The sequence below is a fragment of the Onychostruthus taczanowskii genome, unplaced genomic scaffold (genome assembly GCF_017590055.1).
Source record: "Onychostruthus taczanowskii isolate IOZ18803 unplaced genomic scaffold, ASM1759005v1 scaffold18, whole genome shotgun sequence".
In the NCBI taxonomy this organism is placed as follows: Eukaryota; Metazoa; Chordata; class Aves; order Passeriformes; family Passeridae; genus Onychostruthus; species Onychostruthus taczanowskii.
Genome location: NW_024499017.1, coordinates 5,857,479 through 6,141,579, shown reverse-complemented (window position 1 = coordinate 6,141,579; position 284,101 = coordinate 5,857,479). Strand labels below are relative to the sequence as shown.

At 46.9% G+C, this 284,101-nt stretch overlaps 5 protein-coding genes across 8 annotated transcripts; 3 read left to right on the top strand and 2 right to left on the bottom strand.

The window, feature by feature from the left end:
• Positions 1 to 8,069: 8,069 nt before the first annotated feature.
• Positions 8,070 to 26,872, top strand: BBS2 (Bardet-Biedl syndrome 2). 2 transcript variants are annotated; one of them, XM_041400551.1, is made up of 17 exons: positions 8,070 to 8,267; positions 9,625 to 9,852; positions 10,240 to 10,365; positions 10,641 to 10,703; positions 13,210 to 13,287; positions 15,268 to 15,372; positions 16,228 to 16,314; positions 18,070 to 18,205; positions 20,073 to 20,212; positions 20,974 to 21,118; positions 21,695 to 21,866; positions 22,899 to 23,028; positions 23,623 to 23,754; positions 24,249 to 24,386; positions 24,824 to 24,936; positions 25,652 to 25,800; positions 26,458 to 26,872. In XM_041400551.1, exons 1-17 carry the CDS (start codon positions 8,151 to 8,153, stop codon positions 26,562 to 26,564), a joined length of 2,166 nt encoding a protein of 721 aa, XP_041256485.1. In that variant the 5' UTR covers positions 8,070 to 8,150; the 3' UTR covers positions 26,565 to 26,872. The 2 variants fall into 2 exon arrangements, with proteins under 2 accessions (XP_041256485.1, XP_041256486.1); XM_041400552.1 differs by lacking the exon at positions 15,268 to 15,372.
• A 3,712-nt stretch (positions 26,873 to 30,584) lies between these two features.
• Positions 30,585 to 38,582, bottom strand: OGFOD1 (2-oxoglutarate and iron dependent oxygenase domain containing 1). Of its 2 annotated transcripts, none has more exons than XM_041400555.1 (13): positions 38,375 to 38,582; positions 38,138 to 38,283; positions 37,995 to 38,041; positions 37,426 to 37,526; positions 36,929 to 37,045; positions 35,919 to 36,010; positions 34,752 to 34,877; positions 34,293 to 34,406; positions 33,893 to 33,972; positions 33,461 to 33,756; positions 32,442 to 32,564; positions 31,663 to 31,721; positions 30,585 to 31,108 (listed from the first exon to the last, which is right to left on the bottom strand). In XM_041400555.1, the coding sequence occupies exons 1-13, from the start codon at positions 38,568 to 38,570 to the stop codon at positions 30,947 to 30,949; spliced, it is 1,659 nt and encodes a 552-aa protein (XP_041256489.1). In that variant the 5' UTR covers positions 38,571 to 38,582; the 3' UTR covers positions 30,585 to 30,946. The 2 variants fall into 2 exon arrangements, with proteins under 2 accessions (XP_041256489.1, XP_041256490.1); XM_041400556.1 differs by having other exon boundaries at positions 30,587 to 31,108; positions 38,420 to 38,582.
• A 111-nt stretch (positions 38,583 to 38,693) lies between these two features.
• Positions 38,694 to 45,996, top strand: NUDT21 (nudix hydrolase 21). The gene is made up of 7 exons (XM_041400560.1): positions 38,694 to 38,933; positions 41,040 to 41,240; positions 42,419 to 42,482; positions 43,142 to 43,231; positions 43,866 to 43,941; positions 44,352 to 44,466; positions 45,703 to 45,996. The coding sequence occupies exons 1-7, from the start codon at positions 38,818 to 38,820 to the stop codon at positions 45,722 to 45,724; spliced, it is 684 nt and encodes a 227-aa protein (XP_041256494.1). The 5' UTR covers positions 38,694 to 38,817; the 3' UTR covers positions 45,725 to 45,996.
• Positions 45,997 to 47,512: 1,516 nt separating this feature from the next.
• On the top strand, positions 47,513 to 73,860 carry AMFR (autocrine motility factor receptor). The gene is made up of 14 exons (XM_041400554.1): positions 47,513 to 47,920; positions 49,352 to 49,444; positions 51,110 to 51,274; positions 53,054 to 53,206; positions 56,410 to 56,450; positions 58,136 to 58,268; positions 58,763 to 58,896; positions 60,527 to 60,637; positions 63,535 to 63,725; positions 65,361 to 65,464; positions 67,178 to 67,312; positions 67,961 to 68,044; positions 70,737 to 70,921; positions 72,356 to 73,860. Exons 1-14 carry the CDS (start codon positions 47,699 to 47,701, stop codon positions 72,498 to 72,500), a joined length of 1,896 nt encoding a protein of 631 aa, XP_041256488.1. The 5' UTR covers positions 47,513 to 47,698; the 3' UTR covers positions 72,501 to 73,860.
• A 2,682-nt stretch (positions 73,861 to 76,542) lies between these two features.
• On the bottom strand, positions 76,543 to 216,893 carry GNAO1 (G protein subunit alpha o1). Of its 2 annotated transcripts, none has more exons than XM_041400559.1 (8): positions 216,388 to 216,893; positions 216,254 to 216,296; positions 167,165 to 167,306; positions 122,397 to 122,557; positions 100,666 to 100,794; positions 99,826 to 99,955; positions 78,481 to 78,634; positions 76,543 to 76,848 (listed from the first exon to the last, which is right to left on the bottom strand). In XM_041400559.1, the coding sequence occupies exons 1-8, from the start codon at positions 216,503 to 216,505 to the stop codon at positions 76,661 to 76,663; spliced, it is 1,065 nt and encodes a 354-aa protein (XP_041256493.1). In that variant the 5' UTR covers positions 216,506 to 216,893; the 3' UTR covers positions 76,543 to 76,660. The 2 variants fall into 2 exon arrangements, with proteins under 2 accessions (XP_041256493.1, XP_041256491.1); XM_041400557.1 differs by lacking the exons at positions 76,543 to 76,848; positions 78,481 to 78,634 and adding exons at positions 83,744 to 87,588; positions 91,539 to 91,692.
• Between the last annotated feature and the right edge of the window lie 67,208 nt (positions 216,894 to 284,101).

Genomic DNA, 284,101 nt, shown 5'->3' with positions numbered 1-284,101 from the left:
GAGCCCCCACAGTCCAGCCCTTGATTGATTGATTGATTGATTGATGCCAAAATCAATCTGCCAATCTGACTTGGGGGATACATTATTCCAGGAAGTGCTGCTACTGCTAGGAAATCTCAGTCCCCACCTCTCAGAGCTGGCACAGTGGGGTAATGGGGAGCTGGCGTCATGAGGTGGCAGGGATTCAGTCCCTGTTTGAGACCCTGTCCTCTGGTTCCTACACCCTCCCTGCAAGCAGGAGCAGCAACAAGCTGGACTGGCCTGGCCAGAGCCTGCCATGCCCTCCCAGTGCCCCAGGACAGTGGCACCCACGTCCCCTTGGCGCCGTGCATGGCACCTCGGGCTCTGTCTCCTTCCCAGCTGGGGTGCTCCATCCCACTGTTCTGAATTAATTTCCGTATGTCATTAACTGGGTGTGCAGGGGAGGAGGGTGGCAGGCGAGCTGCCATCACCCTGGTCAACTCCTCCAGCGGGTTTTACCCACCCACTCGAAAGCGCAGTGAGGGTTTGGGGTGGAAGGAAAAAAAAAAATGATGCTTGCTGAGATTTTTGCTGTCTGCTTCATGTGCAGGAGGCATTGTCAGCTGTGGAACATCCTTCCTCATCATTCTGTGTGCTCCTTTGTCTCGGTGATACCCCATCCCATCTGCCCCTTGCTCTGTGACTCCTTTGCCTTGGGGTTTTATCCCAGCTGGGCTTTTGCCTGAGGTACCTGGCTGAGGCAGTTTGTCGATGCTAATCCAGCTGAAGCAGCGGCCTGGGGAGTATTTTTACCACTCAGCTGTCTGGGCTTGTTGGGAGCTTGTTGGGTGACCTGATGGGGAGCATTGCCAGCACCCCGACTCAACATCTGCTCCAGCCTCTCCAGGCCAGTGTGAGAAATCAGTATGGAAAAACCTAAGAAAGGCAGAGCCAATGGGCCCCTGCCTCAACTCCTCTACTCTGGAGCAACTTGTCAGTGCCCTGACATGCCAGCCCTGAGGTCGTGTGAATGTCACACTGCTGCTGATGCACTGGGGCGTGATGGCAGGGGACGGTGCCAGGGAGCAGGCGTGTGCCAAGAGTGTTATTGCTCCTGTGGGGGCAGGGAAACACAAACATGGGAAGCACACATGCAAATGGTCACCTGCCACCCTGGCTACAGCCCCCTGTACTGTGTTGGTGTCATGACAGAAGGGCGACATCTCCTTGGGATCTTGCATTTGCTCTGCTCCTTGACTGAAATAATCAGCCAAGCACTCCTGTGGTGCAGTAATATGCTGAAGAAAATGCTTCCTGTGGTGTCATGATGGATTAATGGTGAACAGCAATATCACTGTTGCATCTGTTGTGCCTTCCCCCACTGCCTGGCACCCTTGGCCACCCAGGCAAAAATTGGCTGTATCCCCAGCTGATGGTGGCCCAGGGATACAGGGACATGTGGCTGCTCCAAAATGGTTCCTCTCCTCTAGCCTAGGGGGAGGAAGGTGGAGCCCACACAAAGGGAAGAGAAAAATCTCTGCCATGAAAGGACAGAGTGCAGGAAAAGCTCTCCAGCATCTGTTCTCAGTCAGACCCCAGCCCTTTTTCATTTCTTTCCTCTCTTTCTGCACAAAGGAAAAAAATAATCTTCCAGGTGATGTAGGACTGAGAGTCAGGACTCAGGTAGATCTTACATTGCTCCTGGTCTATTCTGTAATTTATTTGGGATACATTCTATAATTAATTTGGGATTGGACTAGAATAGTCGGTTGTCAGGCAGACACATACCAATCAGACCACCTCCAGAAGCAACCTGTGATTGGGGTGACAATGATGAGCTGGGGACACCTTCCTGCTGTTTAAATGCCCCCCATGACAAGGTCTTGCCAGCCTCAGTTTGCCTTCTGGACCCTGCCCTCCGTTTGCCTGGGGGTTCTCCATAATTTACATAGGCCTGGTGCTGCTCCCAGAGCCAAGCAAAACAGGCAGGATCCCTGCAGAGAATTTATTCACCAGCCCTTGCTGTCCCAGAGCTGTACCCCTTGGCTCTCATGTCCCCTGCGTGGGATTCCTGGCTCTGTCCCCAGGCAATTACCCCGAGATTGCCAGGTGGATTAACACGGGTGAGTCAGAGTGATGCTCCAGTGCTCCAGGCAGAGATGATGTTCACTGGGAGGGTGGTGATGGCTGAGCATCACCATTGGCATGCCAAGGACAGGGATCCCTAGAAAGGAGAGAAGGAAGCTGACAGCTTTCAGGACAGTGTGTCAGAGGCACCTGTTCCCGTGACACCTCAGGTGTCTCCAGCTGATTGCTGAAAGCCACAGGACGGTGTCAGAGCTGGTGCCAGTGACCGGCAGTGACTCAAGGCTGGTGCCAGGCAGGCGAGGAGGGAGGCACAGCAGCCAGCTCCCATGGAGGTGAGCTGGCACGGGTCTGCCCTGGCTCTCTGCTGCAGGACACGTGGCTCCAGTCACCTGTGGGCACACCGAGGTGCATAATGGACCAGCATGATCCCCCAGCTGCCCATGGTGCAGCCACCCAGCACATCGCCTTCTGGGGACCCTGCAGACTACTACAAGTCCCCCCTCATGGCACGTGTATCCCCAGAGTGGGACACGTGCCATGCTCTGGGCTCATCATCCCCTCTGGAGCAGTGATGGGTTCAGTGACCCTTCCTTCACCCAGACACAAGATCCCAGGCAGCCGGGGGCTCTGCTGGCAAAGCACCATGGCTCGGTGGGTACAGACCCTGGCAGGGATGCAGGGAGCTATGAACCCCGTGTGGGCACAGCACTGAGACCCTGGGGGACAGTCTCTGGGGGTGCCCTGCCCCTCACCTTCTCCTTGCCAGGCAGGATGCTGATGCAGGGTACCCAGCAGCAGCAAGGGCAGCTCAGCTCTGCCTGCTCCAGCTGCCTCTTTGTGTTGGTCTCTGGGTGGGAGAGCCATGGATGGCCAGGGCTCAGCTGCCAGAGGTACAGGGAACCACAGCCCACCTGGGACCAGTCTTTTAAACCCAAATGGAGAAAATAAAAAAAATATTTTAGCACCCAGCAAATGCCCAGCACATGCAAGTGCTGAAAGCCAGCAGGAAGCCCTAGGAGTGATTGCTGCTTAGAAAGCAGGCTCAGCTTTGATCAGAATCTCAGGTTATTGTTTGCTGATGATAAACAAGTGTTTGAAACACGGGAAATAGGTGCTGACGTAGTTTTATTTTGCTGGTGCTTGCCAGGCCTTTGGCAGAGGAGGAAGAAGGTGAATCACCCCTTGTCTGCCCTGGGAAGCCATTCTCAACCACTCCCCATCTGCATAGGTAAAGCCTTGGAAACATTTGGGAGTGAAACCGGATCAGTGGGGTGACCTCAGGCTGTGGAGACTTCTTTCTTTTTCCCAGAAAATTGGGAGCAAAGGCTTGTTCTGCTCTCAGTGGCAGACATTAGCTAAGCTCGTTGTCTGTTCTCCCTCCTTGCGTCTTCCTGGGAAGATACCTCCTTCCCTGCCTGCACCCAGATTGCATCTTTAAGAAAACACATCCCAGCGAGTGCTTCTCCAATATCAGCCATCAGCAAAGACATGGCATGTCCCATTTTCCTGGGGAAATGCCCTTCTTGGGGACTTGCTGGCCCACATCACGTCTGTAGCCATAGGAAGGCACCTTCAGCGAGGGCCCGCTGGCAGTGGGAAGGGGACGGGCAGATTCCCATTAAGCAGGAATTGCACGGCGTGCAATCCTGGGACGCTTTCACAAGCCGGCAGCACTCTTTGATGTGGGCTCTTTGGGAGCCGCCTTGTGACCCAGCCGGCTGCGCTAGGGCTGGGACTCCCAAGGCCGCGATTATGAGTCGGGCTCAGCTGCCGGCTCATCCTATGGCTCCAGGCAAGGGCTTGGCCCTTACTCCTTATTTCTTATCTGCAATGGAGCTATCGGTATTACCTTCTCCTTGAAAAAGCAGTGTGGAGAGGGTGGGAATTTGCTAATTACTGATTTTTAGGGAGAAGGAAAGGAAGAAATGCTGAATTGATGCCATGAATGGGGTCCAGGAGGGTGAACTGACCTTCCAAAGTTCCCGCCAGTTTTGGGATGTGCATACTGAGAGACCCCAGCACAAGGTGGGAGCTCCTGCCTGGCAGGACAGGCTTTTGGGGCCAGGTGATGTGTGTTGGGGCATGTCTGGAAGATGAAAGGGCTGCTTCTTCTTTTGATCATGAAATTCTCATAAATGTTAATGGGAATTACTTCGAGGTCTAACGAGGGTTGAATTGCAGCCCCCAAGGGAAGGAAGGGGATGAGGACCAACCAAGCCTTGGCTGGGAAATATAAATGCTTGAATTTACCTTGTCCCCCACCTGTGAGAGCAGAAAACCAGTGGGTCAGGGGCTGCCCAGCATCCCTGCATGCTCTTCTGGAAAGGGGTTTGACAGGTGTCCCTCACTTTGCCCAACACTGCTGGCAACTGCATGACAGGCTTTAAGCATCACCTTAACTCTAGGCATCATTTTAGTTCACCAATCTAATGCTTTCCCAGTGTACAGTTTGGATTTTCTTTTTTTTCTTTGGTTTTGTTTTTTTTTCCTTACATCTTTCCTTCCCTTTTGTGTCTTTCAGGTTCCCACAGACTTCAAACTCACCTGCTCCAACTACTTGCCGCCTCCTCTGGCTGAAACGTGACCCAAAGCTTCCAAGTATCGTTACCTTGGGCATATTTAATTATTATATTCCCCTTTAGTTGCTAATTAGAAGCCAAGAGTAGAGGGGATGAGTAATTCCCTGCAATGTCAAGTACACACTTGCCTGAGCTTGCAAAGAAAACATCGGCCCCCTCAGTATAAATGTGTGAAATAAAAGGATGTGATATTTTCCTTGATGTCTTTAAACCCTGCTCCTGAGATCCAGAGATCCTTGTTGTCTATCTTGGGAATGATTCACGCAGCTGCTGTGCAGGATCCTGCCTCCCCCGAGAGCAGCGTAGCTGTAGAGGCAGGATCTGGCACAACAGCTCTTCACATCCCCATCCAGAAGTGTCTCCCATCCCAGGAATGGGCATGGGATGGGGAGGAAAATGCTGCTCCAGCTAGGGCAGCAAACCTGGCACAGCGAAAGAGAAAAGCCACTGCAGACAGGCTCATTCTTCATTTTAAGAAGTACTTAAGTGTGCAGATGCAATTGCTCATCCCTCCCCACTCTCTCCAGCCTTATTATCCCCCTCCTCGAAGGATGGGGATGGTTATTTTTGCCAACATTTTCCCAAACTCAATATCTGAGTGCTCCTCAGCATTCCTCTGCCAGGCAGATAAAGGCATAGTGAATTTTGGTTACATTTGAAGTCTTTTCAAAGAAATGACTTCTGGGTGTGACAATCCTCATATCTGCTGTGCTGTCAGGTCCAGCTTCTCCATGCAACCTGTCTAGAAAGACAGCAACCCATGCCAAGCATGTTTGATTATATAATCTGTGTCTATAGCTATACCTATATCTATCTATATCTATATCTATATCTATATCACACCTATATCTATCTATCTACATATATCTATATCTATCTCTAATTTATTTTATGATATTTTATTATAGAATATGTGTTATATTGAATCATAGTGGCTTGAACAATGTTATATTAAATGATTATAATGTATAAATTATAGTTAGTAGGAGCTAGAAAAGAGCAAACACTGGTCACAGAGCATTGCCTTGCCAAGCCTGTGCAGAGTAGCCAGGAAGGAGGATGGTGATGATTTCTTGCTGGATTTTAAGACCTGTGTTCTAGTGAAGAAGCTGAATAATCCCTCAAGTACAGTTACACTAATCCTGGCTGCAAAGCAGGCCCTGTCTGTGCAGCAGTGAAACCCAGGGGCTTTGTGAGGATTTCATGGGATTTCCCCCCTTGCAAAAGGGAAGGATCCCTGTCCTGAGCACTGCTAGGACTCAGGACTGGACGCTATACCTTTGGATGTGAATAAATTTTATTATATTTTATTATTTTATTTATAAAATAAATACATTTAATTGAATTTTATAGATGATGGGCTTTCAAATGAAGGGAAATGAGTGTTAAAAGCCACAAATTCAATATTAAGAGTTTCAGAGCCAGCTGATTCAAAGTGGCAGCTGTAATTTAATTGTGTTGCAGACGTGCCAAACCCAATACCATAATTAGTGATTCAAAATAATATTTACAGCTCAAATCATACATATTTAGCAAGAAGTTGAAATTTCCATCTATTTACAATTTTACCAGCTTAAAAAGATCTCTAAGCTCAGTTTTCCCCCCATTTTGCTTGGCTGGGTTTGAAGAGCCTGGCAGAGCAATGCTCAGCACTGCTGGGAGAGGAGCTGGGGATTTTGTCCCCACCCATGGCACGGGGGCTGGAACTGGATGATTTTTAATGTCCTTTCCAAGCCAAACTATTCCAGAATTCTGCGATTTTCCCTGCGAGGACAGCAGTGTTTGCTGGCCTAGAGCAACACCCCATTGCGTGCCTGAGTTCACGCCAGCGCTTTGCCTTTGTGCTCTGGTACCCAAACCAGCTGAGGGAGGGGGGACCCACTGCACGGCTGGCACTGACACCCACGCTCACCCCAAACACAACCACCGAGGGGAAAAAACACCCTCCTTAAAATGCTGCATGTGATTGCTGCCTCCTTATCCACAAGTACAAGGGCACATTGATAGAGGTGCCAGAGAACCTTGGTGTAAACAATTTAAAGAAGAGAAAAAGGAGGTCGTCACATTCAGAATTGCATGATCCCTGCTTGACTGCTGCTTTTTAGAGCCCTCCTTTGCATGCAGGGCAGGGATGCCGCTGCCGGCCAGGGCTTGGCCAACGCACAAGGAATGCCAGCTGGGATGTGCCTGCCAGCTCTCCTAGAAATAAATGGATCTGTGCCTCAAACCAGTGGCCTTTGCAGGGGAGGAAGAGCTGTTTTTCCAGTGCATCCTCTTCCAAACCTGCTTCTTGCTGGGATGGAGGTGATAATGTCGCAGTGCAGGTGATGGATTCAGGCACTGTCAGAGAGAACCCATGAGGATTATCATGTTAAAATACTGCTTAAACCTAAAATAATTTAAGAATTTCTAAAGTCATGACCTTGAGCCAGGGTTTCCCTATCCAGCCTGTGTCCGGGCAGGGAGTGGGAACTGTTAAAATACTGCTTAAACCTAAAATAATTTAAGAATTCCTAAAATCATGACCTTGAGCGCCAGGGTTTCCCTATCCAGCCTGTGTACGGGCAGGGAGATCCATGAGGGTCTGTATACCAAAATCCACTCCAGGATGGGGACCAGCGTCAGTGTTTACACTGTGGCTCTGTGAGGGTTTGCCCTCTGTTTCCCTCATCTCCAACCTCCGCCCAGTGCCCCAGTGGCTGGATTCTGTAGGATCCAGTGCACAATCCCACAAAGCAGCAGGAATGATGTTTTGAGGCTGTGCTTTTGGCTTCATGGGACATTGTAACTCTGGGTTGGCTTTTACTGGCTTGGAGATCTCTCAGCTGGGGATGCTCCTGGCAAGGTGTGAGTAAGGGTGTGTGTGGCAGCCGGCAGGCAGCAAAGGGTGAGGTGAGGGCACTGGGGACAGAGGGGGGACAGCCCTTGGCCACAGCTGGGTGCTGACCCTGCAGAGAAGCTGGACTGAGATGGCAGTGTGGGTCTTGGAGGCCACTGCGGCTTCCCAGGAGGGCAATTGCCTCTATCCTCCTGTCCCCTGTTGCCCCCAGTACCTCCAGTTGCTCCCCCAGCTCTCCTGACCTCTTCAAAAACCTCCCCTAGTTCCACACAGCCAGCTCTCCCCCGCCTCCCCTCGCTGCCTCCTGCATCCCAAACTGCCTCTCAGCTCTTTTGACCTCTGCATTTGCCTTCCCTAATCCCACCCCCACCTCTCCCAGATGCACTCTAATATCTCTAGTTGCACCCCCCACCTCCCCTATCTCTGTGAGTGCCTCCCACCTCCTCCAGACCCCTGACCTTTGCAACTGCCCCGCAGTGCTACCCCATGTCCCCCACTGCCAGCGGTCCCATGTCACCCACTGCCAGCGGTCCCATGTCCCCCGGTCCCATGTCCCCCATTGCCCCCGGTCCCATCGGTAAAATCGAGAGAGGTGCCGGCGGATCCGCGTCCGGCGGCGGCCCCGCGGCCCGGCCGAGCCCGGCTTCCCCCGGCGTGCCCCGCCCCGCAGCCCCTCGCCCGTCATGTTGGTGCCCGTGTTCACGCTGAAGCTCAACCACAAGATCCTGCCCCGCATGGTGGCGCTGGGCCGGTACGACGGGACGCACCCCTGCCTGGCGGCCGCCACGCAAGCGGGCAAGGTAACGGGGCAGGAGCAGCCTCGGCGGCTGCGGCGCGGCCTGGCCCGGCCGAGCAGCCCCGGCGGCCGCCGCGGGAGCCGCGCTGACCCCGCCCGCTCCCCTGGCAGGGCTGAGCCGAGGCAGGAGCTGCGGGCCCGTTCCCCTCGCCCGGCGCAGACCCGCGGCCCGGCGCTCGAGCGGCGGGCGGGCCCGGGGGCGCGATGCCGGGAGCCTCGCTCTGCTGCGGCGTTAATAGCAGGTGCCGAAATGGAGCAGTAGCAGAGGCGCCCAGAGAGGCTGTGGAGCCTCCAGCCCCGGGGAGATTCAAAAGCTGTCTAGACACAATCTGGAGTAACACGCTCTGGGGGACCCTGTTGGAGCAGGAGGTCGGACTGGGTGACTTCTGTGGCTTCTGCCAGCCTGAAGCAGTTTACAAAGCCAAGTTGCCACGGAAACACGTTTTCTAGCAGACAGCGGGGTTTTTTGAAGCCATGGGTTTTGTCGTGCAGTTCTCAGAGCAGTGAGCCTTGGCACTGTTACAGACCAAGCTCTGTGCTGATAACGGGGCTGAGGTTTCTGTGGGTGATGCACAAACAGCCTGACGGGAACAGACAGCATCCTGTGTGCTCTGTTTGAGTTAAAAACATAAACAAAGCAGGATTAAGTACAACCTGACTAATAAAGCATAGGTTGAAGCATAAACCCACAGAGGCACTTAGGTTGTTAATACAGAGAGGGTTCATCTGTGATGTTTCCCAGCATTATTAATTTTATTTTGGCACCTTTAGGAACAATGTGAAACAAGGGTTTGTCTGAGGGACAAGACTGTACAGCCAGAAAGCAAACTGTTGAGCCTGTGATCCTCTGACTTGGCTCCAGGCAATTACAGTGACTGAGCATTGGTCAGTGAAAGTAAAACCATATTTATCGTTCATCCTTTTTAAATTAACCATGTTCACCTACAGATGGAGGTTACAGATATGTGCCAGGTAAATTGTCTTGAATGTTTGGAATGTTTTGCAAATACTGTTACCAGATGAAGGTAATTTGTTTAGTTTGTTGTTGCTCCCTTTGGTTTCCTATTTTTGCCTTACTCTGCAGACTTGTCAGTTGTAATTTTTAGAAACAAACAAAACAAGGATATTGCAATTCCATTAGCCAGAGCAATGTTTTTCCTGCCATTTCCCTTTTTGTAGTATAGTTTAAAGAATAACTGTGAGAAATACTATTATCAGTAAAACCCCCAGCCTTTTGTCCTCATTTAGGTTGAGTGACTGCCTTTTTCCCCATCACAGTTATTATCCAAACAATAATCTTTACTGTTTGTATACAAACAGATACATGTGTTGTATTAATAGTTGTATCTTTGTTTCTGCAGGTTTTTATTCATAATCCTCATGCCCGAGGACAGAGAGTAAACACAAACCGAATGGTGCAAAGTAACCAAGATTCAGACATTTCTCTTCTGAACATTAATCAAGGAATCACTTGTTTGACTTCGGGAGTGCTGAACCCTCAGCTGGGTTATGATTGTCTTCTGGTTGGAACACAGACTAATTTATTGGCTTACGATGTGTATAACAACTCAGATTTGTTTTACAGAGAGGCAAGTTGATTTGTCTGCTTCTTTTAAGTATCTCCGTAATTTTCTGTTTCTTTGAATTGTAAAAATTACAGTTTTTACATTACTTTGTCAACTAATTACGTGTCTGTGCTCGGCATTATTCCTACTACTATATTCAGAATGTTTTGTCTCTAGAATATTTGCAGTATTTCAAAATTAATAAATGAAAATTTACACTCACACATACAGATACACATTGCATTCATAAGTCCCATCACCTAGCAAGACCAACTTAAAAAAACCCCCAAACAATAGGCATTCAGAGCTCAGCTAAACTGACAGGGATAATGTTGGAATCTCTCTTCTTCAGTTGTGTGGTCTGATGTATTATTATCTGCTGTTTCTTTTTCCTTTAATGCTTCTCTGCAGGTTTCAGATGGAGCCAATGCAATAGTTCTTGGGAAGCTGGGAGATATTTCACCTCCACTTGCTATTATTGGTGGAAACTGTGCCCTGCAGGGCTTTGATTATGAAGGAAATGACCGTTTTTGGACAGTAAGGCCATGCATAATAGTTTTGATGTTATTAGAAGATTCTTTCAATGGCACTAAATCATCTTGATTTTCTTTTACTATGATAACTATTAATTTAGTTGTTGATTGTTCTTAATTTATCTCAGGCCTTAAACTATATTTTGGCCATGTATTCAGTGCATTCAGATGTTACTTGAACACTGATTGTGTCAATTGTTCTTTTGCAGTTGAGATAATAAAAATAATCCAGTTTCTGACAGCTATGTCCATCACTGAGTGCTGTCCTTCTCTTTGCAGGTTACTGGAGACAACGTTCGTTCATTAGCACTGTGTGACTTTGATGATGATGGAAAAACTGAGGTTTGTAAACATTTACACATGAATTGAGCTGTTCTTGTGGTCTTGTAGTGAAATGATAATAAAAAAACCTTAGATTATCAGATATAACTGACTTACATCACCAGTTAAAGTTTCTCATTTTTCTTTACGCCAGGAGCAATACACTGAAATGCCTGTGATCATCAGTTGGCAAGGCATCTATTTCAGTGGTATTTCTTGAATATGCTGATGAACTGTTTTAAATTTCACAGAAACAGCTTGCAAGCTTACACATAAAAGTGAACTTTTAAAAAGCTATTCTTTTGAAGAGCTTCACTTACACTTGGTAAAATCGAGAGAAATCTGTCTTCACATCCAGCCCTTCTGTTTCCTTAGAGGCACATGGGGAAATGAAATACTCTTTGCTTTGCTGATTTAAAATGACAATAACTTGTAACACACATCTTGCTGATAATGATGTGAGACAGCAGGAAACAGCTGCCATTCTGATCGTGCAGGCTAAAAGAGATAGGTGAAATTGTGAATTTGTATGGTATTCTCTTTTGGAAATGTTTCTTCATCCCAAATGAACAACTTCTGACTATGTGCTTCTGACTATGAATCTTTAAGAAGACTAATGGCTTTCTAGTATATATCAGATGCAAATCAATATGAAGTTAAATCATTATGCTAAAAAATAGTTACTTTTGTCATTTGTCTTAAGACTTCAAACATAATTACTTGAGCTTCTTTGTTTACTTCCTGAAAAATCCTCATTTGGAATATCCAATTGCACTATGTAATAGTGATGTGTAAAGGGCCTTGACAGTTTTAATGTGTTTTTTATAAGCACTAAACTGATACAGGCTCTGCTTGATTGGGATCTTTAGGAAGTGAAATGGTTTCAAGTTTTCAAATCAATTTCTGCACACCTCCTCTTTGTAATTTTTTAATGTGCTGAGAGGTGTTTATAGAAAGTGGAGACAGTGTCTAGGGATTCAGAAACCAGGAAACTGATCTATGGCACTAATTGCAAATGGTTTGCACTTGTGCTTTTAAGTGGGTTTTACTATATTTTTCTGCTTGATAGAAGTTCATTCTTGGCAGTTGGTGTAATCTGGTGCTACTTTGAGCTGCGTAGAGCTGGATACAATGTCTGACTAACTTGTTGGGCCAGTTACCCCAATGTGCATTTACTGAGCTGTTTTCAGGGTTCTTTTTGATCTTAATTATCTAGGTGATTTTAAAGGGTTTTTACTTATTTATTTACTTTTATTTGTGGCTTTTTTGAAACTGCCTCAGGTTTAAAACTGAAGTTCTGAGAAAATGCAAGAAGAAGCTTCCTAAATTATCACTTTGTGTCTTACCTGGTAAATGACTGTGTTAGCTTAATTTCTGTTCTTTCCACCCCAGTGAAAACAAGTTTACGTTTAAAATTTACTGATTTTAAAAACTGCATGAATATACTTTTAGTAGCTAGCAGAACTAACTTGTCACTGCCTTCCTGAGGATTTTTGGATTGATGAAGGTTACTTTCTGCCATCTGGCAGAAGACTTGTGGAGCAGTCTTTCAAATTTCGCTCTTTCAAATGTCTGTCCAGTGGAATGAAAATCCCTGAGGTGGATGGGGTGAATCAAACTAACAAAAAAAAAAAAATCTAGGCACCTCTGGAAAACACAGCATCACCAGTAATTGTTTCAGGATTGTGTGCATTTATCTGGTTGCCTTTTGCTGGTGGTTGCAACTTTGTCAAGAAATCTGTGCTTCTTAAATATGTTAATTGTTGCAAATAATTTCAATAGGTGCAGTAGACTTAGCTTGGTGTGATTTAGGTTGATGTAATCCGAAGCATCTTTACTTGGGAAAAGAAAAAGCCTTTAATATTTTTAAAAATAAAACTTTTTTATGGATTTGTATCTTTTTTGCCAAGTAAAGATGAAAGTCTCATGGGTTCCAGGTTTTAGACTTTGATTTGTAATTCTGTTTTTCATTGATTTGATGGATGACTTTATGGACAAGGCACTGAGCAGATCTGTTCCTCAATTTGTTTCTCAGTTTACAAAAGAGAACCTGACAATTGTCATGATCTTCAGTACAAAGTTTTCCACTAGGCTCCTTTCCAGTTAATGCATTTTACCTGGTGAACTAGGAAACAGGAAAAGAACTAAAATGTGGGAAATATTAAGGAGTGAGGATGCAAGAAGACCCAATTCTATGCCTATTGGTATAATCATTTACATCAAGATAAAGCTGATTTTACTTCTACTTGGCAGTAGTGGCAGCCACCACTTAGGCTGGAGAAGCAGAGATGGTTGATACTTGGATTCAGTGGGGTTGGTTTGTTTTTGTCTTGGGTTTTTTTTTTGTGTGTGTCTGTTTGGTTGTTCTTTTTAAATTAAGGATCTTCAGTGCAATACTTGCAACATGTCATAGATCTGTTAAAACTTCTTCATTGCTGGACTTGAAATGTTCATTTGTCCTCTGGATCCTGGTGCTTGCTTCTTTAGCTTGAATAATTATTTTTAAGGAGCACTATTTTTTTTTCAGCTTCTTGTTGGCTCTGAAGATTTTGACATCCGTGTATTTAAAGAGGATGAGATTGTGGCAGAAATGTCTGAGACAGAGGTAAATTATTTCTGGCTAACATTTATTATAGTTGCTGACAGAGCTGAAAGTGTTATGTGCTCTAAAGCTTCTCTGGTTCAGATTTATTGTGTAGGTAAGTAGTTACGTAACTATTTGTCACAGTATCAATTCTGCTAGAACTGTGAAAGTTTGAGTTTAATGATGTCTTTCATTATGCAGGGGGGGTTTTGCTTTGTGTATTTATAAATCTGTCACCCCACTGAGAAAAGTGACTGTTCTTGGCTGACAGTCAGGAGCCCGTGCAAGGGTGATTGAGGTTGCTGGGCTGTGATTGAAGCTCTTAGTGTCCCCTGAGTAAAAGGATGTCTTCTGCAGTTTTCCTCAAATGTTTTTGGTGCAATCATGATGATGTAACTTGTCCCTGTGTGTATATCCAGACAGTGCATGGCAGGGTAGAAGGGGAATTCCCAGGCAAAACTGGAAGATTATGTTGCAATTGGAGTTACACACTGGCTATATAAAAAGAGCTGTGGTGACTAAAGTGAGGTATGGGGGCAGATATGTTTACAGAGGAATAGGAGTAGCTGTAGGAGTTGCTGTTTAGCTTAAGATACCCACTGATTTTGGTTTCTAGGAAGGGAGTAAAATATCCTTATCACTGCATTTAGTGGTGTTCTCAGTCTTCTCACAGCTCTTTGGGACCCAAGATAGAGTAAGGTCACAGGCCTTTGTCCTTTAACATCTGAGGCCTCCCTGCTGCCCAAGATGGGACTAAAAGGCTTAGCTAATAAACCACTTAGGAAGAGCTATAAAAGACAAAGCCAGGCACTGTTCTGGAAAGGAGGTTGTTGCTGTCACTACAATTAGAACTGGGCCTGTAATGTGTCTTGCTCTCTGTGCAGTGGCTAGTCTGGTCATTAGATATTTCTAGTTAAAGGGTTGCCAAAGGTCTGCCACTCTCAAGTGTGATTTATTTCCAGATCCTCAGTAGAATTGTTTTAAGTTTACACCTGCAGTCATAGGAGGCATGTTATGATTCTACTGTTCTAACATAAAAGGACACAGCTGATCTTTCTTTTTAGGAAGGTAAATTCAGGGAACAGTGTCTTTGTGCATTGGGTTTGGTTTGGAAGTCTTGGGTAGTTTTCATTTTCTGTGTTTAATCACTTACTCTGGTGAGGCTGAAGGTGTAAACTGTTGTGATTCTTATAAATGGACAATAAATTTGGGTTTATTGTTACCTTTGAGTTTCTGACTGTTGCTGTCAGAAGGAAGTCTCCTATGCTACATTGTACAGAAGACCAGACAGATGATTGCAATTGTTCCTCCTGACATTAAAATGTCTAGTCTCAGTGTGTGGAAAAACCTGCATTTCCAAGTCCTGAGAACCTTAGCTCAATGAGGAATAGGTTTTAAAAGGAGTGAGAATCAGGCCAAGTTATGACTCTCAGGTCTTTCTCCAGAGTTTATTCAGGTGGGACCCTTAGCCTGGTGTTCCAGCTGTGTTCCAAAGAAGTCCAGCTGTGGCAGTTTTTAACAGATAAAAATCTTACTGGTACTGGGCAAAGATTTTCTACCAGTAATATCTCCGGGGCTTTTCTAACCCCGGCAAGTTGAACCTTTGGCATCATCAGCTCCTTAAGCTTAAGGAACATTGTGTGTAGTTTCTCAATGCGAGTGTGTTAGCACTGATGACCACAGGAATCCTATGAGCAGTTGTTTTGCTGCCTGTGGTAGGAAATAGTTGGTCAAAGTACACAGTTTGAGGGCAGTTCTGCAATCCCTGCTGAAGTGTCCTAACACTGGCAATATAGCTTGTGTGGGGAAATCCTACAAGGCCTTCAGTGATTTCAGACTGGTTCCTAAAAGTAATTGCCTCAGTATTCAATACTTCCTACAACAGTCTTACCACTTAAGAAATGTAGGGCTCATATGGCAGATGTATAGCCTGTTCCCTGTTAGTTGAAGCTGCACAAGTTCTCACTCCTGTGTCCTGTGTCTCCCTCCTTTCCCCTCCAGACAATCACTGCCCTCAGCCCCATGTATGGCAGTCGCTTTGGCTACGCTCTTGCCAATGGCACCGTCGGGGTTTACAACAAGGCAGCGCGCTACTGGAGGATTAAGGTTAGTCCATTGTTGGGGTACCATCACTGGGAGCTTGAAGGCTGCCTGGAGACTTGGTATCTAATTCCAGGTCATTCTGATGTTACCCTTAGGTGAACTTTGCTGAGCAGAGAACTTAATGTAATTTTGTTCTTACAAAATCTGCCTGGTTTTATAGGTTCATATAAAATACCAGGTCAGTTCCTGCAGTACTTTTGGGCTGTTGGTGGTGGTTTAAACAACAGGGATACAACCATACAACTAGGGATTCTTCAACTTAACAAGAGACATTTGAGGTCATGTTAGAATATCCCCTGGTTGAATCAATAAACTTTTTCAGAAGCTGAAATCTTGCATTGTCTATTTCAAGGTTGATTTTTCTCATCAATAGCAATTTCCTACTCCAGAAAATCAGTTTGACAAGATCCTTTCCTGATGCTCATTTTAATATTCTTAATATAACACAGAATAGTATATTTAGTAGCAATAAGAAGATTCCTCAAGAAGTGGCAGGAAGAGGCTCATGGTTTTCCTCAGTAGTCTAATTTTATGACCATGTTGAGGCCCTGATACTTTTTTTCCTAGATGATTTGGTTTTTTATACTTCATTTATGTGAGTTCTGATCATCTGCTTGGATGGAAATGTATTTAAAGGAGCTATCAGGTCCTTTAAAAGCAATGTACTAGATTAGTAGTGCAAGGGCTAAGATGTCACATATGTGACCTTAGTGATGCTCAAACTTTCTGTTAAGAGGCATAGTTGTAGTCCTTTCTGTACTCTCTCTAGTCTGATAGTCCAGTGTTTTGCAAGTGGCAAGCATGTGAAGTTTAGAGAACATACTCAAGCTTAATTTGTTCTTTCTTTTCTGCCCTCAGTCAAAAAACCAAGCAATGAGCATACATGCATTTGACCTGAACTCTGATGGAGTGTGTGAGTTGATCACTGGCTGGTCTAACGGGAAGGTGAGTTTATACAGGGGGAAAATGAGGAGCTGTGGATATGGGGGCTGTGTTTGAACAAGGCTGTTAAATTATCTGATGGACAACAACCAAAAATGAAAAAGACTTAGAAACCTGAGCACTGCAGATCTATTGCAATAAACCTAGTTTGGCTTGTGAGTCTTGTGCCAAATGCAAGATCAGAGAAAAGCTGCTTCCCCTGCTTAGCTCAGAGTCAATTGCTAAGGTGTGGCAGGTTCTTTCCATGGCAGCAGAGATCATATGCCACGTCCTAGAGTTCTTGAGTGTCTCTATTCAGGTGTGTCTTGAGGACACGTGAATAATCCTCTGCAGTGTGTTCTGAGTGTTCCCAAACTACAGGGAAGACAAAGCAGTTATGTAACAGGAGAGCAGCGTCAGTCTTGACTGTGGCAGGATTAATCAAGCATTACTTCATTTTATGTAGAGGCATTCTATACAGCTCAGTTTTAGTCTTTTAAGCCTGTTCCTTGGTATTCCCCTTTGCCAGTGATGACTGTTTTAACTGCCACATCTCTCCTGGATGCAGCTTGCCAGGTTTTTCTGTAAAGCTGTGCTTTTTTCTTCACACCTCTTATTACTGTCATTAGCCTGCGGCACTTTAATAACTTCATATCAAGCTGGCAGTCCGGAGCCCAGATGTGTTGTAACTTACATTGGATTAGATGTGTAACATTGTTAAAGAGAGAACTGTGGTGGTGAAACAGCAGGCCTTACAAACTGAATCCTGACTCCAGCCCCCGTGAGAAAGCTGACAGCTCTTCATGAGAACAGTCCTACAGCAGTGAAAAACAACTTGTTTTCCTTGAGAAAGAACTCTAGGACTGTGGAAAACAACCTGCTTTCCCTGAGAAGGAACTCTAGGACTGTGAAAAACTCTAGCCACCTGTATAAACGTTTTTACACTGTTAGGCAGGAAAATGAAAACTATATGTCACAAACAACTTATTCTGCACATACACACCAGTGGATTGAGTGACCAATCAATACAGAGTAACAACTTGTTACTGCCCAGTTGGGGCTAGACAGGGGAATGTTCTTTAAATGTTCAATCTAAAAAGATGCATGAATAAACTGGGATCTTTCCTCTTTGCTCCATAAATGTATGCCCTGCATCTTTCTTTACCGAGCTGCACAGCAACAGAGAACCTCTACTTGCTTTGCTCCTGTTCTTTTCCACTGGTAGTCTCTACCCAACTTGTTGGTCTGAAACAGTCCATAACTCCTAGAAAGAGTAATGCTGTGACCTGTGCTTTGGAAATTACACAGGGCATGGAACTGAGCCCACCTCACCCTTGTTATCGAATGAAAGATAATTGAAGGTTGTGGTATTTGTGTATAAAAATAATTCACCACACAAGGGCTGCACTTGAGAGGAGATGTTGTAAATACTGCATTAAAGTTATTTCTGGTTTAGTCCCATCACTGCTGCACCCTATGTGCATAAGCTTTCCAGTGCAGACTTGCAGTTCCTTCTATTTCCTTCCTTTTTTAGTTTTGTAACTTAGGGAAGCATTTCTGCAGAGAAGTTCCTTCTAGCTCCTTCTAGAGTCTGCCTAGAGGTCATTTCTTGCTAGTACTTTTTTCATGTGTGGTGTTTGGATGAGCAGAGCTGCAACTTCCCCTGCAGTTCTGTGAGCAGAGCTGGCTTTCAGTTAACAGCTCAGAGTATGGCATGACACGTGTTTTGGACTTGGCTTTTCTCTTCATGCTGAGGCTTGGAACTTTTTGTTTTTCCAGGTTGATGCACGCAGTGACCGGACTGGGGAGGTCATCTTTAAGGACAACTTTGCTTCCTCGATTGCAGGACTAGTGGAGGGGGATTACAGAATGGATGGGAGCACCCAGTTAATCTGCTGCTCAATTGATGGTGAAGGTAAAAGCATTGTTGATGATATTAACATAATACACAGCAATATCAGGCACATCACATCATCTCAGATTAGCTAAACATTGTTTTGGTTCCAACGTTTTGTGTGCTAAATTCCCTTTGCTTTATGTGCAGTTAAGGGAATTTTGAGTTATCCTATCTGCAAACAGGATTTTGAATATTGCCTTTTTTGTGAGAATCAGCATGTGTTTCATTATGATCCAAGAAACCATCAAAATTCATTTGTCTAATGGAAGAAACCCCATCCTAATGCAAAGATAATGATATTCAGTACAGACTCTGGTTCTTCAGGCTACATTATAATAGATGTATGTATAGGAAATCTTTTTTCTATGTTTTAATTCTTTGGCTGCTTTACAGTAGGTAAAGGTGTTTAAAGAACTAAGGGTGTGTGTGTTTTGGGTTTCTTCTGCAGATGAAGAGTTTTTATATTAGAAATTTTAGATGTTAACAGCGCTTTGTTTCCTGGAAAATGCTATCCTGAGACTGGAGAAGTGGTGGATTTATCCCACCATGCATTCAAGAAGTTAGACCTCGTTATTGTGAGTGGAAATAAATATGATCACAGATGATTTAAATAAGCTCAGTATGAATTTACAGGGATGGCTCCAGGAAAGACACTGGTGTGATTATCCGACTCCTTGGCGTCAGTGGCCTGAGACAAGCAGGTCTGGCACAACCCATTTGAAACAAAAGCCTGTCCTTGTTAAATAGCAGTGTGTTTTGCTGACTGTCTTAATCACAGGCTGTGGGGATTTGCTGCACCTGGGCTTCAGCCTATAAACCTTTTTCCCAAGCTTGTAGAAGGGGAGCATTGTAAGCAGTTCTGGAGAACCTTGTCCTACAGAGTTGTGTAGGTTGGTATCACTGAATATGATCATCCTTTTCTGGTGGGTCCATTGTAGACAAGCCTTGCACGATGGGGATCCCTTCAGGTCTTAGTAATTAGTGTGGCTGAGGTTATATAGACAGTGTTATTAGAGTTCTGTTTGGGACCAGCATCCTTTCACATGAGGTGTTCTCCTGTGTTGCAGTGGTTTTTGTCTTGCTCTCATTTTAAATGAATGATTCACTCAGAAATAATAAAGTGTGTCCTTTCATTGGGGGGCAGTGTGCAAGCTGAATGATTTCAAGTTCCTCTAGGCAGCAGCCATTTGCAGTCAGGCAGAATATTCTTCCCAGGTAAACGATTTTTGTCCCTGGCTTTCATTGTCAGAGCTGTAGTCAAGGCACACAGCCTTAGAGGAAAATGAAAGTTGTCTCATCACCTGTTCAGGTCCTCTGTCTCCACTGACAGTTAGAGGTATTTCCATAACTCTGTGCTCCACTGGGCTACTGGGAAACAAATCTTACCCCTTGAAGTGAAGTATCCCTTGATTTGGGGAAAAGCTAATGTCAGTCAATCTTGTTTACTGGCTGATTAAGAGTGACTTACAGCCACTTCCAGACAGCAACAACTCCTCTGAACAGCTCTAGAAATCCAGGTACACATTTTATTAATTTTGCATAATTGTAAACTTGCCTAAGCACCTTAAAGAGTGATTGCAGTGGGAATCCTCTTGCAAAAGGACTGGGTGCTGCACTTGTCTGGTCAGGTGAGTACAGCTTAAAGACAGGTTGGAAATTCACCTTTTTTTTTTTTTTTAAATTTAAATATGCGGTTCTCTTGCCTCAGTCACCAAGAAAGTGAGAGAGTGTGGGTCTAAATCAATGCTCAGGTTTTCAGCTAAATAGTACTAGCTGAAGACCAGAACTGTAGAGGTGGTACAAGGGAGTCATGTAACAGAAACTGAAGTTCTGGGCAGGCTGTTGAAGTCTTTGCTGAAATGGGCTATGTTTTGTTTTTGTACAGTCCGAGGCTATCTGCCAGGAGGTGAGGAAATGAAAGGGAACCTAATGGACACAAATGCTGAGCAGGATCTTATCCGAGAACTTAGTCAAAAGAAACAAAATCTGCTGCTGGAATTGAAAAATTATGAGGAAAATGCAAAGGTACTGCTTAAATAATGTGTAGGGCCAAAACACACCTTTGTGTTGGTATAAATGCAGAGTAATCTGGGAAGCGGTGGGGCAGTCCAGACAAGTCAGAGCTGTAGATTGTCAGGATGCAGTGAGATTGTCTGCTGGGGGCTCCTTCCTCTGCATTTGGCTTGCTCCCTGTGCAAGTTCAGAACTTGCTTTTTGTATTTTAATAATGCTTTCTTTGCTTCTTCCTCTTGCCAGAGCAGTTGTGCTTAGAACTGGATTCCCTTCAGCCTTGTGCTTTGGCTTATGACTGAAAATTGTAGTTTTCAGTCCATAAGCCATCTTGGGAGTCAGAGGGGATTGTGTGAGAGGATCAGGGAGCGCTGCCAGGATGTAGGAATCACACTTGTGGCTTGATGGTGGATGTTTCAAAAAACAGTCTGAAGAGAGAGCAAACTCACCTTTGAACAGCAAATGACCACCATGGCAGAAGCTTGGAATTCTGTAAGATTGTGTTTAAAATTGACATATGTGAAGTGTTTTTTGAGCAAAGGTTTGCATACAGAACTGAGGTCCATCCATAGTGAAGCCCATATTGTAGCCCAAGTGTCCACAGCTCCATGCCTAATCCAGCCACCACTCAGAGCTAGTTGGAAGTGTCTGGGAATTGCTGTAATACAACCTTCTTCTGAAAGAAAATAGAACTGACTTTTGTAAATGTTTTCTGGGTTTTTTGAATGAAAATCTTGAAATTCTGATACTGATGGGTGGTATGTGTTTTGTAACAGGCTGAACTGACCACTCACTTGAAGGAAGGTGTTGGGCAGAGAGGTCTGATTCCAGCAAACACCCAACTCCAGACAGCCCTCTCAGTTAATCTGGGCTCTGACAGCCAGTCTGCCCATGTGGAGCTGTGTATTTCCACCACAAATGGTGAGTGGTAACCTGCAACCACTGATATTCACTTCATGTAAAATCATGCAAATTTTTAGTTATATTTAGCTGGTAATTTGAATGTCTCCCCTTTATTGTCTGTAATGTCCCTTTTGTGGTTTCTTTCCTTTCACAGAGTTTTGAATCAAGCTTTGTTCCTTGGATGGGTCTTAGGGGAGAGGAGTTTGATGGAATTTGTTTCTTATTATGTGTTATTTTCTGAGGCAATTAACATTTAACTTGGATGAAACCAGCCTTAGTGATCCCTGCAGCACTTCTTGTGTTGACTGTAAACACCAACCCACAGCTGCATTAGTGAGGGTGTTGCATGAATGCAGTTGGATCTCAGCTGGCTTTGCATGCAAAGCTGGAATTAAGCCCAAGAGAGCAAATTCACCTTGCACCAGGCATGCTGAGGATGCAGTCAAGTCCAGATAGTCCTGGTCACCTGGGGTATTTTAACAATTCAGAGGAGTGATGTAAGGAGTCAAACATGCTTAATTCTGAAAACAGTGATGGTTTGTTGCCAGAGGACAGCTTTTAATTTGGGAACTGCTTTTTCTTCCTGTTGCTAAGACACAATCATCCGTGCTGTGCTGATCTTTGCTGAGGGCATATTTGAAGGAGAGAGCCATGTGGTCCACCCCAGTCTCCAGAACCTCTCAGGCTGTGTTCGTGTTCCCCTTACTCCACCCAAAGATGTCCCTGTGGATTTGCACATCAAAGCCTTTGTGGGTTACCGAAACAGGTGAGTTTTGTGGTGTGATCTCTGCTGGTCTCCAGAACTGTGGGACCAGGAAACAGCAATAATGTGGTTTCATGCTTGTCCTATGGGAAGTGCACCGTTAATTCCTGGGTGCCCTATTTCTCTGTCTTTATGAAAGGAGAGCTGGGATGCTTTCTTAAAAACATGGGTGCACCTGTGGCACTGAGTTCTTTTCCAGATAAAGTCTAAATGCTCTGGAATCACTGTGATCTGTTACGTTCTGGTTCTGCTTTTAGGGAAGGAATGCACATTTTTCCAGGAGATGTCTTATTATGGGTGTGTGGAGGGAATCAGCAGATGCAGAGACTCTATCCTGTCATCCCTTAGGGGCTGGGCCCTGGATTGTGGCTGCCCTGGATGGAGTACTTGAGCAAGCCTGGAGACACAGCTTTGTCTATCAAGCTGTAAAGTAACCCTGAACCCGTTTGGCTTCAGGGCAAATAGAAACACATGCTTGATTTCAAGACAACATTTTTCCAGTCTGCCATAGAAATCTCTCCATAGAAAATAAAATGTCTCTTCATAGACCCTTGAAAACAGCTTTCTTCCTGCTCACATCTGTCAGAAGTGTCAGTGCCTGAGGAGGCAGCATTCTTTCCCTGAATAGGGAGGCATATTTTGAGAGCTAGCCACCCACTGCAGAAAGACTGTATGGGACTGAATTCCCTTTCTGTTTTCTCTATTTGCCTTTATCATTGCTTTTAATAAGACTTCACCAACCTTGTAAAGAAAATACCCAATCATGTAGTAAAATTGTAAAAGTATTAGCCTAGAGAGTATACTTCAGTGGAAGGATTATTGAAAATGACACCAAAGGAGAGGAATCATATAACCTCATGATAAGCCTGGAATTTCCAAGTTTCAGTGTTTCTTCTGGGGAAGCAGTAAGCAGCTGATTATGTAACTGAAATCTGTGGGTGTCAGTCCCCAGCTAAAAAAGAACCAGGAACCATTGCAATAGGTGAATCCCTGCTATGTTATTAATTCTCTGTTTTTCTGTTGGGTTGCTTCCAGCACACAGTTCCATGTATTTGAGTTGACAAGACAGCTTCCCCGCTTTTCCATGTATGCCCTGAGCAGCCCAGACTCGGCCACAGAGCCCCTGAGCTTTGTTAACTGTACCATGAATGAGAGGCCACAAAGGGTGAGTTTCTTCTCTTCTTCCTGGTTTCAAGTCTTGCATAGGTGGAGGGTTTGGAATCAGCTTGAGATTCCCAGTAGGAAGGAGAAATCATGCAGTGAACTGCACTACTGGCCTTTGGAGTCTGTGTGTTTCAAGTCAACCCTGCTTTTTTCTGTCTTTAAAAGATGACTCAGTTGAGACACTCCAAGCATCAGGAATTCCTGCAGGAACTAAAGGCCTGAGATCAGAAGGTGTTTCAGATATTATCTTTTTTGCTGTCTTGCTCCTGCTGATAGCAGGAGACCTGTAGTGAGGGTTGAATTTTGTAAATGAGCAGAGAGCAAGAAAAAGGTGACATGGTGCTCAGGTAGTGGCTCAATTTCGTAGCAGTCTCTGATTGTTGGATTTGATTATTTTAGGAATATTCAGCTTTAGTGCAAGGATTCAATTGTCCTCATTCTAAGAAGTTCATGACATGGGGTTATGGGATGAAATTTAGTAAATGAAATTTCTGGAACAGAGTGTTCTGGTGCACATTATATGCAGGGACATTGTGTGGTTCTGCAGGCTTTACATGCAAGGGATGGCTGATGCTCTTAACTTTATTTTTGCAAGATCGTTATGTGGCTGAATCAGAGCTTCTTGCTGCCAGAGGATGCAGAGTTTCAGAGTGCTCCCTTCCGGGTTTGCTTCACTTCCCTTCGTAATGCAGGTCAGCTCTGCATCAAAATCAAGCCTGGTGGAGAGGTGAGTACCTCCCTGGACAAGGGGAACAGCCCTTCAGTGATACTCCAGTAAAACCAGTATACCCATAGAGGCAGTAAAAGTGAAGGATGACTAAACAGGCAGAGAAAGTACTCATGCTTTTGGAAACTTCTGTGTCTGTTTACTGTCAGTGGGTAAAATTCCAGGGCCTGTTAGTGAAGTAAACTGCTTAACCTGCAGATTTACAGGAAGGAGAGAAATTATTTCCTCATGGAATGGTTTCAGGAAGTCATAGTGTGGGGCACAAAGGCTGCCTGTAACTTCTGCCTGTAGCTGGTCCTGTGTGCACAGATGCCTCTCTATCCCAAACCTGAATAAAAGCCCCTTTGAAATCAGTGTGTTCTTGTTTACTTGAAATGCCAATGCCCTCTTGATGAAATGAAGCCTGGGTACCTGTTGGAGAGGCAATACTGCTGGGCAGTTTCAGATGTTCTGGCATGGAAGAGTGCTAAAGTGCTTTCTTTCCTTTCTGACAGATTTCCATCAACACAGATGATATTGATCTAGCTGGTGACATTATCCAGTCAATGGCCTCTTTCCTGGCCATTGAAGATTTGCAGGTGGAAGCAGATTTTCCTGCATATTTTGAGGAGCTACGGAAAGTGTTGGTGAAGGTGAGGAGGCTTTGGACATTTCTGAGTAGGCAGATAAGCAGTCACTGGGTTTTTTTATGAGAGCATCTCTAAACTATTTTATGTTTTTTGTGGAAATCAGCCCACAATGGCTTGCTGTGTATTCTGTGGGACACTCGACTTTCTGTCTTTGTTCTGTAGAACAGGCCCTTAGTCCCATCAGTTGGTTGTTTAGGATAAAGTAAATATGTTGTCTGGGAGACTGAGCTCTGGTTTTGGGTCAGCATGTGAGATGTGTATCTCAGTCTGCTCACCCTTTCTGGGAGCAGTGGGGAGTGAGGGGAAAGAGAGCAGTGTCAGGGATACTGGTTGGTTAGGTTGGGATGTTATTTCCTATTGCACTGGGCAGAGGTTCAGCCTGAACCCTGTGTGCCCAGGGTGCCAAGGAGCCTTGCTCATGCCTTGTTTGCCTTGGACAGGTGGATGAGCATCACGCAGTGAATCAGAGGCTCACTGCTGACATGGCTGAACACTCCAACCTCATCCGCAGCATGCTGGTTCAGGCGGAAGATGCCCGGCTCCTGGGAGACATGTGAGCAGTTGTTTCCTGGTTTGTGTGTTTGGGGTTTAGAATGGCCAGTCTTTGCTTTTCAGGAAGAAAAGGGCACAGGAAAACATTGGTGTGATACAAGAGTTGCCTAGTTACAATTTTTTATGTAGAATTGTACCTTCGATGGTCTCACCATGAGCTCTCCTTGAACCTTGTCATGTTCTTTAGGTAGGAAATCAGGGGAAGGCAAGAGGGCAAGGGTAGGGGCTTAGTGTATAGCAGCTGAGGTGAATCTACTTCAGGATGGTGAGATATGTTAGAAAGGATATATTAAGGGAAGAAAGCAAGAAAAGCTATCTGTGGTGTGTGAAATTTTGAGAACACCAGGAAAGAAACTTCTGGTGTCAGGTTTTCACTCTGATTTGCTGTTTTCTGCTAATTTCAAGCTTTACTCTGAAGAGCAGCAGTAAAGAGGCCCAAGCTACTGCAGGGCAGTAGTACTTTCACTGGGGAAAGTGGTGCCTCCACTTTGTCTTGCTGGATAAAGTAACTGCAAAAATAGGCAGTTCAGGGGTTTTTTTGTAAAATAATGAGTATAACCAGCATGTCTAGACAAGTCTGTTGTCTTGTAGCTGGCAGACATGCAGGTGACCATGGTAGCCAACACAACCATGTATTGCTACACCTTTATATTGACAAACCAGGAATGACTTTCTTGTCCTCAGAGATGCAAATAACTGGACTGATTGTTCCCCAGGAAAAACATGAAGACACGGTACAGCGAGCTGTATGATCTGAACAGAGATTTAATAAATCAATACAAAATTCGTTGCAACAATCACACAGAGCTGCTGAATAACTTGAAAGCTGTGAATCAGGCAATCCAAAGGGCTGGGCAGTTACGTGGTAAGTCTGTGTTTTTGAAAGCAGTGGGGAGTCTCAGATCCCCAGAGAGGCACAGAAGATGTGTCCTGTGTCACCTGGGTTAGTTAAGTGACTTCAGGCTTTTTGACCTGAAACTCAGTTAGTGGAAGTATCTTTCATTCTTTAGTCAGAGCCAATTATGTGTGACAGTCAACTGTGAGTGTCCTGTATAATCTGGGATCACAATTTTATAAAGAACAATTTGAAATAATTTCCAGATTTCTGAATGAGGCAGAAATTGATAGTTTTGTTGAACATACTACTTTAAAAATGTTTTTAGAATTACTTCAGTTTTTAGTTTATAATTCTGCTTTTAAAAAAAGCAACTACTAACTTAAGCAGGACTGTTTTATCTGCATTATTAGTCCTGTAGGTCTTTGGGGAGGGTGGTACTTTTCTCTATGTTTATAGCATTCCCCTTCCAACAAATTCTCATAAAACAGAGCTTCAGGGGATTCTTCTTTAAAGAAAGGATTTTATTTATGTACTAGGAAAAAGGTGGTGATTCATCATGTATTTAAAAAGCATTTGAAAGAAACCCCAAAATTTTCAGCCTGGATCAAATAAGTATTTCTACCAGTTTCTTACTCTGTAACTGACTTTTATTCCCTTTCTTTTCTTTTTTTTTCCTCCTTGCAGTTGGCAAACCTAAAACACAAGTGATCAGTGCTTGTCGGGATGCAATAAGAAGCAACAACTTCAACACCTTGTTCAGGATAATGCGTGTGGGAACAGCTTCTTCTTAGGGAGAGGAGCAGCAGCTGTGCAGAGGCAGTGATTCCATGCACTGAGCAGATAATGGGTGACAAGCAGTCAATTCAGACCCCTACTCCACTGTAGGGTGAATAATTACAGTGGTAGTGCTGTAGTTAAGTTGTCAGGTGAGAAATATTACACAGACCAAAACTCCATGAAGAGAGCATCAGAGTTTAAGTCCACATGTGGTATTTATGCAAGACAGAAGTTCAAACACTTATTTTTTATTACAGTAACTTATTTATGTATTTAAATATATTTTGTAGTTAAAGCATTGGTCTTTTCCATTAAAACATAGACTGGCTTGGCTGATTTTGTTCTGATTTAGTTGGGGAGATGCATACTGCTAAATTTATATGTTGAAAAAACCCAACCCAAACAACTTCTCTGATTTCTGCTGGATAGTTGATTTACACTTGAACTTCCTGTGCTGGAGAGTCCGGGGTTTCACGCAGGGGTGTGTGGCTCTTAAGCCAGATCTTTGACAGGTATCCAGTTCCATGATCTGTGCAGGTAGGAAGTGGTCTGTTTCATATCCAGCACTCTCCCCACACCTGGACTGCAGAAAGTTTTGCTTCCAGCTACTGGTTCTGTGCTACTACTGGAAAAACTGCAGATACTGAGGTGGGCAAGGGTGCATTTCAGGAATAACAAAAACAAACTACACACCCAAGCTTGGTGCATAATCATGAAGAGCTGGTAGTACTTAATGGGATCAAAAGAAGGTATTGGAAAATGACTTGGCTCCTGGCTCAAACTTGTTTAGTTGTGTGATCTCTTAGAATTGGATTAAAATATTACAGTAAGGCTCTATCTCAGATCTAAAGGTATTTTAGAACCTTTGCCAAAGCAAATTTCTTTTGGAAGCTAAAAATAACCTGCACAGGATGGAGGTTGGGCCTCAGTGCTCCTGCATCAGCATCACCCTTTCCACCATACGATGGTGTTAGCGACGTGGGCAGGGAGGAGTTGGCCCATATCCAGGTTCTTGGGTGGCTTCTTGGGGCTGTCAGAAGGAGTCATGGCCTCTAACTGGTCTCTCTTATGAGCCACTACTGAATTAAAGCCAGCAACCCACTCTTTGTTACAGAGCAACTGGTGAGCATGGTGTGACCAGTTGAATGGGGAATGTAATTCTCACTACATGTTTTATTCCCAAAACTGCCCCTCGCCACTGCTTTGGCCCCTTCCATATGGAGAACTATGCTGCTGAAAGCACAGCCCTGTGTCAGTCAGAATCTGCAGCAGGAGCTCCTTTGAATCCTTTCAAGAAACTGGTTATTAGTCAAATCCAGCTGCTTGGTAGAAGGGTGGTGAGCCACCCATGCTGTTCTAAGCAAGTGAGCTCAGACTTGATTATGGAACAGTCTCCTGGCATAAGTGCTGGGCTTTCTGCCACTTGCTGTACCTGTTCCCACTGTTTCAAGCTCTTGTTCTTTATGTTCAAAATCCTAATGCTTGCTTGCTTAAATTTATGTAATCCATTTAATGATAAGAGAGCAAGAGAGCGGTTGTGATCAGAAAGCAGCTTTCCCATCAGTCTGATTTTCAGGACTACACACGAGGCACTGCCAGTCCCAGCGCTGGTCTGCTCCTGGCAGTGAGGTCAGTCCTTCACTTGCTGTCCAGACCTTTGGTAAGGCTGATTTCCCCTATCAGGTTTCTGACAACAAATCTGTAATTTATTTTCCTGAAAAAACAACTTTTACCTTTGCCAAATGAAAAAATGCACGTACTTTGCAAGTGGCTGCACCTAACTGTAAATACAGACTGGTATCCAGCAAGAGCATCTATAGAGAAAGCTCCCATTACTGGCACTGTATAAATGAAGGCCCCTCTTCCTCCAGTAGCTCATGTCATTTGAAATTTTAGTGAGTGAAGTCTTTCTTCTACCTGCAGCACCAGTCATGCCTGGGGCTGCCTGTGGCTTTAGGACCTAACAAGAAGGGTGGGAGAGCAGAGACGTTAATTTTTAAACCTTTGAAAGCCAACTGCAAATTTGGCTTCTTAAATTACTTCATCTGAGTCACCAGAGGAAGAAGGGTGTTCCTTGTGTGATCAGGTAGATAGGGGCTTGCTCAAGCAGAGGCTGGTATGCCCTCTAGTGTAATACTTATTATTAAAAAGCAGCAAGCTCTAAAGAGTCTGACTTCTTCCCAGTCTCCTGGAAGGATGTTCCAAGATCTACCAAGCACATTGTTAGGCTCACAATGCAGTCGAAGAAGTAAACTTACTTTGTTAATTTCCTCCCAACTTCGCCTAGCAGACTATGCTGTGAATAGCTGTGGTGTCTGTTACTTTTGTTCTAAACTACTCAAATAATTTTGGGGTTTTTTTCTTTGAAACCTCCATTACTTGTCTCTTTCTAGGGGAGAGCTGAGAATAAGAACTTGTTTCTATAAGAACTTCCCAGGAAGTTTTCTTCCCAGGAAGAGCTGCTGTCCCAATAGGCAGAAAAGTACCTCAGAAACCATGATGCAAACGGTTCTGTCCTCACTTTAGGATTTGTTTCTAGCTTCATCCCTTTGTCTTTGTAAGTGGTAAAGGAAGATTAAAACCAAGAGAGAGAGTTTTGGCAGCACACAGAGGTGCTGGTTTTGGGAAATGAGTCAGAATATGAACAAGATCTTGCAACAGCAGCTTGGGGCAACCACCTCCCAGCCATCCTTCCTGCACAACAGAGCATGAGAGAGTAGCTAGAATTGAGCAGCTGCTGCTCATGTGGGATGGAACTGACACTGGAGCTAGAGAGTCTCTAACAGCAGTGTTGGCCCCTTGCTCTGGCTCCTGTGGGGGCTGAGATACCTTTCCCTTTGGAAGCAGTGGCAGGGGTTCCTGCTACCTGCCTCAGGGATTCCTTTTTTGAACTTTGTGTATTGGGATTGAAGCTGAAGGTTGTTGCTGCTGTATCTTCATGCAGACATGGCCACAGGACATCCCACCTGCTCAGAAAAGGGTGCAGAGTACTCATGTCAGCAGTGAGCCTTGCTTTGAGTTTACTGCTCCTGTACTGCCAGCTGTGGTCTTACACCACTGTGGTGGCCTCCAGCAACAGGCCTGGAATGGGAGAAGGAGCAGACTTTAATCCAAAGCTTCTCCTGACTCCCCACCCAAGAGAGTCAGGAGCAATGAAACATGCACACTCCCCAGCTTACAGCAAGCCCATGGCCTGCACTGTCTGGCTTGCATCAGCTGCAAGAACCTGTCTGTCTGTGACAAAAAAAGGTTTCAGGCAAGCAGGTGCAGAGCAGGGCCGAGTCTCCAGCAGTGTGTTCTGCACCCTGGCTGTCTCCTGAAGCATTGGTACAGCTCTGCTGCACCTCGTGGTGGGCTGGACACCTCAGAGGTGAGTCTGGCAGTCCTGCTTGCAGTGAATGTGAGGCAGGTGCACAGTATTGAAAATGTGCAGGGAGGTGTTGCACCAAGGTCACACTCACTGCCTTTCTTGCAGTGTTTACCACAGGACTTGGCTGGCTGCTGCTTCAAAACATCTGATCTCCAGTGACAGCCATGTTAAAACCCAGGAGATCCCAGGACATAACAAAAAGGACATAAGGCCATGCTGTTTGGTGACCTCCATATTACCTGTAGACACCAAGCCAGTAAAAGGTAAGTTGCCTCATTCCTGCTTCCAGCCTCTTGCTCCTGTTTTCAGGCTGGAGCTCAGAGCTGTCTGCACACCCACCCAAGGAGAGTGCACAGGAGCAGGTTTCTTCTTGGCTGTTTAGATTGTAAATTCTTTGGAAAAAGGGCAGAATCTAGATCTGTCTGCACAGCATTTAGCATAATAAAGTCCTGCTCCTTGTTATTGTGCCAAGTCCTTCCCAATGCCTTTATAGCCTCACTGTCTTCCTTTCCAACTCCACAGAGTTGTGCAGCTGGAAAAACCTCATATTTCCCTTGGCGGCTCCTTTATTTCTGTCTGAGGAACACAGTTAAGCCCCAGAAAATGTCTTGGGCATTTGCTAACAAAACTTGCCCGACCAGTGTATGAAACATTTAACTGACCCATTTCCTTTTTTTTTTTTAATAAAATCAGTCAGCAGCCTGGAGCAATGGACAGTTGTAATTCTCACCCTGATGGGTCAGAGATGCCACTGTGCTGCTCCCATGAGAGAACAGCTGGAAAGGTAACAGTTGTGTGGCAACCTCACCCACAGAGCATTAAGAGTTGAGAGTGTGTTACAATGGACCCAGGAGAAGACTGAATTCCCCTTTTTTGCAGTTAAAAAAACGACCTGCCCCTACATTATGCAGTGTGATGGAGTTGCATGAGCAAAGTTTGTCTGTGCTTAGGTCAGAGCTGGACATCTGGGTAGGAACCTGCCCACCACCCACCGCTGTTCTCTGTGACAGTGGGCACACTACACCATCACTCATAATAGACAAAGGAAAAATCCCAAAATCCTGTTCTGTTTGGATGCTTGTTCAGGCGTGCCAAGCTTCGATGGTTGATGTATTTCACAAACTTCATTGTTTCTTTGTCTCTATAAACTAAGGCCAAGCAGTTGTCCTCTGGGTTCACTGTCAACAGCTGAAGGACATAAAGATAAGGAAGGAAATCAGTTCCACAAAAATAGCTTTGATAAAGTTCTTAAGAAAAAACGAAACAGTTTCAAAAGTTAGTTAGAACAAAGGGCTGGTGTTAGAAAATGAACTGTGACACTATTTTCATTTTAATACCCTTTACCTGAAGCATTGTTATACATTAAAAGCTTCTGGACTTCTTACTAGTATGACTGCTCAGCACTGTCCTAGTACTGATGCTGAATGGGACCCCAGTGAACAGCACTTCCCTGGACAAGTGCTATCCCTGCTACAGCCTTGTGTCCCTTCAAGGCAGGCTTCCCTAACAGCCCTGGGTGCAGGTGCTGAGGCACTCTCAGGGCCCAGGTCTCATGCTTTAGTAAACAGCAGTCTCTTGAAGCTGAGGCCAGAGCTTTGCCCATGAGCAGTGACTGGGGCAAGGAGGCTCCAGTGTGCTACTGAGCACCCTCAGCATTACACTGGCGTTATGACAAAGGGTAATTATGTCTCTCCACCCTAAACAGTTTTATCTGGTTTGCAGCTAGCAACTGAGGTCCTTACCTCTTCATCTTCACCTTTTGCAATGTAGGAAGTAAAGCCACCATATTCAGGATCCCAGTCTTAAAACAGAAAAGAAAGATTCTTAGAAACCTCAGTGCTGTCCAGGCTCCAAGCAGCCTTCTAGGAGATGCCGTTTTTTCACCCCACTCCCCAAGGTTACTGGATACAGGGTAAGTATTTACCTCCTTCCAGTCTATTTGCTTTCTTCTGTTCAGAAACAACTTGAAGCAAATGTACTGGATTTGCCTTTTATGGTAGATGGGCTATTTCAAGTTTTTTGGTGCACTGCTCCTCACTTGTAGAACAGTTCTGCCCTAGCAGATATGCCAAAGGATTTCAGTCAGCTGTACATTCTGGCCTCATCTGGTCTAAAATGCTTGTGTTTACTTTTTTTTTTTTTTTAACCACTATCTAACTAGCAATCAACCCAAAATGCCTAGGTATGCCTAAAGTAACTTTTGAAAACGCCATTGTTTAGCAGAGCAAAGGTCTGGGAGACTCAGCCTTTCCCTCTGTCCAAGCGCCACCTCCTGGCGCAAGCGGGAAAGGCCAGAGATGATTCCAAGGCCACAATCCCAAACCTTTGCATGAGGACTACTGAAAACAGGGTTTATGTCGAAGTAAGGACTACGACAAAGTCTACAGACACCTTCTATGTAGGAGAAGGCAGGGAAATTTTGGCTGCTTTAGCACTGCTGAGAACTCAGAAGTCATTTCTTTATGCAAACCTTGTAAAAGGAGAGTCTGACATGTCTGACATCTCTATCTCATCCACTCACCTTCACAGCCACAGAAGAAGAGCAGGTCAAGAGCAAATTCTGTGGCTTGAGAGTCATGGACAAGAGTGTAGTGCCCGTGGGTCCAACGTCGCAGCTCCCCTGCACACACAGGGGTGCCCGAGCCTAGGAGAGGGCACAAACACCCAGGGAGAGCCATGAAGCCACATCAGCTGAGCTCAAAGCGTGTGAGGAGCTCAGTGATCTCACACCACTGTGAAACTGTCTGCTGGCCCCAGTGGAAAAAGGCTAAAACCACATATCACATGTCAGTATCTCTCCTAGAGGTGACTCTAGGTTAGGTACTTTGAACAATGTGTAGGAGTGGGACCAAGATTTGTTCCATGCATCCTTTGCTCCTGGTAACTATTCTGGTGGGATTTTTTCAGTAGGACTTGTTTTTTTATTACCTTTTATTCCAGTGTCCACTAACTTGTCTGACTTAGTGCAGGATGAGCATTTTCAAAAATTCTACCCTTAAACTTCAGAGCCGCTGGTTTTAAATAAACATCACCAATCAAAATCCAAAATTAATCTAATCTTTCATAGTTGTCACTGGTGACAACTAAATTCAACTAAGGTTGTTTAGGCTGACAGTGTTTTCTGAAAGGTTGAATCCTAGTTTTCGGTATCAGTTTTCTAATTCTAAAATTGTTTTACTTCTGACCTGCTCACCTTTCTCTTCTGGATTTATTATCTCATACAAGAATATACTTCATATGAAGCAGGGCTCTGTGGATGTAGAAACCATGTAACTATTGACAAAAGACTAACAGTCCCCCTCAAAAGTCCCACCCTTAGGATTTAGGTCTGTTCAAAATTGTATCTTTCAAATTAGTCATTGATTTACTCCAAATTCTTTTGCAATTGTCACTGATTTCAGATAATCAGTCTAAAATGCTTCAAGTGCCACATTTGTACTAGTGCCTTGTGCTGGTTGCAGTACAAGGTGAAACCCTAGTTCCCTGAAAATCACTGGGAATTTTGTTTGAATCCTTTGACACTGCTGCTGCTCTACTCACTGCTCTGCGTCTCGCCATCCTGTGCTTCAGGGGTGTTCTCAGGCTGGAGTGGCTGATGGGGATTGCCATTAGCTGGTTGTTCAGTCTCTTCCTGCTCAGTTTTGGGACTGCTGTGCCCACTGGTGTCTGCTGCTTGTCCCTCCCCAGCATCTTCATCCTCATCAGAGGGAGCCAGGAAGTGCAGCTTTAGGCCAGTGAAGTTGGAAAGCAGTAAAAATAAGGCCTCAGAGCGCAGCAGCTGCAGGAATTTCTTCAGGGTGTCTGGGAGGCTGTCTTCCTCTGCTGCCTCATAGAGTCTGAAAGACAGCACATGTAACTCCTTGTGGGAGAGCCCACAAGGACCATATCTAGATGGATAGCATTGACCAGTGCAGCCTCATGGCAGCTCCTGCTCAGCCTGATCACCAGGTGCAGCGTGCTGTCATTCCCCACCTTTTATTGGCTGGTCCTCGACTACTCCACTGGATCTCTTTCTTCTCCAATGCTTCACACAGTAGTTGGTATTTCTCTTTCTAGGAGAAAGAGATGCAGAAATGTTAACATTTAGCTCCCAAGAAAACAAGGTTGAAGACAAGTGTTTTATTTTTGCTGAGTCCTGATGCAGCAGTGTACAGGCAGTCAGAGGGGATCATTCCACAGAATCAGAGTGGCTGAGGTTGGAAAGGGGCTCTGGAGGTCACCTGGTCCATTTTCCTTTAGATGTGAAACTTAGAAGGTGTTTTGTTTTAATGGATGTGCAAGCAAGCCCTTTCCCAGCCTTCGTGCCATGTGGTACTTGCCAGCCCTCTGACCAGTTCTGGCAGATCCCATCAAATTGAACCACTGGGCTCACCTGAAGAAAGTCTTTCAGGAGAATTTCTGATCGCTCCTCAAATTCCTCCTGGATTTGAGCTTGGGAGTCCAGGTCCAAATAAACTTGATTGATCCACTCATACAATATTTCATGCTGGAAGGGAAATGGGTTAGAAAACTGAATTTTCAGAAGCGAAGATTCCCCAATTCCCCCTACCGAGCTGGCTACAGAGCTGGATTCCTACACACAAACACACTCTATTGCCTTATTTCCTTGCACCACAGGGTATTCACCACATTCTCTGAACTACTGTAGGTATGTAAAACATACAAAGATACATAAGAAAGAAACTGAATACAAATTTATCAACAGGAAATGAAAAGGAAAATGGGATAAAGATTAAAGCATCCCCAGTGCATTGATGCATTCCCTAACAGGTATTACAAGAAGAGGGCAGACACAGAAATGCAGATATGCAGATACAGGCTTGTTACTCACATCATAGGGGATGTGTGGGCTCCTGGCCAAGGGGGCTTCAATGTGCCGTGCAGGTCTGGGCACGGAGGGGCCGTGGAACCAACCGCTCACTGACAGGCGGCACTTGCGCGACAGAACTTCCGACACCTGCAACAACGGGGCAGCGCGTCACACAGGGACCAGCTCTGCAGGGGCCAGGCTAACTCGTGACAGGAGATGGACTCTGCTCCAGAGAGCCCACTGCATGCACAGAAATGCCAGGGCAGATGATCAGAGAGAGGCTTATTGTCCTGACATCCATTGCCGGTTTCCAGAATTCCACTCTAAGCTTTTACTCCAAGCTCACGGAGAATCCATTCTCTCTCCCTTCCTCTGAGAGCTTTGAGTCATGGATTTTTAAGACAAAATTAAATCACTACCTGAAAACAATCAGAGCAGTGACCAAGTAGATGCAGCTCTTAATTAACAACTGTAAGAGACAGATGACACAAAAATAGCTCCCTAAGTGGCCTAGATCAGGACATGCCCAATCTATATCACTGATCATCTTCCTTTCCAGCCTCCTGCTCTCTGGCCCTGTGTGATACAGTCCCTGGTACTCTCAGGTACACAGGAGTGTCAGATTTCAGTCAGGTGTTTGTGTCATGCAGGTCCCCAAATTATTCATCCTGTTCCAGGGCCTTTTCCTGACAAGTGCCACAGAGTACTCCTTAACTGTACCAGCATTTCTGCTGCAGGCACTGCACCATGGCTGTGTCACTGGGGGGGTACAGCCAGATCTGCACAGTGCCCTTGCACTGTTGGCAAGGTGATGGATGGCCTGAGGAGCTCTTCTGGAGCAAAGTCATGACCACCATATCAAAAATGTGAGCCAGTTTAAAACAAGCCAACAAAAAGAAACAAGTGAGAGCTAAATTCACAGCAGTGGCTTGCCAGGATAGAAACACAAAATAGAAATGGAAATTTTTCTTTCCCAGGATGGTGCAACTACACTGATGGTTTAAATTTGGCTTTGTTGGTTCTTGTCCTCCTTCATGTCCTTGAAGCCCTCTCTTTAGCACATGGCACTTAGCACAAGTATCCACTACACCCACAATTCTTCTCCCTCCCCATCAGGACTGTAATAACACACAGAAGAAATAACCACAACAATGAGGATTAAAAAACTTAACAAGATACAGTCCTTGCCTGGTGGAAAGAGACTGGAGACACTTCAAAGAAAACCAGTGTGTTCCATGAAGGCACTAATGACTTGGTGATTTGCTGTGGCTGAAAGTGTTCTGAGGAAGAAAACATGCTGTGGTTAAGATATGAACTGGGATTTCTCTCTGACAACAAGATTCTGTGACTGGTGGGACACCTGGGTATAAGGCATGGAGCTCAGAACAAGGGTGAGGAATCAGTGCACCTCTGCATGGAGACAGAGTTGGGGCTGTTCAGCTTGAGAAGAGAAGGTTCTGGGGCAACCTAAAGCCTCTTCCTGTGCCAAAAGGAGCTACCAAGAGTGCTGTAGAAGGAGTTGGGACATGGGCATGAAGACAAGGGCATGGAATAACAGAACAAAGAGGAATGACTTCAAACAAAGGGTGTGTTTAGATTAGCTATTAGAAAGGAATCCTTTACTTTGAGCAGTGAGGTACTGGCACAGGTTGCCTAGAGAAACTATAGCTGCCCCATCCTAGAAATGCTCAATGGGGTTTGCAGCATCCTGGTCCAGCAGATCATGTCCTTGCCTATATCAGGCAGGCTTTGCCTAGAGAAACTATAGCTGCCCCATCCTAGAAATGCTCAATGGGGTTTGCAGCATCCTGGTCTAGCAGATCATGTCCCTGCCTATAGCAGGCAGGCTGAACAAGACGAGCTTTAAGATCCCTTCCAACCCCAACCATTCTGTGGTTCTGCTGCTGGAAAGGGAAGTTACTGTAATCAGTCTGGAGTTCCAAGCATATTTACTGGCATTGCTTCCATCTTGCCTCTACTCCTGACCCTTCCAAAAGTTTGTCTGCTGTTGCCTGTTAGCACAGTCTGCAAAGCCTGATACAGCCCATCCCAAGGGGCACACTTTACTTATACATCAACTTCTCTGAACAAAGGAGAAACTCTTTATCTCCAATCTACTGTTTGAGGTGAGAACTGCTGCAAGGGGCACATGAGCTTCATCTTTTACATCCACCTGAGGCTGGGCTTGGAGCTTTTACCGTCTGTGCTGTACAGATCCAGCGTTCCCCCATCACTTTTCTCCCAGGGTGGGACGAGGTACAGGATGAAAGCGATTCTCCGACCTTCCAGTTCATCATCGTGGCACAGCAAGACATCTGCAATTACACACGTTCTGCTGCTGTAGCATCTTTCCAGTACATGCATGATTAATTCTAACAACTGCTTTCCAGCTTTGGCCCCACAAGGATATGACAAGAAAAAACATGTTCTTTCCAAGAACTGCATTTTCACTCATCAGCATCACTAGCCTGAGATCTGCAAGGTTCACTTCTGTGGGACTGCACTGCAATTGACAGATCAGGCCATTCTGAAGGTACAGGCACCAGCAACAGTTTTTTCATCATCTGTACTTCATTTTCAGACACTATTCTGCTCTAGGACCCTCTGGAACTAGAATAAAATTAGGTGTTCTATAGACATTTTGTTCCCTACACATGCACAGAAGCTTTAGGGAAATGATCACTTATAGACTGACCAGTATATTCATATTTAGCACAGGATATGTCAATAGTTGGCTCCAGCACTATCTGGGTCACAGCAGAAAGCCACGCTTGGAATTCTTCACACAGAGCATGCCTGAGAAGATAAGCACACAAGTAAGTGTCCTCCTGTGTTATAAAACATATCATCACAAACTAAACTAATTTATTGCCTTTCTGCCAACTGTTTAAAGAGTTACAGGTGCTGTTGCTGTGAGTGACTGTGTTTCTGTAGAACCACACAGGTGCTGGCCAGGGAAACAGCCCAGTGCTCACAGCACTGCTGGCAACAACCAGCAGCAAGCATGCAACCGGTCGGAAGGTGCACCGGGAAGCGTTTCAGAGGTGACAGATGCAGGAGAGCTGACTACGGATGAAAGCTGAACACACTTCAGTGCCCACGACAAGCACAGAGCAGATTCAGCGCTCCAGGGCCGGTTTTTGGCCCGATTTTGGGGCAGAAGGCGGCCACGCTGCGGGCCCACCCCGCAATCGCCTTCCCCGTGGAGCCAGCACGGCTCTTCCCCACACCCTGAGCGGGCAGAGCCCCGAGCCCACGCTTTACCTCAGGGCAGCGACGTGGGGCTCCGGGCTTGCCCCCAGCTCCTCGGACTGCGGCGGCCCATGGAAGAGAAGAAGGGACGGGGTTAGGGTGGCTCGGCTCGGCGCAGCTCGGCCCGGCCCAGCTCAGCTCGGCCCTGGGCCCACCTGCTGCAGCGACAGGAGGTCATTGCGCCGCCCGCGGAAGCCGAGACCCAGCAGTTCATCCCGCAGCGCCTCCGCGAAAGCCGGGCCCGCCAGAAAACCGGGAATGACACCGTGCCGGAACGGGGCCGGCTCCAGCAGCACCGCTTCTGCAAGGGAAAGGCCGTCGGTGAGAGGCGGGGAGCCGGGACACGCCGTACCGTACCGTGCGTGCTCCCCCCGGGCCCGGCCGGGCCGTACCGTGCCGGAGCCGCTCCCCGCGGGCCCGGCCGGGCCGTGCCGTACCGTGCCGGAGCCGCTCCCCGCGGGCCCAGGCCGCCCCCGCGCGCTCCCGCAGCGCCGCGTCCCCGAGGGCCGCGCACAGCTCTGCGCGCGCCTCGCGCCTCCCGCGCTTCGCCGCCGCCGGCGCTGCCGCTCCGTGACGCTTGGTGGCCATGGTACCGTCCCGGCCGGACTACGACTCCCTGTGGTCCCCGCGCTTCGCCCGCGGTGGCCAATCGGCTCGTGCGGAGGCGGGACGGGAAGCCGTTGACCAATGAGCGAGGAGAGGTGGGGCGGAGCGCCGTGGGTCCCGGCAGGCGGCGCGCGGCGCTGAGGGCTGGGCGGGTGTTAATGGCGGACGCCGCTGCCGCCGCCCAGAAGTGATTGAGCGCTCCCGCCGCCTGTTCCCGCCGCTTCTCGCCATGTCCGTGGTGCCGCCCAACCGCTCGCAGACCGGCTGGCCCCGCGGGGTGAACCAGTTCGGGAACAAGTACATCCAGCAGACGAAGCCGCTCACGCTGGAAAGGACCATCAACCTGTGAGCGCCGCCTCGGGCCTGCCCGGCTCTGCCCCCTCCCGTCCCGCCCCGCGGGCGAGCTCGTCCCCGCTCCCTCAGCAGGCTCGGCGGGGTTTTCCCTCAGTGCCCGCCGTGCGAGGTCCGGAGGGTCCCGGCCCTTCGGAGGGCTGGGGGCACAGCGGCAGAGCCCGAGTGCCGCTGGGAGCTCGCCCCCTTCACAGGGGCTGCTGAGCCGCGCTGAGGGTGCCGAGGGTACGGAGGGCGCCGAGGGCTTGCCGGCCTTGGTGGGAGTGTGGAGTATTCGGTGTAAGCGTTTTAGTGCTTAGAAACAGCGTCTGGCTCGGGAGGTGTGAACCCCAAGTGACACAGGGAAGGTTTAGGTGTGGTGAGCATCACAGCCATTTTCGTGCTCTCACAGGCATTCAGAAAGGCGGCAGAGGGATTTTTTTGGCCTCGCTGGGATTTGGGCTGACCCTGGGCAGGCAGTAGGATGTGGCTGCATGTGCCTGGGGTTTGTGGATGGTCTGGTACAGGTGTAGGAGTTAAAATTCAGAGTGTTTCCTACCACAGAAAATCGTCACAGATGCAAACTACTTACTAATAAGTATTCATGTTTTTTTTTTTTTTTTTTGAGAAGTCATATATTTTTGCTTCTTCCAGTGAATCTGGTGGATTTGGGATGTGTTCTTTGTTATGTGCTCTGTCAAGTTGCAAAAACCAGCAAATGTTAGCTGCAACAGTCAATATTCAATTTTAGCTATTAGTCACTGACACTTTTGTGGTTTTCTGATGTAGCTGAGTTTATTCACGAAGTCATGTGAAAATTCAAATATGAACTTCAAAAACTGGAATATTTCTATCGGGTTTCTGAAGCAAAGACTCATCATGAAGCTGTGTTACCAGCAGCATTTTTTTTAAGTCAAGGCTGAGGGTTTTGATGTACAGACTAATGCACCACATTAGTATAGTATGGGTTAGCAATATAGGTTATTATTAAAGCCATTTATGTATCTAAAAATGGAAATGAATGGAAAAAGAAATGTAGATGGTTTTAAACTATAAGTGAAAGTAGAGGAGCTTGTTAGTAAATGAACCTGTGGTTTGGAAGCTGCTTGTTTTGGCTCACTTGTCTACATGAGAAAAGTCTCTGACAGTGGTAACTGGCTTGTTATTTTAACCACTGTAAAGCATGAGGAAAATTGGAGGAGGAGGGGGGCTGGAATTTGAGGGAGGAAGAATGTATGCTACTAAAGTTTGACATGTTTGGGGAAAGAATCCATGCCAAGAAGCATTTCAAGGAAAACATCAGTCATTCATTCTGTTGTGTGCCACAAGTCAGTAAAGGCATGGTGATAACTCACCACTGCTCTGCCCAGAATCAAATTCTTCTCCCTTTTGACTTAGCTGGGTGATTGTCTTTCCTCCAGGTCTGCTGCCATCAGACCTCTCTGTTACATAACACTCCCCTGTTGCCCTGTGCTGGACTGACCCATTTCTTGCCTAACCTTTCCTTTCTTTCTGTTTTTACCTGGAGAAATCGCCGAGTTTCTGCTGCACTGTCAGGGAGTGCAGGGGCCCAGCACCAGCCCAGCAGAGGGATCTGCTCTTGGTCCTACCCCAGGCTCCCAACCCTGTACTCAGAAACTCAGCAGTTCTCCTCTGCTGTGATCCACTTGTCTGATTTCCCACTTCAAAACAAAGCCCCTTCTAACAGTTTAGTTTTCAGGCTCTCATAACATCTGCAGAAGAAAACCTGCAGTCCTGTGCAGTCCCCTTCCCAGCAGAGCTTTTTCTCCAGTCTCTTTCCAGCTCCTTTCAGAGCATTTCCCTGCAGCGTGGAGATCAAAGAGGGTGGCTGTGGAATGACAGTTGGTTCTGTGCTTCTTTTCCTGTTTAGAGCCTGCACCAGGCTAGAGTGCAGCTCAACAGGACTGTCTGTGCTTGTGTGTTCGTAGTGCAGATCTCCCTGGGACAGGGGCCTCATAAGCCACCAAATAAAGATTTTAGCCCTGCACTATGACTTACCCATCAAGCAGTGAAGGGTCTGCCTCAGGCTAGATGCTGTGTCACGGGGGTTTCAAGTTAGATTCCTTGTTATGCAGTAACATTTTTTTGTCCTCCTTACAGGTATCCTCTGACAAATTACACGTTTGGCACGAAGGAGCCTCTGTATGAGAAGGACAGCTCCGTGGCAGCTCGGTTTCAGCGCATGAGAGAAGAGTTTGACAAGATTGGCATGAGGCGGACAGTGGAAGGAGTTCTGATAGTGCATGAGCACAGGCTGCCCCACGTGCTGTTACTGCAGCTGGGTACAACTTTTTTCAAGCTGTAAGTGTCCGTTTCCTAAGTGTAACTTCAGTTTCTTGTCACAGACCGCTAAACATGTGGGCTGGAGGTTAAACTGTGGCCAACTGCTCAATGTTTTGAATGGGATTCATTGCTTGTAAAACTTAGTCTGGAAAATATTTTTTGAATGGTGGTGTTTTAATCTAAAGTGTGTTTGACTCTGCTTGTGAGGGGGATGATTTGGTTTGGAACTGACTGGGAATCTTAGTTACAGTGCATCACTACAGTAAAATCTTGTTTAAAACTCATTATCAACAGTTGGTGTGTTGTACTTGCATTGTGAAAGCTGTTGTGCTTCAATAGCTCATGCTATGCCCATAAAAGTGGGCAGGTGGAGGCCAAGGACTAACCCCCTGTAAATGCAGAATGATATCTGTTTACAAACTAATGGCTCAGCTGGCATAGCAAGAAAGGTAGGCATCTAATTTGAGAAAATTGCTTCAGTTCATCTCATAGTTACCACAGCCAGAGTGAAGCTTTAGTGATTGAATATGGTTGTAGTGATGGTGGTGATTTTCTTTTTTAAACTAGATGGCCTCGACTTGTTTCAAGTTACCGTGTTTGTGTTCTTGTTCTTTTGTTTTAACATTTTATATTTTTCTCAATTTTGTGTGTGTTAAGTCTAATTTTACATCTAGATTTGTTTTTGACATCTTGATTTGAAGGGCTGTTGCGGATAAACTAGGCAAGACTGTAAATGATTTGCAAAATGCTGTAATGATGAAAATGAATGATCTTGCATCATTTTTCCACATGAGTTTTATTTTCTGCTTTCTGTGTTCTTCAGTGAGTGCTGATTTTGTGATAAGAACAAATACAGGCAGTATTTACAGCCCTTCAGCTTCTGGTTATTACTGTTAAAACTTTACCCTATAAGGGTCCAAGTTATTATCATGTGTACTGTTATGGTTTGTCCTGCTGAACTTAAAGTATTTTATGCAGTGGTTATTTTTAAGGGACATAAATAGCCATTTTAGTTTCAGTTTTTGTGAAATCTATACTGTTGTCTTCAAATTCAGCAAAGCTAGTTCTGGAAGTTCTGACTTAAGAGCCATAAGTGAATTTGTAACTCCCTGCCTGGAAGCACACTGGAACTTGCCTGTGAAGATTGGTAAATGCAATAAAATAACTTTGGCTTTCATCACTGATTATTTTAACAGACCTGGTGGTGAACTCAATCCAGGAGAAGATGAGGTAGAGGGGCTCAAACGCTTAATGACAGAGGTCTGTTTGCTTTCATTATGTTGCTGTAGCAGAATGTTGCATTATTTTTGAAATACCAGAATAAGCTAAAGCATTAGAGTAGTTTTCTTACCACTGTTGTTATTTTGTTGCTTTTGTGATGTTCTCAGGTAGTTAACAAATAAAGCAGTCAAGTTTTCATTTATCTGCATCATGAGTGTGGCTGACTCCTACCTGCTGCTCAAGTCCTGTGTTCATTTGCAGCTTTGCTTTCTGACTGGCTTCAGGCAAGTGAGTGTAGAGATGAGCAATAAAATATGTTGTGGAGGACAACTGATGGGGACTTGCCTTTGAGATAGTCCTGCCAATGCACCATTTTCTCCAAGTAGCTAAAGTAATTCTGCTAGATAATGTAACAATGCATTTCATTCTTCCCATTGGTCTGATAGGACTCAGTCCAGCTGAGTACAGCATAGATTTTGAAATCTTTCTAGAGTGCCCTTGTCCTACCAGGTGAGGCTTTTACTAAAAAATCTCACTTAGTGGAAAAATACTTTACAATTCTATTGAAAGCTGTCTCAGAGCAGTTATGAACTACACCAGACACATATTACAGCAAGTCTTTGTGCTTCCAGTATGTGTTGACTAAAACAATTTCCTTGAGGTAGTTTGAGGTCTGATTAGTACTGGATTTTTGATAGATACTGGGTCGTCAGGATGGTGTTCAGCAAGACTGGGTGATTGATGACTGCATTGGCAACTGGTGGAGACCAAACTTTGAACCTCCACAGGTGAGTACTTCTGTGGGCTTCCATCTCCTTTGTTCTGTCTGTACTTCTAAAAACCTTCAACCTGCCAGATGGGCTTCTTGAGTACCTGCTCCATGAGCAATTAGTTTTTCTGGGTTTTGTCTGTTTCATCTCCTTTCTATGACTGAAGGGAAACTTTTTAAAATGGAAACTCCCTTCTCACACCTGTCCTGATGGATGAGAAACCACTGGATGTAGTAGCTTCCAGTTCTATGCTGAGACATATGTACCATTTAAATTCCTTTTGCAGCCACAATGGGGACTCTGGCACTGCTGCTTATGGAACAGATGCCCCAGTCTCACTACCCTGTTTCTAAGAGCTTTAATATTGAAAATCCTTGCTTAGTTTGTTTATATGCATTTCTGTTTTATTGGGTTGTTTTAACTGTTTGTGGCATTGGTGCCACTTCAGAGCCTGTCAATAGTTGTGACAGCAACAGCATTTCTTTCTTAAGTACTTTCTTATGAAAATGGTTTTCTTTATTTCATGCCATGAAAGAACAATATATAACACACTGAAAGCTTGTACAGGACTTGATAATTTATAAAGTAGCACTTAAGATTACACAATATTTTCAAAGCTCTGTACAACTGTTTTTTACCATTTTTCTTCTAGTACCCGTACATCCCAGCTCATATTACAAAGCCAAAAGAACACAAAAAGCTTTTTTTGGTCCAGCTTCAAGAAAAGGGTAAGTGTTTGTTTGCATCAAAGGGTTGTATTTGTAACAATGTTTGAATGCTTGCATTTCACTGAAGGAAAACAAAGTTGTGATTGTGTATGTTATACCAAGATGTGTATGCTGCAGTTGTTTATGGTTGATCACTAACAAAGTTAAATGTTGGTATTTATTTTGAAGGTAGATGATCCTTTGAACATGAATTCCTCGTAAATTTTCATTCCTGCTCCTGCATCAGTCTGTGTACAGGATGTGAAACCCATATTTAACTAGAAAAGGAATAAACCTGCTTGAGTGCTCCATGTAGTGAACTTGTTTTGAGGTCTGTGGGGGATGATGATACCTTGGCTGAATGTGTGCTGGTTTTTCTGATTCATCAACATTTGTTTTTAGCTTTGTATTTGATTTGTATTTGTTTTTAGCTTTGTTTGCAGTCCCCAAAAATTACAAGCTGGTTGCTGCACCATTGTTTGAGCTCTATGACAATGCACCAGGATATGGACCTATTATTTCCAGCCTTCCTCAACTCTTGAGCAGGTATGTTGTATTTGTATAATGGTTGGGAACACATTTGCTGTGGGACACCAGAGCAAGGCAAGGCTACAGAAACCAACTCAAAAAGGTGACATCTATCCCAAAGATTCTGCTTCAGATGAGCTGGATGGACACTTTCAAGGCACTGACCACAACTACCTAGCAGTTGTAGCTAAGGAAGATATGGAAGACAGTGAGGATGAGGCTGTGCACAGACTGAGGAACAGCTTCTTGTAGCTGTTGGGGACAGCTGGAGAGTTAAAGCCAGGATCTAAATTTGAGGCACTGAGTTAGGTATGCATGTTATCACAGCTTTATGCTGGTTAAATATGGTGGGTTTTTTACACTCTCTAGTAGAGTTAATGAAGTGTAGCATCTGTATGACACAAATATCTGTAGGCACAGCTGTATTTTTTTCCTTTCTGTTGCAATGTATACATGCTTTGACTTTCTTACCTGGAAATGACTTGTGGCTCATCTCTCCAGAGCTCACTAGTCCCACTGGTCTCTTCCTTGAGAGAATGTTCAGGCATGCCAGGAGTCCCACAGCCTGCCAGCTCTTCCTCAGGAAAGCAGTTCTGTCACCTACTTACACTGCAAAAAGTATGTTAGCAGAATGTTAGCACTGGTGTTGCCCATCATATTCTTGTTTCCTGCTGAGTATTTTTCTCTCTAGCCCAAATTTTGGCTTCCCCTCCTTTAAGACAGCAGGTACTTCCTCTTGAGTACCAGCAAAACACTGTCTGTTATGCAGGTTGGGCAGTGATGCAACAGACACATCCAAAGGCTGGGCATCTGGAAGCTGAGATGGATGCTTGCTTCCACACTTATTTATGAAACTTAGCTGGGAAAAATTCTCTCTTCACTATGTCTGTATGTTCTCCTTGCAACACGTCAAGTTGGCCTAGCAGCAGAAATGCTGCAAAAGAGTTGCTGATAGAGGAATGTAACTCTCACTGTGATTTGTGTATCTATGAACCTGTTTTAGGACATGAAATGTTATTAATTAGTTCTTCTGCAACCATAAGAGACAGTTGTGCAATGCTGTTGTAGGATTGGCTGTTAAAAATGATGTATATACTGCTATACTGTAAAGCTGTCTTATTAAAAAAGGTACTTTTGTCCTGTCAGGTGGAGGCTTATCCAGAGCAGAAACAAAACATTTGCTTATTCATTCAAAAATGCACTTAAAAAAAAAGAATGAAGACTCCTCACTTGGTATAATCCTTTTAATTTTAGGTTCAACTTTATTTACAACTGAATTCCTATGTACCTGAAGATTCCAGTAGAAGAAGCCGTCTCTGTGAGCACAGCTTTGAACTGTAGAGAAATGAATATGTGTGACACAAGGATTTTTTTAAGTCATTCTGTTCCTGAAGGCCACTATAAACATTCTATGGTATGAACAGAGAAGTGAATCTCAACTGTTTAGCTAGAGAGATGGCAATGGGCTACCAGTGTTATAATCCCTTTTCATTGTAATACTCACCAATTTTTTGTTTTGTACAACATTAAACAATATGGTTAAGATTCTGTTTGTCTTGGGTTTGGTTTGGTTTTTGTTGTTGTTTTGTTTAGTTGTGGGGTTTTTAGTTTGTTTGTTTGTTTTTTGGGTTTTTTTTCCCTTCTCTTTATTAGTTGTTTTATTTTTCCTTATTGTCTCTTACTTTTAAATACATATTTTAAACTTTATTACTTTTCTTCAGGAATACAGGTGATCTTGGAATGAGGAGGAGCTAAGCCATTCAGGGCCCATTCAGATGCTGCGATCTTTATCCCTGAGCAGGGAATATCCCTAGGATCAGGGAGAAATGAAATAGCTTAAGTGGGTTCAGTCTTGTTTTTAGTCTTAATTAACTTGGAGACCAGAAGTGCTTTTTTGAGGGAGAATGAGTACTTAAAGGCAAATGTAGTCTTTATCTTTTTTACCAGAACGGATCTGTTTGTACAGGGCCTGGAAGAGATGTAGCATGTATGTGTTCCTTCAGTGCCCCCTTAAGACAGTAACAACCCGAAAAATCCTGTTGGATTAGTCTGAGATACAGTTAAAACAGGGAAAGTGAAGTTAATTTTGTATATTTTTCCTTAGCAATGGGACAGAATTAGAGTCATGCTGAAACACTTAGCCAATGCCACATGCAAGTGGTTCCATGTTATGCTCTCCTGTGCTGTCTCATCCTGCAAGGGATACCCACACTCTTGCTTTTTCCTGACATTTCAATTTCTTGTAGGCAGTAAATATCAATCTTTCTAATTCTGGGGTTTTTACATGCTTGGCTAAACGTAAAGTCCAGTTGGACTTGACATTTCCCAATGCTTTTAGTTTTCCATTTTGCTTAATGAGTCTTTAGAAGATTTGTTTCCAAGTTCTGCCTCGGATCAGAAGATGCACTGTTGCTTGTGCACTGTCCTCTTATGAAGGCATGGTTGGAGAGTGCTAGCTGCCAAGAGAACTGCATCTTGCCAAAGTGCTTGGCTGTGCTGCCATCTGCACTGGGAAGCAATGTACAGAACAATCCTGACAGCCTGGTGCTTTGGTCAAATTGAAGCTGTGCAGTATGGCAAATGTACTGCAAAATGCTGGGAAAGGTAGTGCAAGGGCTGCTCACTTTGGTCCTATGGATGGAAGGCCCAGACAGATGGTGAGTAGAATGTATGGTTTCTTAGCTGCCAGCAAGGGGAAATAAAGCTAGCAGGGGAGTGGAAAACACAACCCTCTCTACCCGTGGAAGTAAGGAAGGGCAGATGGAAGGCTGGAAGTCAGGTGCTGCAAGAACAAGGAGCAGAGTGCAGCTTTTGAGCCCTGGCACTTAAAATCACCTCTCACCTAACTCCACGGTAGTTGGTGAGACCAATTCTTGTCCCGGGCTGTCTGTGGAAGGGCGCTGCTCCTGCAGTCTCTAGGCGCTCTCCTGTGCCATCCTGCCTGTAGGTTTGGGGGCTCCCGAAGGCCTTTCTAATTCCCCCACGCGGGGCTCCGGCGGTGCGGCCGCTGTCCCGGGCGCGGGGGGGTGCGGGGCAGGGCCGGGCCGGTGGAAGCGCCGCCCCGGCCGTGACTCAGCGCGCGGGGTGACGGGCGGACGCGGCGCCCGGAGCCGGGGCGGGGGGTTTGGGCCCGGTCTCTTTCCTTTCTCCAGCGGGGGCGGCTCGCCCGGCCCCGGGGAGGGGCGGCGGGGCGGGCGTTAAGCCGGGGGAGCGCGCGGAGCCGGGGCCGGGCGGTGGCGAGGGCTCCGCGATGCCGCTGCTGTTCCTGGAGCGCTTCCCCTGGCCCAGCCTCCGCACCTACACGGCGCTCAGCGCCCTGGCGCTGCTGGGCGCCGGCCTCAGCGCCTACCGCGCTCTCAGCCAGGCGCCCGGCGGGGCGGCGGGCACCGAGCCGGCCGAGCCTCAGCGCTGCGCCGGCCCGCGGGCCCTGGACGTCGCCTACTACCTGCTCTCCGACAGCCTCTGCGTCTGGGTGAGCCCGGGGCGGCGGCGGGGCCTGCGGGCCCGCGGCCTGCGGGGCTGGCATCGGGATCGGCCTCTGCCGGCACCTCCCCGCGGCCGGGGGGAGGTGGGCGGGTCCGGGGGGTGTTTCGTTATTGTTGTTTGAAAACTGCTCGCGGAATAAAGAGGGGGCTCGCCTGGGTTTCCCCTGCCCGCCCCGGGCCGCCTCCGCCGCCGCTTCGCCTCCTGCCTGGCCGGGGCGGTGGGGCAGCGTTAGAGCCGAGCGCCCGGAGTTCAGCCCGCCGCTTGCGCTTCTCTCCCCGAGCGCCCCCGCTCTCCTGCCCGGGGGCTTTGGGAGAAGCTCTTGGGAGCGTTTGCCGCCGACCCAAGCGCTTGCTGGGCTTAAGCTTCGCCAAGCACTGCCCGATCTGTTCTGCCAAAAATCTGAGTAAGGGGCTGTCTGGTATTCGAGCCCAAGCCTTGCTGCCTATATTTATTTTTTTAAATAACACTGAAAGGAGGAAACATTCTCACCATTTAAGGAAGAAAAAAAAAAATTTTCTGTACCTTTTAAAACCCAAACCTCAAAATGGTTTATGAATTTTGGCTCACTGATTTGTAGTTGAAATAAAGGCTCAACGAGGGGATATTGGATACGTTGCTGAGCTCTTGCTGTTGGACTTTTGATCTGTCTGTCACTCAAAGGTGGCAGTAGTTGGACATCTGCTTCACAACATACTTGCTTGACTGAGGTGCTGTTTTTTAATATACCAAACATATTCATCCTGTTGAAACCCAGTCTCACAGCCTTAAGAATCCTGGAAAAGTTAAGCCCTTTGGAAATGACAGGGCAAAGCTCTTTCATCATCTACATTTTAGTGTCCTGCTTAGGTCAAAAGTTAATTACAAGTGCCTTTGCCAAATGTGAGATAGCAGTTTTCCCAGGCCTGTGTCTTCTGCTTCTTGCTACTTTGCTGTAAAGAAGTTTCCCAAGAAAGCCTCATGTAGTGTTTTTACTGAAGGGGTGTGTGCTATTCAGCATGTTTTGCGGCAACCTCTGAATCCTTTTACTGTAACAACAGATTCAAACTGGATTTTTCTCATGTGCCATATGTTAAACAAAATGAGCATCTTGGTGATTTTTAAGTTTTGTCCTCATGTTCTTTTATGAAATTTTATAATCTGTATGAAATAATTTTTTGTGAAGAGGTGGAGCAGTTTGTTTGCTTTACTGCTGTATCAAGCTGACTGTGTTAGTATTTCTAGAAAAAAAAAAGGCTAAGACTTATCAGCTACTTCATGTGTCTTGGAAGAGGCCAGGCTTAAATTTCATTGAAAGAAAAGGCAACTAATACTGTTCTGTGAACAATGGCAGGTTTTGTTAGACTCGTTCATTCCCCTTCTCTCCCTTCTTCTAAAGAGGGCAAAAGTTTTTGTCACTGACTGCTTTATTTCTTTCCAGGTATTAGTGAACACTGCCTGCTGTTTTCTGATGCTGGTTGCTAAGCTAATCCAGTATATGGTGTTTGGTCCTCTTCGTGTCAGTGAGAGGCAGGTGAGACAGCAAACAAGGAAACTGTGGAACATGACAAATGGTGTGCTTTTCTGTATGGAATTGCTGAAACTGCACAAGAAAAATAAATTTTGCAATATATGTCTTGCCATTTGGTTAGCTAGTGTATCCACAGCTACAAGCTTCTGGTTTGTTTTGACAGGAATTTTTCCTATTGTATTTTATAAGCCCACAGTCAACTTGAAAAGCCTGTGTCTTTACTGAACTCTGTTAGATTTCTTACAAGCATGCCTCACTCCAAAACACTTGTAACGTGTTCTTCTCTATCCTGCCTGCACCTGGCAGCATTTCTCCATTGCGTTTTGTAGTTGTCAGCACTGGCAGTTTTGAGTTCCCTCTTCTTTTGTACCTTGACTGCTGGAGAAGTGCTTTCCATCCTCATACACTGAGCAGGTGGATTTTCAGCCTGCAGGTTTAAGAGGGAGTAGGCAAGAAAATCCTCAGAGAAAGGAGGTGAGCAGGACAGAAAACTCAGGCCGTTTAGTCCTTCTCTTGTCTATGTGAGAATGCTTGTAAAAATTCAGCAAAGGAGCTATGAAAACCTAGAGTTTTTAAAACAGGATCCTGCAGATGGTGAAAGCAGCAGCAGGACCTTGAATAGTATCTTTATATATTTTTTTTAAAAAGTAAGGCAAATGCATAAGTTCCTTGTGTAAATGCAGGAGCAGTGGTTTGGAGTGTGTTCACATATTAAAAAAAAAGTCTGTAAAAAGAGTTCTTTAGGAAAAATCAGGTCATGATGATTTTTGACATGCAGAACTGAGGCACACAAAGCCTCATTAACAACTGTGGACCTCTCAAAGCCTATTGTATTTGTAATTCATACCTTGTAGAGGCTCTGAGTGGTGTGTTAAAACCAAGGCACTATCAAACTGCAGTGGACCAGATTGTCTCTCCAGCCCATGTTGACTATAAGGATGTGGAATTTTAACTGGTGATGGTTTCCAGGATGTTCTCTACCCTCTTAAAAACTGAAGTGAAAAGCAGTAGCAATGTGGATCCATTTGTGTTTGGACAGTGGGAGTTTGCCTCAGTTGTCATGTAAAGGAAAGCTGCTTATTAATACTGTCGAGCCCAAAACAGCAGCATCATTAAGGAATTCAGAGCCTGTCTTAACTGAACTCCTGGTGATTTCATCGTGTACTTTAACAAAACATTTTGTTTCATAAATTTCTTAATCCCCTCCAAGCTGGCTTGCTGTCTGGTCCTTGAGAACATCATATTATTTCTTTCATACTTTGTGTGTGGGAATGGTTTATTTTCATTGCTCATCCATCTCATTCTCCACTGTAGGCATTGTGATTCTTAAGAACAGACTTCATAATCTTTTCTTAATCATCTGTACTTTTTGGCAGGTTTTTGGAAGCCAGGTGCTAGGTAGTTTGGGCATCCTGAATAACTAACTGTGGCAGCTCTTCCAGCAGAGAGGACTGTGTGTTTGCAGCCTGGTAGCTGAGTTGCTTGGGCATGAAGAATCAGACAGAGATCAGACTTCCTTTGTGCTGAGCACTGTTTTAAGAATATAGCAGGAAACTGCATTGTGTGCTGTGTAGCACAGTTATGCTGCCATGGTACAAGAAACTAGATAGACAGTAAGGTGTACTGGTATTCTTAATATGTTTCTTACTTGAGTCTCTTCCATTGCAGCATCTGAAGGATAAATTCTGGAATTTCATTTTCTACAAGTTTATCTTCATTTTTGGTGTGCTGAATGTTCAGACAGTGGAAGAAGTAGTGATGTGGTGCCTCTGGTTCTCTGGACTTGTGTTTCTCCATCTGATGGTTCAACTCTGCAAGGATCGCTTTGAATATGTAAGTTTTGATTAAGGGCTGTCTTTTGGGGCATGCAAATTCTGTTTCTGGCTCAGGCACTGGCTCAGATAAGGTACAAACAGATCATTTGGACCTTTTCCACACCCTGTGGTACTGAACACGTGCATGTCCCATTAGCTTCAAATACTTGCTTTAAAGTACAATGTCAGTCTTACTCCTTCAGTTTTCCCATGAGACAAATGGAGCTGAAGATACTTATTTTCTGTAATAAATTGCTCCTTATATGTGCCCTGTAATTACTATTACATAACTGGATGAGATGGCTTCATAGCTCTCCTTAGTAAAGACATCTTAACAACAGAGCATCCCTTAGATAGGTGCCCTTTAGGATTGGCCTGTGGAGCCTGTTTCTGCAGATTCTGTGCTCAGGTTCCACACTTACTTAGATATACTGAATTTTGACTGCCAGTGTCTTTACAATATACTGTGCAATTTTCTCTCTAAGCTACATTCCACTTTCTGTTAATACCAGGAATAAATTAGGTAGAGATGCAGAAATTGAAGGCTAGGCAAGAAAGAAGAAACTGTAATTTGAACAGTAAATCTTGGCCTTTAAATTATAATGGGCCTGCATTTTCCCAGGCTCCTCTCTCCTGGCATAGAAGTTTGACCTGAATTGAATCCATGAATCTTTTTTTGGTAGATCTGGGCTTTGCAGATTTTTTACTTTTTTTAATAATGTCCAGTAAGGTCTGCTAATTCACAGGTAGCTAAGCACTTAAATTTGAAACTGAGTTGGTTAGGGTTAGGAAAATTAAGACAGCAGTGAACAAGGCAGTCTCTGGTATTCTTAGTGTTGTTCAAAAAGCTGTGAAAGAATACAGGTCATGTGGGAAGAAATCCTTATTATATTCTTTTTGCATTCTAAGCATGCATAGTTGTTTTTTGCTTGGACAAATGATATTTATATGATTTGTCTTGTGAAGTTTGGGCATGTGGAGCTGAACCAGATACAGAGAAGTAAGAAAGAACCTATTTAAAAACAAAACATGGGAATCAACTTTGTAAATCAGATCAGAGTGAAGCTTTGGGCAACTCCTTCTTTACTTGTCCTGGTCTTTCTCATCCTGCCCTGGAAAAAAGAGGATGGACCAACATCTGCTTGGGTTGCCTTTGATTTAGACAGACCAGGTGTAGCCCTCTGTTAAGGCAGTTTAGAGATTTAGCACATTTTGCATGCTGTTGAGTGAGACAGCTGTTTTTCAGCAGAGTCTGTTCAGCAGTCTCCAGCTGCAGTTTAAATGGTTTTTTGGGTAGACATCTCTTCCAGAAGAAATTGACAGTGGAAGAACTATGGGATGGAAGACCAAGCTGGACAAATTCAGATCAGCTGTTTGGTGAAAAACTGGCAAAACGTAGCTTGAAAACTGTGTGTTAGGTTAGGTGTCTTTGTAAAATGCATGTTAATCCTAAGCAGATGCTGTGGAATTTGGTGCAGAAACTACTGTGTCTATGGTTTTCTTGCACAGGTGATTTAAACAGCTCAAATAATCATAGTAATTGTAAATTAAAAAAAAATAGTAACCGATTGTTAAAATGTGACTGTAAATGGTAGTAACATGAATGAGGCTTTGGGATAGTGTGTGGGTTTAGCTTTATTCTTCATAATTTATTACTGCATTGCATTGTGAAATTGGTTTTATGCTGGAAAGCAGAAGATGTTCCTGAATGAGGTCTTGTTTGGTGAGGTGACAATGGAAGGCAGGGTGGATGAAGTACTCATTTAAACTGTCATGTATTTATGTATTTGTGTTGCAGCTTTCCTTTTCTCCTACGACACCCATGAGCAGCCACGTCAGGGTGCTGGCCCTGCTCATAGCCATGCTCCTGTCCTGCTGTGGATTAGCAGTTGTCTGTGGAGTTGTTGGCTACACCCATGGCATGCACACGTTGGCTTTCATGGCAGCAGAGGTGAGACTTTCTTCATGTGTGTTGTGGTTTCTGCTTTGCCTTTGGGGTATCCTGGTACACAATGGATTTGCTTTTAATTCCCATAAGAAAGAAACCTTGATGACACAAACCAATCCTCCCGTTTTCCAGAAGTTGCCAGATTGGCATGCTCTCTCTAGCCTTTAACCTTGAAAAAAATCTGAATCTGAAGAAGAGAATGAGAGGGTAGACCTGTAAGGTGATCCTGAAATCAAATGACAACTTATGTAAAAAGTAATGATTGTGCTTCATGAGCATTGCAAGAAGGATTGGTGAAACAGCACCTGAGAGATGGAGAGAGTGTGTATGAAAGTGTAATGTGCAGTTCAGCCTCTTTCTTTGAGGTTGTATTTTCTGTTTCATTTCTCCCCAAAAGGAGTGAGACATCCTTTCCTTAAGGCATACTCATGGCATTTGCTTATGTTTGTGTAACAAGTTGTGTCTCAGCTGAGATGAGCAAAGCATTTTTGTGCACTCCTGCACACTTTGCACTGTGGACTAAACAGTATGTTTGTGGAGTGAGCATCAGTATGTTTTTGATGTTGTGGGTGGGTCGTTGCACTCTGCCTGAGGAAGTGATAATCTTTAACAAAGGAGAGGAATCCAATCCAAGTATGTTGTGTTAGCACATCGTTAGTTCAGATAACAAATGACATGTACAATTTATTTTTCTTCTCCTATCTTGAATTAATACTTGGAGTTAGGGAGCAGGAAGGAAAACAACTGATAATAGGAGAATATGATGCTTGTCACAGCACAGTTCAATTATCAATACGTTGTTTTATTTTTCCATGAATATGAGAATGTGCAAGACCAGATTTGTATTAAATAGTGGAAGGGTATTGGAAGATTTAACAGTGTCTCTGAAAGGTGGGGTCTCTTTGGTGTCATGTCTCTTATCTGGGCTTGGCAGAAGGATTATCAGCACTGCACCAGCTCGGAGTAGGTTAATCAGGGAGTGTTGTGGTGCCTGTTGCCTCCTCAGAGCTGTGCTGTGTGGTAGTGTGAGTGTTTGGGGTTGCAGGATGGGGCCCAGTTGTTCATTCCAGTGGAGCTGTTCTGTGTGCTGATTAACGAAGGAGTGGCTCAGTCAGTGGAAGTGTGGGGTATCCAGCCAAACCCTGGATTCCCTGCTGTGCTGCTGGTGGGCAGCTAGGAACTTTGTGGGGAATGCAGAAATAAGGGTCTCCTAGCTTTGCTTGCAGCCACTGGTGTTTGAGAACTTTCCTGATCTGAGGGCTGTACAAACCCATTGTGTTTGATAGTCCCAGATGTACTCTGGAAAGTTGTATCATCATTCATTGAACTTGTTTGTTGTCAATCTCTGTAATATCCAAAGGCAACAAATTCCAAATTTCCTTGGCCTTGTGTACATGAAAGATATCCTCTTTGAGTTGTTCTGAATCTTGTGTTTGATAATCACAGGATGATTTGGATTGGAAGGGATCTTAAAGATCATCTAGTTCCAGCCCCCCTGCCATGGGCAGGGAATAATGTTTAATCTTTTTCATAGAATTTGTGATTTTATCATCCTTTTGCCTGTTCCTTTGCTGCCTTTCTTTCTAAGCAAAAAAAAAAATCTAGTCTGTTTAATCTTTTCTCATAGGATATTATATAATATCTTGCCATTTTTGAACATTTTAAATATTCCCTGTATGGATTGGGTAACCATGAGTAATTTCCTTGATTTTAAAACCCAGAACTTATGTGAGTGAAATAAAATATTTAGGTTTCTTTCTGTAAAAGTACTGGCAGTGACACCTTATAGCAGTCTTCAAGCTCTTAGTAAAAAACAATAAATCTTTGAGACTGAAATGTTTTTCTGGTGGTGGCTTGTGTGATGCTCCTCAAGAGGGACCCTGCCAAGTGTATTCCATTAGTGTGAATGAATTACATTAAGTTGCATTAAGCTATTAATCTCTCTTCTGCAAACATTGATTTATCTCAGGGTTTTCAATAAAGCAATATAGATGTTTTTCTTGTGTTTTAGGTAACTTCCCCTTGTTCTCTGTTGCTTGTCAGCATTTTTTTTTTTTTCTGCAGAAGGTAGATGTGAAATGTGCAAATGCCCAGAGAAAGAGGAGTAGGGACTTGTCTGTCTTTTTGAGTAAACATTAATCTATTTTGCCTTAATATATAGTGTTCAATAATTATGGTATAGCACGCAGTGTCCAGTCTGTTTATCTTTGCACATTTTATTTTAAAGCCAGCTAGTAAATAGTTGGCAGATATGTTGGGCATTGCAAAGGGTTAAATATGCATAGAAGCACTTTAGGAATGCTTTTTACAGATGGAAAAATTATTCAAACTAACTGGCTTATTGCTACTTGGGGAAGTTAGTGGTTTTGATAGTTCTTTTGTCCTGTTTATAGTACTTATGCTGAAGGCATGCCATCAGACCAGTTTCACAGAAGTGGTTTCAGTTGCTCATTGTAAATCCCCTGCATCTCAGTGTCACTTGGCCCCTGCTAACTACAGACTGCTGTGGGCAGTCTCTGGGGGAAGCATGTCTGGTGTTTTTCACTGTGAGGGTAGAATGAAGAAATGGAGCACTGTGGGCTTGATGGGTTACAGAGAGGGGATGGGGCCATCGTCTCTTAGATGATAAGAGCTCATGGAAACATAGTGAGCCTTTTTTGGTGACTTGTCTTTACACTTCTGATCTTACACTTTCTGATATACTCAGGTTTTTTTCTCTGTACTTAGCCTGGAAACATTAGTATGATTGAAGAGAGAAGTTATTTTAGCAGCATTTACATCTCAGCAAAGTGGGGGAATGATTTGAAATTATCTTCTTCATATTTCTGTTATTATTCAGTTCTTCCAGTTGTTTTTTTTTTAAGTGGGATAGGAGAGATAGTTGGTGGGATTGTGGTCTCAACACTTGCTGAGTGACAATACCTCTTGTGTAGTTGGGAAAAAATGACACTTAACAACAGCAACACTAGTGGCTGCTTTAAAAGCATGCTGTCTTTGGGAACAATTTATTTCATACTTATTTATAAGCTTCATGGTTGTCTCAGGTAGATTGTGCACACAGTCACCTATAGTGACCATTGGTTCACAGGACTTGTTAAGCTGCAATAAATGAATTTTGTGTTTTAGCTCTTGAGCTCCTGCATCTGCACTACTGTCCCTGCCAGAATATTGTTAATATATATGTTTTTTTTCTTCCTCTTTTGCAGTCTCTGCTGGTGACAGTCAGAACTGCTCATGTGATTTTACGGTAAGTTCTGTAAGTTATGTTTTACAGGATGTGTGTTCAGGGTGGTAGTGCATATAGCATGTTTATGTAAGAGGTGTATGTGATTACCTCATTGAATTGCAAATGCATGTTTGGAGATTGAGAGCTGCCCTAAGGAGACACTTGGGGGTGCTGGTAGATGAGAAGCTTGACATGGCCCAGTAATGTGTGCTTGCAGCCCAGAAAGCTCAACCACATCCTGGTCTGCATCCCCACAGTGTGGGCAGCAGTCCAGGCAGGGGATTCTGCCCCTCTGCTCTGTTCTGCTGAGACTCCACCTGGAGTGCTGCATCCACCTCTGGGGCTCCCAACATGAGAAGGATGTGGACCTGCTGGAGCGAGTCTAGAAGAGTCCTTAGAGATGTTCAGAGGCATGGAGCACCTGCTGTGGAGACAGGCTGAGAGGGCTGGGGTTGTTCAGCCTGGAGCAGAGAAGGCTCTGGTGAAACCTCAGAGCCCCATCCAGTATCTAAAGTGACACCAAGAGACCTGGAGAGGGACTTTGGACAAGGGCATGGCATGAGGGAATGACTTCAAACTGACAGAAGACAAGGTTAGATTAGATACTAGGAGAAAAAAATCTTGCCTGTGACATTGGTCACAGGGGATGCCCCATCCTGGAAGTGGTCATGGCCTGAGTGCATGAGGCCACCAAAGAGATTGGAAAGAGATGATCTTCAAGATCCCTTCAAACCCAACCCGTTGCAGGATTCTATGAGATGAGCAAAGGTGGTTAGCTTTAGCCTGTGCTGTTTTTAAGCACAAGTTCCGCAATTAACTTTTTTTTTGTTTTATTTGAGTGATGTGTGTCTTATCCTGAAGCCTTTATTAGAATAAAAGATTGTACTGGTGTTTAAGTAGTTACAGGAACACTTCTTTTAAAGCCAGCTAGTTAACAGTTGTCAGATATGTTGGATAGTACAACACTATCTATTAAATAGTGTTAAAGGATTAAATACGTGTTGAAGCATTTTAAGAATGATTTTTACAGATGGAAGTGCATTTTAGGAGTGCTTTTTACAGATGGGGGTTGAAATGCATGGATAGCTTTAGTGGGTGGTATAGCTTGAGGAATGGATAAGGTGGATGGGTGCTGCTGGGTGAGGGTTGATAGATGCTACTTAATGTCATTCTGCATGGTTTGTTTTAAGGCCCTGGTCTCTTGAAGGTTTGCTTTGAAAAAATCCCATGCATGTGTACCTGTAACACACCTGTGTGTGCATATGTAGGACATGGTATGTAATGCCTCTTTGTGCAGGGCACTGTCAGCATTTCAGGTCTGACACTGAGCTGCAGTGACTCACCTAGGAAACATCTCACGTGCTGAAAAATGTGCTTCTGTACTTACTGTAATTCTAAGATTGACTTTCAGTACCTGAAGTAGTTTTTAGCAAATGCTACATCTTTTCTATCAGCTGGCAGTGTCTGTAGTGCCAGTGTGGGCTAAGCATTGACTGCTTTTTGCTTTTTTAAAATGTTGCTGTTTGAAACCAATAACAATAAAAGAAGTCCCCCTGGAGTGAGCACAGACTGTGGGCACAGAGCCTCAGAAGGGCAAAGAATCCATACCCAGAAGTTTTTTGAAAAATGGACAAAATAGTTTTAATTATAGAGATGCTATTTAACAATAACAAAAAAGAATAATATTAATTTCCTCACTCTTGCAGATATGTAGTTCATCTCTGGGATCTCAACCATGAAGGAACGTGGGAGAGCAAGGGCACTTACGTCTACTACACAGATTTTGTCATGGAGCTAACCCTGCTTTCCCTGGATTTGATGCATCATATTCATATGCTGGTATGAAATACTGGACATAATGCTGAACAAATAGACTGGCCTTAAAATAGAGGGTATTGGGTATACATATTTTATAATTTTTTTTACTTTGCTTATTTTAGAAACCAGGTATTACAGAGAAGTTACTTCCTCTTGTGTAGTTGAAGTCATCACAAATAACTTTGTTAAGGAGTATTAACTACTGTGTGTAATTATCTGTTTAGTAGGTGTTTAATTAGCTTTTTTTAAATTGAGTAATACCAGACTGAATTATTTGCATTGGCAGCAGGGGATGCTAAGCTGGACAGGACTGAATTCAGTTTATCCTCATTATAAATGCTATGCTGCCAGGTTATTCAAAGTACCTTTGAACATGCGTGGTTGGTCTGAATGGACCCAACAAAAGAGAAATTCTTCAGAGCTGGTTTCTTGATTTCTTTGTCTCTTAAGACCTGATGCAGCTTCTTGTTTCTCAAGGTGCTTGTTTCTAATCCCTGCTCTGTTGTCTTCCCAAGCTGTTTGGCAATATCTGGTTATCAATGGCGAGCCTGGTGATTTTCATGCAGCTGCGCTACCTGTTCCACGAGGTGCAGCGGCGAATTCGGCGGCACAAGAACTACCTGCGTGTGGTTGGAAACATGGAGGCCAGGTGAGCCCCTTTCTTGCTCTGCAGTCTTGATGTAGGTCTGGTAGAGAGGATCCTGAGAAAGAGCTTGGGATTTTTTTATGTTCCTTTGATACACAGTGGCATGCTGTAAGCTGGACAGGTGCAATGTTCCAAACCTAACCCTGAAGTCTCTACACTTGGAGTGTGTTTTTACAAACCATTTTACTTGTTAGTGGGGAGACTCAGTCTGGTTTTAACAGATATATAGGATTGACTTGTATAATGGCAGTATTACTGGTAATGTATAAAGTGGCAAAAAAATGAACTCCTCTGGCCAGTATTTCTTCTGTATTCTTTTGCATACTACCTTAGTGGGGTGACAGAAACTCCGAACTGCTCTGCCTGTTTTAGCTGTCAAATACTGGCTTTGGCTGTGATAGAAACCAATGCTCTTAATTTCATTACGCCATACCATTCACTTACTGACTGAAATGAAATCAAAATATTAATTTAAACCTGCCTAGCTTTTCCTGTATATTTACTAAACCTGAAGACTCTACCTAAAGTGGAGCTGGGAGCACCTTGGCAGTACTTTAGTCCATTCCCTTTTAGTGAGGTAATACAGAGAAATTGGGAGGCCTGCTAAAACCTAATATTATACCAAATAGTACTGCATTTCTGACCCAGTGTTTTAAAAATTCGGCTGTGTTCTTAAAAATTTTAAGAACCACAGGGAATTTTACTCTTTCTCTACATCACTGTACTGTTTTAATTTTGAGCCTCTGTGCATTTGATTAATTCTGATTCCTGCTGCTGTAGTCCAGGTGGAGAATGCTGGCTTGTCTAGAAATTCCTGAGGTTTTCTTTTTTTTTTTTGAGAAGTTGTTTCATGGCTGTGGTATTACATTAAAAGCTGCATAATAAAGTTCATCCACAATGCATTGTTTCTTTCCAGTATGATGCAGCCACTGAGTTGCATGTGTCACAGACTTCTTATGTGAACAACTTGATGTGTTTTGGTCATTCTGATTATGCTGGAAGAACCATCTTCTGACTTCCTTCTGCCATTGGCAGCTGCCTTTATGTGCTTGTTCTTCAGATACATTCCACACCAGCAGCATTGTGAAATGTTTACACTACTCATTTCTATATTGTCATGTTTGGATACTGTGTAGTAACTGCTTACATGGCACTGTAGCTTAAAAAAAAAGGGAGAAAAGTCAAGACAAATGGGAGTGGCAAAATCTGAGGCCAAAATTAGTCACCATAAATGCTTATGATCCCAAAGAGACAGCTTAATGGGTACAGCTATTAAAACTCATTTAGAAAAATGACATAAACCAAATCTATACAGATTATAATTTAAGGATCTCACCTAAGTGATCATATAATTGTCTCTTGGAAGGTACTAAGTCAAAGCTTTATGCACTTAGGATGTATGAGGAAATGTGCAAAAAAAGTGCCTGCACAAAGCATCAGAGGCATGTGTATGTGTGTATTCCTTTGCAGTGCAGACTGAAAAATAACAAATAAAAAAAATAACAAATCAGTTGGCATAGGTCTCTAAATGAAAAGTTAACATGGAGGGTAAGGTTTTCTCACTGCTGGATCCTCTAGAGAGGAGGCTGTGCTGAGCTCGTGTTGTCATTTGTCTCTTCCTGTTTCTTTGTAGGTTTGCAGTTGCAACACCAGAGGAGCTGGCAGTGAACAATGATGACTGTGCCATTTGCTGGGACTCCATGCAATCCGCACGTAAACTCCCCTGTGGCCACCTCTTCCACAAGTACGTGTCCAGGCTGGAGAGGGTGCACCCAGCTGAGAAGGGCAGGGAGAGATGGGCATGGCTGAAATTTACAGTGGGATGACAAGTAACCAGCTGCCAGCAGAGCTGAAGGGTGCTTGCTGCCTGGGTCGTCTTGGTCTGCTTCTGACAACAAAGTACAAGTCTTTTTCACTCCAGTCATTTAAATGTTTGAGTTGCTCCACCTGGTGCACTTCTTTACAGCCAAACTAAGAGTGTGCACCTTGTCAGCTAGTGGGTAACCTAGTGTTGAGTTTCTCAAACACAGGTCAGTAGATTTGTTGTGTGGAGGTTATGTTGATTTTCAGGTGAAGAAGAAAAATTGGAGCTGGATCCTTAAATACTTTCCAGGTATCAGCTTTAAGGAGAAAACAGGGAGTATTTTTATATAGTGCATCTTCACATGGTGGTGAGTCCCCCAGAACAGCTGTGGAGGCCAGGTCTGAATCTGTGTTTCAGGGGGCAATGAGTCTATCAGGGCTGTAAAAGAGGTTAACCAAATCAGCAGGAATGGTCCCTAAGCAGCTGGAGTTAGAACGGGGAGACTTTTGGCTAAAGAACCTCTCTGTACACTGCCTCTTACACTCATTCAGTAGTGAATAGTAGCATATGCTTTTGGACATAGTGTGCTGAGCTGGATGTGACTTCCCTTGGATCTTTTGTAGCAGTGCTTACACTTCCATGCCTGGAAGTACCTTACACTTCCTGCTTAAATATGAAATGAGAAACAGGGATTGAAGCAGGCGTTTCTGGAGGGCCATGTGATGAACACGCAGGTCAGTCAAATTGTCCCTGTGGTGTTACTTTCTGTAAATAGCTTTTTGCTTTTCTGGTAACTGTCAAACCAGAGGTTGTAATCTGTGTGCTAATTTGTTGTCATTTGTGACAAACCTTGCCATAAATATTTATCTGTGTTCCAAGAAGTCTCTAATGAGATAATGTGCCTCCATAGCAGAATCTCCTTTTCCAGTGCTACTGAATCATGTGAATATTTAATCACCTGCTGAGCACTTGAGAAGCCCAGGGTCTTCTCTTCAGAAATACATTTTCTCTGTATTTAAAAGGATCCTTTTGTATTTTTTTTTCTGAAGCAATTACAGTTCTGAATCAGGTTATACTCCTTGGTGCTTTTAGGGAGGGAATATGTTACAGTGGATGGCTTGCATATAAAACCAGATGTAACTAATAACCCTATTTACAACCTGAGAGTGGTTTCTCTCCTCATAAAAGCCTGGTGATTTCATCAACAGGCTGAACACTGTGTCCATTCTCAATTACATGGGATTTTTTTCCCTATGAGTTATTTGGAATGGAAGAGAAGGTGGAAGGGAAGATTTGTGTTGCTGAGATCAACCCTGTGCCCCAATATTAAGGAAGTTTAATGGGAGTAGGTGTCTGAATCTTTTAGGCATCTTGAAACTCTCCTTTACCTCCTAGGAAGCAGGCAATTTCAAGAGTTGTTGCTCTGAAAGGTTGCCAGCCTTGACCTGCTGTTTGCCCTCCTCCTGCTGAGGTGCTCTGGGTGACCTCCTACCTGTGGGTGTGACCACAGCTGGCTTTTGGGGTCTGGGGCTGATGCAGCTGACACGGGGTTGTGCCCATTCCAGCATCTTGGCTGTTGAACTCTTGAGGAGCAGCAGCGTGAGGGCAGCTTGGGAAGCTCTGGGTATTTCCCAAGTGACCTTTGCAGTACAGCTCAGGCAGAGGTTTGAGTTTGCTGTGGGCAGGGTGGTTTTCCAGTGGTCAGGGAGGTGATGTTGGACAGCACTGCCAGTGCCAGCATGCTGGTTGTGCTGCTGACCAAGGTGGTGGAAGGTGGCAGTTTTTTACTGTGGTGCTTTGGTTGTTTTTGGGAAACCCATCACTGTGTATCCCTCCATTGCAAGATGATGGAAAGCACTTTGGCATAGTTTCAGGAATTGGACAGAATGCTTGTATCCTTGACTTCACTATAGTCCTACAATTTCCCCTTGCTCTGTCAACCCAAGCCTGTGATCTGTACCTTCATTTTGTTTATAAATGTACAATTTTGGGAACGGGTTTATTTGATCTTTTTGCATGTCTTTATCTTTCTAAAGTGTTTTGATAACTTCTGGGAAAAAAACCCACCTTGCAAAATGTGAAGTATGTGTTGTAATATTGAGAAGCATTCAGCCCGTGAAATTCAGTTCTTCCACAATGAAAATTAGGTTTAACTTGGACAAACACTACAGCTGGGTATATCAGCCTGAATCAAAAAGCATGCACTGCTTTGAGTATTTCAACCTGCATTTCAAACACTTCTCACTTTCTGCAGGACAGAAAATTTCAGAATTAAGGAAGGATTGTAATGGCACAGAATTGTTAGTATTAATAAATATCTGTGTAGGGGGTTCCTGGAGTGGTACTGACTTCTGTGGTTTGGGTATTGGTATTTTGAAAAGCTATTTGAAAACACTGGAGGTGCTATTGCCTCATCACAGGCAGAACTGCTATGAAAATGTGTCAGGATACATTAACTATGTGTCCAGTTGGTTTTTGCCTTTTTCATTTGGGAATGGTGAGAGAAAAGAACTGGTTTCTTTTCCCTTCCGGGCAAAACTTGCTTGTTCTGAGCTAGAAGGACAGGAGGCTTGGAAAGTGTTTTAAGCTTGTGATAAATCTGCATGCATGTTTATAAAAAGTGAACACTTGAGTATTTTCAGCTGAAAGAAAAACGAAACCTGTGCCAGAGTCATCAGGAGGGCCATGTGATGAATTAAGCTCATTAAGGGTATCTCTGAGCAGTCCATGTGTTGATGTTGTGTACAGAATATGCTACAGCTGCCTGATGTACTGGTGACAGTGGTGTTTTGGAAAAACACTGCAAGCTCACCACAGCGTTACTGTTTTCCTGTCAGCTCGTGCCTGCGGTCCTGGCTGGAACAAGACACATCTTGCCCCACCTGCAGAATGTCTCTTAATATCACTGACAGCCATCACGTGAGGGAGGATCACCAGAGGGAGAATCTGGATGAGAACCTGGTGCCTGTGGCAGCAGCAGAAGGCAGACCACGCCTGAACCAGCACAATCACTTCTTCCACTTCGACGGTGAGCTGAGCACATTTGACATCTGCTGCTGTTGCCCACATAAACAAGGGGAGCAGCCCTCTCTAGGAGGGAGTTCTCTCTCTGCTTCAGCTGAAGCTCAAACCCTGCTCTGCTTGTGTTTGTCAAACACCACTGTGTTTCTGATGGTTCTTTTGTAAGAGCTCAGATGTGCCTCTGAGGTTTCCCAGAGCTCTGGAGATTTCTTGAAAGATTTTGTACAAGTGCTCCCTTTTTCTGGATTTGTTGTGGTCAGCAGCTTTAGTTATTGCCATTTATTCATTGTGTGCCATGCTGACAAGAATGGGAAATTCCTGTGTCTTTTTTTGCTACCATGTGGTGGTTAATCAACAACAGTTAAAGAGGGGGGGGAACCCTCTGTGATGCAGTCTAAAAGTCAGTCTTTCCCCTGTCACCTAGCTAATGTGTACTTGTCAAAAGTCCATTTGCCACTCAGTTTACAAGACACTTGCAATGCGTGGTTAGTTGCAGAAGATTAGTCTCAGAAGGAATCATGTAGCCACAACAGTTTAAAGTATTTGGGTTTTTTTAGTAGTGTGTTATGAATTCTCTCAAAGCAGATGTGATCCCAGGCCACAATAAGTTTTGTGTATGGAGACAGCTTGTTTTGAAAAAGGCAATTTATGTTGTTTGTCTTCCAGATTTTTTTAGAATTTTGGTATTGGTGCCTGCTGGTCTTCGACAGTTTCCCAGATTTTAATGGCACTCTTGTTGTTTCTGAGATGGTTTCAGTACTGCAAATATTGAACTTTGGTCTCTGCCCTTGTGGAGCTCCCATGAGGCAGTTGAAATGCTCACTGCAAACTTACACAGTGACCTGTTCCTCATCTGTGCTTGTTTTGAAATCTTTGGAGATTGTAGGGGGAGAATCACGGGCAGAGAAGGGTCAGACAATTTCTAGGTACATGGAAACTGGCTGATAGCTTCTGCATGGCTTCCACTTCTGGGTGCTTTAGGTCTCCAGAAGACATTTATATTTAGAATAACACAGTATTTTTGATGGTTGTCCTCCCCAGTGCTCTCCAGTGTCTTGGAGACCTGCAGTATTACCATGGAGATAGAAGGAGAAGTGGCACAGAGTAAAGCCTGTGTTTATTTAATTGGCAGCACAGAAGGAGGAGGGAGCCACCCATGTGCCCTACTCTGTTGAGCTGAAGCACACAATTGCAGCAGTCACTTCGTTCAGTTTCTCTGTGTCCCTTTGAAGTAGTATTTCTCAGTGATGACCCATTTTGGGCCTGGATTCAGAAGCTGTCCTGTTTTTGTAAAATTGCTGGATTTATTCATATATTCCTGAACTGGATTTGACTCTGGATTATTTTAATTTTCACTTTAATAAGAACATTAAAAAAAGAAAACAAGGACATGTTACTTCCTTGATCCTTTTCCAGCCCCCAGATTGTTACAGCACTATGACAGTGTTTTTGAAGAGAGTATGGGCAGTCACTGCTTCACTCCAGCCATCTCCATGTCTGGGAGACCTCAGGGTGGATGGCATTGCAGAACTCCCTGCACATGCCTTGTGGAATATAAAGATTTATGTTAAATACACGTAGAAGTACTTGGCCTGCTGAGATTCTCATGCTCTTGACTTTCTTGGTGATTTCTTACTCCCAGGCTCCCGAATTGCCAGCTGGCTGCCCAGTTTTTCTGTGGAAGTGATGCACACAACCAACATCCTTGGAATTGCACAAGCCAGCAACTCCCAACTCAATGTTATGGTGAGACTGCACCTCAGCCTTCCTGTCTGTGTTGTGTAGGGGAAAGGGTTACATGGAAATGGAGAACATAAAGGGGAAGGAAGTCAAAACAGTGTTAGATACTAGATGAAAGCTGTTTTTCTGAGTGAGAAGCTTTACTTCAGTGAAGTTAAGGCTGTATTTGGGTTCAAATATGCCAGCATAAAAGAACAGGTCTGCAGGTAAGTGAATGAGGTAGAAGAATGACATGTACTTCCTGGGTAGATGGGTAGACTTTTTCTCAGCTTGCTTAGTGCAGCTCCTTCAGCTCTTTTTCAGTACTTCTGTGACAACTTGCAGCACCAAAGGTGGTGAGTCTGTAACCACAGAATTTAGCTGTTGGTCAAGTAGTAACTGATCAAACCATTATATAGGTTTTGATTTGTTTTTTTAATCTTTAATAGCACTAAGCTTCAAGATAGCAATTTCAGTGTCTTATCAGTGTGAGGTGGGCTCTCTAGCACCCTCAGCTTTTGCTGATTCATGAAGATGTAGAAGTGTAGAGGATGAAATTCCATATTTGTTGAATTCATCCATAAAAACTAATGTAGTACAAAAAGAAAAGGATGTGGCCTCATGAAACGCTTCATTTTTTTGAGAAGTGCTGTTTCCTTTGAGTTGTTCAAGCTACTGTGTCCTGTACCGTGGTAATGTATGTTCAGTGAGGTGTCTCATGAAAGTGATGGAATTTTCTGAATATTAGGTCTTTCCCACCCATAGCCTATACTTCTGTTTAAACATCAGCAGGATAAGGCCATTATTTATAGGCTGTTTGAGGCAGGGAGGGGTCAAAAAGATGTTGGCAGATGATTTATTAGTTAAATATGCAGGAACTTTCCATCTGAGGTCAGTTTAATTTTTCTTTTACTGGACACAGTGACACAAATGGGCTTTTGTTAAGGATGAGTAATGATTTTTTTAGGATTGTGTATTATCAAAAGTACAGGAGCAACTTATATTAAAATGTCTACTTCAATGGAAAGCTGGTTAAAGGTTAGCAAATTATTAAAGTGTTACACATTTTTAACAGAAAATAAGTGACATTTTCCTTTGTGTTACTGAATAAAAACCTAGGGAAGTATTTTGAGGGGAAAGCCAGAGGCTGAAATGCTCAATCAGTTGGTTTGGTCACAGGTTAGTACAGTGCAGGGTTATGTTTGCAGTAGTTTCTTGTGTTGGAATTCATTGTCAGTTGGTGCATAGTTTTTGCTTTGTTCTCAAAACTCCTTCCACCTTTCTTTTCTTATTGCCATTCTCATTCCCCTTTTCTCCCCCATGACTTTGGGCATTAGTGTAAATAAACATTTAAATATTAAGTGAAATCTAGTTGTTGGACTCTAAAAGCATCTTATTTGTCTTCCCTCTTACCTTTACTTATTCAATGTGGATATTATTTAACTAACTTGAAATTCAGTAAGAACAGTTCCCTGACAACTCAGTTTAATTTACTTGAATTTTCAGACCCTATTAAACTGGTTTGCAGGGAGGGTGGCTGGAGGGAGTGGGTTATTAAAACAGTATACTGCCCTGTAAGTCACAGCCAGCATGGGTTTCCTTTCTCTTTTCCTTCTGTCTGTGGGTTTGCATATCATAAGCAGCATCTTTGAGCTGGTAATATTTTCAATCTCCTTCTGTTGACATACTTATCAACTGACTTCTGTTTACTGCTGATACTGACTGTATTCCTTTCTCCAGGCCCATCAGATTCAGGAGATGTTCCCTCAGGTTCCCTATCATTTAGTTCTGCAGGATCTGCAGCTAACTCGTTCTGTAGAGATCACCACTGACAACATCCTAGAAGGGCGTATCCAGGTGCCTTTCCCCACACAGGTGAGTCAGAAAACTCTGCACCTAAATATATTTTCTTTCTTATCACAGCACTGAGCCTCTTAATAATGAGTGAGGGGAGTGAAATGAGTTGAAGCACTGGTGAATCTGGAATTTGTTTTTCCCTTTGTTTAAATCTCTGTAAATGCTGTGTATTTTGTCATGTACCAAAAATATATTGAAAATGTCCTAGCTAGACAAGAGACAAATATTTGCTCAGTTAAAGCAGCTCTTCCCAGTCTCTCTTGTGCAGAGCTTTTAGAACATTTCCAGTTGATTTCTCTGCTGACAGATAATTGAATTGTACCACTTAGAAGATTTTTTTCAAAGAAAGTTGGCAAAATGATGCCTTGTTCTTAATTAGTGCCAGCAGATTTCAGTAGAGCAGTCTGGGGACAGTGTTTCTGTTAATAAGAATATTGAATTCTGGTTCTGTGCACATCAGATAGTACTGTCATCTGGAGTCTGTGTGTGGGGAAGCAGAGACAATTCTCTCTCAACACAGAGCATTCTGTTTATTGCTAACTTATCTGTTTCTAAATTGAACACAACACCTGACATTGCACTGGGCAGAGTTTGAATGTGTTCAAAGAACTCAGGTTTTTTTGCTGTTTCCCACACTGTATTAAACCCATGATGTTTGCATTTCAGCGTGCAGATAGCATTAGACCTGCATTGAACAACCCTGTGGAAAGGCACAGTCCTGATCAGGAGGATACTGGAACTGTCACACAGGTAAATTGGCATAAGAATGGGCAGAAAGCACAATTAGAAGCTGCATGGACTGGTATGTGCCTTTGGTTCTGTAATCAGGTCGGGTTGGTGGCAGCCCTTCCTTGCATTTCACATCAGAGCTAACACAGTCAGGCAGATAAATCAGATATGAATATAGTGCCCCTGTAGAGGATTATCTGTGTGCTTTTCTTTTTCTTCCTTGAGGGAAAGTGCTCTCAAATGGTACAAAGAACAGAAGATCATCATGTCTCTTTTCATGTCTGGTCAGCCCATGCCTGTCTGTGGAATATGAAGAGCAGGTAGCTTTGCTCTTCCCCTTTTTCTTCTCATTCCCATTCTATACACCTCCAAACACTTCCATTAAAAGGAGGAGTATTTATTTTTTGAGTATAAGAATTCTTTTGTGTTCTGGAGGAAGCACTTTAGGACATGGGGAGCTTTGGTGGGAATGGAGTGAGATATGAACTGGACTAAGAGACAACAGCCCTTCTGTAAACAAAGCACAATAATGGGTTTTGCTGTTCTTTGCTAAGGCCTTTACTAAGCAGCATGTGCTAGCTAAAGTGTGGCAGGGAAAGAAAATTACCCTGTGAGTAAAGATCTCATTTCACTTTTGTTTTCCCTGACTATAATAGGGACATCCTGAGGGTTTCTGTTTTATAAATCTCCCTTTCTGCTGGCTGAGTGAATTTGTGAGGTGTATGACTTTCTCTGCAGCCTTTAGTGACCTGAATAGCCAACCTGTTACTACCTGAAATGCGACTGTGGCAGTTCCCTTGTTAGCATGTTGCAAGACAAAAGATCCTTTGATTTGGTCATCTTTAGTGCGTTGGAATGCTGATGCTTCCAGTCATGTGCATAATGCTCTGCCTCCTCTCCACTCCTGTGCTATATGCCCTCCATTGCTTAAGTACTTGGAGGCTATTTAGAGACACTTCTGAGGCATCCCATGAAACTTTCATGAATTTTTTTTTCTCTTGGAGCCTCAGATAATAGTTTCTGTAGTATACAGGCTTGTGCACCTGTGTTCTGCTGCATTACTGAGGCTTGTCATAACCTTTACTGCAATTAGCTGTGATAGTTTTGTCTCTAAAACCTCCTTGGTAACTGTTCCTGTGCTCAGGTAGAGGATTGGGCTCTGGGTATTGATTTTTAAATCTTTGTAACCTTACAGAAAACCCCCAAACTTTAGGGGAGTCAACTTGCATCTTCTGATACAAATGGCCGAGGGGAAAAATGAGTGATCTTGTCTGAGCATTGACAGCAATGAATGGCCTCCTCACTGCTTCCCCCAGCAAGGTTTCCCTTTTCCCTGCCCACCTGTGTGGGAATTGGAAGCAGCAGTTGCTCTGTACCTGTTCCACTGGGTCTGCCAAGGTCATCTTGGTCCCCAGTACAATCCATTGGATCATTCTAGGGGCTCTCCCTCCCTCCTCAGGGATGTGGCAGTGCTTTGAGGCAGTCCAGTGGTTGCTCCTATGTTATCCAGTGCATTTGTGTGTACTTTGGTAAATTGTGGTTTTGCTGAAAGAGGCTGAACACCTGTACTTGTGTTTGAGGTTGCAGTGTCTGCACTGTGCTGACCTGGGCTCTGGGATTCCTGCTTGGCTCACCTACCTAATGGGAAGTGACATTTATCTCGCTGTTTGCTCTCTGGAGGCGTTGTGTCGGGGAGATGGCCTTACTGGCCTGTCTCTGGGGCTTTGGGATGACTCACCTTGTTTGCACATCAGCTGCCTAAGCCTGTGTGTTGCACTGTGATGCTGCCAGTCCGGGCTCTTGGGGCTGGAGCAGCAGTCCCAGGGATCGGCCCTCGCGGCTCCTCGGCCGCTCTGCCAAAGGCCCCCAACCAGGCAGCAGGAGCTGCCTTGGCCAATACTGCCTTGGAGCATCCCACGGAGTCCTCCTCTGGGATACCAAATGATGGCTACACCCATCAGTGCTTCCCTGAGGGGGTCTGTTTCCTGACTCCAGCACTCTTGGCTCTGACCGTGGTCTGCACGGCGGCGCTGATCTGATCGTGTGTGGCAGGCTGTGATCAGGACGAGCTGTTTCACCTCTGCTGCTGCACCCACACCACCATCCATCAGATCAGTTTTTGGGTCAGTGTTATCAGCTGGCTGTCAGGGGGGAGAGGTGCCATGTGGGGGCTGCCAGCTCCTCTCTTGGCACACCGTGCTTGGGACAGTTGCCAGCCTTGCTCCAGCAGTCTAAACCAGAATAATTTGGGCGCTGCAGAACCCAGTGAACCGAAGCCTCATAAATTCCCTCCTTGAGCACAAATTATCTTTGCAAATACATTTGTTATTCTTTCCTTAGTATGTGGATTTCTGCTTTTTCAACTCTTTACTGTTGCATCACTTGTCAAGTCAGCTGCAGAATCTGACTTTCAAATGCCCCATTTTCAGAGAGCATTAATTATGAGTAATTAATGTTTGTCTTTGACATTACTTTCAAACATGGCATAAAAGATACAGCATTAGAGGATACAGGATCTTTAGCATGGTTTGAAATAGCTTTGTTCTGGTTTTTGGCTGGGTTTTTCAAAGGAACCCGAAGGAATTGGGTATAGCAGGTGAGACTCTGGTTTCTTCCAGTGCCTCAGAAAATGACAATTCTTTGTAGCTCATTGTTTTGATGCAAAGAAGCCCAAATTTTTTAAAGATTTATGCTTTATTTCCTTTTCTCTTAGACTGAGAGAGTGCCACTTGAACTGAACTCCAGACTGGAAGAAATGGTGGAACTCAATGAAATGGAAGCAGAACCTAATGAAGCAGAAGATTTTGAGGCCAGGGGAAGTCGCTTTTCCAAGTCAGCCGATGAAAGGCAGCGTATGTTGGTTCAGAGGAAGGAGGACTTGTTGCAACAGGCTCGAAAGTATGTTCCTTCCTAAAACTCCACTCTGGCCACTCAGGTGGAGTCCCCCAGAATGGGTTTCATATGGATTTGGACCACTGAGAGCCTGGGTTGATGTGAAAAGCAGTAAGAGGAGTTAATACATCTGCCACAGCAGGCCCAGGATGCTGTACTGCTAAACCCAACTCAGAAACAGCATCATGTGTCCCAACATGCACACAGCTTCCTGTGCAGCTCGTCCAAAGCTCTTTGAAATCAAAGGCTGATTTTTCCAGCTTCAGTGGGCTTTAGTCTAAGAATGTATTGAGAGCAGGTTACTTGGGCTGAGTCCTTTAGCAATCTTTAGTTTGGCTCCTGGCACAGATGTCAGCCTGTGCTCTTACAACTGAAATTCCTGTCAGGCACCACTTTTTCCAGACACAGAGCCCAGAGCAGTGCAGATCTGACAGGTGACCCTTACCAGACCTCACCAGAGGAACTCAGCACCAACCAGTCAGCACTGCTGGAGAGGGGCCAACTTCAACTGTTTCTTTTAGCCCAACCAGTAATAGCTGTTCCAGGTAGAATTCAACTTTTTTGCTGGTATTCCAGTTACATTGGTAGACTTTGCTAGCATCTAGCTGCTGATTAAGCAGAAAAGGAAAAGCACTTTAGTGATGTATAAAAAACTTCATAGTGTTTTCAATAAGTGTTTCCCCTTCCTTTGTATTGCAGGGACTCTGCTGAGAGGGTCTACAACAACCCCACTGAGTTCTGGGTCCTTTGGTGTTGTCAGGCTACTGCTGCTCTTTTTCTTTTCCACACTGAAATGCCTTATAAATACCTGGGGGTGTGACATCATTTATAAGTCTATTAACAGATTTGCTCCTAGACTTAATTTTTCCTTGATGTTTGAAAAAATGTCTTTTAGGAAGACAGAATATTTTTGACTTTCTGGTTTACTGGTTTGAAGGGCTGTTGAATTTAAAATTACTAATTTTTGCCATTAAAGTGTAAAAATTCACAGGGATGTTAATTCTGGCAGCAACTTCCTTGCCCCCTGGCCTTACAGTGTGCAGCCCTTAGTGCCCCTCTGTCACGGGCTTACCTGCTGCCATCAGGGTGCCCTGTTGTGGCAGGCAGTGCCAGAGGCTGAGGAGTGGAGTAACAGGAACAGAGGGAGTCACTAACTCACCTGCTGTGCATGGCTCTGAGTTGAGGACAGCCCTGACCTTTAGAACTGCCTCCTTCCCACAGGCACAAGGATCTTGCACAAAACCTAAGAGCTTCTGCCAACTCTGCAGAGCCTGTCGTAGGTGACATGGGCTTTTTTTTGGGAGCACATAACCTGTGTGCACTTTTATTGAGGCATTTTCCTCCTAGTTTGCCTTCCAGCCCTCCCGACCGCGGCAGTGCATTTGTCCGAGCCAGAACGAGGTGGGTTCTGCTCACTCGTCTTTTCCTTTCTCCCCTCAGGCGTTACTTAAACAAAACCTCGGACGAGGAGCTGAGCACAGAGAAGCCTTTGCCCGAGGGAGCGGCGGCCGACGCCGCCACCCTGCGCCGCAGGACGCTCGCTGCCGCCGCCGAACGGAGACTTCAGATGCAGCAAAACTCTTAGCGCTCGCTGCCCCTCCTTCCTCCTCCTCGTGAGCAACGTTGAATAAATAAATTACATACAAAAAACCCTGCGCTTTCTATACCAGCAGGAAAGTGTCTCTTCAGAGTTCAGCTGGCTGTGCTGCCGAGTGAGCTGGCTGCCTCTCTGCTGTATAAAGCATGTGGTCTAATAATGTTTGGACAGCTGACAAATTAACCTTTTTTGTAATATTTTCTATGTGACGTTGATCCTCTACACAAGAAAAGGCAATTTCTAAACCACGGGCATGACTTCTGCAGCTGGCATGAGCTATGGGGCTGACGGCACAGCAGAGGCTGGGGAAGTGTGTTCTGAGCTGTGGGTGCAGGTCACGGAGTGCACGGGCACGCTCTGCTCCCATCAGGGCAGTTACTGCGAGGGAAGGAAGCTTAGAAGCTTGCAGCAAGCCCTGCGTTAGGTGAGCAGGCTCCTCAGTCCCTGTTCCTGCAGCAGCCAAGGTGTTACACAGGGCGGCTGGAAGGGCTGGGGGAGCCTCGCTGGGAGGTTCTTACACTGGATGAAGTTGTCTGGCTGCACAACACAGAAAAACCTGAATTCATCAATTGTGCAGCAAAGCGCCGATTCCCACATAAAATATTTCACTGTTGCTGGGCTCTTCTGCACTGGCAGAGGTTTGGCTCTGTCCATCCCCAGGGCTGCACTTTGCCTTTATGTCCAGGAACAAGCGAGGGACACAGGGGGATCCAGTGAAGAAGAGGGACCTGAGGCGAGGCAGCAGGGTTGCCTTGGGCAGGGGAGTGCAGACCTGCCTGTCCTGGACTCCAGCGCCGCACGGATGGGACGGGGCGGAGATCGCCCCGTTATCTTGCTTTTTATGTCATTTTTAACCCCACAACCTCACCCTGAGTTTATTCAGAAAGACTGGAGGAACGGGGGCAGCTGGACCTTTGCTGGCTGCAGCCCAGCCTGCTAACCTGGATTTTCTTAAGAACTGAGATCCCTTGGCGCCGCCGCCGCTAGCTTACGTAGTTGAATTTTACATGGCAGTGACTTAACTTTTAAACTTCTGAAGAGTGAGTTCTAGTTTCACCGTCCTTTAGAAGGAGCCCAGTATTATCTAGAATTGTTGGTAATTTTTTTACTGTTGGTTTTTAGGTGAAGGTGAATTTAATGAGAGGAATTGCATCGATGTTTAGGTGAAAATAATTTATTTCAATAAAACTCTTTGGGAAGCCTTACCTTGCAATGCTATTAGTAAACCTCAAAAAATTTTTTTGAGATCTTTGGTTTTGCTTTGAACACAGCTGTTTTGTTTTTACTGTTAAAAAAAAAAAACAAAAAAACAACGAAACAAAAATAAAACCTTGATCAGTGTTGGAAATTGTTTGTAAATTTCTACAGTGTGATTTCTCGTGTTTTCTCGTGGTGGGGCTGTTCTTCCCGGGCTTCTGTTGCGCTCCTGCCTTTTCCCGGCCGCTCGCTGCGGAGCGGAGCCTGGCCAGCCGCTGGATGGCGGCTTTTCCCGCGGTGACCGGCCCGAGGCAGGCAGGGCGGGGTTGTGCCGCCGGCCTCCGCCCGGCTGGGCCTCGCTCCATCCGAGGAGAGGCCTGACCGGCATTCCCGGCTGGACCCCGGGAAAGCCGCGCCGGTCGGAGCCGCTGCTGCCCGCGGGGTCCCCGCCGAGCGCCCCTCGGGGCTGGGCAGGGGCCCTGGAGGCTGGCTCACCCTCCTGTGCCTCGTCCCGGGGCTCCCGTGGGCTCTGGAAGCGTTCCCGTGGCACGGGAGGGGCGGGCAGGGCTGGTGCCCAGGGCTCTCCCTGTGTCCCCCCTGGGCACGGTGCCCAGCGCTGGCAGGCACAGGAGAGGGGGGCCTGGGCTGAAGGAGAGTGCAGGAAAAACCCAAACTGTGGGGAAAAAACCCAACCTCCCAACAATCCAAACAAACCCTGAATCTCCCTGAGCAGCAGGGAGAAAACCTCAACTTTCTTGGAAAGCCTTCCACTTTCAGGGGGAAAAACTTGAATATTGTGGGATTTGTGATGTTGCCATAAATGAAGGATTCACCCTGGTTATTAGCTTTGCATACCCTAAAGAAATAAAAATATTTTCTTGCCTGGAGGGATCTTTTGAGGGAACTTTTGCTTTGGAAGCACCAGAGAGCTTCCACACACGGCTTTCTTAAGATTTATACCCATTCTATACTTACACCAATCCATAGTTCCCTTCTCCCTCTGCTACTGGCAGCAAATCCCCCCAAGATGTGATTTTTTGTATTTTTTCTCCCTCTCTTTGGAAGGAGGCAGGCAGGCGTGGGGGAAAGAAGGAGGCGGAGGCGCAGGAGGGAGAGCCCGGGGTACAGACAAACATTCTCTTTATTGAGCTACACATGAATTTTTCCATTAGTCAGAGAAAGAGATTGGCAGTGTGTAATATATCACAGAAACCTCACTGATTGGTAATAGAAAGGCTTAGAAAGACCTGGCGCTTTTTATATATATATATATATAATATCTTTTTTTTAAGTTTCCTCTTTATTTATTCATTTTCTTTTGAACAGGTGTGACTGCTCTTCTTCAGCAAAGGTAACTCGTAAAAGTGAAACTGTGAAGACGTCTGGTTACTAATCAAAGTAGAAATGACAAGGGATTGGTCATGAAAACAGTGGCTTCAATGTAAACACTACATTCGATTTTTGTTGTTTTTTTATTATTTTTTAAATTATTTTTTTGTGGTTTTGTGTGTGTTTTTTAAAATTTTTAAATTATTTTCATTCTTGCCTTTTTTTTTTAAGTTTGCTTTTTAAAGTTTTTTTTTCTTTTTTTTTTCCCCTTTTTTTCTTATTTTGCAGCACAAACATCCCCACATGAGAGAGAAAACACCATTCACTAAAAGGGAGAGAGGACTGGGGCAGGAGAGGGGGAGAGAAAAGCAGCACAAAAAAGCATTCACTGGAAAGAGTTAAAAATAATAACAAAACGAAAACAAAAAAATACTCTAAACAAAAAATAAAATAAAACAAAAAATATATATATTTGTATAGCCCTCCCTGATGTCCCTGGTCGGCCCTGAAGGAGGGATGAGGGGGACTGTGGTGGGGGGCCGAGCTGTGCTTTTGGATACGGACCTGGAGAGCGAGCAGTGACGGGAGCAGGGAAAAAAACAGGAGGGAAAAAATGGGAAAAACCCGCCGGCTCCGGCTGGTGAGGGCTTTGGCCTGAATTGGGGTGGGAATTCAAAAAATCCGACCTAAACCCCCCTGGAACCCTGGGAAGGGAGCAGGAGGAGGATGCCCCACTGCAGCCTTCCCCCGAACAGTCAGGGTGAGAAATGGGAGAAGATCTGCTGCTGTTTCCCTTTTCAGCTGTGACATGGGGCTGGGGGCAGTTTCCAATTTTTTCCCTCCTTCTTTAAAAAAAGAAAAGAAAAGAAAAGAAAAGAAAAGAAAAGAAAAGAAAAGAAAAGAAAAGAAAAGAAAAGAAAAGAAAATATTTTTGTTTCTGAAGGTGGCAGCAGGGCCGGGGACAGGCAGGGGCAAGAAAAGAAAAGAAAAGAAAAGAAAAGAAAAGAAAAGAAGAAATCTTTTTGTTTCTGAAGGTGGCAGCGGGGCCGGGGACAGGCAGGGGCAGCCCGGCCTTGCCCATGCTGGGAAAACAAAAAAAAACCAAAAAAACCAAAAACGAACAAAATAATAATTTTTAAAAGCCAACCCACAATAATGAATTATTATAGTAATAATTAAAAAATAGCAGCCCATGGTCGAATACTGCTGGGAGGAGAAGCAGAGTGACCCGGGCGCTGCCCTTTCCCTGCCTGGCACCGGGAGCGGTCGGGATGGAGGCGCCGGGCAGAGCCCCGGGCTGGGACACCGCGGGGCAGGGAGGGGCCTGATGGGACAAGGCGGCTCAAAAAAACAAACTAAAAAGGTGGGTGTGGATTTTTTTATATATATATATACGTATATATATAATTTTCCTTATGCCTTTTTATTTACCAACTCGCATGACTATGATAACAAATTTTTTTTCTCTCCTTCAATCTGGTTTTTTCTTTTCTTTTTCTTTTTTTTTTTTTTTTTCCCCGCGCGTGTGTGTGTCTGTGTGTCTGTGTGTGGTTGCTTTGGGGTTTTTTTCCTGTTATTTGTATGTTTCTTTCTCTCGCGGTGCGGGGTCGCCGCCCGCGGGGTCAGTACAAGCCGCAGCCCCGCAGGTTGTTGGCAATGATGATGTCGGTGACGGCGTCAAAAACCACCTGGATGTTGTTCGTGTCTGTGGCACACGTCATGTGGCAGTAAATCTCCTTGTTGGGGGAGCGGTTTTTGCTCTCGAATTGTGCTTGGATGTAGGCGGCCGCATCCTCGTAGGTGTTGGGACCTGCGGGCACAGCGGGGTCAGGGCACTCCCGGCCCGCTGCTCGCCACGAGCTTGCATTACGACAGAAACTGGAAAAACTATTTATTTTCACCCACCCTCCCCTTCACCCCTTAGCAGGGTCCATTTTCCTCGCATCTCCCTCCTTCCCACCCCCATCACCCCTGAGCCCTGCTGAGGGCTCCTCCTCCCCCGCTGCTGCTCCGCCCTCTCCCTTTCCCCCGGGAAGGGCAGGGTCCCCCAGCTGTCCCCGAGGGATGTCCCCGTGGGATGTCTCCGTGGGATGTCCCCGTGGGATGTCCCCGTGGTGCATCCCCCAGTGCTCATCACCCGGTGGGACAAGGCCTGGTGGCCCCTGGGCCAGGCACGGCCAGGAGAGGTGGTGGCCACCCCAACGTTCCCCATGGCCACCGGCTGTGCCCCCTCGGTGGGGCCGAGCCCCTCTGTGCCCCGGGGCTGGGGGGGTGGCCCGGGAGCCGTGCGGGGACACGCGTGTCGCCTGCTGGCTCCGTGACTGGGAGGTTTGCTTTGGGAAGGTGCGCTGGAGAGGCGCCAGATGTTTGAGCAGAAAAATGTGCATTATTGCATTAATCTGCTTAGGGCAGCGGGAGGGGCTGCGCTGGCCCCTCGCGGGAAGCCACAAAGCTGAGTTACGCCCCTGAAATCGCCTTTGCAAGAGCTGCTATTATCTGGAGATTTATTTTCCTTTCCCAGCTCGCTGGCTCCCCTCGTTCCGGGTGCAGTGGGTGGCCGAAGGAGAGGCAGGCTGGGCTGTCCCCCTCCGTGGGGTAGCCTGGCTGTGCCATAGGTGGGATACTCTGGTTTGTTCTGCCAGGGGGCTGTGAGGAAAGTGCCGGTGCCTTCGGGATGGAGAAGCCTGAATGCCTCTGGTGGAAATGCTGGTGTACTTATGCTGTAGGGGAATGGGTGCCATCTTGCTGGGGGACTTCCCTGTCCCCAGGGTGTGGCATCCAGGATGGATGTGCTCTGGGTGGAACAGTTCAGAGACATCTCACTATCTGCAGGGGATGCTGGAGTCTGAATTTAAACTGGCTTTTTTTTCTTTCCCTTAGAGAATTCCAAAGCATCTATTCTTGCCCATCTTCTTAGTTATTTATCCTTTTCCCCAGGCCATGTTGGTTTCACTATAAAATGGATGATTCTCTTGTGGTTCACAGATTCTTGCTGTAAAGGGGCTCTTTCCTCCCCCAGCCACACCCAGCTTGAAGGCACTCCTGGGAGGATGCAGCCTGGAGGACCACGAGTCTCAGCTCCTCTCACAGGAGCTTTGCAGGAGCCACCAGCAAACAGGATGGCTCCAGTGGTGGCCAGTCAGCTCCTGCCAAGTCTTCTTCTTTGCACAGCTCCCTGTGCCCAGGCTCACTTCATCTCCTCTCCATTTGTCTTGACCCCCTCTCTGTCCCACCAGCTGCTCAGGCACCTTTGCCACAAGAACTGCTCCACCCAGGACACAGCCCCAGCCCATGAGTGGGGGGCTGGAGCTGCAGCACAGCTCAGGAAGGTGCTTTTGCTGTGCTTTTGCACCCCCAAAGGCGCCCTGTCCCCTCTGTCCCCCGCCCCGATGGCGCAGGGTGGGTGTCACAGCAGCTGTGCTGTGCCAGCCCCAGGGCCTACCTGTGTACTCAGGGAAGCAGATGGTCAGAGGTGACTTCTTGATCTTCTCAGCAAATAGGTCTTTCTTGTTGAGGAAGAGAATGATGGAGGTATCGATGAAGAATTTGTTGTTACAGATGGAGTCGAAGAGCATGAGAGATTCGTGCATGCGGTTCTGCAAAGGGGAGCACAGAGGGAGGAGAAGGGAGAGAGGAAGGCAAAGACAGAGTTAGAGGAGAGCAGAACATTTTTGTGACTTGAAATGGTTAGAAAGCAAAAAAAAAAATCTCTACAGTAAGACACTGGTAAATTTGAGCTGGTTACAAAGGCGGAGGAAAATGGGGTATTGTGCTCCTCTTGGGCTGGAGGCCAGGGCAGGTGTGGGGCTGCAGCTGATCCTCCCCACATCCCTGGGACCACTCCGCAGGGCAGACACTTGAAACCTCAAGGAAGAGCAGGGATAAAAGTAATTTGCTCTTCCCCTCCCTCGCCAAAGGAGTAGGGAAGGGCCCTGTCTCTCTTCAGGGACTGGATGCCCCTGAAGCATCCTTTGGAGAGCCCAAGTAAAGGATGGACAGACAGCATCAGCTTGGGCACACTTGGCATGGAGGGTGGGATGGAAAGGGCTTTGGCCACCCCAGGGTGGCCCTATGGACCTGCCTGGAAGGGTACTTGGCACTGAGTGGTGTCATTGTAGTGAGACCAGTGCCAAGGTATTGCCCAGAGGCTGGGGCAGGTCCTGTCCCTGGAAAAATCTTCAGCTCAGCTTTGAAAATACCTGTGGTGGCTGGGTGACCCAAGGAGGTAAACCTGCATGGTGGTAACCAGTACAGGTGCCTCTGCCAGCCCACTTCCCAGCTCTCCTGAGAGTTCTGGCCTTGCAGGCTGCTCCAGGGAGACTTTAAGCTTGGAAAAGCTTTGGTAGGAGTGTAAGGGTAAATTTCTAAAAACTGTTGTTTTGCTGGTTTTTGTTTTTTTTTTTTTTTTTTCCCCATTTGCATGTGGACAAACACTATAAATAGTCATCTTTCCCCTATGCTACCAAGGGTTCTTAAGAAGTGGAGAGCAGACAGCGGAACAGGAGGAGGTGAGGTGGGGTGAGGTTGTCCTGTGCCCCACGGGGTGCCACAGGGCCCCTCAGAGCAGGGGGTTCCCATGCAGGTGCATGCGCTCTCTGTTAGGGTGAAGGTGCCACTGGACAGGACAGACCTGGCCCTCCAAGAGCTCCCAAGCATTTTCTCCATCATTAACTTGCTCTTAGAACCACCAGAAAGCCATTCCCTGCTAGTCCACTGACAGCTCTGGGGGACATTTCAGAAATCCCTGTGTCCCTTTCCCTGTGTCCCAGCTTGACCTGGCAGAGCTCCTGGTGCCAAGCCAGGCCTTGCTGAAGTCTGAAGTCGCTGCCGCTCCCCGTGAGCCCTGCTGGGGGCTGAGCCCCCAGCTCTGGCTCAGCTGCCTCAAGCTCACATGGGGACACAGCTGCTCACAAAAGCCTTGTGGAAATCTCCTGGAAAGGCTCTGCAGTGGGTGGGGAACCCTTCTGCAGCAAACAACCCCCCAGAACATCCCCCCACAGCCCCTTTTTTTGGAGGCACAGCAAAGGGGGCTCTGGACTCACCAAAATTCGCGAGAACACGTGTGTTTGCTAATGAAATGATGACCCAATTACACATTTTGGAGTTTTCCATGAATGTTTTATTAGTGAGTCATTTTATTAGCTCCACTTCAACGGGAGCTTTTGCATGCAAAATTTAGCAGCTGTCTGATTTCATCTTGAAAGGCTTCGAGATTGCACTGTCGGTTCCTTGACAAAGAGTAGCTGGGGATGCCAGGCAGGCGCTTTCCAAAGCCTTGGGACTTCAATTTGATCCTTATCTTGAAATAAAAAAGGGCTTTATTCATAGGGAAAACAGAAACTGCCACCAAAGGATGTGGTTCTTCTTGACTTGTGGTTGTTGCAGAATTGCTGGGTCTTGAGATTTTCATGGGGAGTATCAGGATGGGCTTTTCCTTGTTCATCTCCATTGTTGTCCTATACATGTATTATATTTAAATAAAGAAGTGATGGTGTTGATGGAAGATCAGCTGAAATAAAGCTTCTGCCCAGGGAAATGTGAATTCCCATTCAGCCAAAACAACCCTGATGATTTCAGGGTTCTGAACACTCAGACAGAATCTGAGCAGGATGGTATCCTGGAGAAAGTTCTAAAAATCCCCAGTATCAATACACAAAGCAAAATCCTTTCCCTCTCAGCCATTTGCTTTTCTCAAGGCTGGCCTATAGTTCTGTTTGATTCATAGGATGGGCCATGTGGGAATTCCTGTCTGAGGATGGGTCCAGCTGAAGTCACATCACTGGAAGTTGGTGAAGTCAATAGGAGCAATGGTTCATTTTTCTTTGCTGAGGTTTATAGAAAATTTTATCTTGGTTTCTTCAAGTTCATCACTACTATATTATGCCCCAAATAATGGAAGATCTTTAGTTTAAACATAAAAGAAAAAACTGGCTGAAGCATTGTTAGAAAGGGAGGGAGGGATGCTCCATGTTTTGTGCTATTGCAAGGAGGAGAACACATCATTTGCTGAAGTGAATCAGCAGTGGGTCCTCTGATTTTGTGCTCACACAGAGAGACAGGGGAAAAGCAAAGCCTGTGACTTGTGAAGGATTTGTAACTGATGTGGTGGAGGAAACAGTGGGGCAGCACGGATGCTCTGCCCTGCTGCCGCCTCTGGTGAGCAAAGGAAAAAAAATCCTGCCAAATACTTACATAAAATGAAGTATCTTTTGGTTATATCCTTTTGAAATTCCTTATTTCCAGGTGGATGAGGCTCTGGCAGACAGCTGGTGCTGTGTGTTGTGCAAGGGTTTGTGGAGCAGAAATAAGGTTAAATAACAAGTTTGAGAAGCTGGACGCGCTCAAGGGAGACACAATAAAACCACTCTCACACTAGAAAAGAGCTGGCACTTTATTAACATTTTGAAACTAATAAATACATTACCAACAGCCAATAAATTATTACAATAACTAATGCTCTATTAAACCAATGGACAGTCACTCTTCATACAAAATTACAGTTAATACAGTTTGGGCCATCAAACATGCAGGAGAAATGATTCAGCGGGAACCAGCAAAAGGAAAATGGTGACGGCCTCCGGTGATCCTCTGGGAAATGTGATGGGGAGCAGGGAGCCCAGAGGCAGGGTGATGGTCACTCTTCCCTTGTCGAGCTGAAGTGGGAAAAAGGAGGTGGGGGAATAGGGCTGAGGAGCACAAATTAGGGACTGGGCTAATTAACAGGGCCATGGCTGGTGCTTAAACAATCCTATCTGCTTGCCCAGCACCACCAGGTTGGTCCAGCACTGGAAAAGCTGGTGAGACTCAGGCACAGCTGAAAATGGTGTTTTACCTGCCATGATCTCTTTTCCCCACCTGGAGCAGCAGCTTTAGCTCTGGAGCTGCTTGCCTGCACTACAGTCAGGACTGGCTCTTGATTTCCCAGACACTGGGTGGAAGAGGGCCTGGGCAGTGAGCATCCTGCCAGCTCCCAGCCCCTCTACCTCTTCTCCTGGTCTCTCCTCCCTGTGCCTACTGCACCCAGTGTCCATGAACAGAGCTGCCCTCCTGGGAAGATGGGGCTGTTTCTTGAATCCAACTCCCTTTCCCTCTGCCTGCAGGGTGCCACAGGAGGCTTTGGTCCTCCTCTCACTAAGGCATCGGTGTTTAAGGGCTGCCCTTGCTTGTGTTTGCACACAAATAAAGATCTCACAGGCTGCTTGCTGGGGCATGAGTGGTCCTGTGCAAAGTCCTGCCCCATACACATTCTCAGTATAACTATATAGGTCACGTACCTATATCTGTCAGCATCAGTCACTTCGTGTCAGCGCTGGAGCTCAGAAATGACACAGTACCCTCGTCTCAGGGAGCCTCGGGGTCTGTTTGCCTGCTCTCTCCTGCAGGGAGGTGGAGGCAGGACTGTGGTCTGCAATTTTGTGCCACTTGGACCACGTCTCTGCTTTCTCGTGTGTGCACTGGGGATGCAAGTGAGTGATGGGTCTGGGTGCCCAGGGTGATGCTCAGTAACACCATTCCTACTGACCTTGACATGTCCAGTGTCAGATCACCAAGAAGTGTTTTAGTCTCCTTGGAAATGGTTGTGGAGTTTTTGGTGGTAAGCCTGAAGACAAACCATGAAAACACCCAATCACAGTGGAACTAAGCTTCTCTAACTGACTTGACAGATGGTCAGCCTTCTTCCAGGAACTCAGCAACTCTCCCTGGCTCCAGGAGACTTTGTGACCACAAAAGGCTTGGGACATGTCACACAAGCTAACAGTGCAGGGTTGGTCCCCTTCCCAGCACTGACTGCAAATCCCCCAGGGGTGATGTCTGCCTTGCTGAGCTGCACAGTGAGGCTGGGAACATGGGGATTCCTGGCAAAAGGACATCTTCTATGTCACATCCTGAGCTCTTGGAGACTGCACTCCTGGACTGAGAACAAGGTCTGTTCCCTTGCAGGCAAGCACTGGGCTCATGCCATGATAGATTAAACCCAGCAGATATGTTTCAGTGTACATTAAAGACCGCCCTCATTAATACTTTTGGTGTCCTGTGAAACGAAATCACATGGGTAGAGGAGGCACGGCAGGCTCCTCCTGAGCAGCTCTCCCCTGCACGGAGGGACAGGCTGGCCGGCCATCCAGGAAAGCTGCCTGAAGGCAAGAAGCTAATTCCAGTACAGAACTCCTGAGAGCTGTAGCTGGCGGTGTGGGCAGGCAGCAGCGGGCACTGTGCTGGCAGGGGCAGGTGGCCGCGCCGAGCCTCCCGCTGCCGGCGCTCCGCGGGCCCTGCGAGAGCCAGCCCGTGTGCCACGTCTGTGTGCAGGATTGAACACTGCCTCTGGCAGCCTGGTGCTGGATTTTAGTGTGTGCTTTCGCAGTGCATGGTTATTGCTCGTTCTCCCAGCCAGCCCAGCTACTGCATCCTCCCAAGGAGCTCTGCAGCTTGGCCCGGCACTGCTGCAAGACTTTTCTTGTGTGGGTTTCTCTATTTCATTGAAATTGTTGTTTAAATAAAGAAGCTATTTGCATTTTTGTGGTCTCATGGCTCCACAACCGACCCTCTCACTGACTATGAAGCAAGCCAAGCCGACAGGGAGCTTCCTTCTTTCTTTTTGCTGCTGTCTGAAGCTCATCATGAGTTGCTAATGCTACTTTCAGTGCTGACACCCCTTGGATGCTTCTGCTGCTGGAACAGTGACCTGAGTCACTAAAAACCTTCTGCATCCCAAAAAAAGGCTTTTTTTTTTTTTTTTTTTTTTGCAAATTCCCACATTCGCTTTGAAGGGCAGCAGGGTGTATACATAGCTGTTTCTATTCTGTGCTTTTAAAATCTGTCCTCCATGCCCTGGTAGGATTTCTGATGCAGCTGTACCAGTTGCAACAACCCTGCTTTGTGGAGGCTGCAAATGAAACACAGCTCTGGATCTCCAAGAGTCTGGATTCAGAGCGCAGCAATTGCAAAGCACAAGGGGCTGTTAAGAAAAGCCTTTTGAAAGCAGGCAATGTATTTCAAGGTACTTTTTAGGCAACTGCTGCAAGAATTGCTGGTGTTTAGAAAAAGCATGGGGCAAAAGATTGCCTGCAGAAGGCACATCTGTCAGGAAGGGCTTCGGAGGGTGCAGAAGCCAGCAATGAGTAATGATTTGGCAGGAGTTCTGGAGACACAAATCTATACATGGCCATCAAGCAGGAGAAATAGTAGTGTTTAACACTGGAAGCATTTAATCTTCCAAAGGCTGCTTCCAGCATTTGTCAGTGAATCCTCATGACACTCGTGTGAGGGAGGGAATGTCAGCAGCAGCAGCTGAGATGAAGCTTTAGACACACAATATGCCAAAGAAAATGAAAGAAGAGGCTCTTTGTGGCAACATTTCCTCTGCTTTTTCTCCCTTTTCTCCCCATGGGGCACCAGCTGTTGATGGTCATCAATGTGCCAGGGACCTGCTGGAGCTGCAGAGGGGGCTTGGACCTCCCAGCTGGCAAAGCTGGGAATGGGTTACCTGAATCCAGCCTGGGGAGCAGTAAAAGCACACCGAGCCAGCACTGGCCACTTGACTGCATTTGGCAGAGTTTGGAGTTAATTTACATTGTCTTTACCAAAATATTCCTGTGTGCTTTATGCTGGGAGCTTACAAAGCCTTGGTGTGGTGCTGCCTTCCCTGGGAACAGCTTCTGTTACTTATTTGCTTGGATAAAACATCATTCACAGCAAGGGGTGGGAACAGAAAATCTCAAAAACTCCAGTGCTTCTGATCAAACTGTTCTTACAGAACTTAATAAAAGACCTGCCTCCCTGCCAGCATCACTCTGGGTCCAGTGGTTACACATTTTAGGTACCAAATGTAACCAATCTGTGGTTTTTCTTGCCCTGGGCTTTGTACAACACCCACGTGGATGCTGGGTGTTGCTGCTGGGGCTCAGCCAGATGTGTGGGTGGGCTGTGGCACAAGGAGCAGAGAGGAACTCCTGTTTTGGCCAGCTCTTTGCAGGAGCCGATGTCATTGGAGGCATTTTAAGGCTGAGATGGTGAAGAGAAAGGTGGGTGCTGGCTTGTGCCAGAGCAGGGGAGGCAGGGAGTTGTGTTATTGCTGTTAGTGCCCAGCAGAGCAGCAGCAGATCCTTGCTGCACAATAGTAAATGCATCATTTAATGCTCTCTAGGGGTTACTGACAGTTACCAGCCATGCTGGGCTGTAGCTGGTTGGATGGGTGACAGACACCTCCTTTTCCTCTGCAGGCCTCAGGGTGCTCACATCCCTGCCTGGGCATTTGTCACAAATGACCCACAAATACTGTCCTGGCAGAGCACAGCCCCTGATGGGGACTCTCCTCTGGCTCCCAGGTGCCCTTCTCTTCCCATCCTTCCTGCTGTCTCAGTCTGCCTCATCTCCCTTCTGCAGCTTCTCTCCCAAAATGTTCCCTAAGCCTCTCCCACTGTCCTCTCCCTCCTGTGCCACCATATGTGTTCCTGTCACTGCCTCCTGAACACTGACGCTCACCTGGCCCCTCCTCCTGGGGCTGTGCTGCTCTGGGCTGCTCTCACACCCTCTCCTAAATGGGCACAGTGAGAAGAGATGTTGTCCCTCTCAACCACAGCCCTGAAGAGACCTCCTGAGACCTGAAAGCCACTCCTAGATCAGGCTCCAAAGAGAGAACAGCTGAACTTCTGGCCAGCCTGCAAAGATTCATGCTTTTCAAGATAATTGACTCTTAAGAGAGGCAGAGAAGAGGCACGGATCAACACTGCCCACCTGCCCCCAGGTGAGGTGGGCTCTGAGTGGGACCTCAGAGGTTGTTGTCTCTCCCAGACACTAACAAGCTTTTGGGTGGACCTCTAAGAGTCCCCAGAGGTGACATCCCACCTCTCACATTCTCTTCTGCCTTTGACTCAGCAGCACCCAGAGTTCTTGGTGGTGGACACACATACCTCAGCTCTCCTGCCTTTGTCCTCTCTGAGCCCCCAGTTTTGCTGTGCTGGGTGCTACCCTCGTCCTTCTCACTCCTCTCTCCTGCCCTTCCTTCTTCCTTCCCTTGCACTTTTCCTTCCTACTCCATCACTTGACTCAAATCAGCTTCCTGAGCTCTCCTCTGCCACTGTTAGCCATCCATCTCAATACTGGTGAAGAGATGCCCTGACTGGAGACACCAACCCTGGAGCTGTCTCTGGGATGCTCAGGCAGGAGGTGACACAGGAAAGCCACTGGCTTGTGCTCAGCCAAGGAGGCTCAGAGCACAAGGTTGGGCTTCTCAAGGGGTTTAGATGCCCAAGGGGCAATGTAGGGCCACGAGGTTCTTGCACACATTGCTGCTGCCCAAGCACAGGGAGGTTTCCCAAAGCACCTTTCCCCATCTCAGGCACTTGATAGTCAGACTCTGCCTACAAGAAGCCAGGGTTAAATATTTTTTGTGCTCCCCAGCATTTCAAGGCTGAAGTTTGGAAAGTGATGCTGTGTGTTTGCAGGAGCATCACCTCTACTGGGAGGTGCTGTGGGAAAGGTCCCCAGGCTGGATTCCTTGTCAGGATGCCACTGAGTGTGGAGCTTCCATCAGGGCATCTTCACTGCCTGCACTCCAGGGGTCCCAGCCCAGTGCCTCCATGGCCCCCATGGAAGTGCCTCAGAAATGGGTTACAGCAACCACTAGATACATTTTATCATTAATTTTGAAAACCTTGAGGTAAAACTGCTACCAGTAATGAATGCTTTTAGACAAGGCTTAGTAGGCTTGGTTACTGTGTCTCTGTTACTCAGACACCAGCAGAACTCGATATGGCTGTTTTACTTGTTCAAATAGCTGTCTGGAAAAAAGGAGAATGTACAAATCTGAGCTATGGTGGCTGCATTCAACACCAAACCCTCCAGCTTTGGGGTCACAACTGGAGCTGTAAGGTACCCTCAAAATGATCAGGTTGTATTTAGCACTTCCCAAAGGAATAATGTTTTTTTAAAAAGGCAAATAACCAGGAGAATGAACAATATCCCTTAATTTTCAAGGCAAAATAAAAGTTTTGGTTCCAAACTACACTGTTCCTGACCAGTATTTTAAGGCTTTTTTTCCTCTCTTTAAAACTGAAGTATTTTTGTCTTTTGGCAGTTGAAATGCACTTCGTGGGAAATGCGTTAGCTCCCTGCACAACACTGTGAATTGGAACGGAGGAGTAGAACGGGGCAGCAAGGGAATGAACCAAAAATGAACCAAAATAAAATAAAACGGGTCTGGGGAAAGCAGAACTTGCTGCAGAGTTTTCTGGGACAGGAGGAGGGAATTATGTATTTCTTCCTTGTCATCTTCTGAGGAGGAAAAAGCAAGGAAAGGGAGGACCTGTCCGCGGGAGCGAAGGATGCTCGGGCGGCGCCAGGAGAGCAGGGAGGAGCAGCCTTCAGTAGAGTCCACATCCCCGCAGGTTGTTGGCGATGATGACATCCGTGACCGCGTCGAACACGAACTGGATGTTGTTGGTGTCGGTGGCGCAGGTGATGTGAGTGTAGATCTCCTTGTTGGCCGACTTGTTCTTGCTCTCGTACTGAGTCTGGATGTACGCCACCGCCTCCGTGAAAGCGTTGGGGCCTGCGGGAGAGCCGGGGAAAGGAGAAAGAGCGGGTTAAAGCGACCCCATCGCCTGCACTCCGCAGGGTGCCTGCAAACACGCCCTGTGGGGATGTTTGGGGCTGCTGCAGCCCCGGGGCCCTCTCTCCATCTCAGCGATGGGCACTGTTACCAGCCAGGATCGCTGCCAGGCAGGAGATGCTCCCTGACTGTCAGCTCAGCTGTATTTTTATTCTGAGTTGCTGTTTATAGAGATGAAATAGATGAGGGAGCTGAGTGTTAAACAGGCTGTGATGGAAGAAATTCCACATCATGGTGACAAAAAAGAGAAGAAATGCAGTAAGTGCTTGACCTAGGGAAAAGGCTTAGCTTTTTTCCTTTTTTAGATTTTTTTTTTTATTAAAGCTTCAGTTTTTGATGGAAGAGTTAATATGAATTGAGGGCAGTATTGGTAGCTGTGCCCTCCTTTCCCTAAATCATTAAAAGAAAGGGACATGAAAAGGTCTAGCCTCTGTTACAGGGCAAAATGGGCTTTTCTCAAAAAAAACCCAAATCCCAGCAAAAAGATTAATACACAATGCCCCCTTTTTTAGGAATTAGGATTGCAGTACTCTCTGCTACATCCATGGCTAAAATCAAGCTGTGAGGAGTTTCTGTTTTTGATATATAGAGATATCTGTACCAAACCTGATTAACCCTCAAATTTTGTGTTAAAAAAAGCTTAGAAGAAGTCATGCAAATGAGTAGATCCTTTCTCCTCTGGCCAGCTCTGACCCTGCTCACACACACGGCTCCTTTTGGGCTCCTCCTTAAGGCTGATGAAGGCTCTGGCTGGCCTGGAGTGCAGCTCCCAGCACTGCCAGGCACTGCCTGACCCCCAAAAAAGGCTCCACAACAGTAAAACTGCTACTGCTTTTGGGTGCCTTTCTCTCCATGGTGCTTTACTGATGGGAGATGCTGTTATTTGCTAGGGAGAAGCTTACTAGGGCTGGAGATGTGCTGTGGTGGAAGGCAGCTGCTCTGGGAAATCCCACTTGCACACACATGCACTGCTCATGGAAGGCACAAATTCCTGAAGAACATGGAACCTGAGAATAAGCGTGAAGTAAGAGAAGCAAAGTTTTCTCTGGGAGCAGATTCTTGCATGGAGAGCTGTGTAAAGAATCAGTTCCACATGCTGAGCACAACCAGGAGGTTATTTTATGAACAGGAAGCTGGTTGTTCAAAGACATGAGGATTTAGATGCTTGATTCTGTCTAGGAGAGCAGGGAATCACTAATGCTAGCTTGGTTTAAATCAAGCCGTGGATTCTGCTGCTGCTTTACTAAGTATTGTGGATTAGTTAAAAGCATGAGTGAATTAAGGGGATGGAAATAGTGCTCCAGAAAACAGCAGGCAAATTCGTGGATGCAGTCTTCTAATAATTCCCTGTCAGCAGAACTAATGGACATCTGAAATTTCATTTCATTAAAAGCATTTTGTAGAACCTACTTGTGATGTTGAAAGTCTGCTTGTTCAGTTTATAGGCTTTTATCAAATAATTCTTTTTAACTCCAGGGCAACATTCTAATAATGTTGCTTTTTCATGAGGCCACGAGGGTTTCATCCTGTGGGCTGTGGCCAGCAGAGCAGGGGCGAGCAGGCTGAAGTGTGTGCTTGGGTCTAAAGCCTGGGCTGAATGTCATAACTTGTAACAGCATTGCTGAACACCTGGGGGTGAGGTAACTCCTAACCTCAGATCCCTGTTGGATCAGTGAAAGGACTTTCAGCAGTCAGACTTCCTGCCCTCTCTGATGGCACAAGAGACACAAGAGATCTATTGAGGGTCTCTGGCATTGTGGGGAACTCCCAGCTTCCAGAAAAGCATCCTGAAGGAATTTAGAGCACCTTTGGGGTGCCCTGAGACTTGGGGAAGATTGGTTTGGTTCACTTGTGGCTGAAGTGCTCCAGACAGAAGCTTCATTTTCCTCTGTTTAATTAGCCAAGAGCTTAGCCATGTGTATGAATGTCTGCCTCCCCCACTGAACTTCTCTCTTGGGCTGGAAGAACTCGGGAAGGAATATATAAAATGACATTCCTTCTTGTTCTGTCTCTCTGACATCAGGGGTTCTGTGAGAATGTTATTTCAGATTGAGATTTCCGGAAGACACCAGTGAAGATCTACAAAATCAGTTGCACAAAATGTGATCAGGAAGGAGTGAGAGGTGAGGGTCTGCTTCACTGAGAAAAGGGAAGGGAAGAGGACATGACAGAAACCATCCAGTATAGACAAGCATTGCTATAAAGAAGATGGTGATGAGATGCTCTACAAGCCATCCAAAAGCAGCAATCTAATTTGCAGCCAGGAAAATTTGGGGTAGGCATTATTGTGAGCCCAGCTGTAAAGACTGAAATTTCCATGATTAGATCTTTTCAGACAAATATGTTGGGAATATGTTGGTTCTGTCTGGACCAAGCAGATGACTAGATGGCTGAAATGTGCTGGTAGTAACAAACACCAAAATCTTCCCTGGAGAGGAAGCTTGCAGATGTTCTGAATTCATCTGGAGTTGTTCAGCTCCATGGCCACAGACCACTCAGCCCAAAGCAGCAATGAGGGATCACTTTTGTCTATTCACAGTGAAAAATCAAATGCTCAGAGATAAGGAGCTCTGGTTAATAATTTGTTGGCCTGCCCAGAACTGTGACACTCCTGGTGCTTCTGGTTCACAACTGTTTCCTGACAAACAGATTGGCTTCTCTGTCTGTCGGCTTGATTCATCTGGATGTCTCCGGTGAGTTTAAATAATTCATGACGATAAAAGTTTATTTTTGTGCCATCTCAGAATGGTAATGAGGGTTTGTGGAAGCTGGCGAGATGCAGAGGGAAGCAGCGGGGTGCAGCTGCAGCCTTTGCATGGGTGATGTGTTCCCATCATTAGCGGGTCAGATGCCAGGCAGGCAGCAGGGGTGGGGGCTTCTCGCACACTGCCCATCCCAGAGCTCCTGCTCTCAACTCCACGGATCACCAAGGCCTCCTTCTCCTCAGCCAAGCTCAGGGCACGGCTCACTGTGGCTCTCCTCTGCCTGTACTATGGGTTAAGAGGTGTGGGAAAATCAAATATGAAACGCCTTGTTTTCTACCTGCATTTAACTGGAAGTGTTTTCATGTCCAGACGCTTGATGTCGGCAAACCTGAGAGCAAAACTGGGGGTCTTCAACTGCTGTGATGAAAATGTACTGCTTGAGTTGAAACAGCCTAGCTGTGAGACCTGCTGTGCGCATACTGGAGGGCTGATCATGGAATCACAGAATGGTTTGGGTTGGAAGGGATCTTTGAAGGTCATCTAATTTAACCCCTCTGCAGTGAGCAGGAACATCTTCAACCAGGTCAGGTTGCTGAGAGCCCCATCCAGCCTGGACATAAATGTTTCTAGGATCATGATGATTCTACAGCCCTGCAGTGGAAATGGAGAAAGTGGCCAGGAACTGCAGAGGGATTCTTGTTGTGGCCATAAGGGAGCATGGCTGGGTATGAAAGAACAAAGCTGTACTCCAGCTGAGGACAACCTAACAAACCCTGTGTGTTGGTCTCCTGTCACCCATTTATGAGAGACCTGCAAGAAGGTTCACGATCCTGTGTGACACAGGGAACCAGTGCACATGGGTTTGGGGAGTGCACAGCGGCCCCAGACCTGCAGGTGATGGCTTGGCATCAAACCCACCAGTGAGGTGTAGATCACACACCCGAATCAGTGGTGGTGGCCCTTTGCCAGCAAAGAACTTGGGTCAAGTCATCCTCCTCCTTTAAGTGGGCCAGGTGGGGGTGATGCTTTGGCACTTACTGAAATAAAACCTGTAGTGAAGCCAATGGGAGCTCCAGCTCTGCATCTTTAGCCTCATTGCCTGTGATACACTACAGCGTCAGCCTGGCTCGGAGAGCTCTGTGGTCCCTTTGCTAAGCACTCCTGTACAGCCACATTTCTCATTACCTGTGTACTCAGGAAAGCAGATACTCAGTGGAGATTTCTTAATTTTCTCCTCAAATATGTCCTTCTTGTTTAGAAACAGGATGATAGAAGTATCTGTGAACCATTTGTTGTTGCAGATGCTGTCAAAAAGCTTCAGAGATTCATGCATGCGGTTCTGCAATAGAAAGGAAAGATCACATCAGGCCAAAGCCAGCGACCCAGGGATGTTCAACATGTAGGGAAATCTAAAACAACTAAATTAAGGAGGATAGCAACAAAAAAGAAAATCTACAATATACATAATAAATTTATGTATACATACAGCTGAACATATACATACACAGATGCAATCCCTATTACATTTGACATACAATTAGTAACTTAAGGGCATTTAACAATACAGAGCTGTTTTGATTTTGCATAACATTAATTTACAGGATCCCAGCTCATAGAAATCATCATGCACCATGCATGGATGGAGAATTATTTTTGCCCTTTGATCAGATTTATGTGTTGGTGTAGCTCATGCAGATTTTCTAAAATGTTTTCAATAATTTTTCTAAAATGTTTTTTCCACTTTCTCGAATGTGTGCGGCACACAACTGGTAACATTAACCAAGGACTGGTAGATCCTTGAATTAATCTAGAGTTGGAAGCAGACATCAAGGTGACATAATTTTGGAAATGACCTTGCCGTGACCTTTGACTGGTTTTGTTATTTTGTTTAGTGTTTTCTGTTGTTGTGCTCTTAATTTTTGAACTTTTTGGTTTTAGTTCTCTCGGAAGACGGCTCAACAGAAAGTGTCTCACAGAGAGGAAAAAAGTGAAAAAGGAAGAGAAAATAGCATAAAAAGGAAAAAACATAACAAAGAACATCTAAGAACAACCAGACTAGAAGTCAGGCAGCTACCACTGGTGTTAGCTCATGCCTCTAGAAGAAGATTAGCAGAAGAGCCATACATCCAAATGTACGCACAGAGAGAAGTCAGCTTTTTGGTTATAGGTCATGCAAAAAAAGGACACGGAAAAGGAGAGAGATAAGAGGAATGGAAAAACCAGACCAGTTAGAGAGTTGCAAAGCCCGCCACATGGGTTTATGGTGGTGGAAAGAGCTCACGGCAAAGTCAACCAAGTGTCATGTTCCCCGCTGCTTTCAACTCCCAATTCGATTTTTCTTTTTTTTTTTTTTTTTTTTTTTCTCGGTTCAAGAGAAGCTTCATACCTGCCAAATTTGGTTGGTCTCTCAAATGCTCATTTTTTGGCCTTTGTTTGGCTAGATAAGGTCAGACGGCCGAGGAAAAGCTGTGGAGGTGCCGAGGCTGGCGACGTTTGGCGCCGAGGCCGACGCCGGAGCGCACACGCCGGTCGCGTGGCCATCTCTCAGCCGGGAGCCGGGTAGCGCAGAGAGCAGGCGCGGTGAGGATGAAGCACACCCAAGAGTCAGGGGGTTATCAAAGGCAAAGCATGGTACAGACCAGACCGGCTCCTCGGCTTTTCCAGTGGGATCTCCTTAGGACTGCTCTCCCCAAACCCGCCAGTGCGCGTAAGAAACCAGTTACAGCCGTCGCCACAGAGACACTGGAGAGAACAGGGCTGCACGGGCTTGTTACTGGGGGGTTTTTGGGGTGAGTGCAGCATGTCCTGTTCCCCCCAGCCCTGGATTTGGGAATGTGGAGTGGTACATGAGTCAGCTGGGGGCCTTCACCCCTCTCCCACTCCATTTCACACCTGTGCTGGCATAAAGTTGAGCCCAGCACTTCACAGATTAGCACATTCATTTTCATTGATATGCTTTAGTGTCTACTGAATGTTTTATATAGACAGAAGAAGCTCCATGGATGAAAGAAACATCTGATCCAGCCCAAAGTGAAACAGGACACGTGTGATTTGCTGTGCCCTGTCTTGAATGACCACTCATTTCCCCACCATTTGTATCGACACACAGGGACGACGCGATCACACACAAACAATGCATTTGCTCATTGGGTCTCTGTTGTAACACGTTGTTTCTCTGGATCATCCTGTGCCTGTGGGCTGGTTTTTGCTAACCCATTTGGTACTGGCTATTGTGGGAGCCCCTGGAGCAATGTTCCCCTTTGCTACTTGTGGTGCCAAAATTGTAACCACATAGAAACCTGGTGTACAAAGGTTTTGTGCAGGAGATCCTTGGATACTCAAACCCTTTGGGAGGAGAGAATGAAGTGGAACGTGGTTCAGGGGAACAGAAAGCGAATACAATTAACCATTTTTTAAAGGAGGGTCCCTCACAGAACATTTTAAATGACATTTTTATAATCCTTGCTGATTTAAACTAAAAGCGTGGAGAAACATGGGAACGCTGCTTGTGGGCTAAACCCACAGCTCATCCGCAGCAGCCATCAGCCACCTGGGCAGCCTCGTGCCATGGCAACACACTGCACAGCCCTGGTGGAGAGCAGAAGGGTGAAACTGCTCTTCATGGCATGGGGAGCACCACGGGCGACAACGAATTTGTCTAAGAAACAGAAGCTGAGGACTTCTGAGCTGGGCTTCATGGTTAGGTGAAGCCAACTTTTCTACAGTTGTAAGACTAGGTAAGGATCCTGCAGATCCTCCTACTTCTCTGATCCAATTTGACAAATTTGCATTAGTGTATGTTAGGAGATGAGACTGTTTTCCCAACAAACAGTGACTGTTAGTGTTCAGTGGTAACCAGAATACAGAATCACAGAATCATATACACACAGCACAAACCAATACATCCCACTACAACATGAGGGTTACACTGAATGACCTCTGTTCCTTTCAGATTCCAGAAACAAGGTTCAAAGCTTCCTGAGGCTGTCTGACCTGGCTTTCTGATCTCTACACGTTGATTTTACCTCCAGCTTTGCCAGTCAGACAAGTAAACATAATGAACTACTCTGCCCACTCATCCTTATTTATGTGGGAAATATTTTGGTCTTAAAATCCACCTTTTCCTTCCCCACTACTAAAGAGAAGACATTATTCCAAACCCAGAAGATGACGTTATTCAAAAGCCATAAATTCCTTTCTGTGTGTGGCAAAGGTGCAGAGCAATATTCTGGTGTGCAGGCATGGATGCTTCTGTTGTCATACCTGGATGCCATATGGGAAATACTGTTGCATCCCAGGAGGACTTCTGGGAGCCCATGTATGGGCACAAGCTGTCCTGGTGGTGGCTAGCACCAGGAATCCTCACTATCTCCCTTTCCTTTCCCTCCCCAACTGTTACTAGTTCAATAGATGTTTGTAGGAGCCCTGCAACAGCTCAGGCAGACCCAGGTGCAGAGACAAGGATGAGGAAGCAGTGTCTGGGTACCACATGTAAAAGGACAGACTGCTGCTAAAGGAGGAATAAGAAGTTAAATCCCCCATATAATCCCCCTCCTCCCAGTAAATCCACAGTGGAAGATCAGTTTAGTCCCTTAGAACTTGGCTGGGGCCCCTTTCTTCTGTGATGGACCAGATGTGCCTATTCTGCTGGGAGGCACTAAAGATTATGCTCCTCATACTTTTAGATGAAGTGACACAAATTATTTCACCTGCTTTTGGATCCATCATGCTGCCATTTCTCACTTTATGTTGGGTCTCTTATTAAGGGAAGAGCTCTTCAGACATTAATTTCTTAATGTCACTTCCTATTTCAAAACTGGTATTTTAAATCCTTACACTGGCAAATATTTCATACCCCAACAAGAAAAGTAGCTCCAACAAACATGTTACACAGGAGTAACATGCCCATGCATATTCGAAGTCCAGTTAACTTTTCCTGCACAGGACAAGAGAGAGAATTGCTGATAGCTGAGTTCAGATGTCATGGCATAGCTGTCACTGATGTGAGGAGCAAACAGCTTTTCACTCAGCATGAGGGAGAAAGGATGCTGCGGTCAACACTCTGTCCAGGCAGAAACACACTTATAAAAACCTTTTTTTTTTTTTTACCAGAGGATGGGAGGACACCTGGTATTTTCTGCAACACCAAGTTTTTTCAATATTTTCTGTTTTTCTTGGTGATTAAGTGCTAGGTGTCACATGAACTGTAAGGACACTGATGGTTATCCTAAGCACAGCAACTCCATATTCCCCCTCCTGCTTATATTTCCTAAGATGTCCAAGCCACTTTGGCTTGCTTTGTCACTCCTAAGGCAATTTCTGAGCACTGCAATTCTATTTTCCTTGCCCAATGACAGCAGAGAGAGCATGCTAACCAGGTCAAGCAGTGTGATACAAATCAACAGGCCAACACTAATGCACCAGGGTTACCAGCACGGAGCCTTCCACCCATCCCATCCTCAGCAACAGGGACACAAACAGTACTTGCATGTCTTGCCTAGAAATGATTGACCTAAATATCTTAGCTTCAGAGGCAGCAATGTGCAGCATCAACATTTCCCTCTCTTGCCATGACTCCTTTGAATTTGCAAGGTGAAAAAACAGAGGATAGTCTCAGTTCCCATGGCAGTCCCATTCCATCGCTGTTTTTAAAAAATATTCCATTAAGAATTCCATTTAGAAAGAACAATGGAAATACACCTTTGTGAATCATCTCCTCTAGTTTTACTGAGTGATATGACTGTCCCTCTCTCTTCCCAGATTACAGAGCTGAGGCTTTTCCTTCTGTAACTTCAACTTATGAAACAAAAAGATCAGTCACAAATGAGAGGAAACAGCCTTTTTATGCAAAGACATAATCCAGGGAGGTGTTCTGCCAGTTAAAGCAGGATGTTCCCACTGTGTACAAATATAGCAGAGAGCCTGGCAGGTCCTTGTGAAGGACTTGGTAAAGGTACAGGCAGGTATGCACCCTTGAGGGCAGTGCCTTGTGTGTTGGATGGGCTGGGCAGAGGGTACCATTCTGCCACATGAGCTCTGGCTTGGGCTGTGGCTGGCAGCAATGGGACTGATGAAGGCATTGTCTGAATCTCTCTCATGCCTTGCTCCTCTCCCCTGGAAGCTGGGCACACAGGGACACAGTTTAGATTTGCCAACAGCAGCATAAGGTGTTGGATTCAGCAGTACTGGGAGCTTCTGTGAAAAGTGTGATCTTACGGGTGTATGGGCCTAAAAATCACAGATGCAGAAAGTTTTTTTTATTTTCTTTATGCCTTTCTGATCTGGACATAGGAGAGTACTTGCTTTGCTCAACTCCTGCTGTGTGGCTCTTTGTAACAGGGAATTAGAGAGAAAATACATCCCTTATAAAAGATTGCCTGCCCTTAAGAAGCAGGGATAGCTTTAAACACAACGGTCTTGTTTTAGCTGCTGCTGGAGGATGGGTGCTCAGTCTTTTAAAACAAAGAGCACAATAACCCACAAAACAACTTTACAAACATAGAGCTGTGTTTGAATTTTAAGGGCAGGGACAGGTCAGAGAGTGCTTCACCCAGCCTTGTTTAACCAGCTCTGTGGAAAGGATTCACAATAAACCTGTTTGTGAGCTTTTTCCAGTGACACAAGCTGACCCTACACTTGTCCCACCTGGACCTTACCAAGGTGAGCCTGTCTCTGGTCCATGTGATGCTGACTGCATCTGAACTGCAGTTTCCTCCACCTGAAGTGTGGTTTGACTTAGAGAAATGCAAAAAGCACCTGTGAAATCCTGTGCTCATTGACAACAGGGTGCTGAGTGCAAGAGGAAAACCCATTCTCTACATGCACCCAGCTTTGGAAGGGGTTTTTTGGACCCTGATAGGCAGTTGGGTTCTTTCATTCTCATGGCTCCATGCCAGCAATGAAAGCTCTCTGCAAGTCCTTTCATACTCATGTAGACATCTGTACAGCCCCCAAACCTTCAGTGGCTCAACACAGCTGCAAGTGCCTGGACTGTAGTAAGTGTCTCTAAAAAATGAAGCTGGAGGAGCAGCATCCAGCTCACTTTCTCAGCTGCCTCCTCTTTGTGTTTTCCAAGTGAGAAGCAATAAAAGCTGATTGACGTCACGACAGCCAGCAGATGTGACGGATGCAGACAGCAACTCAGCTGACTGAGGAGATGCTGTTTTACTGCTGGGTTTTTGGGGAGGCACCACATTACCAAGGAGGGGACAAACGCTTGGGGGTTCACCTGGGAGGGGCTAGGGTCTGTGGGTGCCATGTTCTCCACCTGCCATTTGTGATGGGGATATAATAGGGCAGGCAAGATCCAACACCACTGTTTTTTCCTGAGTGCACTGGCCTTGCTCAGGGCTGTTTATTTGGGTTAGGCAGGGGCGTCCTGCCGGCGTGGTGGTGATGCCGAATGCTTTCCCCGTTTACGCCGAATGTGTAAATGAGCAGCAGCTGCCTCTGCCCTCCTGTTGCTCAGCATCCCCCAAAATGTGTTGTGAACAGGGACTGAAATAGCAAGCAAATGTCAGTGCTGTGCCAGAGCTGCACCAGGCTGCTCTCCTGCTGCAGAGGGAAAGTTGGAGATGCATAAATCCCAGTTTCTGCAGCGCGGCACTTCAGGGGGCAGGCTGAGCTGGCTCCGGGGTGGTGCTGGTGAGGGACAATCACTGGCAGGGCTCTCCCCAGGAGAGATGCTCCAACCTCCAGTTCAGAGGAGCAGAGTAAAGGCTGACATTTAACAAATGGCATTGGCATTCAGGCCATTCCATTTTGTGCTCCATGGCTTTGAATCACAGGCTCTGACTTGTGGGGATGGGCACCCAAAGGTGACCTGTATTAAAAGCTGCCTTTGGCTTCACAATTTGAGTGTCACAATCAAGCTGTACTTACAGAGCACCTTGCTCTCTACTCATATCACAGCTTTGCTCCCTGCTCCTGGACCTGCCCTCTCCCTCTGTGCTCTTTTGTGTCTCCTGGCTGATTTTGCTGCCCAGCTGCAGAGCTCTACAGTGTTGAGCTAATGGCTGGATTTTTCAAATCATGTCAGGAGATTTTGGTTCCTTCCCAGTAAATCAGCCCAGGGCTGAGCATCCTTGAACATATCAGGGCCAGGGTCAGAGGGAGGAGACAACTGGGGATTATAAATAAGTGGACATGACAGGACGTAGAGTGTCTCAGTCAGTCTGGAGGAAGACACAGTCATGATCACAGAATCACATGGACCATCCAGTCCAACTCCTGGTCCTGCACAGAACAACCCCAAGAGTCACACCATGTGCCTGAGAGCATTGTCAAAATGCTTCTTGAACTCTGTCAGGCTTGGTGCTGTGACCACTTCCCTGGTGAACCTGTTCCAGTGCCTGACCACACTCTGGGTGAAGAACCTTTTCCTAATTTCCAGCCTGAACTTCTCTTTGACACATGCTTCATGCTGTTACCAGTCCTGTGACTGGTAAGGTTAACATCATCCAGAATTCTGGCATCGATATGATTCAAACAACCAGGTGATTTCATCAAAGAGTTTGCTAGAGCTCATAAACCTGGCTCAGAGGCAAGAAACCACAGCCCCCCCAGTCTTTTTGGGACAAGAAAAATGTCACCTAACAGCAGCATTTCCATTGAATTCATCCACAGCTTTCTGCAAGCCTGAAATCTTTACCAGCAGGAGAATAAAAAGCCTCAGAAAGACAGAGCTGGCAGGAGCAAGCACTCCATGCTGCTGCTGCAGATTGGGCACCAATGAAATCATTACTGAGTATGGCCTCCAATTCCTTTTCATTAGACAAATGTAACTGGGTGCCCACAGCAGCTGTCCTTAGTCCCAAAAACATGCATCCCCATCATACTGAATGGATGATCAGAATACAGTAATGAGTCTTACTGCATCCTTTTTTGTGTATTCAAGTAACTTGTATTAATTGCATTCTAATACCAGGGAGCACACAGGTCCTCACCAGCTTTATTTCCAGATGGTATTTTGAGCCTAACGTCACAGTGGGAAGTCATAAATCTCTCCTAGAGCAAATTACCTGAAGACTTGAACAGTTTCATTCTCACTAAAGAAAACGAATTTCTGTAGCCTAAATAGGTTATATTCCTGGGCTGAGCCCTGGGCGTGCACTGCTGTCCTGCACCTCTGCACCACGGCCTGACTGCTTCCCTGTTTTAAAGCACACCCAGCTGTATCCTCTTGCTGGTTATAGGCTCCTGTTATGCATTTTGAGAACACAGGTTGGCTAGAAAGGAGAAGCAAACACTTTGCCTTTACCAGTGTAAGGAAGCATTACCTGGGTATGCAGACTTCGTATCAAAGAACACGAAGAAGGAGAGCTCTCCCCAGGATTCAGAGCCAAGGGGGAGCAATGGACAAAAGCACATTGCTGTAGCACCCCAGGGAGCATTCCATGATCTCTGAGGAGTTGCTGGCTATGCAGTATCCCACACAGAGCTGTTGGGGCCTCCAAGACCCACTTAGACTCACCGTGGTTTCGTCTTCATGGAGCACCTGGTCGTAGCCACTCAGCGCGACACAGAAGATGATCGCTGTGACATCCTCAAAGCAGTGGATCCACTTCTTGCGCTCTGACCGCTGGCCCCCGACATCGAAGAGCCTGCGGCACAGGGGAGCACCATCACCACCCACTCCTCCCCAGCTATCAGAGAACTTGAGCATTCTGGGCATTCTCTGACCATGTGGGTCCTGGGAGGATCCAAGCACAAAGCAGTGGGTCTTTCACTGCTAGCTTGGTCTTCTCCTCCAGAGCTTGCAGCTGAGGAGAGCCAGGAGGAGCAGTTACAGACAGGGATGTGGGGATCCATGGGAGAGCCTTAGCAGAGTGCTGGATCCCAAAGGATCAGTAGAGGTGGAGAACACACATTCTTGACTTTCATATGCTCTAAATACTGTTTTTGTGTGGCTTTCTGTCGTTGTGCCCTCTTCTCTCTACTGGATGGCATCATGAGGGTCAATGTATTGTGTTAACTACATGTCACTGACCCACTTAAGAGAAAAGATCTGGCCAAATATTTTTACATTTATGAGGTTTGATCACATTTGGGGATCAGTCTTGTATTATACATTCCAACAAAGAGGTGTTGTTTGGGTTAGAAGAAGCTGCCATGTTCTATCATAACAGGCAGTGACTTTCAAGACAGGATTGCCAAACTTTTCATTTTGTTGACCCTCCAAAATGCTGTGTCTTCTGCAGTGGGAGCTGCCCATGCATTAACCAGCAATTTAACAACTTCTCCTTTAGGAACTATGGGGAAGCCCTGTGATAAATATTTGTTCTGCAAATTTACTGTACAGTTTTAGACTAACCTGAAGTGGAGGTTTTTGAATGTGAAATGGGTTTCTACGATGCCAGTTGTTTTGACCCTGGTTCGGAGGATATCCTGCTCCGTGGGCTGGTAGTCTGCAGCTCCAATTCGATCTAAGCTGTCTAGGTAGCTAAGAGAAGAAGGGAAAAGGAAAAGAAAACAGCTAAGAATAAGACACACATTAATCTTTGTCAATCTCAGATGAATCCTTCAGCTTCCTATTAATCTTTTTCAATCTCATTTTTCATGGCTGAATGTATTGTAGCTAAAGGAAAAAAAATATCCTATTCTGGGGAAAAACAAACCTCAGTAAGCTAAGCATAAAATCTGATAGGGAACTGAAAGCAGGAAATTAAGCATGGTGTGTTGTGAGTGCCGCCTGCAATCTGTGAAAATACACAGTTTTAATATTAACTTGCTATTTTTATTCCCCGAGGAACAAGGGTCCAAATCAGTCCATTGTGCTGGATCTGTACACAAAACCTGTTTCTGCCAGGGTTTATTCAGATAAGAGCTGCAGCATACAGGTCTTGCTCCCAGAACATACAGGTCGAGTCCCCTTTGGACCTGCCTTCTGTGCTGGGAAGGGAGGGAGGGACATGCCATGCCTTGCTTTCAGTCAGCTCAAATGAAGGGAGATGAATCTGCACAGGTGAGTCACTGCTTCAGTTTGAAACCCAGCACAGGGCTGGGGCTGCACGAGATGCACCTCTTGGAAAGAATCCAGGACTCCACTTAAATGGTGACAAATTGGGGATTTGGGGGAACAGAGAGGAGATTTACCTTTCTAAAATGCTTGGACAGTTTAAAACATGTAACTTTATTCTGCTTTAGGCTTAAAATCTATGAACACAGGCAATGCCTCTCTAGACTGAAACTTGGGGTAGGAAGTCCTGTCTTTTGGCATGAAACGTTTATGTAGAGGAACCCAATATCTTTGCACATATGACCACAATCCAGTTTCCCATCCACATTTAAGACAATTTTAAAAACAATTTATAAAGAAAAGAGGAATCTGTATTACCATTTAATATGAATTATAAACACAGACCTGCATTACACAGCACAGTCTTTCTCACCACCATTAAGCCTGAACGCAGACACTCCAGTTTCTCTTAAAAGGGGTTTGATGTGCATTACAGGGCATAAATGTCCACCTCTGGCCCCAGGAGCATCAATCTAATGCTCTGAGATGCTTTCAATATACTGTGAATATAATAGAGCACGTCTGTGCATGAACAGTGAACTTTTCCTTTGATCCCTGTGCCTGCATATCACCCAGAGAGGCAGTGGGGCAGGAGGTGACCTGCTGGTGGCAGGACAGGAGGGTCCCTATTCAGGTGCCAGAAGATGGCAGTTTTGCCCAGTGCAACAGGCAGAGAATAAAAAGTAGTAAGAGGAGCTGCACAGTTGCAGAGAAGAAAAAGACTTTGTTGTCTCATGTAAGAGTTTGCTGGTGAGTGTGAGATTGTATGAGCTGGAACCATTCACTCAAGACATATACATGATGTCTATGCTTAACTTTCAGTTTAGCTAAAAGCAATGTTTTTTAAACACAGAACATGGATTTAGTCCTGATGAGTAACCAAACCAACACCCCTTATTTGCCTTGCCATACCACATCTCATTTGGCCTGAACTTGGCCCTGACCTGCTGCTGGAGATGCTATCCCAGCTGCATCCAAACCAGGAATGGCTTTCCTCTTGTGTCCTGGAGGGAGTGCACTGAGCCAGGGCTCTGGAGCAGGACGCCTGGGGAGCTGGGGCTGTGCACTCTGCTACCCAACAAAACTCCCTGCCACTGTCTCTCATGCCTAACCCCAGAGCCTGGAACAACAAACAGACAGCCAAACTCTACACTAAGGTCAAATACAAACCTCACCCTGCTCATATCATGTATTTTCCCTACCCGTCATATTTATAATTTATTTTTGCTAAACAATTCCAAGAATCACGTCATCCAGAGGAAAGTATATAAGCTAAGCAGGCTTATTTTTGTTGTGCCCTTTTCAAGCATTTAAAGGCATTGTGGTTTGTGACAGATACTCCTTTAATAACCCTGTGATGGGCACTGGATGGATGAATGGGGCTTCATTTGAAATCAGATCCTGGGCTGTGACGGCTGAAGCCACGATCACTCATCTATTCACAACTGGTGTCAACTGCTGTTATTTAAGAGACAGCTGCATCTCTTCACAGGGCCCTGCAGACTGAGGCAGCTCTGCAGTGCTGGTATTCAGAGACTCAGGCTCTCCTCTGTCCTCAGGAACTTCAAGGTGATATTAAAAAGCTGAGGTGTAAGAGGGGGGATTTTCTTTTCCTCTTGCAGCTCTTGGCAGTATCCTGAAATCCTTTATCACTTCCTCCTTCTTAATTTTCTGCATTTTCTGATGACCAAACTCTCTTCAATTTAACATCCTCCATTAATTGTTCTTGCTTTTGAGATCCTCCTTTTATCCTGGGAGTGCAGCAAACGAAATTTACTGCAAACTGGCCAAAGGACTCAGGTCTTCAGCAGCGCAGTGATGGAGAAGCTCGTTTCTGTAATTGCTGCTTTCAACCTGCCACGATTTGCTGGTGAATGGCAGCATCACCTAAACCCTGGGCTGTGCGCTGGGATTTCAGGGCATTCTCACTCACTACAGCATGCCCAGTCCATGGCTCTCCCACACAGCATTCCCCTGGGCTGCCTGACAGCAAGTCAGCTCCAGGTTTGATTTGGTCCTGCATTCAACCTGGCTCTGAGGCTTGGAAGGCCTTGCCTCCCTTCCCTTGTGATGCAGCCTCGTGTCTGGCTCCAGCTGAGTTCTCTGGGGGATCAGGGGTTTGGGGAAGCTGGTACAGCTTGCCAGCCTCTTGAGAGGGCAAGATGATAGTGAGATGACAGAGAGATGGGAGAGCCAAGCAGGATCCATCCCATCTACCCTCTCCTACCTGACAACATCCAGTTTGTGATCCCAGCTGGGATATCTCCATAGGAACCTCGGCTGAGGGCCCTCTAGCACCTGCTTCCCAGGGCTTAACTGGTGCTTGGCAGAAGAGTACTCAGTACCCCCAGTACCCAACCTTTTCTGGCTGCAGGTGAGCTGAGCTCTGCAAGTCTAGAACCTTGATGTCAATCCCACACCAATGCCTCCAGCCTGGCTGCTGGGCACCCCAGCTCCAGTACCTGCTTGCCAATACACACTTTGCCTTTACTGTTAACTCCTCTCTTCATCTCTTTCCTCATCTCCAGTCTTTCCCAGCACTCTATGTGTTTCTCAATGAATTAAATTCTTTCAGTTGTCTGGGTCTGCTTTTCATCTGTTCCTGGGAGTCTCGATGGGGGTCAGCCATCAATTTATATGAAGTTACAAAACATTTTCAGTGCTGGTTTTGAGGCTACATTCCAAAACTGTTTAAATCTTTGGCTGCTCTGCCCTAGAAAGAGACTCGGGCTGTGGCAGATATTTTTTCCCCTGCACTTGGCTGCAGCTGAGCTGGACCCTGTTGGTGTGTGCAGCCTGTGAAGCTCAGCTGGAGGAGTGTGCCATGGCATGGCTGCCACACTAACAGCCAGCTGTGGAATGGGAGGATCAGCCAGGCTGCTGTTTGGATGCTGAGCTGATTTTAGCTGCTGCTTGTTCTCCTGGGCTCCTGCTGGAAGCATCTCTGAGGTTTCACTGGAGTGCTGGTGCACCCTGCCCGTGCTGCTTGGAAGGAAGGACCTGCTGGTGTGAGTTTAGTTGGGGGAGGACGGTGTACTTTGGGGGTGCCACCTCTTTAGCAACAGGGAAACCCAAATGGGGACAAAATGCCACACATGGTGCTGGATGGCAGCACTGCTGGTATGCCCTTTGAGCTGAAAATCTCAAGGCCAAACTGTTGTGAAAGATAATTAGTTGTCACAGCCAACAGGCTCTATGACACATAATCCCCTCAGAAGCTGGCATCTGTTTAACCAGCAGAAATAAGAGCACTTTGGAGGCCGTGGAGTGAGAGCTTGGCTCCCCCTTCCATGTCATCGGTGCTGGCATCAGAGCTCTTCCATTTCCCAGCTCCAGGCTTTGCACACTGGAGTGGAAGCATATCTGAAATGACACATCAGCTCTTACTTGCAGCCTGCCTTGCCCTGGGTTTGCAGGGGTTAAAAAAAGCTGAAGGAAGGTTAGAAGGTTTGTGAGCACATGAGGAACCCTCTAGCATTTCTGCTCCTGAGCTGAATAGCTCCATTACTGCTTATATATTTTATTTTAAATGCTTTGTTTTGAAGCAGATTGCAGGTTTCTGAGTCACTCTGAGTGCCATGCTCAGGAGGTGAAGCCCAACTATGTTATACTGCTAAAAGCAAAATGCAGAGGAAATAGAAATTCACAAATACAGGGCAAGGAGATCATTGAATAAAGGCTAAGAAAGGCAGGAGTCCTATACAGGCTAGCTGACAGTGAATAGCTATACACAGTAGTATTGCCCCTTCATTTGCTGTTTCCAAAAGCATCTGGTAGCAGCACTGTTGGTGCCAGAGACAGTGCATGGAGAAAAGGAACTTTTGTCCAGGTGTCCCAGGGGAACAGCTCGGTGGCAGCAGCCTACGTGCAGTGCGTGCACAGGGACCCCTCCTCAGGCTCTTGGCTACCACAGGAACCTTCTCCCAGGACTGTGCTATGCCAAAAGCTCCACTGGCTGCTTTCTTGGATGAAGAAGTGCAGCTGAGGTTGCAGGCTGTGGTCAAGGCTGGATACCTGCAGCAAAGCTTACACAGGCGGACATTCACGTCTATTGAGCTTAATGGCAGTAGGATGGTTAAAGGTCTGTTGGGTTTTTCTTGCCTTGAGGGTGACATCTTGGCAGTCATTTTGCATCATCCAGCTGTCCCTGTGCACACCCAAGGTGCTCACACTGTGCTGATGCCACGCTCTCATCCTCAGTGCTCAAAGAGCTGCGGTGCAGCAGCAGCCACAGCTGGGTCCTGCTCTGGGTAGGTCTGCAGGGAGTGGGAGTTGGAGCTTCAACTCCAGGAGTGAACCTGGAGACAGCAGCATCTTCCCAGTGGCTCCTCCATCACGGCTGCCCTGAGTTCTGGCCATGTCTCCTCAGTGAAGGAAAGGCCATGTGTGCGTGGGATACCCCAGCCTCGATTTGTTGGCTGTGTCGTATTTGATGAGGAAGCAGATCCCCATTTGTCAACACATGCAGCTGAGTCACTGCTGGGTTATTTTGGACTCTGTGTACTGAGGCACTCAAGGGGCAGCTCCAACACTGTGTCCTGGCAAACGCTGAGTTTTTAATCAAGGTTGTCGTGAGCAGGCTCCATGTCATCTAAATCCAAATGATTATGTAAAGATGGCTCTATCTGAACACTCCTTCCCTGCTCATGGATGGAAGGCTGCCTGTATCTGATCTTCCACCTTATCTTCTTCCTTTCTTTCAGTGATGAACACGCAATTCAGTGTATATTTAGTATTAAAACCGTTTAATATTTAGTGATCAAAGAAAAAGGGTACAGAGAATAAGCACTGGATTTAGGGAGTGTCAGTAGTGCCTCTACAACAGAGAGTAAACTCTTGTAGTTATCTCCTACCAGAGAGCAAAACCATGGGGGCACTGCTGCCTGAAGGTGTGATACGGTTTGGTTTGTCTGCCCAGGGCAGCTGGTGCAGGGCAAGTACCCAGAGGTCATGGAACCACAGTGTTTTCTCTGCAGACACTATGTCCAGTCAGATCTGCTGTTATATTTGAGGGAAAGGGGAAAATCAAGCACAGCCCGCTCTCAGCAAGAACCTTGCTGCATGCCATGGGTTTTCATTACTCTTCTCTGGGGAGTGAGGAGGATGGTCCCTGCTATTAAAGGAAGGTGCCAAATCTTGACAAAAAAGATGCTGCGTTGTGATGCATTTTTAATGTTTTTGGCCCTGCACTGAAGCAAGGCTGTACAGGGCTTGTACATCAAGATCAACTTGACAAGTTGATATTAATACTAATGATAGGCAGGAGGAATGAATAAAAGCAGGTTGGCGTTTAGCTGTCCTAGTTAGACTTGCAGTTTTCCAAGGCATGACTGGATCCAGAATAATTTTTAGCATCACATGTGGATGAGAAGAGTCACTAAATAGCAGCTGTGTAACAAAGGTACTTGAGGACATGAGGGGTCTCCAGGTGCAGGTGCAGGCTGGCTTTGCTCACAGGTGGTCAGCTCGGGCCATGGCTCTCCTCCTTACTGCTGGAATTAAAGGCCACTGTGTTATGGTTTGAGTTTGTCATCACAGAGCTCTGGTTGGGGGTGAGGTGTGTTTTGGAGAGAAAGCAAGCATGAGAAACTCACCCAGAAAGGATTTTGGAGGGGCCTTGGGAAAGGAGATGTGGGCTTATCTTTCTGCATTAGAGGTTGAAAATTGGATGGGATGTAAGAGGGGATGAAAAAGGTATTTTTTTGACATATCAGAGCCCTTACAAAAGAGAAAAACAACATGTCTGGGTCAGATCAATGACTCACCTAGCTTAGCTAGTGTCCAAGAGCAGATGTTAAGAGAAAAGTACGAATACAGGGGAAGCATGCAGTATTCACCTTTTCCAGCCTCCAGCAATTCATAAGGATAACTGAGTTTCAAAGAGAAGTGTGATATCTTTATATTTATTACCCCTCAATGATTTTTCTTCCAGAAATTTTTCTAGGCACTTTCTGCAGCAATTTAAGCTTCTAACAACCACATCTGCAGCAAGGAATTTCCAAGTTCAGCTACCCTGTCTGTGAACAAACTGCCTTTTTCCGGTTTTTAAACTGCCGTGTCAGAGTTTAACTTTGTTAATTTTTGAATGGGAACAGCTGTCCTCTCTCTCTTCTCTATCTCCCACTTGTTTCTCTGTAGACATCTCTGAGACCTCTGCAACATCCACTGTGCAGCATCTTTACTCTGCTACCAAGATGTTACTGCACAGAAGCACTTTGGAGCCTTTTGTTCACATAGGAAGGGGTTTTCTTCATGTTCCAAATCCTTTCTGAGATGAAGAAAGGAGGGAGCCATAGCTGCCTTGTTCTACAAGTGACCATCTGTTTTACAGTCACTCAATCTGATGCTGTTTGGAGAACCAGGCAGTGTAACACCAGGCCCCTGGGACTGCTACACAGGGCAGATATGGTGACCACAGTCCACCAGCAGTGCTGGGATGCCTTTTCGCAGTGTCCTCATCTGGGCAGTGCCACTGTTTTATATAAAGTCTGTGATTTAAATTGTTTCTTAGCAAGCACAGAGCTGCTGACCACAAGACACCTTTGTTTTATAAGCAGAGGATTTTGACAGGGGCTGGCTGTGTCTGCCCAGCGGCTCTGCGTGAGCCCAGGATGACGCACGGCTCAGGCTGTGCAAGGTCTCCTCTCCTGGTGGCCCTGCACACAGGTGTCCTCCGCACAGCAGGGCAGGCACAGGCACTGATCGAACTCTGTCTGAAGCAGAGGAAAGCTCAAAGCTCCAGCCTTGCTCCTGCTTTACGTAAGGCTCAGCTTCCTTCTGACACCCAGCTCTGAAGGACAGTAGCTGAGCTGGAAAAGGGATGAGGAATGGTGGGACTTGGAACCCTGGAAGTGAGCAGGATCTGTGCCTAAACCTTTATGCAACAGACTCAGTGGGTTTGAAGCTTTTTTTCTTTGCTCCAGGACTGCTGTTATAAGCTAGCTGACAATGGAGCTGATGGTTTTCTATACTGTAAAAAGAAGAAAGGGAAGAAAAGGAGGGGCTAAAAATAAGCCCCAGGGAGTTTGGGATAATGAAGGGCTTGTTCTGGGAAGGAGTCTTGCTCAGAGAATGCAGGACCCGTGCTGCAGCAAGGCCCCTGGTGCATTCACAAGCATCTGCAGAGCCCAAACAGGGAAGAGACATCAACTAACCCAGTTTGCTGCATGCACAGCCCCCAGTGAGCACACCAGCACAGGCACGAAGGATTGCTTGCCCCAGTGCTCCTTGCATTGCACAGCAGACATTCAATTTGGCCCCAAGGCCAAAAAAGCTAATTACTCAGAATTACTCCAGCCCTGGAAAGCAGACAGCTGGGACCACAGATGAAACCAGTCCCACAGACTTTAACCTTTTGATCAGCCGCTGGCCAGAGATATTCACTGGGGTGTGCACAAAGGCCTGGGACACCTATTTACACACTTGTTGGTGAAGTAGCATTAGCATCTCCATTTCTAAGCTGGAAGAAAAGAACTAGATATAGCTGCAGTGTTTTGTAGTGCTTGTAGTCTGTCTGCAGCAGGGATAGCACCGCTGAGGGATTCAGATCTAATGCTGCAAAGGAAAGCATCACTTAATGAGATCCGTGTTCTCGTATCAGGTAGCTGGAGGATGCCCATGGCTGGATGATGCTGCAATTATGAGGAGTGGGGTAGGGCTGTCGGGAGCTGACTTCAATCAGGGGCCCCATTTATCCACTCACCCTGCTGAGGAAGATGCGTTGCTGGTGACGAAGTGGGAATCATATCATCATATCTAGATCTTCTCATCTGTCCATTTTCCTGATCTTTTAGCAAGCTATGGGGATTTCTGCTTTCAAATGTCATTTAAACATCCCTGCCAAAAACCATGGGTACCAAAATTAGCCAGTGCTCTGCCATGGGCAGATGTGACTCATAGGTAGCAAAAGCAAAACCTGGAAATGTTACCCTTGGCTGCACGCTAAAAATATCTTAGTTATCCCAGACATGGGTAGATCTCTCGGGCGTGTAAAATCTGTGCTACGCAAATGGACTTTCTGGTCCTTCTCAGCAGCTGTCAGGCGGAGGCTCCTTCGAGAGCAGCTTTGCTTGTGGTATTGCAGCATGTTGGTTTCAATCCAGGCCGGATCCAGAAGCAGAGACACGTAAGGGAAAATTCATGGAGTTTCTCATCCCTTTAGAAAATGTTCAACTGAATTGTTGTCAGGAGAAGATTGTTTATAGTGTATCAAAACAGCTCCATTGTTCTCACCGGGAATGGCTGTCACCTGCTGGCCCCGCATCTTTCCTTTCTCCCTCTTTTAACGAGCAACCTCAGAGGTCTATTAGCACAGTCTTCTGTCACCACACACCCACTCCTGGGGTTAGGCTCCTGCAGTCCTCCAGACAGTGGTTTGGGTTGCTCCCAGGCCTCTGCAGGAGTGGGCTGATCCCTGTGCTCAGCTCAGGATGCATCAGGGACATTTGCATGACAAAACTGATTTGGGATAGATACTCTGTATGGGACACAAAGCTGCTGTGGCTTTGTGGGAGATGAGCTGAGGACACCACCTCAGAGGCATGTCCCTCCACAGGGCTGGGAAAAGCTTTCTGCACTTGAGCTTGTGCAGACTTTCCTCCGTGCCCTGAGGACATGTCCCTGCCAGAAGCAGCCTCTGCTGCCTGCCCATGGACCTGTCAGTGACCACATCTCTTGGGAGAAAGCCATGGGCCAAGGTGCTGCAGAAAGCCAGGTGGGCGGAGCAGGAGTTCCTCCCTGCTTGTGGGAGAAGTTTGAATTGACCCAGTAGCACTTCACTTCCAGTGGGAGGATGGAGCTGGGCCAGAGAAACGCTAGGTCTGGAAAACATCAGTTCTTCCAGACGTGGTGGGCTTTATTCCCAATAAATGACTTTGGTGTGCTTCCTCTTGGCTGCAGGAGGGGAGGAGAGCACCTGGAGCAGATGGCTGGTTAGCAAAGCATTGTCCCTGCTCCCTGCTGCTGGAGCAGCTCAGCTCTTGCTGAGCAGGATTGATGTGTCCTCCCAGCCTCCCACTGGAGCAGGGAAATACTATTAATCACACTTGCTTTAGGAGGAATAGAAGTATCAAGGGGATAGACAATTTGCCTGAGGACATGATGGGAAGTCTGTGGTGGCCCTTGGAAATCCCTTTGGGTTCCCTAATATGCAGTCAGAAGCTCTGACCACAAGAACTTTCCATATCGAGGGTTAAAAACCTCAAGCAATATTCTTCTATGCTTTTAATAGAGGTTTTGCCCACTTAGGGGCAGGTACTGCAAGGCTGGTAGAAACTGAATGTATTTTATTAAGGCCCACTCCAAGGAAGAAATATATTCCCTACATCAAGAGCAGCTGATAAACAGTGTTACAATTGATGACTAAATCACAAGTTAACCCAAGAATTTGAATGGAAATAAATAAATGCTTTCTTTTTTTTTTTTTGGTGAACAAACAAGGCTGAAAATGGATGTTGTCATGTACCTTTCTGCTCCATCCAATATAATTTCATGCATTCCCATATGGATTTTGATGAGTTCTGCAGATCAATGACACAGCACTTAAACACAAGCTAAGCAGTAATTACAGATGCATGCAAGATTTATTCATCTGGTGGCACAGCACCAGTTGATGGAAGAATCAGCCGTATCCAATCAATGTTTGAAGCTTCTCAAAATACAGAGGTTTTTTGGCTCCCACTGCAAAGTGAAAATAGAAATAACCCCCTGAATCCCAGGGATGCCTCCTTAGGCCCATACAGGGCAAGGCTGCAGGGTGCATCTGGGTCATATCTGCACAGCGGCTTGACCCTTGCCTCTGCATCCCCATAAATATTTTTCTTGTGGGATCTTCTTCACATGCTCACTGCATGACCCACGTCTCCCTAGGGCTGAGGATTGGACTGATGAGATTTAAGGCATAAATAAGGAAAAAGAAGAAGAAGCATTGCAGAGAAAAGGGCCATGGAGCAGGCATGCCCCACGTGCCCAGGCCTGGTGTGCACAGGCAGGAAGCCAGCGCGATGTGTCACACTGTGGTACGAAGGGATCACCTGGGGGACCGCAGCCGAAACCACAGAGGAGCGTAAGGTGGCACTGCTGTTTTGGGAACACGTGGCAGGGGAGGCAGGGTAGCATGTGTAAAGCAGGAAACTGGATTTGGTCCAATTTTTCTTCAGGCTTTCCCTGTTGATGTGAGTTATCTGTTGCTATAGGAGGTCTCACCCTCCGTGCAGCAAAGCTGCTTGCTCCCCTCTGTCACCACGGGAGCCCTGACAAGCCAGGGAGTCCCACACTGTGATGACCTTTGCTGGGACTTCAGAGAGGGTGCTAATCCTACACCTTGCACTGCCAGCCCTGAGTGCAGGTGGGACTGGATCGAGACTGTGGATCAGGAGATTCAGCTCTTTATCATGTGTGGGGAAGAGACTCTTCCACCCCCAAGTGTGGTCCCTGGGCAGGGTATAGGTATTTGAGTTCTTGGGCAGAAATGTGCAGGCTTTTTTTCCTGAATTTGTTGGTAACTTCTGCATTTGTGTCATTTCTTTGTTTATGCATTTTTGTTCAATGAGAAGGTCCTCTGGGGATTTCTTCACGTGAAGTTGCTGCTTTAACACTAGTTTAATTTAAGAAAAGGTTTTTGCCTGGACTCCATTATCAATTCCCAGCTCTCAGCTTCTGCTAACTAGCATCACCCACCTCTGTCTCATTCTTTCTCCTATTCCTACCCTTAGCATATTTGGCATCACTGCACAGCACACTGGTGCAGTATTTCTCATGTTGGACATTGCAAGAGCATGGATCTGTTTAACTGCAAATGTTTAAACTGACATTAATGATGCTCAGTAGGATGTACTGGCTGGTGTTTCCCTGAAGGAGGATTTGGAAATAGTTCTTATGCTATTGCCAAACCTCACATACCAACAGCAATACTGAGGGACTGGGAAATTGTGATCTATATCACTAAAAGTGCTGTAAAAGCCTCAGAGCTACAGAGACTGCTCACATGGAGTTTCATGTACCAGGCTTGCAGTTTTAGAGCACTAAATTTCTTTTCAGTCCTGGTGTTCTCAGCAAACCTGCTGCTCAGCACTGGGGTCACAGTGTAGCCCAGCAAGGAAGGGGTTGCAATGACACAAAATGCACTGCAAATCCCCAGCAAATGACTTGGACTTACCACCAAAACCAGAGCTGACACTTCCTCAGAGTCCATGGTGCAGTTGGTGCCTGGCTTCCCTCTCCTCTGTATCTCCTCCTTCCCCTCCCAGCAGCATGGAGTAGGTGCTACCTAAAATCTAGGCTCAGAATAATTTATCCTCTTTTTTCCCCAATAAATGCTCCAAAGAGTCTGAGGGTGCCCAGGGACCTTTGAGGAGGTCCCTTCTCCAGGCACTCCAACATTCAAATGCATTAAATGTATTGGAGGTGGGGAAGGTTGTAAGCATGTGGATTTTGGCACAAGGATGGGTGTTTACTCTGCTGTTCTCCAGCCTCCTTCTGCTGTCATGAACAAGCTAAGAAACCCTGCCCAGAGCCTGTGCCCACAAAGCAGTGAGTGTGTGCCTGTCCCTGACAGTCCCTGCAGGAGTACCCTGAGAGCCTGGGCTGGGTAGGGGGAGAGGCAGGTTGGGGAGTTACAGGGTTTTCTGGGTGGACTGAGAATACAGAAATTTTGGGTTTGGATCTGTGTGATATGTCAGTGGTCTGAAAGCAAGGAACATAAATGGGGAAGACGAAACAATAGCTCATAGACAGTGTCTGTTATTTTTACTGTAATAATGTAAAAGGTGTGGATGAATGGACTGATATGAACCTAGCACTAGTTAGTCCCAACTAGTGTGTGGTACAGGCAAAAAGAAAAAAATATAGGAAAAGGTCACAAATCTGTCTGCAGTGTGTTAGGCCCCCTGTGCTGATGGGGCTCCTGCCCAGTTTGCGTGGTAGAGTGGCATGTGAGCAGTGCCGTGGCAGCATCACATTTGCCTGCCTCCAGTTCTGCTGCCCAAATCAACAAGAGTCTCATCTGTGAGTGCTCTGGGGAAAAACAGGTACAAACAAACCCCTTGTCAGGTTTCCAAGAGAGGGAGGAGGCAGGAAGGGCACTCCTGGCACTGACCCAGCCCTGGAGTGCCAGTGACCACAGGGCAGTACTGAAATGCCAAGGAAAAGCACAGCCCCCTGCCTCCTGCACAGCCTGCACCTAAATGCCCTGCTGCCAGGTTTGTCCCAAGACTCTCCCTTTACACACCCCACCCATGGCCAGGCGTGTGTCCGTGCTGCTGAGTCCTGGAGAAAGAACCCCGTATTTCCCCTCTTCCCATCCAAAATGCAGCTCGATGGCTGGGGGCTGCTCAGCACATGGCCCGGATAAGCAAGACACAAAGTGCTGTTTGCTCTAGGGCTGATCAGAGCTATTGTATCAATTAGGCTGTGCAAGAAGCAGCGCCCTTAGCTGCACGGAGCGGATCCCAGCGCACAGAACCTCGGCCAGGCGCTGGGACTGTGCTCCCGGGGCTCCTGCCCAGCCCCGCTGAGCCTGCCCAGCCCCGCGGCTCCTGCCGGCTCCGCTGCTGCCCTCGCCGCTCTCGCCAGCGCGGACGTCAGCAGCCCAGACACAGCAGCGTGTCATTGTCCCCACCGGGAACCGCGACAAGGAGCTGCAGCCTGCCGGCCGACAGGCACCGCGGGCTCTCCGGGGCTGGGCAGCTCTGCCTTCCCAACAGAGGCTGTGCCACCCTCCCTTCATGGGCACACAGCTGGTGCTTCAAACCCATCACTACTGAGTCCTGTCATCTGGTGATTTTACGCCGTGTCACAACCGTTGCTACATCCTTGGTTTTTTTCCCCCTTAATTTTTGTTCTCTCAATCCCCTCAAGGCTGGATATTAGATGGGCTATTTGCTTAAGGAAATAAAAAAGGGCTTTCCAGCTCTCCTGTTCACAGACAAAAGGCTTTAAAGTACAAGCTAGAGGGTTTAGGAAGCAGCAGATAAAAGCAATTTTCCAGTGGTTCTCTTAATATATTCTGAAAAACAGGGAATTTTATCTAGGCTTGCAATTGGTTTTGGATTTAACTCCTAACCTTAAGGTTGGATTTGGAATCCTAACTGAGGATGGGGATACTACATTTTTCTGGTGGGAAGGGTGAGTGTGTGTGCACTGCCTGGTCCCCAGGAGGGGGTGGGGGAATGAGTGGCAGCAGCTGCACACCTCTAGCAGTCACTCAAAAACCTTCGGAGCTCTCCTGCACCGCGGGGGCACCACTCTGGTGTCAGAGCCCTGGGCAGGGCACAGGATGGGGAATGGGATGATCCATGGAGGAATCAGAAACTGTGAAGGAGGAGAAAGGAAGGTAACTGCATCCTGAGCACACAGAGCTGATCTGTCCTGCTTAGCTGGGCTTGTCCTAGGCTGGAGTGGCTCCTCCTGGCTGTTCACCCCATGGCTGGGGCAGGCAGCTCTGCCCCAGAGTTCCCAATGCGCTGCTACATGCTCCCTGGACTGCAGCAAAGTCCTTTTTCAGCTTTTCCTTACAAACTGGGATGATTTCTGGGAAAGGATTTAGGGAGGGGGTGCACAGGCAGCTGTGCAGCATCTCACCACTGGTGCCTGCAGACCTGTGTGGAAGACAGCTTGCTCCATCCTGGAGCCTGGCTACAAAGAAACCCCTTCGTTCCTGCCATTCTTTGCCATTTAAGGATTTCAAACGGGTAGCAAATACATCGGGAAAGCACACGCCACCGCCAGGCTCACCTCCCAGCCTCACAGATGGTGCCAGACCTGACGCCAGCCGTGTGAAGAGCCTCGGCACGGTGGTCTCCTGACAGATTTTCCTGCAGACACGCTGCAGAATCAGGAGGCTGAGAGCAGCCGGATGGTCCCCACCTGGTCACACACGTTGCTGGGGGACAGGGCTCAGAGCCCCCCGTGTGCAGAGCTGGGTGCTGACTGGCTGCCATAAAGCAGGAATCACACACAGGGGGGACAAATGCCTTGCTGGAGCTATGCAATTCCCTAAGGAGCTTCTAGGAGTAATAGTCACCCTGAGAGCCTCTCTGGTGCACCCCTCAGGAGGTGCCCCATCTCCTGCCCCCAGCCTGTGTGAGCCATGCTGTTTGTCTTGCAGGGCAGGGTGTGATGGTGGAGCTGGAGGTGAACTGTACATCAAACCTCAGGTGCAGAAAGGGAGACGGAAGCTTGGATTCCTTGGCTTTGCAGGGGAGGAGGAGCAGGGGCTGTGAGCTCCCAGGAGAGTCTGGCTGTGAAGCTGCATCCCAGCACTGCCACGTCTCGGTGCGATGAGGAGGTTGGGGTGAAAGATGGGAGACAAAGTGAGGGGCTCACCTGCAGGGTGTGAGTGCTACCTGAGGAAGGGTGGGAGAGGGAGGCTGCAGCCAGCAATAGGGACAGCAGTGAAAAAACAAACTGAACGGAACAAAAAAAACCCAACCTCAACCCTTGGTGGCAGCCTGCCAGCTCCAGCTGGTTTCATAAGGACATTTCAGCCTAAAAATACACAAATACTCAGCCAAAAAAAGTCAAATCTTTCTGCGCCAAATCTGTCACCCACAGCCCTTCACAAGGCAGGAAGAAATTCCTGTTGGGTCTGTCAGTCGGAGATGAGAACAGATTATCCGGGGTTCAGGACTGTGGTTCAGCAGGTTTCCTTGGGGGGATGCCCTGTGCTGTGTTTATAGATGGTGCTGGCTGCTCCTCACCACTAAGCAAAATGTGAAAAAGGGAAGAGATGGTTTCCAAGTTCTTGCAGTGTCTCCTCCTCCAGGCAGTGTGAACTACCTCAGCTCCTACCCTTTTGGTGTGAGTTTTGCCAAAATGGGGACAGCCCTGATCTGATGAGCCCATTTAATTGTGTCTCATTAAATACCAATTTACTTACTCAAGGTGTCAAGATTTTACTAATCCCAGGCCAAGGACAACACAGTTACGATGCAACACAGAATGAAAAATGGCAGGGAGGTGGCAGGTACTGCTATGCCTTTGTGCTCCAGGAATGAACTACCTATGTAGCTTCTCTGCTCCTCCTTGCAGGACAGTCTGTAACTCCTGTGTCTTTTCAGAGCTGTACCTCAAAAGAGGGTGGGTCTGGTGGAGCTCTGCCTCTGCCCTGGGGTCTGAGAGGGGCCAAGTGGGATGGGCACTATAACAAGATCCAGTATTTTATGATGAGGCTGTGTTATGCAGAGTCCTGCAGACTTCTGCCTGGGAGTTTTCTGCCAAAGAAGCTCAGTCCTCCTGCTTTCCTGTCAGAGTTTGGTGGGATAGGAAGGTGACTTAACACCTACAGTCAAGGTAATCTGACATGGTCTCCACTCTGCTTTGGGCCAACAGAGGCAGCCCCTGGAGAGTTTGTACCCAATTTTGGTGAAATTGGGTGTTCCAGATGGATGAAGACTTCAGGGGAGATGCTGGAAAACATCTAGCTGATTTAAAACACAATGTCTTTGCTATTGTGCTCTTCCTCCACCTCACCCTCAGCCCTAGGTGAAGCCATATAATAACAGCAATTCCTCAATTTATGAGGATAATAATGAAACTAAGACCTCTACCAAGCCCGAGCCCTGCAAGACTGTAACAGGCTGAAGCTCAGATTGCCTGTGTCTCCCTCACCTTGCACTGACAAGAAACAGCCCCGCTCCAGCACCTGCACCAGCACCAGCACCAGCACCAGCACCAGCAGACATTGCAGAGCTGCTCCTCCCTGGAAATAGATTTGCATCTCATTTGTGGGAATGGAGCAAGGTTGGTGATTCCAGTCAACCAGCTCGGGTCTTTATGGACTGTTTTGTTTTTCTTATTGTAGGGGAATTTGATTATTCAGCGCTGGTGGGCATATTTACTTACTGGGGTAAATTAAACCATAAATTCAGACAAATGTACCTACCTCTACACTTGTGATGTGTTTTTCCTTTCTGCTTTATTGGGCTCCAAGACACAAAGGTGCATTGTTCAATAAACAGCGCAATGCAAGTCATCCCAATTAATTGGATTGTTCCATTTATGCTGCTACTGCCTCCAATTAAATGCAAGGGAGCGCAAGTGACAGGCACGAGTAAGATGGGTGTGCAGAAAACCATATTCTAATGCAAAAGCTGTGATGAGAAAATGGAATCTACACACCTGATGGGAATATTAATGCAAAACCATGACCTATAATTTTTCTTTCTTCAGTCTGGGCGTGCCAGAAACAATTGCAGCTCATTAAAATGGATCATGTCCTGACAGTCATGCATAATGACCAAGTCCCACAAGTCCCGTGGTTTAAATGTTTGCCTAGCTGGTGAAGCCAGCAAGGTAAATGTTTAGACCATGGGACTTGTGGGACATGGACATTATCATAGAGCTGCATGGTCCTGCTTGACTAGACACAGGAAAGTGCAGCAAACCTTGAAGACCCTTTCTCTCTTTTAAACCCAGTGTTATCAGAAAAAGAGTGGAGGGAAAAAGAACAAACCCAAGAGTGCCAGTGTGGGTTGGACCTTTGGAATTCATCTGGCCCATCCCCCCTTTCAAAGCAGGACCAACTTCAAAGTTAAATTCAGTTTGGAAGTCAGCTCAGGTGGCTCAGTGTTGAGCACTTCCAAGGATGGAGATTTTACAGCCTCTCTGGGCAGTCTGTTCCAATGCTGCCTTGTCAGGGCTCAATCTGGAAGCCATTCACCACATCACAACAACATCTGGCTCTACTTTCTTAACTGCTTTTTTGATGCAAAGTGTGTGTTGGCACGTGGGATGCAGTAAGAATCAGTAGGGGAGGTGACAGCGTTGTGCAAAGACAATTCTTTTGCAAGGAAAATAGATCAGAAAACAGTCCCACACAAGATGGAGTGAGAAGGAAGACACTGCAGTATTTTATTCTGACTCTGGTGCTTTTCTGTAAGGCACTGCCAGACCAATTCTTGAAGATGAAATAACCAAAATGTTGTCCAGTTTGGGCTTGGTATTTGGCACAGACTTGAGATGTCAGTGCTGTGGTTAGCTGTGCTACAGCAACAAACACAACTGCATCTCTCTTTCTCCACTGAGCAGTGAGGTCTGTATCCCTCTTCAGAGGCATCTCTCTCTCCTTGGCTCCTGATGGAGGGAGCCAAAGGCAACAAGCTTCCTAGCCCTGACACCTCTGATATGTGTGAAGATGGATGGGTTGAATGCAGACCTAAAATATTTTACATTTTCACGGTAGTTTCACAGCCCTGGCATTATCAAATGATCTTTCAAAGTACTTGGAAGCAGGAGGAGAAGAACTTGAGATAGGTTCTGGCTTTTTTGTGTCTGTGTACTTGCAAACTGTCTCTGCCTACACATCTTGCAGGGCCTGTTCCTGTTTGGAGATGCACACGGAAAATTAGTGCTCGTGTGGATGCTCTGTCTGCTCCATTTCCCCCCTGAAATTTGGAGGCTGTTCAAAGCCAGTCCCCATCCCTGGGTGCTTAAGATCAGACTTGCCCTATGTGCTGCACTCCACTGACCAGCCTAGTCAGGAACTCGAGGCTAGGAAACACAAGACAATTTTAAAATCTGAACAAAAGTAGGAGATTAAGGAAACCAGCTGGAAACCTCTGTTTTGCTGATTTTGAAAGCAAAATGTGGGTCACATATGTGTTTCCACAGACAGAAACTGGCTGGAGAAGAAAAATACATCAGCATTGCCCAGACTCTTTGATGATCAGAGGTAGATTTAGCTCCTAGGCATAGAGACAAGAAAGGAAGAGGAGACTAAGTAGGAATAAAAACATAATCAAGATATTAGGAATGTGGAACGCAACCCACCCGTAAATTTGCCTTAGGGAACTACAAAAAAATGCAGTGGAAAAAAAAAAAAGATGAAATCAATTGCCACATCTTACTATCTTCCCTTGTCTTGCCTTCCTTTGCAGTCCAAGACACAGGAGGTCCATTACAGAACCTTCCCTCTTCCTCGACCATGTTTTTTCTTTGTAAAAGTGCTGTTTTCTACTGCTCCTTTACAGCAGCTACGAAATCCTTGCTAAGGACTGGCTGACTTTAGAGCCCAAAAGAAACAAAGCTTTGCAGGAAATCCATACTTGTCTGCATGTATCAGGGGCTAGAAAGCAATGTGCTCTGGCCCATCTGGCTCCAGAAGGGAGCTAATACTCACTTCTTGTTTAGTCTAACACAAAAGATTAAACTTATTTTCAGTGAAATTGATGACAGACTGGTAAAAGCCATGCTGCCGACCCTTGCAGGCTGTTGATTAGCCTGTGACTTGGTCTCCCAGGGGCTGCAACAGAAGGCCTGTTGTTCCAGCCATTTAAAAAAACTCAAGGTAAAGCACTGGAAGAACAGTTAAAGACAACAGCAGCACTGACTCAGAGAAGCCCAGGAGGTGGTTCCTTAGAAATAGCCAAGCAGCAGGGGGAGGTTCTGAAAAGCATTCAGGGCATTTGGTGGGTGCTTTCTGGGGTGAAGGGAAGTGCCTGGAGCACTCCTGAAGGTCTCACCTGTGCTGGCCACAACATGACCTGGCCACTTGGTGCCTTCAGGCTTTGTGGCATGTGCTGAGCAGCCATGGAGCACAATCTCCAATTCCTGCAGGAAACTTCCCTCCTGCCAGCAAAATGCCAGTCCCTAAGGCTTAACACCAAGAGAAGCCTGAAATGAAATGCTAGTGCAGCTCACTGCCTGTCACTGTTTTTCAGACTTTGGGGAACTTAGAATTCAGTTCTTTTCTGGAATTTATTTTTCTCAGCCCTAATGAAAACACATTTTGTAGTTGTTAGTGTTTTAAATTGAGTGTCAGTGTGAATAAAGACAAGCCTTTTCCCAGGGTGGGAAAAAAAATAAAACTGTCTCAAATCTTCCACTCATGCAAAAACAAACAACCCTAAAGCATTGAAGAATTAAATAAAATATATGCCTCTTTTCACTGGGAGTCCACTGGGTGTGAATAAGTGCCATATGAGCTCTCACTTGCATCACCATCTCCTGTGATGGCACCAAGGCCTAGAGGTGCAGAAGGATGTGTTTTGGTGCCCTGCCATGTGACAACATCTTTGTTCCCAGTGGTGGAGCCACCAGAGGCTCCTGAACACCAGCAGGGCTGTGAATGAGAAGGGCTTTGTTATCTCCAGCTTCTCCACCAACCTAGCCCAGAGAAAAAAGGTGCCCAGCCACAGCACAACTCACAGCTAAGGAGAGAGGCATCACAGCACTGCCCTGGCACAGAGGGCCATCCATCCTCATCTGGATGCAAGAGATTTTGTCAGAGACACAAGAATTCATTTGGCTGGGCTGCAACCCCTAGATTGCAATTGCTGTGAATACTACGGCACAGAGCCTCTTCAGTTGATGTCTAGAAACTGCTTGTGGTTTCAGAGCTCTTGCTGATGAATTGCACAGCAGCTGGTCATATTGGGAGGGCTCTGCTTATTATTTTCAACTGCTGTCTTGCATGGAAGGAAAATCAAAATACTTTCCTCAAGGTAACTGGCTCTAAAACAATTGAAGGTTTTTCCACAAAGTTGTAATGCAATTAGGACTGGCATTTTAGATAATTTATATCTCTAAAGGTATGTTTATGCCATCATACCCTTATTTTGTGAAAAAAAAAAAAAAAGAAAAAGAAAAAGCTGCCAGCAAGAGAAAGCTTATTTTGCTATTACAGGCAATGAAATACAGATTCAACCATCATCCACCTAGTACTGATTAAAAGGCAGCAGAATGCCAGGATCATCTCTGAGGCGTGATCATGGTTGGGTAGGATGCTGTATCACCAACCACACATCTGCAGGTTTCCCATTCAGTTTTCCATCAGTGCCAAATGATGTGTCATCACTTCCCTTCTGCTGCAGCACCTCAAGAGCTGCTCTCCCCAGCTGCCCTGCCAGCTTGGATGGGAGCAGCTGGTGCAGCTGGGAGCACCAGGCCCACCACACAGAACAAAACCAGCAGCCACACCAGTGCCTGGGTTTTGTTTTTGATATCCAGGAACACCCCAAGCAGAGTTCCCAAACAATCCAAACACAATAACAGCTCCAGAAGTGCATGAAACATCTGGTGAACTTGTTGCTATGGGATATTGTGACAGCCAAAAGCATGGACATAGCATTGCCTGACCCCATTGGGAAGCTTCTGTTTCCCTGATTGCCAAAAGGTCCAAGGGTACAGCTGGGGAAATGAAAGCTGTCTGCACGCCTGGTCCTTATGTTTATACTTAACCACCTTTGGCTGACTCTTGCACAAGATACAGTCCAGGGCCAGGGGCATTTTGCCTGACTGCAACAGATGCTGTGATTGCAATTATGGGATGAAAACCTTTAGTCTCCTGACCTAGGCTGAAGCAAATATTTTGGATCAATTATCATTACAAATAGGTCTGAACTGAAACTAGGGAGACACGGAACATCTCTTCAGAGCCACAGCAGCCATTTGTGGGTAGATGTCCTGTCCTCATGACAGCATGAACCAAAGCCATGGATTCAGACAATCCCCACTGAATGACATCTGGATGTGGTCCCTAATGGCAGAGAAGCTACTGACTGTATTACAAGAGTAACTCAATACCCCTGGAAAAGTAAAGATGTCCCTTACCCTTGGTTGTAATCCAGCTGACCTATCAGTACACTGTACAACTACAGAAGGTCCAGTGGGAAAGAAAAGCAAACAGAGGAAAGAAAAGCAAACGCAAGAGCTGTACTGCTGCGCAAAGCAGGTGATCACACCCTTCTGTTCTCAGTCAGATAGACAAAGGAGCCATCTGCTGTGCCCACAGGTTGATTTGCCTATATTCACTAGATCCATGTTTGCAAAAACCTACCCTGAGACATTTGGGAGCAGTTTGGGAACCTGGCCTTGGGGTCACAGACCTGACCCCAGACTGGCCAAGAGGGGACATGAATGTCCTGCCTGATCCTCTGTGCTTTGCAGTGGCCTGTGGCACAACACACACCCCAAACTGTAAGCAGAGACACGTTGAGTTCCACTGGTATGAGGTCATTCACTTCAGTCAAAACTTCAACAAATCCAAATGCAGCTTCTCAACATGCAAGGCTATGGCCAGGGATACTCACTATTGGGCTGAGTCGTTAAGTTGATATTCCCGGGACCGGTTGAAGCATTCTTGGATCCCAGAGTCTGCCCAGAGCCTCATCATAGCTGACAGCAGCTCTGGAGAGAAGGGCTCTGTGTCCTCCATCCGACTTACGACATCGCAGACCATCTTGGCATCAGCCTGCAGAGGAAAGAAACAAGAGCTCACAGAGATGCTTAAGGCAGAATTTGGAGCCAGAGATTTCAGAAACAGTTCTCCAAACCATCAGGAGTAAAGAGGCCGTGTTTCTCAGGATGGGGCTTTAGCATCCATACTGTGTGATCCAGCTGAAAGAGCAAAAGAAGGATGGAGGAAGGAAAACACAAGGAAAAAGTTTGTTTGTGCAATCCACCTCATATCAACAAATATTTCCATTCAACAGACAAAGCAGTCTGCACTGCATGTGTGGAATTTCATAGGAACAGATAGGAATTCATACATGTACAAGGATATTTAAAATTGTTAGCAACAACGCCTTGCTTTAACTGAAAGTGGAAACTTGCTGAAGTGGGGGCTTTGTATCAGAAAGAACAGCAGAAAGACTCAAGAAACAATTTCCAGATGCTGGTTTATTGCTTTTCCTAAATTCTTGTTCTTTGCTTAAATTCTTGTTCTTTGCTATGAGCCCCTGCTAGGAGGGCTAATTCATGTTAATGCGGACCACCTTGGCTGCTGTGGTGCTCTGTGACTCACAGGGAGAGGAATCTCCCACGGTTACAGAGCATGGCAGTGAGGGCAGGGCCAGATGGCCATTTTCAGATGGAATCTTTTTTGGTGAGAAAAAATGAGATTCACTGGGACAGCAACGTTTCCTGGAGGATAGTGCTCTGACACAACTTGGGTCTGGAAGATGTCTCAGATTTAGAATGGGAATGTCTAGACAGCCTTGGAATAGCTGAGTTCAGCCTTCCTGTAATAGTCCACAGTGGCTGATGCTTCACTCGTTTGTGAAGAAGAACACCCAGTTTTATGACTATGCTTGCTTTGCAAGAAGTAAACTCCCACAGCACCCACAGACTCCTGAAACCCTTGGGATGTTGACTAATCTGCAGAGTTTTTCTTTCATTGCTTTGAAAATCTCATATTTCTACTAGCTGAAACAAACCCAATTATTATTGCTATAATTAATTGGAAAAGAGGAGCTCTTGTTCCTTGTATGTGTGCAGCAAGCTTGTGAAGACAACCTTCTTTTTTTACTCTCTTGCCTCTTGTGTGCTAGACTGAACCCATTCTTGGCTAAATGGAGGTGGAAATCTTTGCCTTCCAGGATGTTTGATCTAAGCCAGCGAGTGCAGACCAGAAAAACAAATCTTGAGAGGGGAGTGCGGGCTCTGCTCATGCTTTGTTGGGGACAATTAGATGTGCCATCATTGAGGAGCACCACAATAATCTTATTGTATGGATGGGAATAACAAGTGTATGGCAGGGTCTGTATGGTCAGGATCAAAACTCTGTAACCTCTTTTCTGAACACCAAAACTGTGGAGAAATTGCAGAGCACCAAACTGAAAGCACTGGAGACTGAAGCTGCTGGAGATTTCAGTGCTCAATGAAAGAGCCTCAGGTGCCCTGAACATCCAGCCTTTACGGGCTGAAGAAGTCTCAGTACTGTATGTCTCAGTATTGTATCCCATCAAACTTAATGGGGTGGACTCTATGCTTTGAAGGCTTCATGAACATAAAATCTTTCTCACAGAGCACTTAACTTCATATGATAGTGCCCAGGAATCTTCCCAGCCCTCTGTACAGACTCTGCTCATTTTGGCGAAAAAGTATTGGTGACTCACACCTCAAAGCCAAGACAAATGAAGAACCTTGAAGAGTTCAGTTAATTTCAAAAGCTTGTTTTCTGCCCCGGAGTGCTTTGTGAGCTGAGTGAATATTCATAAATCATCTGTATGGTTTGCCTGCCCTGCTGGAGCAGCAGTTCTGCTCTTTTCACAGACTCCAAATGACATAAAACCTGCTAATGGCTGCAGTCTGCCTTGGCTCCAGTATTTGTGTATGTGTGATGCAGGAAAAGCATCCATGCTTCCAGTCAGGTAGAAGGATGTCTTTGTATGTTATCTTGACTGCTGGAGGGGGTTATAGGTATAAGTAACAGATCTGTCCATCTGTCTGTAATGGCAAAGCACATTTGAAGCTCTCCAGCTGTCATGGGCATGGTCTGGGCTTCTGAGTTTTGTGGATTTAACTGCAGCTGCTCTTTGCAAAATATCAGAGGCAATGGCACAGTCATCATGTTTTCTGTGCTGGGAAATAGCTGCATCACCTTTTCAACCACTGAGACTTGTGGCAATTCCCTGTGACCCATCACAGGGGGGTTTTGAGCAGAAGACAGAGATGAACAGCAATGACAAGGCAGAATGGGAGTGACCAGGCACAGACATTTCTGGCTGTGGTTATCTGTGAGTCTGTTGGGCCAGAAGTGGGCACGTAGGGCAGGGGATTATTTTGGTACACAATCCTCTGCAGTAACTGGAAGTCCCTTTTGGGGACAGGAGAGGCTCTCCTCCCACAGCATGGACACCTGCCTGCAGGGCAGACAGAGTCAGCAGGCTGAAACAGGGGAAGAACTCGAAGGAAAGTTTATTGCTTCTGCTGAACAGTAATAACAATATTCCAGACTTAGTTTTATTTTGCAGTGTGAACCACTGAACTCTTGGTTTTACAGATCTAGAAAAAGCAGGTGCAATGAGTACTTTTAAAAATACCCCTTCCCCCTGCCAAGGTTGAAGTCCCTCTGTCAAGGAGCATGGGGACATCCAAGAGTTCAGGCATTTGTTAGATGATTTAACGAGCAATTAAGGATCCATGAAGAGAAGATACCCCTTTCTTTTCTCACTCTCCAGGCTGTGTCTCAAGCTGGGAATGACATTAAAATCTCCAACTCCCCCTGGGCCCAGCAGGTAGATTTTAAATACTGCCTGATTGACTTTTCCCTGCCTGTCTCCCCTGGGTCTGCTGCTCCTGCTTTTCCCGAGGTGAGAAGAGCCGAGCCTCCTGCCACGCTGTACTTCAGCCAGCAATTAAATAAAGCAAAACAAAACAGGCAAACCAGCCCCCCACTCCCCTGCCTTGCAGTTCCCATCCGACAGGGCTGCTGTTAATGAACATCACGGTGGTATTTCAGCTACCTCGGGAACTAAAAATAGGCAGTGCTTGGCCCCTGGGATTGCTGGAAGGAGCTACAAAATGGTGCAGAGCTCATTCCACCACTGCTGCCTCTGCCATTCCCAGCTGCTCTGTCTTCTGTCTCCTCGGAACAAGACATCTGGGAGGAGGGTAAGAGGTCAGGCTGGTCTCCTTCATGCTGGCTCTTACCCAGCACGAGCGTCCTAGCCTTTGTCTGCAGCATTCTGACACGTCCTGCTGCCACTCCCCAGTGCCTTGTGTTTCCCATAGCAGGTGAAACCCTAACACCTGAGCTGAATGCCTTTGGGCAGTTCATTATGGAGAGTGGCATTTGACACTTTGTGTCATTCCTGAATGCTGATTCCATCCACCTCCAGCAGGACAATTAAAGCTGGCTGTGCACGGTCGGGGGAGACAGATGAGCTTAGAGACTGTGGTAAAGTGAAATTATACATCCAGGCTTTAGACATCAAGCCAAGAGACCAAATAAGTCTTTACTAAAGAACAGACCTCAGCTTTGGTCAGGGAAGGGAGAGGGTTCTGTAAGGCCAGGGCAGGGTCTGAAATCCACAGGCAGCTGTGAACAAGAAGCTTGTAAACACAGTGGGAAGTTGGCATGTGTCATTCCTAACCCCAGGTTGTGGGCCTACCTGTGCAACACACTTCTGGTCTAAATCCAGTTCAAAAGGGGATCTGTTCTCTACCTAACCTGGATATAACTGCAGTTATTTAATTGTCTCCCATATGTCACTGTCACCAAGCTCACAGCCTGTGCTCAGCATACAAACTTGTGACTTGCAACAGTCACACAGCCCAATTAATGTGTTACCTGGCTGGAAGGGAGAGGGGCCCCTCCCTGCAGTCTGAGACTACTCGCAGTTGCCTTTGTCTCTGCAAGCAAGTTATTTTCCATTACCCCGATACAGACCACCCCTAATTACTTGTTCCTCACCACCACCCATGACTGGTGCCCATGAAGATACCAGCAGAGCTGCACTATGAAGGTACCAGCAAAGCTGCTGCTGCCCTAGCTGCTGTAGAGTCAGACTGGAGAAGGACCTAGGTCCCCATCTCTGTCTATCCTAGGGCAAATCCTAGCTCTGATTCTTTGAAGTTGACTGGACACTGACTAGGAAACTTTTTATTTTAATTTTTTATCCAAAAGGAATAGTTTTCTGGAAGGGGAATTTTAAGGGAGAGGCAAAACCTTGTGTGAAGCTGCGTGGTACAAATCTGCCAAAGCTTAAAGAGCTGTGCTGTGCTACAGCCAATGAAGGTATGAGCTGGTGTGCCACACTGTACTGTCCTTTCCTTTTGGTGAACTAAATCCCTGTAAATATCACTTTTTTTGCTATTATTTGTTCTGATTAATGATACTTGTCACTTAGCCTGTCTCAAAGGTTAATCTTGGGGCAATTTTGTCTGGTGGCTGGTTGTACCAGGAGCTGCTTCTCTGAACGTTTCAGAAAATCCATGCAGTGGGGGAAAAGATAAGCACTATAAGCACTTCAATTTGGCTGGTGGTACAGGGCACATCAGTACAGTACCAATCATCAGCAAGCAATCTTGTGAAAATAGTAGTGGCCGTCATGAGTCATGAACCTGGGGATAATCAAACTGATGTCTAGTGACCATCCACCATCCAAAAACGACATCCTTGGAAGGGAACCCTTTGGGGAACCAGATCCTGACCTCAGGGCACAGCAGGATGTGCCTCTGCTACTCCAGTGAGAAATGGTGTCCTGTAACTTTGTGGCAGAATGTGTCTCATAAACTGAAAACCTCCCCCTTCTCCTTACAGACTGTCTCAGAAATATGGACCACACTTCCAGACAAAGAGTGGTTGCATTGCAGCAAAACCCAGTGCTTTTTCACAGCATTTCATCCTGAATAAATCCTGGAAACAAAGCATGGCTGGTGAATATGTCTTTTCCAGAGACATCCAGGGCCAGCTCCAAGTCCATAGAAGTTTTTGTAGACACTGAATAAATAGCTACATGTATGACTCTCCCCCTCACTCTCCCTCTCTTTCTCACACATCTGTGTTTCAGAGCTGACCTCTCAATCTGGGCAAGTCTGTCTGGCATTAAGCAGCTGCTGGTGCATCGTGAGAGAAACAACTTTCCTCCTGCACCCTTCCATCTACCCCAGAACATTTAATTGAGGCCTCCCACCTTGGCTTGGCATTTGGCTTGCTGAGAGATCCTAGAAGGCACTGAGCAGGTAAAAATCTATCCAGTGGCTTATTAATATCTACCCCTTTGGAGATTACCTTGAGGTGGGCACCAAAACTTCCCCTCTTTACTCATGTTAGCTGGAGGTGGAATTGCAAAACTCTGGACAGAGATCCCAGTGGTCTGGGAAAGGGGTTTACACAAAAGCTCAGCATAATGCTCTCTAGCACTCTGCATCACACAGCAAAGCTAAGCCTGAAATGTTAAGTTAGAGATGGCTGGCTTTCCACAGAGTCACAGTAGTCATCCACCCTTGTGCAAACCTCTCACAAAAAGGTTGGCTGATGTGGATACAATGCCAAAGGGCTGCCGTCTGTCTGGGAGCAGACAGACTTCTGTGTACAGAAAGCACAACCAGCCATGGTGGCATCCAGAGCTTCTCATGAGCTTGTGCTGTCCGGCTGGCAATCAGTACAGCCCTGGTTTTCGTATCCTTCTGGAGCCAAGATGGCACCATCACCTCTCACTGTCTTGGCCAAACAGTTCTGTGTGTCTGGGAAGTGATCTAGGATCTCTAGCCTGAAACCTTATTATAGCTGTTTTTTTTCTGTCTGCTGCTTCCTGTTTGGGCAGACATTGAGCAGGACTGATATTGCAGATTATGATGTTTCTTACAGCAGGGCAACTGCTCTGCGTTCAGTACTACCTTCATTCCCATTCTGGATGATACTGCAGTTCACCAAATAAAATTTGCCAGCCCTTATGTGGGTATTACCCTCTTTTCCCCTCCTTCAACACATATAAAATAATGTTCCTGGTTTGCTTGGACTTATGACTGTCTGGCAATCCAGAGACTGGATAATGCATGGACTAGATTAAGCTCTTGGGTTGCCAGCTGACCAGCACCATAGTAAGAATTCCTATAGCTCCACGTCCTGTAGAAAATAGTGGTTCATTCACTATTGGGGGAAAAACCCACAACCCAACAACAGAGAACTCAACCTGCAAGGACTAGTTATTTCCTGAATTTGCTTTTTTTCTAGGAAATGCAGGGTCCTCCCCTCTTTTTGAGGAGCTCAGAGTAGCTCCAGAGCTGGGCGAGACAAATGCGGTGGGTAGCTGACCTGATTTTTCCAAGCAAGAATGGGAAAGCCAGAAAGCATGTGTTAAAAGGTCTCAAAATAGGTCCTGACCCACTACCTGCAAAGGCAGGAAAGAAAACAGCACACTCTCCATCCCAGTCCCCTCTATTTCAAGAAGAGGGCATCCCCAAGAGTTCAAAAGCCACTGCATGCTCCCCCAGCACTGCTCCAAGAACGGGATGCTTTAATGGGTCCTCTTCCCTACGAGCACTGAGCAGAGGGTCTGGCTACAGGAGCTGAAAGCCCAAACGTCATCCCTCGCTGAGGACTTTCAGGCCATGCAGGCACAGACAGCACTGCCCACCAGGGAGGGGATGAGAGAGAGAGTCACAGATGGGGGACATTAGCCGCATGGCTTCATGCTCTGCAGGGAAGTGCTCTGCCGCAGTGCTCAGGAGCAGGCTGGAAACATGCAAAGATGAGAGAGCAAAATCCTTGCAGCTTACTGCCCTTCTCCTCTGCTGGGTAGAAGTCCATAAAATGTAACAGCACTGGAATATTTGTGCTGCAGTAAATGGCAGGGAAATGCCTGAGATGCCATAGTGAGAACACAGGTGGGGAAGCTGCATTGGCTCCTGGCATTTGTAAAATAAATGGATATTTTCCATTTATTGCAACGCGGACTGCTGAGGCTGAACAGAGTGGGAGTGGTGGTGATTCTCTGGGAACCCACTCTGGGTTTGGGAATTCCTGATGGGTTTAGCCTGTACATCTTCCACTCCTGAAATGTCTTTAAGATTTTCCACACCAACATCCCTCTGGGTGACTGTGTTAAAAGTGGCTGGGCAGAGGGGACACAGTTTCATTCCAAGCTTTCCTACCATAAAGGAGGAAAACAGCCTTTGTCTTTGGAACAGAAAGGGAAACGAGCTCCTGTGGTGGGTGTATTCCCAGGAAAAAGATTTTTTAAACATCTCTGGCTAAATGCCACTTGTGTATGATGGTTTATAGGGCACTGCCTTCCTGCTGGGAAGTTGTGCAGTGCTGGAACCCAGTAATTAGTTTAATGCTCAGAGCTCGATGCTGAACGGTGGGTGCTAATCTCCACTCTACAATTAATCTCCCAGATTTATCAGTGCCTCTGTGATGAGGAACTAAGCCTGTGGGTTACATTCATCTGTCCCTGAAGAAAGAAATGGTCTTTCAGCCAGAGAGAGCCCTGTTTCATTTTATGGTCCCTTTTCACTTGGTGATCTCTGTTGAAGGTATATACCTAAAAGAAAATGGAGAGGGAAAATCCCTCCCTTTGCCCTACCCTGGTAAATTTCATCTCCCTGTTGCCTCTTTTCTTCTCATAACCCGTAATTTCTTCTGTAACCCGTAACTGGGATCTCTGGGTAGGGATTTTGTACTGCCCTCCATGATAGAGCAGTCAGTGGGTTTGCTGTGCATACTCAAGCTTTGTGCCTGATGTGGGGGGTCTCAAAATTGTTTCTTGCATTGCTGATGTGACATTAGCCATCACAGCAGCCAGAGAATACTGATTCTTCCACTTGGCAGCAGAACTGAAAAATTAAGTGGTGTTAAAAATCAGCTTGGATGAAATGTGGATTCTCCTGTGAATCCAAAATCCTCTGAAAAATTTAATTTCACATCCAGCCAAAGCACGTGCCTTAAGCCCTCAAAATATTTTGAGTTATTTAGGTGCTCAGTATTATTTTTTAGAAGTATGTCAAATTTCAAACAAAAATTTGGGGTTTGAATGAAAGTTGGGAAAATTAAAACAAATTACTTTGTCCTTTCAGGAATGCAAAATCCTCTTGAAAAATTCTGACATAATTTCCTCTTGCCAATGACTACATGTAGATTTTTACTAGAATCATAGATTTTAACCAGATGTGTAGATTTTGACCAGATTTTACAAATGGTTTTCGTTCATTTCAGACTATTTTTTAGCTATTTACATCGAGCATTTCTGTCCAGGTCTATTAATAAGTAGACAGACAAGGGGGAAGGACTCCACACGGACACATGGCAGGTTTAGATTAGAAATTAGAAGAAATTTTTCCCTGTGAGGGTGATGAGGCACCGGCACAGATTGCCCAGAGAAGCTGAAAGTGTTCAAGGCAGGTTGGCTGGTACTTTAGGCAACACGATCTAGTGGGAGGTGTGCCTGCCCATGGTAGGGAGGTTGGAGTAAGATGATCTTCAAGGTCTCTTCCAACCTAAACCATTCTAGGATTCTATGATATTAACATTGTGAAGGGGATAGACTGAAACAAGATGCTATTCACTGAGTGACTGGTTAACAAAATTTTGCCTATGACTTTTTACTACTACAATCCTTGTTTAGGTAGACTCCCTCTTAAATTCCAGGTGACTGTGAACCCTTCTCTGCAGGGAGGAGCAGAGGTGGGGGTAGAGGAGCATTTGGCTGGGGTTCTGCTGTGAGTGGAAGCTGCCTCTGATGGGGCTGAGGTTGAACAGTGACTGGTCGAGGAGTCTGTAGCTGTTTAAAAGGAGCCACAGAGTTCAGAGCAGACAAAAGACAGATTTTTAGTTAAATCTCCCCTGTGCTGCTGTATTTCCAGAAAAATCAAGACTTGGGTGCTTGTAACAGGCTTGGAGGGGTTCTTGCTTTGATCAGCAGGGATTACAGAGACTAACCTCCAGCAAGTTCCTCCTTACCGGAGCTGAGGCACGTCACATGCTAACAAATTTGCTTACACATTGTTTCAGGTTGCTGCAGAGAAAAAAATGTCCTAAATTTTCCTTACAAGAGCATCAAGAAATTTCCCCAACCCTTTGATAGGGGGAGAGTGGGAGAGGAAGAAGAGGGAAAGAGAAAGAAGGCAGAGGGGAAGGAACCTGCTGGGTTGAGTGTGAGTATTGCTGTTCCAGGAGAAGCTATTCTCAGGGATATTAAGAGGAACTTTATTTTTATTAACTGCTCTTTTCAGAGAAAATGGATAAATGGGACCTCAGGTGCATCATTAGATGACAGGATAGTTCATAAGATAAGTGGCTGGCAGAGAACTACCTTTCTAACAGCTCAACAAGGGTAGGCAGAAATAGGATGGGGGGCTGGCAGAAATCTTTGATGCTGTTGTGTATATTTATTATTTATTCTTCTGGCACAAATATAGCATCAAAAAATATCAAAACCAAAAAAAGCCCATAAACTGCTGTCACTGGATTAGTCCTATCTCTGTAACCATGGCATCATGTAGTAACGACAGGAAAAATCAGCAACAATGGGAAAAAAGCACCCAGCATTTATGACACTTGTGAGGGTGAGGCAAACTTCCTTGCTCTGGTGAGGATGCACCAGAAGGGATAATAAAACCTGAGAGCATCTTACTAGCCTGGGCATCTGTGAAGCTCAGCTGTGGTGGAAAATGCCGCAAAACAATGGAATTGCTGCCTTGCGTGTAAGCCTGTGTGATACAAATAGAGGGTAGAGGGTGGATCCCCCTCTACAACCCTTTGCTGCCATTACAGGTCACTTCAACCCCCACAGAACAGTGGGGATGGCCCCAGTGCCTGCCTTAGCCAATAATGGAAATGGCTGCAGCATCTCAGCACCATGGTCGAGGCTTTTTGGCACTGTGACCTGCTGGTGTTCATCTCTGTGGGTGTGGCACACCAGCCCTCACCCTCTGTCTCTCACGTTCATCCTCTTTCAGTGCATTCCTTCCTTCCCCTCTGGGTTCCCTCTCTCTCTGTGCCACCCTCCCTGGGTCTGCAAGTCCTGCAGCTGCTGCAGTGGGAAGCCCTCCCTGGTGGCTGTACAGAGCACAAGACTGTGCTGACAGGAGTAGCAAGGCATGAGCTTAATACGGCACAGAGTATTTCTTGGAAAATTATACATATTCACTTTTTTCTGGAATACTTTGGCTGGATTGGAAATATTTCAACTACCATCCGGGGATTAGGGAGCTCCTTTTAATCTGCTTTTGTTTTGTTTGTTGTTTTTTTTTTTTTACAATCTTTGCAGAAAAAGGAGTAAAAGCTTGCTCCAAAATGCCCTCCATGGAGGGACTGGGATTTGGCAGTGTCATGCAGTGATGCCAGTGGATAATAGGATGTGATAACACTACAGTCTGACTGCCTCCCAGAGCCCCTTTGCAGAACAGCTCAAACGTCTCCCACAGATGGATTTGGGGCAGAAGTAACCAGCATCCTCCAGCCATCCAGCTGGGAGCAAAGCTCAGGTTTAGGGTCTGTTTGTGCTGCCCTGGATTTGCGCCACAGCACAGAGCAGAACTGCCAGTGAAACCTTAGAGTGGAGATTTTCACAGCTGCCTAATGGGTCTAGAAATCTGATTTATTCTAAAATAAGCAGCCCAGGCCCGTAGTCACCATGTCCATCTCAGCAGCAGAGTGGACAGTGGGTCCCCCCATGGCACAGCCAGCTAGTTGGAAAGTGAGAACCCCCAAGAAATCCAAATTCTGCAATTCCTAACTCCTCTCTGTTTTCCCTTCCTGGTTACTTTGGCTTTTTCTCTCCTGGCAAGCCCCTCTCCCCAGCAGTACTGCAGCTCTGCCTGCTTGCAGCCATCCCAGCCCCAGGAGCAGCCCTGCCTGTGCAGCACTCTCTGGAAATGCCATTTCTCTTGCAGGCGTGCCCATGGTGCATCGCAAAAAAATATCCCCAGAGGAGTGAATGATGCCAGTAAGGCTCTTGCCTTCCCTCCACCTCCCAGGGCTACTTTCTGCCTTGGCTATGAGCCTGCTGCATCTTTGTGTGGTTAATAAAAATAACCTAAAAGTACTCGGGAGCAGACAGAGCAATCCCAGAGACTCCAAACATCTAAGGGGCTTTGTTTCCAAGGCAACATCTTGTCTCCTAGCTGCAAAAGGCCACGGGAATGAAGGCAGCCTATAGAAAATGAATAGCTAAATGACAACAACAACAAAAAAATCTGCTGGGGAGTGTTTCAGAGAGGGAGGGGTGTTCGCAGGGGGGCCAGGAAAGAGCGAAGCTAAACAAGCCAGGAGTAGCTGCACAGAGCATGCAAAGGGGCAGGCTGCAATTTATCTCATGAGAAGCTCAGTCCTGCCCCCATTGAAATGCAGAGCACCACTTCCACAGACTTAATGGGAGCAGGGGAGCTTGCACAAATCAGCTATTCTTTTCTTTCCCCCCTTTTTTAAGCTACACTGTTTGAAGATTGGAGCTAGTTAAAAATAATCTATTGTCCAAGGCAGAGACTTCCCCAGTCCCAGGAGCTCCCCAGCCAGGGCTGCAGCTCACTATTGATTTTGGTCACCCCAGTTTCCCACTGCCAGAGCTGCCTCCTCCCTCTACAGCCCACGGCAGCGAGGCAGGCGGGAGGTGCCAGAGCACCAGAGCATCCCTTCAGCTCTTCCAGGAAAGAAGCATGTTTTCACCCATTTTCCAAGGTTTCCAGAGCCGTGCAGTGTGCTAATAATATCTGTGTGTAGTCCAAGCTGTAGTCAGTTCTTTCACTATGGCTGCAAGGATGGCTTTGCTCTTACAGCCTTTTGAGCCAGCTGCCCGGATAGCAGACTTGGAGCATCAGGCACGGGGAAAGCACAGACCCCTCTGCCCCCCGTGTCCCACCCATGGCCCCTGTCTGACACCACCCTCCCCTGATGAGGGCAGGCAGGCAGGCGGGTCTGGGGCTCCACCATGGTGCCTCTAATGTGCGAGCTGCCCTTACGTAAGTGACTGCTGCAGTCAAATGCCCGCGGGATCATTTATGGGATTGGTATCAGACAGGGAGGGAGATGCCTGCCTGCAGATGCACTGCTCCTGTCTTTCCCCTGTGTCTCATGGGAGTGCTAAAAGCTGAGCATCATGATGCCAAGTAAGCTGCCAGAGCTTTTCCTCTGTGTCCCAGGGGGTGGCACGGATGCCCTGGGAACATGACAGGCATTGGGTCAGGAGCTCCTCCAAGCTGGATCTCTGCTCCTCAGCAGCACAACATGCATGGAACTGCACCACGCCTGAAATGGGCTGCAACACAGCGAGGGGAGGAGGGAGCCTGGGCATTTCCCTGCAGTGGCCAGGAGGGATTGAGGACATTAGGGTTTGTTGGTGCTGCTCTCTGTCCTGGGCTGGAGTCAGCCTTGGGCTCAAGCTCTCCCTCTCCTTTCCTCAGAGACTCTTTGGGATGATGAACAACTCAGCCACTGATGTCCTGCCTGATGTTAAAACATTTTATTTAATTAACGTTTTTTTCTTTGTACCATCTCTCAATCAATACCATGTGGGCAAGAGGTTCCCAGAGGGAGAGCTGATGGGAAATGCTCACCTCACACTTTTTTTTTTCACACCGTCTGCTGTGGGCAGAGCCAATCCCTCCACACGGATGGATGGATGACTGCTATTTATTATTCATCTTGGTATGCAGAGCAGAGCCTCTGTCTGAGCAAGTTTTGAGATGATGAGGTTTGCTTCTCACTCCTCCTCCTTGAAATGATTTTAAATTTAGCTTAATTTCAGGGAATTCCTTTGAAATTGCCCTGGAGAAGCAAGGCTGGAATTTGGTCCTTATAGCTCTGCCCAGAGCTGGAGGGCTGCCATGGGGAGGCTGCCTGCAGGGAAATAGAGCTGGCCTGCCTGCTGTCACCACCGATCCCGACGGGCAGTGCTGGTGTGTCCCCCTCCCTGACTCCTGGAGAGCAGCTGGGCACATGCAGTGCAGGGCCCAGAGGCACAGGCTGCTGGAAAAGCAGGGGACCAGTCTGACCAGTCACTCTGTTCCCCTTCTTCCCAGGGGACATTCAGTGGGGAAAAACCCAGGCAACAGGGAGCTCCTGAGGCTCAAGGATGGACCAGTAGGGATGAGACTTGATTTAAGAATGGGGAGAGCATGGGACTTGGATGTTTGTATCAAAACCACCACAGCCATTTTACCTTCTTGTCCCCATTTCATCCTTCTTCCATGTACTCACTGAGAGTATTGTGCACTTATTTTCTATCCTAAACTCCTTTGCTTTTTTTCCTGGATCACCTTCCACTGCTATAACTTTCATCCCTACGTGGCTGAACTTCACTTCTACATGAAATGATTCCTACAGATCACGTTGAGTTTTCACTTGAAAATACTCTTGGACAACTTTCAAGGCACTCACCCCCACTTAACCATGACATAAATTGTGTGGTACTCTCTGTACAACTGGTTGTCAAAATAGTTCAAAATATTAATACAGGAGCTGGGATTTTCCAAGGTAGTTGGTATTGACCTAACCTGATTCACACTGGGCTTGACTGTAAATTGTTAGCAACAGGGAACAATGAATGTTCCTGAAAATCCCATCGCTTGGAAATAATGATGGAGAAAATAGATTTTACAGGATACATTATTACTGGGTTGTAAAAAATTCTCACCCAGTTGTCTTTAAAAATGCATCTGCTCAGGTTGTTAATGGCATTTGCATGGACAGTCTTGTCATTATGTCTGAATGAACAAAGAGTATTGATTTATACTAGAATAAATTTATAGAATAAGAGCTAAAATACAGCCAGCTGGGTGGCTGGATTATACTTCTTTGGAGTATTTGCTGGCAAATGTTTCATGTTTTGGTTTTTCAAGAGGACTGAACAGGTGACAATACACCTGTTACCCTTGGTCCTAACATGATCAGGTGATAAGCATCTGTTGAGTAGTCAGGGCACTTCAACCCTCTCCTAAAAACTGCCTGCCCCTTCATTTTCTGTGCCACCCTTCTGCTTCAGGTGGCTTATCTCACTGACTTGGGCTTGACAGACAAACACACACTGAGGCTGGCTTCCAGACCCTCAGCCAGGGATAGACAATACATGCTTACATCTCCTCCACAGATAAAAACTGTCAAGATTTCAGCCTGCCTTTGAGCTGATATCTTCAGAGTAATAGGTCAGGCTGGAAATTCATTTCCAGCACTTGTCTGCCTACCAGAAGCAAGCTCTCCTTGCCTCCTCGCCACTCCTTGTGAGCCACAGCACTCAGTAATGAGGCCATTGATGGAGCAGTGGTATGTTCTTTTGTCCCTGCCAAAACCCTGCTCCCTCCTATTCAACTCAACAAGATGTGAAGCCCTGGTGCTGCCAAGTGTCTTTTCAGCTGCCAAAGGAAAAGGAGCTAATCAAACGAGGAAAAGAGCCCAAGTACCAGGCTCCATTCCCAGCTCAAAGCCTGCGGATACAATACCCACCAGCTGGCCTGGTGGGCTCTGAGCAGCTCCTGTTCTGCCTGTCCTGGGGTGAGAGCCGTGGGCTCTGCTGCTCCCGGTCCACATTACTGCTGCCTCAGTTAGCCAGCGTTGGAAAGCTGCTGCATTGATCCCTCTCAAGGCACACCACAGCCTGTACTTGTTAGTCCTTTATTTTTTCTTAAATTCTGTTCTGCAGTGCCAGCTTCCTATCTCTCCCCTCCTTATTTCCCACACAAGGAGAAAAGCCTCATGCTGCGCCTTTCATGTCCCTTGGCCTGTCAGTGGACAGCACCTCTGAAGTCATCTTTTTGGCCTCTGTTTCGAACTCTGCAACTCAAACATTTTCTCTGTAAAAAATAGGAGGAGACTGTTGGTTTTCAGTGTCAATATTTGAAACAGCATATGGGTTGCCCTCCCGTAGCGCTGCTCTGTGAGTGATGCTCGCAGAACTGTCTGGGCAGGGCTGTCAGCCCGCACTGCTGTGTTGGTTCTGCTGCTGCTGCTGCTCCATGCCAGATGAGGATGGGGTTTGTTTTTGGCCGCATCCTGATCTGCTTCTCCACAACATTCTTCCATCTTTTCATTTTTAGCACTGACATTAAGTATTTAGAGCATAAAATGACTAATTTGCCTCTGCAGCCGCTATGTTTTGAGGCCATTCGGGAATCACTGAAGTTATTTGCCACCTACAGCCCAGTGAGTTTTATAAAGGGATCATACATTTCCATACTACTTCTTCCTTCCAACTGCTTATTTGCCACAGAGCCACCACTGTGACAATGACTGGGGGGCAGCCTCTGCTGAGAATAAACGTAGAGATTATTGAACAGCCTGCTTACTAAGCACAACAGTTTAGGATGGGAGGTGAAAATGCTGCTTTGCCAAATGAGTAACACCAAGTTATCTGTTTCAGCTGGAGCTGCTCCAGTGCTTTTGGCATTTCTAGGGCTGATGGACACCGCAAAGAATATTTAAGGAGACAAAAAGTAATCTGCATGCTTTGGAGGTTGGCCACACTGTCGCTGTAAATGCCTCTCTGCTCTTGTAAAAAATGCCACAGGCCCTTCAAAGGTCATGGGCACTCAGCTGCTTGGGGTCACATCTCTCCTGCCAACACAGGGCCCCTCACATTGAAGGGAGAAGCAGGACAGCTCTGAGGTGGAGAAGGATGCAGTATACTCAGCAGCCCTGCATCCCTCCTCTGATGCTTTCCTCCCTCACTGGAAAGCCTGCCTGAGCAATCTATCCTTGGGTGCACTGATCCTGGCTTGGCCAGAGTTGCTGGAGGAGGGGGCAGCCGTAGCATTGCCATTGCAAACCATCCCAGGCTGGTGATGTTGCTGACACAGCACTCGTGAGACAGGGAACAGTGTCATGGGGCCGAGCTGGTGAGCAGCACAGTGCTGCCCAAACCCAGGCACTGCAAATACACATGGGGCTGGTCAGTGTCAGCAATGGTGCTGGTGCCATATCACACAGGGGTCAGTAAGGCCACTCCTGATGGACCTGTGACTGCTCATGCTGAACCCTGTCTCACGGCTACCCCATACATCACTCATCCACAGCACCAAGCTGCTGGCTCTTTGATGACCTTGCCCTGCTGTGATGTGAAGGTGGCACAGGAGCTTTCCAGCAGCTCTGCTCCCAGCCTCATCATGGGAGGTGAAGTTCAGGACATGCCACTTGTAGCCCCACACTCCCTTCCATCACAGCCCATGATATTCACGCTGCAGACCTCACCTGTCTTCTGGCTCATTCTCTGGCTCCAGGAAAACCTCTTCTGGTCTCTGGCTAGGCATGGTCTGGCTGCATCTGCAGTTAATGCCTGCTGAGAGCCCAAGACATGAGCCTGTGGCCTTTCTCTAGAGGCTCAGCTGAAGGGATCATGGTCTATAGCAGATAATATTTTTTCAACCCAGTTTCTGTTCATTGTTGTGGGTGTGGTGAGTCTTGCCATCAACACTCACCTGTGAGCTCTGCATGTTGCTGAATTAGGGATAACAAACTCCTAAGGAACAGTGTTTTGCAGGAAACATCTTTCTGAGCTGTGATGTCAGGTGCTGGTGCCCTTCTCTGTCTGACACGTGTGCACTGGAAAAGCCTTTGCTTGCTCCTTGGGAGTGCTGTCTCCTCACCTTTGGCCATGCTACCTTCATCTGCCCATCCAAAACCAAACCAGAGTTGTGTGATGTGGTATCTTACCTGCTTTCACTGCACTCCAGCAAGGTTTCTTTCTCTTCTTCATTTCTATGAGAAGCTGTACAAAGCCTGCTCCACCATTAGGGCCTTGTCAAACAAGTAACACCCCACCAAACTTCCCATCCCACTGCTCCAGGCCAGCCTGATGGACGCATAACCTCACAAGCTTTTGCATTTTAATGTGAATGGTCCTCATCCTCCAGCTGGGGTAATGCCCACTGGCAGGAATTTTCTGTGTTCGTAAATATTTCCCTGCTACTGTGAAGAGGCTGTTTTTCCATTCTTCGTATCAGATGAAGATAGCTGTTCTGCCAGCTCACCATGTAAATTTAATAGCATTCCAAAACCTCTGTCCTACATAAATATGAATGTATTTCATCCAAGAGGAGCCTGTTATTGAAGGAGCTGCATTGCTAAATCATTCAGAAGGTTATTGTTTGAAGTACTTGCAGTCAACGGTGCCTTGGCGATTACAGCTCAAAAAGGGAGGGAGGGTGGAGGAAAAGAATGAGTGGGGAGCATGGAAACCTCTTTAAATGAGGGAGCTTATGTACCGAGATCATCAAGGTATAAGCAGGGCATTGCCAACCAGCAGATCTGGCCCCAGGAGGATGGGCCAGCTGCAAGCAGCTCTACAAATTATTCACTGGCAATTGCTTTCTTGCTTCTGCCCTGACTTATTTACACTCCAAAAGATTTCTGAAGTGTGTTTATTTAAGAAAGATAAATCCAGAGGCTCTGGGAGGGGAGAGGAGCTTTCCAAAGGAATAGGGCCCTGGCATGACACAATTCATTTCACTCATTAACCCCTCCTCACAAGGAACACACTAAGTGCTTATGCATTATGCATCATCAGGAAATTCTGATTTGATGGAGACTGAAGGTTAAAAGGCATTTCTGTGCTTTTCCTTACTCCTTATTGTCATGCTGGAAGATGGAGAGATGTCATGGAGGTGGGGAAAATTGGGGGAGTGAGAGCCCCTGTACCCTGACACTGAGTGCCTCAGTGCAGATGGGAAAAGCTTCACGGCTGTGGAAGGACATGTGTTCCTCTGACGTTAATGTCTCCTACTGAATTCAAACATTTCCACCCTCTTTAGTAAATTCCCTACTTTCTCTGAACAGTATTTTGTCATCAGTACACAAACCCACCCAAATCCTCACCTTCAGACCTGTTAAAAAAGATAGTTCTGGGTACTGCAAGAACTTGGAGAAGGCACAAGGTCCAAACAGAGACCTTGTTCAGGCACTGCACCTTCCTAAGTTTGTAAGCCAACAGGTGTAAGACCTCAGAGTTTCTAAGCTGATTTCAGTCATTTAATTGATGATGCAACTGTAGATATCTACATCTCTGTCTTTTACTTTTTATTGATTCATCTGTTCCTCAAACAAATGTTTAAAATGAATTTGCTTTTTTACACCTGCAAGTTGCAAGTGTTCTAAGATGTCAGTCCAGTCTTTTGGAGGGCACATGTTCATCTGCCCATAACAAGCTGGGTGTATATCACAGGCAGCTGTAAGGGATAAAAACCCTTTTACCCTACAAAAGTTTCCTTTGGGAGCATGTGCCTCACAAACAAGAACCCCCACTAGCATTTCAGACATCCATCATGGCCATCGTTGTCCTGGTTCTGGTGCAAGGCATCTAAGAGTGATGCCTGGAGAGCCCAGGTCTCTTGGGTTACCATGGGTTGACAATGCCATATCATTTTGGTGTTGATCCAGCTCCAGATAAGAAGTAGTTATTTTCTTGTTGCTTTGCTCCTCCACATGATGATGTTCAGCCCTTTCTAACAGCAAAGGTTAGGACCCCATCTTGTTTTTACTTAGGTTCAGCTGCATGGATAATTCATATGAAGTGCTCACTCCCAGTGCTGCTGGCTGGAAAGGCACCTCTGACACCACTAGCCTGTCCCCACTCTGGTGCTTGAACAGCATATACTCATTTTTATGATGAGTGAAAGATGTCTTTCAGAGTTCTGCTGAAAGTTCTGCTGAGCTGCTCAGGGTTCAGAATTTTGTTTTTTGGCAACGGGCTTTCACAGTCAGATACTTCTCATGCATTGCAACAGGATGAAGCTATTAAAAATACAATTTAATTTTGGTCTCTCTGCTGATCAGTCCAGTGGGAATTCTCACTTTACTCAAACTTTAATGTTTTCCTTGTAAATTTCAGTAAAATCAGTAATTGGTCTGATAATTGAATTTTCAGATCATGTGTCAAAGGAATAATGGCATGCATGGGATAAGTAGCAGTCTGCCTCTGGAAGCCCAAACATCTGAAATGGAAAATTCTGCAGAATTTAGATAAAGATTTGAATATACTGCTGTGGAGCTAAGAATAGACCATATTATTTATATCGTCAAAGGAAGCGGCAGAAATCACAGAGATCTTCAGAGACTAAAGATGGTCCGACAGTTGTGCACAGGAATTGTGCTCGTGGAGCTGACGTGCAGTTACTGACGTCTCAGCACAGGCACACCGCTCCCAGAGGGCTCTGTGCACCAGGCAGCATTTCATGCAGAAGAGAAATGCCAGGCTTTTCCCTCCTGGAAGACACACTCAGGGTATCTTCCAAGTACCTAGGCAGAGTGGGCAGTAAAGTGCCCATGGCAGAGATGCCTTGTGCCCCACCAGGTGTTATCTCCCCTGCTCTGAAGTCCCTGTGTGCTGCATTGGGTCTCATGTTTCCAATGGAGAGAACAATGTCAGAGATTCATTAGTGTTTTCCTGTTGAGTTATTCTTGAGGTCCATTCCTTAGTAGGAGCTGGCTTCTAACTAGACTGGAGAATAAATTAAACAGCTAGTAAGAAAAATTCAAAACATCCTTTCAATTAAAAATAAAATAAAATATAGACTTCATAGCCATAACAGATGCCAGCATTTCTCTGAGGTTCACATACTTTAAGAACTGTGCCCTTCTCTCCTGGGACCAGGACAGCAACACTCAGTTTTTCCCGTACTTCAGATGCTTTCAAGCTTGGAAACATTTCCAGAAATACAATAAATGCCTGCTTTCAGCCCTTGTTTAATTATTCTTTATTTTCTCCCAAGCATGTTTCTTGTCTCTTCACTGACATTTTCCACCTTCTCCTCTAGTTCACTACCTCCCAAATTCAAGGTGATCAACCCTGAAAAAGGTGGAGGGGTCCTGTTTCCTCTGTCTCCCAGTTTGTGCCTTCGGTGGCTTTGGCGATATTGCTTCTGCTGACATTAACATACAGGAGAGGAGAATGAGAGCCCATGAGCCCGCTCCTGCTGGGTCTGTGTGGTACCTTCTTCCATCAAGTCAGGGCTACAGGGATGTGTGAGATGAAGGTTGGAGCGTGCCCATCCGCAGGCTAGGAGACAGATGCTGGGTGGGAAGCACGGCTGCAGCCCGCTCCGAGAGGCTCAGGTGCCAGATGAAGGAGCTGCTTTCCTGGGAGGAACAGGCAGTGCCAAGCACATGCTGCATCCAGGACTCTCCCCTGCAGAGGAGGGGAGCAGGGGCTGTTCTCACACTGCCTACGTGGGTGCCACCAGCCTCTTCAAGGAACTGCAGTCAACACTTGCAAAGAAGGTGATCACTCATCGCTCTCGTCAACTTAGGTGTGGAGGGAGAGATGATGTTCACACTAATTCAGGCTTAATTCTTTTTTTCTTTTTTTCTTTTGACATGAGATGTCTTGTATGGCTTTGCCAATCCTGTGTCCATCAGAGCCAGCTGGATTCTGGGTTTTCTTCTCAGTGCCATGACAAGAACTTACACTGTTTTTTGCAAAACAAATGTGCCAACAGAATTTGGCAGGTGTTTCTCCCCATGCCCTGTTTAGTTAGTATTCAGCTTCAGCAGTATCAAATGTTTGCACTACAGCAATGGCAAAATATCCTCCTGCATTTTTTCCCTTAAATTTTAATTTTCCTCTCACTTTCATTTATCAGCTAAACATTGGTATTGCTATGTAGGAAAAATTAAGATATTCAAACTGTTCTGCTCAGCTTTTCACTGTCAAATATTCCTGCAGAACCACCTTCCCTGAAAATGGTGGATTTTGAAAAATTTGCATTTTAAGACATAAAATTACTTCCAGGGAAGTAAATAAAATTGGATAGAGTACATGTGCTGGCATTAGCTCAGCTCCTTCCATCTCAAGGAAGGGGAGTTGTTTTAAAATTCAATCACTTGGATGTGCAGGAAAAAATGGCTCTGATTTGTTTTGATGATTAAAATGTCCAAAAATATCAGTTTCCTGTCCATCATTCAAAATGTGTTTATGCCAGACAGCAAGATGAAGGAAAGCTAATCCTTGAACAGTAACAGAAGACCAAGAGACTGGCTGCCTCCAGCTGCCAAGGGCCACTTGCCACTGGTGGCCTTGGTGGTCATTTCCACACTAGAACCAACCACTGTATCAAGGTTAAAGGCTTACAGAGTTGTGAACACATTCATCTGCAGATACAGAAATCTGTAGGTAATTCCTTATTAATAGCTCCTACTGCTGTAAAGACCAGGAATTCTGTGCTAACTGATCCATCAGCCAGGTTTTGCTGACAGCATTTAAGCAGCAAAAGTGTTGTCACTGTGATGGTGAGCACCCCCAAGCAGCACTCTGTGGGTTTGCTGTGGGGATAGGAAGCAATCTCTGGTTTCATCCTTCAGCATTACATTGATGATGTTGACTACATGTTACTGGGAAGAAAACATGGTCCATCTACTACATTTCAAGTGTGAGATGGGCAAAGAGAATGGGCTCTGTAGTGGTCTAACAGGTCACACATCCTCAAAGGGTGACAGCCATGCTGTAGGGTGAGAAGAGCTCTTGGGCTGCTCAGGTTCCTTGGTCACTGCTGGTACAAGGCATTGTGGGAGGAAAAGAAAGGGTGGTTGTATAGCTCTGAGATACACATGGGGTGACTGTGAGATTGGCAGTCCCTTCTTCTCAAATGTGCCATTGAAAATCTAGCCTGAGAGGAATTTTCAAAAGGTATGTAAAGCTATAGAGAAGTAGGTGGTTTGCAAGCAATGACAAACAAGTAGTGTAGGGAAAGTGTGCTCTCAACAGCAAATTACTTTCCAGAGTCATATGTGTATGATCACACTCTGGGCAGCACCAGGGATGTGTTTTTACCCAGAGCCAGCTCTTCCCCCCATGCAGTTCACACAGCAACCATGCTTTTCCAGGAAAATGTCAGGGGAACACACTGCTGTGATGGCCTAAGTAGCATTCATTCCTCATGCATTCCTGGGGAGCCTGGGCAGGGATAAGCCCTCCTAAGTCAGTGGGCAGCACATACACAGGGGAGCACTCCTGCATTTCCATGGGGCACACGCAGCCAGGTCAGCGGCTGCCACGCAAACACCTCACACAGAGCCAAAGCACTGAACCCACCTTCCAGAACCCTGCAGGCTCACTGAAGGAATAGCAGTGGGAAAGGCAGATGAACAAGCGTTAACAGGCTGACAGATGTTTCCAGTAGCAGCAAGTTGGACAGAGAGGTGTGGGATCCAGGAATCGTGTTTGTGGGCGAGCGCACATCAGAGTCAGGTGGGCTGGGGAGCAGACCCTGTGCTCACAACCAGTAACAGCTACGGCAAGTCTCAGCCTAAAGATGGTCTGTCAAATGTTTTGGGCCCAGTCTGCAGAAATTTTTTATCAGGTGATTACACAGCCAGTACTTCTGGTCTGCTAATGATGGTTGGCAGAGCCACATAAATGGACAGACTGCTGTACCAAGGGGGTCCTTGCTCTGAGGGATTGGGGAGTGCAGGATTCTGAAGGGCTGAGCAGATGAAAGGAAAGCACCCCACTGTTGTTGTCTACCGTAAGTCAAGGGCACTATGCACTGAAGAGGATACATCATGTTCAAATGTAGCACTTTAAGGCTTCTGTTAGAAAATCCATACTCTGCTTTAAGGGACTTTTGACAAGCAATAACAGATTAGCAGAGTACAGAGGGGCTCTGAAGCTCCCAACAGCAGAGTTATTCTCTTTAAGATGAAGCTGTTGATAGTTAAAAGTTGTCAAGATACAGATGATGTCTTTTCTTTCCCTTCACTCTCATCCTTTTCTTCTAACCCTTTTAACTCCCAACTGCATGCAATAGATGCTCTAAAACAGTCACCTCTCTAAATCTGGACAGGAAAAACTGCCCATTTTTTAAGGATTACCCAAGTTACCTGCCCCTGGTTAATTCTGCCTGGAACCTGACTGCTACTCTCCAGCCACCTGTTCGTCTGGAGGCAGCTTTGTGTCCTCTGAGCACAGAAGGACCAAGTCATGGCTTTGAGACTAAGAATCTAAGTTTTAGGCACTTTTCTTTGGGAGAGAAATAAACTCAATCACCTTCACAATAAAGGCTTTTCTGGGCTCTGGCTCAACTGCTTGGGTAGTTCCTGTAGGAGGAACTTCTGGTTTTAGGGTTCCTGCAATTGAGAGCAGTCAGGAGCTCAGCCACATAGGAGAGGGAAACCCAAAAAGTGTGAAATCTAAGCCCTTGTATTGCTCTTTTTTAGAAGTTCCTAAAGAAGTAGAAAATAGCAAACTGTACCATAAACTTGGAAGTTTATGGACCCTTGGGAGCTCCTCTGACTTTGACTTCTAGACATATTTTTTACCTCTTTGTAGCTTGTTTTTGCACTTAATTACACAATTCAGATCCTGCTTTGTTTATGTGCTGTTTCCCTGCTCACCTTCTGGAAAAGTGAAGCTGACTTGCCACCCTAAGGCTGTTCAGCAGCCTGCTGGTCAGATCCAGCCACAAAACCTCTCCATTAGACAAACCCATGGTGGTTCCCAGTGTGCCAATGATAAGTGCCACAAGGAGTGTGCAGGAACAGCAGATTTCAATCTGCTGTGTCCTAACTTCAGGCATTGTACAGCCTGAAAGCCCTCTTCACTCACTTAAGCTTAATTGCACAAACCATTAAAGCTACCACCCAGCTCTGGAACTGACTGATCCAAACCCTAAGTGCTTCCCAGCCCTTCCAGCGATATAGAGGACAGTGGATTTGGATTCAGGTATCAGGAGTTCCCAGCTTGTAACTTTTAAAGTCTAGTAGGCTACTCTAGTAGGCTTCCAATATCTGTGTATGAAGGGGGTGAGGCTTGTTACTTGTTGGTACTGAGTCACTGGGATGCAGAACTTGGACTGAAACACTGGGAAAGTTCACAGCTCCATAATGACCTGACCCCTACTGATGCTTCAGGTTTTACCTTTTATATTTTTCAGATTCTGTACTGCTTTAGTGGGTAGTTCTTACCTTCATATTAAGGGATGGTAAGCTCTCTTCACAGAGTAGCTAGACAAAACAATTCCTTTTCTAGCTTAGGACCAAGGACAACTGATCCAAATTTCAGGCTCAAGAGCATAAACAATGTGGACTGAAGAGAGAAAACCAAGAAGGATGGGACTTCATAACCTAAAGCTGTAATTGGACAATTAACTCCAATATGCAAATGGACCAGAACTTATAAAAGTGAGAGACCCCGTGACCGGTCATGCATTTTGTGACCGTTTTGGGTTCATCTTGGGTGCAGCCCTGACTGGGCTCTTGTGCTGCCCAAGGTGTATCCACTGAGGCCTTTTAATAAACCCCTACTTTGTTCTTTCACTCTGTCTAGCCTCTGTTCTAGGTCAGCCTCTACAAGGTATCACTACGACTCAGGATGCCTGTGTAAGCACTATATGAAATGTAACTTTATGAAATGTAACTTTAAGGTCACGTTCAAAACCTTAAGATTCCAGCACTGTGAGAAATAACTTGAAATAGTTTGGAGGAGTAACTTGCAAGAATTTAGAGGACTAATAGGAAGTAGATACTTAGCTAAAGGACACCCAGCATCGTTGAAGGCAGGAGAATCTCAGGATGTGGCAACTGATTGGGCAAATACTGCAACAGCCTCAGATACTCAGAGGTTTTCCCACCCACTACCAGGCAGATGAATTTGGAAACATCAGCATTCACCCTGCAGACCACCAAAACAGAGTGTGCTGTGAGAGACCACTTACAGGGACAGAAATCCCTGAGGTGCTTCAAACCTTGTTTCAAGTCCCAAAGTACTACAGCAAAAGCAAAAGGGAATGGTAAAACTGAGAGATGTGGAGGACAAAAGGCAGAAAGAAGGATACAAACCCAAGACAAATAAATATTGAATACTGTCTCACTTCTGAGTTTTATTCAGTGTACAGAGCATACTCTGCTGGACTTTTTCTTTCTCTGCCAGCCTAGCATAAGCCAAAATTAAAACTAAGGCACATTTTTTACAATGCAGGTTTTTCTCCCTGTACCTCATCCTGTTACTGGTATTGGACATGAGTAGCTAATATAATCAAGAAAGTAAGCACTAGAGTGAAGCTTGGAGTAAAGATCAGGAAAGCAAAGGTTATGGGAGGTGGGAATGGTCACTGGATACTTGGACAGCTTGACATGATTGACCTCATGGGGAAAAAAAACTAGAAGAAAAGCCATAGGGTGTTGAGGGAAAAGAAATAGCAGAAGAGGTTTATTGTCTTCTTGCACACATGCACAGCATTAGGTGAAAACACGGCAAGTGAGATTGCATACCTCACGATTGGTTACGGGTCAGGCTGTCACCTCACATTAAATCATCTTACTCAACAAGCAAAATCTATTGCTGGGTAACTTTTCCCCAGATGCTCAATTTTTCTCCTATCAATTTTTCCGACAACAGTAACTTTCTGCTTGAGGAAAAGCTGATGTTTATGATTACACTTCCAAATGCTGAAGTTCCCCAAGAATCAGAACAGCCCCGTGATTACCTGACAAGTATACTATTTTAAAATCTCTTGTGGCAAAAAAAATCAATGGTGAGGCAAAAGTATACATAAATAGCAGTCAGCTTGGTGTCATTATCCCAAATACAAAAAACATTTGGGGACCTCTTTTATGTGCTGAATATTTCATTCAGTCCTGCAGTGCAGTGACTCCCTAAACCTTCTCAAGCTGAGCTCTGCTTTTGAGGCTCTAATTTGCTGTTGCCATGACATTGTTAATGTCTGAATTGCTTTTTTTAACCACTTTTTTCCTTTTTTTCAACCTCTTGCAGAGGCATTCTGAAATAGTGGGCATGAACTGATCTTGTGGAACAGCCTGCGTGTCCTCAAAAATAACAGAAGAGTGTTCATTTTTACAAGCTTTTTGGCTGATAGAGTCTTGATGGATGGATAATTACAATCCTGATGGATGATAACTTTTTAATTAGAGAAACCACAATGAACCTATCTGACCTAAGTGAGATCATTTTGGCTTTGGTGGGGGAGGGGAGAAGGGTGGGGGGCCATTTAATTTCTGTTTTTTCTTGAATAATGACAATCAGAAAAATTGTTATTAAAAAGAGAAACATCCTTGTTCTCTTATGCTTAATCAGGCTTCCAGAGTGAGTAGAATGTACAGGACAACATTAAGTTTCTCAGCAGTGAGTTTATAAACATACTTGCTTCCCAGATCCAAATGAGAAAGTCAGTCTTAGCATTCCTACTTGCTCAGGAATGCTTTTTGCAGGAGATGTACTTCCTTTAATGGGGTAATACCTTCCAATTGCCAGGCTTCTTAGTAAAATAGCATCATTTGTTGTCCAAGGGTTTTAAGATTATGGTTTTGGTCATTCTGAAGAAGAGGTCAGCTCAGCTCAGCCTCTCTGGGCTTTGAATCTTTCTCTCTGATCAGCCAACCTGGATATGCCCCTCCCTTTGAGACTCAGTCAACATCAAATGCTCCCATTTTACCTGTAACAGCTACCCCAGACTGCAAATACCCCTCTGCCAGGAGATGGAGCCCAGGCTGTCTCTGCTCCTTTCTTGAGGGGCAGATCTCAAGAGCCTTCTGAGCCTGAAGCTGAAGTGACACAGCTGAGGTCACCTGCTGTCAGCTCCTCCCAGCAAATGCAGTACCAGTCCCAGTTCCTGTCCCAGCACGGGCCTGAGATAGGCTCCAAAGAGGAAAAGGTGAAAAAGGGAGAGACAATCCGCTACCATCAGTATTTTGTCTTTGGGGTATGTCTCTGGTTACCAAGGCTAGAGAAGTGGGAAATGTTTAACAAAGGTCCAAACTTTAAAACAAGTACCAACCTTGACAGAATGAACAGCATATTCTTAGAAATATAATTTAGTTTTAGGTGGTCCTGTGAGGAGCAGGATGTTGGATGTGATGAGCTGTCGCCCTGATTTTGTAAGACTTTGTTAAGCCTTCTGATGTTTACATTCTTTCAACAAACTTTCTCACACACAGTTCTGTAAATAACCTATGTTTTGCATTCTTTCATGGAGGTGGAGAGAATTGATGGACCCTTGGTCTGTCCAGTGGCATTGGAGAGGTGGCACTGTCACCCTCCAATCCACTGTCACCTTTGGAAAACTATAAATGTTGGAGTCAGAAAATAAAGGTGCTTCTTTTTTGTTCCCCTCGAGAGCAGCAGTGTCTGTGTCATCATTTCGTGCCTTATCACAACAATGAGCCTTGCAGGTCCCTTCCTGCTGATATTCTGTCATTTTCTGATCCTCTAAAGGCACTGTTGGGATTGTAGATGAAACTTTAGCAACTGTCATGACACAGAAGACAGGAGGAGGGTGATGACAGTGCTTGGAGAGCTCTCCTTAGCGGTCAGATGTGGACCCTGCCAGCTCCCAGGAAGGGGCTGATACTGGGACATACGGTGACACTGGCAGATCCCATGCCCGTGAGCTGTAACACAGAGTGATGGCATGAGCAGCAGTGATGCCTCTTAATGGCACTGGTTTAAATTCTGGCATACCAAGCACAGATCCAAAACCAGTTGTTCCCCAATGTTCACTCCAAAAGGAGAGACGGTGTTTACTCAGTGCCCTGGCCAGATGTAGTCTTTTCAGTCTGATCTCTGGGTGGCTCTAACCTGGGCAATTTCCTGAGCAAAGACTCCTCTCTCACTATGGCTTTCTCAAGTCAGTGATAAAATTCCTATTCAATGAAAGAAGAACAGGTCCACAAATGTTAGGTTTTTTGGGGCCATACAGAGTGCAAACCACTACTCAAAACCTAATAATCCCGTAATGGCTCTAAATATTTCCGTGCTTCAGTCTCAGTTTTTATAGGTACATCTGAAAATAAATACTGCTCTTAGAGCGCGCTGACAGTGACATCTGAGTATTTCCAGGAACCTACACTATAAAAATGTCTGCCCACCACTGAAAGGAACACAGATCGACATTTCAGATAACAAACAAATGCCTTTGATTTTCTCTGTGTGCCAAGGAACACTGATATTGTCTCTGTCTCCTGGGCATTCCTCAATGTGCCTCATTAGAACGTTATGAAATGTTGCTCTATTTGTTCTGTTGTAAAATACCAAAACAAGCCCCGGGGCCAGATTGACTCCAAGGGAGCTGGATGTGCTCAGGCTGAGGATTGGCCCTGTGCATGGGGATGCTTGTGCCTGGTGTGGCTGGGGCAGGGAGGGCTGGGAGGAGAGGGGAAAAGGGAGAGACACTCCTTTGGCACCTTCCAGCTGTTTTCTTCCAGTAGCTCAGCAAAGGAAAGCCCTAACCTGGAGCTGCTGCTCTTTAACATAGAAGCTTGACAAGACCAATTTTGCTGTATTAACACACAGCTGCAGGATTTCAAAGGTTTCAGTCTCTAAGAAAGAGGTGGAGGCAAAGGCAGATAGAGAGCATTTTTAGAAATGGTTGTTTTTCTGAAGTTGGAACTCTTAAACTAAACAGATAGCTGAGAACATCTGAAAATACCAAGTGGGTTTGGTTTTTTTTTTTTTTTTAAATAAACACTTGCAAAGAGCAAACCAGAGATCTAAGATTAAAACATGCATGGAAAAACTTTCTGTGGCTGATTTTGCCACTGCATTTAACAAGACTTTGGTGTTCACACCGACTACAGAGTTTCCTAATGATCCAAAGTGGTTATCAGATCTGCACATACAGGATGAACAGTCGTACAAACAGTCACTTACAATTCAATTAGCTCACACCTATTCTTCTATTCCAGATGCCAGTTTTTTAAAGGGGAATGTCTAATCCTGGCCTGTGCTAATCCCATCATGCTTGCTTAACTACATTAGTCCAGTTACTCCCAAGATCTTTCCCTCTACTATGAATAATCTTGAAGCTCAAGTGGCAAAGGCCCATTTCCATTTTTAGAGATTTAAATGTCAGCCACAAACTTAGATGTAGATTGGTCTGGAGATCTACCAAATATGGACTCTTCAAAATTCAGTCCTTTCAGAAAGGTCAGAAGTGACTGGGATTGCAAAGTCTCCTCTAGCCTGGCAAGCTTGCTCTGAGTTGCCATGCTTTGGACTAAGTGAGTCCTGGCTTTGGACAGAGCTTCAATGGTGTCTTTTAATTCTGGTATTTCACACATTGTGATGGGATGTTGCCATGTGGACTCACATCAGCTTTATGTACAAATCAAAGTGGTGCATAATTGCTGGCTTGAAACCCTTGAAGAGTTTGCCCTGCATGATATGGTTAATAAAAAACTCAAAAATACTGTGATGGAACAAATTAGAGTGGCGTGAAATAGGATTGTAGTTACAACATCTAATTAGAAAGCACTGAGAATTATACACTTTTTATTCTGTGTAAGCTGGTTATAAATAGGACAGCAAGATAGACCAATAAAAAGTTGCTTCTTGAAACCTGCAATGCAAGAGAGTATTATAGGATCACTTCTTTCACCAGAAACCAGAGCACTTTATGGCTCTGGTTAGCCCTGGATAGCCCTGGATAGCTGATTCCCAGGATAGCAAATATTAGTTTCTCTGGTTCCACATGCCCAAATCAAATATTTCAGCTTATGTTTTCTTCTGGGTAGAGACTAAGGGGTTGTTGACATTATTTTTAGAGTTTTTGCTTGAAGATGAGCTGCTTTCACTGAGGAATCATCTCTCAGCCTACTGCACCTGTATCAGCCTAGCAGCTATAGAGGGTTATTGATACAGAGGGCTCCTGGACCTAAGGCTCTGTTCATAATGGGTATGCCTCTATTACCTGTTTGAGGACTTTCTCTCTGAAGCACGTGGATATGGTGGTGGCAGCAGAACCTCACTGTGTATGCTGCTGAGGTTTAGCACAGCCTGCAAAAGTATCTACCTTCCTCCATCTACATATTAAGACAGAAATGAGACAGGTGTCTCAGAGCTGGCTGGCTCCAGCATCCCTGGACTGATGTGTGAAGAAGGCAGGATGGCTGCTTTGGAGATAGTGGCAATGTGCAGACCCAAAGGAACTGTCCCCTTCCCCTGTGGCACTGTGTGTTTGCTACAGGACCTGTATTCCTGAATGAATGCCCCAGGGATTCCCTGCACTGACATCTCGGTGTCCTGGCATCATTTCTGTGAGACACGCCAACTCTGTTTGACATTTAGTAAACTGATCTGGTTTTAGTTTTGTTTCTTAGTTGCCAATAAAGTGCCTTATTGCCATCACAACAGAAGGACATCTATAAAACCATGGGAAAAACAGGGTTGGATTACCCCTAGCCTTGTCTGGCTATCCTGTGCAGAGTGGCTGTCAGTCTGTATGTGTGTGCTGCCAGGATTGTGGGGCACTTTGGTTTTGACTTGGTATGAGAGAGAGAAAACCTGCAGGCAGGCCTGCCAGTGTTTCTTTCCTGACATCTCACCTTAGAGGGTGGAAAAAGAAGCCTGACTCCAGATAAACAGCCTCGGGCAGTTTGCACAGAACAAAAGGCTTCTGGCTTCTGCCCGTGCTTTCAAAGGGGTGCTGACCAGCAGGTCTGTGCTCAGGGTGCTGGCAGTGAGCACAGCGGCGTTGCCCTCTCTCCGCAGAGGGGCACTGCAGCATTTTGAAGCCCAGGGATGAAGGCTTGGTGGTGAGGATGGTCCACGTGAGCCATCTGCCCTCTTAGGTTGCTCCCTGCCATGTTGTGTGTTGTATCTGCAGAGGCAGAGCCTGCTCTTGGAGCCAAGCCATTCCCAGCGATAACGGATGGGACAGCTTTAGCCCTGTTTATTTCAGCCTGTCCCAGCCAAAAGCTCAACTTGTGGATGAAAGGAATAGCTGTTCACAGAGCTAGGAGAGTACATGCAGATCTGACCTTTAGAACAACCTTTTGCCGTTACAGAGATGCTACATATATCACTCCACTACTTGCTATTCTATTTAGCATTCAGCTAGAATCTACGGCCCCGTTCTTTCTTGTAAGAGCTGCAAACAACCATCTAAGGATCTTTGCTGGTGGTCCTGCACATGAAATTGATCTCCTTTCCTTCCACGCATCCTTTATTTCTGATTGCTCCTAGAATATGTCCATTCAGATTTAGGTGCTGGTCACTGCTTCAGCTGCCCTGGATTTACAGCTGTAATTTTCTGTGTCTGCACAAAGATGCTGGCAGTTCAGCAAGTTGTTTTACACAATATTGTGATGTCTAGTTCAAGCCCAGAACTATGGTAACCCTCAAGTCTCTGTGGCTCTGTAAGAATTTAATCTCAGTGCTACTACCTTTATCACAGGCATTAATGGGCACTTTTCATAAGCAGTCTCCCTTTGCAGGCCAACTGAGAGGAAACAGAAATGAAGCTGGTGTCTCCCTGTGGCATGCCTGGGCTCGGGCTGCCATTTGCAGAGAATACTTGAGCAAAGCTCACCTGAATCCTGCCACTTGCCTTGAGAGGAAGCAGTGATACTTACCCCAGCTCCTCCCCCAAAGGAGAGGAGCTGCCTGGCTCAGCGAGGAAGATCAGAGTGAAGTCAGCGTTGCCTCTGCTCACCTGATGAGGCCCCACTCTTTAGCCCATAGATTATTCCTCCTCTCCAGAAAAGCCAAGAGAAGAATGCAGTTCAGTGCTGGTGAAGGAGATTAGGGATGAACTGGAAACTGCCCTGGCACTACTAAACCTCCTTTGTGATTTGAGTGTAGCAAACTGATCAGTAACTCGTGTCTGAACTAGGAGCTGCATAATCAGTATAAAGCAAAATCTGATTTTTCTGGCTCGAGGAACTTGCTGGACTCATTCTTTCCAATCCCAGGCAATTCCCTCCAGCTTCTTACAGAGAAGGGCTTAGAAGCACACGGTGTGCTGGTGCTGCCTGATGCATATAATAGGGTTTGCATGGGCTGCTAGGGAAAACATCTGTTTACATCTGGAATTTAGCTTGCAGAAAGCTGGTGCTTTGTGGTGGAGTTGGCTCCTGAGCTCAATTCTCTTCCAAAAGGGTCACTGAAGATTCTTGAGCACTGGAACTAATTTCTGGCAATCTCTTGGAGGATTTCAAGGCAAGTCAGATAATGGAAGCTGATAGGCTTCCACTTCCCATCAGCCTTTACTGTTTATTTGCTGTCCATTCTTTCTTTGCAAAGTTGATGGCAAAGGAGAAAGGGACACAGTGCAATAGCCTGTCCACTCTCTCCATCCTTTGTGCTCTTGGATCAGCCTGGAGATATGAAGCTGAAAATGTGTGCTGGCAAGCAGTGTGACCCCAGAACAGGGTCTTGCCTGCCCAGGATTTTAGGGGACAGATGATTAGTGGTGAAAGGGCAGCTCAGAGCTGCTGCTGCCTGTGTGAATTACCATTAGCAGCTCTCTCCTCATCATCTTCTTTTTACAAATGTATCAGTTGATCATGCTTTCTGGCAATGTGGAATGTGGCGGGCATGGCTCGCTCCTTGGCCGTGCCGTGCAGCAGTGCCTGGGGAAGGACAGCCAGAAGTGTCTTGTGGTGGCTTGACTGGCGTGTGGCTAAAGGCAGCTGGGGGACACTGAGCCCAGACACTGCATGAGCAGGCCAGGCTTGGCACCCTACAGCTCTTTCAGGAATGGAAAGAGGAGAGCCAGAAAAGGGGTGTCACCCCAAGAGGTGGCTTTTAAGCTGATTCAATGTCTGTGCATACATGACTGAAATAAGCACACCTGTGGTCTGGTGAATCTTGGTTTCTGAAACATCATGGCCTGGGGAACCTTGATGCTGAAACTGCTCAGAGTCCTCATGCTGGAGGACAGGCTTCCTCCTTCTGGTACACTGTGCAGGGCTTTAGGATTGGGATTGTTTCAAAGGTGTAAATTTTTTGCTTGCATCACCAACAAGAAATAGAAGATGCTCAACACTTAGTCTGCAACAACATAAAGATCATCTGATCCAAAAGCTCAGCCCTGCAGAGCCTTACATGCTGTTACAAATTGTCCTAGAGGCTTCCCCGAGGTTCTGTTCTTGAAGAGAAAGTTAAGGAAATAAGGATTTTTGCCTACTCACTGGTCACAAGACCTGCCTGAACTTGGCTCACAGTCCACTGTAATGCTGAATATGGTCTTTTCAGCCTTGGTATGACTTTTGCCTCTGGAGCAAATTAAATGAAGAAGGCTGCAGCAGCAGCATGAACACCCAACTGCAGACAGCAGATTTAACCTTGTGCCATTTCCTGGGTTAAGGACCTCATGAGTGGAAGTGAGCGTGGGAAGACTCAAAAGCCACAGCAGCTCTGAGATGCAGAACTTGAACTTGCTAGCAAAAGGTGCCCATCTTGGTGGAAGCTGCCTGCAATGTGCATTGAGGGCAGCTGGAGTAAGACAAAAGCCTATTTAAAACCACGGAGCTCAAATGAGGATGGCACAGATATCACCAGTTAGAAACACGCCCATGGCAGAGGAACTCGGCAAGAGAAAAGCTTTCTAAAGCTTACAGGACCAATAACAGCAACTACAAAGAATAAAAGCTGGCTGTGAGACCTTTGGCTAAGGTCCACACCTCCAGATAGGCTGTGTTGCAAACCTGTCCTGCAGAAAAGAAAAAAATTCCACAAATGGGATAACATGTGGAAGGGAGAAACAGACATGAGACCTGCTCCTCACTTGGAAGAAATGCATTTGTAACTTTACAGAACTAACTCAAACTCACTGGATGGTATCTATTGGCACCTCTTTCTTCTCAGAAAAAAAAATCTTTTATTGCCTGTAATATAATCTACCAGCACTAAAAGCTCACACAATTTTAAATAAAAACACAGTAAAATTGACAAGCCAAACACTTTCCTGGACTCAGAAAACTCTACTTCTCTGCCGCTGCCTCCTTTTGCTTGGCTTTGATGGCATGGGCAGAGACACAGGTGGGAGCAGGGCCAAGCTGTGATCCAAAGGGAGTGAGCATGGCTGTGTCCTGCTGTGCCCTTCCTGAGGAGGACTGGCAATGAGGTTTCTCCTCTGGAGCACAGCAGATGCTGGAAGTTAGAAGGGAGCAGGATGCTTTTTCCTTCCCAAACATATAAAAGGTTATTTTAGAGATGTAATTCTGTTTGTATCCTCTCTTGTTGCTGGATGCTTCTTTTCCTCTGTGCAGTACAGTCCCCTCCCATCCTCACTGGTCAAACCTCATCAAACCAGAAATAATTTCTCTGGAGGACAGTCTTGCTCCAGTTCTACTGTCAGACTAATTAAGGAGTAACTGGTTGTAATCAACACATGACCATACAACCTGAATACCCAACTGAACATCTGTAAGGTGTATTCAGCATGTAAGATTGACTTAGTACCCCCCTTCACATAAAGGAACAAACATCTGCCCAGGGAGGTTCCAAATACAGAAAGGCGGGTGACAACCATGTAGCTACCCTGAGCATTTACTGTAGGATTGCTCCTGTGTGTCACTTGAGTCTCCATTCCCACGATCTCAGTGTAAATCAAGAGTAATTCCCCTCTAATCAATGGAGTTAATCTAGTCTTAAACCAATCTGTAGGCAAATGAGGACTTAATTATACATAGCCAACCTAGGGGAATTATTTCTTAGCAAGGGAAAAGTATCTAGCAACAGTCTCACCTCAACACAGAGACAATGTGTGGCAAACCAGAAACTCCTACAGCCCTGGAAAACGAGTAGCACAGCAAAAAGGAAGAAATGTGTTCAAAGCCTGTGGGTGAGATTTTCTTTGGCTCCTGAGTGGGTTTTGACACTCGGAAGGGATGTGCTGTGCTGCCTGGAGCGATTCCGGGGTGATGTGACGCAGATGTGGGTCTCTGCTGGGGAAGGATGAGCTGTCCTGGGGCCCACAGTGACTATCTATCAAAAGCCCTAAACCAGACACAGGCTAATCCACATTTCCTGCGCATTTTTCCTCCACATTTTCTCTCTGACTTTGACCACAAGGCTAAACATTGCCAAGGTGCAAAATGATACTGTTTCACAGCAGATCTTGAGGCTTTGTTGTTTCTAACCTTCATTTGGAGCTTGATTCTTTCCTTCCCTTCAACGGAACACCAAGAACTTCTGCCCCGTCACCTGCCACAGCAATTCTGACCTGGCATCCTTGAGCTCCCGCAGCCCTGGGTGAGGCTGGTCCCTGCTGCACTGCCAGGCACCCCCACATCAGATTCACTGAGTGAGACTGAGGTCAAAGCAGTAATTGCAGCCGTTAAATGAGTTCCCTTGTGGTATCTTTAATCACTTATTACCAAGGTACACAATACTGATTAACAGCCTCAGTAAAACCTGTATTCAGGTAATAAAGTCTTCATGTGTGGCAGACATTCTGCCATGCCCATGATGGATGCAGTGCAAGGGACACGTTTGAGGTGCCACCATCCTCTCTGTGAGGGAAGGCAGCCGTCGCACGCTCAGCTGGCTGATCCAGCCCACGAGAAGCAGCTGCTCGCTCTGGAGGGACAGGTTCCCCTTGGGTGGTGTGGGGCTTGGGCACAGCACGGGCACATTTTAGCTTCCTTAAGGGTAGCAATCAGCTGGGAGCTCTGTGTCCTTGCCTCACCAGCTCAGCAAAATTCCCCTTTTGGAAGGATGGGACTTCACAGCCACAGGCCATGAAATGGCTCCTCTGCTCCAGCGTGTTCCCTTGTCTGGGTTCATTCCAGGGTGTGAAGGGAGTGGGCTGTCAGCAAGGCTGTCACACACCTCCCTGCTGAAGCTGACAGTGAAACTGCTCTCACAGAGTGCGAGCTGGCCAAGCACCCGGGTTCAGAGTGCCCTTGGACCTGGTGCTCCTGCGAGGGCACCTGACATCGTGTCCCTTGGGGGCTGAATTGTTTAGGATCTCTGGCAGAATAAAAAAAAGCCCTGAATTTGTGAGCATCTGCTGTAATCAAGGAACATGTTCCAAGTTCCGTGTCCCTCCTCTCCCATGTGTTTGGGCACAACAAAGCAGCTGCTCACACTCTCCTTCCTCCATCCCAAGCTGTGTCAAGCCCTTCAGCCTACCTGTGCTCCTGCCATTTTGGAGCACAGATTACCCCTCACCACCATCCCTGAATAAGCATCATACAACAAAGCCAAGGGATAGATCCCTTGTTTTATGCCTTTTTGTGAGTTATGCATCAGGGATCTGTTTAAGGCCAGGAATACCCTATAAAAATGTTTTCATTTTACATCTGGAGACATTCAGATAATAGGAACATCATAGAAGGCATGTGGAAAATAAATATTTTTAATGGCATTCCTAAAACTAGTGAGTAAGCAGCATGACTCAGCAGTGCTTCCCAACATTTCCCAGAAGAGATGGAAATAAATCTACTTAATAACTGACATGTATTTGAAATGTGCTGAGTAGTTAGTAGTTATCTGCAATTGCTGCTTGGAGAGCTGACTTGCAATCATACCTGAAGGCAGCATCCTGCCTGTGCAAGGCTGCGGCCAGATGCAACCTGAACTTCAGTCTCAGACATGGTGGTGACTTTCTGGAAGGACTTCAGCAAGTGCCTGATCACCCATGAAGGCAGAAACACATCTTTGAAGCCTCTGCCATGCCAGTGTTTAACTTCAGTGCCTCTGTTGTGAGTACATAAAATACATTTTTTGTCCTAGCTTACAAGCCCTTCAATCCCTTTATGGACAGAAAGGCTGTAGTGAAGGACAGACAGTATCTGCCTGTGTTTACCAACACCAGATGCCACCCAGAGCAAAGCCACTGCCACCTGCTCTGTGGGGAGTGGCTGTGCTGAGCCCCTTCCAATAAGAGGAATCTGCCTTGGCCTGGCTGTGCCATCCACCACGAAGGAGCGAAAGGGGTGTGCAGCCAGCTCCCTCCTGACCCTAGACCCAGGAGCTGCCAGGAAGCCCCTCTTCAAGGAACAAGGTTTTCCCCTTCTCAGGGCTCTGCTCCATCTGCCAAATATTTTTGAACAGTTTGCCTTTTGTGCTGTCCCACTCTGGTGCTTTCCAGGGGCTTCCAGAGAAGCCGTCTTCCATCACTATCTTGTGGGAATGGAAAGCAGCACTCCATCTCTCATTAATCTGCCACAAACATTACGGTCCCATGTCTGCTTCACCCTTCACTCTCTGTGCCTTTTCCCTTTCACAGCATGCCCCTGTAGCTGAATTTGAATAACAAATCTCAGGTATAACAAATACAGGGGAAGGCAGGCAGCCGTTCTTCAAAGTAACAGGAATGGGTGGGGTTTCTTCTTTTCAAACTAAAAATATTCCCTGCATAATCCAAAAAATCAATATCAAACACATAAAGCTCACGGAGGAAAAATACATCCCTCTCTCAGTGAAAAGAGAGAGCTTGCACACAAGGAGGAGGGAAGCCTCATCTCCGTGTGGCATGGGGTCTGCATTTTCACAGGTGAACAGGGGTGTTGGACAGTTTTAGGGGAGGTGAGGATCCTTTTCAAGGATGCTTTGGAGGACTAGGGTTGTTAATTCCTCAGAAATTGAGCCTGAAATGGCAGTTGATGGCAGAAGCACTATGAAAAAACTAACATCTCTAGAGATCGATTTGCACCAGAAGAGGCTGTGCTTTCCACCACCCAGGGAGCAGACAATGCCAGGAGAACTCATCACAGATGCTTTTCTGCTGGTGGTTGGCTGAAGAGGAAGGCAATACCCATAATTTTAAAACTACCTTTTGGGTATTTTCTATTTTCACTGATCCTCCCATACACAAACATCCTCAGACCTCTCTTATCACTACACTCATCTAATGGCCAAAGGGATGGGTAGTCCTTCAAGTGCAGACTGCCCTGATCTCTCCTGATACCATGGAGAGAAGAGGGAAAGCACTATGAGCCCAAGCTCATTGCTGACTTTAATTCCCTCTCCTGGCACCAGGAGAGGGAACTGCTGCCTTGCCCTCTCACTGTGTCCCTCTGGGAATACTTTGACATCGTCTTCTTTAAAGCTTTCTTTAGGTGGTGAAAGATGTGATTAGACTCAGTCTGGAGCTTGGAGTTGGAAAGAGGTGACTGTGGTCTCTCTCTTATCAATGATCCCCTGAGACATCTCTTAATCTTCTGATTTTCTTCAAAAGAAAATTAAAAGGCTAGTTTTAATTGATGGAATCTGTTCTAGTCAGTGCTTTTATAGGACATTTAGCTATAAGACTCATCTCAGAATTAGGAAGGCAGCATGGACAGCAAGTATCACCAACTTACAGTGCCTGCCTCATGGCAAGTGTTCACCAAAGAAACAGATCTGGTGGCATTTTAAGGTGTGACCACATCTCTTATTCTCATCTGGCTCCCTGAGAAATGACGCTGAAGTGCTTCACAATACTTTTTTTTTCCCCAGAAATGTGTTTCTTAGGAACAGATTTCTGACTGCACAGAGGGACTGGAAGACCAGGTGAACTTCTATTCCACCCTGTGCTCTGACTGCTGCCCATTCACCATCCGTGTCCAGGAGAACCCAAAAAGCAGATCCAGTGTTTACTTTAGAGTGAAGGTTGCCATGCCAACACCATGGATATCATCCTGAAACAGGACCAGCGTGAAAAACATCAAGCTGGCACATCAATGCTCAGCAAGGTGGCACCTTCCAGCAGGCTGCCTTCCACACGACACGCGTTTCCAACGTGCTACGCGCCTGCCGCCCACTCTCCCTGCCTCCCTTTGGAACCATTTCAGAAGGTCTCTTTCATTCTTTAGGAATTTTAACTAAAACTGGTACATTGGGCCACCCTGGGGAAGTTTGGATTTTTAGAGATCTTGTGAGTGATTAACAGTCTTCTGCTGAAAGAAAGGTTACTGCTACAGCCTCTGGTGCAGCACTGGCCATGTGGTTCAGTTGCTTGCCTAGAGCATCCAGCTGTTTCTACTATTACTACTACATTTTCTGGCCATGATGTGATTGTAGCCATGACTCCAGCAGCTTTTACTCATTTCTGATCACTATCTTTATTAGCAGCATGAGTACAGCAAAGCAGACACTGGTTCTGAGGGATCTTTTTTGCCATGTGAAGATCACTGTATGTTATAGACTTGATGATCATTACTTCAGCTCTGCAGGAGCACAGAGCCAGCCTGTACTCCTGCTGCTGCTGCTGCTGCAAAGCAAGGTCTCCCAGGTCCAGCCACAGGTCTCAGCTGACTTGGCTGGGATCCCTTCTGGTTATGACAGAGTTTGACTCTCCCTAAGAGGCAGAGCAAAGGCATGGAAGTAGACCATTCCAAACTCTTTCAGCTGGCACAAACTGCTATCATAAACTGCCTTTGTGTTCTGCTGTCAATTTAATGCCACAATTTACTAGGAAAGATCTTGTAATTTCAGGGGCTCAAGGGGTTTTCAAAGGAGGAAAATATATTAGTGGGATGTAGAAACTGCTGCTTTGTTTAGAGAGACTCCAGAGATGGTGCTGTGAGGCGTGTGGGTCGCGCCCTGTGACCACACAGGCAGAGCTTACTCTGGGCTTTCCCTTGGTCTTTGCTGTCTCCCTCTCTCTCCCACACCCTCACTTTGCAGCAAAGATTCCAAATACATTGGCCATCTTGGCCAGCAACCACAAGTGTTTCTTGAATGAGCCAAGCATCTCCCTGGCAACAAGGCAGGCTGTGACAATAACAAGTGCTTTCCTCTCTGTTTCATGTTTCCCACCTCTCAAGAAATGCCCTGCCCTTTATTTGTTTCCCACCCCTCAGAAACACAAATAATGGCAACTGAAATGTGCCTTGTAGAAGGACCAAGAGGGAGGTGTGTGAGAAAGATGGCTGCAGCCTTAATGGAAAAGTGACAGACCTTTACAAAGGGCAGGCTGAAATATTTGTCCTGGACTCGTACTTGGGTATTTGTACTGGGTCCGACACAGTACAGCAAATATGATTATATGTGAGCTGTGATTATTGCAAGAAGACATTGTCTGTAGCTGGATATCCAGACAAATGCTGACACCAGGTAAAAAATGTCATGTCTAGTGCCACCTCTTTATTCCATTTTCCCTTTTCTTCCACTCCATCCTGCTCTTCTACAAAGCAGCCTTAAGTACTCATCACTTACAACAGCAGACCAGCAAGGACTGCCTGCATCCTCTGTCAAGCAGCACAAGCCCAGGAATCCTGTGTCCATCTCCAAGATCATCACCCAGTTAGCTAAGGGAGGCTTCTTACCAGCACAGCAGTGCCTGATTAACCTCACCTGCCCTCCCTGAAATTATTAGCAGCCTTTCTGTATTTCTGAGAAATCTTGGGTAGCGGACACACAGTAGGAGCCAGCTGGTCTAAACAGATACCTGACTCAAACGAAGGAGCACAATATCTCGAGCTGACAAGTACAAAAAGCCAGTTACGCAGAGCAGATCTTATGAAAGACAGATCCTCCCCCACACTGCTCCCCTCCAGCGCCTGGAAGGCAGCAGGTGACAGCGGCTGTGACTTTGCTCCTGCCAAGCAAGAACAAGAGGAAGAGGACAGTTCCTAAAATCCCCTTTTGGCATGTGCAGAGGGGAAGGTGCTGGAGGCACCAGGTTTCTACAAGCACCTCTCTGTTCAGAAGCAGATTTGACATGGACCTCTTTGCCAGCCTCCCCGGGTGGGCTGTTCAATTACGCTACAGAAGGGCTTTATTCAAGGCCACTAGCCAGTATTTTAAAATGTCCCAGCACATCTTTGTTTGGCTTACAGTTCAGGAGTTGCAGACCATACATAGCAGAAGGTCACCACAGACACATTTTGCTACAAAGTCCGAAAGAAAAAATATCCCAATCAAAATATTTTAACACTTCAGCAGCTTTTTAGTTTTCCTGCTCATAGCTGAAGCAGACACATGTCCAAACTCACACTGGGAAAAAGTTTGATGTGAAGATCACTGCCTGTCACCTCTGGACCCCAAGTGACCTGTGACCTCTCACTTCAAACACTTGGATCTGAGCCATGCAATTGATATTTGCATTCTCTGTCGAGTACTTTCTGAACAATTTCAGTCTGTTTTTGTCTGGTTTATGAAAATATGAGCATGCTCTACAGCTGCTTTCATACCAGCCTGCACAGGGCAGGATGCCCATTGCAGCCTGGGACCAATCCAGCCTGAAGACACGCCCTCAGGCCCCCCAGCCTGGCTGCAGCACTGGCATTTCACCAAAGTGGGATTGCAAGTCTGCATTTCTAAGTGGGTTCTGGGGTCAGCATTAACCCACAGAGGAAGAGACCTTATGCTTCTTCTGGAAGGGGTTTCTGAAGCCAGACTTCAGAACCAGATTTTCAGACAGAGATATGAAAATCCATCCTTACCCTGCCCTTCCTGCTTGATCCTTTCCAAACACTTGGACTGACTTCTAGATTCCTGGTTTCAAACCTCCATTTCCCATTTCCTCTGCCTGAGTACACTGAAATGGAATCAGTGAGGACCTTGTTTTATTAATACATTTGCACTTTAGAGGACCATTTAATCCACAGGCTACATGTTACAGCCTGACTCTTTCCTGCCTGTTAATCTGATTATCAAGGTAAGGACTGAGTAGTGCCCTACAGACCAGCTGTCCTGAGTAGGGAGGTGAGACTAAGCCTCAGCCTCTCTTCCTGTGTGCAACCCCTTGTCTGGTCAGGGATCCACCTGGGCAGTGGTGGCCCTGGAGATGAGCAACACCCACAGATGCCACTTCTCCTGCAGCTGGCTCCTGTCTCCTTACTGACTGCTCCTTTTCTGCCCGCCCTCTTGTAACACGTGAAGGATTTGTGCCTCTGCACTTGCACAGCTTTTCTGGAGTTTCAGCCTGGCCTTCCATGCTGTGCACAGTGATAATGTGCTGTGAGCTGGCAGGATGTGCTCCTGCCTTCCCCACTGAAGGTCACAAAACAAGGACCTGGGTGCTGCCCACAAGCCATGAACCTTTTGTGAGCTGGGCAAAGCTGCAAGAAAACCAGCTGGTCTGGAAAAGGAGCACACATAAAAGTGAAATCTGACACACAGGCTGTTTTGTTCTCGACCTGGGGAGAAGTCAGCAGAGAGGGTCAGCAAGACCTGGAGCATATGCTGTTTGTGATTTATTTTGTCTTTTTAGGTCCTATTTCCTACACTGATCTCACTTTGACCACCAAAAGCAAGGGGGTTTAGTCTTCCCCCAGTCTCTTCACTTCCTTTAGACTAAACACTGGAAGTACAATAATGGGCAAGATAAAAATGAGAACAGTGAGAGGATTTGGTTATTTTCTGTCAATAATAACATGCACTTATTAAGTAGGGGAGGGTTTTTCCTCTTTGAACGTGGTCAAGGTATCATTTAGAAGGGATATGGGTGCAGATGATCTCCCAGAATGTGGGATGGGGAAAGCAGTAATAGCCAAGTGGTCTCTGGGGAAAACCTGTCCTAGGCACAAGTCCCCTCCTTCCCTGCTGCTGAATCAGGCTGGAGCAGCCACAGCCCTGGCTCCCCTTCCTGAGCTCCCTTCTCCTGGGGCTTAAGTGATGAGTAGGGAAAAATCCCCCACTAAAAGATTTGCATTGGAAACCCTTGGCTGAGGAATGACTTTTAAAATAGAAAAGCTTTGCCTGAAAAGGGATGAACCATGTAGCATAATACTCAACAAATCGCCTGTTTAATGGCCTCTCTTTTTAGCAGCTGTGCATTAATAACAAAAGCAGGGCAGCAGAAGCCATGTGCTTCTTTGTAAGATTAAAATAAATACTATTTCATACTAATACCAGCAACTTTCTGTGCCTAAGAGAAAGGAGCAAGTGGAAGATCACAGCCTGAGAGACGTGGTTTCATTCCCTTAGTTTCCCTTTTCCTCTTCGTTTCCTTTTCCTTTGCCTGCTGCTGGATGAAGAAATATTTCTGCCATCTATGAAGGGAACAGATACACTGAACCACCCTCCCAGGCAGTGATTTGGTTTATAGTGGTTTGTGGCAGGCTTGTCTCACACAGTCAGCATGACACCTTTGTTAGACAGGAGTAATTCCTCCAGAACTACATCTTAGAGGAAACAAGGCTGGGGAGAACTTAATCAAACTTACTTTTTATTTTGCAAAGCATAATACGAGATCTTTACTGCCATAAAGCATAAATTAAAACAACAGTGGTTCATGCTAGACATAAGGAGAAACTTTTCCTCACGAGGACTCTAAGAGCAGTGGAGCAGGCTGCCCAAAGAGGGTGTGAAGTCTCCATCTTGAATGATTTCAGACACCACTGGATAGAGCCCTAAGCAACCTGGTTTGACCTTAGACTTTACCTGAGCAGGGGTTGGGCTCGACACCTCCTGAGCTCCTCTCCAGCCTGAGTTCTTGTACAACCCTAGGAACATTTGGCATCTTTTCCACAGGAATATGAACGGACACAACATTTTGTTCAGCTCAGTACTCCACCTCTTGTTCCTGGCAGTCCTGATAACAGCTCTCCTCCTCCACCCCCTGTACTGTGCCAGGCCTGGCACTAAAGCAGTGATGAGTTTTCCCTCCTCAAATTAGGACTTTAGGTGTTTAAAAAAAAAAAACATTTTAAAGCTGTCTGCCACAGACTATTTATCAGACATGGAGAATGACTTGTTTCTGTTTTCCTAGGCATAGGTTTTAGCTGAGTGAGATACATTGCCTTGCTGAGAGCTGAGTCACTGAGTAATCAACAGATTAATATATTCAGTTTGAAAGCCATCAGCATTAGTTCTCGGCAAGCTCACAAGAACTCCATTATGGTATCATCTCCACGTTTGGGATGGAAATGTCTCCAGGATTTAGAGTTCCTACGGGAAAATCCCTAGATGCAAAGAAATCAAAGTACCTCTTTGTGACTGGGAGAAATAAGGTACCTTCTCATACAGTAACAACATAGCAGGATTTTGGCATCCCTTCTAGTGAATGCTTTTATTATCAACACTCAGATAAGGAGTTCGGAGTACATTGTACATCTGTCATTTTATAGCTACCCAAAAATAGTCATGACAAATTCACTGGCATATAGGACTTTGCCTTTACCAGGTCTTTATTTTGAAATTATTTTATTTCCAGTTAAATCAGTAGTTTTACCTTCTCTGGGATTGCAGCATGCAAAAAGGGTGGTTTTGACTCCACTCTAAGGTTCTGAGTTCCTCTGTGTGGGCTTGGTCTGAGCCAGCAATGCAAGGCAGAGGCTGGCAGGGGCACCTCACAGAGGAGCCACTGTTTAAAAATAGGGAGCTGGTGAAAGTAATCACAGACTAGCAACTGTAAAAGGACAGGCTGGCCTAGGTGTGTGGTACAAGAAGGCTGCCAAGGATCACATAGCTGTTCTGATAAGACAGATGCCAATGCTGCTGCCTAAGAGCCTGTCCATACCAACATTGCTGAAGTAATGCAGTTTGCAACTGAAATTGCTGTTTGGGTACACTTAAATAGGGGATGTGTGAGTAGAAGCCATCAAGGTCCAGTGAAGTTAATCCTAAAAGCTTTCCTACATTAGCAGCTGGTGGAAGAGCTTTGAATGGCAGCAAGACTTCTCCCTGATTCATCAGTCCATGCAGCCTGTGTGTCCTGTCTCCTGTGTGTCCTCCACATGCACAGGAGACAGGAGACAGGACGCATGTTCTCACTGTTTTCTCAAATCTATCAGTAGATCTGTCTAGGCTGTCCCTAGACAACAGATTATTTTTCTTCCCTGGCCCGACTAGAGCCAGGGCATGAGAGATTGTGGCCTTTGTGCCACAGTGGTCCCCAAGGCTACACTTCCCAGCATAAGTGTACAAATGGCACATCACGTGCAATTCTATCTCTGCTGTACAAAATGCGTGTGCAGGAAGCATACGGCAGTGATGTAAATCTCCCCTCCCTCCTTATCCCTCCAAAGCACTGAGATTGTGCAAATGCCTCCTGTTCATGGTCTGGAGTGTGTGTACAGGCAGTGGTGATTTTAACTTACCCGTCGTTCCTTATCGCCGTACTCGATGCCCAAGGTATCCATGGCACGGACAATAGCTGCCAGTGACTGTATAGTGTTGCTGTAGACCACTGGCTTGTACTGCTTCACATCTTCTCCAGAGAAGCCATCCTCATGGATGATCCTGAAGAAAACGCAAAGGACAAAAAACTCTTGAAAATGTAATTTCAGTGGGAGAGACATTTAAAAGACAGCTGTGCTCTTCTGAAGAGCACATCTGCTGGCTTGATTCGCTTAATTTAGTCAGCATTTCTTTTTAAACCTTTCTGGTTATTCACCAGTAATGTGTCTGAGCCCAGTGCTGGAATTAGCATCCCTTTTGCTCTCTATCAAGAAGGTTTTGTGCACAGTTGGTGCATATGGTACCTCCTTCCCAAATGAACTACAAATGCTGAAGCTTGGAGCACCTCGTGTTTGCATGCTCAGCAGTCACAGGGGGGAGGTTTCCAGGTCCTACATTGCCTTCCCAGTCAAGGTCTATGGGAATATGTTCAACGTGGAAAAATGACCATCAGATCAGATCTTAACCACTGGAACAAGTGATAGAAACCCTCTAGTTATTGTCTAGTCCTTTTAGTAACTTCTGTGGTACCTCACAAAAGGAACCAGAGTCGAAATACCCCTGTACACACGGGACTCAGGCACGGAGGGGGAAGTGTCTTAGCTATGAAGCACTTAAAGTACTTACGCTCCAAACTTCCTCCTCCCTCCTTCTCTCTCCTTTAGAATAATTGCTGAGATTTTTTTTGCTTCAAGGCGTGTTATGTTATCTCTTCCCCAAGCAAGATGGGAATGTGACCCACAGTCCTACCAGCTCTGTGTGCTGGATGCTCTGTGCATTGGTCTCTATTAAACTATACAAAGGAACTATTAGATGGAGCAAGTTATTGCAGTCCCTTGCTTAGGTCAAAGACTGACCCCTGTAATTTATTCATCTCTAAGTAACTCCAGAACTAAGTCTGGATGTGTCTCCAAAAACAACTAGGATTTGCAGAACTAATTGTGTTTGACAATAATTCTTCCCAGTGAAGACATAAGTTATGTCTTAAATGTCGGAGAGAATGATCTGCTTAGCTAAAATGAAATCCATGTTTGCTCATCCTCATATGTCACCGGACAACAGAGGGTCCTTCAGTAACAGATCTGGTCTCTGATAATACCTAGCACCCTTTCTGTCACAGGATTTTTGATTCCTTTTTTTTCAGATACATAACATCAAAGGTCCCAACAAGTGGTGGCATCCCCTGGGAGAGGGGGAGCACTAGCTCACACTGTGAGCTTGCAATAGATACAGTGCTGGGATGGAGAGTGGGGCTGGATGCCAGCCCACTGTTATTAACAGATGACTACACCAAGAACAAGGCTGGTAGAAACATGCTGACCAAAACAGAGATCTCCTTCTCCTGATGTAAAGCTCACAAAAAGGTTTTCTAACACAAATGACTGACTCTGCTGTCCCCACCTCAACCTTTGCTTACTCAACACTGAACACTGAGCTCCTGGGAGGAGCTGCTTAACAACCCCTGAGTCCTGGAAAAACATGACTACAAGCAAAGAGAGCCTCAGACAGACAATAAGTCAAATCAATTGATTTGAATCCTGGTGATCAGGACATTTTTAAGCTACTGATCTGAGGAACTGGGCAGAGCCCTCTGCTTGGGTAGCCTCCAGCAAAGGCAAATGGTGGTGTTGTGCTGGAAACAGCACGGAGGGCTGCTGGCTCCCCTCACCTAAGCTGAGGAGAACAGGGGTGGATGAAAATCTTTCTGACTTAGTAAATCCAGACTTGACAATTTGCCCAAAAAATTTCAATAGCTTGATTTGATTTTAATGGAGTTATGGGCAACAGCAGATCTTGTCCTCTGTAGCTTTTATTTCCTGTGAATCCAGCGATCGTGGTGAGGTTTGGAACAATAGCATTTGAGTGATGGGAAGGAGGTGGGGCAGCAGAGCCAGGTATCAGCACTGGTTCTCATGGATCATTTACTGTTACTCAGACAAGTTGCTGAACTTCTGGGAAATGTGTTCTTTGCCGAAAGGAGCAGTCAACACAAAGAGTTATGAGTGGCACAAGGCAAAAGGATCTGCATCAATTCTGTTTGAACTAAAGAGAGACTGTACAGCAGCTCTTCCTCCCAGCTCTGAGCGCGAAGCACAGCAGAGCAGGGGTCCCACGGGAAGCAGGCAGGCGGTTCATAAAAGCATCACCAGGAATAATTCATTTTTTCTGGATGGTTGGATTGTGGCTGGATTTTAGGGCAAGCAGGATTAAATGCTGGGTTTTGAGCAACTAAGAGAAGGAAACATAATGGGGGAGAAAGAAAGGGTGAGGACAGGCACAAGAGGCAGCGTAATGGCCTCAAGAGGATGCTGCTGAAATTTGTTTGGTCCAGCTGTTGGTCAGGATGGAGGAGATGGGAGTGATGCCCACAGCTTGGGCTGGATTTGTTTCTGGCTTCTACTGACAGGCTTCAGCTCAGGAATTCAGAAGGCAAAAAGAGGGCTGAACAGCTGTATGGGGAAAGAGGTGAGCTTTGGTTTCTGGTCTTCCTCAGAGTTTAAACCATTTTTAGCTTTGTGCCATGAAGATGATTACTGACACTTCCACTTCTAAATACTCCAAGCCAGTAGTTCCCTATTGAGTAAGAGATCCTTGTGCTGAAGGGGCAGAATTAAGGGATGGAGAGCGGCTCTGGGATCCCTCAGTGAACACATTGCAGCTGGGTAACAAGGCTGCCATCATTCAAACACAGAAGTAAAACTGGTAATTTAAAGGTGGCAGAGAAAAAACACCCCAATTGTTCCTTTGTGAAATCTCTCTAGAAGGCAGCCATGGAGAAAGCAGCACTGTGGATGCAGTATGGAAGTTTTGTTGTGGGAAGTACCTATGGATTAATCAATCATGCACTGAGCACATTACCTAATATTTGAGTGAGCAAATCCCCCCTGACTCCTGTTCCAAAGCCTGCTAGGACACTGTGAACTGGTTTATTGTCCTATATGCTTTTCACAAGTGTTTCTCAGTTTTCTTGCATTGGCAATGTGATGGCTCCAATCCTGCAGCCCTTTGGAAATGTTCATGCTGCCACTCACCTGTTTGGGATACACCTTTCTTCTCACCTGCTGTTGTGCTTTACTGTCTAAAGGACATTTAAAGCTCCAACACTACTCCTGGGAGGTATCTTGCTACAGGACATGGCTTGAGCCAGCTCCTGGTGCCACAGGACACAAGAAGCAGTGGGGTCCCTGTGCTGTAGTGGGCTTGACCATTAAAAAACCACAGATGTAGGGACTAACAGAAGTGAGCAGCACACCAACACTGTAAAGTCTACAGGTTTAGGCAGGGTAGGTTACTCCTTAATCAACCTGCAAATTATGGGAGCAGAGGGTTTTCAGCACCAAAAATGTGAGTCCTCTGTTTTTTAAATGGCACATATTTTTCCCAGGGTCCAGATTACAAAGGAAACTGCTGCAGGCAGGTTCCTCTTTGCCACACTAGAACTGGTTCTCTCCAGGGCAAAGGAAGAGAAGGGATTTAAGAGGATTCCCAAGGGCTGTAGAGGGGGGAGAAAGTGCTGTAATTTAAAAAAGTGATTCTGAGCAATTAAAAAGCCATTTCATTCACCAAGTGACTAATAAAACACTGTGCTCTGAATGGAATGGTGAGAGACAACTGAAGCAACCTGATTGCCTAAGGTACCCATTAATGCCTGCTCCCCATCCCTCAGCTGCTAACAGCAAAACCCATATGTTGGCAGGTTGTGTTGTTGTACTCATTTCAGAATGGCAGGAACAAGCAGGTATTTGCTGGAGAAAATGGTTGCAGCACTGATCAGATATTCTGCCATCCCCCAGCAAGTCATTAATCCTGAAGAAGTGCCCAGTGCCTCAGCAATTATTGCTTAATTACAAAATAAATGAAATACTTGGAAACAGGGGGTGCATTCTGTGTAGCAGCTTGCTTTGGCTTCTGTTCAACAAAGCACTTACGTGCCTTCAGCCTTTCACTACCCAAGGACTGCACCAAGAAGGCAAAGCCAGAGCTGACTCTGCCCCCGTCCCTGCTGACACGCACAGCCCCGCGCCTGGGGAACAGCCCACGACAGTGGGTGCACCGGGGCTGGAGCCCAGCTGGGGGCTGATCCCACCAAGGAGCCACTTTGCCCAGGTCACTCCTGAGGGAAATGCTTGTCCATCATCCTGAAAACTTCCTGGAGCAGAGGCTACAGCCATCGTCATTCCCGTACATCAGTTCCAGCCAAGCTATTCCGGTGCTTTCCTTTCAGCCCTTCCAACCTGAGCCAGCTTTAGTCAACACACTGACACTTCCCTACACCTTCTCAAGCAGGTCCTCCTCTTTTTTGAGGCACAGTGCCCCAGACTAGACCCAGTCCTCACGTCTCCAGTCTGCCAAGATCATTTGAAGCTGTAAAGTTTATCCTTTGATGTGCTGAAGCACATCTCTCCCAGCTCCATGTCACTGCCAGGGGTAAGTAATGATGTATTTCCATCCATTCTTCACTGATGAAAATTTAGAAGGAAATTGACACAGACCCCAGTGGATCTTGGCTGACAGAGTCCTCTGCTCTGACCACGAGCCACTGATAACTGTACACTTTGGGAATGAGTTGTGTTACTCACCCATTTTTGTGTAAGAGCTGTAGTAGGTTTATCTGCACTATTTTTCCAGGTCATTTTTAAAAAATCCAGTGGGACTCTGATAAACCCTTCCCAAAATCGACAGAGTCCTCTGCTCTGACCACGAGCCACTGATAACTGTACACTTTGGGAATGAGTTGTGCTACTCACCCGTTTTTGTGTAAGAGCTGTAGTAGATTTATCTGCACTATTTTTCCAGGTAATTTTTAAAAAAATCCAGTGGGACTTTGACAAAGCCTTCCCAAAATGTAGATATGGCACCAACTATTGCTCTCCTACTTCTGCTGAGAAATCAAATGAGACTAGTTTAACATGCCTAATTTTGTATAATCCATGCTATATGTCACTCATCTCCCTTTTTATCTCCTAGGTGGTTGCAAATTACATGATTGATAGTTCAATTCTCTTGAAAGCTTCTAGAAGTTGACTGGTCTATAATTCTTACTCCTCTTTCTCCCTCTATATTTAGAGAGAGGCACCATGTTTACATTTTTCCCTGTCTTCTGGTGCCTCACCTGCCCTCCAAGAGCTCTCAAGAAGAAGTGTTTGTATTTCTGAGATGGCGCCTATAAGTATGTACTAAGAATTTCCTTAAACATGGCTGACCTCAAGGCATTTAGCCTTCCTAAACTTGTCCTTTCTGTGCCAGAAGGAGGGAGTGGCATGCTCAGCAGTGAAGATTTGTGGACACCCCCTCTTGCTTCCAGTGCTCAGCAGCTTTCATCCGTTTCACAGCTTCACATGCAGTTTCTCATGCCCCAACTGACACAGCCTTGTCTCATCTCCTGCCCTTTGTCATCACTCCAAAACCTCAAGCCAATGCCTCTGAAATATTTCCTGCAAAATTCAGGGACCTTTGTGTGGCTTCAAACTGACTGCATCACTGTGAAAGACATACTTATAAACTTCCAACTGCCCACCAGAGAAAATAAAACCCATACTGTTTCTGTTTTACCTAAGATGATTTACTTTCAATCAGCAAGATGTTTCCAGCTGAATGAAGTTTTCCCATATCAATGCACATCCCTACAATTACAGTGATTTGTTTGAGTAAAACCAGGCAAGAAATCACCAGGAGATTATTATGCTCAAAGTGTATCGCAAGCAAATACCTTACAAATGAATGGTCCAGTTCCCATAAAAGCAGACTTGCTCCTCGCCTTCACCTGGACAAATTAAGGAATTTAAAGGTCATTGCAGGGCTTTCCTACAGAGCCCTGTACCTTGGCAATGAGTTTCAGCTCTCAGGGCTCTGGGGCACTGAGCTGGCTGGGGCTGGCAGTGGCACCACCCTGTGTGGCACCCGCAGGTTCCCTCCAGCCTGGGGGGCTCTGAGCTCTCAGCAGCATCTCCTTCCACCTCAGGAAAGCTCAGGTCTGTGCAGTGTTCCAAGTCCACACGATACTGTGGGACGATGCAAAGTGTGTGAGATGATGCTGGTGCGTGTAAAATGCTGTGTAAAAAGGACAGCCATAGCAGAAGGGAGATGGTGTTACAGGGGCACCAGAGAATTTGTCCACAGACACATTTTGCTCAGGCTGTTGAGTCCCATCAGTACATTCACGTTTATGGTATAGACTGATCCAAGGTGGATTTTAAATGGGGAATCTTGGAACACACACACATCATAAAATCTATTTTTGTTCAGCAAATTTTTCTGGTTTTTATCCTCTTCGTTCTTCCCCCTTTTTTCTTTCAAAAATAATCTTTCCTGTCTCCTACTCAGAATCAGGCAGGTTATTCTGGTGGGGCTGGGCAGAGCTTGAGTCAAAAGAAAAAATCTAATTCTGAAAAAAACTCTGCAATATTTGTTTGCAAATGGGGAAAACCAGCACAAAATCTGACTTTAATATGTAGAGAGGAGGATGATCAAATTCTGATGGAAAATCTCCTGCTAATCAGCTACTTTAAATTTATTTTTATCTTGATATGAGGTTAAAAACTTTGTTTACAGGGGAGTTATGAAGCTAAATTCCAGTGATTCTCTTCTCACTCATTTAATAGCCTGAAATGCGATTAAAAACTCCTGGATTATGTTAAACTAAATCAACGCAGATGCCCATGACCTTGTGTTCAAAGACTGCAAAGGCACAGTTCAGACCTCCGTGACAGGGTGCAAATCTCTCCAAACTCTCCTTCTTCCCCCCAGCTGCGCTAGAATGCCATGTTGTACATCCTATTCCCACAAGAAATTCTCTGAGATGAAAATTAAGATGACTGTTTGCCTACATGCCCTTTTTTAAAAAAGAAAAATAACTTCCTTAGCCAGGGTCATCTAAAAACTGCAAATGGAGCTCATTTTAAAAAGCACAATTTTTTCAACCTGGATTTTAAACACTGGTCCAAGAAACACTGATGAAGCCCTGTGACAGACACCCAGCTGGGGAAAATCTCCTTTCTGGAGGAAATACCTTTGGGTCACTCAAAACTGAATTCTTACCACCAAAGTATTTCTTGCATGCAAAGATATTATTCTAACTAACCAGATGGTTCACGTTAAAAAATAAGCAAATCCATCAGGCGATTGAAATGCTGCCAAAATCCACAGCCCTGGAAATGGCCAAGCTTACCCAAATCAATTGCAGAAATTTCACAGACCTGTACAAGGCAGAAGCATTCTTGCTCCTCTAAGGCACTTCAGTTTGTGCCTAATGCCTGTAAGTCCCTCTGATGCCTTCATGGCGTCTCTTTAAAGCCAGCCATGTGCTGCTGCACCTGAACTGCTGGCCAAAAAGCTTGAAGATTATGTTATAAGAAACTTTTTCTTGCGTCTGCTCAGAATTGACATTGCTACCATCTTATTTTTGTCTGTAGACAAGTGGCTATTGAGCCAACAATGATTCGCTTCCAGACACACAAGAGTCAGATACTGCATCTTCCCCTAAACCTTTGATTTCAATTGTTTTTAGGTGCATAAAATATTTGCAGAATACTCTTCATTTCCAGTATAATATAGCCCTAAACTAGAAACATGTACAGCACTCTCAACATGGTGCTGTGTCCCTGCAGCCCTGTGGCTGTTTGGAAGTAGCTCTTAGTTTTCTTTTAATTATTATTATTATTATTTTTTAATTGAGTTCTGCATCAGTGCCTAATTTTGGCTTTGGGCTGTCTTGAGTGGTGATCCCTGCTTCGTTTGAATGCTGTAGCTAAGAGATGAATTCCTGGACTGCATGCTGAGGTTCCTGCTATGTGTCCTTCACTGGACTGGGGTGTTGGGTTGGCTTTGGCACCCCACATTTGGGATGCACCAATGACCCTCCCATCTCTGCAGTGTGAAGATTGTTTCAGCATTTACATTTTCAAAAGGAAGCAGTGGAGTGAAATGCTTTGTTTTTAAGTGTGTGTATAAAACAATTTCAAGAGTGTAAACAGTCTCCTGCATCCTGAAAGTAATTAATTAGTGTTGATGAATGAAAGACACCAGTTCTGATATTTCAAAAGAAGGCAAGGCTGTGCAGGCAGAGCAAAGCCAGCTACTGTGCTAGTACTCCACCCAACACAATAGGGACGTAGTCATCCTTTGAAATTTAACACCACAAAGTCAGGAAAATCATAGACTTGTTTAGGTTGGAAAATACCTCAAAGATCATCAAACCCAACCCTTACCCTAGCACTGCCAACTCCACCAATAAACCAGGTCCCTAAGTGTCACAACTACATCTACACATCTTTTAAATGCATCCAGGGATGGTGACTGCCACTTCCCTGGGCAGCCATTCCAGTGCTTGACAACCCCTTCAATTCCTCTGAATTGCCAATCTAAACCTCTCCAGGTTCAACTTGAGGCCATTTCCTCTGGTCCCACTGCTTACCTGTGACAATAATCATTGCTCACACCAAGCACAGTCAACCATACCAGTGCTTTAACCCACCTGAGGTAACCTAACAAGTTTTTTCCTGCAGAGATTTCTGGCCACTGGTCCCCAGAGGAGTTCTGGTACCCAGATGCACCATCCTGCTCCCAAGTGTTAATGACCCTTAATGAGCTCCTCCTTTCTTGGGAGCTGCTGGTTCTGGTGAGGGTCAGGCTATGGGCTATCTGGGGAAGGTACACTGATGTACACAGGCAAAGATCTGACTCCCAGCATGGAACTGCAGGGATCCAGTGCCTGGCTCAGTCCCCAGTCCAAACCTCAGACCCTTCCCCTACAGCACAGATAGGGGATGGCACTATAGGGGTGTGGCCAGGGGAAGAAAAACCCATCACACTAGTTAATACAGAAGCCACACAGTGACCATCTTTTTCCTGCTCCAAATCTGTTTCTTCTGCTCCTGAGAGGCAGATCTGCCCAGATGGGAAGCAAAGGGTGGAAGCAGGGTGCAGGCAGAGGCTGCCTCTGACCCCCATGTCCTGCACAAAGCTGGGAGCAGCTCAGACTTGGGTTTTATGCAATGTCAGGCCACTGGCATAGTTTGGTTTTACTAAAATTTGCAGTCAGTTAACTTTGATAATGTACCCTCTCCTGGGGCCTTCAATATTAAGATCAAATATTGAATACCCTACATGCACCTAATTAGTTTTAATATGCATCCTGCTCGGCTCAGTAAGAACAGCAAAGAAACACAGTCAAAAACAATTAGATCAGGACTTTTTTCAATTAAAAAAAGACAGCTGGACTACACGGATTCCTGCAGCAGCATTTGCATTAGATGAGATTGCATTTTTCTGTGGAAAAAGCCTTGGAGCCAAAAGGGTTTCAAATAGCACCAGAGGAGGCTGACAGCTGCATTCTTTGTGCATTCCCAAATAATAATTCAGTGAAGGAAAAAGTGCTCCTGCTCCAAGTGACTTATCATCCCATCCCATACAATGTGCTACATAGTCAATCTACTTTGTCCATGCTCTGCCTGAGACCAATGAGATCCCTCAGGAAAAAAAATCCACCAGGCTGGTGATGACCCACATGAGAGAATTCTCATTAATTCCTCAGTAATGTTACATAAGGTCATTTTGTTGAATTAAAATTATTTGGATTAATCCTCTTAAATGTTCTCTTAGATGCAAGGGAGATCCAACTGCAGCTGGATCATCCCACAGCTGGTTCTAGAAAGTCAAAATAGTGTTTTAAAGCCCCATAATGGTTTTGTTAAATTCATCCCCTGAACAAGGACACAAAGCAGCTTTTTATGGCTTTTTTAGATCACTTACAACTTCTGTAAGCTGTCATTAACTATCATCAAAGCCTGAAAAACGAAGCAAATGGGTTCAATGTCAGTTTTACTGCCCAAACCTAAATAATATTTTTGGTTTCCATCTGCCTCATCTGAAGTGTTTTGATAGCTGCAAGGTGACTTTGCCTTTCAAAACCTTTTCAGATGTTGCTCTCCATAACCACATATTCTGTGGACAACAGAGGAAACAAGAGGCATGCACAATCTCTTCTCTACTCCATGCATTTCATCCTCACAAACCACTACCACAGCCAAAACCCACAACAGGAAGACCAGCCCTGTGTATTTTACCCAGACATTAAGAATGAGTGTATAACTCTCTCCATGTATCAAAGCAAGGCTTTGGTAGAATGTACCTGGTTCCTCACCCTAATGCAAACAAACCTGGCTTCCAAAGCCCCTCATTCCACTGAAATCCACTGGGATTCAGAGTTCTTCTTCTGTGTCTAGAGCTGATCTTTGCACAGTTGACATATTTTTCTGTGTGTCCTAGTTGTATTAGTGCTCATTAGGAATTGTGTGCTGTCATGAAAACACTCAGCTAAAATAAAAAGATGCTTTAAAGCAGCTTTGCTTTTTTGGGATATCAAATCTAGCAGCAACTGTCTTTCTGAAGCAATAATTGAAGTGTTTGATTAGGTCTGGTGGCAGATGGGGGTTTTTCAGTACTTTTGATGTTTCAACGTGTTAAGCTGAGAAAGAATCAATTCTGGAAAGAGCGATTATGCCATTCCTTGTATCCTGTCCATCTTCTCTGGCACGATTACAGCTCAGGGGCTCCATCTCCGAGCAGTGTGCTTGCCACAAGCCCCTGGGTGTGCTGCCAAGCTGACATTAGCCTCCACTAATCTCAGCTCAGAGATTTTTGAGTCATGGTGTTCCCAGCTCTGCAATGTGCTGCCTTTCTGTTAGAGGATGTAATCAAGCACCACACCACACCCCACAGAGCGCAGGCTCAGGGAGAGTATCTGGCTGCTGGGAAAAATCCCTGAAGACTGCAATGGATCCTCCATCAATGGAAAATTTTGCAGTCAAAATGAGGATGTCTGGTGTAGATGAGATACAAGTCCTGCATGTAGAAACAGCAGCTTGGCCTCTGTCACTCCTGCTGCTGCAGGCAGCAGAAACCCAAACCTTGCCTGTCTAACCATGCTATTTCTTGCAATGGGGCTGCCAAGTTTCTGCTGTCTGCGTTTACTGAAGCCCCATGGAAGTCTGAATGCAGCTGAAGTGTGGCTCTGATAGAGCAGGGGTAGGCACCTCCCCAAACAGAGGTGGTGAGAGCTTGCTTTGGGCCCCTGTGCTCAGTAATGCCAGGTCATGGCTCTGAGCTCTCCCAGCCTGCCTGCTCAGGTCTGCTCACTGAGGCTTTCCAAGCTGAAGACGTTGAGCTGAAACCTGGCAGGTACAGTATTTTAGGATTCTGCCCACACTGCTAATAAGATTTCACAGCAGGAAGGAGATATGTTGCACTTGTGGTTAATTACATGCATTTGGATATATTTGAATCATAACTTCTACACTTGTACTCAGAGAACAGGTTATTTGAAAGGAAGACAAATGCACAGCTTTTACAGCTTTTCCCTGACACCTGCCACAAGGCTGCAAATAACCCTTCAGTGGTTCTCAGATGCAGCTGATGTTTAGAAAATACTGGTGGGGGGAAAAGGCCTTGGCTGGTCTAACTCAGCACACGCCTCCAGACATACCTTACCTGTAGCAATGGGGAAAGGCCCCGCCTCAGCTCTGAGTCTCCCACCTAAACTGCTGTGAGAAAGATGAAGGAACAGTTTTTCCCAGTGTTTTTCCAAGCTTTTCAGACAGCCTATTCCAAAACAATACTGTTTGAAAGAGGATTTGAAGACCATGGGCATCCTCAGTGTCTCAAGGCATTTCCTAGCACAGAGGACACCTGCTCTGGTGTCCCTCGGTGTGTGTCTACCTTCTGTCTCTCCGAGCTGGGACAGCCAGCCAGAGCCGTCATGTGAGGCTGCTGGGGCACAGGGTGGAACTGGGAGCTGGGCGCTGCCAGTAGAGGAAGAATACAGACATATGCCACAATGAATGCACCCACTGCCAAAAGACCACACATAATTATTTGTCCTTGCTCTGCAGAGTGAGCTGGCACTTTGTAACCAGATCCAAGTGCTGTCCTGTGACCTCCCGGTGGCAGCAGGAGAGAAGGACAGGGCTCCAACCAGGAGAATTCCTATAAAATCAGCAGAGCAAGGGCTGGCCACTGGCACAAAGCACACCAGCTCCCCTGGGTGACTCAGCCACCCTGATGGGATCTGTAGAGTTCCCTTGTGCCCCAGGCACACCTCTCACACCCTCTCTGGGTAAGGCATGAGTCCCTGCACTTTCCTAGAGTTTCATGTCAGCTCTTGGCACAGCAGCTCCTGCCAGCAGAGAAGGAGTGATCAAGAATCAGATATCTGGGGTACCCTGGCCAGACACTCTTCCATCTGAAAGCCTGGCTTAGAGCCAGGCCAGCACTTAAGCTGTCCTTCCAGGCCCATTCTTTGTTAATGAGAGCCCCAGGGGCACGGCATTACCAAGAACCAAGGCGGAGACTGCCGGCAAGTGATCCTCTGGGGACACCAGCCAGCCATCAGAGCACTGGGGACACCAAACAGCCATCAGAGAACTGGGGCCACCATAGCCATCAGAACACTGGGGACACCAGCCAGCCATCAGAACACTGGGGCCACCATAGCCATCAGAGCACTGGGGACACCAAACAGCCATCAGAGAACGGGGGCCACCATAGCCATCAGAGCACTGGGGACACCAAACAGCCATCAGAGAACGGGGGCCACCATAGCCATCAGAGCACTGGGGACACCAAACAGCCATCAGAGAACGGGGGCCACCATAGCCATCAGAGCACTGGGGACACCAGCCAGCCATCATAGCTTGCCTGGCATCTCCTCCCCAGCCCCTGCTGTGGCCGCACTGCCTGCTGGCCACCAGACCCTGCAGATGCAGCAGATGCCATGGTGCAAGCAGCTGCCCCTGGAGGTACAGACTCATTCTGCTTCAGCCACCACTGGCTTTCCAGGAGACACCATAACTGAGAGCAGAGCCACATCTAAACAGATGTAAAAATGTGTCTGCCCATTACACTGAAAAGCGACCGCTGCTGCAAACACCTCAGAACATGAGTATATTCCTCCTACTGCTTTCATCAGTCTTTGTCATCCCCCATGTCCTCATCTTCAATTGAAAAATTCCTTATTGATTTAATTTGCAAATTTGCCTGTAAGTCTCTCCCAAGAGTACCTGAGAAGATGCAAGGCAGTTCAAAGTGACTGTTTGAACCGTCTTATAAAGCATCCAGCTAGATGTGGTAAATCTGCATCGTAATAAATTTATTCCACATCTGATCATCAGAGTTTAAGCTTATCTCTAGTATTATTTTACTGTCTCCAGTGTAAAAGATTACTGCCTTCTGGAGAGGTTTGATTAGATTCAGAGAGGCTGAGGTTTAATGAGCATAGACTTCTTTGACTCTCTCTTCCCACCCACGTAGTGAGTGCACTGCTGGTATTTGGATGATGAGCCATTTTGATGGTGTACACTTCTGTTTTTCCAAAACCCATCTAGGACAGCTTGGACAATTCATTTGTTTCTCAGAGCTTTCAAATTTTCCAAACAGTGCAGACCTTCTCTTTCCTCTCTGGCTGGCTTTCCTCTTCTCACCCACAGCCCCATGAAAAGGAACTGCTCCCAGCTTTACTACTGCTGGTCTGGGGAGATGAGCTGGGAGCACCTCTGCCCTTTGAGGGATGTGGGCAGGAAGAAAACAAACACAACAGTGATCTAAACTTAGGAAACACAGGTAAGGAAGTGCTGATTTAGTACCTAATAGCCCTGAAAGTGTCCCCTTTAAAGAGGGTTATTGTGGCTTACTAATATCCATATAATAGATTAACAACCTACAGAATATGGAGATGCATGATAAAAAGCAGCACCTAATCTATGAGCAGAGGCAATAGTGCTGAGTAACCTTCTGCAAACAAGTGGCTCATTAACCAATCAATTGACAATGTTAAATGGAATAACTCACGCTGAATGCTGCTGCTGCTGCCCTGGCACGGCTGGGGAAGGCAGGCAAGTCCATCCCCACTTTGGGAAGGATTGTCACAGGTGTCTCTGCTTGGGAACTGGAGAGCTGGAAATTGTATTTATTCCAACTAATGCCCAAATAAGAGCCTGAGACCGGGTCAAAGGTCCTCTGAGAAAACCCCAGGAAACAAACTGGACTTGAGGCTGTTTCATCCAGCTGATGGAAGTGAAACTTCTGTTGCTGTTCACTGAATCCTCTCAGGGAGTCCCAAATCCCTCAGAGTATCAGGGTATGATGCAAGATTGTTCCCGCCTCTTCATTCCTAAATCCTTCCTTTAGAGGATCCTGGGCAATAAGGCTTTCACCTGTTCTCTAGGAATAACAATCCATAGCACAACACATTTAATCCCTTAGAAATAATTCTTGCTGTCCAGTCAAAATGTATGTATTGACAAACTCAAAAACAGTTTCCACAATGTCATTCACACAGTTATTTTTAGTACCAATGTTGCCAGCAGAAATAACAGGCCTGATGTGTTTCCTCCCCCTGGCTTAGAATGAGGCTTCTGAAATTATAGAGGGGGGCACTAATTGAGTACCAAGAATGTTACAAACGATTTGCACTGCTGTGGAATCTGGTAGCAAACCCGTGTGCTTCCAACCCCACTTGCACATGCAATTATGCCACTGTCCACTCAAAGGGAGCATAACCATTTGCAGAAATATTTGTGACCACAGTTTACATTTGCTGCTACAAACCATCCCTGACAAGAAAGCATTTCAGATTTTTTATCCAAAAATAACATTAATCTTAAAGAACTTGCCCTCCCCTTGTTTTTCACTTGTGGCTCTACAGACATAATAAGACTGAAATGAGTCTTTCGATTCTTTTGGTTTCTGTGGTGGGGTGATGGACTCATGCCCACGGTTCCAGGACTCCCGGGACCACCTCCCAGTCCCGCACAGGACCAGCCCAGGAAGGCTCCCTTGCCAAAGTCCTGCAAACAACTGTGCACAGCTAAACTAAACTGTAACACAGCTACTGAGCAACAAAAGGAAAGAAAAGCTTTCTGTTCTCCAGTCATTTAAACAAATAAGATAAACAGCATTTCCCAGCCCAGGAAGATTATGTGTGGCTTTTGTCTCTCCTGTTTTGGTTTCCTGTGCTAAGCACTCACTCACCCATTCACAGTCACTAATGCCCAAGGCTCAGAGTAGCACTCCCTTGTGTTGATTTCCATGTGTACTTTAGGGTTTCTTTACATACCCAGATCCTCATTATCACTCTAAACCACGGTAAATTACAGGAACAGTGGGCTGATAAAAGTCCTCCTAATTCAAAGCAATAGTGAGCCTATTACTACTGAAAGCACTGGTCCCTGGCTGCAGCAGCACACGAGAACTGAGTGGGAGAACTAAAAAGAACCTGGCTGGCTAAACAGCCGGGATGGAAGGATGTACCAAGAGCACAGGAGTGACACAGCTCCATTGGAGCGGCGGCAGAAGGCAGACAGGGTCCCCCACCAGGGCTGGGGAAACAGAGTCATCTCAGAAGACTATTTCCATCTCAGAGGACTATTTCCACCTCAAAACCAACAAGGTTTCCTGATCATTCAATTCAGATCTCTTTTGTCCCCTCCCTAGTGTCTTCCTATCTCAACATACGTATTTCTGGCTTATTTTTCTTTCAGTTGCCCCTCATTTCCTTATTTTACCCACTCTCCGTTTCTCGAAGAGTGAATATTAATGTCAATTTCGGCTCATTTAGCGTCTCCTCTTGCTACGCCACTCCCTTCACGAACTGCCCTTGGCAATTTGGATCCTTCCTTTTATCAGTTTGTCCACCCAGGAACTCACAGCTTCATAAAACCTCGCGCACCTTGGCAGCAGCAGGAGTCAGGTCGCACGGACAGCCCCCGTGTCCGAGCTCCACTGAGCCCGCCTGGCCGTGCAGCTGCGGGGGACAGGGGCTCGGTCCCCGAGCTCCCTGCCAGATGATGGAAAGACACAGCGTGCTTAACGCTGAGTCCTTACTACACTAATTTCCTGGGCCCTGTGCAATTAGTCATCAGCAAAGCGGCTGTTAAGTGCTGGACAGAAACTCTGCTGAGATCTGTGAGTGTCTCTAGTTTCTTTCCGAAGAGTTGGATCAGGCCCTGGGAATGCATTTGTTTGTTTTTCCCTTGTCATCAGCCTGCCTTCGGCTGAAAGCTATAATCCATTCAGGGAGGACCTGTTTATCTGTGAGAATAGCAGCATTGCTGTGAAGAGGTAAGAGTGGGAGTGTGCTTCAGGCAAAAAAATGCAGATTATAGCCCCCTAGTAATGAATTCAGCACAGAAAGAAAGAAATGCAGGCTGTTCTAATTTTCTGAATAGATGTAATTCCATTTTGTTCCCTGTGAGTCCCTTCTCTGACAATTGTCTGAGTGGAGGGAGGAAAAAAGGGTTCCAAGCAAAACACTTGTCCATGAAGGATGTTATTAAAATGTCCTACTTGAACACAGGCTCTCTGCAGACCAGGGCTGCAGAATACAAACGTTCTCTCTCCCTTAGACAAGCTTTGTCTAAATGCAGAATGTTTGTCAATTATTTTCCAAAAGCACAATTGCTATCATCAGAATTAGAGCTGGCTTGACTTGTCCTCTCTGATTAAGCACCCACTTTAACAGGGTAGGTTCAGAAGTTCAACATGAACTTGAGGGCTGTTGGATTTGCAGCAAGCTTAAAAAATGCTCAAGAAAAAAACACGACGAGGGAACAGATGCGAGATATACAAAAAATAGGGGAAAAATCTGAGAGTGGTCAGAGAAATTAAAAAAACATGAGGTGAGTGGAAATCTACTGAAGAAACTCCACGGCCAAAGTCTCTGACTGGGTGAACTTTCATCATTTGGCTTCTGAGGTCTCATGCTCATTCACACCTGCATACAAACTTGGTTTCATAGATTTTCTCAACCTGACAGTTCTTAAGCCAAGAATTTGGCTGGGTGTCTGCAGCATGGATGTCAGTTAAGTTTTAGCACAGACATTTGCCCTACCATCCTCCAATAATATAACTTCCTTTTCTTTATTGATCAGGGCAACATGTCCTGTCTGAGGCATGTGCTACAAACAGGACGGGTGTCCTGTGAGATAAGAAAATGTGTATTTTTGTGGCCATGTGTGGGGTTTGTTCACTGCAAAATTTAAGATGATGGAGCTTCCCAAGGCACTCCCTGCAATGCAATCAATTACATCACATCATGAACCTATCTAACCTGCGAAGCCCGAAAGTGTCTCGCCCTGTCCTCCAAGTGCTTTTCTTCAACCTCTCCTTGATTTGTGGGAAGAAAGGTGCCTTAATTCTGCAAGGCTAGATTCCAACTAGACACAGTGACTACCATGGGCTAGGGCTGAAATAGAAATAAACAAGAGAGAACCTGGCTGTCCCTCACCCCATCACTCTCTTGACGGTTGAAGAAACTTGTTCTGACCTTTCCTCTTCAACTAGAAGAAGTTTTGCATATGAATTCTGATCAGCCTTTTACATTTACATTCCCATGCCACACAGAGGTACCAGGGGCACCAAAGCTTTATGCCAAGAGCAAAGGGAACTGGAGAAAAGCGCTAAGGACAATCACATTCTGCTCGTTATGTGAGTAGCAGCACCATCCCCAGCGTGCTAAGGCCATGTCCCTTGTGAAGAGGACACAGTCCTTTCCCCTAAACTCTGACTATGTGACTGTGCTATTATTGGTACACTCAATGCTGAATGGCCAAAGGAAAACACTGCACTGGCTCCTGCTTTTTTCAGATACAGAAAGGACAGCAGGCACAAAGGCAAACATAGCCTCTCCTGTGCACATGTGACAGTCACCGCCTAAGTGACTCGCCATCAAAATGCCTCATTCCTCCTGACAGGTCTTGTCCTAAAACAATGTCTTAAAGTCTGCAGCTGGGCTGGATTTTCCAAATCCAGCCGAAACTGCCAAAAGAACAGCAAAAGCCCTGCTAGCAGAAAAGATGCCTCTTAGTTTGTAGAGAAAAGCCTTCCCAGCAGTCTGTCTATAAGCAGTGGACATGGTTTGCCATCCTCCTCCTGAGCGGATGTGCAGCTGTGGCATCTTAAAGCAGAGTGTGCTTGGGAAAGGGTGTCTGCTCTGCTCCATCTTGTGCAGAACTGTGGATAAAGGGTATTTCACAGAGAGGGAATGGTACAGTTACCGTAATCAGTGAGGGTGGGTTTCCTTTGCTATATTCACCTAGATTTGGGCTCTTGGCTCTGAACTGTTGAGTCTATTTTCACATGGCTCCTGCTTGGTACAGACTGTACCCACATAAAAACTTGGCTAAACTTGGGTGCAGCACAGTTGCAGTCTGGGACAATGTAGTTTCTCCCTCTTAAATGCAGCACCTTTATATTTGTTTCTGAGTTTAACCTCATTGATTTTCCTGTGCTGTTTCAGCAGCACTGTTTCTCCTGCTGTCCACAGAAGAGCTTGCAGCTCTTCCCCAGTATTTCTGAGCTATATCTTATTCTGAGTTGTACTCTTCTTATACTACCACACCAAACATGAATGGGAACACTGAATAGCACTGTTTGGAAGCACATAAAAACAGTGTGGGCATTTACAAATCCACTGTACACTCACTCTATGCTCCGCACTATGTCTTACAAGGTCCTGTTTATAGGCTGCTTGATAATTTTTGATGGCATCTCTCACAACCAAGGTCAGGTACAGCAACACTCAGTTCTGTAATCCCTCTTTTGTTTTTCTAAATTAGTGGTCTTGCTTTCTCCCCCCTGTACTCAGAGCTTTGAGGATAATCCATAAAAGAAAAAGGTGTACCTTTCCATTTCCATCCTAATGATCGCTTCTGAGCTGCTTTGCCATAAACAAGTCATCCCTTACAAATGAATGAGAGCACTTCAAACACAGCAGCCTCTAATGCTGCAACTGCAAAAGTCTCCTTGGTTTATTTCCCTTGTGAGAGAGCAGGGGGAAAAAATCCTGAAGTGATTAGCAACAAACCAGCCTCTCCTACCCAGATGATCCCTGGCTTCTTTCCAGCCTAAAAGAGTAGTGAGAACAAAAACCTTGCTGAGTGCGCTGCCTCTGATCCTGCCCCGCTTCAGCAAGGGATGTGTTGACACCAAGTGCTGCACGAAGACAGGCTAGAGCCAAGCTGAAATGCTCTCAGCTTGGCTGGGTGTCAAAGCACTGCTTGGAGCTCAGCTGATCCAAGGGCAGGTAATGTGGGGTGCCTGGCTGGGGGAACAATGCTGAGCTTTCACAGCCAGGCTCAGAATACCGAGACCAAGCCCCTGTCCCTTCTCCCAGGGGTAGGTTCCCCTCCTTGCTTCCAATAATGTCCCACAGAGGTCTGTGTTTTGAAGGCTGTGGTGACCTCAGGCACCTGCCTGGAAAAGGAAATGCAGGGAGCCATCAGGAAAGGAGCTCCCGCAAAACGAATTAGCCCTGTTAACTAGCACACATTCCTTACAGCACGTCACAAGGAAATCCTGGCCAGCATTTCTAAGCTTTATCCATCTTGCAATGGTTTCCACCCTTGCTGTTGTTTACAAGCTTAACAAACTGAAGACTGTTTGAAAGAGATCACTCCTTAATCTGGCTTGTCCTAAAACCAGTAGGAGAGAAGGAAGACAAGGTCAGGCATATCCAAGGCCAGCACAGAAACATCCTTATTTATCTTCCCTAAGCTGTTTTAAATGTTAACTCCTTCTGATATACTGAAATAGTCAAGCTTTAAATTTGGTGGTGACTGCAGGTGGAGTAGAAATCTGACCCTTTGTTAGCAATTAGTTTTGGCTGGGTTCAAACTTTCACCCTGTTTGGTCCCTTTGTGCAGGTCCAAGCCATGGGACCAAATATGCAGCAAAGTCCCAGATAAGCATCTCCTGCCTTCTGCTTCCTACTCAGCTACAAGCTGTGGGTCAGCCTAGAGCCCCACTTCTGTGGCACTGCCAGGTGCCTGAAGAAACAAGCTTCCAAGAGTCTAATTATGCATCAGCCAACATGAAAAGCCACCCTCTAAATATCTGATTGGGGAACACGGAGCCAAGGAGTGAGACAGACAGCTGAGCATAAAGTTATTTTTTAGAAGCTGAGTTTAAGGTTGGCTAAAAATATGGCCTATCCCTTTCAGGGGTTATTTTGCTTACGGTGTTGACAAGAATAAAGCTATTAGTAACAGAGCATTCAGAGTATTTGGGGCTGGTGTTTGTCTGTCAGTCACTCATCCTCCAAAACACTCTTGTCAACATTTGGAAAGCAAGTGGGATGTATGCTCCAGCCCCCTCCCGGGAAAGCTGGGAGAGGATAACAAAGCTGTAAGAGTTGCAAAAACCTGGGGCTGAAGAAAACAGGATGGGGGGAAGAAAGGGATAAAAAATCTGTTCAGAAGGAAACATATTAGAAGCCCCAAAATGTCGAGAAAAAAATGGTTTTAGAGTAGGAAAAAAATCAAGTACAGGGAAAAATAACAAAAACAATTGTTTACAAAAAACCCGTGAAAATTAAGAAAATAAAATAAGAGACAATGAGCGGAGATTCCATAGGGGAAGAGGAAAAGTGACCATAGGAAAATCAAGTTTTAATTTTTTCCTTTTGCAGTGCAAGAACTGTGTTCACACAGCATGGATCTACAGGACATGTAAAACACTTCCCTTAGAAAAAAGAGCTCTGTGCCTCAGGCACTCCAGAAGTATAGGGCTGGGGGGTACCTTCAGCACCAGCCTTGTAGTCTGCTCTCTCACTCAGCTTGCTCGGCTGCCAGGTAGAAGAGGTGATCACGGGGAAATTGGTTTCCTGCTTCTCCTTATCTCCCACAGCCAGTGCACGAACATCTGCAGTCTGCACTACCCCAAAGCAGCCTCTTGTCTCCCTCCTCTGCACCTCTAACAGACCCTGTAACAAGAACATCTTGTCTCCTTTCCTCTCCTCAGCTCTTCAGGACTGAGCTCCTAGTGTCGACGACATTCCTTTTTCAAAGGAAATCCTTTGCATTTCCCCTTGGTGCTCCCTATGGAAGGTAAGCGTTCTGTTGCCTAACAGCATGTTAAACACGATTGTCATTTAAAGTACCTGCTTGGAAAGGGGAGCAGGAACCTGGTAGGGGTTGTTCCCTGTGCCCATTGCCCTGGGCAAATTGCCCGCTCGATCTCTCCTCATCACAATACCAGCTCCAGCCTCACCCCTACGTCTCCATCACCAAGTTAAAGATCTGCAGAGCCAGGAGATATTCAGTGCTTAGCACAGCAATTTCTCTGGTGACTAATCCTGCAGTTAGACACCTTTTCCCAGGGATCCCATTGCTGACACACAATCGGCTCCCTCTCTGCCTGGATCCGTGGCACACGGTGGAGGAGAAGGCTGAGTGAGCTCAGCCTCAACTGCCTCCTGCGCCCCTGTAACACACAGATAAAGCTGCCTCTCCCCCCGTGGTGTAGAACCTCTCAGCTGGGCTGTGTTGGGAAGAATGGGCTCAGCTGAGCATGCCAGGCAGTAACTGTGCTCTGCAGAACTGGGACAATAATCTGTCAGCACAGAAAACCCTGAGGTGCCCAGCCTTGCCTTCAGATGATAGAAATTACTAACTGAGCAGTTCCGAGCCAGAGGGAGTTGGACACCAAGGTACCACTTATGACAATGAAATGTGCACAGGCAAAGTGTACCTTTCCAGGCATAACCTGGGGGATAAGAAGTAACTTTACTCAGGCTCAATTTCCACCTCAGTCCATGAAGTTGGTCTAAACAGACTGAGAACTGAGTCACTTAGAGCTATCTTCACAAAGAGCTCATCAATTTGAGTAAGCCGCCAGCCCCAGGCTATAACACGTGGCCATCCTTGCTTTCACCCTCCAAAGCAGCACTGCTGAGATCCGTGGAGCTCTGTGGATTTACATCAGGAAGAGCAGAGAAGGAATAATCTCAGTGCAAGAAAATGGTTGTGGTCCTGCTCCTGCTGAAGTTCATCTCAAAGCTGTCAGATGTAGCCAGGGATGCAGCTGACCTGGCCAGCTGTGCCCATGAGCAAATGCAGAGCTCGGGAGAAAACAAAATTATTGTAGAGGAAGAAAGCCCTGAGATGGGGTTCCTCCCCTCTCACCTGTCCCCTCTGCTCTACAGTGAGTCACTGGGATCTCACATCTGCTTATTGCTAAGCTGACAAATAGCTTATCCCTAGGCCTGAGACCAGCCTGGAAAGGCTGCCACATTCCAGAGGGCACAGCTCCCTGTGCACATGAACTTGCTTTCCAGCAGGACACACCATGTGCAGAGGGGAAAGCAGGAGAGAGTCTGTGGAAAAGACATGAGCAGAATCCAGATCTCCATGTTCTGCACTAGTTCACATGAGACCCATGAGAGCATTTAGAAGAAAACGGGGGAATTAAGTGGTTTTGTGAGCGAAGACACATTTTCAGGGTTTTTCACCTCCTAGCTTTGTCATTTGCTTTCTAAAGAGGCACTTCCGTGATGAAAAATGCAACCCATCCCACTGGTTCTCCAGAAAGACGTGAGGCTGGAGTCACCAAGGGTGAAATCCTGTTTGCTTCACTTGTGAGTCTTAAACACACAACACACTGTAAATACTGCTCAGAGCAGGTTCACAAGATGGAAATCCTTTGGAGACCTTTTACTGCAGGGGAAGGCAGGTAAATATGCCATTGATATGAACAAATTCTAAATATTTTGTTGTTTAAATAAATAAAGCTTCTACAGATTTTTGGGATCTATTATTCATGGTGTGTTGGGGGTTGTCTAGACTGTGTACCAAGGCATGAAACCATTTTAGGAGGGTAGAAAATGACATGTAGGCTCAGAAAGGTGAATCAGTTTGTGTACTGAGCGCTGGTCCAGGCCTGCATATCACTGGACAAATGAACTCCAATTACCTCAGTACAAAATGTGCTACAATTCACTGGGCACTTTAGCAAAATGACAAGTACCAAGACCAGAATGCAATTATTTTCTTTTCTAAACATGTAGAACAAGAAGGGGGTCTCTGTCAACAGAAATGTTGCAAGGTGTAATGTCCCCAAGAAGGGGCTCAGCAAAAGGTGGAAATAAGCAGCTGTGCTAATTCATTCACTGCACATGAAATCACAGAAATGACCTGATTTTCAGCTTTATAAAAACACAGAACATTTGAAGTGAAATGATTGTTTGAAGCAGTTGGAGGACTAGAAAAAAGGCCATTGTAATCCTTTTGGGATGCAGTTCTCCCATCAGCAGTACGCCAGCTCAGTGTCATCATCAGAGCTTCAATACAGGCTTCCTGCCTTGATAAAAACACCACCCTATTTCTCTAAGACTTAAAAATGCCGTTCAGAATCCAGAGTTTTTCCTGTGCCTGTGTCTGTAAACACACTGCATGATCTCAGAGAAAACACAGCTAACCAAAGATGTGCTGCTCTGACCTGAGCAACAGTCTCTGTGTATTTGTGCTTTTGTCTTGGTATTTTCAGCAGGGTACAATTAATTAAAATTCCTGATTAATTAAAATGTTTTGCAACAACAGCAGCAAAAATTGCTTGGAGAAAAGCCTGTGCAAAGTGAAACTGGAGCCTCGTTGGTATGAATATGCATAGTACCCAGAGTACACTGTACTGGCATGTGCAGCCTGTCCCTAAGGTAAATGACACAGTGAAGGAGGAGGGAAGTAGAAGCTCGATAGATGATGACACAGGGGTGTAAAAATTTGCATTACCCCCTGTATTTCCCTTAGTGCCTGTATCTCACAGTGCAAGTGCATGGAAATACAGTGGCTTTCAGAACAGCTGGATGAATACATGGCTCTGCCAAGGAATTAGGACTTGGCTAGTGCTCCTGCTTCTTGTTCTGACCATCACTGGCTGAAAAAGCTTGTACAAGTTGCTTTCCCCTTTTGGGCCTCAGTTTCCCCTCTGTAAAATGCAAACAACACCACTTCTCTATCTTGTGTGAAGTGCTATGAGAAGGAGAGAGAAAGAAATACAGTACAGAAAGAGAAATACGTGTTAGCAAGTGACTCTCTTTCCTCTTGCCTTTGTCAGATCCGTACTGTAACGGGAGCCAGCTCCGGTCGCTGGGAGCTGTGAGGAAATCCTTGTTGTGCTCTGAAAGCCCCGCAGCAGACTGTCATTGTCAAAGAGCTGATGAATGGTTCCACTGGGGATCCAGAGCCTGCTCCGGCGGGAAAGCAGCAAGCCTCAATAAACAGCTCCTGCTCTTGCCCAATCGGATAATTAACACTTGTGCAGTTTAATACAGAAAATGCCTCCTTGTTGCACAGAACGCAGGGGGCCCTTGGCCCCGTTCTGTCAGTGAGGCAGCCCCGGCCCTGGCTCTGCCTCCCAGAGGGAATGCCCTCTTTGAAATGCCAGCAAAGGGGATGAGATTTCTCCCCTTCCCCTCCTTTCATTTTTAAAATAGGGTGTCTTTGGCAAGCATGACTCCCACTTTAGCAATTTAAGGCTACATGGAGGAAGTCACACTCTGAAAGAGCAATTTCAAAAAACATCTGCCTGCAAATGGTGCATGTTTGTGCAGCACCTCTGTTCCTGGAGGGGGTGCAGACTCTGGGCCGCTCATTTTTAGGGTCAAAAATTACATTTTGCAACTTCCACAGCACAAGGGCAAAGAGTCAGAGAGATCTCTTGCCTTGAGCAGGATTACCAGAGCCCTTCTCCCCAGGACTCATGCCAGTGCCAGGCAAAATACTTTCAGGGCAGGATGACACATAACAACCAGACCACCATGGTCACTGGCCATGGTACGTATACTAGTCAGAAAAAAAATCTTGGTTATGAGATGTTTTGCAGATTTTCAGGTGTTTAAAGAGATGACTCATGTGAAATTGCTGCTCTAAAGCATAAGAATTGCATTTCTCAAATCTCTTATACTAAAGTGTGATGAACATACATAATTCTTTCAAGGTTTTTGGGTCCACTGTCAACTTCTATGCTGCTATGGAGGATGAGATTTAAAAAAAAAAAACAACCCCATGCTCTAGAATTGAGGTTGCTCAAATTCATGTGCCTCCAGGGGTTTTTTAAGGAAAGTTCAGGAGGCATCAAAAGGCTTGCAAGAAAGAGCGGGAACCCTGCAGTCACTTTTGAGCATAGTGAACTGAAATTATGAGAGCAGAGCCACAGAAGCTTAACATTAGCATTTTTTATAGAAACAAATCACCCAGTTAAAGCTGATTACTATCCACAATTATTTACTCCATTAGAAGTCCAGTTATGTTCACTGACTGCTCCAAAATGTTGGCTGTCAAACTGAAATGAATAATCCTTTATGTTTTAAAGATGACCAACCCTATTTCTTCTTCATTTCAAATAATATTTACTTAGATTATGCTTAAAAGAGGGACTGGGATTTTTTTGTTACTCAAAACCAGCAGGTAACCAGCTAGGAGGCTCTCAGGCCAGCACAGTGTCACAGCACTGTGCAGTGTAGAAGCTCAGTGAATCCAAATATTTTCCACCAAGACTCAAAGGTAGCAAAGAACATTTCCTGGGAACATAAGTGGCCATGACTAACAGTCCTTCCAACTCAGAGAAGCACCAACCTGTTATTTCAAATGCTACAGGGATCACTGGCTTTTTACTGCTTCTTTGTTTAAAATAGAGTGGTGTGACAGCCTCCTCCATAGGCTCAGCTTTGCAATCAGCTCTGCTTTTCTGTGGGGCAGAAGGACCACTGGTGGAGAGTTACAAAACCTCTCTCCCAGAGGCACTGAATGGGAAGACGTGAGCATGTACCCTGAGCTTGCTGAAAGGTGACGTGTTTTGGAGTAGTGATTAGGATGTGGAGGGAGGAGGGGATGGGAGACCCTCTGGCTTGGCCAACACTCTGCCAGATGCACAAGCCAGTCACTCAACCTCTTCCCACTCCAGTTTCCTCACCTGTAAAATGGAGCAATGATACTGGTTTCACCAGTGAAGTGCTTTGAGATTCACAAAGAAAAATTCTCTGGATGGGTGTCATTCTCATTTATCCATCTAGTATTGCCAGTCTTGTTGGCTTAAATGAGCTCATACACGTGAGTAAAAAGTATGCTTAGGCAAAATTCTTAGCTTATTAAAGGAAATATTTATATAATATTAAGCATAAAATAATACTAAATATTAATTTCTCTAATATTTATATAACATTAGGCCACATTTAGGGCTAACAGCTGGTTGCAGAACAGAGAAACTGATTAGCACAAGCAAATATTAATTAAAATTACAGTCTGTATTCACATACAGGTTTTCTTTCCCATTCTGTTCCTCTGCTTTTTTATTAGAAAATAATCATCACATTACACAGTATTTTCCTCATTAAACTACAAAGATCCCTTGCTTCTTTGGCCAATTAGTGGCTGTGTACAATCATCAGGAATACAAATCAAAGCATGTTCCAGCTCTGACCTAATAAGTCATCTACGCAAAATCTAAGCTCCGTGTTTTTCTGTCACAACAGCAATTCTTTTTTCTTTACCCCAAAGCAATCAGCACTGAACAGAACCCCTCCTTTCTTAGGAAACTACAAGCTCAAATTGCATGGGCTGGGGGCTGCCAGTCACCTCCAGCTTTGCTGGTGGCTTTGTTTTAATTAACAAACCCCAAGAATCCTTCTGCACTCTGCTTGGGTGCAGGGCTGGCAGGGTGGGTGGCTCCCAGGACATGAGGAGAAAGAGGAAGCTCTGGGAGACTGAAAGAAATCTGCATTTTCCTCAGGGCACATCCTACAAACAGGGCCCTTTGTTCCTGGCGGCTGGTACCCACTTCTCACCACAAACAGATCCCTTCCCAGCGTCTCCTTTTTTTCTCCTCTCAGAAAAAGGCCATTTTCAGAGTTTGTACTTCTACATCCACCCCCGCCCCAAATCTGTGTAAGATATTCTCACTTAAACCAATTTTGCTTTCCCACTGAGTACCAAAGTGTTGTGAGTTACACTGTGCCGTGCTACTCACGCCCACCCAACAGCCATTTTCTGACCAATTTCCTTCTGACATGCAACTTAACCATCTTCAGCTTCACTTATGAATTTGGCCTAAATTGGAGAATAATATACTGAAACTCTGCTAAAAGCAGTACATAATTGATCCCTGCCAGAAGGGGATATGAGCTTTTCTGTTGTTTTTCAGGGAGACGGAGGGGGAGGCACTAAGAAGGGGGCTGTGTGCCTGGAGATTCAGCTCCTGTTTTCTACTTCCCCAGCTATCTTACAGAAGGCAATTAGCAGTGTCTGTTCATCAGTGTGATTCTATTTATTGAAACTTGTTAATAAGCCCAGAATTAGTTTTCCTTGTAAAAAAAAATGCTTCAGTGAAGAATGATTTCAGAGTGGCTTTAGTATGTCTACTTGCCTAAGAATAATTAGGTTTAATATCTGTCCAGTGGTTTAGGAAACCTGGGTGATAGCACTGCTGAAGTGTTTCTCAGTCTGCTCTTTCTCCATGCATCACCTGCTGCATGGCCACCCATGTACTCCTGCATGATCCTCCTGCTCCTGTTTCAGCAATGTTTCAGTTTCTTGGCCAATTTTAGCCAATCTGGTGAAGACCTCAAAGGAACTGAGCTCCTGGAGTAATTATACAGGGTGTGGTGGAGGAGAAAAACCCTCCCTGTTCCATCTCTTGGGGACAGGCATCCCTGAGGAACAAAACTGATGCTCACTTTTGAGACAGAACTCACTGAAGCTGGAACTCACAATTTCCAATGCACAAGGCAAGATTTGATTGGTGAGAGGTTTAAAAGGAGCAGGGAGAATCAGTGAGAGCACACCTCTCTGCAGCAGGCACCACCTCCCTGTGCTGGATGTCGAGTTCCTAGTGTGATGGGATCTTGCTCAGGTTACAGCTTGCTCGTGCTCTGGTAAATCACTGTAATAGAGCTGTCCTGATCCCTTACTAACTTCCATGTGTTTCTCCATGGAGGAGAGCCTTCCTCCGTCACTGTGAACTTCCCTAATCTAATTACTGCTAATAAGAAGTGTGAAGAAAAGCATTTTCTCTGGGTCTCAGGTGCGCAGCAGGCGGGGCAGCCAACTTGTGGAGTAGAGATATCTGTTTAAGAGGGAGGGGAAAGTTCTGCAAATCCTGCAGCATGTCAAAGTAGCTGAAAGCCCCATGAAACGTTAGGATTGTGTCTGGAAGCTGTGTAATCCCTTTAAATTTTCTAGAAAATACTATGGAAAATTTTGTGATGGCAAAGGGACAGAATTGGCCTATTTCTGCTGTGATTCACCTCACTGTATAATGTATGGCACCTGCAGCTACAGACTGACCCAATATGTTTATTTACTGAAACCATCAAACCATCTCCTGCCACGTGCTCCAATCTTCCAGCCCAAATTAGCGGTGGCTCCACTGCTCCAAGTGGAACAAATGTCACTGTTGTGTTTCACTTGGTCTCCTGCTGCTGCTTTATTTTATTTTGGGTCCTGCTGCCTGTCAGGGAAGAAGCACAATCCTGATTTTGTGTGGTTCAAGTGAGCAATTTCACTTTGAAGCTGAACAGGCCATTGCAAAGGGTTAATGACGATTTTTATCAGTATCCTGGAAAATTGAATCTTTCTCCCAATGACAAATCCTATGGGCTTTTTCTGGCCTGTGTAAGCCAGCACATATCAATTGCTGCCCTTCAGCTGGCTTGGCAGTGTGGGCACTGAGGGTGTGATGTCCCCTGCATGACCAGTGCTGGCACACCACAGCACCCTCTTAGCAAATCCACCATTCCCAGGCACTGCAAAGGCAAATCATTCCACTGCTAGAAACCTTGGCCTCTAAAAAGCAAACCCATCAAAAGCATGTACTGCTTGCTCTACATTAATGGGATGCATTCCAGGCATATTTGCTCTGCTGATCAATGCGTTAAAAAATCCATCCTTGGCTAGGTGTGCAGAAACACATCATCAGCGAAACAAGCGTGCCATAGAACAAGTCCATCTGATGCAGAGGAAATTCTGTTAGCCCAACACAATCTCAGAATAGTTAAACAGAGCAAAACAACTTGTATTTGTGCTCAAATCCTGATGATGTTTATTTACTAGGACAAATATAGCTGAGGGTAGCAACTTATCAACGCTTGCTTTATTTCAAGAGCAAATTGCTGCCATGGAACCAGACACTTGATGTTTCCCTGCTATCGCCCAACAAAGAAAGCTCACTTTACTGACTCGGCTAATGACCAGCAAAGTCGCCTCACGTGGATTAGAAAAGTAAAAAGGACAAAAGCTTCGGGATGAAAAATAACTATTTCCCTTGCTTGCTTTTGTGATCAAACAGTAGGAAATTCGCAGCAGAAAACTCTGCTTTGAAATAGAAAAATAATAGTAACAGTGAAAATAAATGACAAGGTCTTGGTTCTATTGAGCTTTAGTGAGCTGAAAACCCTCAAGTTTTGCTGCTGGAGAGTGTATGAGGATTCATTCAAAAGTCAAAAATCAGCAGAAAGGGATTAGTGCCTTCCAATAACTGTTCTAACTACAAAGACAGTAAAAGGCTCAAGCAACAGCCATTATCTTACCCCTTTATACAGGCTCATGGCCCTGAGCTTCACATGTACCATGTTTACTATTATGGCAACAAAAAAATTTGATCAGAGCAAAACCAACAAATAATCAAATAGCACCATTGGATAAAATCTGCCTTTGTACTTCATGAATTTGCTGAGCTGCTGCACCCCAAGCTGGGTTTCCTGGACTGTGGAATATGTTCTTGCACAGCCTGATCACATCTGCAGGTGTGCAGCAGACTCCTGCATGCAGGACTGTGCACTTCTACCCTTTGGGACAGATTTCCCTTCCTGTTCCTGGACTGACCAAAGTCCAGAACTCCCACATGTTAGCTAGGTGGGAGCAGACCAGGACATTACCAGTTTGTTCTGTGCAGGCACTGAAAAACCAGGTGTGATAAGAGCTGTTTCTCCATGTTTTGCAGCACCCACAAACAGACTTACTTAAAAGATTCATAATGTAAGAAATCAACTGGAAATGGAAAGTCCAATATCAGATTAAAGTGGTTTGGTATCTCTGACACAAAATATTTATCTACAAGGTTCCCAGAGATGTCAAGGTCTGAATCAGTTATCTTAACACAAATCTACAGTTGTAAGTTCTCTCATTTTGGGTTTGAAGTCACACTTCCATCTTGGGCAATAAATGGCATTTTACTGCTTTTCCTTATGGCCACTGCCCCTTCAGCTTTACTGTTGACATGTTTCTAGGATAAAAAAGATAATTAAAAGTCATCTCCATGCTTATGCATTCTTCTCTTCATGCTTATACTTGGTGAACTGGTTGGTGACACCTGGCCCTCTGAATCCACTTTAGCAGCCACCCTAACAAGACAGCAACCTGAATTTAGTCTTGAGCATAAACAAGGCACATGCCAGACCCTACGCTGAAGTGTGGGGCAGGCTTGCAGGGCACATTTGGTCCCGAGTGCTGATCTGCAGCCCAGCTGCACCTGGAGCCTTGCAGCAAGGATATGAGGCAGCACGGGGAAGGGCCACAGGATGGCTCTTGGAACCAGATGTCTGGCAGAAAGAAAGTTGTTCTTCCCTTATGGGCTTGTGTCTTGGAGGAACTGCCCTACAAGCCACTGGTCCAGAGCAGAGTCTGAGACTTATGTTTCTTTATTTACTTTTTGGTTTTATATTTCCATGACTTTTCTGGGAAGATCAAGCCCCTGAAGAACACTACCCGTGGGCCAGGCTGGGAAGACTGCATGATGAATGTGTCGTGCAAAGCTAGGTTAATGCTTCTGTGACACCTCTGAGAAAAATTCCTCCTGGTTTCCATACCTACACTGCTGCTGCTTCAGTGTTTAATGCCAAAATGCCTGGTTTTCTTGACCTTTAAGTGAATTCAGTGTAGACTGATCACTGCTCCAAAGGGTTCCAGTAGTTTGTCTTTTGTTCATATGGTGTCTCTCAGAGGGGAGAACACACCATATGTGTGCAGTGTCTAGGCTCTAGGAAGACATGAGGACACTACACCAGCTGGCTTCCACTTGAATGTAAACATGTCACAGGGGTTGTTACAAGGAGTTGTGTGATAGAGAGGTCAAACTACTTGGGTGTCAACCAGCAAGCAGCAGCCCTTTTTGTAAGGGTGTAGTGCAGTCCTGAAAACCAGCAAGCAATGCCTATCAATGCAGTAGGGTCATTCATGGTCTGCAAACTTACTGGAGGAACCTCTTGAACTAAGGCAGCCCACAGCAGGACAGATGGTATCTCTAGATAAGAAGTTATGAATCTCAGGGAAGGAGCCTTGTGGAGATCTGTAAGCTTGAAAAAATTGACTCTGTCCCTATCCCTGTGTTTTTGTGTCAGAAAAGGCAGAGGGGTTGGGAAAGATGGGGAATCTAGATCCACCTTAAACACCACCAAAGAGATGCAGTCTAAAAGAAAAGATAAGCTCAACAAAGGCGCTTGCTGAAAACCAACTATATCAACAAACCCCAGCTCCTGCAGCTTGGTGACTATGCTGCCCAGTGACTCCTGTTCATAAAGGGCTGATTCTCTTCCCTTTCAGAAAACAATGTGTTCCACACACTGAAATAAATAACAGCCCCTCACCAAGGCCCCGGCAGTGTCAGGGGGTGTCAGGCTCTGCTCAGCAGATAACAAAGGCGTCAGCATGGAGCCAATCTCCTCCTGCCATCTCAGACTGCCCTTGCTGCACTGAATGAAATTTTTCTCCTAATGGAAATGAAGAAAACCTCCAGTGCAGATAATCCTCTGTTATAATGGCTGTATATTTGGGAAGGGGGCCAAGCAGTGTAAAGAACAAGCCAAATCTCTTTTACTTAAAGCCTGGCCTGAATGTGATAATGTAATGACTTTGATTGGGATGTTTCAAATGCCATTCATTGAGATTGACTTAGCACATAGATGATATCAGCCAAAATAATTAAGAACGAGGAATTGAACAGATAGAATCAGCTGACTCCTCCTTCCCAAGAAAGCTGGTATCTTTTTCCAAGTACTGGAGAGGACTACTTGGTTTAAACACTGCTTAGTCCAACCCAGCCAGCACCCTTTCACTTCCACTGCCCTTTGCTTTCTGTAGAAGGATCAATAACTATCATCAGGCTGAAGTCCCAGGAGCCCTGTTTGCAAAGGCAGAGTTCCTGGTTATTTTGTGCCTAACCTCCATCTGGCCACTGCTGGTCCCACTTTGCCCTCAGAACCTGATCAGAATCCCACTGAGGTCCTTGGGAAGATTCATGTTCATTTCACTGCATTCTGGATTGTGAGTTTCTTTTAGCAATGTAGGTTTCCAAAAGCGTGGTAGCCTTGGCTGTTGTTTAGCTTCTTAGTATCTGTCATAGCTAACTATTATTTCTGTTTTACAGAAATAAAATGCAGCTCAAACTCTGATACTACATGCAAGCTTAAAATGGCTTTCAATTACTATTAGCAGGCTTTTAAATGGGATTGTGGTGACAACCCGAAAGAAGCAAAATACTTAGGGGAGAAATTAAGCTATTGGAATGACTGGTTATATTGAACATGCTCCTCACACAGCTGGCAAAGAGCAAAATAAAGCTGAAATAAATTGATGACGACCACATTCTGGAGGAATGGCAGTTTATCTTAAAAGAGAAAAGAGCATTCAGCTTCTCTGCTAAAACAGCTTATGACACTGAGCATTTGGACACTTCTCCCACAAACCAGGAAACCAGTAGCAACCAGAACAACCACAATAGATGACTTTCTATATCCCACACCAGCATAACTGAGCACAGAACATAAAATGAGTGAAAAACGGCACCATTTTGAATTTAATATGTCCAATTAGCATAATTCTGATGGCTACAAAGGATGGTAGGCAACAGGGGATTACATTCATTGTCCATTTCAAGTCTTCCAGTAGGCAAATAAACTGAGACCTTAAAAAAAATCTTTTAAAAAACTCCAAAACCAAACCAAAACAAATAAACAAACAACCAAAAAGGAGAAAAAACCACCCAAACAAAAACCCTCATACATTGGACAAGCTTTGGAATGGTCAGAAGTCCAAGATCTATTGTTCTGGTTGAATTTGTTACAGGCCCATGGCATATCATAGAGGAATATCTGTATTTGAATGTTTTCATCTTTCTGGTCATCTAATTCAGCTCCTTCCAGGGAGGTAATTTATTTTCTTCACTGTCGCCTTCATTCACTAGGTTTAGAGATGAAATCAAGATGCATCAGCAGCCTTGAGCAGGGCGTCAATGCTACTTTGAATTTTCCTTCTCTTCTGTTTAATTGAATTTTCATTTGTATCTGCTCAGTTGTTTCTCCTCCAAGGCCTTTCCCCCCTCTCTCCCCCCTTTTCTCCACTCATCCATATAGATGATACAAGCATTTCTGGCAAGCACCAGCTGCAGATACGAGTTCTTGGCCATCTTCTACTTTTAGAAAAGCACCAAGAGCCCAAATAACACCAGTGCTTGTTCTGTGAAGCTTGACGTCTGCTTTTCAGAAAGACCAGTCTCTTTATTAAATCCACTGCCCTCTCGAAGACATATGATAAGACATGGAGGGCTGCAGAGCTATGCAGTTGTCACTGCAGTGGACAAAAAGCTGTGTCTGGGTTTACAGCCTCTGTTTTGCTGGGTCAGCATAGCCAAACAGGACTTTGCTGTAGCATTAAAGTTATTTTGAGATTCCTCCTCCACATTCCCCAAAAAAACTGCCCTGAGCTCCTGGCAGGCCAGCACTCCAAACACAGTCTAGCCACAACCTCTCCACTTCTGATTTGTTTGCCATCAGCATAATCTTTCTTTCAGCTTTCAGCCTGCTTTATTAGACACAAATTCACTAGGAGGGATCTGAGATGTAACCTGTGAAATCTCCCACCTTGAACTGGCATCGCCTCCTCCAACCACTTCCTTTCATTGTGGGGTCTGAACAATTCCCATCTGTGGTTGAGGATGGTCTCTCTTGCACTGGAAATCTTCAGTACAGGAAACTCACCAACTCTCCATCCAAACTTTGATACAAAGGCTAGAAAAGATACAGTTCCTCACAGAAATTCACCAGCCATACTTACTACTCCAGCTGAAAGTGATAAAAGCTCTTCTGTGCAGAGAAGTGATTAGGAGAAGCAAGAGAAAATTTCAGACAAAATTATCAGGCCACCGGAGAAAGTTCTTTAATGGAAAAACTACCTGCAGTTGAGTGATACACAATTCATATAAAAATTTAAATACTCATGTTTTTAAGTCATTTATGAGTACACCATGCAGAACACTGAGGAATATGTAATTTAATAGAATTCTGCATTAGGAAAGAGATGGACAAAATGACCTTTCCATGATCTACTCCGTCACTCACCGGTATAATTTCTGCTTGTAATTCATTATTCTGAAGCTGTTTACTGTTTTGTCTATGACAAGGGCAACTTCCATCAATGAGTTCTTGCATGTGGAATTCCTGGCTTGTTATCAGAGAAAACCGAGATTCTCATTTGAATATTCACCTTTCCTGCTCTTGTACACGGTACTTGATCCATCACTGAAAAGTTGACATTGTCTTTGGCACTGAAGCTCTGTCAATCTGACTTAACCTGAGAGATATTCAGGGTATGTTTTGCTACTTAGTGAAAAACTACAGCACTTCAGTCATTAATAATTAAGTGTGAATTTGCAATTGGATACAAAATCTGCTGCTGTACCCGTGTAGGTTTGCATTTATTTTTACACTCAGCACACTGCTGTTGGATATATACTGCAGGAGCTTTGGGCAAATGGTTCACTGTCTCTCCACTTACGGTAAGGACCACTACTCACAATAATATGTATTAAGGAGGTCTTTTAGAAGAGAATAATCAGACATTAAAGAACGATTGCTTGTAACTGAAGTTGTATTGAAACATTTCTCTCCCCCCTCCCCCACCATGTTTTCATGTTGGTTATGGAAGGACATATTTTAAAAAGGAAAAGCACATTGTATCATTGTATCTTTTAGCTTGCAGAGTTTTGAGTCCTGCTTCTTCAGCCTCATCCAGGAAGCTAGTCTTTGAATCTTACCATGGAAAGAGAGCTTGCTATGATCTCTCTTGTGGGCAATCTCTTATGGTTACAGCCTAAACTGTGAATGGGGGTTGCCATTTCTGCTGCCAGCTTTTGCCCTTCTTAACAGCTCTGACAGCTCTGATCCTCTTACTCTTGGCACTTGCTTTGAACAAGGTTCACATAAAGATGTTGGTGTCCAGTCCGTGCACTGTTGTATCAAGCTGCTGTCAGTCTTCTGGATGACTGCTTAGCAAACAACCTCATTTTGTTATCCAGAGCCTGAACTTGATCATGATTGCTTGTTTGACTCTTGCTTCGAAAGACCAAGCTCTGTCACTTTCTGGTCTTTTTCACTATCGGCACTAAGTCCTTGTCTTGCCTGGTGATGTTAAACCTCTGCCAGGCTGGTCATTTCTCTCCTGCATGTTTGTAAGTGATGTAACAAGTAAACAAAACAAGTATTTAGGGCCTTCGTTTCTATTGCCTTGGGGGATAATGCAGGAACACAGCTGAAGCCAGCAGGTTACTACTGCAAAAAAACAGTGGGAGCAGTGAATTGTTCCCATTCTGAAGCAAGTGGGGCTTCAAAGAACACTAAACAGCCTGGTGTGCTTTCTTGGTTTTTCCTAAGTTCCTTAACATACAGCACCTTCTTTTGGGGAAAGAGGTGTTTAAGTGCGAAGCTTTCTCGTAAGGAAAAGAGAAAACACAAAACTTGCGGAGGGAAGGGATAGGGCAAGTTCCTTCTGGAGCTTTTGAGAAGCTATGAATGTGACAAATATCTTCACAAGGAAGACTTTCTAGCCTGGTTTATTTATAGTAAGAGCACAAAAGGTGTCTTAATGAAGCTGTGAACTGGTGAGCCATTATGAGACCAGAGGAGCACTGGGATAACTCACTGTCTGAATGGGAGATGGGTGAGGATGCAATTCTCTATCTCCCTTTAAAAGCAGCAGTGACCTATGCAAAACACCTTGAATATCAAAGTTAGGGTAACCACATCAGTGACAGGCTTTTAATGCAGGCTTCAAAATTTGCTCCCAATAACATGGAATTTGAAATTGTTGTTCAGCACTCCTGTAAGCAGGATTCTGTAACATTTTGGCACCTCAGGAAGGAAAGTTACCTTATAAATGACAAAGACTGTGTCTAAGGCTGAGGGAAAATAGAAGAGAGAAGTCTCCAAAGCCCAGGACAACTAAAGCCTGTTACAAAATCAGAGCGATCATTCTAGTGTGAAGCAAACCTGAGCTTTGCATTAAAAATGTAAATGTGATTGAAATAGCATAACCAGATTAAATGGATTTGACCTCTAGAAGCATGAAAGATGGTCTAAATACAGTGAAACAGCAACAAATGGCTGCACTTTCCTTTTCACTGTGTTATGCATCACAGGAAATTTATTTAAACAACACAGGAATTTCAAGTCAGTGAGAGATTTGCATTTCTTTTACAAGAACTCGTAGAGAAAATAAGGCTGGTTTGGGAAAAAAACACCCATCATTTAAATGCCTAAAGGTACAGAAGAACTTAGAAACTGCTTTTCAATCTCAAATGTGACTGATTTACCCTCAAAAATTAAGCTCTAGCACACAGAACTAGCCAGGAGTGACTGAATCCTTCAATACAAGCCCACATCTCAACCTTCAGTACATTGCTGCCTTAAGGGAGCATTTGACAGACATTTCTTTCTGAGATTTTGGGATATTTTTTTAACTCATATCAGTGCCACAGTCTGGTTCACTACACTGCCAAATATCAGCATACAAGTGCCACCATACCACCACAGCTGGTAGGGACAGACACCACCACCAAAAGGAGATGTTAGTCAAACCCCAGCTTAGGATGTTAGAAGGCTGCCGGTAAAATGCTGTATGGAATAAATCCAAGAAGGCAACACCCAGAAGCAAAGAAATGAACCAAAGTGGTGTGAAGGGGAATTAGGAATGATAACCAAACAGTCCCAGCTAAGCCAGGCTTTTCATGCACTCACAGGGAAAATTCTGCTAGTGCTGTGCAACACTGTCCCTCTGGTTTCCAATTAGAGAGGCAGATCTTCAGTCAACACTGCCATTAGGAACATTGAGTAAGGAGACTAATCTGGATTTTCTTATCATATAATCATTTAATAACTTGGGGTCAAGGTCTCTGTCCAGAGCAGAGCTACCATCTCATGTAGGCCAGGTCACACAGGTCCTTGTCCTGTTGAGTTTTGAAGATCTTCAGGGATGATGACTCTCCCCTTTCCTGGGTCCAGTTCCACTTTTGCATCAACCTCCCCATGAAACATTTTTTCCTTATATATATTTCCATGAAATGCTTCTATGTTGCCTCTGATCTTTCACTGTGCATCTCTAAGAAGAGTCTGGCTTCACCTTCTCTCTGCTCTCTTTGGGTGGTGGAAAGGAGCAGCATGGTCTTCCTCAGCTTTCTCATCTTCAGCTCCCTCAGCCCCCTTTTACTTGACCTGTGCACCAGCCCAATAACCTTGGAGGGCCCAGTTTATCAGTGATTCACCCCTTAATTTAGGAGATCCAAAACCAAACATGACATTTCAGATGCTGCTTTATGAGCACCAAGTAGGGGAGGGGAAAGGAAGATTTAGTTCCAGATGATTTCACACAACCTCATTTCTTGAAGTCATTAAACACATATAAAATGCTACAATTAAACCTGCTCTTCCTAAAACCAGTGTTTTTTTCCTTTCTCCTTATACAAGTAACATGGCAAAGAACTGTGATTGAAATAAATTTGAAAGCTGGTACCTGAGAGCTCCTGTGGCAAAAGAGAAATGTATGTGGAATGAAAAAGCCCAGAACACAAGAATCTTTTTTTTTCTCCCTGATCTTTTATTTTCCAAAAGGAGTAAGAAACAGAATAATATTTGGACAACAGTTAGATACACAGAGTGGCACTAAAACTGGGTGGCAATCAGCACAAGCAGAGATGATGGTCTTCAGCAAGGCTCAGGTGCTAACCCAGTTCTGTTCAAGCCCGTTGATGTTGATGTGCACAGCATCAGAAAATTCAGTTGTTCTGGGGTTTAGATCTGAGCATGAATGAAACATGAGCCACCTCCTAAACTTAACCACACACAGATCAGCTGCAGCTCTAACTTGGAAGCCCTGTAAGTCCCGTGGCCTCAGTGCAGCAGTGCTGAGCTGCACAGTCCTCACACAGCTGCTGAAAACCAACAGCAGAGAGTTACGCACGGAGTGAGTCTTCAGGAGGATCCAGACAATCGTTCTGCTGAATGAGGAGGATTCTCCTGGAGAACACACTGAGCAGGATGTGTCTGAGAGCTTCAGACAGGCTCTGTGCTGCACCAGTGTGTGCCCAAGTTAGTGAGGGAGCCACTAAAAATGTTGTGATCTTGGTTATTTTAAAAATCTCAGTATATTTATCCAGTTACTTTAGAATTTAAATACACTGCTTTGGCTGGGCTTGTATCATTGTTCTGGACACTTTGTAAGAACTTTTTTCCAATTTTTTACTGGAAACTCTAAAAACTTATTTCAAAGACCATGAAGGAGTAGTGAATAAAATCAGAATTTAAATTTAATCCTGTATACTGTATATCTGTTTATGCCAGAAGGCCTCACCTATTTGTTTGATCACAGATGGGGAAATTAGTACTATTTGATCTCACTGATCAGAACTAAAAGTATCAGTGTAATAATTCAATTTTCATGCTCTGTCATGTAGGAAAAACTTTACAGTTTCTTCATCTAAATATAAATGTAAAATAAAGAGATTTCCTGAAAGTATCAGCAAACAGAAGTAGTAGAAAAATAAAAATTTACATAGAAAAATAAAGGCTAGATTCTGAATTATTTACTGAACCATGTTAAAATTACTAATCACTATCTTTTTACCATTTATGGACTCCTTAGTGTTTCTTTCCTCTTCACATGTTTGTTGTTGCTAAATGCTTTTAACAATTAGCTGTGCTGAAAGACCCTGAACAGACTATCACCACAGAAGATACCAGGATTTTGATTTGCTATCAGTACCTGGACTCCCCAGTGCCAACACTGGCTTTCCTCTGCCTGCACATCCCACCTCACTGCAGAGGTAAGATGTGCTGGTCCCAGCAACGTGTTTTCAGCAGAATTCTTATTAAGCACAAGGCTGTTGCCAGAATGATGGCGTTGAGGGCCCTTCCTTTTTTCTAACGTGACTCTGATGCCATCAGTCAGTGCTGGAGAAATGCCAACCCTGGAGCTGGGATTTCGCACCGCACTCTCCTGTTCCTCCTTACCAGTGTTTCACAAGGGCTCAGGGCACGCAGAGAGATGCAGATAACAAACCATGACCATCAGCTCATGTATCTACCATTCAAACATCTTAAATGCACACACTGAGCAGCATCAGGTTTCTTGCTGAAGAACTGGCTGGACAGAAACCAACAGCAACAAGTTGATACAGCACCGTGGCTTTTTTTCCTGAGCTGTAAAAGCAGGAGGATATAAATTTATCATACTGCTAAATTGAGGAAAACAAGGGCATGCTTCTAGGAGCTTTCTGCTTTATTAAGTAAATATCTCCTCATTCATGTGGAAAATTTTTTCCAATTTGGCTAAATAATTAATCACCAAAGAGTGACTGGTGATTAATGAACACTGTGATGACTTTCTGAGGTGTGTGTTCATCACGACAATTTTCTTTCATCCCAGTGATTTGTGCTGCTGTTACTGACAAAATGTGATGATAAAGGCTCTGCAGTGTCTGTGGTGATACAGACATTCCAATGACAGAAATCTGCCCATTTTAGAACTTAGAGGAGGTGAAATGGGGTCCCCACCTAACCTTGGGAAGGAGCATCTATTGCCTGGACATCAGTGCACCAGCCTGGCAATGAGTGACCAATTTCTTATTCTCCCAAGGGCACTGTAGTACGAGCTCTCCTTAGCCAGTGAAAAGAGCTGGTTTATTTGCAACAAGCTAAACCACCCTGTAACCACCCCTGCTGTAACACCCTTTCACACTGCTTATAGATGTAAAGAGGCTGTGAGTAAATAAAAACAGATTCCCAAAATGCACTGAATCAAATACTCAGTTCTGCACTACTTAAGAAGCCAAGCTGATTGTGTTACATTTAAAACTCATTATGAGGATGGTATTTCTCTCCTGTGGATGAAGCTGAGCAGAAACCTTCATGCTGTGGAGGAGCACGTGCCCTGCCATGCCAACCATTTAGAAGAAGACAACAGGATGACAAATTCACATAGCCTTAGCTATTGCAGCCTGAAATTAGGGCATGCAGATCCACATTGTGGTGCCCTGGAAGTAATTTTAAGATCTCTCCAGGAATTTTGGAGAGCCCCAGAGCTGGTCTGTACCAGTTCCACACAAAATTCCTCCGGAAATGTATACATGGGACTATTTCATTAAGAGATATCAAAATGAGATATTCTCCCTCCTTTGCTGTAAAGGCAGGAGCTGGATTATAGCAAGATCCAGCTGTAATGAATAAGGAGCACTGTACTGGCAGTGGGGAAACATCTCTGTATCACTGTGAGATACAGACCACAGGTCTAGAAATCCACCTATAAAACTTCTCCTTTGTTACCTAGATAATTCTGGTTAATGTCCATTTTGTGCACTTAGCCTTTCCTATACTCTTTTACTTAATGCCTAAAACTGTAGCTACCAACTCAAATCAGCTCCAAGAGGGTGAGGATAAACCACCCAATTCTGCTAGGAGGTAGTACACATTTTTAACATTTAAGTGATATTTTCCTCAATAGAAGCTCATTCTCATCTTATTCCCTTCTGTAATGACTTCCAGCTGATGCAGAAATACTCCAAGTCTTGTACCAGACTGTTATGGTGTGTACAAGTTGCTGTTGATTATGCTCTTGTAGACAAGAGAATTTAATACAAGTCTGAAGTTGCTGGAATCTCAAAGCATGAGTCACTGCTCTGCCTTTCAGACTGTTTTAAGCACTTGGGGGGTTGTGTTTCAGAGGAGGGATGTGCACAGAGACAAAATGTCCATTGCCAGCCTCCCTGACAAGATGTAAGACTGGGGTCACGAATTCTCTAAAGAGGATGTTTTCTCTTGGACAAGTGAAAGCCTGCTCAACTCAACTGAAGAATTCCTCATGGCCTCCCAGTGGAAACATGGATCTCCCCATTCCTACACGACGTAGCTTGACACATGCCAAAGAGAAGAAAATCCCTTTCCTTGTTATCAAACCCTTTATTTCCTATCTGCATTGGGTCCTGCTTCTGCTGAAACCTGCTCCAAATTTTCCTGGAACACCTCAATCCTAAACAGTCAGTCAAGAGCTCTGGGCCTTGTCAGAGACCACACCTCAAAGCACTTACTAGGATCAGCATCTCCCAACCTTTTCCCATAAGCAGCTCCTGCAACATGAACCAGCAGAACTTCTGCTGAAAGACTGCACAAGTTATCCTGTAACAAACAGAATGGATGATAAATTGTCTTTGGCTCCTGAGGACACAGGACCCCACAGATGGGCCTGATGGGGAGAGGAGGATTATTAACAAGCATGGCCCAAACTCTTTATATTGCAGGAGGACCCTGTGTTACCCATCCCTCTTGTCTCTCTCTCAAGCTGGTGTATTCCAGCTCCTTTGTTTTAAGCTTACAGATTTTATACTCAGATAAAAGCTTTGCTGATGAACTGAAATCATTTTTGGTGACCAAACAAAGCAGGACATGCCCAAGAATAAAGAAAAACAAAGTAATTTCAGTTCTGCTAGTCCTTCCCTTTCAATGTCAAAAACTTATTGATTAGCAATTGGAAAATAGGCATGATGTCAGCTTACTACACAGTTTTCTGGGCTCTCTTCTGAGGGCACTCAGTTCTTTCTCAATTACCGTGAAAGCTGGGGAGAGTAAGCATTTTTACTGGTACGTTAAGAAATGCTTCCATCAAGAGTTTTATTCTAATATCGCAGTAAGCACATAATGATTGAGTTTTGGATTAAAATACTTTTTTCTCCTTTTTTCTCAGCACTAGAAAACCATCAGTTCCTTTGCTTTGTGTTACTCAGTAACATCTAGCCTTTTGCCTTTTCTGATTTTAGGCAGATTCCTAAGACCATCTTATAATCAGGACTGTAATCCTCCAAACTCCCTTACATCTGTCATTTTCCTGAATGGCTGTAGGCTTAATGTGTCAGTGCCTTCCCGATCCTTTTGTTTCCTGGTTTTGGTTTTGTGAATGAAAAATAGCAACATCCAAGATCCCACCAAGTGTCACAGTAACATTTGAAATTCATCACATCTCATAAAACCTACAGATTGAACAGATTATCATCTTCAGTGTAGGAAGAACTTGGCCCAAAGTCCAGTGAGCTCAAAGAGAGGATTTGGGGTCAGTAGCATTCAAATTTATTTGAAATAAGCGAGGTTGCTGGTTTCAATATTGTCAGTGCTAAAAGGTATCAGGTTTCAAAAGTAACCAAGCAATTGACATGTATTTGATTTCCTCACCTTCATTTTGGGAATACTCAGTTCTTGAGTACTCAGGCTAGAATAAGCCTGAGTACTTTATAATAGTATTCATTTTATAGTAATATAGTAATTTATTTTTTAACTTTTCTCTTAAGTGAGGAGAGCTGGAAGTTTTCTTTCAAAAACAAAACACACATCTAAACAAAGACCTTCTGAAACCAGAGCTGATCCAGTCATCATCTGAGTCCAGGCTCCACAGAAATACTTTCAGGCTCTACACAAACCCCCAAATATCAGGAGATTTGCAATAGCACCAGGAAAAGGGACTAGACTCTTAAACACCCTGGCCACTTGAATTGAAGGTTTTGGCAGTTCTTACCTGCTGGAGCTCCTCTTTAAACCAACATAATAAATAAAGGACCAAATTCCATCTTTCACACTCAGCTGCACTCAGGGTGTAACCACAGACTTCAGAGTGCAGAGGGTGGATCTGTCTCTGCACTGTGTATGGCTGCTGCCTCATTGGAAAAGCTTTTCTCCTTCACTATCTGAGCAGGAGTTTGCAAAACTGAGCTCTTGGACCCTGCACTTGCATTGTGCTTTCTGGCTGCATATCCACCAGCTTCAATACTCCTTTGTGATTTTGTATCCTGCAGATCCAGGAGAAACCAAGGGAGCTTGATACTTGCAGAGGCAGGCTGTGACTCTGAAAGGGGACTGAAGAAAACTATGTAATTATGAGAGTGTGAGACGTTCCTGACTGCTCCTACTCTCCAGCAACCTGCTTCTGCCTTGGCCATCAGTGAAGCACTTGTTCATTTCACTCTTTCTCTTGACCACACCAAACAGAAGAGCCAACACAGTGCCTGGATCTCCATTATTTGTCTCTTTTTCATTCTTCACCCATTTTGATTATCTTCCCTATATTCCTCAGGTAAGCACTCTGGAGAACTCACATCAGGTATGAAGTTGTATGCCAGACAAATGGAAAAGGACAGACTGAAGAGAAAAACCACAACCTTCTTTAATTTGTTACCTAATTCATTTGTCAGTCTAATGTTTCTTACAACCTCTGGGTTAGCCAAGCCATAAAACAAAACAGATCCCTGGTTACATTTGTGCAGCAGATTTGTCTCTTTCTTCTGAGCTCATTAAAACAACTGCCTTCATCTCATTAGATTGCTAAAACATTTCCAACAGGACTAGATGTGTCATGTCAGAATATGACAGGCAAATTTCTTTTAAGGTTTTAAAACTGGGTTGCAAGAGGAGAAGCTATGCAGTTCACTGTTGTCACTGAAAGATATTTTTACTTTTATGAGTCCCTAAAACAAGAAACAAATTAAGAACTGTCAAGGAAAAAGAAAAAACACAAACCCAAAATGTATTCCATCTTGCCTCCTAATATTGCTACTGCTTTTCTCTGAAATCTCTCAGTCTAAAAACAAGAACTTTAAATATAAAAGAAGGAACTATGGTTGTTAATGTTTTGGCACAATTAAAAATCCAAGAGGAAGGAAATAAACGCTGAAAACATGATTGCCCTTTGTAACTGCAAGCCACAATGAACAGCCTTACTCTCCTCTGTTCCCAGCTCTTATTCTTGCCTGTTTCAGGGACAATCTCCCTGCGCTGTGCCACTGCAAATTGTGGAACGTGACACCCACAGCCTCCAGAGATGCAAGAAAGCATCTGTGAAGGTGGGGAAAAAAGCTGCTGTGAGGGGAGAGCCCCCTCCCACAGCAGCCTCCTCTGGATGATCTCTGACACCCTGGCAGGAGACCCTGCCTTGCCCAGGGCGGGCAACGCACTGCCCAGCTGCCATGCCAACATCCCAGAGCTGCCCCAGCAGGCAGTCTGCTACTGCTTTCACTGCAGGTTCCACTACCAAAACTGCCCCACTGGAGCCTCCTTCCTGCTGGGTCTGTGTGCCACATGCACGGCTCCAAATCCTCACCCACATCACAGTGCGCTGGGGCAGATCTTGGGAGAATGACACAGCTTATTGGAAAGGCTGCAGCTCTTTCCCCTCCTTATTGAAACCCAGCTCAAATACTGCCCAGGTGCAGCCTGTCGCTGCCCTACTTTGGGCTTTAAATCACAGAAACCCTGGAAAACAGCAGGAGATAAGTAAGGATGAGGATGGCTCGGCCTGACCTGGTGCTCTAGTGAGGTTCGTGCCTCTGGGTTGCCAGATCACACCACGATCAAACAGATCCCAGATGGAAGCAGAGCCGAGTGGGGCTCTGCACCCAGTGGCAGAGGCAGAAGAGCTGTGCTGGGGAGTGGGACAGACCACGAAGGCACAGTTTGCAGCCCTGTCCCTGGGAAGATGCTGCAGAGGCGAAGCAACTCTGTGCTGTTAGCTCCTGTGGGGTGAAGTATTCCTGGGGGAAGGGGCTGCAAGTGTGAAATCACTACAGATTTGAGACACAGACATGCAGCAAAGAGCACTGAAGTGGGTGTTCACAGCACATCATTTCATTTCAATGGCATTTGGCATCAAATTGCTGTAAAACCAGTGGGCGGGGACTGCTTCTCACTGAAGAAGTTCATTAGATTATAAGTAATTTGGTTACATAGAGAGCAAGTAGAACCTGGGGCTGTTTTGAGGGGCTTTTTGAAAAAGGTCAGAACAATATATCAGCCGGCTGTTGGGACTGATGGCTTTTGGGGGGAAGATAGTAGATATTTCAAGATAAACACTGTACACTAGTGTATTTTTCTCCTGATTGTATACTTCCGTCCTTCTCGTACTTAACATAAAAAACATTTTGTGAAAATGACTGGCACAGCAGAGAAGCCTATCAACTGAGTTGCTGCCAGCACTTCTGATGAAGAGGCACATAGCTGCTCTGGAGGACATGCAGGGCTGCAAGCACCGGCATCCTGTGAAAGGGAGCTGGACCCAGCTCTCCGTGCCCAGCTCAGCAGGGCACAGAAGCTGCTGCTTCTGCAAAAGCAAAATCCAAAACCCAAACCCCAAGATTTTTCCTGTGGGCAGGTGAAGCCATGTCTCCTCTGGAATGCCACACCTATTGCTAACCCCTTGTTTGGGAAGGTGAAATATTGCCCTGGCTCACCAACCAGAACGGTGGCTGCTGAGTAGGTGGCAGGACCTTGTTTTTGAAGCCATGCCAGCTAAGTCAGCCTCTCAGGGTAAGCACGATTAAACACTGAATTCCCTGGAAGCCTTGTGCTGATGGAGCGGATGGTGTCCCCACCCAAGCAGTCCAACCCTGCTCACCACTGGATCGTGGCACAGATTTCAGTGCCCTGCAAAGCAGTAAGAGATGGAGATATGCTCGGTGTCCTGCTCCGCTGGGGCTTTTGATGACAAGCATATTCACCAGAGTTTTAAGTCCCCACAAAAATACCCTAGAACAATAACAGTCTCTATTTCATGCTACAATCCAGGTATTCCGAAAAAGAATATTATAAGTTCCAAATTCTGCATGTGCTCGACATTTATTTGAATACATAGGATCTAAAAAATGTTAACATCCATTGTGCTCCTACATTGTGAATTTACTGAGATAGGGTGGTGTGAGTGGAAGATGAATTTCTCTTGTCTAGTAACTTTCACCTTCTAGCTTGGATTTTAAAGGAAAGCCCCAGCTTTGCTTGGTTACAGATGGTTTTTAGATTAAGCTGAGTGAAAACAGAATCTGGACACAGCCTGATTCTGAATGCTGTGGCACACTCTGGAGTCTCATTGGCTTGCATGGCACAACCATGCCTTTCAGAACGGTTCCTCTGACTAGCTTGGCTCTGACCCTTCATTTTCAGACATGGGTAAAAGTATCTGGACTGCAGGACTAGTTGTGAAAAAATACAGCAGAATTAATCAGCCAAGGTGGAGTAGTCAAAGTGCATGGCTGAAGGGTGTCAAAACAACCACGGGTGCTAAGAAAAGTGTCATTCCCAGCCTGTGTTGCCACTGTTTGAGATGTACATTCCAGACTCCAGTTCCACATCTGTCATTCACCAGTACCTCTTTTTTTTTGCTCAATAACCCCCCCACTCACCAGCTAAAAGGTATCTTCAAATATTTCACTAAAAAATCCTGAATTATATTTACAAATCCTTATCTACATCCTGGCTACACTCTCAAGTTACTGTATTTCCTACTTTTTCTCCTGCTACCTAACATTTCAAGGATTAACTGGGCAGTGTGCAACCTCTTATAGTCCTATATAACAATGTCTGCTCTCTGTTCCTTTGTCTTAGCATTCTCCAATCTGTCTGTACAGTCCTGTGCTTGTTTTCAAGGCAATATCCAAGTGTGAAGCTGCTTTAGCCATTCATGAGGATGAGATTTATTATCTAGAAGCACACCAATAATACAGTATTAAAAAAATAGCACTCTTTCATCAAAACCTAATGAACATGCGATTTAATCTTTATTAAGAATTCATTAGGTTCTCAGCAAGGCTGTCTAATGGAGCTTGACCAGGTGAAATGCTAATGCCTACATTATATTTAAATTAATTTTCAGCAATGTTGGTTTCCCCGCGTTGCTCCCTGCCCATCGCTCTCCCCGGCGCCCGCGGCTGCGCGGCTCTCTCCAGATGCTGCTGCCGTGCTCATAGCAACACCGCTGTCCCCACCCCAGCCTCCGCACACTTCACTGGAGTTTCCACACTCACAGATGCCTCCCAATTTCCAACACTATAAGCCCATCCACCATAGCAGCTTCCTTGACGTTTTCATATTAGGTACAAAGCTGCAAGCCTAGCGTGCCTTACTTTGAATCGTTTTAATGAAATGCATGTATATATATATACATATATATATACACACACACGTACAAAATGGGTATATTTCAGTCCTCAATATACCAATCTAGTCCAGCAAACAAGTTATTATCTTAATGTGATTTGCTTCAAAACACAAGAGCTCTGCTCTTTGGAAAACAAGAGTGATTGTATGCTTACTGTGTAGCCAGTGTGGTCACTGCCTGCCCTCCTGCCTATGGGCTCTACGTGTGCACTCTGCTGTTGTAGTTCCTACAGCCTCTCCCTTCAACCAAAACCCATTGCCCGCCATTCCAGCATGCTTCTGCAGAAGCAATTCCTAGAGATTAAATAATTTATTGGTGTTCATCTGCAGCGACATGTCTCCTGATCCACCATCTGCACACAAACAAGAGCAAACCAAACCTACCCCACCCCAGACCCAAATCAAACTGTGGGGGTGAAAATGGGGAAAAGCCCCCTTTCAAACAGTGAAAAGGGATAATCAGAGCCTCTACAGAAGTAGAGTACACAAACGTCAGTGGGGAAAGCCACGGACACCACTGTGCACTGGAGGCGAGTCTCCTCACAATGAGACCTCCCAGCCCCGCAGCGCCTTGGGAAAAGCACTGCCTCAGGCGGGGATGATGGTTTCATTGAACCCCCGAAGGGTGGGCACAGCAGCCACGGAGCTGATACAGAAATATCCGGGTCACCCGCTAAGCCACCCTGCCTGAAGGGGAGCTGGGCTGAAGGCCCAGTGGTGCACGCACATGCACGCGCACATGCACACCCACACTCACACACACTCACACTCTCACACACACACTCATACACACACACACTCACACCCACATTCACACACACACACGCACAGCCGGGGCGGTTACGGGAGCTCAGGGCTGCAGCTTGCGACGGGCACGGGCCCCTTTGCTTATTCCGGAGCCCCTTAGGCTTCTCCCCGGCCCCTCCGGAGGCAGCCGAGCGGTTCGAGCCCCGGCCGGGCGCTGTCCAGCGCGAACCGCCTGAACGCCGCGCCGGGACCCGCCCGCCGGCCCGCGCAGCCCCGGATCCCCGCGCCGGGACCTGCTCCCGGCTCCCCGCGTCCCATCCACACCCATCCCTGAGCCTCTTCCCCTCGCTAAGCAACCCCGGTCCCGGGGGGGCCCCTCCCAGCCACGGATCCCTCTGCAACCATCAGCATCGCAAAGCGGCAACCGCTCCCAGCTGAAATCCAGACCCTGAACCAGCGCCCAGGCTCGTTCAGTGATGGCGCCCGCCTCCAACCAGCCCGTCATGTTTGTAGCGGTGGGAGGACGGGATATTTCATTGTATTTTAATTTTTTTTTAAAAATGGCTTGGGGGAGAATAGTCGCACCACGGGTGTACCTCCACGTCTATTAGCCTTCCCTGCATCTGCTTTCCTACTAGGTGCATTTACACGAGCCACGAGGATGCTTGGAAGAGACCTTGCGGTGGGGCTCTTCACTGCTGTTTATTACACGGTTACATCTAATTAAACACAGAAAAAGGGTGTGGGAAGCCCCGGCGAGGAGCAGCGCCGAGTACCATAGGGAGACTCGGATCCCAGAGCAGGAGAGGTTTGAATGAGATGAGTGGCCAAGCTCGTCGTTCATTAATTAAAAGAAGAAGGCACAAGCTCAATAAAAGGGGCTTTCAGTGATAGGGAGCCTTGGTTTAAATCCGCAGAGCCGGCAGATAACACCCCGACATTAAGCTTAACTGAGAGCGTTCGCTTCACGGGGACATCTGCGCCGAGGGGGAAGGTGGGCTGCCGGCCTCCCTCCACCGCCGCCGGGCGCGAGGCCGCGGGGCGACGCTTCAGCACCAGCGGGCCCTGGACAGCGCCGGGAGCGGCGGCGGCCCCGCCGCGCTGTGCCTGCGCGGTCCCCTCAGGTAAACATGGCGCCCGCGGCCCTCGCTCACCTCCGCGAGCCCCCGCCCCGCTCTCCCGCCCCGCACCGCCGCTCACTCGCTCCCCCCGCGGGACTTACTTCATTTGCTTCACGATGGTGCTTTTTCCCGACTCTCCGGCTCCTGTTGGAAGAGAGATGAGGTGGGATAAGCGCGGGGGAGGAGGAGGAGGAGGAGGAGGGGGGCGATGGGGGGGCGACCGGCGGGTTCTCACCGAGCAGGAGTAGTTTCACGTCTTTGGCCGCGCTGATCCCGTCCTCCTTCAGGTTCTTCTCGATGGCCTTGCTCCGCTCCAGGGCGGCTCTTTCCTCAGCACTCAGGGTACATCCCATGGCGGCGATGGAAATTTAAAAAAAAAAAATGAAAAAAAAAAAAAAAGGGGGGGGGGGGATGCAGCCCCCGCCGCCTCGGCTGGCTCCCGCGGGCAGAGAGGAGGAGGCGGCCGGGGGGCAATAAAAGAATTAAAGCAAATGGCCGTGAGGCTCCGGGTAGCGCAGCGCCTCCGCGGCGGGGCTCCCGGCTCCCTCCTGCCCCTCTCTCCCCGCGCCCGAGCGCTCAGTGCATCCAGCGGGGCTGCAGCGGGCACGGCGAGCTCTTCCCGGCCGGGAGGCGGAGGCGGAGGCGGGGGAGGAGGTGGAGGAGAAGGAGGAGGAAGCGGGTTGGCGGCGGGGGAGGGTGCGTCCCTCTCCCGTGCTCCCGACTGTCGCTGTCCCCTCCTCGGCGGGCGGCGGCGGAGCCGAATGGAGGCGCGGCGGGGCCGCCCGCTCTGCGCGGGCGGAGGTCGCGGCCCGGTGCCCGTGCCCTCGCCCCGGGCTCCGGCGCCTTTCCCCGGACGGGAGAGGCGGTGGCTTGGGCTGCTGCCCCCCGTTCCCGCTGACTCAGAGCTTGGGTCTGCCTTGGTGGAGGGTCTAAAGGGGAAGCCGTACGAGGAGCGGCTGAGGGCACTTGGCTTGCTCCGCCTGGAGAAGAGATTGAGGGCAGCGCTCACCGTGGGCTGCAGCTTCCTCGGGAGGGGCAGTGCAGGGGCAGCACCGATCTCTTCTTGCTGTGACAGGACCCGAGGGAACGGCTGGAGTTGTGCCGGGGGGGAATTAGGTTGGCTATTAGGGAAAGGTTCTTCACCCGGAGCGTGCTTGAGCACTGGAACTCCCCAGGGCAGTGATCACAGCTCCAAACGTGGCAGATTTCAAGAAGCATTTTGTCAAGGCTCTCAGGCACATGGTGTGACTCTTGGGGATGTCCTGTTCAGGACATCCCCAGGGCTAGGAGTTGGACTCGATGATCCTTGTGGGTGGCTTCCATCTCAGGCCACCCCACGATTCTGTAGGAATCATGCAGCGCAGAGTGCTCGGCGGTGTGACAGCAGTGTGGGTACGTGGGCACTGGGCTCCCCGGGCACTGTCCCCGGCACTGTGGGCACCCTGGCTCCCTGAGGGACCCCCACAGCTCCTGCAGCCACACCCTAAGCCTGCCCCCAGCCCACAATGCCGTGGTTGTGACCTGACCTGCGAGGAGCCCTTTGGGAGCTCCTCACAGTTCAGGCACTTTGATCAACACTTGCAACGTGAATCGTTTGCACGGTCCGTGCAAAGCATCAGGTTTCACCACCATGTTGGATTATGTTTTCCATCAGTGTAATTAACAGATGGTTTGGGTTTTTTGTGTTGCGTGTGGTCACAGACATCACCAGATGACCTGCCTTCTTTTCATAACCATTCCATGACATCTAACAGTGATTTAAGAATTCTAGTGAGTTAAAGTCCCACCATTTTCCTGGCAAGTTTTTCCATTTCACAAGGTTGGAAAAGAGAGAAGAAAACAAGTGTCAACAAGGAAAATAAATAGAACTTTGTTTAAAATCTTTCCTACAGGCCCAGACAAGTCACAATATACTCAACTTTAATCCATAACATTGATTGATATGTGACAATCTAGCTATAAAAAGATCTAGAGAGGAAAGAACTATTGAGCACAGTGAGGTAAAATGCATCAAACTAAAATGAGGATAATCAAGGATTGCTACCTGATCCATGGAAAGGACACCCACCATTTCAGTAAACAAGAAATCTGCAAAGGGAAGTTTGGTTGTTCAGAAGTAGGTGTGAATGCTGAGGCTGCTGATTTTGCCTCTAAAAGCCACTCCACCTCTCTGCCAAAAAGCACCCAGCTGCAGGAGGCTTGACAGGAGCATCCCTGTGCTGTGGGAGGGAAATGCAGGGGCTCAGGGAAGGCAGGGGGCTGCTGTTTGTGCTGTTGGGTGTGGGTGACCATGTGCTTACACTGTGTGGGTTTTCCACCTGGGACCTCTGCTCACGGTCTCCTCTGTGATTGTCTCACCTGCTGTCCTGAGTTCACCAGATCCCATATCCAGGACCATTTCCATAGGGGTAGAAATATCATTTCTAATAGCACTTAGAGTATTTTAAGCATGAAGTCACAGGCACTTTCCTTCCAGGCAGCCATCATCTCCTCCCAGTGCTGTTTCCCATCCCTTCTTCCTCACAGAACATGTTCTTCCCATATTCCCTCCTGACCTCTGAAACAAAAGGGAAAAAGAGGACATGTGGTTAACGAGGTAAAGAGGGGGGGATGAAAAAAAAGCAGAAAAAAGGAAGAAAAAGGTAACTAACTCAGTATTCAAGGACCAGTAATATTTACTACACATTTGTGAGCTAATAGGTGCAGTATATTTGAATTTTGGGTAATTTATTTCTGGAAGCTCAGGGGACTGAGATGGACAAGCAATCCCACAGCATGTGTTCAGCAGGGAATAAATGGAGATGGGTGCGGTTACAGAGCAGTTCCTGCTCTTTCATATTCGCACAAATCTCATGTGTAAAATCAATAGGATCAGAATTTCAGTCAATAAGTTTCATTTCAATGGTTCTAGCCGGAGGGAATTACAAAAAGTGCTGTATAGAAAAAACACAATGAAGAAATCCAGAGGCAGTGTCCTCATGAGATGGCTGCATTTTCTTCCCATCTCCTCCAGCAGCTTGCCAGCCTCGGACTCATATTGGGAAACTCTCCAAGGGTTTTACTAAGAGAATTAGTCTTTTGTATCAGCCTCTGGCTACTCGTTATCTGACAAATTTGTAGCCCGAGTCTCCTGCCATGGAGAAAATTATTTCTCTTCTTCTTGACCAGTGTGGAGTCTGCAGTCAACCCTTTGTCCCATGAACATCCCCATTGCTACACAATAATCTGCTAATTTCTTCTTAAGGGAAAATCAGAAATTGGCAAGTCTTCTCCTTGCTCTCTCAGCTCTCAGAAAAATTCAGGGGAGCAGCTGTGAAATTGAGCCATTTCTGAGCCATTTTTTTTCCTGCTGCTAACTGAGCAGAGCTAGTGGAAACGTTTCTTTCAAAATTTTCTTAGAGGGAAATTTAATTTTTTTTTAATCTGCTTATTCATGGCAGATGAATTTCAAGAACATGAAAGAAAAAAGGTTGCCTCCTCCACCAAACAAAATGCATTCCAGCCTACTTGGCTTTTGTGATAAATATATTGGGTTTTGTTGCTGAAAAAGATGTTTCCCTTTTTCAGGAGCTGACAGAAGTCCTCTTTTAATGAAAAGTGGTTGCTGGTAGTAACAACTTCAGATGAAAATAGGCTTCTTTTTTTTTCCCTTTGTAAATGAGAGAACCTCTCCATTAAAGGTGGAGAGGAGGAACTTTCTTTCTGCCTATTCCTGCAATTAAACTCTTTCATCAAGGTGCACAAGGAACTCGCCTGTTTCTGCTCAGACTGCTCTCTCCCAAGCCTAAGAGTCAGCAGTGTATTTTAAGCAGAAGTCTTCATTCTCCTGTATCTGGTCTGTGCCTCAGCAAAACCCAGCTTCTTTCTGCAGTCAGTTTTCAAACATAGTGCTAGGAAAGTTGATCAGATAGTAATTTCTTTAAGAAGTGAAGGATGGCAACAGAACTGGTAGATGCCATTGAAAAAGACCGTGCCAAAGTGATACTGCGGGGTAGAAGGCAGCTTTATGATCTCACATGTGTTGTCTTACCCTGGGTGCTTCCAGGCTGGGGACAGATGAGCCTTCCAGCACATCAGAGCCTGGGCTCTGCTCCCCAGCTCAAGGGTTTGTAGAGTGCTCTGGCTTTCTTCCTAGAATCACAGAACAGTTTGGGCTGGAAGGGACCTTTCAAAGCCATCTAGTCCAACCCCTCTGCAGTGAGCAGGGACAGCTTCAACTGGGCCGTGTTGCTCAGAGCCCTCCCCAATCTTGCCTTGAATGTTTCCAGAAATGGAGCATTCATCACCTCTCTGGAACCTGCAGTATTTCACCCCCCTCAAAATCAAACTTTCTTCCTTATATCTAATTTAAATCTGCCCTCTTCTAGTGTAACACCATGACTTCTTATCACAACAGATCTTACTGAAGCGTTTGTTCCCACAGCTTGCCAGGAGGCAGTAAGGAGGGGTGAGAAAACTGTTCCATGGGCCTTGAGAAGGTCTCACAGCTACCACGACACTCCCACCACCACAACAGAGGTTGCAGTAGTATTGGAGGGAATACCACATTGGTTCCATCCCCGTAATTAGTTGATATGGCAGGATCAGCACATCGTCAGAGAACTGGTGGGTGGAATGAGGAGGGAGTGGGGCAAGCCCAGAATGATGTGACCATAGGAGGAAAGCTGCAAAGCTTTGCAGCTCATCTTTCCCCTCCTACTTCAGGGTTGTTCTGTCCAATCTATAATCTTGTATTCCTTCGGTGTGGTTTTAATGGACATGCTAATGGAACAGCCACCAATCCCATGGAGAGATAGTGATGCATTCTAGCAGATCTCACCATTAGGAAGTTTTGCCCGGATATTCAGCTTAATTTTTCATTCTTTAAATTGATGTCAATTACCCCCCAGCTAAACCTAGTTATGTAGTGGAAGACAGGTTTAAAATACTGCGTGATCTCACTAAATTGGAGAAATGGACAGAAATCAATACAATGAGAGGCATAAGAACACCCATAAAGGTTAAGTGGTTGATGGAGGAAGGATTAATGAAATGCACAGATACTAGGTTAAATTGCAAATATCCTTACTTCACTCTTACTCACTCCATACCCCACAAATATGTTCTACTCCAGCAAATCAAATGAGGAAGCACCTTAGAATTTGACTAGTGATTTGGAGAAGCAGAGACGAGTATTAAGGGAAAGATGGTCTAGGGTGAATTTATTGTGTGGAAAATTGGCTATAAGACAAAAATGAGACATCAAGAGAAAAAAAAAAAAAAAAAGTGACCTGTTGGTAAGAATATGACCTGCAAAATAATTGGTGTCAAGAAGTAAGTTGGACAGCCTGATGAAGTCTAGAGAAATGCAGAAAAACCTACTTTTGTTGTTAGTTTTTCATGCCTGTCTGGGTGGACAATGATAAGTACAGTACCTGGGAATCACTGACAGCTCCTGCTTGAAATTGGGTGAAGTTTTTGGGCTAGGGCTTATGGGGTTAACACATTTGTGTGGCAGAGAGATACAACAGCTTGTCTTCAAAGTACTTGGAACTAACCTTAGAAAGTTTTCTGTTCAGGTCTGTCATGTCACAGAGAGAAGAACGGGATGTATTCTGTGGAAAGTAACAAATGCCAGAGAGAAGATCTGCAGGGGAAGCTGAGGAGAAATGCATGTACCAGGGCTGGAGGAGGTCCTGGGGCTGGTCTGTCTGCCAGTCCCAGAAGACAGCAGCTGAATGAAAGCACTGCTCAGAACTGTGGTTCAAACCAATGGTTTCTTGAGGATCCACATCAGTTTCTGCACAATAAAGTTTTTTTTTTTAATATAAAAGTTTCTACTACTTGTTGTGAAAAGACATTTATTGTGTGGCCTGAAACAGGACATTACCTAAGTTTGCAGAGGGTCCCAAGTTATGGTTTCTCAAAGTGAGTAAGAACTTGTCAATAACCCTTAATGTGGTCTGAGCTTCTCTCTCTTTTCTGCAATGACTCTCAATTCCCAGCTCTAAGGAGTCTTTGCAGTGTCAATGTTTTCCATTTTTTAATGGTTCAGTGACACATGGTGGTTAAAAGACTTGTAGGGCTACAAAAAAAAAAAAATCAGAAGAGAAATTATTAACTCTTTTCTGCTGATCATTGAGAGGAAATCAGTACAGATTCTCTCATGGGTACTTTCATTGTTGGAGACAGGTTTACATAATGATGGGCTATTTTCTTCCCCTTCATTGGATCCAATTTCTGCCTGTATGGTAGTGCAGACATTTGTCCTTTGATGGTGATGGGAGAACCTAATGGAACAGGACTGAAAGCAGAGAAGAAGCCAACATCTACCCACTTTCCCCAGTAAGAAATATGTAACAGCATGGGTGATTCAGCAGGTGCACCAGCAACCTTGAAAAGCCACAAAACTGAAGCTATGCAATATTGTCCTTCAGGCAAGGGTGAAATGGTGCCAAAAATGAGACAGAGAAGCTGCCCCTGGCTTGGAACTTGATGACAGCAAGGATCCCTTTACTATTCCTATTTCCACAACACCAAGGATGATGATTTAGGAGGAATTAAATTATTCCAGCCACAATCCAGGACTGCTGGTTAGAGGCAAGGTCTTGATTACTCTGTGTAGGAAAATCAGTCATTGCTTGGTCTTGGTGAAACTGAGCTTAACCTCCTGCATTAAGCATTCAAGCTCAGACATGCAAGTGATTGCACGCAAGTGTCACTTCATTCAGCTACTGTCATCAGATACAAGACTTGGATAGACAATTAAAGCAGCTCCATTTACAGCACTTCAGGAATATTTCTGTTTTTATACAAATGCTATCCAGAAACCTTTTATACAAATGCTGTCTCATTCACACAAGTAGTCCTGATGAGTGATCTTATTGAGGAATGCTAATTCACTCCCTGAAAATATCAGTGTATACTTATAAGATTTGGAGCTCTCAATGGCTAACTCCGAGTACAAATATACCACCAGTTACATACAACTCCTGCACTTTTTCTTTTTTTTTTAACAGAATTATCATTGTTTTTCTATCAGAAATATCTGTTAAAATATGAAAAGAAGCATCGGCTCTACCAAGTGTTGTTTCAATGTTATGCAGTTCTTCCTGATTCTAAGTACTGATGTGATTCACAAAGGCTGGCTTTAGCTGACAGAGGCTGTAATCAGTGGAGGAAAAGAGACACTCCTCTGGAGGATGAATAACAGGAATCATCTCTCACCTCTGATTTTGAAGAGAGCCTACAGTCTGGCTGCCCTTGGCTGAAGCTAACCTTCGTGAGCATCCCTCACAATGCCCTAAGTCAAGGACTTGCTTTCACTGGGAGGGGATATGGAAGAACAAATTCTGCACATGCTAAACAGGCAGTGGTATTCTGAGAAGGTCATGTTGGGGGAAATGACATCTCGGGCAAGAATGAAACAGTACCTGAAGCAAACTCTGTATTTGGAGGATCAGTGCATTCACTTAATATCAAAATATTGGCTGGATGCTAAATCTGATCCAGGTTCAAAAAGCAGAAGAAAACAGTCCTGTAGAAAAGATCCAGCAAAGGTTATTAAATACAGAAAATTACTGCCTCTGGCTAAAGTAGTCCCCAGGTGACAGACTGTGAGTGCAGGAGGAGAGGCTGCAGTGCTCCATCCCTCCTAGTGCAGCCTGCACTGGCCGTGGAGAGAATCAGGGAGGCTGGGCTGGGCAGCTCCTCAGTCTGCTGTGGTGGGCCATCCTTACCTACTGAGTGTGACTGTGGCCAGCAAATACCATGAAATTACCCAGAGCAGGGTGTTGCCCTGGGAGCTGCTGTGGGCTGTTTCTCATGGCTTCACCAAGCAGCACTCAAACTCCCCTTGATTTCATGATGTCAGAAACTGAGCATCTGGCCAGCTCAAGAGACTTCTGCATTAATGACTAAAATGTTAAAAAATGCATTGTCACAGCATGAGGAATTCAATTTCTGTAGTAGTCCAGATTGTCTGAGATATATTTCATTGTTGCCTGGACCAGAACATCCAAAAATTGCTTGAAAATGCTTAAATGCTTATTCTGTGGCTGAAGAAGGCTTTTTCAAATGTGCTGCATGAGTTCCCTGATCTCCTAACAGAATTGTGGCCACGAGGTTTGGGTGCTGGAGTGGGATCTCTGGCAACCTGCATCAATAGTTCACATGAGTATTAAGCTGGCTGCCACTTGCTTTCTCGAATTCATGGAATGTTGTATTCTTCTCTTCACCTTATTTACTGCTGGCAAACAATTACACTAAATTTTTAAACACCTGTCCTATTCCACCTTTCAGCAGGAGGTGACACGAGACACATGTAGTCCTATAGTTTGGTGTTCTTTTTTGGGATGAATAGATATGTAAATATAAGTTATTAATATCTTCTTGATTTTTTTAAACCTTTGGAAAAAGTAGATGACCCATTAGCATACACATAAGGGTGGTATTTCTTTCTACCCTCTTTCCTTTTCTTTGCTTGATATGAAGAACAAAGTAGGTCAATGAGAGGGGTTTTTTAAGTACTGAAGATGAATGTGGTAGGACTTACCCTGTGTGCAGAGCTGGAAGTTGTTTGGAAGAGAGAAAATTCTGGCTGCATGTAAGTCCACTGCCTTCAACAGGCTGATGCCAAGGTAGAATTAAAATGTGTTTTTGCTAAGAAAGAAAGGATCTTAGCAGTTATTTTTTTCTTCCTGATGATAATCAGTGGTCGTAGAGGGTTTGGTGTGACAGCTATAGACCTTTTCTGTCCCAGGACAGCCCTGACCTGCACGAGCTGAACACCAGAGGCACATTTTGGAAAGCCACCTGTACTCCTGGCAGGAGGAGGATGGTTCAGGAGGGGTCTTTTGACAGCTCAGCACTACAAGTGTTATCGAGCAAATAAAATGTGCCTCCCCCACACATCAGCCCTGTCTACTTTAGCATGTGATTACAAAATAATCAAACCAAAGTCCAGCAAGGAACTGAGAATATATCCCGGGCAGTTTTGACATAAAAATGTAGGGCTGGTGGGTGAGTGGGTTGCTGGGCTCACCCTCCATTCCTGTGTGCCCAGACAAGCCAGAGGATTTTGGGAATGATCAAATAATGGTAAGGCTTCACAGTGGTGCCCCCCTTGATCACACCATTCCAGGAGGAGCCCAGGAGGGGTTCTTGGGGTACTTGGTCACCATCCTGAGCCTTCTCTGATGAGCAAGTGGCTTCCCTGGTTGCTGGGTGATGGCAGCACTGAACAGCAGCACAAACACATGCTTGTGTTGCTGGGCTGGTCCAAGGCAGGGGCTGGTAAAGCACAAACCTCTGCCTGTTTTTCTCTTTCCATGTAAGAAGTTCAGCCCCATGCCTTACTTTTGGGTCCTGATCTCTGCTTAACCACAGTGAAACTGCAGTGTGTTTTCCTGTGCAATATAAGACAAAAAGGAAATTAGGCTGTGTGTTACTACCAGGAGGGTCACAAAGAGGAGAGGACCCCAAATCCTGGGAAGTGGCTGCTCTGTTCTCTGAAAATCCTTTTCATGATTTCTGTTACATTGCTATGGATAAATACATCCCAAGTCCTCAAGCATTTGCTCGAGTTGCAGTAACAGAGAACATTGCAGGGAAGAGAAGAACAGGGCACTGATTCCTTAAGTATATAGAGAGTTATCAAGTGGTATCTAAGTTCCTTGGGTTATGACCATAGCAGGACATGTAGGTCCCTACTGTCTCCCTCCTAAAATCTCCCTCTTCTTCCACCAGACTCATAGGAAGAATGATGAAGTGTGTCTGAATAATTTTTGTGGCTGTATGGGGCAGATGGAAGTCTAACAAAATTCATTACTTTATAGAAAGAAGTGAAAAAGCCTTATCTGAAGAAAATCCGAACCTCTAAAAATCTCAGGTGTCTGAGAGCCTTCTCAAGACCATTTTACATTTCCTCTTCTTCCTGTGATGTTCTGTCTCCAGATTTTTTCTCCTTCTCTCTTAACTGCCTTTCCTCATTTCATTCCACACTGCTATTCCCAGGGTTTTTTTCTTGCTCAAATTCCTGCTCCCTTTTAGAGAGCACGGGGGTAGCTGGGAAGATGTCTGTGAGTCACAGATAAACAGTCTCCACTGTGAGTAACTATTTCAGATCTTGCCATGCAATGACACAGGGTGCTGTCAGTGTCTGTTAAAGAGAAACCCTCCTTTGGGAGCACGGCCTTGCTGATGAGGAAGTTTTATCTTCCAAATACCTTTTAACCCACACTTCAGTCTGCGTTTGCTTGTCTCAAGACAAAACTCAGTGGCTGCTGTTGGTGGTGCCAAGGTGAGGTGATGTGAGCCTGTGGGTACGGGTGCCTGCTCTGGCTTTGCTGCTCTCTGCTCTGCCAGGAAGCTCTCTGAAGGTGGTTGGACACGGTTTATTTGCACAAGGCTGGGTGCTGCAAGAATTACGCTCATATGACTTCAGCTTAGAGCAGAGCAGATCCTGGCAGGGGGATGTGTTCCCCCACTCTGTGTTTGAGTGGGAGGTTCTGAAAAAACTGTCATTGTTTGGAGCAATATCAACACACTTGGTAGTGATCCCCCAGCTACCCTCCATGCCAGTGTGACAGCCTGAAAAGTGCTTTTCCTCATGTGACACTGCTTTGGGGCCAGATCTAGGGAGCAGGAGGTGCCCAAGGTCTCCTCTTTGGGTTTCCCAAGGGGTGTTTCTTCTGGGACCACTGGGATTATGAGACGGAGAGCTGCAGGTTTGTGGCATACTGCCCATGCTCCCATGGCTGTGGCGTTTCAGGAAGGTGCATCAGGATCTGCTTTGCAAGTCTAGTTTCACTTGCCAGGAGATTTTCCTTGTTAGTGTCCCTGTGGTGGTGGCCCTGAGTGGGCACCATGTGAGAGCAGAGCTGTTGTTTCCTACTGGCAAAGAGTAACTGAGGCAGCTCCAGTCTGTGCAGTGCCTTTGCTGATACAAACACTTTTGCTTTTCCCCTGTGACAGGACAATCTTACCTTGGTTTGCTTGGCTTTATTGAGAGAAAGAAGCTGAAGGGGTAGGAGTTATCTGAAACTCCCACTCATCTGCCTGGTACATTGCTTCTCTTGCAGAATATTTAGCTTTCAGGCCATGGAGACTGCATCAAGCTTCATCAGCTGATGTTGAATGTTTTTGAAGTTTCAATTGCTTCCTTGCCCGAGATGGAGCTATCATTTTTATTGCTTTGGTGGCTTAGGCAGGGAAAGGGAAAGATGAACAAATCAGTACAGCCCTCTTGAATTAGGATTGATTTTCATGAATTCTTCTTGTTGATTTTGAAACACAATTGTTTCTAAAACATTTAATTGATTGAGGTTTTTTCTTTCTCCATTCTTTTCAGCAGCATTTGTCCTCAGCCATTTGCCACTGCTGGGAGAGGAAAAAAAAGAAAATAAGCTCTGTGTGAGATCAAGATTTCAACGCATTACACACCAAAACATTTGTTGCTATTTACTTTTAAAAGTGCCCTTCTGAGGCTGCACAGCTACAGCTGCCATCTGTTCGGGATTACGCTTTGGAACTCCTGGTTTCTCTGCAAACCTCCCGCCTGGCGCTGCTCCGTGGGCAGAGGGAGGAGGTGCTGGGGACAGGGCTGGCTGCAGGGAACAGCACCTTCACAGCTGGGTCTGGCCAGGAGACACCAGGATGGAAGAAGATTGCGGTTAGTGAAGGCGACTCCTGAGTGTTTTTTCCAAGATTTAGTGAGATATTCGTCAGGTGCTTATTGAAACACCAGAGAGGCCACGCCAGGAGTGCTGCTGTTCATCTCCTCTGTTTAGTCAGGCAGCAGGGGGATGTGGCCAGCGTGTGCCTGGGCCCCTGGAAAAGCCCAGCTCAGCTTCTGATGTGGTGGCAGAACAGAGTTTTTCAAGGTGACAGGGAAAAACATCATCCCCTGAAGTGGCAGGAGCATAACTGTGTCCTGGAGTCCGTCTCTTAGGCAGGGTGAGTAACTTCCAGTGCTGGAAATCCCTCACAAGTGTGTGATAGCACGAAAAATGCTTTTTCTCACACAAGCAAATGTGCACATCAGCTGCTGAATCAACTGAGGGACGTTTTCTTCAGGAGCCAGTGCAGGCTGTGTTTAGACCTGTGTTTTGGGAATAAAGTGCTTTTCCAGTACAAGAAACATGAGGTTTCATTGTGGTGTGGTCTTTTGCTCTCTTTTCCAAAACAAGTCTGTGGATTAGGTCTAAGCAAATTCTCTGGGACTCATTTGGCAAGGAAAATGATGGAGTTCCCTTTGCCACATGTGCAGGCCCTGCTCTGAACTCACAATTGGCAATGGCTCCAAGAGCCTTCGCTAGTCCCTCCAGGTGTGGGAAGCTGGAGAGTCCCAGTGATCAGCCACAAACCCAGTGGAGATGCTGGCACAGCATTTTCCTCCCTGCTTGAATCTTGCTTACAAGCTCTGGTGGCAACAGATGCTAATTATTGACATGACAGTGGTCACCTCTGTGGCTGTAACTCTTCTCTACACGTCCCTGTACCCTTAGCCCATCCCAGCTCCGACATCACTGATGTGACAAATGGTTAAACTACACAGGAGCCTGAAGATGGGTCTGTGTTTACCAGCTTTGAAAGTCAACAAAATGATGTAATAAAGGCTGAAGGCGGGGTATTGCTTGAGCCTGTGTCAGGGAATTCTGCCTGCCTGAAAGGGTCCTGTTTTTTGCAATATGGGCTTCTGAGGCCAACTTTATGAAATTGCTCAGAGACATGAAAAATGAGCAGTGTTTTTCAAAGTATTCAGCAAACCAGAATTCTTCTTGTCCCAGCGCTGTACATATAAAGGAAACTTGTTTCTCTGGGCCAGATTCTGGATGGTTTTTTGTGGACTTGGATATCTGGGGAAGGCCTGAATTGTGGATAATACAGTAACACTGTTCCTCTGGGTCCCAGTATGTGCTCTGAGTCCCCAGTACACTTCTGCTACAGAGGGTAAATGGATCTGCTTTTCTAGATAGTCTCTTACTCGGATTTGTAATTACAGCCAGAAATAATAAATTTTTTAGAAACTGACAGAGTTTAACCTCCCAAGCGGTGAGCAGTTTTTAAAAATTGCCCTGGTGCTTCTCAGTGACTTGAGTAAATTAGAGAAATATATCCTCTCATGTGCTTCTTGTCTATTTACTTATGCTTCTGCTGCCCAGAAATTATTTGCACAGCTAGTGAAGAGGCAAGCCAAGACAGCATCCCTGTTTATAGCAGCACTGCCATTTGGAGGATCTATTCTTGCTTTGGATCACCCTGGCCATGCAAACTCCAGCACCCAGAGCAGCACAGTCAGCTCAGTGCTGACACTTGGCATTCCTCAGCCAGCCCAGGGAAGATGGTCTGGAAGAAATCAGTGTGGTTCTGTGGCTTGATTCTCAGCTTTCAGTGGTAAGGAGCTGCCCTACATTTGGTGTGCACAGTAAAGCTGCTCCAGCAGAGCCCTGGGATGGTCCCATCCAGTTATGTTGCTTCACACCCCAGATTTTTATGGGTTTATCACTAGTCACTTTACATAAGCAAGGTGGAAACATATGCAAGGTTAGTTATCTAGAGCTTTTGCACTTGCTGGACCATGATGACTGAGGAAAATGTTTCTATGAACCTGCGCCAGGTTTGTGAGGAGCTGGGGATGGGGAGGAATTTCTTTGCTCTTTAAGTGGCCAGATAGGCTGTGCTGTGATGTGCAAGCATTTACCAGGTCTATTCTGGAACTAAGCTACATGTTAGACCTTTTCATTTCCTCTAGGAATGTTTTTTCCTTTTTTCCCCCTTGGTATCTGTGTCAATAGGATCTGGACTGAAATCGTGCCAGTGCTTTTCCAGATAATATCACCAAATGCAGGGGAAAGGAATAATGCACTTCCTGGATGGGTCCCTGGGGGCTTGCAGGGCTTCTGGTGACTGCAGGGATTCTGGCTGTGGGCAGAGAATGAGGCAAGAAGCATCTGGACAGCACTGGGCTGGGAAGGCAGTGGCCAATTTTTTCTTGGACTAATCACATCAGGCAATGGAGCCAGCAGCAAACTGTGTCACGAAGAATGTAAAATATTGGCAGCATCCCAGGCCTTTCCATTAGGGCTGTATTTTTCATCTCATCTCCCTCCTTCCTCAAACCCGTGTTGATGCTGTTTTTTCTTGAAGAATTAAAGTATGTCAGATTCTGGCTTCTGTCAGGTCACAGCTGTCAACTCAGGCATCCTGTCACAGCCCAGTAGGGTCTCAGTGACTCTGCTCTCTAAGGTCACAAACTTGAATTGTAACAGAGAATTAATCTTTTCAAATTTGCCTTTAGCCCGTGCAATTCTGACCATCTCCATATTCATCTTGTAAGTGGGTTTTATAAATTTGCTGGGAAAAGCAAGGGATAGTTTGCATTTTCCTTGCTGGAAAGCAACATTGTTTAACCCTTTAGGTCTGATACCTGTGGCCGGATGGAGTGGGATTGGCTTTTGCTGAGGGCTGGGGTTAAATGTGAGAGGGATGTGGGAGCTGAGACACAAGTGTGACCTTTCCCTGACCAGGTTTCCAGCACTCCAAAGCTGGCCAGCATCATGGTTTGCAGCCTGTCCAGTGCTGGAAGGCTGGGCTAGCAGTCTTCACAGAGCTGCCTGCAGCACTCAGTCCCTGCTAGGCCAGCAGCAGCAGCATGTGCAGATTCAGTGCTGCTTTTGCACTGCAGCCACTCGCTTGAGCCCAGGATTCAGCAGCTCTTTGGACAGAGATCAAAGGCTTCATCAGAGAACGGGGGTGCTGCTGCTTCTGCTCGGTCTGTAATCAAAAAGGCACAACCCATCAGCAACTCTTGTTGACAGGACACGCAGGGCAGTGAATCCCTTCTTTCTTCCAGTGCTTCAGAGGTGGTTTTGATTTTCGGATGCGTGATTGTGTTCCGCGGTTGTCGGGCTGTGTTTAATTATTTAATTAGTCATGCAAATTTCGCTGGCATTTTTGTACATCCAAGTTGTTACTCTAGCAATTAAAAGGCTGCTTTGATGAGCTCCTCTCACGGTGCGTGGTGCAGCAGAGCCAGCTCAGCAAGGTTGGGATGGGGTGGGCGGTGCAGTGATGAAGATTTGCTTTCTGGCTCATTGAAGGACCATCAGGGCTACAGAGAGGAGAGGTCTGCTCCTGGCAGTGCAAGACTGGTGATCTCCAGACCTTGGGAAGCTGAAGATGCCAAGAAATAGCTAATCTTTGTTGGAGTAAAATGTTGGTCTGGGGCACTGCATGAACTCACCACTTCCAGTGTTACTGATGGCAGTAAAAGTCCCCTGAAGTCCCTCTCATGATGCATCATCAACCACACAACTAGGCAGAAACCTCCCAGTTTCCCCTCTCAGCCTCACAGGGAATCAACAGGAGGAAATTTTTGATGGGCAATGAGCTTCTCTGAAAGAGAAACATCCAGTGGTGCCTTCAGACCAAATTGTACATATCTCCTTGTGCAAACTGGACAAAAACTGCCCAAGGCAGCTGGAAGAGTGACAGTCCTCAGGCTTTGCATGATGGGGGCAATTATTTTCTTGAGAGTATGTGTATGATATGTGCTGAGCTAAGAAGCAGCATCTGTAGGTTCCTCCTCTGCCAGAGGAACTGGTGGTGAACAGCAATAGTTTCCAGTGGCCCATGTGAACACTGTGGGAAGGAAGGTGGGGTAGCATCCATGTGTGGGAGTGGCTCACTTTATGGAGTGAAAGTGATTTCTGTAGATGGGTCCAAGTTTTATGGCCCTACAAAGCCTTGAGGGTAAAAACATATTTTGTTTGGTTCTGGAATGGCAGGAGAAACCCTTGGGACAGAAGAGTGCTTGAAGGGCACAGGCTGGTGTCATGCAGGGAACTTTCATTCAAGCCAGCATTGGTGGGCTTGAAGTGAGCTCAAAAGCTTTGATTGTTGGTTCTTTGGAAATCCATTTATCCTGCCTATCACCCTCCTAAAATTAGGTTTCATTTCTCAGCCCTTAATTGTTTTACTTTGTCAAACATTGTTTGATGGGAAATCAATCTCAGTGTTTTTGCTATTGCTTTCTCAAGGAGGCCTCCCCTTTCTCCAACTTATTCCACTAATATTTATTGCACTGGAAGGTAGGATCCTGAATTAAAGTTTCTATTACTTCCCCATCTCCCTGCTGCTTTCTCTGTACTTTTGATCAATGTTCAAGTTGCTTTGACTCTTTAAATTCATTGCCCTACATTTTCTCTTGCAGCCTCTAAGCTGCAGCTGTATTTTACTTGCAGGTCTCCTGAATCCACATCTCCTTAGCGCTGTCTTCTTCCAGCCTCTCCTGTCTCTGACTCTCTTTTAGGTCACTGTAAGGATCCAAAAGCTGCTTTAGGACTTCATTGCTCACCACTGTAATTAATGGTGCATTTCAGCCCTGCATCTGTCAGTGCTGGGGGCAAGCTGGGCTTCGTGTTGGAGGTGGTGAGGAAGTTCTCCACTGGGGAGGCAGTCACTTCACACTGTCCCCACCAGGCATGGTCACCACTGGCTTGGCACCAAGGCTGTCACCAAGGTGTGTCTCTGTGGGGGCCTGGCCCGTCGTGCCAAAGCCCTTCATGTGGACAGTGGGTGGGTGCCTGGAGGGAGCTGGGGAGGCAGCTCTGCTGCCATGGAGCTGGCATGATGCTTCAGCATGTGAGCAGCCACTTCGTGCTCTGCCAGGGAGGTGCTGGATTACTCTCACTGGGAATGAGACTTCCTTCCTCCTGGAAATCCTGCCTGGGAAAGCAGAGGAATTAGTTACATGAATCTGCTGGGAAAATTCACAGAATACAAAAATACTGTTTCTCTCTGTTGGAGCTAAACAATTCAGGGGCCCAGTGGGCACTGGAATGGGCTTAGCAGGATGGGCTCTGTCCCATAAGCTGCAGCCCTGGATGAGCAGAGCTCTGCAGTGCCAGGGCTGGGAGGGGAAGCTCCCCCAAGGCAGTGTTCATCCAGCCCCAGCCTCTGCCTTTTGGGGCAGGGGAGTAGGAAAGGTGCACTGGAGGGAGGCTGGGCTGTCATGTTAATATAGCAAATGGCTTTTGTAAGCTGGCTTACAGAGGAAAGAGGGTGTTGGCTGGCAGCACATGAGCTTGGCTTTTCTCCTCTCCCAGCAAGCTGTCAGAGGGTGGGTGCTCGTGCACTGCAGCTCAGCGGCAGCAGCTGAGTGATGTGAAGTGGCTTTGTCCCCATCTTCTCTCATCATCCCACACTCCAAACCCCCTACAGTCCCTGTAATGGGTGCTCCAGCAGCACCCAGGGGTGCTCTGGCCATCCTGCAGCCCTCAAGGAGGGCAGGTTGTGACCCAGAAGCCTGGGGACAGCCCAGGGCTCCCAGCACACGGGGCAGTATGTTGCAGTGGAGAGACAGTTTTGGCAGGTAATAAAGAGCAGAAACTCTACATGAGGCCATTGTCAGATCATTGCTACATGAGGCCAAGCACCAGATCACTTAGTAACTGGGCAGAGACCAAGCAATAGAAGAGAGGGAAAAGGAATAAATCAATGATAGTTTAGTAGTAAATTATTATTTATTTACGTTTATGGTTGGTTCCCACATCAGCACATGAGGCAGGGTGGGATGTGCACTGTGTGCTGTGTTTGGCAGAGGACCAGGACCCATGCCCAGCACACTCTGGCAACTAAATGAACATTTAAAAAAGGAGCTTTGGGAAAGTTCTGGAGGGACATGATGTTTGTGCAGCTCAGTGAATCGCTGAAGGCTGCATGGACGGGAAACCAGAACGGGAGGAAAACACTGACATTAGAGTCAAGAAGACACCTGTTTCTGTACCAACTTGCTGGCTGTATTAAAAAACCATTTTTTTCCCATCTGCTTCAAAGCTAAAACCCCAGGCTCGAGGACACAACCTGCCCTGTGGCTGAGGGTGGGAGCTGGTCCCTCAGGGGGATGTGCAGGACCCTTTCCCTCCATGCTGGATGCAGAGGGCACTTCTCCCATGAGGACCTTCCCCAGCTCAGCTCTGGGCAGCCCAAGGGGAGCTCGGGTTTCAGCCCCTTGGTTTGCTCACTCCGGGCCTGGCTTTTGGCTGCTGCCACTTCCTGGAGCTCATTGTTTGCCACGCTTCCTTCCTCCTGCTCCAGCACCGGTGAGGGACTGGGATCCCCTGGCTGGGGAATGAAGGATCACGCTCCCAAGTGCCACTTCACCCCCATGTGCAGCACATCCCCTTCTCCACCCTGCACAGCAGCCATTTCCAAGGAGAAATAAGGCTACAGAGGAGGGGAGAGATGCTTCCTCCCTGCCTCTCCTCTTCCAATCCTTAGATCCACTGGGCACTCAAAATCCACCACCACCTTCTGAAACTAATCCTAAAATGACAAACCAAGTCGTGGCACCATCTGGGAGAAGCCTGCTAGGCTGCCCTGACCAAAGTGTCTCACCTTGACAACCCCCTGGTTTTAGGCTCTGATTATGTAGAAATGGGTTTTTAGGAGAAAATGTTCTTCAAAGTCTTTTGTGTCTCATGGACATGGAGAGATAAACAGAAATTACTTGAATTGTGCTGAATGAATGATGGATAAAATCTGGCTTGGTCCAGCTGGTAGAGATTTTATGCAGAACACAGTCTAGCTCATTGTTGGGCACCTAAGCTTTGCTTAACCTCAGATTTACAGAAAATAATTTTAGTCCCATTAAAGTGTGTCCCAACAGTCATTCAGTCCCATCTGCAAAAGGAATTGTACCTTTCCCAAGGCCAAACAGATCTTACTTGTGCTTCATTTGTTCAACCCATTTGTGTTTCTTCTTTGTCTTACTTCCTTTCAGCCCTCTGTGAGTAAACTAGGGCTGAATAATATCCTGGAAAGAGAATGCAATTGGTCAGTGGAAATGAGGAGCAGAAGTGGATTATTTGCATAAATATTCATTCCTAGAGGCTTTTGGAAGTAGCAGAGCTTCCAGGGAAGAATGTGGCCTTGTGGAGGACAGGGTGAAGGCTGGGTCTGAGCAAGGCTTGGGATAACCCCTCCATCCAGGACAGAGCTGCATCTCTTGGAGATTAATTTTATCCCCATTTTATCCCCATAAGGTGCCTGTTCTGACCACATTTCCTGTGTCATTTCAAGATCTGTCTTCAGCAAAGCCCTCCTAACTCAGCTGCTCACAGCAAGTGCCTGGGCTCTGGCAGGGCTGGCAAACTGCTCAGCGTGGCTGTCCCTGCTGCAGGGGTGCCAGTGCATGTGCTGTGTAGTGCAGGGATACTCAGGGAGGTTCAGCTCCTCCTGCTGTCACTCACCTGGCAAAAAATGCTTCACTAATCCAGGCTGACTCATGGCCTTCTGGTTTGTTTTTTTCTAAAAAAAAAAAAATTATCTACCTTTGTTCATCTCACCTTGTTTTCTTTTTCTGTTTTTTTCTCACCCACCCCTCCCTCTACTCCAGCTGCACTGCAGTTTCACTAAGGTAGCCCAGCTGGCCTTTCCAGACTGCAAGAAAGCCCTTTTCAGAAAATAAGGGGAGAGATTTTATTGTATATCCATTCTAAAAATAAAACGGTTCTGTATTTCTAGAGCATCTTCCAGCTGCTGATTTCAGAGATCCTTGAAATTCTCAATTAGTGAAGCATCCCAGCTCCCTCGGGAAGGAAGCCCTGGGTATTGTTATTGGTGCACCCTGTGAAGAAAGGCCTGTTGCTGGTTCTGGGCTTTGCTCGGTCCCTGAAACTGTGATTTCCTGCATGACAAGAGGGAACATGAGAGGATTTGAGCCCTGGCTTACTGTCTGCCAGATCCCAGCAGGAGCAAAAACTCTATTTCTTGTTCTAAATTAGGATATATGGTCCCATGCAGTCCCTGTCTGCATTCTGCTTCCATCTTGTATCCCAGTTGAAAGAGGACAAATCACCTTCTTCCCTTCATTTTTACACAGCCAGGACTGTATAAAAATGTGTTTTTGTACTGTGTACAGCCAGGACTTAGTCCAAAATCCCCCCAAATCAGAATATGTTAAAACTGGGGGGTTTTCCCCAGAACAGACTGTATTACAACGGAAGAGGGAATGATTCCATGTCAGGTTTGACAGAACAATAATCCAGCAGCCCAGTGTGCAGGGTGGTGCAGACACACAGACCTACCTGAGGCTGCCCAGCTGTCCTCACAGCAGCAAAACCAGGAGGAACATTTCAGCATCTGTGTGAAAGCCTCCAGCACAACCCCATGTACTGAGCAAGCTTTCAAGGGCTTATTTTTTTTGCATGAAGCATCCTTGAAATATAATGTTCCTCATGTTAAATGCTTTTTAAAAGCTTTTTTCTCGTTGAAGGAGCAGGGCAGGAGCAGCAGTGGAGCTCTGCAGCTGCCTCAGCCCCGGCACAGCCCGGGAGCAGCCAGGAGCATCTCCTGCCCTGTCCTCAGATGGACTCCGAGTCAGGAAGAGCAGGAATGGGAGACAGCAAACCAGAGCCCTCAGAGCCTCTTCCCGGCCTCAGGGAGGGGAGGGATGGGGGAGGTTTATTTTGGGAGCTGTGGCTGCTCTTGCCATGGGGCAGCTGCGTGCACGGGCTCTGCCCCAGCTCGTGCTGGTGCTGCGCTTGTGGCAGGCTCAGAACTTGTGGCAAAGGTCGGCAAGGGCAGAAAATGTGGAATTTTACTTTTCTCATCTGATACAATGTATGGAGAATAAGTTATTTTTTTCTCTAAACCCATCCCCTCCCCTAGCCCAATGAGCCAACCTGTGTTTGAGTTCCATCAAACTGGTGGGTTGAAACTTGTTGATCTTTCCCAATAAGAATGCCTTGCAGTCCTCTGGGGGACAGGGCTCTCTGGGGGGTCACTCCCTGTTCCTGGCTCCCTGCAAGGGACATCTCCTGATGCCCCTTGGCATACTCTGTGAGAGGTGGTGGGAGCAGGGATAGATAATCCCAGGGAAAGCAGGAGAGGGGAGAAAAAAGGATGCTGAAGCTTTTTGTGTGGTGTACAATATCCCTGAAGCCCTCAGATGCTGTTTTTCAGAGTTTGGAGCCCTGTTGAGGTTTTTCCCATGGTTACAAACCCATGCTGCCAACTTCATTGCTTCTGTGCCTGCTGATTTCCAAAGGAGCCAGCTCAGTCCTGCAGCCCACAGGACCCACGGCAGAGATGTTCTGCTGGCATGCAGAAGGCTGTGAGATCCCCACAGCCTTTGATATCCTCACTCCTGTTTTCAGCTTTTTTATCTTTCCAAGAATTGCTCTTTTCCAATCCTATTTTACTACCCCTGTAGCAAGGCTTTCATCTGCTGAGGCATCAAAAGCTTTTCTGAAGTCCAGAGTGAGTCCTGCCCACTCCTTCCACCTTCCTGAGTGTTTGATTACCCCCCGAGCAGATGATGGCCTTGCATCATGCTCTCCTAGCCAGGAGCACGAGCTCAGCCAGAGCCAGTTCTGGCACAGGGAACCTCAAAACCATCCCATCTTCCTGCTGCTTGGATGTAAATGAGGAACGTAAATGCCTACATCCATCCCACAGCCAACTCCAAAGTGGAGAGTTGTTCAGGTGGGGTACAGGGGAAAAAAGAAAAAGTAATTTTTCTTTTCAAATGTGATTTTTAGAATTATTTTTAGAGCCTGATGCGTGAATGTGAATCATGGGTTCAGCTGTATGAAACCTCCTTTTCATCTTTTTACCTTATCATTATCCTTGCACACTCAGTTTTATCTGTAGTTTGACATCTTTTATCCCCAGCCCTGCAGACAGCAGAAATAAGGGCAGCTCTGCTCCCCAGCACTGGAAGCCCTGCGTATGCAGGGCACACCGATTTGAAATTATAATCCTCTTTTTGTTGTATCCTCTCACTGTTTATTGTTACTGTATATACTGCTTGTTGTTGTAGTTTTCCATTTCATGCAAAATACATTACAAAAAAAAAATGCCACAGATGCTTGAGGTCTGTTTGTTATTCTCTGCGTTTAAAACTATTTCCTAAAAACTAACTTCCCTGAAGTGCCTGCGTTTGCCCTTCGCTTGCCACCCCTCTGACTCCACTTGCATTAGCACAAACCCTCCGAGCTTCCCAACAAACTGCAGAAAGCTCTTTGTTTGCAAAGGGTTGGAGGAAAAACTGTGAGTATGTTCCCAGAACCGGGAGCTTGTCCCTTGGCTTTGATTTGCTGCTTGGCTGATGTAACTTGGGACTGTTTGGATTTCTTTGATGTGGCTGGTGCTGTGGGTCTGTGATGCTCCTATGGCTTTCTGGGTAGTCATTATCCTGTCTCTGTCAGGCTGCTGACAGCTTTTACGTGGCCTTCCCCACCCCACCCCCCACCACTTTAAAACAAAACAAAAATACATCAAATGGCATGTTGTCCTTTGTCTTTAATTTGGCCCCAGCCTGCAGTTTTGGCAGTAAGGAGAGGGTTTCTGTATGCACCAGGATGCAAAGCCTTCCCCTGCAGTGCTACTAAAAGAACTGTGGAAAAAACACCCCATAACCTGTGGATTGTCATCCTTGAGCTGTGTTTTGGACTTCCCCTGATGCATCTCCCTGTGCACAGTGCAGTGAGCAGGGCTTGTGGTCCTCCTGGTGGGGCTGTTGGGGGCTGTGCTGCTGGTGGGAGGCAGGAAGGAAGCAGTGCCCCAGCCTCAGCTCCTGGCTGGAAATGGATCCCAGAAAAAGAGAGAGCTGTGGTCACTGCTGCTGGGTGGATGAGTCTCTCAGGGAAAGCAGGGACCAGAGGACATCAGCTGCATGCAGGGAAATTGAGGCTCTTCTCCCTGATCCAGGGCAGGAAGTCACTGATGTCCCCAGATAAAAGTGCAAAGCTGCATGCTTCTGTTCAATGGCGTTATACAACCTGGCACAAAGAAATCTCATTTATTTTCTCCTATCAGCCTAATGTGATGATTTGGGAGAGGGGGGAAGAGCGATCTCCTGAACAGTTGGGCTGGGATTACACTTTTTCTATGGAGCTCATCACCGTAATAACCAGGAGCTCTCTTTATCAGCCCACCAGCCATGCCCTTTTAGGAGATTACCATTTTCCAATCTCATTTCTCATAAAAGAGGATTGCTGCCCATCCCCTCCCCATCCCAAACCCCTTGCTTATGAGTGTTTATCTGCTCAGGGTGTTTATGAAGCTCCAAACAGGAAACTTCTGTTTATCCTCTGCGTCATCAAGAGCTGGAAACTCAATGGGATAATTACTCTTTCAACAACACACGTAGCCCATCAGTAGACTTTGGCATTTTGCTGGTGTCAATAAAATATATATTTACCCTGCAGAGAGACATAATGCTTATTTGTTTCTCTTTCCTGTCTCTTTAACTTGGCATGAGATTGGGGGTTCTGGCTTTCAGGGTATCTCATGGAAGGGGGGATTTTTACTTAAGGTTCAGGACAGGTGCTGCTTCCCTCAAAACCAGTGGCACTAAGGTGTCCCTAGCAAGAGGGGACAACTTGCTTGGACAGTGCCAGCCCCAAAACACTGCTCACTCTGGCAGGACGTCACCGACTGCTCTCACCCAGCAATTGGAGAAGTCACATGAGGCAATGGCTTCTTCAGATGTTAACACAAGCACCTCGGCTGGGAGAAGGCTGGGTAATTAATCATTTATTTGGCAGAGCTCTTCCCTTTCCTCTCTCTCTGCAGGTTGCAGGGAAGACATTCTGATTCCCTTCACCCTTCAGATGACAATTTCTGAACTATGCAAAAAGCAGAAATAAGTTCATTAGTGATATCCACCCAATGAAATTCAAGATGTGAAGTGTTTTGACTAGCGCTGTTCAAATAGAGGAATCACTCAGGAGTATATTGCAATCAGTGCATTAAGATAAGGTCCCAGAGCATTGGGTTTCCAGAGCATTGATTATAGATTAGCATCCCACTGCTTCAGAAATGGAGTCAGCCACCCATGTATAAACCAGAAGAGCTGACACATATGGATGGACTCATGAGGGAGAGGCAGGGAACGCCAGAGAGCACCGGTGTGCAGTGTGGTCCCAGTGCCACGGCCAGCTGAGCATGCCCAGGCAGTTTGTACACAGCAGCAAATCCCAGTATCCACCTTTTCTCCAGGGGCTGCATCATTCCTGCTACTCAGGGGCTCCCCTGCTGCCCCCAGGGACTTGGCCTCCCTGACCATGCACGGAGCATTATTTTGGCGAAGCTACAAATGTGGAAACCTCGTGCGGTTGGTCAAAGCAAATTCATTCAAAGGGAGTGAGTTCTTGCCAAGTTGCCTTTTTTTTTTTTTTTTTTTGATTCATTTTAGCTGTATTCACAGACCACAAATCTGCAGGCAGGAATGGGAGCCGTGTTTCTAATTTGGTACGAAACTTTTATTCCCGCTTGGCGCAGAGCTGCTGCGAACGTTGAAGGCTGTTCCTAATCCTCTGCCCTGTGCATTGAAAATGTGCTCCATCCATCCGGAAATGGAGTTATTTGCATCGCATAGCAATTTTTGGGCGATAAATACAAGGTTCAGTGTTTGTGGGGACAAGGACGTGGCATCATTGCTGCATCATATGCAACCAGAAAGCAAAGACAGCAGTGAAGCAACGCGGAAGGGCCGGATTTCAGGAGCTTGTCAAGTTCAAGGCTGCCTTAAAAAATTTAAAGTCAACTTTTGCCTTTGTAAACAGAGTATTTTCAAGATCCTGTTGGAGGAAACTAGCACTTGGCTGTGTGCTTAAGAAGGGGACTTGTCCAGGTTTTATTCCAGTCCATAGTATTAGCCACATGCCGAGGGATAAGTGCCTTCTTAACCAGCGGGATGCTGGGGTTTGTGGGGCAGCCGTGCCCAAACGGGGCGAGTCCTGCTGACCTCAGCAGGTTCCAGGTGATGCTGTCTGCCAGTCAGGATGTGATGTGGGAACACCTAGGGTATGAAATGTGTGTCAGGAGTAGAGTTGTCTCCAAATTTTTTCACCAGTCAAGAAACTGACAAACCAAATAAAAATGATCTGCCTTGTATCAGGTGTAAGTGTGGTCGGCATTGTCTAAAAGTGATACTTTTCTGCAAACCCTACCATCACGTTGTGATGTCAACTGAAGATTAAATCAGCTCCATGGTTGAATCTGGCTGGAAACCATATCTCCTTTTTGAAAGAATTCTGGCCTTCTTTCTCATGCCCTTTCTTGAATTCAGATGTTTTCCCTATGCATAACTCTTATTACCCAGGGAATACCCACAGGATATGTAGCAGAGAAACTGTGGCTGCCCTGTCTCTGGAAGTGTGCAAGGCCAGGCTGGATGGGGCTTTGGGCAGCCTGGTCCAGGGGAAATTGCTCCTGCCCATGGCAAGAGGATTGGAATGAGATGAGCTTTAAGATTCCTTCCAACCCCAACCATTCTGTGGTTCTGTGATTTGCAAGAGGGTTTAAAAGTCCTTATCAACATTGATATGGATGCTAACTCTGCCACAGATCACTGCCAAGGATCACTGCAGCTCTGTCGCTGTTGGCTGTGGGCTGTGGTTATCTTTCCTCCCTTCTGGGGGCTGTGTTTTCCTGTAGAGTTCTTGTCTTGTTGCTCCCCTGGTGGGAACTGGATCAGCATGTTCTGACAGCTGAGTGGGGTTTGCATCACTGCTAGCAGGGGGCAAGGGCAATAATTCCCTTTTCAGTGGTAGTTTTTGTCTGGCAGGTGTCATAGCCCAGGGAAGGGGACAGATGCTGCATTTGCAGAGGTATTTGTGAATAGAGGAGGAGATGTGACAGACAGTAGCCATAGCAGTGTGTCTTGAAACATGGGGAAGATTATTCTGACAGACTGCATAATTGTCAGAATTTCTGTTTCCTAAAAGGTTTAATAGCACTGGGGACCTAAAGGGCTTCCAGATCCTGGAGGAAAGAAGCTGGACAGTAATAAAAAGATCTCTGCACACTGCCACAAACCTGGCACCATGGGAACACACCTTTGCTCCTCCAGCAGCCTGGCTCCATGGAGGAATCCAATCCCTTCTGCAGAGCTCGGGGGAGCAGGGCTGGCACAGGCTCCCCCCGAGCTGCTGGGAGTGCACGTCCCCCTCACACAGCTGAGACTCTGCAGTGATGCTGTCAAAGAGCAGCCTGGGACAAGCAGCAGGGAGCTGTGCTCGAGATGTCAACAGGGAAGAGAAGGGTGGGGCAAGAGCAGCAGGGCTGTGATTATTTGCCAGAAATTTGAGTCCCAGGGGCAGCAAGCTACAATAAGGAAAATCCTTGTGTGTGCATCTCATTCCTCTGCCAGGAATGCATCTCCTGCATTGCCCCAGGCCAGGAGCTGGACATTTTCATGTGCCACCTGCAACCACAGCCTGCAGAGAGCAAAGCATGCTGAGGGCACGAGCTCTGTGCCCCCACCATCCTCTGCAGCACCGAGCAGAGGGGTTTCTCCCTGCCCCACTGCTCCTCACTGCTACCACTGGCCAGGAAATACCGCAAGGAGTGATGCCAGAACCAGGGAGGGAGCTAAAGACGCCCAGAGAGATTGACAGCGGCGTCTCCCGGGCTTGGGAGCTGCCCAGCCACGCTGGCATGTGCGCTGTGCTGGTTTCCATGGAAACGCAGCACACGATGTACTTCCACAGAAAAGCCACCAGTGATGCAGAGTGGACTGCAGGGTGACCTCTGGTCCCCACTTCGGTGTCATAGTGGGGGTTGCAGGGCACAGGGGACATGTGAAAGAGCTTTAGGATGAGCCCCTGTGGAGCACATGGGTCATGGTCATGGGGGTGCTCTGGGTGCTGTGCTGCCTCTGCTTGGGTTTTAATATTTGTTTAAATTGCATTGCAGTTTTCCCTGCATGGCCAATGGAGAGCAGCATCTCCAGGTCAGACATTGCCAGATTCATCCTGCCTGGAGCAGGCAGCAAAAACCATGTCCTGGGTGTTTCCACCAGCCCCAGTGCAGTGGGACATCCACTTCTTGGAGATGCATTGTCCCAACCCATATGACTTTGAGCTGCCCACGACAGAGTGGTCCAGGAGATGTAGCAGCTAATGCACAGCTGTGCCCCAAGCAGGGCTTGGGGACTTCTCCTGCCTCATTTCTGCTGTGAGGTGTTGTGGCCGAGCAGCTCTCGCAGAAGGCGGCTTGGATCGGTGCAGGAGAGAGGGAAGCAGGATTTGGCCCAAAGGGACCCTGTCCCTCCATGCCCACAGCTGAAAGCTGGGGCCACAGCTGGGATGAGTCACTCTGGGCTTATTTTATCATCCCAGGAGGAAAGCAGTGTGAATCATCTCATCCAAATGCAGAGGTGTGCTAGGGTGCCTGATGTACCTTTTGTTGCCTGGGGCTCCCTTCTGGCTGCACACTTTACAAGGGACCATAGGGCTTGGGAGTCAAAATCTGACTTTGAGGCGCTGTGAGTCAGCTGAGCTGAGCCTATGGCTGTCCTGGATAGCCCAAGAGCAGCACACAGTTGCACAGCAATGGGTGCATCACATCCTAAAGCAAACCACAAGGAGGAGGACCCAGGTATTGTGACCTGCAGACCAGGAATCTTTCTGCTTCCTCACTCTTCCTTCCAAACCCAGGCTTCTCCTGGCCCCACAGGCTGTACATCCCCCTTGCTCTGTTTCCTGGAACTTGATCTTCCTAATGCCCAGGATTGCTGATTCCCAGTGGAAAACCTGCCTGCAGGGAGTGGTTCCAGCTCTAACACCTGCCAGTGTCTGCAAGGAAGGAGGGCGCCAGCTGAGGATGCTCTTCAAGGTTGTAATGGGGAGTAGAGGGGCTGTGCCAGTGTTAAATTACCTGTGGGTGCAGAGGCAGCACTTCCAGCAGGTGAGTGATGGGAGCAGCGGTGTCACGTTCCGCTGGGCTGGCCGGGGTGTGTGGGATGGAGCAGCCGTGTCCAGGTCCAGGTGCTGTGCTCAGCAGTGCTGCCTTTCCTGGGATCTCCTCGTCCTGTGCTAGCACCAAAAACTGCACCCAGCTTGGCAAGGCACTCAGCTGCAGAGCAGAGCTCATCTGCACGCTCTGCCTCCTCCTTCAGAAGCACCTCCACACATTTCCCTCTGCACCAGCTGAGCGCCCTCGTTGCCTGTTGTTGGTTTTGTTGGAATGGGCCTTACTTGTTTTGTGAAAATTGGCCACAGTGTAGCTCTCATGCTCATTGTAGATGAGCAGCAGAATTTCTGTGTTCCTCCTGCCCTCCACCTGGGGTTGCTGGGAGGGTTTTGGGTTTTGACCACCTCAGCCTTTGCTGGCCTGACTCCCAGCATACCATTGCTCCTAGACTGTAGTTTCCATGTCCAGGTTTCCACCAGCTGCAAACACAATCTTGGGTGTCTGACAGTTGGACAGGAGAGGGGGTTGAGGGATATGACATGGATGTAGGAGATTGCAGATGGTGCTGGCTCTGCCTGTCCTACCTCCAGTTTTTCACTGCCTGGTGAGTTTCTTTGAGTTCAGGATGGAAAATCATTCCAGGCTATGCACAGCACATGGCACTGGTGATGATAGATGAGCCCTCTGCCCTAAACATCCCCCTGCTCGGAGCAGATGAGGAGTAATGAAATGGGATGTGGGAGATGCACTTGGCTCAAGGGAGGGTGAGTGGCACGTGGTGCCCGGGCATCTCCCTGGCATCGCTTGTGGAGGAGAGCAGAACCATGTTTTGTCTTTGGAGGCAAAGCAGAACTGTGTGGCTCATTAAATGGGAACATAATCTCTCAACCATTTTGGGGTTTCTCAGCCAATCCTGGCCCAGCCCTTGCAATGCCTTTCAGATTTAAAGCAAGGGCACAGATCCCCAAGGAAAACCAGGACAGAGGGAGGTGAAAGGCACCTCTGCTGGGATGCTGCCCGTGGTCTTCAGCTGATTTTGAGGTCAGTCCTTTCCCAGCAAAGAGGGAAAGGAGGGTCCAGAGGGTCCACAGGGCTGGGCTTAGAGGGGGAAGGCACCCCGACATCCCCCCCAGCTCAGCTCTCCCCAGAGGGCACTGCAGAGGAGGGAGAAGAGCGAGTGGAGAGACTCAGATTACAAATGTACAAGCATAGGAAGCAGAGATATATATTCCCTGGATATTAATTACCTCTAAAATGTCATCTTTTTTCCGGTGAGCGGGTACTTTAGGCAACTGGATATATGATGGAGAGGAGACTGTGTCAGGCAGAGGGAGGACGGACACAGCAGAGGCAGCTGGACACCACAGAAGGGCTGGGCGCTGCATGGAGCACTGGAGCATCCCAACAAGCCTCATAGCCAGGCAGGGACACTGCCCTCACACACTGCCCTCTGCCATGCTCTGGTCTGCCTTGGTCCCTCACCAGGCACACTCAGCTTGAGAGCTCAGTTCAGAACAAAAACCTGCTGAGGGAAAAGCCTTGGTTTAAATAAGAATAGGTTCCAAAAAAGTGCCATAAAGCATCATGCTGCGCTCTGAACTGGGAAGGGGCACCTCTGATTCCAGCAGGCAGGGCAAGAGGCAGAGGCAGGGAATAGCCAGCACGGTGTGAGGGGAGATGTTCTTCACATCATCAGCCTGTCAAATTAAAATACAGAAGTCACTGAGGAAGATATTTTGGGGACTACATTGAAAATAAGGGTTACAATTATTTTTCCCCTGTGGTTTGCAGTTAACTCTCCCCATGGATGTTACAAGAGGGCTCAGATGCCAGCACTGGGCTTTGGGGATCAAAGCTGCATTTTGGGGGGTTTTATATTGTGTAAACCTGCTTCTGCATGAGAGCTGGATCCAGGCAATGCTGGCACTTCCAGTGGGAGCTGCCTTGGCCTCTCCTGCCATCAGAAGAGCAGGAAGAGGCAGTGCTGGCGTGGGGGATTCTCACACTGATGCTTCAGCACAGAGTGGCAGCAAAACCAGCAACAAGACTTTATTAAGTGTCAAAGCCTTTTGTTTCACCATTTTCCAAGTGAAGCACTGCAAATGTTGGCTTTGAACTGACCTTTGGTCACAAAATTACCTTGCCTCAATTAAATATTAAAACCAAACAAAATGTCCTGAGTGTGGAATGAATTGTTTTGCTCCACCTACAGGGATTTTTCATTTCACTTGAGTGGAAAAACTGAGAACCCAGTGTCACATTGTCTCACCCTGAAATGAATTTTTGTTCTGGCTTCCTATCATTAAATGTCAGCAAATGAAGAAAAGCAATTATTTGCAGAGTATTTTTATGACATGAGAATGTACCTCCCTTTCAACACCTCTGCTGGGATTTGGGTGGTTATTGCTTTTTGCTGGCTCCAGGGAAGACTTGTGCCTGACGCTGGGTTATAGTTGGGCCCACAAAACCAGTTGGGCTGACGTGTTGGAGTCTCCTGCTGAGGCTGTAGAGCCTTGCTGTTCCCTGCTCTTTGACTATGTCAGCATAGTCATCATTATTATTGATTTATTGTATTATTTATTCTACATTATTGTGTTGTTTATTCTACATAACATTCTTTGTTGGTTTTTCCCATTGGGATGCTGAAAACTCAGCACATTTAAATGTCCTATGAATAACACTTGAACTGGCTACTGACCTTTCAGTCATCCTGACAGGAATCATGTCATGGAATCGCAGAACAATAGAATGGGTTGGGCTGGAAGTGACCCTAAAGAACATTTTGTTCCAACCCCCTGCCTTGGGCAGGGACACCTTTCAAACCTTCCTTCTGCACCAGGTAGCTCGAAGCCCCAGCCAACCCAGAACTGAACACTCACAGGGATGGGGAATCCACAGCTTCTCTGGGCAAACTGTGCTAGCACCTCACCACCCCCACAAGGAAGATTTTCATCCTCATATCCCATGTACCCTTGCCCTCTGTCAGTCTGAAGCTGTTCCCCCTTGTCCTGTCAGTCCATGTCCTGTCAGTCCAGCCCCTTTAGGTGCTGGAAGCTGCTTTCAGGTCCCCCATGAGCCATCTCTCCCCAGTTTCCATGAATTACCCTCCAACAGCCCAGACAACCCCTGGCATGGCTACTGAGCTGGTGTGTTGTTGGTGCTGAGCACTTGGGTGTCACAGAACACTCTTCCTGTCCCTTCAGTCCTTCTGCTTTTTGGGATGGGCAGAATGGAGGGGTGGGGTGGCTGTGTCCCTCTGCCTCGTGCCCACCTGGGACAGGGATGTGCTCCAGCCTGGGTCAGCCCAGGTTAAACCTCACAGAGCGAGCTGGCCCGAAGAGAGATTTACAGCACCAAATCCCATCCTGAGCCTGAAGATGGATATTCATATTTCACTCAACAGGGATATTTACCTACTTAGGAAAAAAAAATACAACACTAAGAGCTTTCTTCCCAGGCATGTTTTTGCCTGACAATGTGTGTAATCCTAATCCCCTGGCAGGGCTAAGCCAGCGCTGGCATGGGCAGTGCCTGGCACGGGGAGGGAGGCAGGGTCTGATGGGCACTGGGGCCGAAGAAGGGCTGGAAACATCAAAGTGGCCGCAACAGCAGAAGGGGAGGAAGAGTTGGCATAGCTCAGGGGAATCTGGGTCCTCCCAGATCCCACAGGCATCATCACAGACCACAAATTTTGGGGCAGAGGTTGAGATGTGGGGCAGCTCAGGTCTGGTTCTGAGGAAACCCACAGTGGTTTGAAGGTGGGTGGAAAGGCCTGAGGGATGCCACTATGTCAGGTCTGGGATCTGGACATGGGATCCTCCCCAGCACTGTCCTCCCCACATGCTGAGCTTGTCCAATTTCTAATTTAGAAAAGGAATGCCAAAGGAAGATGGAACTGGTTTATATTTTCCCGAGAAAAGCCAGTCCCTTGCACTCTTCCCCCAGGCAGGCAGGATTAAATTGCAGCTCTGGGTATGTACAAACATTCCCTTGTTTTCCCAGCCCTGAGCTGGTCGAGGGGGCTCAAAGGTCATTACTGAAGTTTGGGTTGATTTGGTAGCAAAAGGGTGACTCAGAGAACAAGTTCAGGTTATGTTATCACAGGATTATGTAGAGTTTTAGAATAAAATCTTCTTTAGAGTCCTTGGGCCTTAGCCAGATGTCAGATTCCCCTCTGAGCATCCACTCGATGGGGCTCAGCTGTGATAAGGCACCTCTCCAACAAAATGGCTTTTACTGTGGACAAATGAGCTGAGCCCTGAATGCCAGAGAAATGTGAAAGGCAGTAGCTGTGTGTAGCCCCTGACTCTGCTTGAGAGGTCCCAGAGCAGAGGGATTTTTTGTTTGAAAACCCATTAAAGTCCTCCAGTTTGAAGGGGTGTAATTTGGCCCCTAAATTGTTAAAACTTGCTGAAGGATGAGCAGCAACTGGTGGGAAATGTCTGCTCCTGCAGTGTCTGGGAGCTGGGCTCTGTGCACTGTCACCCTGGTTTGGCAGCAAAGAGCATCCTTCCCATCCCTGACAGTGCAGGGCTGGGGGGAGGAGCAGTGCTCTGCCTGATCAGGGCTCTCCTCCCAAAATCAACCAGATCAGCTTCCTGCTTTCATACCCATCCTCTGCCTCTGCCTTCCCCCTTTTCCTGGAGCTGAACCCTTCCATGTGTCTCTGAGATCATTAACCCCACGGGGATCATTAATAAATCTCTTTGCATTTATGCACAGCACCCAAAATTTCTGCCTTTCCTGGCTCTTTCCTGGGAGATGGGGAGCTGAATCTCAGCAGTTGGTGTTGCCAGCATCCCCTATGCTGTTGAATTCTTTAAAATGGCTTAATCTGGGAAATACTGTAATCCTCGTCTGACTTTGCACGCAGAGGGATCCAGGTGGCATTTTGCAGTGCCAGCAACAATCCTGTTATCCTGGCTGTGTGTTTTACTCTCCCTTCAGTGTCCCTGGGAAAGATGAGCCCATCAGCTCAGCAACTGGCAGTGCTAAAGAAATAGGAAGTTTTAGAAAATCACATCCTTTGCAGGGAAGAAGGAAAAAAGCAGCGCACCAGCCTCTTTGTAAGGTCTGAAATGTGTTAGCCCAGGCACAGGGCAGCACCAGGGAGCTTCCTTTCCCTGGCTGCTTGTGGATCCTGGTGGGAAGCAACCTGTAAAAAATGAAATATCCATGTAATATCATGGCTGTTTTGGTGGGCGGAAAACGAGCGAGCTCCTCAGCCCCCTGGGGAGATGAAAATAGCATCTCTGGATCTCTGCTCTGAAAAATATTTGAAATATTTTCAGAAAAAAAAAATTAGGAAAATTCAGAGTTATGTTTAGTAACAGAAGCCAGTTGTGTCCTGAGCTAGAAGACAATGTGGGTTAAGAGTCATTTCAGGGCTCTGAAATCACACGTGCCATGCACCAGGATTCGTGTTTGAGCTCCATGAGGAAGGTTGTGAGGAAGAGGAACCTGCAGTGGATGGGGGATCTGTGCTGGGCAGTGCAGCAAAGCCTGGGCCAGGGGGCTGCAGTGGGGGCACACAGAGCTCCTGGCCCTGGCAGCAGTCCCAGGATGTTTGGGTGAAAAGTGGCAGTCACCAGTCAGGAGAAGGTAGCACTTCCCTCCCCAGGAGCCAGGAGAGTTCTCAGCCCTTTGATTCTCGTTACCATCATTTATATTTTATGCCTTTTTCAGGCCTAATGACACGGGAATGCAGGAGCCTCATAAATAATGTCTGCTGGTGTGAGACTGTGTTAAAGCTTACCCAACTTCCTTCTCGGTCAGGTGGGAGCCCCAACTACAGCCCTTGGCTGTTCCCCACTCAACTTAGCTCTCTCTTCATCACTGCCTTTTCCATCACTCATCATCATCCTTCTCTTTCTCCATCTTCTCCATTCTCTGTCATTGTCCTTCCCATCCTGCATCATCTTCTCCACCCTTCATCACTATCCATGTGGTGGGTGACTCTGCCAAATCCCAACATCCCCAAGAGCCAGCACAGAGCCTTGAGAGCCACCAGCCAAGCTCCTCTTTGCACATGATGTGAAATTCAGGGATTTCTTTTGGACTTCTTTAGGGAAAAAAGGAGTTGAGCAATCACGTTCAGTTCCCTAGCAACACTTCTAATTCCTTTTTATTGTTCCTTTTTGGGGGATCCTCCGCACAGTGTGCCCTGAGCCACAAAACCTCTCCATCCCCAGAGTAAGGAAGAATCCAGGCAGGAGGACAGAGCCAGAATGTCCATGGCGTGGCCACGGACAGAGAGGGCTTGGGGACAAACCCCACTGTGAAGGGTTCCCAGACCCACAGCCCTCCTTTTGCAACCCAAATCCTCCATTTTTTAAAACAAATGGCATTTGTGAGCGTGGGGAGACTCCTGCCAGTGCCCTCCCCAGTCCTGTGGGTGCTGGGTGCTGATGTCAAGCCATAAATACCAGCAAAATTATGATGGTGAATGGAGCAGCTCTCCACAACTAATGGATGATTCTCCTCATGCTGAAGTTATTCAATAAACCAGACATGAACACCTCAGAGGAGATTACTGCAAGTAGAAACAAACTTAAACAAGGAGGGAAGTAATTTTAAAGGCTTTGAAGTTATTTTAAAGTGAGCCACCGCTTGGAGGAAAGTTTTCCTCCCAGTGGTGGGGTAGGAATATGTGTCATTGCTGGTTAAGGCAGCTTTTGGCTGAAAATTGAGGTTTTAGGCTTTGTGGGTTTGGATCATGCTGCCAATGCTTTCCACCAGGAAAATACATAAAGCTCTTACAAGGAAAAATGTTTTTGGGGTCTTTTATGTCAAACATTAGGAAGATTCTTCCAATATTGCTTAGAAGGGAACATTACAAAACCCAAAGTATTTCAGGGCTTTTCAGTGTGGCATTCACAGAAAACCCCATCTCTCACTGGGCAGGGAGAGGAGATGAACCCATCTCCCCACGGTCCCCAGCATCACTACAGTCACCAGCACCACCCTATCCCCTAAACTGCCTGAAAGTAAAACCAAATTGCCCTCAAATCAAGGGACAAATGCAACATGCACAGGCTGCAAAAGGCAATCCACAAATGTCAACTTGGGACCACTTTTCTGGCAGGGAACACTCCCAGGTCTGACTGGTGCAGCTGCAGGATTAGGACATGTCTCAGGAAAAACACCCGGCTGCATTTTGCACAGCTCTTTTGCTTTTCCATATCTTTTATATTTTTCTTCTAAGCAACATAATGGAATTTAGTACAAAGCTATATCCATGCTGGAAATTTCTTTTGCAAGTAAAAGCCTGCCAAAAATGTATGATTTAGCTCTTTCAAATTTCTAAATATACATTTGCATGCAAATTTGTAACTTGAAATTATAAATTGAAATGTGCATTTCCCCTCTGCTGATGTTAGGAGTGTTTTCCTGAAGCCAGAAACATTATCCTCGTTATTTGACCGAAATGTGTAAGAATTTTATCGCCTATAAAAGAAATGTTCTTTTTATTTAAGGCGTGTTTAAAAAAAAAAAAAGCTCTCAATACTACTCTCTTGGCTTCATTTCACAACAAATGTATCATTTCCAATGACTGGCACGGAGCAGGAGATGAATTTAAAGTGTGTCTAAATCCAGCTGGTTTATTCCCAGCATTGGTGTGGATGTGGCCAGTCAAGCTGAGCAGAAGTGGCTGCTCCCCATACTGGAGTCAGAGCCTGGTGCAGGACAGATCCTCCCCCTGGACCCCTGGCTCAGGCTTTGTGTTTGAGACCAGAAGGGATGAGGATGTCTGGCCCTTCACCCCTGCTCCCATCCCACCACGGAACGGTGCAGTTTGGCACCCACCTCTCTCTGATGAGCCGTTCATGCCCATTCTCTGTGGGTTTAAAGGCAGTAAACCACCCCCCTCCAAAGCTTCTCCTTCTGCACTTAACATTCCAGAAGCTCCCATTGTCCCTTTTTGTGAGCAGGGGTGTCCCACGGCCCCAGGCTGTTCTGTGTGTCCAAGAGTGATGCTCCAACCCTCTGGGTCCCTGCCCCAGGGCTCTGAGCTCTCATGGCTTGCAGTTCAGCTCTGCCTGTCCTAAAATCTCTCCTCAGCCTGTGTAAAATCATCCATCCCCTGGGGCATACTGCCTGGTCTCACCTTCTCTGTTGCCACCTGCTCCTCCAGGAGCCAGGATCATCCCCTTGAGAAAGGAAAGTCTCCCCCTGTCCTAAGCGTGGTCGCTGGCTTGCAGCAGCAGCAGCACAGACTCCTGCCTGGAGCTGTGCCAGGCAGCAAGCACAGAAGGATGCTCCAGGTGTTAAGCACAGCACTATTTTGATCCTTTCGTTGTGGGGAAATTGCTTCAACAATCTTTTTTTTGGTGTAAGCAAAGCTAGAGTAATTACCGGGGAAAAAAATTTTAAAAATCAAATGTTAACATTTCTATGAGAAAGGTCTCATGATGATTAAATATTTCAATGGGTTCCTCTTTAGTAATGCAAAACTAATCAACTTCCAGATGATATTTAAAAAGCAGAGAATGGTGTACGGTTTAATATCCTAGTTTCAATAGGCCAGGGTTTAGAAGACAGCTAATTATAAAATAATCCTTTTATGTTGTGTAAAACATCATTTAAAGCAGATACTCACTACAAACACAGGGTTTCCTTATTGCTGGAGGTAATTAGCTGGGTGCTGATTAAACACGTGAATGTGCATGTGGAGCAGCTCTCAGGATGTGCTGAGATGACGGAGATGACTTTGGGGTGAAACATCCCCTCTTTGGGCTTGTTTCCTGGGTCACACTGATCCCAAAGGATGCTCTGGCAGTGCAGGGTCTCGCTGCACTCAGTACAGCCCCATCCCTCTGGGCTGAGAGGAATGGAGAGGCACCCGAGCCTGGAGCTGGGGCACAGCTTGGTGACAAGGGGGGTGATAAATGCCACCAGAACAGGCAGCAGCGTTGCCCAGCAGGACACACAGCCAGGCAGCACCTCTCAAACCTCACAGCACCCCGCGCTTGGGGCAGGAATGGCTGGGCGAGGGGGCAGGTGCCCCATTTCTGTGGTCTCACAGCCAAGGTCTCGCTCCCTTGGAGCCCCCTCCAGCTCCCATAACAGACAGATAATTGGAGCCATAATCAAGGCCTGCTCAGGGGCATCCCTACCCTTCTCAAAGGCTTATCACCACCAAGAAATTTTCCTCAGGTTCTTCAGCTTTACAGCTCCAGTTTTGCTTCCTTAGAGTGGCAGAAAGCAATGGGAAGCAGTGGCAGGAACGGCACCAAGCCAAAGTAAATTAACCTGGAATTTTCCCTCTGGAACTGGTGTGAAAATATCCCCAGATGATGCCAAATATCAAGTCAATGCAGGGATTTAAGGGTCTGGATGGGATTTGCACGGGGGAAGAATTGTGAGGGGCATTGCACACGGTAAGAGCAGCGCAGAGCAGCTCCAAGGCGTGCCTTGAATACAAACTCTGTGCGGTGCATTTAGGCACACTCGGCTCCTGCCAGCCTGACAAGCACCACAGCAGGACGTGTTGGCAGGGGGCTGCTCCCCAGGAGCACGAGGAGGGATTCCTTCTGTACCCTGGCACACAAAATGGGGCTGGTGCTGCCCCAGGGGTGAGGTGTGTGTCCAGGGCCTATGGCAGAGGCTGCAGGGACACCACCCCTGCCCTTCCCACACAGTTACAGCACATGCATATTTCATGGCCAATAATGGGATTTCGCTGTCGATACCACTCCCAGATTTCTTTCCACCCTGCTACGTTTTCAGGTTAAATAAATGTAAGTCTTTAGGATCTCTCCAGCTCCCAGGGAAGGAGCTTTCCTGGTGAGCTGGCAACATCCCATGGTGGTGGCCAGCACTGGCCAGAAGACAGGCATGTGGGGGCTTGGGCTTGCCCTGTGCAAAATCCAGCCCAAGCAACTCATCTCGATGAGCCCATGGAGGGCTCTGAGTGCCAGACCAGAGGTCTTTGCAGATGTCCTCATCTCTGCAGGTGGCCTTTGGCTGAGAAGGATGGAGACAGAGATGGGGAGCCTCAGGATCGCCCATGGTTCTGTGAGCATTCCTTTCTGAGGGGTAGGAGAGCAAATTTTTCCAAACATCCTCCCCACTGTCCCAATCCACTAATAGCCTGGTAATCCTCTTATGGGGGTCAGCCTGGGGCACCCGCAGAGCCTTTGTGTAATGCCAGGGAGGAGAAATGTGTTTTCACTGCGGCAGTGAAAGGCTGGTGCTCGCTGGCTGCCACTGCCCCACGACAGGGATGGGGCCCAACGCTGCCCTGTGCCTGTGGGTGCTCCCAGCACATCACAGCTCCAGACATGCTGGTGCTGCTCTTGCCAGCCTTTTGGGGAGCTCCCTGGCAGAGCAGCCCCTTTGGGCATCCCCTCTCTCGGCAGCCTATTTCGGGACCCGTAAGCGGCGGTTCCGCTTTGCCTCTATTAATATCCTGCCCAGCCTCTCTGGATGGTTAAGCTCCCATCTAATGCTGGGCTGGTGCCAAGTGAGACTCCAGGAGGGTGAGGATGGTTTGGCAGCTGCTCATGGTCTCCAGCATGTCCAAGCCCCCTTGGTGCCCAGGGCTGGTGACATGGTGCTGCTGTCTGCTCCCTGACTGGCACTGCCAGCAGTACAGCACCCTGCAGGATTAGGATTGATGATCTGTGAGCGAAATGCATGTTAAAATATCCATAATTTCCTCCAAAACCAGCTACTTTTCTCTGCAGGTAGTGGAAAATGAAGTGCAAACTCCAGAGCAACAAGGATTTTGTGGCAGCATCAGGCAGCAGTCTGGTGTTGAGTGCCATCAGATGAAAAAGAGTCATTTTCCACCATATGCCAAATGCTGCCATTTGGTGACATTGCTGATGAGGCTCAAGGAGACACTCAAGGACCATGGTGGTGCTGCCACAGCCATGGCCATGCTCTGAGGCATGACCCAAGCACGTGAGCTCCCAGACACAAACCCATACCCAGCTGGACCTCTTCCCTGGGGCCAGAAATTTTTTCCTTGGGGCTTTTTTTTTAATCTCCAAGACCTTGCAAGTGCTAGCCTGGGGCCTTATTTACATATCTTTCAGGAGCTGTGCTGGTTACCCATCCCTCCTCATGCCCTTGGGCCAGCACACACAACGCTGCAGCCCAGGAGAGGATCTGGGGAGTGTCAGCCCCCCAGGAGTGAAAGGGGGTTGTCACCAGCTTGAACATCCCCAGCAAATGAGCTACTTCATATCAACATATTTATTTCTTCTTGGTAATGAGACAACTTCATTTCCGCGGGTTGCTCAAACAGTGCACAGCATCTGATTATTAAAAATGCTGCTGGAAGCCAGCCCACAACCTACTTAGGCATTAATCTTCCCTGACAGATGCTGACGAGGAATCGCTCCGGCAGCCGGGAGCAGCTCCCTGCCCAAGGCGCTTCATCCCTTAAGAGCCGGGCATTATCCCCGCTCCCGCCGCAGCACCACGGCTGCTGCCACATTGCAGGAGAGGCTGGGCCGGGCAAGCTGCAGCACAGACATCCCAGGGGAGCTGCCCCCTGTCCCAGGGCTGCTGGAGATGCCGGGGCTGGATGGAGCTGGTGACAAGTGGCCCAGGAGCTGCTCTGGTACCGGGCAGCGTTACTGAGTCACAGCATCACACAGCTCCTGGCTCTTCTCACATAGAAATAGCAGAGTCATGTCAAGTCAATCACTCCATGGATTCCTGTTTTGTTTATCACATGTTTTTAGGAGTGGGGAAAAAAAAAAAAAAGAACAAAATTTCTCTCCCAAGTCAGACTCTTTCACACTGGTTGTCTCAGAAGGATTTTACACTTTTTGTGCTGACATTTCCTCACCAAATGTACCCCAGTGCAGTTTAAAGAAGCACTTCAGGATCCGAAATTAAACATTTTACCCAATTCCGTCACCCTTTTCTCATACCAGTCTCTACTGAACTTTTTACATCTCCACTGACTCAAAAAAACTTCTTTCCTGATGTATTTTCTTGGCTCCTGGTTTGGAGAAACCCATCCTTGTTGCTGCTCTCCCATAAACTCCCCAGTGCGTGTATTTGGGGTGCAAATATAATACATGAGCAGCCAAGTAATCACCCAGATAGAATTTTCTTAAAAAAGCATATTTCATATTTCTGGTGCTCGCTGGGACATTTGGACATTTTGAGTATTTGAGGTGTCTCAGCAGTTTCAATCAGCTACTGTTAGAGGCAGAGGAAACCCAAGGAATGTTATCCCATGTGTCAGCAGAGCTGTGACACCTCCCAGAGCGGGAGTTGTGGGCAGGCATGAGCTGTGCTCCCAGATTGTGGGTGCTGGCATGAAGGCACAACCATGGATTTCCTGTGCTCCTCCTCCCACCTGCTTCCTGCACTTGATAAAAAACCCAAAACCATTAAAAACCCCAAAGGAAGCCAGGCAGGTAGCAGGGGCAGCACTTGCAGGGATCCTCACCTGCCAGCGTGAGCCGAGGATCCCTGGCTTGCGTGGCAGAGGAGGTGCAGGGATGTGGCCAAGGCCACTGCGTGAGCTGGTGGCAGGACAGCTCCATCCCTGTCCAAAGCGTCCCACTGTGGAAAGCAGATGGGAGGAAATCAGTCAGGGTCTGGGTCTGGCCACTCCGAGGGATCTCTCTCCCTGACTGCCGGGTGGATGGGGAAGGTGGATCTCTGCCAGAGCCCCTTGGGACAGCAGCGTGGCCACGTCAGCCCTTTCAGCCCTGTCTGCCAAAATGCCCCAGCGCTGTGAAGCAAAGCTGTGGAGGCTGGAGTGCTCACTGCTTTCTCTTTGCTGCCTCTGAATTATTTTTAGCAGCTCGGTGCTGGGAGCGTGGCGAGAAGCCAAGGCGGACACGCGGCGAGGTCGGCTCCTCTCCGGGCCCAGGGCTGCTGCTGCCCTGCACCCAGGGGTGCTGAGGAAAACCCTGCAGGGGCCTGGGGCCGGTGGCCCGGCAGGGGTGGCCTTGCTGAGGTACAGCAGGCGCCAGCCAGACCCGGGCAGGCAGATAGAGCCGAGCAGAGCGTCCCCAGGGCTTATCAGACCTTGGGAAACTTCCCTCCCTCCCCCGGCTGCTGGCTGGCTGCGGTTTTTCCAGCCAACCCCTTCACCCGACACCCACTTTAGGGTTACAGGTCACTAGAACTCCCTGGGGTTTAACTTCCCAACAGATGAGACCAAACTGAAGCAGTTTTCCTGCTTCACTCTGAATTACTATGATACTCACAACCTCAGCATCGTCCGTATGTGATTTTTCTCGGAGAAAAGATGAAATAAAACCAAGTGTCTCACTGCTGGTGGGTCCTCACTGTCCCAGCGCTCCTCCCCACCACCTCTGCAGATGCTGGGTGCAGCAGCAGCTCCAGGATTTCCTGCGGCCCTGGCCGGATCCAGGGAACAATGAGCTGGGCATCTCCTGGCCATGAGCATCCGGCGAGGTGAGAAGTGCCAGCCAGTCCTTCCTGCCACCCAGCCCTCGCCTCGGGCTCAGGCTCCTTGCCCGGGCTATGGTGGCACCTGAGCCACAGCTGCAGCTCCTTCAGCAACCAAATTTCCACCCAGACGCTCTTGCTTCCCACTTCAGTGAGCAGAGCTCACTTTCCCTCCCTCCCTCCTGCTTTGTCAAAAAACAATTGCAATTAATTAGGAGGATGGATTCGTTCTCAGCCAATGTCGGGGAAATTACCAGATGCATTGCTTTTCTTTCCCTCTTTACTCTGTTTGCTATGAGCCCCCGGATGCTGAGGGGATGCTCTGGTCTCCTCAGGTTCCTCCCCTGGCCATGTCTCTGCTTCCAGCCAGAGTTCCATCCCTTTGCAGGAAATTACGACTTTGCTTCCAGTTTCTGTAGTCCAGCTTCCTCCGTTTCTCCATTATCGTGTGCCACACAATCACTGAGGCAATTATAACACCAAATAAATGCCCTATACCTGCCCTGGGAGTGAGGGAATGACAGAATCCTGGAATGGTTTGGGCCGGAGGGGACCTTAAAGCTCATCTTGTTCCAACACCCTGCAGCAGGGAGAGCAGGTGGAAGAGCATTTCTGGATGGAGGGCCAGGTGGGAAGTGGAAGTGCCTTTTACAGATGAAATGGATGAATTTGGGGTGAGTGTGGAGCTGCCCTTAGATCTGCTCCTGGTCCTCCCTGGTGAAGTACCAGGGATGCTGACAGCAGCAGTGCCCTGGGAAGTCAAGGGGAGCTGCAGAGCCCATGGAGGAGCAACGCCTTCCCAGGAACCTCCCCTCCACCCAGCTCACAGGCAGATGGATAAACAAGCCAAAATGGTAAAGCCATCCTTATTTTTGGTAAGGGAGCACAGAGATGCCAGGGCTGTCCCTGTGCTTGGCCACTGCCTGGGTTGTGCTGGCCCCCAGAGGGGTGGAAGGTGTTAATCCATGGAGAGCAGTGAATAGCAGCTCTAATGGAACTTTTGGCAACTAAGAGCCTTTCTCTCCATCACCTCCTGTTGGGTCATGGCTCTCCCTACCCACGTAACCAAATCTGGTTTTACAGAATCCAGATTTTGCATCCTCATGGTTTTGCATCCTCAGGGATGAGGAAGCATCCTTGCCTGTGAGAGCCACAAGAAATCAGCATTGTGCATTGCAAGAGAGGCTCTCCTTCGGGAAAATCACCTGAAAATCACTGACCTGCTGCTGCTGCAGCCCCGTGTGCCAAGCACGGAACCCGCCCTGCCCCAGCCTGTGGCACTTGCTGTGCCTGGGAGGGCTTTGCTTCCACCCATCCCTGCTCCTGGAGAACGCCAGGTGAAGCATCTCCAATGAGCTGCACCAACGCTGCTCTGCCCCACAGACACACACACCCGCGCATACCGGCTGTTCTCCGGATTTACGACTGGAATTGGGCTTTATTTATTTTTGCTGCTGGCCTGTAGCAGGACAAATTTTGGAGTCGGGATGTTTTTGCGCAGGAAGAAGAGGTTCGCGGCAGGCCGGGTCGCTTTTGCCGGTACATGCTGCCACCTTCAGCATCTCGCAGGAGGAGCCGGCTCTGCCTGAGCCCCGCCGGCCCCAGCGCTCGCCTCCCCCGGGGCAGGAGCGGCCTCCCCGGCTGCTTCTGATGCTCAGCAGCACTTGTTGTTAATTTAGTTGTTGAAGAAGAAACCCCCTCTGGATGTACACTCAGCTGCGTGAGCTGGGGAGGGGGAGCGGGAGCGCTGATGGTGGCTGGAATGGCAGGACCAAGGGTCAGTGTGTGACAGCCACAGACAGCCAGGGAAGGAAGTTTTAAAAATCCCCAGCAGATTACTGTGACATTTCTGGAGTATTATATCTTAGATGGAACATCATCTAACCAAGCTAACCAAGCATCACAATGTCCATCCATGGGGCAAATCAAGGGGGTTTTATGATAGCAGGAGGGCACAGGTGATGGTGTGGGACAGACTTGTGGTGCCCATAGCCACAACAGCTCCAGACCCAAAGCTGCCATGTCCCCAGCACCTCTCCATTGACTCCCAACGCGGGGACCAAGCCATGGGGTCTGTGGCTGGAAATTCATTTCAATTCCTTTGCCAGCCACTGAGGGCAGATCACAGAGTTGGGAAATCACCAGCGAGCTGGGATCCTGCATCCATTCTCCCTGGTGATGTTCCACACTGCTGCTGCTGCTATTAATCACAGCTGCAGTAATGAAGTTAATGATCTGGGATCTCTTCTAATTATGTCTTCCCCAAACACAGGTCTGTCTCTGCCTTCACTGAGGGGACTCAGTGTGGGTGATTCAAACTCCACATGCTGCAGATGGCTCGGATTTCTAAATCAGCTTCGATTTACAGGATGGCCTCAGCTGAACTCCTGTGTTTTCCCCAAGCTGGCTGACTGGGCAGCAGGACACCCTTGGCCACAGAGCATTCCAAGGGAGACTTGTATTCTGTCAAAGTTTTAATAGAGTGGATTTTAAAAAATAATTTCGTATAAACTGGATGTTTGATTAAAACCCAGAGCCTTCTGCAGCTGCTTACAGTCATAGTCTCAGGTAGGGCAGATCCACCCTGGTATTGGGAAGATTTGGGGTTGCACTGCTCAGGAAACCTACTCAATTTAACAGCCTGGAGCCTGGCCGTGGGGTGCACTTGCTTTGCTAACAGGTGACACTCAGCTTTCTAAAACAAACAAAGTAGGCTTCATTTTTATCTTTAGACACCAGCCCTGGGACTCCTTACAAAGGTTGTTTAGGCTTTATAGCCATAGGAGGTGAAAGGTAGTCACAGTCTGTTGCATCCCCCAGCAAGACCAGCTCTCACCAGATCTCAAACACACAATTTTTAGAAAAAAGTATGAAGATCTCAAAAGTTTCTGAGGGAGATGCTGGCCCACACTGCTGGAAGCTGATCAGGTGCCTCAAATGACAAAATCATCATTATAGCTCTTGTGGGGAAAAGCTGAACGGCGTCACGCTGAACGACGCTTTCATTTCCTTCACCCTCACCAGCCTCTTACAAAGCAGCTTGAGCTGCTCAGATGTTCAAGATGCCACAAGAGGTGGCTCTTAATAGATTTGAGGACTTTGTTTCTGATTTGCTGTAACCAGAATAATGGCAGCCCAGAACGGGCACAGGGAGCAGCAGTGTTTGCTCCTCGGGGTAAAAGCAGCATGTTTGCACAAAGCGCCTCTATAAACTCCTGGGGGGCTGAGGTTGGTTTGGCATTATTTTCCTCCCTTTCCTCTATTCTTCATACTTGAGCACTAAATCAACACCATATGATGTCTGGTTCATTCTCTCATTAGAGCAGCTCCGTTGGCTGTGTAATTTCCAGCCTCACATTGCAGCTCTGCTCCTTCTCCGATGACACCCCGACAGCCAGAGCTCGTGTGCTTGGGCATCTGGGCTCTGCTTCACACAGCAAAAGAAACAACTTGTCTCCTGGGGGTTTCTCTGGGTCCCAGGAGGCTGAGGAAGCATGGCAGAGAATCATAGAATTCTAGAATGTTTTGGGTTGGAAGGGACCCTAAAGATCTTCCAGTCCACCCCCCTGCCATGGGCACAGACACCTTCCACCAGGGCAGCTTGCTCAGAGCCCTGTCCAGCCTGGCCTTGGACACTTCCAGGGATGGGGCAGGCACAGCTTGTCAGGGCAACCTGTGCCAGGGCCTCACCACCCTCACAGGGAAGAATTTCTTTCTAATACCCAATCTAATCCTGCCCTCTATTAGTTTGAAGCCATTCTCCCTCATCCTGTCACTCCATGCCCCTGTCAAATGTCCCTCTCCAGGTCTCTTGGAGCCCCTTCAGGCACTGCAAGGGGCTCTAAGCTGTCCCTTGAGCCTTCTCTTCTCCAGGCTGAACACCGGCAGTCCTCTCAGCCTGTCTCCAGAAGAGGTGCTCCATCCCTCAGAGCATCTTTGTAGCTTCCTCTGGACCCCAGCAGATCCATGTGCTCCTCATGCCGGGGTCCCAGAGCTGGACACAGCACTGCAGGTGGGGTCTCAGCAGGGCAGGGCTGAGCCTCCCTCTCCTGAGGTGTCTGGGGCCATCCCAGCAGATGTTGAGGTGTAACACTGCCTCAATATTGAGGCACGAGCAGTGCATATGTTAATCCCAGATGCAAACCCCTGCTCTGATCAGGGGCTGAAATCGGCTGATTAGGATACAACATGAGAAAATGGTGAATAAAATACTGACACGGAGGGGAGACAATGTTTTGTTTCTAAACTGCAAAGTTTCACTCTGGATATGGTAAATGAATTACAAAGAGTGTCTGATCAGCCATTGAATGCGGTCCAGAGCCCCGGCTGAGCTGTCGCCATCCGTGTCCAAGCCACATCCCTCTTTGCAAAAGAAGGCCCCAATAACATGTTAGTAAACAATATTCAGCGCTGGAAAAAATTATTTACAACTCAGCGGGGAGTAGCCCAGACACTAAAGAGCTTTTAAATGCTGCTGGACGTGGCAGGGAGCCTTTTCTGGGGCCGGCAGGAGCACGGCGGGCGCTGCGGGCTCGGAGCCGCCGGAGCCGCCAGAGGGCGCGGCAGGGCTGGGGTTAGGGGGAATTGATTTGGGGGTAATTGATTTGGGGGTTAATAGATTTGGGGGGTAAATTGATTTTGGGGTTAATTGATTTGGGGGAATTGATTTGGGGGTAATTGATTTGGGGGTTGATTTGGGGGTTCATTGATTTGGGGGTTCATTGATTTTGGGGTAATTGACTTGGGGGTAATTGATTTGGGGGTTAATTGATTTGGGGGGTTAATTGATTTTGGGGGGGTTAATTTGATTTTGGGGTGTGCAATTAACCCCCTGCCCCAAGGACTGTGCTCGGTGGGTGCTGCACGCGTGGGGCTGAGCCCGGCTCTGTCCGTGGTTTTCTCACTCGCTGGACAAGGGATTAGGGTTTTTGGAACCTGAGCTCTGCTGCTCTCCCACCGCAGGTCCTTTCCAGTCCCAGAGCAGTGTGCCTCTCTCAGAAGAGCTGCTGGGTCCGTATTCCCGTCTGGAATCTCTTTCATGGCTTTAGCCTTCCTCTCTGTGACTTGTGAACATGGAAACCTTTGGAAATGAACCTTCGGACAGAAAGGTCTTTGCAGGGATGAGCTCACTAAGGCTCTGCTGTCGTCATGAGAATTCTGGGCTAGAGGAACATGTTCCTTTTTGGAATTGCAATTCCCTATCAACAGGCTGTTGGCTCAAGGTCATGGCTGCAGCTGCCCCATCATAATGTAGTGACTGTCACTGTTGGATGGGATCACTCCTCATCCCAGGCTCGGATTTTGATCCTGGTGTGGTTTCCAGGCAAATGCATCAGCTGTGCCCAGGAAAGCCAGGTGTGTGGTACCCACAGCTGCTTTATGCAGCTAGGTAAGGGCACAGAGTAAGGGCACAGGTCTGCAAATCCTTCTCCAAATAAGAAAGATATGTGGCCTATAAATCCTGGATCAGGGCAAAGTCCCAAAGTCAAGTCATCAGCAGATCTTTATTTCTTCATTATTATTTTTAATTCCTGGATAAATGCTGCTTAATTCCCCTCTCAGTTGCTTTTATTCCTCCATATTTCTGACAGGATTTTCCACCTTGTCCCTTTGAACCCATTTTTGGATTCTGTTCCCAAGCCCATAGATACTTGGGGTGTAAATCACTGCTGTGGGATCAAATGTCAGGATAATCCTCCCAGGAGACCTTTCCCTTTCCTTCTTCAGCTTACTGATAATGTTCTTTGATTCCTTGGCCACTGTTCAGAAGTACAGATGCTCTTTTTCCCCTACCTGCAATGAGATCCCAGTGTGTTTGCAGCCTGTGTATCAGCCTGCATCCCAGTGCCACCCCAGTGCCACCCCAGTGCCATCCATCAATGGCTGGCACATTCAGCTTTCACTTTATTTTCTATCACAGCCTGAGTGGCCACTGCTGGTGTCATTTGGCAGAGAGGTTGTGACTGCTGCAGATTTATTCACTGGGATAAGTGCTGGCATAACTGAAAACATCTTTTCTGGCCTTTGGGTGTGGGAACAGCCACAAGGTTTGCTTTTGGTGTAGGTCAATGATGAGTGAGCCTGTCGGGTGCAGCAGGGCGAGCAAATCCCAGGAGGGGCCAGCCATGGATGGTGGTGACAGGGAGAGGGCTTGCAGATGTCACTACCCCAAATCTCATCTCTCTTTTATTCCTGCTGCTGCTGGTGTGAGTCAAGGCCGTTGTTACCCCTGTGGCCATCCCCAGTGCTACCAGGAACAGGTACCAGAGTGTAGGACACCTTAACAACAATGAACACTGACTGCCAAACCAAAATGAGACAAGAGGACAGGCAAGGGGATGAGCCTCCTCTCGGGAAGCGCAGGGGCCAGCTCTTCTGCACACCTCCTATATTTATGGCGTGTCTCTACTGCCTTTGAGCCATAAATTTTGCCAGTGACTGTCCCTTGGTGCCTCGGTGAGATCCTCTGTCCAGGATTTACTGCTCAGCTTTGCCACGGAGAAATACAGCCCCGGCCACAACTCTCGGTGCCGCAGCCGCCAGCCCCGAGCGCTGCGCTGCCTTCGCACCCTCCCTCCGCCGGAGCCTGCCCTCGGGCACCATCGCTTTTTATTTAGGACTCTGTTGCTTTGTCGCAGCTCTTGGGGTCAGTATCTCATGTCTCGGAGCTAAGCAGAGCTGGTGCTGGGCAGGCGGGCGGGACACGCTCGGGGGCCGCCGGCAGACGTGTGATGGTATCGCGTGTTGCTGTTGAGTTTCATGCACCACGTACAGGTCTGGGCTTCCTGTTCTCCTTGATATCGCAGAGCCCATTAAAGTTTCACATCTCATGTTATGAAATATGGCACACGTCAGGGGTTTTTTCCCCCCTTCCTGGGCTCCTCTCGGCTTTCAGCTGACAGCCTCCGAGAGCCAGCAGATCTTCCGCCCAGCATCCCACTCAGTATCGTCCTGGAAGGGCTGGTACCCACCCCATCACTCCTTGCCGATGCTCTGCTGGCAGCTGGCCGTCCTTTCCATCCCTTCTGCCCCTTCAAGATGCTGCTGAGCCTGGCCGCCCTCCCCAGCAGCTGAGGCCAAACTCTCTCACTACGTGAGTGGCCACTCTTTTTGCATAACTGCTCTGCCTTTTCTCCCACGTTTAATGCAAGACGATTTTGCCTGTGGAGCGATCCACCCTCAGGGTTTTATGGGATCGGCCTGGCCCACTGCCACCCCAAGCGGGGCAGGAGGGAGTTTCCCAGCTTCTCCCCGGGCCCAGGACAGCGCCGGTGTCAGCGCAGCGGGCTCGGCGGGAGGCAGGGCGCTCCCACGGCACGCTCAGCCCGGCGCTATCGGCCTTGGCATCTCCAGGCGCGCCTTCCGTGGGGGATTTATCTCTGCCAAATCTGCAAATCGTAGCATGTAATTTTCCCTCTTTCTAGTCCGGGGGAGGGTTTGTGGCCGGAGCGGAACAGACAGATATTTGAGGCTGGGAGCAGGGAGCCTGCTGCGCCACGTTCGTAGCCAAGCCCACAGGGCAGCCCCGCCAGTAAGAGCCACGGCGAGATCAAAGACGCTGTTTGCCACCAGGATCTGTCCTTGACAGCCCATGGCTTCCTGCGGAGAGCTGGGTATCTCATCTCAGAGAGGGGAGTCATCTGATGTCTGGATGGAGGGGAAAGATGAGTGCTGTGTTTCACCAGGCCTTCCCAGCCTGCTGCATCAGTGCTGTAATTTAGGGGCTGGATCCTTGCTGCCCACCTGGAGGCCCAGATTTTTACACAAATTGCACTGTTTTTTATCAAAGCCTCAGCTTTCCACAGGCAGAAGATGAGATTGTTTTTATGCTGCCCAGATTGGTGTGCAGAGATGGGTTCATCTAAACTTGTAGTTTTTTGTGATTTTCCCCTTTTTCAAGTCTCACAAAATGGCAAGTTGAGAAGAAGTTCAGAAGACTTTAATAGGTTGTGTCCTGATTCTGCTTAGCTAGAAGTTATGGAAAATAATATTACACCGGACAGGGATAAAATAGGCTTCTGTATAGCCAAAACTGTGAGTATCTGGCCTCAAATGCCCAGTGAGAGGACATTTTTTTCCCCATCTGGCTGCCGAATCCTTCCCGTCTCCAGAGCTGGAGCTGACAGTGAAATAACACCTTGGTAGCTTCCTTGCTACAGAACCTGCTTCGGGGAAGGGAGTAAATGCAAATCAGAAGCCCCTGGGGACCGGCAGCCCCTGCTCCAAGGAGGAGGAGGATGACCCTTATCTGCTGACCTCCCCACTCTCCAGTCAACACTACTTGGCAGCAACAGGGCCAATTAGTGCAGCTACAAATTGTCACCGCGCTCCCGCCGCAGGCAGGGCGGGCAGTGGGCGCACACGGCCGGCACCGTGTCACTCCCCCCGGCCTCCCGCCCGCAGCTCCCGGCCGGGAAAAGCCAGAGGTGGTTAATGAGAGTCCTGGGGGACGGGAGGGCTGTGGCTCTAATTGCTGCTGCCGGCCGGGGGTCACCAATTAAGAGGCGAAGTGCCGGCGGTGCCGCAGAGCCGAGCCGAGCCGTGCCGTGATGGGCCGGAGAGTGCCGGAGCTGCTCCCACCTGGCTGCCCCTTTCAACAAGTGCTTTTGTCTCGCCACCGCAGGCTCTCCTGCTGCCTGGGCTCCCGGGGGCTTCGTTAGCACCGAGGGCTCGGGAAGCGGGTCCTGTCTCCCGAGGCGGAGGCTGCTGGCCCAGCGCTGTGTGACGGGAATGGCAATGTCAGCCCGCGGTGGCAGCGAGCGTCCGCCCCTCCGCAGGGGCCGTTTGGCGATGCTCACTTTAGTGACACTGTCCCAGTCTTGCCGGTATAAATAAATGCTCCCGGAGCCTGTGTGATGCCTCGCTGCCTGCCCGTGGATGGGGCAGCAGGAGGGGGCAGAGCGCGGCAAACCTGGGGGCGTCCATCGCCCCTCCGCTGGAGTCAAAGGAAGCATCTTCCAGGGGGAGCGGCAACCTCCAGAGAGACCTGGCACAGCCGGGCACCCCCAGCTCCCTGGCATTGCTCCGGCGTGCGGGGGTGCTCCCACCCATTCCCTCTGATGTGGATTCTCTGCTGTGTGCTGAAGGGTTGGGTCCCCACTGCAGTCTCAGCGCCCTGGTCCCCGCGAGGAAGAGGAGGGGGCACGCAGGGTGCACAGGGGGACAGTCAGGACAGCCACAACAAACCGCGGCCGCTCAGCCAGCACGGCTCCTGGAGGGCTGGGCGGGCCAGGGCCACCCAAAGCCAGGGCGGCGAGTGCCAAGGCTGCCGCTCCCGGGGCCAGAGCCGCCCCCGCCTCCCCGGCAATCGCCTGTGGCCGGGGCTGGGGGCTTGGGGGGCCGCACAAGGCTGCCCTCGGAGCACCATGCCTTGGGCTGCCCCTCCACCTTGGCACACGTAACTGGGGTGTCCCTGCTGCGGTGGGCTTGGACTGTGTCACTCTGCACGGGCATTGATGGGGAGCGAGCACAGCGCGGCTTGCAGGGGATGGGAACAGCCTGGAGGAGCTGGGAATGGCTCAGGGTGCTGATGAAACTGCGGTGGGGAACTGGATCTCCTCCGGTCCTGCTCCGCCTTGGCCCAGCTTTTAACTCCTCATCTCCCAGCCTTTTGGCGAGGATGGCTGCCCAGCCCTGCGTGCTCATCGCCTCTGGCACAGGCAGCATCTCCCCTCGCAGGAGAAGGCTTTAATTTCCCCTTCAGCCCCTTGTTCCAGCAAACCGCTAACACAGGACAGAGGTGCAGGGCACTGCCGGGCTCCTCCCTGCCGGCTGTGCCGAGCCAGGGGCGGCAGCAGCAGCAGATAAAGCCCTGGACGCTTCCAGCGCCGGCAGCTTCTCGCTGCCGTGGGCCAGGGTGCGGCTGTGCTTCGGTGAGCGATGCAACTGGAGACCGGTGCGAGGGCCAGCCTTGCCAGCCAGTGACTTTGCCATTGCCTAAAATAAAATCCACAGGGAAAAGAAAAAAAAAAAAAAAGGAGGGAAAAAAAAAAGGGAAAGAAAGAAGCCCGACTGGATTAATAATTCAGGCTGGCAAGAGAACAAACCCGTCCAGAATCCACCTTCCATTATATGCCCACAAACCACATAAAATGGAAAAAGAAAGAACAACATAAAAGCCCAACGACCTTGAGTTTCAGTGGCAGCCCCAGACGTGCAGGGGCACAGGCAGAGGGACCAGGGTGCAGGGATGGTCCTAGGGTGCTCCTTCCTGCTGCTGGGGCTGGGCAGGGTGGATGCTGGGGTGCCCCTGCTGAGGTGGGGTGTGGGATGCTGTGCTCGGGGGTGGCCAGACCACACAAAACACAGTCCAGACAGCCCCTAGCCCTCCCTGCAAAAACGCAGCGCAGCAAAAATGTGCTAAATCCTCAAACTCAAACAAGGTTTGCCTGCCGCAAATTGCAGGGGAGATTTGGGAAGGAATTTGCTACCAGAAAAGTGGTAACAGGCTGGATGTTAAATATTTGGGGTGGAGACATTCAGGTCCATAGTGGGGGAATGCTGAGCTGGGGCTGGGCTTCTAGGGACGGTAGGAAATAATTATAACCAGGTAATTATAGAGCCCTTTCCAAAAGAAAATCCCTTTGGAGAGTCTTTTCCCTCCATGGAAGCACAGATGCTTGACACCCAGCCCAGCCCACCCAACACCCAGCCCCATCCTTCCCTGCTGCTTCTCCAGCCTCCAACCTGTCCCAGCCAGGGAACCCTCAGGCTGGCAAAGCAAATGGAGCAGTTCAGCCCATTTTTCTTCTCCTCACTTCTCTTTTGTGGTTGTTGCAATGAGAATTTTTCAAATGAGCCCTCTGCTACAAGAAGTCTGCCTGGCAGTTGGGACATTAGGGAAGGGGATAAATTCTGCCCATGTGGGCTTCTGGGGATTTCCTGCCACCTTTCCCTTTGGAGGAAGGGAAATATTTTAAGACATTGCCCTGGGGAGCTGTGGCAGAGCATCCCAAGAGAAGCCCCTGGGTTTTGGATTTTGCTAGGTGTTCTCTGGGCCACCAGCTCAGGAGGCAATGCCACCTCTAAAGCCATGCCCAGACCCCAGACCCAAACTTCCTCTGCTAGTCAAACAGCAAAGCAATGCAATTTAAACTTTAAATATCCCATTACTCTGAGCCTGGGAGTGGTGTTTCCTTGGTTTCCCCAAACAGAAACGGGAAGCATGGCTAGAACATCCCCCTTCTCCCTCACTCTGCTTTGCATGTTCGATATTATTATTATTCCTTTTATTCCTTTTCTTTTTTTTCTTTTCTCTTAAATAAACTGTCAGCACAGCATGGCCCCAAGCACTTCCTCAGCTGCTGCTACACCAATTTAAACTTCTGATTTTCTATTAAAAGCTCCCAGCATCTCCCTGTGAAGGTGTTTTCCATGGAGGTGGGCAGGGGAAGGGGACTACAGGGCTGTGGGGCAGGAGCCCTGCCCAGCCATGGTAGGCAGGGGCTCTGATGGAAATGATTACATCTTAATCCCACCCTGGAAAAACTCTCCTGCCTGCCCAGCTTTCATCTCTCGTGGTTTCAGAGCTGGTTCATACCTCCGTGGCAGCCCTAGGAGGATCTCCCCCTGGGAAATAGGGTGGTGGTTGTGGGGTGACCAACCCCACGTCCCTCACTTAGCCAGGGTATGTGTTTAAATGTGCTCTGTGAGTCACGAGGTAAGGCCAAGACAAGGGCTGTGGATCTCTGTTCTGCACCAGTGTTGCTCCAGCGACACAAAAGAAATCCCCACTCCCCAAGCCTGAAAGGGAAATATCTCCACAAAAACACTTTTAACCCCAGAGAGGGGTAACAGTCCTGGTGCTCAGTACCAGGGCAATGGAGCAGGGTGAGAAGGGACTGGGAATTCAACACCTTTGGACACCAGGGGAGTAAGCATTAATTGAGCTGTATTAATGAGCCAGCAGCCAGAAGGAAAGAGCTTTTAGTATGGGAGTGGGGTGGCCCTGGAATGCTGAGCAGCATCGGGATGGGGACTACAAAATCCAGGGGCTGGGAAAGCAACAGAACCCCCACCCTCCCCAAATCAAAATACGTCTATACATCTGAAAGAAAGCACAGGCGTTGCAATGAAATAGCTATATGTGGTTTGAAATCCCCGGCTCAGCTCATGCCAAAGGAATTTCCAGGCCTGGTTTAGATCTGATTCAGCAAAGCTTTTCTAACTGTGGGGGGTGTTCAGAGGACCCAGGGCTGTGCTGGGTGCTGGGGTACCACAGTCCCTGTCTGGCCAGGGCGCTGAGGCTGGTCCTCCATTGGGATCCCTGAGGCAGGAGAGTGGGCATGTGAGCTGGGGGCTGCCTCTAAAGCTTTTGTTGTCTTTCTCCAGCCTCAGTCCTGGAGAAAAACAAAGCTGGTGCCTTCCTGGGGAGGGCTGTGCGCAGTACTTGTGGCTCTTACCCCGACTCCAGCCCAAGTTATGGGCCACTGGGATCCAGAATGGGCCCCAGGGGTGATCACGCTCCCCCAGGCTTCATGAAATCACTGGATGGGGTGAAGGGAGAAATTGAGAAATTTTCTCTGCCAATTTCCAGCCACCACAGAATCTGCACAGTGGGGTGGCTCCTCCGGGGACCAGGCACATCCCCAGCCCTGTCTGCTGCCAGGGGCTCTGGCAGCAGGAGAAACAGCCCCCCCACACCCCATCCTCCCAGAGTGAATAATTCAGACAAAACAAAGGGAAATGGTGAAAGTTGTGGTGTCCCAGTGCCAGGCACTGTAGATGATGGTTTCTTTAGGCAGAAGTAGGAAGAAAAACAAGCAGTGTAGGCAATTATCTCCCCCATGAGTCACTCAGGACTGGGAATTTTTTTTCCATGGCTAAGATTTCCCAGAAACTGGTGAGCTGTCTGTCTGGGGGGTGTCTGTCTGGGAGTGGGGGGAGTGTCTGCTCAGAGATGGGTGAAGCAAAGCCAGCCATGGTCCAGGAGCTCCGTGGTTCTCCCTCGCCAGTGAAAGTCCTAAAGCTTTAGAGTCAGAGAGGGGTCTGGGGGTGTTCTCTATGTCCATGCCCAGGGATGTGGAGCCCCCCAAACCCCACAGCTTCTCCTCCATCCTTCAGCCTCCAACACCAGCTGCATTTAACTGTCAGTCTAAATAAACCTTTTGCCTACAGGGATACAAGATAGGGACAACATGGACCAGCAGGGGTTTCAGAATCAGCCCTAGGAAGGAAACTCTCTGTTGGATTTTCTGGTACTTCCACCCATGGATGGATTCTCCATGCTTTTAATAGAAGGTGTCCCTGTCCATGGCAGGGGGGTAGAACAAGATCACCTTTGAGGTTCCTTCCAACCCAAACTACTCTGTGATTTTACGATCCCTGCATCCTGGCCTCAGATCCCTCTGGCTGGGAAGGGTTATCCAGGGACGACAGCACAGCTCTGTAACCCGGGGGAGTTCCGCAGATGGAGATGCCACTGCTTTGATAAGGCCCTTCAGAAGCTTGATTTAAAGCTTGCAAGCCTCTTCCGAAACACTTTTGAGCCTAATTGCTTTTCAAGATGAAAGGGAAAAGAAGAGCCCCAAACCCTCCTCTTTACTCCTCCCTGTTAAGGTAAACACTGCAGCCAGCTCCGTGGAGAAGGTGCCCCACAGCCTGTGCCCCGGCCACGGGCTGTGTCCAGCACAGCCCAGGCATTACAGAGCCCCACCACCACCGCACACTCTCCCCCCTCTTCCTTTCCTAATTGTATTCCATTTCAAGATTATTGAGGAATAATTGCATTAGGAAAGACAGCTCCAATCTGGCATTAAGGAGCGCTCTCCCCGCCTGCACATCACCGAAGGTCCCGAGCCCCGGCGGTAATGGAGCTTACCGCAAGCACTCAGGGAGAGAGCTCTCAGCACTTCAGCTAAAGCACTCATTTGTTTTGAGCATATCCTGAGTTTCTGCATCTCTTCCCTCCTTTCAAGGCTCACGTTTGCCAAGAGCACACCTGGGACAATAGCGAAGGGGATGGCTGTGCTGCAGGGTGTTGGACATGCTGTGGGACAGCACCACATACCTACAGGATGTATGGCATTCCTCTCTCCATGCCCCAGCTGGACAGCACAAACTATTGCTGGAGATAAATTAGGTCTTTGCAAGAGGCAGAGCAAAGGGAATGAGTGCAGCAAAATATGTGCAAGGAGGATGCACAGCAATACTGCAGCCTCACTTCCCCTCTCCCCTTCCACTCCCCTGCTCTGGAGAGAACCTCCCCATCCCACCTCGAGCAGGATCCGACCCTTTGGCACAGCCACCAAGGTCCTTTTGGTTTGGAGCCAGGTCTTCCTTCACTACCTTGATCCCCGACCCTTTCAGCTGTTGCCACTGTCTGCCTTGTGGTTCTTTATCAAAGGCTGTCTTGAAACCCAGATAAAGGGTGGCAAATGCAGCGAGGCTCCCACCCTACATGTAACCACTCAGACAGGCTGTGCAGATTAGCCAGGGCCCAGCTCTCCCCTGCTCGCCCATCTCTGCCAAGAGCCAGACCTACCCAAGGCAGCGATAACAGCGCGAGCGTCTCCCCGAGACTGAGCGCTCGCTTGTGCTCTAAAGCAGTGACACGCACAGCGGTGCCCACAGACATCACCCATTCCCAACGGTGCCACACTGGGACCTTATCCACTACCAGTGGTGCCCACAGACATCACCCACTACCAACAGTGCCCACAGACATCACCCACTACCAACAGTGCCCACAGACATCACCCCGGTAAGGTGCTGCACAGAGGAGCAACACGTCTGTCTGGAACATGTGACCCTCAGAGGCAGGTCAAACATGTGGCATTTGGAGCCAGATCTGGAATATGTTTTGGCTAGTGGCTGGGCTTGTCAGCATTGCAGATGGACGAGCTGTTGTCACAGAATCACAGAATGATGAGGTTGGAAGAGACCTCTAAGATCATCGAGTCCAACCTATGCCCTAGCGCCTCAACTAGACTACAGCACCAAGTGCCATGTCCAGTCTTTTTTTAAACATATCCAGAGATGGTGATTCTACCACCTCCCTGGGAAGAGCATTCCAGTACTTTATTATTCATAAGCCTTATGACAAATGTTCTCCTAAGGTTTTATGTGAAGGTCTGAAAAGGCTCCAAGAACAAGCTCACCTTCAAGCTTGGACAAGGTCTGGATTTGGCACCATCCCTCTTGCTCCCATGCAATGGGCTGAGCAAAGGCTGGGCTGTCCTTGGGGGCTCTGCACCAAGTGTGGTGTTCCTGCAGGGAAAAGCTCTTCCAGGCAGAGCAGAGGCAAATCCAAACTGGCTTTGCAGCTGGGTAAACTGAGGTAGGAGCAGACAGGGATTTGTCCCAGGTCACCCTGCAAACCTGTCTTCTCCTGTTGATGCTCCTGTCTACCACTCACCCGTTTAACTCTGCTAGAGCCATTTCACACCCTTGGGTCCCAGTACAGCCAGCAATGCCAAGTGATAATGATTTATTATTATTGTTATTACTCCTGCTATTATTATTGCTGCCTAGATAATCCCCTGTCAGAATATAAATGTGCCTTCTCTTCCAGCATGAGAGTGTCCTGCTTAATGATGTTGTTTTCCTCTCACTGGTACCTTCAGCTCTGACATATCGAACGTTAATGGCACCAAGAGAGCTTTGGCTACGCTGCTTCTTCAGAAGACAGGTCATTATACCATCAGCCATCCTGGTACGAGGACTGCTCTTCCCTCCTCCTTTATTAGGATTTGCCTTTCCTTGATTAAATTAGCTTGAGCGGGCTGCTTCCGCGGGAGGGATGGATGCCTCCATTATCGCCTATTCCTTCTGAAAAGGACAGGGGAAGAAAATACAATGTGGCCCGGGATAATTGAATGAAAATTTAATGAGCACTTGCGAGAATACGTTAAGAGAAATGCCAATCGATAGAAAACTGATTTCCTGTTTTTAGCACCAAATGGACTCGTGCTGGAGAAGTCATTCCCTTCCACCTGTAGCAGGAGTAAGAGGAAAGGCTGGACTAGCCAGCCTGCCTGCTGGCAAACACTGCTGAGAACCTGGGACACAGAGGCAGACTTAAGTTATTAACACACTGGTAATCACCTCCAAAGGAGTACCCTGCCTGCTGCTGTACTCTGGGCAGGACGGGTGGCTGTTGTAGCAGGAGTAACAGCTACTGACTGCAGAGGAGCATGAGTGGAGGCTGAGCAGCCCCTTCCACCCAGCTGTATTTCTCAGCTCAGTTTAACTCTTCAGCACTAACCAGCTGGTGAAGTGGCGAGTACAGGCTGGTGCAGCCTGGTGCAGCCACTCCACAGTGAGGATGCAGATGATCCCATCACTTCTAAAGCCCTCACATGAGCAGCTCACTTCAGGGGTCCAGCCCCTGTATCATGCACATTCCCCACCCCAGGAACACTGTGGGGAATGGCCTTTCCTGTGTCGCAGTTGTCTCCCTGGCTGACCTCAGCTGCATCCCAGAGCAAGGTTTTCAGAGGGGCACCATGCCAGGTTTGGAAAGATAGCACATGTGCCAACCAGGTTTTCTCAAGGCATTGTAGCTCCCCCAGCCTGGGTTTTCCCAGGAGCTCAGCCCAGAACCTTCCCCACTTTAAAGCCCTGGCAGCTGAATCCTCGCTGAAACAGCAATGCTTTTGCTCTTGAGGCCAAAGGCATCCTTGGTAGTGACCCACAAAGGTCACTGGGGCAGCTCCAGTTCAGTCCTGTGGACAATTTCTCAGTAAAACTGGTCAATAAAATACAGCTACCTGAGAAGAAGAGTGCAGTTTGCAGGTCTCTGCTTGCTGCTGTTGGAAAATGTTTTTATTCTTTCTGATGGAAAAGCAAGAGGTTGCACAAAAGCTGCACTTTATCAACTAAAAGAGTCCCCATACAGGGCCCTTGGCATCCAGTGGGGGCATCTCCCTGCCAGGCCCCCCCAGCAGGGCACATGCCATGGCTCCTCACTTCTGCAAATCAAGGTCCTGCAAACTCAGGCCACTTGTTATTACCATCTTTAGGAAGAAAGGATCTGAGCAGCCATCGTGGCAGGAGAGTAACCCGGCTGCCCCACACCACGAGACCGTCCCCGTGTCCCCAGATGGCCCTGGAGCCCTGTGGAGAGGCCTTTGGACATGCTGACACTCTCGTGTGCACGTCCCAGAGCCCATGTCCAGCTCATGTCTGAGCTCCACTGTGCCCTGGGAAGCTTTGGTTTCACCCCAGATGCCCTGAGCAGGAGGGCAGTGGGGGGACCCCGGGAACCCCCCCTCCCGCAGCTGCCCCGCACAAAGCAGCCCATTCTCAGCAGCCTCCAGCACTGCTCCACAGCAGTAAATATTGCATTAGCTGCGGTGGGCCAGGGCTCCGGGCCCTTTTCCAGCTTGGCAGGCTCCTCTCAGCCGGCCAGCAGAAGAAGCAGGGATTATGTGAACTGGGCACAGAGCGAGAGGGGCAGAAAGCAGCCTGGGGGAGCAAGAAGTGCTGCCAGGGCAGCAGTGGGTCATCTCTGTGCTGCTTTCTGAGCTGTGATGGCTGACAATACCCTTGTGCTACATGTGGCTTTGGTGGAGTCACAGATTTCCTCTTGGGAAAAAAAAAAAAGGAAAAATATAATGATTTTTGGACCGAAGCATTTGGGAATCAGAGCCGAAAATCTTCCAGTGTCGATCTGAAAAGGGCTTTTCCGCTCCCAGGCGATGCTCTGGGGTTTTGCCGTCGTGATTTTGAAACTTTCTGGAATTTGTCGGGTTTTGTTTCTGCTTGCTGGGAAAGGTCACGGCTTCCCAGGCAGGGAGGGAGAGCTCTGCTTTCTGGCACAGCCCTTTGTGCCCAGCCAGCCCTGGAGTTCCTGCTGTGGAAGTCTGGGGCAAGGGGAACCTGGGGAGACAAGACAGAGGCATTAATAGATCACTCCATGAACAAAGCCTACATGCAAAATCCAATTATAGTGGGGCAAAATAAATCCAAGGTGGTCCTTCCAAAACTGCCTGGCTAAGTGAGTTCCCGGTCCCGACTCTGGCGTTTCCCCTCCATCCTGTGCACAACAGGCCTTTTGTTAAATTTCACATCCTGAAAGAATTTAATAGCATTTTTATTTTTAATCCATCACATGTGTTTTGTTTGGACTAATCCAACGGGGCTCCGTTCACGAGCAGCTCTTTTCCAACATCACTAAATTTCTCAAGGCTTAACCTGTTGACAAGGACGGGATGTGTTCGGCCCGTGTTACGCAAGCGTCATTAGGTGCACAAGGACTCGAGCCCGTGAGCAGATGGAGTGATCAGGGAATTTTGCTGAGGATGGCAGGAGAAGGGGATCCCTGCATGGGGAGGAAGCTGTCCCCCCTTTCTATTGAAGGTGACCTCAGGGCTATTCAGCAGCTTGCAGGAATTTTGCTTTGACTGGTGCTCCTGCAAACCAGACTGGGGTTTTGCTGGGGAGGAACTGGTGTTGCCACAGCCCAGCTGAAGGACTGAGCTTGGAACTGTGGAAAGCAGCAGCACTCCTGTCCCTTAATTGCTGTAGTTTAATTAAGCCCTGCAGTGGGTGCAGCCAGGCAGGAAACCAGCCCATCCACCATGAGCCCAGGGCTGCTATGTAGCCACAAGACATTCAAGCACAGGTTTAACTTTAAGCCTGGTTGGAAGATTATCTCTGCTTATAAAGGTGTTCACTCCTGAGGTGACGTGTCCTCAGGTCCTGTTGCATTTCTGCGGCACCCAGGCAGGGGAAGGCTTGTGTGCTGGGCAGGAATGGCCTCAGCAGGGTTAGGAAAGGGCTGGGGAGCCTAGGGGCTTACACACACTGCAGATGCGCCTTTGAGCACATCTGGATCCTGTAATAATTTGGGCCGTGAAGAAAACGCGCCGACGCGAGCTCACACCCCCGTGAAGCGCCTTTGTGTGATCCCTCAGAAGTGCCTGATGCCCAATCTGCGGATTGCTGCTCTAATGAACTCCAGACGTTGTTTTGAACGTCAGATAGATTTCAGTTGCTGCTGCAGAAGATGTTCCTCTCCCCATCCCTGTGCAGGAGCGGGAGGCAGGCAGGGCTGGCATGGCAGGGCTCAGAGATCCCTGCGGGCTGGATGCCAGGGCTGCCCGCCTCAGCCAGGCAGCGTCTGTGCACTAAAGCTGGATGGCGGCTTTCAAAGGACAATAGCACAGTGAGAAACCCCACTTCAGACACTCCTTGCTCAAGAGAAGCCCAGCCAAGAAACCGCCAGCAAGTCGGGTTTTATCGCTGCAGGGCTCAGCCGCCAGCCTCCGGCACGGCTGCAGTCAGCACGCCTGGCTGCCCCTTGGGTCACGTCTGCATGCCGGGCTCTCCCGGGCTTGGATTTGAGCTGGGAGTTTTTAAGGGGCACCAGATTGTCCTATGATCGTTGTTTCTGTGTGCAGGTGACCATTTGGTTTAAATCCAAACTAGAAAATGAGCTCATTACAACATATTCCCTCCTGGGCAGGCAGCCGGCTGCTGCTGAGGCCATGAATGGAGTGAGTGCATTTTATACAAATCCGTTTGGTGTGAGCTCCTCAGTGACTAGCAACCAAACTTCCCTCCTTGCAGTTGGTGCTGGCAGCAGGGGTGCTGGATGCAGGGATGTCCTGGCTTTGGGTGGACACAGCTCTGTAGGAGCTCCCTGGGCTTCATGGCCAGTTGAGCTTCTGAGCATTGCGGTGAGTTTCCATCCCCAGCTCCAGGGTCTGGAGGCCTCTGAAGATTTGCTTTGATCAAAGTATGAAACCAAAGGCAGAATAAGCTCTCACGCGCTCAAGTTTGGTCTGTAACACAAGAAAGACCTTCTTTCTCAAAGCTATGAGACCCACTGAGGGCAAAGCAAGGCCCTCAGCATTCCCAGAAACATGCCTGCCAAAAGGGACAGCAGGATCTGTCCCCACCAGCAGCAAGGAAAGAGGGACAGCAGCTTTGCTATTTACCAGTGCTTAACAGAGCAGCTCCATGAGGCACTCAGGAGGTCTGGAAGGATGCCTTGACCCTGAGGTCCTACAGCAGTCACCTGGTGACAGTCAGTGGGTGCCCTGCAGTTTTTTATCCCCTCCACAAAATGCCTGAGCAGCCAAGCCACTGCGGCCCCCTCATTAAATCAATGTGTGCCTGGCATGGCAGGGCTCAGAGATCACCCAGTAGATCACTTTGGGGTGGGTTTTGTGTTTGGGTTATGTTTGATACTGGAGTCAAAATTAATCATCTGACAAATCCAGGCTTTGTCACAGATTTGCAATAAAGCCCCAAACTGGAGGAAAATTCTGTGCTGGGTGGAGTCCAAGGGTGCTGCATTGCACAGGGATCATGTTCAACTAATGGATTTATTTTGTCCCTGGGAACTGGATCCCTTCAGGCCAGCTCCCGGGCTGGGGCGGCACAAACCCCAGCCACTCCCTGAGAATAAACCTGGCTGGATAAACTGTGAAGAACCAGGAGACAAACATCTCATTCACCAGCTCTCCTGGAAAAGTCCTCGGGATAACAGTTGTTGCCAAAGCCACCGCAGCAAAGGCATTTCTCTTCTGCACACAGGAGCAGGCAAGGATGAGCCTGGGGGTCAGGGTGACCCGGGAGGAGATGGGGATGATAGGGCTCAGTGGGGTGGTCTGTTTGCTGTGTGGCCCTGGGAAACCTCCCAGTGTGGTGCTCGTCTCAAAGGGGGAAATCTCTCTGCGTGGTGCTTTGGCCCCTTGCCTGTAGGGAAGGACAGCAGTGCTTCTGCAGGGAGCTTCAGGGACAAACTGAGGCTTTGTGTGGGGAAGTAGGCTTTAGTGTGGGGAAAAAGGGATTGAAGAATGGCCAGTGAAAGCAGGGAGAGGACTGAGGCTTCTTTGTGCCCTGGCAGGCCTGCCCAGATCGCACTGGGGACACGGTGCTGGGAACATATTGGGACACATTGGAGAGATGGGCTGTGCTGGCTGCTCTGGGACAGACCCTGCTCAGCCTTTTTCCTGCTTTGCAACTGTTGTCCATGCATGCACACCCCCGTGCCCCTCTGCCATGCTCACATGCACCTCTGCACCACGTGTAGCCCCCATGACCAGCCTGGCATGCCAGGACCCACCTCTTACCAACACAGTGCCCTCATTCCTGCTTTTGGTGGGGGGATTTTTCACTTATACAACTTCTTCAGCCCAGATCCCAAAGTACTGCAGATTTAGGCCTGGCTAACTCAGATCAGCCTGCCTGATTTTACAGCACTCAGTTTAGGAATAAAAGGGTCACATGCTGTCCTGTAGATGAGTCCAGATCTGCCCCAGGGCAGAAGGATCCACGTGAGGCAAGAAGGGATTTGGTCCAGGATGGGACACTGCCAGGGATGCTGTACTCCAATGCTCCCTGAGTTCTGTCCTCTGTTGTATCTGAAATAGCAACTTCCTCATGCAGGGAGAAGCATCCCCAAAAATATCTGACCTGCTGCTGCCTTTCCTATGGGAAATCCTTGTCCCGTGAGTAGAGCCTGTTCAGGTGCAGCCTCTGCAGCAAAGCATCCTGTGGAGGAAGTATGGGATCCAGATGCCAGGGGTAGGGTTTGATTTGCTTTCAATATAAGGCATAAGAAAAGGTCCAAGCAGAGACTATTTATGGATTTTAATGAAAATAATATGTTGCCTTGAAATGAGGATGTTAATTAAAAGGCACCCGCTGCTGTTTATCGCTGGCTGGGTCTCTGGCAGCAGTAAAGAGAGAAACGAATGGGGGAGCTCATGCCAAAACCTCCCCGCAGGGAAGGTGGATGGTGCTGGGAGTGGGATGCAGGGCTGGAGCATTCCTGCTCTTCTCTGCTCTGAGAGAGCAACTCTGAAAAGAAACTCTAATGAAAGCTGGGCCTGGCGAGCAGTGTTGCTGGAAAAGGGGACTGGAACCCAGGCTCCACTCCTGCAGCCAGCCCTGCCACTGACAGCACGTGAGTCTGGCAAATCCCGCCCCAGCTCCCCTGTTTACTTAATAATTTCACACAATAGCATCCTTTAGAGAGATAGAATTTTTGTTTTCCTTCTTCTCGTTAGGAATGAGACCACTACGCAGACAAAGAGGCACCATGCACATAAAAACTTGCTACATCTTGCCTAGAGGCAGCAAATTTAAAAGCAAAATTGAATTCTTAAGGCCCCATGGAAAGTGACTGAACCTGCCATGCAAGGTCTGCTGGCACAAAGGCAGGGACGCTAAATAAAAACCCCTGGGTGAGTACTACAGACTTCTGATATAGATCCAGCAAGCAAAGGCACTGGGCTTGGAGGTGGGGAAGAGCTTCTGAGGCATTTTTTCTTGTCTGGAAAAGAAGGATGATCGTGGCTCAAGAAGCATTCAGCTGGTGAAGCATCCTGCTTGATTGCCAGTTGTTCCCCCGTGTGCTGGCTTGCTGGGGTTTCTGCTCTTCCCTGACTCCTGGCCCTGCACAGCATTGTCCCCCTCTGCAAAACCCTCCTGGTAGTTTGGAGGGTTTATCAGCTGACTTTTACCCCCAGGCACTGAGCATTGCCCTTGCCTTCCTCCTCCAAAATCTCTTTCTGGTGATGGATCAAGCACTGTTCTTGGTGTGAGATTTACAGTCCACTTCCATCCATCAGAGCATGGATTTCCTCTCCTGTCCACCCTCCTTTTGTCATACAACCCACTTAGGCACCAAAACACCCAACGTCCACTGCAGGGAAGTGGGTGTGTGGGGTCAGGACTGGGCTCACCCCACACGCCCCAGCACTCTCCAGGAACATTGCCTGATGCTAAGAACACCAAAATCTATAGAGAAAATAGATTGGGCTGCTTTATTAAGAAATAATGCATTAAGAGAGCTTCTGTGGGCTTTGGCCTGCTTAATACAGAGCTCGGGGCTAAAAGCAATGTCAAAGCCAAGACCAACCTATTACTGGAGGTAATTCCTACAATGTTCTACTCAATTGCTGGTATGGGATGTTCAGAAGCCTTCCAGAGGCTTTCGAAATATCCAGGTTTTTTTCTCCTCTCCCTTTCCATGTTAATTCTCGCCCAGCCCATCTATGGCTGCTCTGTCCCAGGAGCACCCTGGGTGTCCCCCCATGCTCAGGGAAGACGGGAGCAGGCAGGGACATGCCCAGCATGCCCATGCAGAGGTGGAGCCCGGGGTCCATATGGGCTAAGTTTAAACGATGCTCGGGGGACTTTGCAACCAACAATTAGACATGTTTACTCATGTATTTGCCAAAGGTGCCTCCCTGAGCTCCCAGTAAACAGCATCAAGAGCTACTTCTCTACAGAGACTTCCCAGGGCAGATCCTGACTTCCCCGAGCCTTGCGGAGGGGAGGGCCGTGTTACTGCAGTGTGTGGCAGCAGCGTGGCCAGGTCCCGCTCATCAGATGGTGGCAAGTTTGTATAGATGCTGAAGAAAGCGAGAGTGCAGCCGTTCACCTGTATCGACCCCAGCTCTTGCCAGGCTCAACCACATCAAAGAGCTTGTGGGGATTACTCAAAATTCGAGTTGAGCTGCGTGAGGCGGCGGGCAGGCTTGGCAGGGCTGGTCTCGCAGCCTGCCCACGGGCACGCCAAAAACAAATGCATTCAAACATTTGGTTAGAAAATGGTTTGGGAATTTTTTTTTTTCAGGGTTGTTTTCTCTTTTTTTTTTTGCTTTTTTTATTTCCCTAGGTCTTGAAGCCATGGGTGAGTCATGTCCCAGCTTTCCTCAATGAGAGATCTAAAGCAGGTTAAAAAAAAATAAAAAGGCCAAGCAAAACACGTCTGTTGTTTTAATCATGGCTTGGTTTCACAAGACATAGCTGGTCTGGGCTGTGATGCAACTGAGTCTCTTCTTCCAAGTCACACACATGGATTTTTAAGTTTCTTCTGAGATCCTCTACCAGGCTGGCAAAGCTGGTACATGCACTCTCAGATTCCCCCAGGGACCTCTGTTGCTGTACGTTTGTGAGCTCACAATGTCCTGACATGAAAAGCAGGATTTCTTACCTTAATTTGTTCCTCTCCAGCACTGGTCAAGGCAGTTGCTGTTCTAATTTGAACTAGAAGCCACTGCAGTCAGCTGCCCACCAAGGCTGCCGTGCATTGGTAGCCAAAGTGCCAAGGGATTTAGGAGCCAGGGCCCCATGGCTGCACATGCTGGTGGTCAAACACAGCTTGCCTCCTTCCTGGCTTAGTCCCTATTGTGTGAAGCATCTGTGTGTGCGTGGGGAGGGCTAAAGAGTGATTTATTTTGCCTGTGGGAAAGTGGAGAGCTGCAGCCATGGGGATTTCTGATATAAAACAGCAATCGATTTTTATCTGGGCGTAAAACCCTGCCAGAAACCAGGGCACGCTGTGGTGTACAGGCACAGCCAGCATGGTTTGCCTGCTGTGGGAGATCTTGGGTGAATAATGCACCAGTGAGATCTTGGGTGAATAATGCACCAGTGAGAGGCTGCAGGGCTGGCTGAGAGCCTGCAAAAGCAGGCAGCCCTGGAAGCCTGGCAGCAGGATGCTGGAGCAAAGGGCAGAGCTGGTTCCTCCTCCAGCAATGAAGCCCAGGCAGCTTCAGATGAAGAGCTGCTGGGTGGGTTTTTCTTCTTTGCATTTAACACAAATAAAGAGCTCACAATCCTGGTTTGCTCCACTTCCCCCCTCCCCTCCAAGAAAAAATCCCCCCCCAACTGTGGAGTGAGTGGGAATATTTATGAACTGAGAGAACATCAACCACAATGTTATTTTTAAGTTTGTTTTTGATGAGCAGCTCTGGCTTTTCCACGACATAAATCAGCTGTTGAGTTGTGTTCGGCTGTGAGGTTACTTTTTTGATCTGAAGGTGATATTTCCAGTGCAGGGAAACACCCTGAGAAGGCTTACATCCTGCGGAATGTCGTGCTGGGTTCTTCCCATCTGTAGTCAGGATCATTTGCCACGTGTTATTATTTAGAAACGAGCTCTTCTCATTTGGCCAGGCAGGAAAAGTGGTTGGAAAACATCACAAACCCACACAGCCTTTTCCTCCCTCCCCTGTACCCTGTATCTCTTGGGGGAAACAGGGCAGCAGGCTAACATAAGGTCCTCTGTAACATTTGACAGCCCAGATCCAGCCCACGAGCCACCAGAGAGCTGCTGCTGATTGTCCAAAATGAGTGTGAGCTGCCCAGTTAGCTCCAGTGGGCACCAGCTCTGAACCTCCTGGGAAGTGTGAGGACAACCTTGCTCCCTCTCCCTGCACAGAGATTCCTGCCTTCACCAGAAAATCATTAAGTTTTCAATGTCTCCAGACATCAGCTCTCAAAATCTGCCTCTCTGCAATGCAAGAAAAATGTATCCCTGGCCTTACTGTGAAGAAAAATGTACAGCACAGAAAATACTGAACCTGGTTCTGGTATTATAGGTGTTTTCCAGAAAAGGGCTTTCCTTCCAACACGAGGCTAACACTGCTCACATGGGCACCTACTTCACTTGTACCAAACCCAGAACTTCCCTTACTCAAAGGGAAAATGAACTCTAGAACTCATTCCTGAGGGATGCACCCGTGGGGGCCCTGCCCTTCCACCCAGCTGTGCACTGGGCTTGGCCCAGGGTCCCTGGGGGAAGGGAGAGCTGGGGTCTCATCAGCTGCAGGACTCACTTATAGATCTTGGAGCAGGGATTGTCTTTGTGTTCCAGAAGCCTGGAAGTAAACACAGAGCAGTCTAAGGAGTCTCTGGGGTTTGTGTGTGAAGGCTTCATTAGGAATCAAATGCACCTTTACCCTGTGGAGTTTTGAAACATGCTGTTTGATTGCAGGGGTGAGCAGGGCCTGAAAGCACAAGTGCAAGCACATGTGTTTGTGTGTGTAGGAAGGTTTTTGATCCAGAGGGCAGCTCTTCCCAGACTGGTGTCACCCAGTGCTGAACCACGAGCTTTGAGGCAGCAGCTTTAGTGAAGGGATACAAGAAGCTGCATGAAAGGGATGGTGTCAAACCTTTAGGTCCTGAACCCAACACCAAAGCAAATGCACTGGCAGATTCTCAGCTGAGATTTGTGGGGATTTTGAGAGTCACAAAACCCCACGGGTTATCAAACACCTCCTCACATTCCCCTCCTGCTGTGGAGGAGGACCAGGCGAGCTGCCTCCTCTTCACGAGGCAAGTGATGTGCTGGCACCGTGCTGCGAGCTCAGCACAGGCACTGAGAGAGTGTGGCCGTGCAGGAAGGCTGGATGTTTCACTGGGAGGCAGGAGGATAAAGAGCACACACCTTTGTGCTCTCCCCTACCGCACATCCTACACCCTGCAGAGGGGTGTGCTGCTGCCCACTGCAGCTGATGCTTTGGGATGGGGGTAGTGAGCAGCCACTGCTACAGGAGGGCTTGTTTGGGACGGTTGGGGACAAACAAATGGAATATTTCCTTGCCAGGCTGCTTGACAGTTAATTCAACTTGATCTTTGCATGCTGGAAAGGGAAAGGCACCAGCTGCATATGGCTGACATGACCCTGGAGGAGGATGCAGCAGTGCAGGGTAGGATTTTCATACAGACCCAGACCCATAGGGCATAGGGAAGGATGTGGTCCCTGCTGGATGAAACAGATCTGCTGAAAGGATGGAGGAGGACCAAGAGGTCATCCAAGGAGTGTAAAGATGTAGTAGATTGAGAGAGATTTAGAGAGCAGTTATGGGCATCACTTCTCCTGCCTGCTGCCCACCAGAAGCTCAGGTCTCTTCTGCCCAGGCCTTGCAGTCCACAGCACTGCCTAAAAGGGTCCCAGTCCCATCCACATGTGGCCACCACAATGAGATCTGCAGGACTGCTGCTGATGCCCAGACTTTGCTGCTCAGTCTTTACCCAGCTGATAGCTGTGCTGGCATAGAAAAGTCTAGAGGACCTAGAAAGCATGAGGTTTTCTAACTTGGACTAAGTTGTTACTGGTGTAAATCCTGCCCAGAGCTGGCACAGGATTAAGCACACACAGAGGGACCATGGCAGCCCTGATTGCC

What these genes read in the sequence shown, in the direction of transcription:
- OGFOD1 (XM_041400555.1), bottom strand. Translation starts at nt 38,570, where the DNA reads ATGGCCACCAAGCGTCACGGAGCGGCAGCGCCGGCGGCGGCGAAGCGC. An exon ending in TGCTAAATATGAATATACTG is followed by an intron (nt 37,046 to 37,425) that starts GTCAGTCTATAA and finishes GTGTAATTGCAG; the next exon opens with ATGTCTTGCTGTGCCACGAT. An exon ending in GGATGGCGAGACGCAGAGCA is followed by an intron (nt 32,565 to 33,460) that starts GTGAGTAGAGCA and finishes GCCCTCTCCTAG; the next exon opens with GCTCGGGCACCCCTGTGTGT.
- BBS2 (XM_041400551.1), top strand. Translation starts at nt 8,151, where the DNA reads ATGTTGGTGCCCGTGTTCACGCTGAAGCTCAACCACAAGATCCTGCCC. An exon ending in CCGCCACGCAAGCGGGCAAG is followed by an intron (nt 8,268 to 9,624) that starts GTAACGGGGCAG and finishes TTGTTTCTGCAG; the next exon opens with GTTTTTATTCATAATCCTCA. An exon ending in ATTATGAGGAAAATGCAAAG is followed by an intron (nt 20,213 to 20,973) that starts GTACTGCTTAAA and finishes GTTTTGTAACAG; the next exon opens with GCTGAACTGACCACTCACTT.
- GNAO1 (XM_041400559.1), bottom strand. Translation starts at nt 216,505, where the DNA reads ATGGGATGTACCCTGAGTGCTGAGGAAAGAGCCGCCCTGGAGCGGAGC. An exon ending in CGTGAAACTACTCCTGCTCG is followed by an intron (nt 216,297 to 216,387) that starts GTGAGAACCCGC and finishes CTCTTCCAACAG; the next exon opens with GAGCCGGAGAGTCGGGAAAA. An exon ending in TCCATGAAGACGAAACCACG is followed by an intron (nt 78,635 to 99,825) that starts GTGAGTCTAAGT and finishes TCCCCTTTGCAG; the next exon opens with AACCGCATGCACGAATCTCT.
- NUDT21 (XM_041400560.1), top strand. Translation starts at nt 38,818, where the DNA reads ATGTCCGTGGTGCCGCCCAACCGCTCGCAGACCGGCTGGCCCCGCGGG. An exon ending in CTGGAAAGGACCATCAACCT is followed by an intron (nt 38,934 to 41,039) that starts GTGAGCGCCGCC and finishes TCCTCCTTACAG; the next exon opens with GTATCCTCTGACAAATTACA. An exon ending in TCAAACGCTTAATGACAGAG is followed by an intron (nt 42,483 to 43,141) that starts GTCTGTTTGCTT and finishes GATTTTTGATAG; the next exon opens with ATACTGGGTCGTCAGGATGG.
- AMFR (XM_041400554.1), top strand. Translation starts at nt 47,699, where the DNA reads ATGCCGCTGCTGTTCCTGGAGCGCTTCCCCTGGCCCAGCCTCCGCACC. An exon ending in GCAAGGATCGCTTTGAATAT is followed by an intron (nt 51,275 to 53,053) that starts GTAAGTTTTGAT and finishes TTTGTGTTGCAG; the next exon opens with CTTTCCTTTTCTCCTACGAC. An exon ending in AGGTGCCTTTCCCCACACAG is followed by an intron (nt 67,313 to 67,960) that starts GTGAGTCAGAAA and finishes TTTGCATTTCAG; the next exon opens with CGTGCAGATAGCATTAGACC.